Raw genomic sequence first — 288,358 nt, 5'->3', positions numbered from 1 at the left:
TGAGGTGTGAATCAGTCTGAGAGAATTCCTGAGGTGTGAAACAGTCTGAGAGAATTCCTGAGGTGTGAAACAGTACGGGACAATTCCTGAGGTGTGAATCAGTGTGAGACAATTCCTGAGGTGTGAATCAGTCTGAGAGAATTCCTGAGGTGTGAATCAGTCTGAGAGAATTCCTGAGGTGTGAAACAGTGTGAGACAATTCCTGAGGTGTGAAATAGTGTGAGACAATTCCTGAGGTGTGAATCAGTGTGAGACAATTCCTGAGGTGTGAATCAGTCTGAGAGAATTCCTGAGGTGTGAATCAGTGTGAGAGAATTCCTGAGGTGTGAAACAGTGTGAGACAATTCCTGAGGTGTGAAACATGCGAGACAATTCCTGAGGTGTGAATCAGTGTGAGACAATTCCTGAGGTGTGAATCAGTGTGAGAGAATTCCTGAGGTGTGAATCAGTGTGAGACAATTCCTGAGGTGTGAATCAGTGTGAGAGAATTCCTGAGGTGTGAATCAGTGTGAGACGATTCCTGAGGTGTGAAACAGTGTGAGAGAATTCCTGAGGTGTGAATCAGTGTGAGACGATTCCTGAGGTGTGAAACAGTGCTGGACAATTCCTGAGGTGTGAAACAGTGCGAGACAATTCCTGAGGTGTGAAGCATTGAATTATTCCTGTGGTATGAAACAACATGAGACAATTAAGTGCAGGCCTTTCTATCTGAGGGAAGTGGAGTTCCCAGCCTGTGTGCTTACTGCCTTACCTCAGTTGCTAATCTCACACAATAAGAAGTCACACAACGCCAGGTTAAATTCCAACAGGTTTATTTGGAGTCACGTGTTTTTGAAGTGCTTCTCCTTCCTCAGGTAGGTGAGCAATCTCACACAATATTGTGGGCTCTCGGTGCAACTAAGTAAGTTAAAGTTTACTTATTAGTCACAGCTGGGCTCACATTAACACTGCAATTAAGTTACAGTGAAAATCCCCACATTGCCACACTCCGGCGCCTGTTTGGGTACACTGAGGGAGAATTTAGCATGGCCTGTCCTTCTAACTTGCTCACCTTTGGAGTGTGGGAGGAAACAATAGCATGCAGAGGAAACCCATGCAGACACGGGGAGAATGTGCAAACTCCTCACAGACAGTGACCGAAGCCGGTATTCAAACCCGTGTCCCTGGCAATATGAGGCAGCAGTGCTAACCACTGTGCCAGCCTGACTCCCCAACTAAAGTGAAAACCACCTTATTAGTATTCACCCCATAAGCGAAGAAGAAATAAAAACACTGGCAGCTCAAATACGGCCACTTAGCTGAAGAACCGGAGGATCAATGCTTGTGACTGAAATGGCATCAAGGGCCTCTCGGATATTTGCACAAAGTAAAGCAATGACAACAACATGGCCTTATGGAGCTCGCCAGTAACATATTCCAACATGATTTAAATTGTGGAGGAAAAGAATCAGGATGAACTAAAACGCAAATGACACGGAATGCTGGGGGCAGAACACACTATTCCGACAACGGAACAGCAACTGGGGCCTTCGACTGCTTTTGCTCACAATTTCGTATTACAAGCGGTGACTTAAATTAGGCTTGGTCTTTGCCGCCAGATTAAATAGCACAGATGGAATTGAAAGTGACAGAGTTTCCCAAATGGCTTTTCACAGTGACTTCAACAGACCAAATTCAATATGTGTTGGCCATCTGAGACGTAGCTATTGATTATCTGTCTCAGCCAATGAGCGTGCAATCCCACTGCTCTCTCCATGGTTGTTGGGTTACTAAGTCATCACTTCATTTTAAGTGCACTAGTAAGTTTATTATTCTGTTCCTCTGGACTTCCATTGTAATAAGTATCTCAGCCACATTTTTTTTATTCCCACCGTAGTCGCTGTTCATTTTCCTTTCCTCTTCCGTTGTATGTTTGCAACTAACAGTTCACAGCCGTCAGGTAATGCGTTTGATGGGCCAATTGCCATAGAGCCAGAGAAAAGCCACAGCACGGAAGGAGGCCATTTGGCCCAGCTTGTCCGTGCCAGCCCGAGGACGTCCAGGTGTCCCTTCTAATCCCATGGTGGCACAGTGGTTAGCACTGCTACCTCATAGCACCAGGGATTCACGTTCAATTTCAGCCTTGGGTCACTGTCTGTGCAGAGTCAGCACATTCTCCCTGTATCTGTGTGGATTTTCTCCACAGTCAAAAGACATGCAGGTTAGATGGATGGGTGTTGCTACATTGCTCCTTAGTGTCTGATATGTAATTTAGTGGATTAGGAGGGTAAATACATGGGGTTGCCGGAATTTGATTTGATTTGATCTATTATTGTCACATCTATTAGTACACTGTGAAAAGTATTGTTTCTTGTGTGTAATACAGACAAGGCATACCATTTATAGAGAAGAAAAGGAGACGATGCAGAATGTAGTGTTACAATCATAGGTAGGGTGCAGAGAAAGATCAACTTAATGTGAGGTAGGTCCATTCAAAAGTCTGATGGCAGCAGGGATGAATCTTCTTGAGTCGATTGTTGTGTGACTTTAGGCTTTTGTATCTTTTTCCTGATGAAAGTAAGTGGAAGAGAGAACGTTCGGGGTGTGTGGGGTCCTCAATTATGCTGGCTGCTTTGCTGAGGCAGCAGGAAGTGTTGACAAGGTCAATGGTTGGGAGGATGGTTTGAGTGATGGACTGGGCTTCATTCATGACCCTTTGTAGTTTCTTGCTATCTTGGGCAGAGCAGAAGCCATGCCAAGCTGTGATATATCCAGAAAGAATGTTTTCTATGGTGCATCTATCCAAGTTGATGAGAGTCATTGCAGACATGATAAATTTCCTTAGAAAGTAGAGAAAGTAAAGGTGAGCTTTCTTAACTATAGTGTTGGCTGTAGTGGAGGGATCAGGGCAGGCTGTTGTTGATCTGGAAACCTAAAAACTTGAAGCTCTCAACCATTTCTACTTCATCCTCATTGATGCGGACAGGGGCATGTTCTCCACTACACTCCCGGAAGTTGATGACTCTCTCCTTCGTTTGTTGACATGTGGTGAGTCCAGCTGAGTTTCTGATCAATATTAACCCCAGGGATGTTGACAGGAGGGGATCTGGTGATGATAACACTATTGACCGTCAAGGTGTTGATACGAGATCCATTCTGCCCTCTGAAAAGACCTTATAGCGCTCCTTGAGCAACAGCAGGACAGTTCTGCCCTCTGTTGTTCCAGCGCTTACCCTTCAACCAACTTACTCATCGTTCTTCGTGAATGTTTGCTGTGTATAAATTAACAGCTGTGCTTCCTACATTGTGAGAACTAGCTGCCCTTGGAAAGCAATGAACTTGGAACATTATGTACTTGGGGCAGTACAGTGGCACAGTGGTTAGCACTGCTGTCTGACAGCACCAGGGACCGAGGTTCAATTCTGGCCTTGGGTCACTGTCTGTATAGAGTTTGTACATTCTCCACGTGTCTGTGTGGGTTTCCTCCAGGTGCACCAGTTTCTTCCCACAATCCAAAAATGTGTGGATCAGGTTGATTGATAATGGTAAATTGACCCTAGTGTCAGGGGGATTAGCAGAGTAAGTGCATGGCGTCACGGGAATAGAGCCTGGATGGGATTGTGATCAGTGCACACTTGATGGGCCAAATGGCCTCCTTCTGCACTGTAAAGATTCTATGATTCTGTCAGGCTCTAAGTAAATGCACGCCTGTCGATGTCTCAGAGTGGCAGGTACAGTGAATAAGTCGGATCAGAAAGTTGTGATGCTAAAGTAGGTGATTACATCCCAGACAGAAGGTTACCCAATGTTGAATCTTATCCAATCCAATCTAAATCCAATGGCCTGATGTAACCAATGTTCCCCTGAAATCACCCAGCTGAAGGCACAAATGCTAAATCAAGTATGAAGCTTAAGTATATAATCTCTCTCTAAGCAGGTTTCCCCTGATTAGTCCTGTGCATTCTGTACACAATAACACGCGATCACAAGCCACTCGGAAATTGAAAATTGGGAATGGCATCCAAACTCTGGACTAGCTGGAGGAATCGGGTGGTGTGGATCCCTAATACGCTCGGTGACCCAGGAGTGATGGTGGTGTCGTGGTGAAGTTAGCGAATTAGACTCCAGGTCTAGGTTGACATAGGGTGAATGGGGTCAAAGGTTATGGGGAGAAAGCAGGATTAGGCTATTGGGTTGGATGATCAGCCATGATTGTGATGAATGAAGGAGCAGGCTCAAAAGACTGAATGGCCTCCTCCTGCTCCTCTCTTCTGTGTTTCTATGACAATGCTGGTATATGGGTTCAAATTCCACCATGGCGACTGGTGTTTTGATTTTGATTTGATTTGATTTGGTTTATTATTATCACATGTATTCATATACAGTGAAAAATGTTGTTTCTTGTGTGCTATACAGACAAAGTGTTCAGTTCATAGAGGAGGAAAGGAGAGGGTGTAGAATGTAATGTTACAGTCATTGCTAGGGTTCAGAGAAAGATCAACATAGTGTGCGATAGGTCCATTCAAAACTCTAATGGCAGCAGGGAAGAAACTGTTCTTGAGTTGGGTGGTACGCGACCTCAGATTCTTGCATCTTTTTCCCGATGGGAGAAGGTGGAAGAGAGAACGTCCGAGGTACATGGGGTCCTTAATTATGCTGGCTGCTTTTCTGAGATACCGGGAAGTGTCGATGGAGTCAATAGATGGGAGGCTGGTCTGCATGATGGACTGGGCAACGTTATATTAAACATTGAATTTAAAACTAGAGGGGCAATTTTGTGGGACTGGCAGCGGGGGGCTCAAGATCCAGCAAATCTTGCCAGCAAGATCACGGTTTCTGATTTTTGCCACCCTGGCTGGCAATGTCATGAGTGAGAACCTGATTTGCATTCATTTAAATAAATTTGAGTATGATTAACTCTCCCCGACCCCATCAGATCTTCCCCCTTCACTTTGATGTTATTAAACTGGAGAGAGCGCAGAAGAGATTTACAAGGATGGTGCCAGCACCCAAGGGACTGAGTTATAGGGAGAGATTGGACAGGCGAGGACTTTTTTTCTTTGGAGCTTAGGAGACTGAGAGGTGATTTTATAGAGGTGTATTCGAGCATGAGAGACATGGATAGGGTGAATGCACTCAGTCTTTTTCCCAGGGTTGGGGAATCGAGAACTAGAGGGCACAGGTTTAATTTAAAAGGGGAAAGAATTAATGGGAACCTGAACAGCACATTTTTTACATAGAGGGTGATACGTGTGTGGAATGAGCTGCCAGAGGAAGTGGTTGAGGCAGGGACATTGATAACGTTTAAAAGGCATTTGTAAAGACACAGGAAAGGTTTAGAGGGATATGGGCCAAATGCAGGCAAATGGGGTTGGCTTAGATGGGCATTTTGGTCAGCATAGGCCAGTTTGGGCCAAAGTGCCCTATCTCCGTACCATTGATTCTAAATTTTCGTACCTCGCCCTCACCAGCGTCATTTTGGCGAGGTTTACGGCAGGTTCAACCAGACCTGAACCTCTTTAGAGTATGCCACCAGGGGCACAAAGGTGAGAATAGCCCCCAGTGGAGAGGGATGTTGCTAGGTGGTTCCCCCTGGCACTGCTTGGCACTGTCAGGTTGTCACAGTGCCAATTGGGCGGTATCAACTTGTGCTGGGATCGTTACCAGGGGCGTATCCTGATGGGAGCCCCATGGAGGAGGGAAGTGATTGGGCGGGGGGGATGGGGGGGGCAGCAAGCATGCATAGTGGGAGGGACAAAGCACTCACCCAAAGGGGGAGTAAACGCCAGCGATGACTGTTGGGGGAAGATGTTGGTGTTGTTGAGGGAGGAGATGAGAGGAAGGATGGGGGAGTGGTGTGGAGGTTATTTCTTGGTCTGATTGGAACACCATTTAAAAAAATAAATGCCCTGATCTCTGTGCAGCTGACATTACTGGCATGTTTAGCCCCCACTCTGCGAAATGATGGTGAGAAACATTCTACTTTATGTTGACAGAATGCCACAAGTTGGGGTGAGAACACCAGCCTGTTTCTCTGGAGAGAAATACATGGGTTTTCAATCAGATCCTTTGCCACTCTTTGGGAAAATTCCACACTAGATTTTATTTTTATCCATTCACTGGCCAGCATTTATTGTAAGAAGTCTGACAACACCAGGTTTAAGTCCAACCGATTTATTTGCCTCAGACAGAGCAGTCTGAGGCCAGAGCTCCCCATTCTCCTGACGAAGGGGCAAACCCCGAAAGCTTGTGAGTTTACTATCAAATAAATCGGTTGGACTTCAACCTGGTGTTGTCAGACTTCTTACTGTGTTTACCCCAGTCCAACGCCGGCATCTCCACATCATCAGCATTTATTGCCCATCCCTAGTTGCAGTTGAGAGTCAACCACATTACTGTGGCTCTGGGGTCACATGTAGGCCAGACCAGGTAAGGACGGCAGATTTCCTTCCCTAAAGGACATTAGTGAACCAGATGGGTTTTTCCTGACATTGACAATGGTTTCATTGTCATCGGTAGATTTTAATTCCCGATTTTTTAAAAAAGATTTCAAATTCCAACTTCAAACCCTGATCCCCAGGACATTGCTGAGTTTCTGGATTAATAATCTATCAATAATACTACAAAGCCATTACCTCCCCTGGCCAGCTGGTACAGTAATGCCTCTTAGGGAAGGAAATCTGCCCTCCAAACCTGACCAGACTCACAGCAATGTGCCTGACTCTTAACTCCCGAGCAAGAGAGACTAAATCAGTTAGGATTGTATTCACTGGCGTTTAGAAGTGAGAGGAGATTTCATAAAAACATATAAAATTCTAACAGAGTTCAACAAGGTAGATTCAGAAAGAATGTTCCCAATGGTGGGGGAGTCCAGAATCAGGGGTCACAGTTTGAGGATAAGAGGTAAACCTTTTAAACTGAGGGGAGGAGAAATTTCTTCAACCAGAGGGTGGTGAATGTGTGGAGTTCCCTACCACAGGAAGTAGTTCAGGCCAAGACGTTGTGTGATTTCGAGAAGGAATTAAATATAGCTCTTGGGGTTGAAGGAATCAAAGGACCTGGGGGGAAGGGGGAATCAGGATATTGAATTCGATGATTAGCCATGATCAAAATGAATTATGGAGCAGGCTCGAAGGGCCAAATGGCCTACTCCTGTTTCTAGTTTCTATGTTAAACCTCTCAACTCAAGGGCAATTAGGGATTGGCAACAAATGTTGGCCTTGCCAGGATTGTCTACATGCCATACACCAGTCGCTGAAGGTAAGCATGCAGGTGCAGCAGGCGGTAAGAAGGCAAATGGTATGTTGGCCTTCATTGCGAGAGGTTTCGAGTACAGGAGCAGGGATGTGTTGTTGCAATTGTACAGGGCCTTGGGGAGGCCACAGCTAGAAGTTTGTGAAGGACGATCTTGCTTTCAAGGGGGTGCAGCTAAGGTTTACCAGGCTGATTCCAGGGATACAGGAGGAGAAATTTACCAGGTTAGGATTGTTTTGCTGGAGTTCAGATGAATGAGGGGGGATCATATGGAGTCTTATAAAATTCTAACAGGTCGAGACAAGGTAGATGTAGGGAGGATGTTCCCGATGGTGGGAGAGTCCAGAACCAGGGGTCACAGTCTGAGGATTCGGGATAGACCATTTAGGCTGGAGGTGAGGACACTTTTCTTCACCCAAAGAGTGGAGAGCCTGTGGAATTCATCATCGCAAGAAGTAGTTGACGCTGAAACATTGAATATATTCAAGATGTGACTGGATATAGCATTTGGGGTAAACGCAACCAAAGGTTATGTGGAGAAAGCAGGATTATGTTACTGTGTTGGATGATCAGCTATGATCGTAATGAATGGCAGAGCAGACTCAAAGGACGAAATGGACTTCTCCTGTTCCTATCTTCTCTGTTTCTATGATGGAATAAAGATGGGGCAGTCACTGGGAATGAAAGAAAATTAATTCAGGCAGTGCTTAGGAACTTATTACAGCCCCTTACATACTACTGAAATCCTGAAGTCAATGTAAAGATGTGTGATCCTGTATTCGCATTTCTGAGTGCCACTCAAAAATTGCCTCTCTGTTTATAAAACTCATCTTTGAGCTTGCTCCACCATTCATTTTGATCCAGCAGGCAATTTTCACACAGACAGAGTCTACAAACAGCAACATGATAATAACCAGATCATCTGTTGCTTGAACAGTAAATCTGAACCCGGCCCGGGGGAGAATTCCTCAATTCCTGTTTGGAATAATGCCATGAGATCTTTCATGTCAACCTAAACAGGGCCTTGGATTTTTGTCATCCGGATAGTGCCTTTGACAATATTATACAACAGTGAAGTGCCAGCACCTTACTTGCAGTCTCTCTCCATTCGAATAATATTCTGCTGTTCGACTTGCCAATGCCTACCATGTACTAAGAGTCACTCATATCGCAAAAGACTAAAGACACATCCGGGTCTGATTATGTTCTGAAGGACATTAAGGACTCGGTATTAAATTCATAGATTCATAGAATCCCTATAGTACAGAAAGAGGCCATTCGGCCCATCGAGTCTGCACCAATCACAATCCCACCCAGACCCTACCCCCATATCCCTACATATTTTACCCACTAATCCCTCTAACCTTCACATCTCAGGACACTAAGGGCAATTTTTAGCATGGCCGAATCAACCTAACCTGCAAATAGAGTTGATAAAGAGTTAAGAACAAAGAAAAGTACAGCACAGGAACAGGCCCTTCAGCCCTCCAAGCCTGTTTTTTTTAATTCATTTGTGGGACATGGGTGTCGCTGGCTGGCCAGCATTTATTGCCTATCCCTTGTTGCCCTTGAGAAGGTGGTGGTGAGCTGCCTTCTTGAATCGCTGCAGTCCAGATGCTGTGGGTTGACTCACAATGCCGTTAGGGAGGGGATTCCAGGATTTTGACCCAGTGATTGAGAAGGAACGGCGATATATTTCCAAGTAAGGACGGTGAGTGGCTTGGAAGGGGACACACAGGTGGTGGTGTTCCCATGTAACTGTTGCCCTTGTCCTTCTCGATGGGAGTAGTTGTGGGTTTGGAAGGTGCTGTCTAAGGATCTTTGGTGAATTTCTGTGATCATGATGCCCTAACGAAATGAAAAATTGATAGGCAAGTTCCACAAACCTGAGGACGGCCTCAACCGGGACCTTGGGTTCATGTCACACTGTCTATAACCCCCTGACTTGCCTGGGTTTGCAAAATCTCACTATGTGTCCTGCTTGAGACAATACACACCCCTTTAACTTGTACTTAATCTTCTCTCCACTCGCAGTGCCTGTACCTGTAAATACTTGATTATCTGTTCAGACTCACATTCCAACCATTATCTTGTAAATTGAATATGTCCCTATATATGACCTGTTTGTGAACCCAATCCTCCACTCACCTGATGAAGGGGCAGCGCTCCAAAAGCTCATGCTACTTGTTGGACTTTAACCTGGTGTTGTGAGACTTCTTACTGTAAATGGAAAAAAAGCCTTCAGCCCTCACTCAGTCCGTATCCCTCTACTCTCTCTCAATTAATGTACCCACCCAGATGCCTCTTAAATGTGCCTGCTTCCATCACATCCTCTGGCAGCGCCTTCCAGGCGCCCACCCACTCTCTGCCTGAAAAACATCCCTCGCTCATCTCCCTTAAACTTTCCCCTCTCACCTTGAACCTGTGCCACCTTGCAATTGACACTTCCACCCTGGGAAAAGTCCTCTATCCACCATGCCTATGCCTCTATCAGGTCTCCCCTCAGCCTCTGTCTTTTCAGTGAAAACAATCCTAGTTTATTCAACCTCTCCTCATAGCCAACACCCTCGAGACCAGGCAACATCCTGGTGATCCTTCTTTGCACTCTCTCCAAAGCTTCCACATCCTTCTGGTGTAGCGTGGTGACCAGAACTGCGTACAATGCTCCAAATGCGGCCCAGCCAAGGTTTTATATAGCTACAACATGATTTCCCAACTCTTGTACTCGATGCCCCAGCTGATGAAAGCAAGCATGCCATATGCCTTCTTAATCACCCTTTGAGCGCCTGTGTTGCCACTTCGAGGGAATTGTGGACCTGTGTACCCAGATCTCTCTGTATGTTAACATTCAGTAAGAAGTCTCACAACACCAGGTTAAAGTCCAACAGGTTTATTTGGTAACAAAAGCCACTGGCTTTCGGAGTGCTGCTCCATCGTAAGGTGAGGCCTCTAACTATGTTTACAAAGAAATAAGAACAACACAGCATGGGAAACAGGCCCTTCGGTCCAATGAGCCCGCACCGCCATTTTAACATTATGAGCGCCCTCCTCTACCTATGACCTTTGTCTACACCTCCTGGGGAATATTGAGAGAAGACTAATTTAGGGATAATTTGTTACACCAGTCCAACTCCAGCATCTCCACAACATGTTAATGTTCCTCAGGGGCCATCTACAGTATAATTCACACCTAAATTTGATCCTCCAAAATGTGTCAGCTCGTATTTGTCTAGATTAAACTCCGTCTGCCATTTCTGTGTCCAAGTCTCCAATCTATTTGTATATCCTCCGACAATCCCCGGCACTATCAATAACTCCACCAATCTTTGTTACGCCAACAATCCAAAAACATTTCAGTATTTTTTTGCAGCTACCAACCCATAGGTTTGTTCGGTTTGATTTCATGATTTGTTATGATGAGACCTGACCTCCCCCTCTTTGGCTGCTAGCCCTGTGTTTATTCTTCATTCATGATACGTGGACGTCATTGGCTGGGCCAGCATTTAGTGCTCATTACTGAAGGTATTTAAGAGTGAACCATGTTGCTGTGGCTCTGGAGTCACATGTAGGCCAGACCAGGTAAGGACAGCAGATTTCCTTCCCTGAAAGACATTAGTGAACCAGATGGTTTTTTTCTGATAACCAACAATGGTTTCACCTCATCAGTAATTCCAGCTTTTTATTGAATTCAAATTCCACCATCTATGAGATTCGAACCCAGGTCCCCCAGAACATTACCTTGGGTCTACTGGGTCCGGCAACAACATCACTACGCCACCATTTCACCTTAACTGATATGGCAGGTTGCTTGGAAGCATTTCAAAGCATTTATAGGTGGTACAGTGGCACAGTGGCTCACACTGCTGTCTCACTGTCAGGGGACCCAGGTTCGATTTTGGTCTTGGGTCATTGTTAGTGCAGAGTTTGCACGTTCTCCCTGTGTCTACGTGGGTTTTCTCCAGGTGTTCCGGATTCCTCCCACAGTCCGAAAGACGTGTGGGTTAGGTTGATTGGCTAAACTGCCACTTAGTGTCTGGGGGACTAACTAGGTTAAATGCATGGGGTTATGGGGATAGGGCCTGGATGGGATTGTGGCCAGTGCAGGCTCGATGGGCTGAATGGCCTCTTCCTGCACTGTCGGGATGCTATAAAAGCATGTTTGTCAGCTGAGATCCAGAGGCCAATGCCACAGAGCGGGCATCAAATTTGGAAAGTGTAAAACAGAAGGTGGCATCGATCTGAAGTGTCGGTAGACACTTCTGAAATTTTGTCGATTCTGCAAGAGGCAAGAATGTCTAAAGGGAGCTACAATTCATGGAGAGTTGTTTAAACACACAGGCGTTTTATTGCATGCGTAGGTGTGGAAATCTAAATTCAAATCGCTCTTATAACCATGAGCACGCATATAATCGAAAAAGGTTTGGAATAATGTTGCACAGGATTGCTATTATCCCCAAGCAGCCCCGGCATTGTTCTGTCTCTATGGAAACTAAGCAGTTCCTGCAGCAAACTTCACCCAGTATATTGAAAAATCCTATCTAACTGAGGGGTTTGATATAGGCTGGGCTACATGTCAAAGCAACTAGAGAACCAGGTACTGCAGCTTTTAACTGAAAATTAAAGCCCGCCAGAGGGTGTTTCCTGAAACCAACAACAGCCTGCATGTATATAGCACCTTTAAGCAAAGTGACTCATTCAACAGGAGGGCAATCAGACAAAAGTTAACAAGACAAGGAAATATTAGGATAGACGCTTGAGAGAGAGGAGCTATTGACAGGAAGACAGAGGAGTAGGAAAGCAGAGACGTTAAGTGAAAGAATAAATACGTGGAGCTACAGGGAAAGAGCCTGGGTGGGATTGTTATTGGTGCAGGCTCGATGGGCCGAATGGGCACCTTCTGCACTGTGCTGATTATAATGCCAGTTAGGGTGTAGAGGCAAAAGAATGTGTGAGTTGGGTGGATTGGCCATGCTAAATTGATGCTTAGAGTCAGGGGGTAAATACATGGGGTTACCAAGATAGACCTTGGATGAGATTATTGTCAGTACAGGCTTAATGGGCTGAATGGCCTCCTTTTACACCGTGTGGATTTTATTATTCTATGATTCTGAGGTGAAGGGACAACGTAAGTATATAGTCATAGAGATTTACAGCATGGAAACAGGCCCTTCAGCCCAACATGTCCATGCTGCCCAGTGTTTACCACTAAGCTAGTCCCAATTGCCTGTGTTTATCCCATATCCCTCTATACCCATCGTATCCATGTAACTGTCTAAATGCTTTTTAAAAGACAAAATTGTACCTGCCTCTACTACTATCTCTGGCAGCTTGTTCCAGACACTCACCACCCTCTGTGTGAAAAAATTGCCCCTCTGGACCCTTTTGTATCTCTCCCCTCTCACCTTAAACCTATGCCCTCGAGTTTTAGACTCCCCTACCTTTGGGAAAAGATATTAACTGTTTATGCAGATTTCCTTTTTTAATGTAAAGAATCTGGCAACACCAGTATTTACTGCCCTTCCTTGGTTGTGCAGATGGCCGATATTGGCTTCTTCTGGCACTTAAGGGGGCATTGGGGAATTGGCATGGTGTTTTTTTTCACTGGTAGACCCAAGTTCGACTCCCACTACGGCAGATGGTGAAACCTGATTTCAATTAAATCCTGGAATTAATAGTCTAACAAATGCAAGGCATTGTTGGTTGTTATAAAAACACATCTGGTTCACTAATATCCTTTAGGGAAGGAAATCTGCTGTCCTTACCTGGTCTGGCCTACATGTGACCCCAGAGCCATAGCAATGTGGTTGACTCTCAACTGCCCTCTGAAATGGCCCAGCAGAAAAAATACACCATGCCATTGCACCATGCCCCCTTAAGTGCCATAACAAACCAATATCAGTTAGCCACTCAGCACAAGGGCAATTAGGGATGGGCAATAAACACTGACCTAGCCAGTGATGCCTACATCCCATGAATGAATAAATAATGAGCCAACCACATCATTGTGGGACAGGATTCACATTTAAACAAAGTGATAAAAAGAGGGTGCCGCTTCATGCTCTCATCCAGACCTCAAAAAATTCATCAACTTCGCTTCCAGTTTTCCATCGCCTTCACCTGGTCCATCTCAGACACTTCCCTTTCCCTGCCTCGACCCTTCTGTCCATTTCCGACAATAGACTATCTACCAATATCTATTACAAGCCCACTGACTCCCACAGCTATCTGGACTACAGCTCTTCACACTCCACATCCTGTAAGGACTCCATCCCTTTCTCTCAGCTCCTTCGCCTCCAGTTGTTCCGATGATGCCACTGTCCAAAGTGCTGCTTCTAACATGTGCCCCTTTCTCCTCAACTGTGGATTCCCATCTACAGTTGTCAGCAGGACTCTCCACAGCGTGCAGTCCATCTCTTGTGCCAAGGCCTTCACCCCTTCCCCTCCCTCCCAGAACAAGGATAGAATCCCCCTTGTTCTCACATTTCACCCTGCCAGCCCCCGCATGCAAAGTATAATCCTCCACCATTTTCACCAACTCCAGCGTGATGCCACCGCCAAACACATCTTCCCTTCACTCCCTCTGTCAGCATTTCGCAGAGACCGTTCCCTCCGGGATAACATAGACCACTCCTCCACTATACCCAACACCTCTCCTGTCACTCATAGCACCTTCCCATGCAATCGCAGAAGGTGTAACACCTGTCCCTTTACCTCTTCCACGCTCACCATCCAAGGTCCAAAACATTCATTCCAGGTTAAGCAGCGTTTCACTTACACCTCTTTCAATTTGGTCTATTGCATTCGCTGCTCCCAATGTGGTCTCCTCTATATCGGAGACACCAAGCGTAGACTGGGTGATCGCTTTGCTAAGCATCTCTGGTCCGTGCGCAATCAGGGCACTGGCCTTCCAATTGCTTACCATTTTAACACACAATCTTGCTCCTATGCCAACATGTCTGTCCTTGCCTTGCTGCAATGTTCCAGTGAAACTCAAAGGAAACTGAAGGAACAGCACATCACCTTCTGGCTACGCACTTTACAGCCTTCCAGTCTCAACATCGAATTCAACAAATTCAGATGATACGCTCTATCCCACATCGACTCTTTTGTTTTCACTCTATTTTATTTAATTTTTCACTGTCCTCGACCTTTTATTTCTTTATTGTCCTTCTTCATTTTTCATACCCCCTCACTCTTTCCCCCTACTTTATCCCCCTTCATTACCCTTTCTCCCCCCCCGCTTCCCCTTTTCTACATTTTCCCTCATCTCCCCCCCAACACCCCCTACCACCCCACCTCCCCGCCATCTTTATCTGTCACAGCTTACAATTTATCTGCCGTTTGGCCATTCAAACCCTTTATTCTCTCTGTGGACAGCTATGAGCAGTCTTTTCCCCTGATTTCTGTGGCTATGACTCATCTTTCATTCCCACACCTTTCAGTATAAATACCTCCCACTTTCTATGCTTTTAGCTTTGAAAAAGCGTCATCAGGACTGGAAACGACAGCTCTTTTCTCCCCTTACACATGCTGCCAGACCTGCTGAGATTTTCCAGCATTTTCTCTTTTGCTTTCAGATTCCAGCTTCCGCAGTAATTTGCTTTTATCCGGTGATAAAGGAGGGCAGCATTCCTGCCTATAGAGACATTTGCGCATGAGTTGCTTTTTTTTAATGACAATCAGACAATTTTACTGGTATCAGCATTTCCTTTCCAAAGTTTTAAAACTGAACTAAAACCCTTAAGGTTGAATTTCAATTCCAGGATGGTGATGACTATTTAATACTAAGTCTTCTTTAAAAATTCATTTATGAGATGTGAGCACCTGTAGCTGGGCCAGATTTTATTACCCATCCAAAACTGGCGGCACAGTGGTTAGCACTGCTGCCTACACAGTTCCAGGGACCTGGGTTCGATTCCAGGCTTGGGTCACTCTCTGTGTGGAGTCTGCACATTCTCCCCATTTCTGTGTGGGTTTCCTTGGGGAAATTCTCCCTCAGTGTACATGAACAGGTGCCAGAGTGTGACGACAGGGGGATTTTTGCAGTAACTTCATTGCGGTGTTAATGTGACAATAATAATTAAACTAGCCTCTTGTTTTATCTACTGATGATGCTATCAAGTTAGAAAGAAAGACTTCATTTATACATCATCCATCATGACAGGGAATGAAGTACTTTTTGAAGTGTAGCCACTGTTGTAACGTAAGAAATTCAGAAGCCATTTTATGCACAGCAAGATCCCACAAACATCAATGCGGTAAGGACCAGATATCCTGTTTTTGTTACATTGATTGAAGGGTTAGTGTCAGTGCAGACATGAGGATAGTTCCCCACTCATGTCTTGGGATTATTAGCATCCACCTGAATGCCTCAATTACAAGCTACAGCTAAAAGAAACAGCGCATCTGAGTGTGCAGCATCCCTCCATATTGGAGTGCCAGCATTGACTTCTGTGTTCAAGTCTTAGAGTGGGAATTGAAACTGCAGCAGTCATGGTGAGAATATAAGCGAAGAAGCTTGACGAAGGATTTTGCCAGGTTAAATCAGGGGATATGAACAAAAAATGGTACAGCACAGGCCCTTTGGCCCACCAAGCTCGTGCTGACACATGATGCCTTTCTGAACTAAAGACCATTTGCCTCTACATGGTCTGTATCCCTCTATTCCCTGCCTATTCATGTATCTGTCAACATGTCTCTTAAACATTGCTATTGTATCTGCTTCTACCACCTCCTCTGGCAGCGCATTCTAGGCACTTACCACCCCCTGTTTAAAAAAAAACCTTTGATTTGATTTATTATTGTCACATGTAGTGGGATACAGTGAAAAGTATTCTTTCTTGCGTGCTATACAGACAAATCCTACCGTTCATTGAGAAGGACTGAATGCAGAATGTAGAGTTACACTCATAGTCTCCCCTGCCCCCCACTTTTACCTTAAGCCTATGTCCCCTAGTAATTGAGATTTCCATCCTGGGAAAAACACTCCTACTATCCACTCTGTTCATGCCTCTCATAATTTGTAAATTTCTATCCGGTCACCCCCCTCAGTCTTCAACGTTCAAATGAAAATAAACCACGTTTGTCCAATCTCTCCTCATAGCTAATACCCTCTAAACTGGCCAACATCCCAGTAAACCTTTTCTGTATGCTCTCCAAAGCCTCCACATCCTGCTGGTAAAGTAGCGACCAGAACTGTACGCAACATTCCAAATGCGGCCTAACTAAAGTTCTATACAACTGCGATATGACTTACCAATTTTTGTACACTGTGCCCTGACTGATGAAGGCAAGCATAGACCATCCCTCATGACAGTCAATGAAATACTTTTTCAAGTGTAGTCACTGTTATAACGTAGGAAATACAGAAGACATTTTATGCACAGCAAGATCCCACAAACATCAATGTAGTAAAGAACACATTGTCTACTTGTGTTGTCATTTTCAGGGAACTGTGGATCTGTACGCCCGGATCCCTCTGTAAATGTAAATTCTTCTCAGGGCTCTGCCATTTACTGTATACTTCCCTTCAGCATTAGACCTTCTAAATTGCGGATTTGTTCGGATCAGATGCCATCTACCATTTCTCCGGGTACATACGGAATAGAGTAGAACAGGAATATAAGTGTAGAGGAATATGAAATTAATTCGCTTTGGTAAGTAGAGAAAAAGAATAATTTAAAATGGCGAGAGATCGGATTGTATTTGAGGGATCTGGATGTTCAGAATGGACAGAAAGTTCATATCTGTTCTGCCTCTTCATTAAGACATTGTGACTCAATAGGATGCAGCTCCATAGACAAGCTGGTGCCATTCTGAATGGCTGGTAACAAGCTGCTTTCAGACACTAATATCAGTGTTGCTGCTCTTCAAGGAAAGCCTCAGATTGCCTTTGAAATGGTTTATTTGTCCTCCCTGGAACACTGGCTATTAGAGAGTAGAGAAAACAACACTGGAAAAAGAGATGCTTTTCCAGACAGTGATAAAGAATCCCTACAGTGCAGGATAAAGGCCATTAGGCCCACTGTACTAACAACAATCCCACCCAAGCCCCATATATTTACCCTGCTAATCCCCCCGATACGAAGGGATCCCCTTGACACTAAGGGGCAACTTAGCATGGCCAAATTAGCCATGTATGGGGAGGCAATGCCCTAGTGGTATTATTAACTCGACTATTAATCCAGAAACTCAGCTCATGTGCATGGCCAATTTAGCATGGCATGTGAAGGCGACGGCCAAGTGGGATAATCACTAGACTCTTAATCCAGAAACTCACAAATTTCTGAGTTCGAATCCCACCAAGGCAGGTAAATTTGACTTCAATATAAAATATCTGGAATTAAGTATCTACTGATAACTATAAAACCATTGTCGGAAAAACCCATCTGGTTCACTAATAATAGGGAAGGAAATCTGCCACTCTTACCTGGTCTGGCCTAACGTTTCTGTGGGTCCTCCAGACCCACAGAAATGTGGTTGACTCTCAGCTGCGCTCTGAAATGGCCTAGTGAGCTGCTCAGTTGTATCACCACCACTTTCTCAAGGGCAACTAAGGATGGACAATAAATACTGGCCAGCCAGTGATGCCCATGTCCCATAAATGAATTTTTAAAAAATCAACCTAATCCACACCTCTTTGGAGCGTGGGAGGAAAGTGGAGCGCCCAGAGGAAACCCATGCAGAGACAGGGAGAATGTGCAGAGTCCACACAGATCGTCACCCAGGGCTGGAGTTGAACCCAGGTCCCTGAAGCTGTGAGGCAACAGCGTGAACCACTGCGCCACCGTGCTGCCTCCAATCTTTCAAAGTTGATTTAGCAGGAGTTTTACCTGAATGCTTGTGGGGCTGGCTTCATAAAGGCTGGCAGCATTAGTTCAATCCTCCTCCCATTGAATCAGGAGGATGTGACGGTGGCATTGCTGGTCAAATTTCTCTAATATTCTTCTCTGTGGCTGATACACAGTCCAGGTCTCCATTCAGTACAGGAGTGTGGTGACAAAGGACTTCAGCTGACTTGTTGAGATCTTTGTTGACGAACATTCTGTAGTTTGTTGAAGACTGAGATGGCGCTTGATTTAGAGGGAGCAGAGGGATGGTTCGCTATGCGGATTCCTGGGGTGAGCTGTAAATATTTGTCCTTTGCAGAGAGATCAGGATCTCATAGAAACACATGCAATGTTTCTGGAGCTTGATGGATTAGATGCTGGGAGGATTCACACTGAGAAATCTATAATTAGGGGGTGACAGTCTCAGAAAAAGAGAGAAGGAGTCTCTTCACTCTTCACCTCAGGGTGGCATGGTGGCACAGTGGTTAGCACTGCTGCCTCACAACGATTCCTGGCTTGGGTCATCATCTGTGCAGATTCTGCACATTCTCCCCGTGACCATTCTAAATTAAAGTATATTTATTAATCACAAGTAAGATTCACAATAATACTGCAATGAAGTTATTGTGAAATTCCCTTGGTCGCCACACAGTCTGGTGCCTGTTCGGGTCAATGCACCTAACCGGCATGTCTTTCAGACTGTAGGAAGAACCCAGAGCATCTGGTAGAAACCCACTCTCCCGAACAGGTGCCAGATTGTGGCGACTAGGGGATTTTCACAGTAACTTCATTGCAATGTTAATGTAAGCCTACTTGTATCAATAATAAACAAATTTAAGCAAAGAATTTTGAATCGTTGAAAGCCAGATAGCTGGAGGTGGTCAGTATATTTAAGCCAGAGGGGGAATGTGGGAAGGTGCATGGAGCTAGATCAGACATGATCTTACTCAATGATGGAATCGGCCACAGGATCCAAACGGCCAACTCCTGCTCCTATTTAGCTCTCCAAATCCATAAGATGGGAATATGACGTTCAAAGCCCCTTCAGTCCGTTCCATTATTTACTTAGACAATTGGTACCACTTTACATTATTTGAAATACCTCAACTAGCCCACTGAACCATAAAACCATAGAGTCCCTACAGTGCCAAAGGAGGCCATTCAGCCCATCAGCTCTGCACTGACTCTCTGAAAGAGCATCTTACCCAGGCCCAATCCCTTAACCCCATGAGGTTACCATGCATTTGCCATGGCTAATCCTCCTAACTTACACACCCAGCAGAGTGACACAATGGTTAGCACTGCTGCCTCACAGCGCCAGAGACCTGGGTTTGATTCCCGGCTTGGGTCACTGTTTGTGCAGAGTCTTCCCATTTTTCCCCATTTCTGCGTGTGCTCCAGGTGGTCTGGTTTCTTCCCACAGTCTGAAGGATGTACTCGTTAGAGTTTAGAAGGATGAGGGGAGATCTCATTGAGACGTATAAGATGATGAATGGGATGGATAGGATAGAGGTGGAGAGACTCTTCCCGCTCAAAAAAGACAGTAGGACTAGGGGGCACAGCCTCAAGATAAAGGGGGGCGGTTTAGAACGGAGTTGAGGAGGAACTTCTTCACTCAAAGGGTGGTGAATCTCTGGAATTCTCTGCCCGTTGAAGTGGTGGAGGCTGCCTCGCTAAATATTTTTAAGAAGCGGGTTGATGGGTTCTTGATAAGAGAGGGGATTAAGGGTTATGGGGAGAGGGCGGGAAAGTGGAACTGAGCCACAACAGATCAGCCATGATCTTATTGAATGGCGGGGCAGGCTCGAAGGGCTAGATGGCCTACTCCTGCTCCTATTTCTTATGTTCTTATATTATGATGAATGGGATGGATAGGATAGAGGTGGAGAGACTCTTCCCGCTCAGAAAGGACAGTAGGACTAGGGGGCACAGCCTCAAGATAAAGGGGGGGGGTGGTTTAGAACAGAGTTGAGGAGGAACTTCTTCACTCAAAGGGTGGTGAATCTCTGGAATTCTCTGCCCGTTGAGGTGGTGGAGGCTGCCTTGCTTAATATTTTTAAGATGTGGGCTGATGGGTTTTTGATAAGCGAGGGGATTAAGGGTTATGGGGAGAGGACGGGAATGTGGAACTGAGCCACGACAGATCAGCCATGATCTTATTGAATGGCGGGGCAGGCTCAAAGGGCTAGATGGCCTACTCCTGCTCCTATTTCTTATGTTCTTACGTTCTTATGTGCTGGTTAGGTGCACTGGCCATGCTAAACCCTCCCTCAGTGTACCTGAACAGACGCCAGAGTCTGGCAACTAGGGGATTTTCACAGTAACTTCATTGCAGTGTGAATGTAAGCCTACTTGTGACTAATAAATAAACTTCAGCTTTTAAAAAACCTTTTGGACACTAAGGGGCAATTTATGTGATTTGATTTGATTTATTGTTGTCACATATATTTGCATACAGTGAAAAGTATTGTTTCTTGTGCGTTGTACAGACAATGCATACCGTTTATAGAGAAGGAGAAATGAGAGATGTAGTGTTGCAGTCATAGCTGGGGTGTAGAGAAAGATCAACTTAATGCAAGGTAGGTTGATTCAAAAGTCTGATAGCAGCAGGGAAGAAGCTGTTCTTGAGTCAGTTGGTACGTGACCTCAGACTTTTGTATCTTTTTTCTGTTGGGAGAAGGTGGAAGAGAGAATGTCCGGGGTGCGTGGAGTCCTTAATTATTCTGGCTGCTTTTTGGACGCAGAGGAAAGTGTAGACAGAGTCAATCGATGGGAGGCTGGTTTGTGTGATGGATGGACTTCATTCACACGACCGTTTGTAGTTCTTTGCGGTCTTGGGCAAAGCAAGGAGCTGTGTTACAACCAGAAAGAATGCTTTCTATGGTGCATCTGTAAAAGTTGGTGATTTGCGATGGCCAATCCAACTAATCTGCACATCTTTGGACTGTGGGAGGAAACCAGAGCACCTGGAGAAAACCCACAGAGGCATGGGAAGAATGTGCAAACTCTGCATAGACAGTTGTGAAAGCAACACTGCCCAAACTTACAGGTTACTGAAAGGCCTGAATGGACCGGACATGGGAAAGATGCTTCTATTAGTGAGAGAGACTGTGGTCTGAGGGCATAGCCTCAGAGTTAAGGGATGATCATTTAGAACTGAGATGAGAAGGAATTTCTTTAGCTAGGTGTTTGTGAATCTGTGGAATTCATTGCCACGGAAGACTGAGGAGGGCAAGCTATTGAGTGTATTTAAGACAGAAATAGATAGATTTTTGATCAGTGAGGGGAAAAGGTGGGAGGAGGGAGTTGAGAAACTTATCAGCCATAGAATCATAGAATATACAGTGCAGAAGGAAGCCATTCAGCCCATCGAGTCCACACCGACCACAATCCCACTGAAGCCCTATCCACATAACCCCATGCATTTACCTTAATCAGTCCTCTTGACACTAAAGACCAATTTACCATGGCCAACCCACCTTAACTGCACACCTTTGTACTGTGTGTGTGTGTGTTGGGGGGGGGGGGGACCAGGGCACCCGGAGGGAACCCAAGCAGACATGGGGAGAACGTGCAGATTTTGCACAGTGACCCAAGCTGGGAATCGAATCCGAATCCTTGGTGCTGTGAGGCAGCAATGCTAACTATTGTGCCGTGCAAGCATTTCATGGCCATCCGGTTATGTGGCCCATGACTGAATGGCGGAGCAGACTCGATGGGCCAAATGGTCTAATTCTGCGCCTGTATCTTATGGTCTGACACACAGGCCCCCGATTACAAGTGTCTGATTGAGCTAACCTCATCTCCCAGCCTATAAGGGAAAGTGCAAAGATGGGGGACAATCTGAAAGAAAAGGGATAGGCACAGCAGGAGTTAAGCAAACAGGGTGGGCTTAATGAATAAAAGGCAATTACTGTGGATGCTGGAATCTAAAACCAGAAGAGAAAAGGCTGGAAAATCTCAGCAGGTCTGGCAGCATCTGTAAGGAGAGAAAAGAGCTGACGTTTCGAGTCCAGATAACCCTTTGCTTTTGGGCTTAATGAATAATAGATAGTTGTGACAATATATAACAGGGCAGAATGAAGGCATGGCAGACAGCAGGGATGTTGTAAGTGCTGTATATGCGTCGACTCCTGATGGAGTATGTGAAATGTAGCAGCTAAGTCGAAGGCGAAGTTCAAACTGAGGAATATGAAAAGTTTACGTTACATCCACGATCTAATTCGAGGCAAGTGGCAGCAACTTGGTGCTGTTAAATAATGTGGCCCAGAGCCTGTGGAATCACAACACAATGAAGATATAAAGTCCCAATAAAGACCCAGCTGAGTGGAGCTATAACTGGATGGCCGTGAAACACTTAGAAGTGGAGGATGATTAATGAGCACCCTTCCTGCAGTATAATGGCAGAGCGAAGCAGGGCTAAAGGTGACGTTCAAAGTCAAGATGAAGAAAAATGTCAATTTTGACCCTGACAATTCATGCACTACGGCCAAAGAAGGCTCCTTCTGAACATGCCAGAGCTCATTTGTCATTACTCACAAATGGATAAGATCACCACCTTATGTAAGATCTTTATCGTGATCTAAGGAAGATTTGGCACAGAGGAATCCTGAAGCCAGGACCGGAATTTTACCAGCCCGCCCACTACGGGAATCGGAACGGGCAAAGGGCGGAGCATGGGAAGGTCCATTGACCTTGGGAGAGATTTTACAGCTTCGGGATGAGCGAGGCCATATAATCCCACCCAAGGAAGCTGCAAATGAGCCAAGATTCAAAACTGAATGAGAGAGACACTTACGTGGGTGACTGTCTGTATGGAGTTTGCATGTTCTCCATATATCTGTGTGGGTTTCCTACGTGTGCTCCAGTTTCCTCCCACAGCGTGGGTCAGGTGGATTGGCCATGCTAAGTTGCCCCTTATTATCGGAGGGTTAGCAAGGTAAATAGGTGGGGTTACGGGGATGGGGCCCGGGTAGAAGTGTTGTTGGAGTAGATCCGATGGGCCAAATGGCCTCGTTCTGTACTGTAGGGATTCTAGAATTCATTGCCGACTGCCGTAGGAACGCATCTGGTTCACTGATGCCCTTTAGGGAAGGAAGTCTCTTACCTGGTCTGCTCTACCTGTGACTCCAGAGCTATAGCAGTGTGATTGACTATCAAGTGCTCTCAGAAATGGAGAGCTGTCAGGGATGGGCAATAAATGCTGACCCAGTCAGTGACGCCCACATCCATTAAGTGAATTAAAACAAAATCTACCTTTCAGAAGTAGGCCGTTGGTTGCGAAATACTTCGGGATGTCCTGAGATTGTGGGGAGACACTGCACGAATTGCGAGCTTGTTCTGCCCTCACGTTCTGTAGAACCGAGTGACTGGCACTTTGCAATGGTCCTGATTGAACGCTGGATTGTCAATTTGATCTGATTCAATCTCACCACAGCCCACTGAACTCTAATGTAAATCCACGGCTCGGAATTCTTTCAGACCACATTGAGTGGTTCATGGGGAACCTGGTTGTTTGGAGAGATGCAGAAATTGAAGTCTTTGCGCTGGCCTAATTGAAGGTGTTATTTCCAAATAAACACTCGAGATAGTGTGCGGTAATGCGAAAACGCTCTCCCCTCAATACAATATTCCCATATAAAGAGTGGACGCTGCAGTGTAGTGGGCGGAAAGTACTTACTCTTATCATTGTCCTCCACTTAATTCCTTCAGTGAATGGAATGCAAGTAAAATGCTTATCAGAAATTACGAGTTATAAGAGCTTGATACTGTGGCTTCGTAATATCAGCTTCTTATTACCGAGCGATAATTCAGACCCTATCACCAATAATCCAGATATTGAATTAATTCTGGTGGGAAATTGCATTTTCATTTTGATATTATATCTGGGATGATGCCAGGAATGGGGTAGGTTTCAAATTACGGTGCTTTGAAGGTTGATAAAGTTTTCTGTGCACTGACTGCTGACAATCGATGTCACGGCCTGTATTCACCTGCATACGGCTATCGGCCACTGGAGACCACTCAGTGAGGACCAGGCATTGCAGACTCCCCTGCTCCCAATTAGGGTGGGGTGGGTTGGGAACCGGGAACGCATGCGCATCTCCCACAGCCGGCGAACGATCGCCAGTCAGACTGCGCTGGAAACCTGCGGGAAGGCAGGTAAGTAATTTAAATCTTTTTTAAAATCTATTTTAAATAGGTAGATTTGTTAATTATCAGGACCTGAAAGGTCCCGATCGAATCTCCCACCCTGCCAGAAGCACTTTATTCCAGCGGGGATCAGACCAGTTCCCCATACTTGGGGAACTAGCGGGAGACACCACTGGAATGAAGTGGGGGGGGGAGGGCAATCAGGGCCCCCCAAGGGGGTTGGGTGATGAGGGAGTGGTGCCCCCTGGGTATGGGCGCCCTGGCAGTGTCAGCCTGTGTCCCCGGCACTGCCCAAGGGGCAAAGTGCCCATGCCCAGGGGGGACCTTGGCACTGCACATCAGGCTTGGGGCAGGGCCAAGGGGGCAGTGCTTATTGTGGGCAGGGCCGAGGGGTGATTGGTGGATGTGGGGGCCAACTGCCACTCTACATTGGGACTGGTCTGGGATGGAGAGGTGGAGAGGTGGGAGGCCCTGTACTCCTGGGTTTTTAATGAGATTCACGGCCGGGACCTCTTCAGTGCACAGAGTGCCTAGATTAAGGTGAGAAGCTGATCTGTCAGAACTGTCGTGATCTAGAACAATTTTCCCACTAATTCAGCACTTTTGGGAGAATTGCCCACTATAGTCCAAGTGCAGCCTAACTCAGGTTCTATAAAGCTGCAACGTGACTTGCCAGTTTTTAAACTCAGTGCCCCAGCCAATGAAGGCAAGCATGCTGTATGTCTTCTTGACCACCTTCTCCACCTGCATTGCCGCTTTGAGTGGCCTGTGTACCTGTACACCCAGATCCCTCTGTCTATCAATATTCTTAAGGGTTCTGCAATTTACTGTATATTTCCTATCTGTATTAGACTTTCCAAAATGCATTACCTCACATTTGCCCGGATTAAGCTCCATCTGCCATCTCTCCGCCCAAGTCTCCAACCGATCTATATCTGACAATCTTAATCATTTCCTGCAAATCCACCAACCTTTGTGTCATCCACAAAGTTACTAATCAAACCAGTTATATTTTCCTCCAAATCATTTATATATATTACAAACAGCAAATGTCCCAGCACTAATCCCTGAGCAATATCACTTGTCACAGCCCTCCATTCAGAAACGCACCCGTCCACTGCTACCCTCTGTCTTCTTTGACCGAGCCAGTTTTGTATCCACCTTGCCAGCTCACCTCTGATCCCATGTGACTTCACCTTCTGCACCAGTCTGACATGAGGGACCTTGTTAGAAGCTTTACTGAAGTCCATGTAGACAACATCCACTGCCCTACCCTCATCAATCATCTTCGTCACTTCCTCGAAAAACTCAATCGAGTTAGTGAGGCACAACCTCCCCTTCACAAAACCATGTTGCCTCTCACTAATATGTCCACTTATTTCCAAGTGGGAATAACTCCTGTCTTGAAGAACCCTCTCCAATAATTTCCCTACCACTGATGTAAGGCTCACTGGCCTGTAATTACCTGGATTATTCTCGCTATCCTTCTTAAACAAAGGAACAACATTGGGTCTTCTCCAGTCCTCTGGGACCTCTCCTGTGGCCAGTGAGGATACAAAGATTTCTCTCAAGGCCTCAGCAATTTTCTCCCTTGCCTCTCTCAGTATTCTGGGGTATATCCCATCAGGTCCTGGGGATTTAGCTACCTTAATGTTTCTCAAGATGCCCAATACCTCCTCCTTTTTAATCTCAACATGACTCAAACTATCCACACATTCTTCCCCAGACTCATCACCTACCAAGTCCTTCTCTTTGGTGAATACTGATGTAGAGTATTCATTTGGTACCTCACCCATTTCCTCTGGCCCCATGCATAGATTCTCTCCTTGTCCTCGAGTGGAGCAACCCTCTCCCTGGCTACCCTCTTACTCTTTATATAAGTATAAAAACACCTTGGGACTTTCCTTAATCCTGCTGGCCAATAACTTTTTGTGTCCCCTTTTAGCCCTCCTTACTCCTTGCTTAAGTTTCTTTCTACTTTCCTTGTATTCCATACTTGCTTCATGTGTTCCCAGTCTCCTAGCCTTGACAAATGCTTCATTTTTCTCTTTGGCTAGGCTCTCAATATCTCTCGTTATCCAAGATTTGCAAAACTTGCCATACTTATCCTTCATCCTTACAGGAATATGCTGGTCCTGAATCCCTATCACCTCACACTTGAAAGCCTCCCACATGCCAGAAGTTGATTTGCCCTCAAACATCTGCCCCCAGTCTACATTCTTCAGTTCCTGCCTAATATTGTTGTAATTTGCCTTCCCCCAATTTAGTACCTTAACTTGAGGATTACACTTATCGTTATCCATCAGTAGCTTAAAGCTTTCTGAATTGTGGTCACTCTCCCCAAGCTGCTCCCCTACTGAAATGTCGACGACCTAGCTAGGCTCACTCCCCAATACCGGGTCCAGTATGGCCCCTTCCAGAGTTGAACTATCTACATACTGTTTCAGGAAGTCCTCCTGGATGCTCCTTACAAACTCTGCCCCATCCACACCCATTGCATTATCTGAGCCCCAGTCAATATTGCGGAAGCTAAAATCTCCCACCACAACAAATCTGTTACTTTTACACCTTACCAAAATCTGCCTACATATCTGTTCCTCTATCTCCCGCTGGCAGTCGGGTGGCCTATAGTAAACCCCCAACATTGTGACTGCACCCTTCCTATTCCTGAGCTCTACCCATATTGCCTCATTGTATGAGCCCTCCGAGATGTCCTCCCGCAGTATAGTTGTAATATTCTCCTTAACCAGAAGTGCAACTCTCCACCCCTTTCACATCTCCCTCTATCCCGCCTGAAATATCTGTATCCAGGAATGTTAAGCTGCCAATCCTGTCCTTCCCTTAACCAATTCTCTGTAATAGCAACAACATCATAGTTCCAAGTACTAACCCAAGCTCTAAGTTCACCTGCTTTACATGCTATGCTTCTTGCATTGAAACAAATGCACTTCAGTCCAACAGATCCTCTTTGATTCACAACCACACCCTGCCTACTCTTTGTCTGAATCTTACTGTCCCTGCTCTCTGGTTCCCCTTCAGTTAATTCACCTTTGCTTTGGTTCCCACCCCCTACCAAACTAGTTTACACCCTCCTGCGTGACGCTACACACTCACTCACCACCACCCCCCCCCACTTCCACCCCTACTTTCAACACACTTCAGCTATATTTGCAACCTCCAATTGCAAATGGGTGGCCCGGTGCTGCAGTGGTTAGCCCTGCAGCCTCACAGTGCCAGGGACCCAGGTTCAATTCCCGGCTTGGGTCACTACCTCTGTGAAGTTTGCACGTTCTCCCCGTGTCTGTGTGGGTTTCCTCCGGGTGCTCTGGTTTCCTCCTACGGTCTGAAAGGTGCGTTGGCCATACTAAATTCTCCCTCAGTGTACTGGGCTGGGGGATTTTCACAGTAACTCCATTGCTTTGTGAACGCAAGCCCACTTGTGACTAATAAATAAACTTTAAACAAATCACCACTTGCCTGTAAGTCCACAGCGAGATCCTTGGCGAATCTTTCCCTGTGATGGGCTCAGGGTGGCGTGTTGCCATGCTAGAACTGTTTACTTTGCTATGTGAGGCAATTCATAAATGCGGTGATTTGCTATATTAATCTTTCCTGCGATAACGACAATAATAACCTACTCGTAAATTAGTCACCACCGAGATATTACGGTGCAGGCAGATTATAATCAGCTGCCTGCTCAGCTGGTGCATGTTCTGTATTCATATATTGCAACTTCACAGGCTTAATGTGGCTGAGGATTTCACAGCTGAACGATCCTGTGAGCTGGCAGTGTGAATTATCATAGTCTCTTTATCTCAGGATCATCCAAATTCAAAGGAACGAAACCCAGAGAGAGCCCGCCAGCTATTTCACCTGCAGCTCAAAAAGAACATTTAAGAGATCCTTTCAGTTTTCAAAGGGGTACCTTTTCCACGGATAATGTGCAGGGAGAGGCTGAGTGGCCACCGTCGTCAGCGACAGATTACAAAGACCTTGGGGCGGGATTTTCCAGCCGTCCTCGCTCCCAAGACCGGAAAATTCCGCCCGAGGCCCATGGACCTCTTCATGGTCCTCGCCAGCCCGCTACGATTCCACCGTGCCGCCCCCATCTGACTCGCCATGATGTTTGCCCAATGTTGATATGGGCGGCACAGTGGCACGGTGGCTAGCTCTGCTGCCTCACAGTGCCCAGTTCAATTCCGGCCTCGGGTTACTGCCTGTGAAGAGTCTGCACCTTCTCCCCATCTCTGTGTGGGTTTCCTCCCACGTACCAGAGATGCGCTGGTTAGATTGATTGGCCTTGCTAATTTGCCTCTGAGTGTCAGGGGGACTAGCAGGATAAATACCTAAAGTCATGGGGGTAAGATCTGGGTGAGAATGTTCTGGCGTTTGATGGGCTGAATGGCCTCTTTCTGAACTGTCAGTGTTCTATGATTCTATGTTACTGGATGTGACCACAATGGGAATTTAGTGAACTTTTATCGTCCCCTTTTTCAAGCAAAGATACACTAGCAATGGAGGCAGTGCAGAGAAGGTTCACTAGGTTGATTCCATTTCTTATGCGGTAAGGTTGAGTAGGTTAGGCCTGCGCTCATTGGAGTTCAGAACAATGAGAGACAACCTTATTGAGGTGTATTTGATTCTCAGAGGGCGTGACAGGATGGATGCTGAGAGGTTGTTTCTGTTTCGTATGTGGGGCTTCGCCCCTTTAAGTGGATGGGTCAGGTGACCTGGGGGTGTGGGGTGACTGCCCCTACAGCTAATCGAGGCCTGGAGTGCGAGGAGTACAGTTCTTTAATAGACCCAATTGTTCCTATGCCTTTCCCTTGGTGGATTCCATTAGAGCTACCTCCCTGGTAGTCTCAGGCTTCATAGTTTCCCCTTAGAACCATAGAACACTACAGCTCAGAAACAGGCTGTGCTGAACCATTTTTCTGCCTAGTCCCACCTGGGCCATATCCTCCACACCCCTCTCATCCACGTACCTGTCCAAGCTTTTCTTAAATATTAAAAGTGAGTCCACATTCACCACTTCATCTGGCAGCACGCTCCTACCACTCTCTGTGTGAAGAAGCCCCCCCCTAATATTCCCATTAAACTTTTCCCCCTTCACCCTTAACCCATGACCTCTAGTTTTATTTCTCCCCTAGCCTCAGTGGAAAAAGCCTGGTTGCATTCACTCTATCTATACCTCTATCTCCCTTGTGGGAGACTCTAGAAGCAGAGGGCATAATCTCAGAGTAACGGGTCACCCATTTAAAACAGAGAACAAAGAATTAATAATAAAGGCAAAAGAAGGACTGAACAAATTTGATTGACTTTAAGTATTAGCATTACTGAGGTGGGTTTTGGCAGTGGCAGGCACCTCAGGATAGAATATGATTGAGAAATTATGTTTCGAATGCCACTACCATGCAAAGAACAAAGAAAATTACAGCACAGGAACAGGCCCTTCGGCCCTCCAAGCCTGGACCGACCATACTGCCCGTCTGAACTAAAACCCCCTACCCTTCCGGGAACCATATCCCTCTGTTCCCATCCTATTCATGTATTTGTCCAGATGCCCCTTAAAAGTCACTATTGTATCTGCTTCCACTACCTCACCCGGCAGCGAGTTCCAGGCACCCACCACCCTCTGTGTAAAAAAATTGCCTCGTGCGTCTAGAGATGAGGAGGAATCTTTTCTCTCAGCGAATCTGTGGAATTCTTTACCACAGAGCGTTGTAGAGGTTAGGCCATTAATAAGCTCAAGGCTAAGATCAACAGATTTTTAATCAGTAAGGAAATTGAGGGTTACAGGGATAAGGCAGGCAAGTGGAGTTGAGGATTATCATATCAGATCAATCATAGAATCATAGAATCCCTACAATGCAGAAGGAGGCCATTCAGCCCCTCGAGTTTCCACCGAATGTAATCCCACCCAGGCCCTATACTCATAACTCTGTCCATTTACCCTGGATAATCCCACTGACACTAAGGGGCAATTGAGCATGGCCAATCTACCTAACCTGCACACCTTTGGACTATAAGAGGAAACCGGAGCACCCGGAGGAGACCCAAGCAGACACAGGGAGAATGTGTAAACTCCACAATAACAGTGGCCCAAGCCGGGATTCGAACCCGGGTCCCTGGCCCTGTGAGGCAGCAGTACTAACCAAGTGTGCCACCGTGCTACCCAGTCATGATCTCATTGAGTGGCAGAGCAGGCTCGATGGGCTGAATGGCCTACTTCTGCTCCTACATCCTATGGTTTTATGGTTTTATCAGTCATGAACTTTTAGAATGGGGGGAACAGGATCGTGGGTCCGAGTGGCCTACTTCAGCTCCTATAATGTTATGCTCCACTCGACAAGCATCCCTCTCAAGGCTGTACGAGCATAACTAAATGAAGCAGTTGCCTCTCATTTTCTTTTTCGGAGTCTGCTCTCCTAAATGCATCGATGCAGTTGAATGAGAAAGATTTACCTATCTCCACTCTGTCAGAGCAACAACAGCAGTAAGGCAATGCAGAATTTCAAATGCAAAGTTCCGTCGACACGGGTAGCTGTTTTGACACATTGGCATCTGTCGACAGTTGTTCAGCAATTGGAATATCAATCGGCGCTCTACCTTGACTGCATCGATTGGAGACTGACAATTTCTAGGCATGATCTCTCTTACTTTCCATTATTTTACTCGAGGTCGTCTTGATTGGCTCTGCATTATAACTGCTGTGTCTCCCTCTGTTGTGTGTGCTGGGTTAGATCGTTGAGATGCAAAGCATTTAGAGTAAAGTCACGCATCTCTGGGTGTCTTCAGAGAGGATGCAGTGACCTCTAACGTAGTGTGCAAATTCTGCCACTGAGTTGCCAATCAGTTTGCAGCTTTGAAAGATAAATCTTCTGTTTTAGCCACAGCTTGCTGCTTCCCATCCCAAGTATTGCCTGCGGCCACTATTCAAACCGTGACGGTGGGAATCACCAGCTTGTTTGAAGAAACTGCCTTTCTCTTGAGGGGAGGCAGGGTGACACTGCTGCACCAGGGACTCTAGTTCAATTCCCCGCTTGGGTCACTGCCCTTGCGGAGTTTGCATGTTCCCCCCGTGTCTGCCTGGGTTTCCTCCGGGTGCTCCGGTTTTCCTCCCACAGTCCAAAGATGCGTGGGTTAGGTTGATGGGCCATGGAAAATTGCCTCTTAGTGTCGGGGGAGACAAGCAAAGCAGATACGTGGGGTTGTGGGGATAGTGTCCGCGTAGGATTGTGGTCAGTGCAGACTCAGTGGGCCAAATGGCCTCCTTCTTCATTCTGCACTGTAGGAGTTCACTGATCCCATGATTCTATCTCCCAGTTGATTATGTTCCCTTGGGAAGAACCACAAATTGAAACCACATCCTACAGGTGGTTCTGAGCCACCACTGGCTGCCCTGAGATTGGAATTGGACCCACACAAAAAAAAGGTGTTGATTTCCTTCTTGGGCACATGAGGTGAAAACCATTCAGAGCCTTGTACATGTTCCATTATCAACTAAATCCTGACTGACTAGTACTTCAGTGGTCTTGACTGAAGTGGACACTCACATCATCCATCTGCCACAGCTCTCAGTCTCCTTATCTGAGGAAGGATGTTCTTGGGGGAGAGGAAGTGCAGAGAAGGTTTACCAGGCTGATTCTGGGGATGGTGGGACTGAGGCCTGAAGAGGGATTGAGTAGGTTAGGATTGTTTTCACTGGTGTTCAAATGAATGAGGGGGAAATTCATAAAGACTTATAAAATTCTAACAGGGCTAAAAAGGATGGATGCAGGAAAGATGAGCCCAAAGGTAAGATGTCCAGAACTAGGGACCACAGTCTAGGGATACAGGATAGACCATTGAGGACAGAGATGAGGAGATATGGAATTCGTTACCACAGAAAATAGTTGAGGCCAAAACAGTAAACATTTTCAAGAAGGAGTTACATATAGAAATATGGGATGAGGGGGATCAAAAGTTATGGGGAGAAAGTAGGATTAGACTGTTGAGTTGGATGGTCAGCCATGATCAGAATGAATGGCAGAGCAGGCTCAGAGGGCTGAATGGCCTCCTCCTGCTCTTATTTTCTATGTCTCTATGAATTAATCTCCACCCTGGAAGGGAAATGCCCTTAAGGCGGTGGCATAGCGATATTGTCACGGGACAAGTAATCCAGAGACCCGAGGCCCTGGGGACCAGGGTTCAAATCTCACTGGTGAAATTTGATTTCAATAAAAATCCAGAATTAAGAATCTACCAATGACTATGAAAGCATTGTCAATTGTCTGAAAAACCCATCACGTTCACTAATGTCCTTTAGGGAAGGAAATCTACTGTCCTTACCTGGTCTGGCCCACATGTGACTCCAGGGCCACAGCAATGTGGTCTTAAAGCCGAACAGTTCAAGAGCAACTAAAGATGGGCAATAAATGCTGTCATAGACAGTGATGTCCACATCCCATCAATGATAAAAAAAACTGCGTGGTGGTGGCATTCAAAACATAATTTCTCAACCATATTCTATTCTGAGGTGCCTGCCCATGCCAAAACCCACCTCAGAAATACCAATACTTAAGGTCTATCAAATTGGTTAGTTCCTTCTTTTGCCTGTGCCTGAAATGCCCAAACTCCAAGTCCCCAACTATTTGAACATAAGAACATAAGAAATAGGAGCAGGAGTAGGCCATCTAGCCCTTCGAGCCTGCCCCGCCATTCAATAAGATCATGGCTGATCTGAAGTGGATCAGTTACACTTTCCCGCTTTCTCCCCATTACCCTTAATTCCCTTGTCTATCAAAAACCTATCTACCCATGACTTAAATATATTTAGCGAGGTACCTCCACCACTTCAACGGGCAGAGAATTCCAGAGATTCACCACCCTTTGAGTGAAGAAGTTCCTCCTCAACTCCGTTCTGAACTGCGCCCCCCCTCCCGCCCCTTATCTTGAGGCTGTGCCCTCTAATCCTGCTATCCTTTCTAAGCGGGAAGAATGTCTCTACCTCTACCCTATCCATCCCCTTCATTATCTTATACGTCTCTATAAGATCCCCCCTCATCCTTCTAAACTCCAATGAGTACAAACCCAGCCTATTTAGTCTCTCTTCATAGTCCAACCTGCTCATCTCCGGCATCAGCCTAGTGAACCTCCTCTGCACTCCCTCCAAGGCCAATATACTCTTCCGCAAGTGCGGCGACCAAAACTGCACACAGTACTCCAGCTGCAGCCTCACCAGTACCCTGTACAGTTGCAGCAAGACCTCCCTGCTTTTATATTCTATCCCCCTCGCTATAAAGGCCAACATTCCATTTGCCTTCTTGATCACCTGCTGCACCTGCAGACTGGGCTTTTGCGATTCGTGCACAAGGACCCCCAGGTCCCTCTGCACCGTAGCATGCTGCAGCTTTTCACCCTTTAAATAGTAATCCCTCCTACTATTATTTCTGCCAAAGTGGATAACCTCACACTTGCTAACATTGTACTCCATCTGCCAGGTCCTCGCTCAGCCTATCCAGATCCCTATAGGGATCCAGATCCCTATCCAGATTTGTTCATAGATTGAACTTGATTGTGCAGTTGGCATCTAGTTTGACTTTGAGCTGAGCTTCAAACCTGAAATTCAATCTATTATCAAACTATCAGTAAAACATAGAAGCATAGAAAATAGGCCATTTGGCTCTTCAAGCTATTCAACATGGTTATGTCTGATGGGCAGATGCTGGCTTTGGACTGGGGTGGGCACAGTAAGAAGTCTCACAACACCAGGTTAAAGTCCAATAGGTCTATTTGGATCACAAGCTTTCGGAGTGTTACTCCTTCCTCAGGCGAGTGAGGATTCAAATCCCCACTTCACAATCTACTCACCTAATGAAGGTGCAGCGCTCCGAGAGCTTGTAATTCCAAATAAACCTTCTGGACTTTAACCTGGTGTTGTGAGACTTCTGACGATGATTATGTCTGATCCACTATCTCACACTCATTGCAAGAGTCTAGAAGTGTTCTATTTCCTTCTTAACTATATTCAGTGATTTCACCTCCGTAGCTTTCTGGGATAGAGAATTCCGTAGATTCACCACCCTGTGAGTGAAGAAACCTCTTTTCTTCTCAGTCCCCAATTTGTCTACCCTGTATCTTGAGACTGTGTCCCCTGTTCAGCCACAAGAAACAACATTCCTACATCGGTCTGTCTGTCTTTGTCAGAATTTCATATGTTACAATGAGACCCTCTCTTATTCTTCTAAATTCCAGTGAATAACAGGCCCAGTCAACCTAATCTCTCCTCATACAACAATCCTGCCATCCCAGGAATCAGTTTGGTGAACCTTTGCTGTTCTCCCTCTCTGCCAAGTATATCTTTTCTTTCATTCGATTTATTATTGTCACATGTAACGGGATACAGTGAAAAGTATTGTTTCTTGCATGTTATACAGATAAAACATACCGTTCAAAGAGTATATAGGGGAGAAGGAGAGAAGAGGGTATAGAATATCGTGTTACAGTCATACCTAGGGTGCAGAGAAAGGTCAGATTAATATATAGTATTTCTTGTATAAGGAAACCAAAACTTCATACAATACTCCAGGTGTGGGCTCAGCATGGCCCTGTACAAATGTAGTCAAACATCCTGGTCCTGCACTCAAGTCTTCTTGCAATGGAGGCCAACATATCATTTTTTAAGATTTATCTATTAGCGTCTCAATTAGGCTTACATTAACACTGTAATGAAGCTACTGTGAAAATCCCCAAGTCGCCACACTCTGGCACTTGTTCAGGTACACTGAGGGACAATTTAGCATGGCCAATACACCTAACCAGCCCATCTTTTGGATTGTGGGAAGAAGCCGGAGCAGGCCCATGCAGACACGGGGGAATGTGTCGACTCCGCATAGACAGTGAATCAAGCCGGGAATTGAACCCGGGTCCCTGGTGCTGTGAGGCAGCACGGCTATCCATTGCGCCACCGTGACTTTCTAGCTGCTGGCTGCGCTTGCATTGCTTGCTTTCAATGAGTGGTGCATGAGGTTGCCGAGGTCCCTTTGTACATTAGCATTCCCCGATCTATCACCATTGAAATCATATACCACCAGTCAGAATTGGTATTGTTATTGAACTAATTAACCTTGTCATTATCATTGTCAAACTTGACATTTTTTTTACAGCCTTTCTCAGCCAGACTTTGGAAATCATTTCTTCAGTTTAATGGTTACCCCATTTGTCTAACACGCAAAAAAAAACTCCAGCCAAATGTTTATGTTCAGTCTCACACAAAAACCCAAATGAGTTAGGGGCAGGATTCTCTAATGTTGTTCGCCATATCACTGCTTCCAGCGAGAATGGAGAATCTGGCATTCCAGCCAAAATTCTATCCACTGCAGCGGCACTGGAGAATCCCAGCTGTGGGTTAGGCTAGAGGTTTGCAGCACCAAACTCCTCCTGACCCGTGATGAGTCTCATTTTCTAACAATTCTAACCCTCTCAGACCCCCGCTGGCTTTCCAATTACCCAAGAATTTGTTCCTTCAATGGTCTTTCTCCTGCTGACAGACTTAGCCACCTCCAGCTTGATGCCCCAGCTCCCATGTTCCACCTTCATTAGTTGAGACCTTTTGCACACCTTTACTGTCCCTCTGCACCATCAACAACAGAGCCTCCTGTCTTTACCATAAAATCACAGAGTCCCGACAGTGCAGAAGGAAGCCATTCAGCCCATCAAGTGTCTGCCAACCCTCCAAAAGAGCATCTTACCCAGGTCCATACCTCCATAACCCTATACATTTACCATGGCTAATCTATTTAACCTACACACTTTGGGCACCAAGAGGCAATTTAACATGGCCAAGCTATCCATCTTTGGACGGTGGGAGGAAACCGGGGCACCCAAAGGAAACCCATGCAGACACGGGGAGAATAGAAACTCTGCACAGACAGTGATCCGAGGCTGGAATCGAGCCCAGGTCCCTGGCACTGTGAGGCAGCAGTGCTAACCACTGTGCCACCATGCTGCCCCATGATGATCTATTATGCCTCCTCATTGTGAACCCGAATTTTGGAAAATCCTTCTGAAGTCCCTTGGTTTCGCTACATAGATCCCCACCTTTCATGGCCCCCACAAAACCCACCTTGGTCTCACTTTTGACCACTTCTTTCAGTTCCTCCTCCCTATTTTGTTTCTTGTATTATTATTGCCCGACTGCCTTAAGTCAATCAGTTGGGCCAGTGGTGAATGGCAGATGGAGTTTAATTTAGATAAATGTGAGGTGATGCATTTTGGTAGATTGAACCAGGGCAGGACTTACTCAGTTAACAGTAGGGTGTTGGGGAGAGTTACAGAACAAAGAAATCCAGGGGTGTAGGTTCATAGCTCCTTGAAATTGGAGTCACAGGTGGACAGGGTGGTGAAGAAAGCATTTGGCATGCTTGGTTTCATTGGTCACAACATTGAATACAGGAGTTAGGATGTTTTGTTGTTGTTGTACAAGACATCGGTAAGGCCACACTTGGAATACTGTGTATAGTTCTGGTCACCCTATTATAGAAAGGATATTATTAAATTAGAAAGAGTGCACAAATCTGCTAAATAGTCAACATCTTTTCCCAAAGACAGAGGAATCGAAAACTAGAGGATATAGGTTTAAGGTGAAAGGGGAGAGATAGGAATGAACATAGAACACTACAGCACAAACAAGCCCTTCGGCCCACAAGTTGCGCCGATCATATCCATACCTACCAGGCCTATCTATAACCCCCAATCCCATTAAATCCCATGTACTCATCCGGAAGCCTCTTAAAAGACCCCAGCGAGTTCGCCTCTACCACCACCGACGGCAGCCGATTCCACTCGCTCACCACCCTCTGAGTGAAAAACTTACCCCTAACATCTCCTCTGTACTTGCTCCCCAGCACCTTAAACCTGTGTCCTCTCGTAGTGACCATTTCAGCCCTGGGAAATAGCCTCCGAGAATCCACCCTATCTATTCCTCTCAACAACTTATAAACCTCTATCAGGTCACCTCTCAACCTTCGTCTCTCCAGGGAGAAGAGACCTAGCTCCCTCAACCTACCAACCTACCCTGGAATGGGTCCAGAGGGGCAATTTTTTCAACAAAGGGTGGTGAGTGTTTGGAACAAGTTGCCAGAGATAGCAGTAGAGGTGGGTACAATTTTGTTTTTTAAAACGCATTTAGACAGTTACATGGGTAAGATGGATACAGAGGGATATGGGCCATATGCAGGCAATTGGGACTAGCTTAGTGGTAAAAACTGGGTGGTATGGACAAGTTGGGCCAAAGGGCCAGTTTTCATGCTGTAAACCTTTATGGTGACTTGAGGAAAAGTTTTTTGATAGAATCATACAGTGCAGAAGGAGGCCATTCGGCCCACCGAGCCTGCGCTGACCACAATCCCACTCAGGCTCCATTCCCACAACCCCATGCCATTACCCTAGCTAATCATCCTGACACTAAGCGGCAAATTAGCATGGCCAATCCACCTAACCTGCACATCTTTGGAGTGTGGGAGGAAACCGGAGCACCCAGTGGAAACCCATGCAGGGAGAATGTGCAAACTCCTCACAGACAGTGAGCCAAGCCGGGAATCGAACTGTGATCCCTGGCACTGTCACCGTGTAGCCGGAATTTTTAACACAGTGAGTCGTAAAGATTGCATTGCCTGATGGAATGTTGGATAAAGATTCAATAGTTGCCTTGAAAAACAATTGGATAAATGTTTGAAGGAGAACATTTGAATTTGGGATTTGGGAAAAAAACAGGGAATGGGATTAACTGGATTCCTCTCTGGAAGAACTAGCACGTATCCAGGGGGATGGCTGGCTTTCACATACTTAGGGTGGGATTATCTCAGAAAAATTCTGTATTCAACTTGTGGGAAAATAGAAAGTTTTCCTGCCCATTTTTCCAGTGAGGAAAGTGATGACAATCGACAGCAACACAGAGGCTATAATGTGAATCCTACCAATAGGGGCAGCATAGAGTCTCAACTTGACTGAGAAGCCGGCTGCTGAGTTTTAGGTGCGCCATTGCACAGGTGTTCCAGTCACCCAGTATATTGTGTACACACAGTGTATACAGCATACAGGGAGATCTGTCACTTACTCCCCTCCACCTCCCACCCCCCACCCTTCCACCTCCACTGACCTCACTCCCCTGTCCCCAATCACTGCAGCCTTCAATCACCACCCCCCCGATCGCCACCCCTACCCCTCGATCGCCACCCCCGCAAATTAGCCGCCATCCCCTCAATGGAGAGTTTCCCCCTTCCCTGCTATCGTATGGACCTCCCCCCCACCTCTGCCTCATCAGACTCTGCCACCCATCAGGCCCTGCCCCCAAGGCCCACCCCTGACAGGCCCACTTCCATCAGGACCTGCCCTATCAGGCCCTTCCCCCTTGGCACTGCCAGGATGCCCAAAACGCAATGCCAGGCTGGCAGTGTCAGACTGGCAGGCTGGCACATGGGCACTGCCCATGCCTGTCCCCAAGCACCTAGGGGGCTTCAATGGTCTCCAGGCCCTCCAGGGGGGCCATCACATCTGGTCGCCATTGGTAGAAGCCTTATGTAATTGCCATCTTGCCCCTTGAGGGGACTAATGTATGTAAGCCCTGACGATGGCAACCTGGGTTCATTAATAACACATTAAATATCATGAATATTTAAATCAACTGGCAAGATTGGGGAGGAACGAGAGAACGGATGTGAACCCAATTGAATGGTGTGGCAAGCCGATAAGATCTCCGATTTGATGATCCTTTTTGTTTATTAATTCATGGGACACAGGCGCTGCTGGCTGGCCAGCATTTATTGCCCATCTCTACTTGCCCGAGGGCAGTTGAGAGTCAACCACATTGCTGTGGCCCTGGAGTCACATGTAGGCCAGACTGGGTAAGGACAGCAGATTTCCTTCTCTAAAGGACATTGTGAACATTCTAAGTGAAGCAGGCCATCGACCGGCTGCCACTCATTTTAATCCATCAGACAAAGTCACAACTGACCCCACGAATGGGTCACTAGTCTGATCACAGGTTTGTGCTTTACATAGACAAGCTGCCGTCATTGCCTGGCACAAAAACTGAGTCCATGGTCCCAGAAATAGCTCGTGAGAAACACTCAGAGATGTGCCACACTGAGGTAAATCTTTTTTTAGTGGTTTCACAACCCTTTTCACAGGTACATCTTGAAGGCTTTCGTCCTTTGTGCCTCTATAATGATTGGTTCCGCTGCACTGCGGGGTTTTTTTTCGTCATCTGATTCTTTCTCTAACCCATCTTTCGGATAAGGCATTAAACTCAGGCCCTGGCTGCCCTCTTCGCTCAATGGAAATGATGCCAATGGCACTATTTTTTAAAAGTTTATTTATTAATGTCACAAATTGATTAACACTGCAGTGAAGTTTACTGTGAAAGTCCCTTGTAGCCACACTCCGGCGCCTGTTCAGGTACACTGAAGGAGAATTTAGCATGGCCAATGCACCAAACCAGCTTGTCTTTCAGACAGTGGAAGGAAACCCGGAGGAAACCCACGTAGACACAGGGAGAACGTGCGGACTCTGCATAGACAGTGACCCAAGCCGGGATTCGAACCCGAGTCTCTGGCATCATGAGGCAGCCAGTGCTAACTTGCCACCCAACTATAACAGGGGAATTCACACAGCAATCCTGGTCAATATTTATCACCAAAGCAAAGGATTCTGGCTATTATCCATTGCTACTTCCGAGAAAATGCTATCCTCAAATTGCTCATGTTGTTATTGAGTCTTTCATGGGATGTGGGCGTTGTTGGCAAGGCCAGCATTTGTTGCCCACCCTGAGTTGCCCCTGAACTGAGTGGTTCGCTAAGTCACCCCACAGGAGCAGTTAAGAGTCAACCACATTGCTGTGACTCTGGAGTCACATGTAGGCCAGACCAGGTAAGGATGGCAGATTTCCTAATGGGCATGAGTGAACCAGATGGGTTTTTATGACAAGTTTTGTGTTCACGGTAAGAAGTCTCACAACACCAGGTTAAAGTCCAACAGGTTTATTTGGTAGCAAAAGCCACTAGCTTTCGGAGCGCTGCCTGCCCCTTCCTTCCAACACCCCGAAAACTAGTGGCTTTTGCTACCAAATAAACCTGTTGGACTTTAACTTGGTGTTGTGAGACTTCTTACTCTGTTTACCCAGCCCAACGCCGGCATCTCCACATCAAGTTTTGTGTTCACCATGACTGAGACTAGCTTTCAATTTTAAATTTATTAACTGAATTCAAATTTCACTAGTTTCCCCAGTAGGATTTGATCCTATGTCCCCAGAGTATTAGCCTGGGGCTCATCCAGATGACCATAGCTCCACCACCTCCCCGCACAAGGCTCTCCTCAGCGTTTTCATCCCAATCTATCAATGTGTCCTTCATTTCTTTCTCCCCAATGTGTTTTTTTAAATTCATCCGTGGGACATGGGCGTTACCAGCTGGCCAGCATTTATTGCCCATCCCTAGTTGCCCGAGGGCAGTTGAGAGTCAACCACATTGCTGTGGCTCTGGAGTCACATGTAGGCCAGACCAGGTGAGGATGGCAGATTTCCTTTCCTAAAGACATTAATGAACCAGATGGGTTTTTGTAACAATTCACAATGGTTTCTTGGTCACAATCATTGAGATTAGATTTCAATTCCAGCTTTTATTCACTGAATTTATTTTTCTCCAGTTGCAATGGTAAAATATGCCATGGAAACCATCCTTTCCAGGTGTAACACAACTTGGTATGGCTCCTGCTCTGACCAACACTGCAAGAAACAACAAAGTGTTATGAATTTATCCCAATCCATCACACAAACCGGCCTCCCATCCATTGACTCTGTCTACACTTGCCGCTGCCTGGGAAAAATAGCCTGCATAATCAAGGACCTCATGCGTTCTCTCTTCCACCTTCTTCCGTCAGGAAAAGATACAAAAGCCTGAGGTCACATACCAACTGACTCAAGAACAGCTTCCTCCCTGCTGCCGTCAGACTTTTGAATGGACCTACCATATATGAAGTTGATCTTTCTCTGTGCCATAGCTATGACTGTAACACTACATTCTGCACTCCTTTCCTTCTCTATTTTTTTAATGTATTTGTGGGACATGGCTGTCACTGGCTGGCCAGCATTTATTGCCCATCCCTAGTTGCCCTTGAGAAGGTGCTGGTGGGCTGCCTTCTTGAATCGCTGCAGTCCATGTTTTGTGGGTTGACCCACAATGTGTTAGGGAGGGGATTACAGGATTTTGTCCCAGTGACTATGAAGGAATGGTGATATATTTCCAAGTCAGGATGGTGAGTGGCTTGGAGGGGAACTTGCAGGTGATGGTGTTCCCATGTATCTGCTGTCCTTGTCCTTCTAGATGAAAGTAGTCGTGGGTTTGGAAGATGCTGTTTAAGGATCTTTGATGAATTGCTGCAGTGCATCTTGTAGATAGCCCACACTGAGTGTTCAGTAATTGAACCCGAGTCCCTGGCACTGTGAGGGAGCAGTGTTAACCATTGTACCACCCTGCCATCCATTATGCTACCCAATATATTTGCCTTTGCATACCCTAACCCACATCTATTTCCACCTTTAAAGCTATCTGCCATCCTAGCTATCTCAGCTCCTCCTCAATGTTTTCTCCCTCGCAATTCATTTTAGTTCTCTTTGGTTCTGTTTAGTCTATTTCACACGTCTCTTTTCCTTCAGTATTGTACAGAACTCAGCTTCAGTCTGTACCCGATTAGCATTAGAGGAAAAGGCAGCCATTAGAAATACTTCATTGTTCATTAGAAGTTTAATATGTCTGCAGTAAATCTGATGAAAAGATATCGGAGGGCTGATTTAACCAGCAGGCCATGTGAACGGACTGGTGTGAACTTGCAAAGCTCAGACAAAAGTTCTGCCAGACTTTATCACTTTGTTCTGAGTTCCTGTTCTCTTGTCTCTTTTCCTTGAAACTCTTATCCCCAGGCCAGAGTCACGACTGATAGAAAGTTAATTGTTCTGACATTCCTTTCTGCTAAGTTATTTTTTATTTTATCCTTTCATGAGATGTGGCAAGGCCAACATTTATAAGTTATAAGTGAGTTTATTTATTAGTCACAAGTACATTAACACCACAATGAAGTTAGTGTGAAAATCCCCCAGTTGCCACATTCCCGGTGCCTGTTTGGGTACACTGAGGGAGAATTTAGCATGGCCAATGCACCTAACCAGCACATCTTTCAGACTGTGGGAGGAAACCGAAGCATCCAGAGGAAACCCGTGCAGACACGGGGAGAACGTGCAGACGCTGCACAGTCGGTGACCCAAGCCGGGAATCGAACCCAGATCCCTGGAGCTGTGAGACGGCAGCGCTAACCACTGTGTCACCCATTCCTAATTGCCAAACCTTTTAAAATAACCAAACTTAGTACAATTTGAAGATCCGAGGCTGATTGTGCCGGATGTCTGGCGCTGGTAAGATTGCGAGGGGTTTCTCAAGTCTCCCATGATCTTACTGGCTCACCCCGTCCATCGGCCAGCAGGGCGCGATAAGGAAGACGCCCAGTACTCCACACCACCTCCTCCCCCAACACTGAGAAAGTGGAAGCAGTTAGAATCAGTTTGTACCAGGTAATCCAGGGGCAAGAAGCTTTCCACGGAAACTGCCAGAACAGCTAGTACAACAGAGAGACAGAAAGCAAGCCCCAGATTATAATGTCCCAGAATCCAGGGGAGTGAGGTCAAAAGAATATCCCAGAAAAACAGTTGAGTCAAAGGAACAAAGAATCAGAATCTATTTGATGTAGTGAAAACTAAGAGCAAAGAAAAGGCTCTGAACTAAACAGACAACTGCAAAAGCAGATTTTAAAGTTGGCTGGAGGAATAGCCAGATATCCCCAGTGATCTTATAGTTTGTGATGTCTTCACAAAGCCTGTGAAGCATTAATGTCCTGTTGATGTGGGTAACAGAGAAATGGTGTGGAAATGTCAATGTATGTGACACTCCAGGGTAAAGGAATATTGAAAGAAGAGCTTGAAAACCTGGATGTGGATCTTTGGTGAAGGCATCAGAGAGGAAGATTCCAAAACATGGTCTTCGAGAGTGAAGGATTGGAAACCCTCATGTGAAAGTCAGAGTTCCAGTGAAACCAGTTAGCTCACAGTGTGACAAGCACCTGGGGGAATTTGAACCCGGTCTCACATGAGTTTACACTTTATCCCTGTGTCTGTGTGAGTTTTCTCCAGGTGCTCCAGTTTTTTCCCACTGTCTAAGTATGTATGAGTTAGTTGGCTTGGCCATACTAAATAGACCCTAGTGTCAGAGGGATTGGCTGCGTAAATGTGTGGGGTTACGGTAATAGGGCCTGGGTGGGATTACGGTCATGCCAAATTATAAATTCATAAACTCATTAGTTATAGGGGCAGAATTAGACCATTCAGCCCATTGAGTCTGCTCAGCTATTCAATTATGGCTGATATGCTCCTCATCCCCATTTTCCTGCCTTCTATCCATAACCCTTCAACCCAAACCAATTAAAAATCTGTTGAACTCCTCCTTAAATTTACTCACAATTTCCAAATTGTGCTTCCCCGGAATGCATATTCTGCTCACTCTGAATTTAGAATATTTTTCTCAAGTACTTTCAGAATAAAACAAATAAAAGGATATTGCTGTTCAACTTTCTTTTACAGCAGTTATCAATCAATGTTTAATAGATGGTGATTGATGGCTTTAAGTAGACTGGTAGACTTATTCCATTAGTGAGTCAAGGGATTATTCACAGATTTATACTTCATAAATAAAGCACATACATGATTCCACAGAGACTCTTTACCCCATGAACAAATGTAATTTATAGGGAGTTTTAATAAAAGTGATTTGTTCTGCTATTTAAATTGCTTTGATGTACCATAGATGTGGTACCAGTAAAGTATCTTGAAGATACTTCCAGAATACATGCATTATTCATTAAGGGAAACATTAAAATGTATTGCCAACAATAGGGCACTCTTTAAAAATCACACTACAGAAGACCCTGTAAACAAAACCATCTTGTCATTAAGTTTTATTTACCTGGTAGTCACGAGGGGGCCAAGATTCAAATTTAAAGTCAAGTTTATTTATTAGTCACGAGTAAGGCTTACATTAACACTGCGATGAAGTTACTGTGAAAGGTGAAGGGCAGAAGGTTCCGGGAGAATGTGAGGAAAATGTTTTTTATTTGGTTTGATTTGGTTTATTATTGTCACATGTATTAACACAGAGTGGAAAGTATTATTTCTTGCACACTATACAGACAAAACATACTGTTGATAGAGAAGGAAAGTAGAGGGTGCCGAATGCAACGTTACGGACACAGCTAGGTAAGTCCATTCAAAACTCTGGCAACAGCAGGGAAGAAGCTGTTCTTGAGTCGGTTGGTACGTGACCTCAGATTTTTGTATCTTTTTCCCAACAGAAGAAGGTGGAAGCGAGGACATCTGGGGTGCGTGGGGTCGTTAATTATGCTGGCTGCTTTGCCGAGGCAGCGGGAAGTGTAGACAGAGTCAATGGATGGGAGGAGAGTGGTGACGGTCTGGAATGCGCTGCCTGGGAGGGTGTTGGAGGTGGGTTGCCTCACATCCTTTAAAACATATCTGGATGAGCACTTGGCTCACCGTAACATTCAAGGCTATGGGCCAAGTGCTGGTAGATGGGATTAGGAGGGAACTCAGTTGTTGCTAGTGTGTCGATGCGGACTGGATGGACCAAAGGACCTCTTCTGCACTGTATGATTCTTTGATTATTACAATGAGCAAAGGGCTCTGTTGCAGAATATTCAGCTACTAACAAGAATTCACACACATCACTAATAACAAGATTATCTGATCATGATCACGCTGCTTTCTGTAGATCCTTGCTGTGTGGAAATTGGCTGCTGCATTCCTCATTACAAAAGTGACAACCCTTTTGCTAAAAAAAAAGCCTGCAGACGAAGAGTTGTGAGGCTGGGGGAGGGAGAGGAGGGGGTGGAGAATCTCATTGTGGTGATGCACACAGCTATGAGCAGCTTAGGGCGGCATGGTGGCACAGTGGTTAGCACTGTTGTCTCCCAGTGCCAGGGACCTGGGTTTGATTCCCGGCTTGGGTCACTGTCTCTGCAAAGCCTGCGCATTCTCCCTGTGTCTGTGTGGGTTTCTTATTTCTGTAGTTAACTGCAACACCCAGAGGAAACCCACACAGACATGGGGAGAACGTGCAAACTCCACGTGGGCAGTGATCCAAGCCTAGAATTGAACCCAGGTCCCTGGTGCTGTGAGGCAGCAGTGCTAACCACTGTGCCACTGTGCCTCCTCATTAGGTGACACACTTCCCTATAAACCCATGAATATCAAAGTCAAACAATAGTTTGCAGTTTTGACTTGTGTGGTCTGAAACCAGCTAAGATATAAGTAGCAAAGGTAGAAAGCTGCACCTGAAGCAAAGAAGGTGTTCACCGTGCAGAACATAGCTTGTGCTTTGACAGAAGACTGAGCTTCTGAAGATATAGAGGAGGCTGGAAGATTTGCCTAGCTTGGGGCTAGAGAAGCTGATCCAGAGTATAATGCTCATTATCATGCTGGCTTTAGAATTACCAGGTTGAGAAAAGTGAAAAGAAAGAAACGCAGTGGAAGGTGGTGGGAAGTGTGAAATGTATGCTGTAAGAATGGTTATTCCGAGGTGAATGTGATAGATGAGAAGTAAAAAAAATCTGCTTACTTCTGTAGTTTGAAGTAGAAGTTTCCAACAAAAAATAATAGTATAGAGTCAATCGTGTATTTTAGTCATTTCTTACAATAAAAGTTTTTAAAACATGAAATCTTGATGTGTCACTCTTTCAGCTGTTGAGTGGAAGTTCAAATTTCTCTTTCCAAGTTATTGGTCTCTCTGGAGATTGTTACAATAGTAATTGCAGTCACTGACTTCTCGTTAAATTTATTATTTGGCTTAATGCAGCCTGGGCCTCTGCTCAGAATATTAAATTAGTTCCTATTATAATAATATGGTCATCAGTAGTAAAGTGATAAATGACAGGCCTGACTTAGTGCACAACTGCAGTACACACAGTAGCTCCTTTAGTTGCCGTTGTGGTGATAGCAACAACAACAACAACTTGAAATTATATAGCACCTTTAAAGTCGATAAGAATCATAGAATTCTACAGTGCAGAAGGAGGCCATTCGGCCCATCACGTCTGCACCAACCACAATCCCACCCAGACCTTTTCCCCCTAACCCCATGAATTTACCCTAACTCATCCACCTGACTCTAAGGGGCAATTTAGCATGGCCAATCCACCTAACCAGAGCACCCGGAGGAACCCACGCAGACACAGGGAGAACATATAAAACTCTGCGCAGACAGTGACCCAAGCTGGGAATCGAACCTGGGTCCCTAGCACTGTGAGGCAGCAGTGCTAACCACTGTGCCACCACACCGCCATAATTGCTCCAAGGAGTTGCAGAGGCGCATCATCAATGGACATTGGGTGGGGTTTTCCAGCCACACTCAACCCAAGGCTGGAAAATCCTGCCTGAGGTCAACAGATCTTTGTATGGACCATGTCCCACCTGCTACAATCCTCATGGTGGGTGGGTCAGTAAAATTCTGTTCATAGAAACCCAACAGTGCAGAAAGAGGCCATCTGGCCCATCAAGTCTGCACCGACCACAATCCATCCAAGGCCACGATACCCGCATATCCGTGCTAATCCCTCTAATCTATGCATCTCAGGACATTGAGGGGCAATTTTTAGCATGGCCAGTCAACCTAACCTATACATCTTTGTACTGTGGGAGGAGACCAGAGCACCCAAAGGAAACCCACTCAGATATGGGGAGAATGTGCAAACTCCACACACGCAGTGACCCAAGCCGGGAATCGAACCCAGGTCTCTGGAGCTGTGAAGCAGCAGTGCTAACCACTGTGCCACCCAACTTGTTGTTTCTTGATCCCAATAAAGATGGCTGATGTTCATTAAAGTTGAAGAAGAAGGGTGGGGGGGGGGTGGTGGGTGGGGTGAAGGTGGTGATTGCAGACATTAGGGCCTAGCTAGCTAAAGGCATGGCCATCAGAGAGATGAAAGAGGCTGAGGTGGACAAGAGGATCATGGGGTTCCTGGAGAATTGCAAAGCTGGAAGAGTTTCTGAAGATATAGAGGAGCAAGGCAATGGAAGGGTTCGAATAAAAGGGCAATCATTTCAAAACTGAGGCACAGATCAACTGAGAGAAAGTGTAGGTTCGTGAGCACAAGGATGATTCTGGGTCCATACTCGATGGAGGTTAGAAAGATGAGAGGGGGATCTAATTGAAACTTACAGAATACTGAGAGGCCTAGATAGCGTGGGGCATGGGGAAGATATTTCCACTAGTGGGAGAGACTAGAACTAGAGGGCACAACCTCAGAGTGAAGGGACACTCCTTTAAAACTGAGATGAGGAGGAGTTTCTTCAGCCAGAGGGTGGTGAATCTGTGGAACTCATTGCCACAGAGAGCTGTGGAGGCCGGGTCATTGAGTGTCTTTTAAGCAGAGATCGATAGGTTCTTGATCCATAAGGGGGTCAGCGGTTATTGGGAGAAGGCAGGAAAATGAGGATAAGAACCATGTCAGCCATGATTGAATGGCAGAGCAGACTAGATGGGCTGAATGGCCTAATTCTACTCCTATATCTTACGGTCTCGTGATGAGTAAATGGGATTCGGTGCCATTTAAGAATTGGGAGCTTACTGTTGGATGAACTCACACATTATGGAGATCATAGGATCACAGAATCCCTACAGTGCAGAAGAACCGAGGCCTGGAGTGCAGGCTGCCAGCAGGGTTGGAAAGACAAGGAGAGGAAATAGGCAAACAGAGTGACTGAATGTATAGTCAAAGCATGTTCAACAGTGACTCTGAAAAGATAATTGGTCAAACACTTGATAAAGGAGAATTTTGCGGAGCTATCGAGAATAAACAGTGGACTATCATAGAATCCCTACAGTGCAGAAGGAGGCCATTTGGCTCATCAAGCCTGTACCAACAACAATCCTCATTCAGGCCATATCCCCATAAACCCATGTATTTACCCTGCTCGTCCCTCTGACACTAAGAGGCACTTTAGTATGGAAAATCCACCTAACCTGCATATCTTTGGAATCATAGATTCATTGAAACCTTACACTGCAGGAGGAGGCCATTCGGTCCATCGAGCCTGCACCGGCAACAATCCCACCCAGGTCCTATTCCCGTAACCCCACTTATTTACCCAGCTAATCCCCCGGCACTCGGATCAATTTGGCATGGCCAATCAACCTAACCTGCACATGCTTGGGCTGTGGGAGGAAACTGGAGCACCCAGAGAAAACCCACGCAGATATGGGGAAAATGTGCAAACTCCACACAAACAGTGACCCAAGGCGGGAAGACGAATCTGGGCCCCTGGCGCTGTGAGACAGCAGTGCTAACCGCTATGCCACTGTGCCCATAGGGCAACTTGGCTATCTCTTTACGAGAGACAGTACAGTCCAAAGATGTGTGGGTTAGGTGGATTGGCCATGCCAAGTGATCCCTTAGTGTCAGGAGGACTAGCAGCGTAAATGCACTGGGTCATGGGGATAAGGCCTGGGTAGGACTGTGATCGGTGCAGACTTGGGGGGCCGAATGGCCTCCTTCTGCACTGCCTGATTCTATGATTCTATGATATGATTCTATGACACAATGGACCAAATGGCCTCATGATCATCTGTTTATTTTTTATCACTCCAAGGATGCGTGCTTAGTGCTGACAGAGCTTGGATACAGGAGGAAGGACTGAGCCAAGGAGGTGCAGGAAGGGGATGTATTATACAGATTTGACTTCCTGAGAGAGTTAGATTTGGAGCTAGCGTGATTAATATTGCTTTCATCAGGCTGAGGACAGATCAGTACGGAAGTGTAAATGATATAACCAGACCGAGCTTCAAAGAAACAGTACACCCTCTGCGCCCCCCCCCAACTATTTTTCTCACCTATGTTCTATCCATTCCCCAGTGCATGGCGGCTACAGAACGCTTTCACTTTAAGGCAGTAACACAGATAATAGAATGATCAATCTCTCCCTGTCGATCTGCCTTCTCATCTCTTTACCTCTCTGCATTAAGAAACTTCCAGGAGGTCATTCTGCTTTGCTACAGGGGCTGTTTATATCACTCTCTCCATCTCTCCCTCTCATTATCTATACTTCAGTGTCTCTTTCTACCGAGTCTTCTGAAAAGACAAAGCAATCTAACCAGCATTGAAAGGACATGAATGAATCAGGGGGCAGGGCCAATATATTTGCTGCTCGCAATGTGGTCTCCTGTACACTGGGGAAACCAAAGGCAGATTGGATGACGTCTGTCGACAGTTTGAGTCCTTGACTGCTGTGCAGGTTTCCAATGAAACTCAACACGATCTTGAGAAACAATTCCTCATCTTTTGATAGCGTATGCCACATCCACTTGAGCTCAAAATCCAATGCAATAAGAGCAAGTAAAATTAGGTAGTAAAGAAGGCAAATGGTATGTTGGCCTTCGTAGCAAGAGGATTTGAGTTTATGTATAGGGTGGCACGGTGACACAGTGCTTGCACTAGTGGGGTGCCCCAGGGGTCGGTGCTGGGGCCTCAGCTTTTTACCATTTATATAGATGATCTGGAGGAGGGAACCGAGTGTAGGGTGTCGAAATTTGCTGATGACACCAAGATTGGGGGAATGGCAAATTGTGCGGAGGGTGTGGAGAGTCTGCAGAAGGATCTAGATAGGCTGGGCGAATGGGCCAGGAAATGGCAAATGGAATTTAATGTTGGCAAGTGTGAGGTGGTCCACTTTGGTAGGAAGAATGGTAGGAAGGACTATTACTTACGTGGCGAAAAACTGCAGCAGGCGACGGTGCAGAGGGACCTCGGGGTCCTTGTGCATGAGTCGCAAAAACCCAGCCTGCAGGTGCAGCAGGTGGTCAGGAAGGTGAATGGGATGCTGGCCTTCATAGCGAGGGGGATTGAATATAAAAGTAGGGAGGTCTTGCTGCAGCTGTATAGGGCATTGGTGAGGCCGCAGCTGGAGTACTGTGTGCAGTTTTGGGCGCCGCACCTGCGCAAAGATATTTTGGCCTTGGAGGGAGTGCAGAGGAGGTTTACTAGGCTGATACCGGAGTTGAGGGGGTTGAGCTATGAGGAGAGGCTGAATAAACTGGGCTTGTACTCGTTAGAGTTTAGAAGACTGAGGGGAGATCTCATTGAGACGTATAAGATGATGAATGGGATGGATAGGATAGAGGTGGAGAGACTCTTCCCGCTCAAAAAAGACAGTAGGACTAGGGGGTACAGCCTCAAGATAAAAGGGGGGCGGTTTAGAACGGAGTTGAGGAGGAACTTCTTCACTCAAAGGGTGGTGAATCTCTGGAATTCTCTGCCCGTTGAAGTGGTGGAGGCTACCTCGCTAAATATTTTTAAGACGCGGGTTGATGGGTTTCTGATAAGAGAGGGGATTAAGGGTTATGGGGAGAAAGCGGGAAAGTGGAACTGAGCAGCGACAGATCAGCCATGATCTTATTGAATGGCGGGACAGGCTCGAAGGGCTAGATGGCCTACTCCTGCTCCTATTTCTTATGTTCTTATGTTCTTATGTAACACCAAGTTCCTGGCTTCGATTCCCACCTTGGGTTACTGGAATCTGCACACTCTCCCCATGTCAGCTTGGATTTCTTCCAGGTACTCTGGTTTCCCCCCAAAGTCCGAAAGATGTGCTGGTTAGATTAGGTCATAGAATCCGACAGTGCAAAAGGAGGCCATTCAGCCCATCAAATCTGTACTGACCATAATCCCACCCAGCCCTATTCCCATAACCCCAATATTTAACCTTCTAATCCACCTAACCCACACATCTTTGGTCTGTGGGAGGAAACTGGAGCACTTGGAGGAAATCCACGCAGACACGGGGAGAATGTGCAAGCTCCACACAGACAGTTGGCCATGCTAAATTTTCAATCAGTTAAAGTCTAAAATTTATATATCACAAGTAAGGCTTACATTAACACTGCAATGAAGTTACTGTGAAATTCGCCTAGTCACCACACTTTGGCACCTAATCAGCACCTCTTTCAGACTGTGGGAGGAAACCAGAGCACCCGAAGGAATCCTATGCAGATGTGGGGATAGCGTGCAAACTCCAAACAGATGGTGATCCAAACTGGGAATCGAACCCAGGTCCCTGGGACTGTGAGGCAGCAGTGCTAACCATTGTGCCACCAAACAGATGCCAGAGTGTGACGATTAGGGGATTTTCATAGTAACTTCATTGCAGTGTTAATGTAAGCCTACTTGTGACACAAGTGCATACAGCTTAACTTAAAAGTTCAAAAAATGTTTTGCTGCAATTGAATAGGAAATGGCAGAACCCTTAAGAGCGTTGATCGGCAAAGGGATCTGGGAATAGAGGAATATGGTCCCTGGAAGATCGGGGCTTTTAGTTAAGCTGGGCAGCATGGTTGGTGCAGGCTTGGAGGGCCGAAGGGCCTGTTCCTGCGCTGTAATTTTCTTTGTTCTTTGTTCATTGTTCTATATTCACTAGAGTTCAGAAGAGCAAGAGGGGATCTCATAGAAATGTACAAAATTCTAACAGGGTTAGACAGGGGAGATTCAGAAAGAATGTTTCCGATGGTGGAGGAGTCCAGAACTAGGGGTCATCATTTGAGGATAAGGGGTAAACCTTTTAGAACTGAGGGGAGGAGAAATTTCTTCACCCAGAGGATGGTGAGTGTGTGGAATTCACAACCACAGAATGTAGTTGAGGCCAAAACATTGTGTGATTTCAAGAAGAAATTAGACAGAGCTCTTGGGGCTGAAGGGATCAATGGATATGGGGAGGGGAGGGATCAGGATATTGAATTTAATGATCAGCCGTGATCAAAATGAATGGCAGAGCAGGCCCAAAGGGCCGAATGGCCTACTCCTGCTTCTAGTTACTCTGTTTCTATGGTTCTAACAACTTCAGGTCATGACCTCCATCCCCATTTGTCTTGCTCAGTCACCGCAGGTCACCATCCTGCTCCGTTTAGCTCAATGCCACTCCTTGCATCCGCTGATGCTGGCATTTCTCCCTTTGCCGCAATGTCGCTCCCTCCCCCTCCACCCCCCCCCCCCCATACTTTTTCTGAATGTTTCTCCGCATCTTTTCAGATATCTTGTCACCATAACTTCCTGCTGTTTCTCTCTGAGAAAAGAAAGCCGCGATAAATCCTTTGAAAACGCCGGGAGGAGGCCAGTGAGCTTACCACTCGCAGTTAGTATCCTGTGGGCAAACAACATCGCGGCTGGGAAGCAGAGAATCTTGCATTCCGATCATTATCTGAAAGTTAAGGACACAATATAACCCTTGACGTTAATGACTATTTGCCGCTGACTATTTTCTTGTAGTGCACTCCAATATTTTGCAGCCGGTCGCGTGAAGCAATGTGCTTATGCATTTCGCTCTTGTTCTAATGTTCTAATCCCCTAATAGCCCAGCGCTTATTGTTACCTATGATTGATGGCATGTTGGAGGAGGATTCATTAAAAAAAAAGACTACTTTGAGTGATAAAGCCAAATCTCTACCTCCACAAACTGCACTGGGCTATGAAAGTTACTGTGCCACATTAAAGTGCACTCACTTGTCACAGAGTTTGATTAATGGTTTTTTTTTTGCACCAATTGAATATCCATTAATGTTAATTACAGAGACAGCACTCAGCCTGATGACACTGCTTGAAATAAGAGTCATATTAACAGCACAACTAAACGTCCTTAACACTACGCAGTCAAAGAGTAAATGAGTCCTCGAAAGAATTGGATAATGAGCCATGATTACTCTACGGTTGGGCCCAATATCAAAAAGGAACTGAAGATTGCACAGATAAGGAGAGGAAATAAATGCCGTAGATGCGGGAAATCTGAAGTCAAAACAGCAAATGCTGAAAAAACTCGGCAACAAGAATTTTGCCACCCTGCCCTGCCACGGGAATCAGAGCAGGCACGGGACAGACAATGGAAAGGTCCGGTGACCTCAGGCGAGATTTTAAGGTGTCAAAATGGGCGAGGCTGTAAAATCCCATCCAGCATGTCTGACAGCACTAGTGAAGAGAGTTACAGAGTGAACGCTTAAAGTTTAAAGTTTATTTATTAGTGTCACAAGTAGGCTTACATTGATACTGCAATGAAGGTACTGTGGAAATCCCTCAGTGGCCACACTCTGGCGCATGTTCAGGTACAATAAGAGAGAATTTAGCACGGCCAATCCACCAAACCAGCACATCTTTCGGATTGTGGGAGGAAACCTACACAGACACAGGGAGAATGCACAGATTCTACACAGACAGTGATCCAAGCCAGGGAACGAACAAGGGTCCTTGGCACTGTGAGGCAGCAGTGCTAACCATTGTGTCACCGTGCCGCCCTTGAATGGAGCTTAAAGAAATTAAATCAGTACAAAAGGGAAAAGAAAAAGCAAAGCAAATTGGAGAGGCCGTTTTTTTATTGCCAGCCTCTATACTGAGCCTTGAATATATGATCTCCAAAACAAACTGAAAAAACTGAACACACAAGTTCCAATCTATATTTTAATTCTTATCTTGTTCTTGTGAGTGTCCTTCACAGTCTGCCTCTGTCCAGAGAAAACAGGTTTTGTTGCTGTTGTTATCGAAACTTGCTTTGCTTGCTGTGTACTTTTCAGGCATGCAGTCAATTTTCAGCCATCCCAGCATGCCTTCTGAGTTTCAAAATGAGTCAAGTGTTAGTTAAGCCCTACGGTCCAGCATTTAAATGTAGTTGCATTGGCAGAAATATCTTAAAATGAAGTCTTTGCATAGACTGAAGCAAACAGGGCTAAGAATACATTGGATTTCTCAGAGATGGTGGGCACTCAGTATGTGGGCACTTTGGGCCTAGATTGAAGCTGATTTTCAGATTTTTCAAATTATGACAACTGACACAAACCATTTGCTTTCGGATGTCAAAGTTCATCCTTTGGCATTTGTTACAGGTTAATAAAAGATTCCAAGAGAGGTTAAAAAAAACGATGTGTGAAAATCATCAAATCATACTGCAGGGAAGGAGGCCATTTGGTCCATCATATCTATGCTAGCTCCATGAAAGAGCTTTCCACTGCTCTCCCTCACGCCCATTCTTCATTGGCCCTGCATTTTTCCTTTTCAGGAAATTTCAATGGAAATTTTCCATTGAATCTGCTTCTACCATTCTTTCAGGCACTGGTTTGTAGATCATAGCAATTGGCTGCATCTGAAAAATTCTTCTCATCTCTCTTTTAGTTATTTTACCAATTATGAAAGGGTGGCACGGTAGCACAGTGGTTATCACTGCTGCCTCACAGTGCCAGTAACCTGGCTTAGATTCCAAACTTGAGCCTTTTATTCTTTCATAAGATATGGGCATCACTGGACCAGCATTCTTTGTTCTTTGATATCTTTTATTTGCTGTCTATCCCTAATTGCCCTTCAGCTGAGTGGCTTACTTGGGCATTTAAGAGTCAATTGCATTACTGTGGCTCTGGAATCACATGTAGGCCAGATCAGGTAAGGAAGGCAGATTTCCTTCCCTAAAGAATATTAGTGAACTAGATGGGTTTTTCCAACAGGTGGCAATAGCTTCATGGCCATCAGTAGACTCTCAATTTGAGACATTCTTTATTGAATTCAATTGGATGAGTGACTGTGTGGACAGTGTTGGCACGTTCTCCCCATGTCTGCATGGGTTTCCTACAGGTGCTCTGGTTTCCTCCCACAGTCCAAAAGATGTACATGTTAGATGGAAATTGCCAGGCTAGATTCCCCTTTCGTGTCCCAAGTTGTATAAAATAGTGGGGTAAGCAGGTTAAATACGTGGGGTTACAGGGAAAGGACCTTGGTACAATACTCTGTTGGAGGGTCGGTGCAGTCTGGATGGGCTGAATGGCCTCCTTCCGCACCGTTAATATTCTATGATTCTATTTGAAATGTGTGTCCTCTGATTAGCTAGTGGAAATAGTTTTAACTGGAACTTAACTTACTTACTTTAACCGGTATTTAGCCTACTTACCCTACTATCTTATACATCTTGGGACACTAAAGGGGAATCTAGCCAGGCAATTTCAATAACCCGCACATCTTTTGGACTATGGGAGGAAACCGGAGTACCTGGAGGAAACCCAATCAGACACGGGGAGAATGTGCAAATTCTGTCCAAACAGACACTCATCCAATTGAATTCAGTTAAAAAAAATCAATATCTGGAATTAAGAATCTACTGATGACCATGAAACTATTGCCGATTGTTGGAAAAACCCATCTGGTTCACTAATGTCCTTTCGGGAAGGAAATCTGCCGTCCTTACCTGGTCTGGCCTACATGTGATTCCAGAGCCACAGCAATGTGGTTGACTCTTATACGCCCAAGTAACCAGTCAGTTTAAGGGCAATTAGGGATAGGCAACAAATGCTGGCCCAGTGGTAACTGCAACAAACCATGGGAACACTGGAACCAATATCTGGATGATAAGGGCACAAGGCTAATCCTCAACCATTCATCTCAATGCCTTGTCAAGGATCAATGAGGCATTTACCACCCAAACCCTGCTAAGTCCTGTGGCACCTAAGTGTTGTCCGTCTTAGGCCAACCAGTTTGAACTATTTTATATCATTGAAATTTAGAAGAATGAGAGATAATTTCAAAGAACAAAGAACAGCACAGCAAAGGAAACAGGCCCTTTGGCCCTACAAGCCCACGCCGCCCATTTTAACACACTCAGTGAGTGCCTTATTCAAGTTTTTCGTCGATTGTCGATGTTTTTGTCGACCTCTAGTGCAACTCTACAATAAAGGGGGTGCAAATTTAAGGAATTATATGTACACCAGATTAAGGGAGATCCAATTCAGGGGCAATTTATTGACACCAATCAGCCTAAAAAGCACCTTTTTGCAATGTGGGAGGAAGCCGGAGCACCCGGAGAAAACCCACGCAAGCACAGGGAGAATGTGCAAACTCTCACAGGTATTTCATTGAAGCATATAGAAGTCTTCAGGGGTTTGACTGGGTAAGTGCTGAGAGAATGTTTCCCCTCATGGGAGAGTCTAGAACCAGAGGGCATAGTCCCAGAATAAAGGTACGCCAATTTAAGACTGAGATGTGGAGGAATTTCTTCTCCCAGAGGTTCGTGAGGCTTTGGAACTCCTTGCCACAGGGTAGAATGGGGGTAGAGTCCTGTGTATATTTAAGGCTGAGATAAATAGATTTTTAATCAGTAAGAGGATCAAGTGTTACAGGGAAAGGATAGGAAAGTGGACACGAGGAATGTTGGATTGGCCATGATACTATTTAGTGGTGGAGCAGGCTCGAGTGGCCGAATGGCCTACTCCTGTTCCTATTTCTTATGGTCTTGAATCAACCATTCAGAATATTTTAGTATCTGCACTTTCAACGTCCCATCAGGATCTGCCTGAACAAATTAACCCATTGATTTCAAAATCAAATCCTGAATCAATAATTGTTTATGCACATTCAAACAGAAGCATCTAATATGCAAATAATCAGTTGACCAGATTAATTGATAAATTCTGCAACAACAAAAGAGATGCGTTCATGTAGCACCTTTAATGTGGTAAAACATTTCAGGAAGCTTCACAGGAACATTATCAAATACAATTTTACACCAAGCCACATAAGGAAATAAAGCGACTGTTAACAGGTACCTTGCAAGGAGTATCTGAAAGGAAATAGAGTGATATAAGACACACGGTGGCACAGTGGTTAGCACTGCCGCCTCACAGCATCAGAGGCCCGCTTTCAATTCCGGCCCCGGGTGACTGTGTGAAGTCTGTACATTCTCCCCATGTCTGCTTGGGTTTCGTCTAGGTGCTCCAGTTTCCTCCCACAGTCCAAAGCTGTGTGGGTGAGGTTGGCCATGCTAAACCACCCCTTAGTATCAGGGGGATTAGTAGGGTAAATATGTAGGGTTACGGGGATAGGGTCTGGGTGGGATTGTTGTCGGTGCAGACTCGATGGGCCGAATGGCCCACTTCTGCACAGTAGGGATTCTATCAGTTGGAGAGGTGGAAAAGTTAGGGAGAAAGTTCCAGAGTTTAGGATCTAGGCAAGTGCTAATAACACATTATGAAAGCAGTTTCATTCTGTCACAGCTTTTAATGTGCTTGCTGATTATAACTGAGATCAGTGTCTGAAATAGATACGAATTAGTGAGATTAATTTAGTATTAAACTTTTTAGATAATTGACAGGTTTGCATTAGTTGGTTAATCACTGGAACAGATCAAAGCTTGTAGGTGATGTAGTATAAGGGGGGTCAATGTTGCATTTTTATAATGATACAAAGGTATCACTCACTTGTAAGGGATTGTATAAGCAGGTTGTGGGTTCATTTATTAAGGTTAAGCACATAGAAGCATTTATATACAGGCACAGTGCACAGTGGTTAGCACGGCTGCCTCACAGCACCAACAATCCGGGTTCAGTTCCAGCTATGGGTCACTGTTTGTGCGGAGTCTGCATGTTCTCCCCTTAAATGGCTCTTCCTGTGACAAAAAAAAAATCAGGCTCTTTATACCTGCTGGATACAGGGATATGGTTACCCTGACAACAGCACCATGCTGCAATCTTTCGTGATTGATATCCTTTTCTCATTCTTCTTGTTTTATTTGTGGCTGAATCCTGCTTCACGACTACATTTTAATTTTTGGTGCCACAGCTGACTACAGGCTCCTGTCCAACCTGGTGAACAGTACCATTTTGCATACATTGTGACACTTCTGCACTCTTCTCAGCACTTGCCATTGCCGGCACTATCTACAATGCTCATTTAAAATTTATATCTGCCTCTGCTTGTAACTTCTGTTGAATAGCTTCATTATTCACCCCCGCAGACTAATCTGTCCCCCAGCATATCATTCAAAGTGGCTCCAAACTTTCAGCGTTCCAAAATTTGCCTCAACTTGGTGATGTAAGTATTTTTCTCTGAGTTTCTCCCCTTGAATTAAACACAATTCTCTGTGATATGACCAATGGTTTTGAATGAGAATAGATCTTTACCAATTAAACAGTCGCAGTGGATGACATGGAGTCAGGAGAACTTGTGGTTGTGAGACTGCAAATCAAATTGTAAGCCTGGGTCTCACACATACTGAGGAGGACTGTCATTCTCTTCTCTTCCTCCTTTATTTTGTTGGCTTGTAAGAAATAGTCCAAGTGTGTCCAGTCCTCCATGGAGGCAGCGAAAGGATCCATCCGTCCAAATAGGGGAATTTTTGTAACTACTCTTCTTTGTCTCAGCTTCACTCAAGTTCAATAAAAACTTTATACTCACAGTTTGAGGCCCGCTTTTACCCTGGTCGCCAATGTATCACCAGTTAAGGTTAACAAAAAGACCTGTATTTACAAGTAAAAATTGTACATCGCCTAGCAGCCTCATGGCTGTAGTCAACTCCATAAGAAAGTGCAGGAATAAAAAGCCAAGTTCAACAGGGTGATTCCCCCACCCTGCTCCCCAATTGGGTTCCCTGGGTCATGTGACCCTTCCTCTGCAGATGGATCTGAAAAGGGACAATCACTATAACCCTGAAATCTTCTTAATTAGAACTTCCATTTAAACATAATCTCCCAAGTCTTGTCCTACAACCCGTGCTCCCTAGTTCAGGGAATGAGTTTCTGCTGGCACTTGTCAGGTAGGCATGAGGGAGCGCTGTTTGAACATAAGAACATAAGAACATAAGAAATAGGAGCAGGAGTAGGCCATCCAGCCCCTCGAGCCTGCCCCGTCATTCAATAAGATCATGGCTGATCTGTCGTGGCTCAGTTCCACATTCCCGCCCTCTCCCCATAACCCTTAATCCCCTTGCCTATCAAAAACCCATCAACCCGCGTCTTAAAAATATTTAGCGAGGCAGCCTCCACCACTTCAACAGGCAGAGAATTCCAGAGATTCACCACCCTTTGAGTGAAGAAGTTCCTCCTCAACTCCGTTCTAAATTGCCCCCCCTTTATCTTGAGGCTGTGCCCCCTAGTCCTACTGTCCTTTCTGAGCGGGAAGAGTCTCTCCACCTCTATCCTATCCATCCCATTCATCATCTTATCTGTCTTTGCGACTTCTTGCCCCTATGAAAGTGAACAGCTGCCCACCTGTCCCTTTCAAATCCTAGTGGGAATGAGCACTAGAGGGCACAATGTAAGCCATGGGGAGGCCTTGACCTGGTGGCATTATTATTAGACAATCAATTCAGAAAGTCAGCGAATGTTCTGGGGACCTGGGTTCAAATCCCACCACGGCAGATGGTGGAATTTGAATTCAATAAAAAAACTTGGAATTAAGAATCTACTGATGGCCATGAAACCATTGCTGACTGTCAGAAAAACCCTGCTGATTGACCAATAGCCTCAAGAAGGAAATCTGCCTGGTCTCACCTACTTGTGACTCCCGAGCCACAGCAATGTGATTGACTGTCAACTGTCATCGGTCAGCTAGGGATGGGCAATAAATGCTGGCCAGTCAGTGACGCCCATGTCCCACTGATGAATAAAGAAAAAGTACAACAGATGGTGGAATTTGAATTCAATAAAAAAATCTGGAATTAATAAACTACTGATGACCACGGTAGCACAGTGATTAGCATTGCTGCTTCACAGCTCCAGGGTCCTGGGTTTGATTCCTGGCTCGGGTCACTGTCTGTGTGGAGTTTGCACATTCTCCTCGTGTCTGCGTGGGTTTCCTCCGGGTGCTCCGGTTTCCTCCCACAGTCCAAAGATGTGCGGGTTAGGTTGATTGGCTGTGCTAAGAAATTGCCCCCTAGTGTCCAGGGATGCGTAGGTTAGAGGGATTAGTGGGTATAATATGTAGGGATATGGGGGGTAGGACCTGGTGGGATTGTGTTCGGTGCAGACTTGATGGGCTGAAGGGCCTCATTCTGCACTGTAGGGTTCTATGATTCTATGAAACCATTGTCGATTGTCTGAAAAACCCATCTGGATCACTAATGTCCTTTAGGGAAGGAAATCTGCCATCCTTACCTGGTCTGGCCTACATGTGACTCCAGAGCCACAGCAACATGGTTGACACTGAACTGCCCTCGGCCACTAGGGATGGGCAATAAATGCTGGCCAGCCAGTGACGCCCATTTCTCACGAATTAATGAAAAAAAAACTAAGCTGGCTTGACCAAGTGTTGTTAAGCAGTGGAACTTCAAGGACCCTGATACTTTTACAGAGTACACCTCTTGTTGGGCAGTGCGATGACATGCTCAATAGCTCGGTCAATAATGTTATTGAAATCCTTTCCTTACTAACTGTGTTTTAACAGTTTATTCGTTATTCTGTAACCACATCTGCTAGTTTTAGCACCATTACCTTTCATCTTAAATCTCCGTGTATTCAACCTCATTGGTGATTTATCTCCCTGAAGCACTCAACCACCAGTTCTCTCGCATCCTTGAAGAATTCCAGTAAATATGACCAATCTCTCATCAATCTGATTAGATGTGGAATGAATGCTTTTTCTCTTTTCAGTCTCTCCCTTTGTGACAGATTCCAGTCTTTGACCCCTATAGATGTCACGTAAAATCTAGAATCACGTTTCTTCAGAGTGTGTGACAAGTTGATTAAAAAACAAACATTAGCCACATTCCAGCCCTCCAGGACTATTGCATTCAAGCAACTGATAGACAAAATATTATTTGCAGCTTAATTTTCTCCCACTTCCCACCAAAGTCCTTAGGAGACTAAAGAAATTTGACGTGTCAGCTACGACTCTCACCAACATTTCCAGATACACCATAGAAAGCATGCTTTCTGGTTGTATCACAGCTTGGTATAGCTCCTACTCTGTCCAAGACGACAAGAAACTACAAAAGGTTGTGAATTTAGCCCAACCCATCACACAAACCAGCCTCCCATCCATTGACTCTGTCTACACTTCTCGCTGCCTCGCATAAGCAACCAGCAGAATTAAGGATCTCGCACATCCCGGACATTCTCTCTTCCACCTCTTCCATCAGGAAAAGGATACAAAAGTCTGAGACCATGTACAAATTAAATCAAGAAGTAGCTTCTTCTCTGCTGCCATCAGACTTTTGAGTGGACATACTGGGGGCAATTTTCCCACCCTGATCATCATAGGAATCATAGTGGGTGGGAGTTGAACCATGCACAGGTCCATTCTCCTCGGGTGCGATTTTCCATCCATTATTTGTTAAGCTGATCTTTCTCGACACCTTAGCTATGACTGTAACACTGCAGTGTGCACTCTCTCCTTTCCTTCTCTCTGATGTACTCTATGAATGGTATGGCTTGTCTGAATAGTGCACAAGAAACAATACTTTTCATATCCAATACATGTGACAATAATACATTAGATCAAATGCTGTATGAGCCATGGTTCAGTTACATAGCACTCTCACTCCTGAGTCAGAAGCCTCTGGGTTCATGTCCTACGCCAGTGCAACGCTGAGGGAGTGTTGCATGGTCAGCAGTATCAGCTTTTGGATGAGCCATTTAGCCATGGGCCCATGTTCTATTTCAGATAGATATAAAAGATTCCATGGTACTATGCCAAACGGAACAGTTGAGTTTTCCCTTTAGAGTCCACAACAGCATTTAATCTTCAATCAACATAATAACTAAATTGTCTGATCATTGTCTCATTTGTATAACTTAGACTTATTCATGGGACATGGGCATCACTGGCTGGCCAGCATTCTTTAAGCTACAGAGCTATGGGTTGGGTGCAGAAAGATAGGGTTAGAAAAAACATCCAGATGTCTTTGGGTCAGTACAGGCAAATGAGCTGAATGACTCCCTTCTGTGCTGTGATTCTATAGAGAGTTTCTTTTGGAAATGTAGGCTAGAATTCTCCAACCTTGTCTGCAGCTGGCATTCTCTGGTCCCACTACAGTGAATGAATCTTTGGCTGAGCACCAAATTCTCCTTTCTCACTAGCAGTGGAGTGTGTGAAACTGAAGAATTCCAGCCATAGACTTTTCGCACAAGACTGGTACATTTTACTTTGGTTATCTTTAACACTCTGCTCACCCCACACCCTATCCATGTTTCTCCATCTCTTCCCCCATCGCCACAACATTATCTAACAACAAAATGGCAGTTTTCATATTCATGCCACGCAAGTGCCAGACAATGACCATCTCCAACGTGAATGAATCTATTTCCCCATCATTGAATCTACATAGTGTAATGATATTGTACCTTAAAGAAAGATATTTGTGTCATGTTTCTTGTGCAGGATATTTTTTCAGCAGTCTGTTCTATTTACCCAGTGCCACATTGCCTATAACCATAGGTTGATTCTGCAGAAGTATGTTTGATCTTACTTCCTGGAAACTTTGTTTTAATCTGGGCAAAAGCAGTGCTGTTATTTTAGTACTTTCCCTGAGGTTTTTCAGAATAGGGCTTGATTAGCTTGATTGACAGGACAAATCATGTGACTGGGTGGGGCTACACTCACAAAGGAAAGTCAAATCAGTTGCTGTTTAGGATCTTTAGAGAGAAATTGCCTGTTTGTCTCTGTCTCTCTCTTGATTTAGGGACCAGGATCTGCCAGAAAATGAGGAGAGAGGAGGAAGTGGGGTGGGGAGAGGAGGCCTCAGCCTCTCAATCTGCATAACAGGTTTGAGGTTCTTGCTTCCAGTCTGAACGAGGACGAGGGAGGTGAGGTTGGTGAGCAAGCTGCACACGGTACAGTGATGCAGCAGGACATAGGCAAGGAGAAGGTGAAAAGGAACGTAGTTGTAATTGGGGATAGTGGGGTGAAGGGTATTGACACTGTCCTTTGTCACAACGACAAAGTGCACAGAAGAGTGTGTTGTCTGCCTGGTGCTCGGGTCCGGGATGTCACAGCTGGGCTACAGAGGAACCTGGAGTGGGAGGGTGAGAATCCGGTCGTTGTGGTACATGTGGGTGCCAACGACATGGGCAAAATGCGAACTGAGGATCTGGGGAGGGAGTATGAAAAGCTGGGAATGGAATTAAAGAGTAGAACCGACAAGGTGGTTATCTCTGGGCTACTGCCTGAACCAAGTGCAGACGGGCGTAGGGTTGACAGGATTAAGGAAGTGAATGGGTGGCTCAGGGATTGGTGTGGGAGGAATGGGTTTGAATTTATGTGGCATTGGCATCAGTATTGGGGTAGGTGAGACCTGTTTGGGCGGGATGGGGTGGGTCTGAACCGTGCTGGGATCAGAGTGCTGGCAAATCGTGTAAAGGGGACTGTAGACAGGGCTTTAAACTAATTGGGGGGGGGGGGGAGGGTGCGAGGGTAGGTGACATTACGGGGTCTAAAGTTGAGGAGAGGGTACAAGTAAGGGTAGAGGCTGAGGATGTCCCAATAATAAAGGGAGTAGGGGGCGTGAGTATGGTTGGTGGCGTTCCGGCAAATAGGGTCCAGGTGAAGGCTGGGATGAAGGCACTTTATCTGAATGCGTGAAGCATTCGGAATAAAGTGGATGAGCTGGTGGCGCAGATCGGCACAAATGGATATGACCTGGTGGCCATTACAGAGACGTGGCTGCAAGGTGACAGGAACTGGGAGCTGAATGTCCAGGGGTATCAAGTGTTTAGGAAGGATAGGCGGGAGGGAAAAGGGGGGGCGTAGCTCTGCTGATTAAGGATAGCATCAGGGTGGTAGCAAGGGATGATATTGGAGCCAAAGAGCAGAAAGTGGAATCGTTGTGGGTGGAGATTAGGAACAGCAAAGGGAGGAAGACGCTGGTGGGTGTCGTCTATAGGCCCCCGAATAATGATCTGGAGGTGGGGCGGGCTGTTAACGCGCAAATAAGTACGGCGTGAAGGAATGGGACGGCTGTAGTTATGGGGGATTTCAATCTGCATATTGATTGGTCGACCCATGTTGGACGCGGTGGGCTCGAGGAGGAGTTCTTGGAATGCTGCCGGGATAGTTTCCTGGAACAGTGTCTGTTGGAGCCGACGAGGGAGCGAGCTATCTTGGATCTGGTGCTATGTAATGAGGTGGGTAGAATCAGGGACCTTGCGGTGAAGGATCCTCTTGGGGAGAGTGATCATTGTATGGTGGAGTTTCTGGTGCAGATGGAGGAGGACAAAGTGGGTTCCTGGACACGTGTCCTTTGTTTGAACAGAGGGGAGTACAGTAGGATGAGAGAGGAATTGGCGAATGTGGACTGGGGGAGCGCGTTGGAAGGTAGGTCTGCTGAGGATCTTTAAGGAGATCTTTCTTGGTGCTCAGCAGAAATTTATTCCGATGGTCAAAAAGGACTGTAGGAGGAGAGGTAATAAGCCGTGGATAACGAAGGAGATGAAGGAAAGTGTTAAATTAAAAGCGGAGGCATTTAGAGTAGCTAAGAGTAGCGGGTGAGAAGAGGATTGGGAGAGGTTTAAATGTCAACAAAGATTGACAAAGAAATTGATAAAGAAGGGTAGGAGAAACTATGAAGCTGGGTTAGCGCTTAATATAAAAAAGGAAAGCAAGAGTTTTTATAAGTATATAAAAAGGAAGAGGCTGGCTAGGGTGAACGTTGGACCCTTAGAGGATGAGAAGGGGGACTTAGTGGTAGGGGATGGGGAAATGGCTGAGGTCTTAAATAACTTTTTTGTTTTGGTCTTCACGGAGGAGGACGTGAATAATTTGCCGGGTGTTCGAGATGGAAAGGTGGTAGGACTGGAGGGTCTCGATGACACTACTGTTACTAGGGAGGCGGTGCTCAACAGACTGGAGGGGGGCTGATTGTGGACAAGTCCCCAGGACTGGATGGAATGCATCCGAGGGTTCTGAAAGAAATGGCGGAGGTGATAGTGGATGCCTTGGTGGTTATTTTCCAGACGTCGCTGGATTCCGGGGAAGTGCTGGAAGATTGGAAAGAGGCTAATGTTACGCCGTTGTTTAAGAAGGGTGCCAGGCAAAAGGCGGGGAATTATAGGCCGGTTAGTTTAATGTCTGTTGTAGGTAAAATGTTAGAATCCGTCATCAAGGAGGAAATAGCGAGGCATCTTGAGGGGAATTGCTTGATAGAGCAGACGCAGCATGGTTTCGTTAAGGGGAAGTCGTGTCTGACGAATTTACTGGAGTTCTATGAGGATGTGTCTAGGGCGGTGGATAGAGGAGAGCCGGTGGATGTGGTCTTTCTGGATTTTCAGAAGGCGTTTGACAAGGTACCTCACAAGAGGTTATTGCAGAAGGTCAGGGGGCATGGATTTGGGGGTAGGGTGTTAGTGTGGATAGAGGATTGGTTGTCAAATAGGAGGCAGAGAGTGGGGGTCAATGGGTGCTATTCAGATTGGCGGTTGGTGACTAGTGGAGTGCCTCAGGGGTCAGTGCTGGGGCCTCAGCTATTTACCATTTATATAGATGATCTGGAGGAGGGAACCGAGTGTATGGTGTCGAAATTTGCTGATGACACCAAGATTGGAGGAACGGCAAATTGTGCGGAGGGTGTGGAGAGTCTGCAGAAGGATCTAGATAGGCTGGGCGAATGGGCCAGGAACTGGCAAATGGAATTTAATGTTGGCAAGTGCGAGGTGGTCCACTTTGATAGGAATAATGGTAGGAAGGATTATTACTTACGTGGAGAAAAGCTACAGCAGGCGACGGTGCAGAGGGACCTTGGGGTCCTTGTGCATGAGTTGCAAAAACCCAGCTTGCAGGTGCAGCAGGTGGTCAGGAAGGCAAATGGGACGCTGGCCTTCATAGCGAGGGGGATTGAATATAAAAGTAGGGAGGTCTTGCTGCAGCTGTATAGGGCATTGGTGAGGCCGCAGCTGGAGTACTGTGTGCAGTTTTGGGCGCCGTACTTATGCAAGGATATTTTGGCCTTGGAGGGAGTGCAGAGGAGGTTTACTAGGCTGATGCTGGAGTTGAGGGGATTGAGCTATGAGGAGAGGCTGAATAAACTAGGCTTGTACTCGTTAGAGTTTAAAAGAATGAGGGGAGATCTTATTGAGACGTATAAGATGATGAATGGGATGGATAGGATAGAGGTGGAAAGACTCTTCCCTCTCAGAAAGGACAGTAGGACTAGGGGGCACAGCCTCAAGATAAAGTGGGGGGGGCGGTTTAGAACGGAGTTGAGGAAGAACTTCTTCACTCAAAGGGTGGTGAATCTCTGGAATTCTCTGCCCGTTGAAGTGGTGGAGGCTACCTCGCTAAATATTTTTAAGACGCGGGTTGATGGGTTTCTGATAAGAGAGGGGATTAAGGGTTATGGGGAGAGGGCGGGAATATGGAACTGAGCCACGACAGATCAGCCATGATCTTATTGAATGGCGGGGCAGGCTCGAGGGGCTAGATGGCCTACTCCTGCTCCTATTTCTTATGTTCTTATGTTCTTATGAATTGCTTCCTCTGAAGTTCTGCTCTTTGCAGATGGATCTTTCTCTGGAGGCTGCTGTATGCATGTTGGAAGACAGGTGCCTTTCTGTATCTGTCCGGAGAAGCTGAAAGGTTGGAAATGTAACACCCACATGAGCATATCTGTTTGCATGCCAACTGATTCTGAAGAAGGATATATGTCCATGGGAATATTGCTCACATTGGAACTATAGAGGTAGCTATCAGTTAAGAATTATACGTTGTCCTACTTAAGTATTTCAATTGATAAAATTTACCCTCATTATTTTTGTTTTAACTGTGTTGTGAAATAAAATTTGTTTTAATAAAAGCTTCCTAGTGAGTCAATCAGATCATACATGGACTCACCTGATCAAGGGGAAAAAACCCGAAAGCTAGTGGTGTTGGCTACCAAATAAAGCTGTTGGGCTTTAACCTGGTGTTGTGAGACTTCTTACTGTGCTTACCCCAGTCCAAAGCTGGCATCTCCATATTATACATGTAACATCAACGCCCTGAGGGTTCCTACTGACTGAGAAGTGACCGGAACTGACCATATAAATACTGTGACCACAAGCACAGGTCAGAGGTTAGGAATCCTGTGGTGAGTAACTCACCTCCTGACTCCCCGAAGCCTGTTCACCATCGACAAGGCACAAGTCAGGAAGGCGATGGAATACTCTCCACTTGCCTGGATGAGTGCAGCCCCAATCACTCAATCATGCTTCAGATCAAATTTGTGATGGAGATTTGAAAAAGCTTTCAAAGGAGAATTAAGTACATCTTTGAAAAGAAAATGAACTGTTGGGCTATGGGGAAAGGGAAAAGTGATTGGGACTAATTCAAGAACACTTGCAAAGTCAAGATGGATCAAAGAGCCCCCTCTGTGCTGTAACTTCATATGATTTTCAGTAAGGTTGCATTTACATTGTATCGGTGGTTCTAATGTTGGCGTTAAATCTATTTTATTCATTTGTAGGACACGGGCCAGCATTTATTGCCCATCCTTAGTTGCCCGTGAGAGAAATTGAGTGTCAACCCACATTGCTGTGGCTCTGGAATCACATGTAGGTCAGACCAGGTAAGGACGGATTTCCTTCCCTAAAGGTCGGCAGTGAACCAGATGGGTTTTTCAACTCCACGCACCCCGGACATTCTCTCTTCTACCTTCTGCCATCAGGAAAAAGGTACAAAAGTCTGAGGTCACGTACCAACCGACTCAAGAACAGCTTCTTCCATCAGACTTTTGAATGGACCTACCTCGCATTAAGCTGATCTCTCTCTACACCCTAGCTATGGCTGTAATACGACATTCCGCACTCTCTCATTTCCTTCTCTATGAACGGTATGCTTTGTCTGTATAGCGCGCAAGAAACAAAACTTTTCATTGTATACTAATACATGTGACAATAATAAACCAAATCTTTTGTTTCATTATCATCATTAGATTCTTAATTCCAGGTAGTTTTAATTTCCACCATCTGCCTTGGCAGGATTTGAACCCGGGTCCCCAAAACATTAGCTGAGCTTCTAGACTAATAGGGCTAGCGATAATATCACTGGGCCATCACCTCCCCTGTACTTAGGTTTGAACCAAGTGGAAGCTTTCTTACTGTAATCAGATTCTTTCCAATTTCACTCCTGAATGATTTAACTGTAAATTAAAGATCTGATCTCTTTGTTTTGAACGCCCCCGGCTAACAGCAATAGCTCGGATTGAGAGAAGCCAAAATTTGCCTCACACGTTTAGAAGCAGTCACACATTGGAACATACAAACTGGAGCAGAGGCCATTCAGTCCTTTGAGTATGTCCTCCCTTTCAAATAGCCCATAACCATGCCAGGACTTGATCCCATAGAATCCCTACAATACAGAAGGAGGCCGTTCAGCCCATTGAGTCTGTACCAACGACACTCTCATTTACCCTGCTGATCCCCCTGACACCAGGGTCAATTTATCATGGTCGATAAACCTACCCCACACATCTTTGGATTGTGGAAGGAAACCAGGGTGCCTGGAGAAAACCCACGCAGACACGGGGGGAATGGGCAGGTGATGGTTTGAGTTAGAAGGAGAGGTTGGATAGACTGGGACTTTTTTCTTTGGAGCGTGCAAGGCTGAGGGGTGATCTTATAGAGGTCTATAAAATAATGAGGGACACAGATCAGTGAGGTGGTCAACATCTTTTCCCAAAAGTGGGAGAGTCTAAAACTAGGGGACATAGGTTTAAGGTGAGAGGGGAGAGATACAAAAGGATCCAAAGGGGTATTTTTTTTTCACACAGAAGGTGGTGAGTGTCTGGAACAAGCTGCCAAAAGTAGAGGCGGAAACAATTTTGTCTTTCAAAAAGCATTTAAACAGTTACATAGGGACGATGGGTACAGAGGGATATGGGCCAAACGCAGGCAATTGGGACTAGCTTAGTGGTAAAAACTGGGCAGCATGGACAAGTTGGGTTGAAGGACCTGTTTCCATGTTGTAAACCTGTATGACTCTAACCAGCCCGTATCCCTCTTCCTTATCTTTTGATGCCCTCACCTGGCATAAATCTTATCATTGGGTGTGCCAAGGTCCCATTGCGGTGAAGTTGGAGATTTTGGTGGGGAAAATCTTGCCAGCATGAGTGGTGATAAGATTCTGGACAATCGCCCTCTGGAAAATTTCAATTGGCCCACTGCCATTTGGAAGAAACAATTTTGTATTTCCACCAGCCTTAATGTGATAAAACACTTGCTGATTTCGTTCCTGAATAATGGAGCTATTATTTTTATGATAACGTCTCATTTTGTCTGAGATCCCCTCACAAAAGAAATGGTTCATCTCTATCTAACCCTCAATCAAATCACTGCTGAATATTCTAATCTCCTGGGTATCTGCGTGGGTTTCCTCCAGGTGCTCTGGTTTTCTCTCACTTTCTGAAGATGGGCTGATTAGGTGCATTGACCTGAACAGGCACCAGATTGTGGCAACTGGGGGAATTTCACAGTAACTTCATTGCAGTGTTAATGTGAGCCTCACTTGAGACTCATAAATAAACTCAATATGAACGGAGTTGATGCAAATGGTCTTGATGAGTGAACCCTTTAAGCTCTGGTATTCTCCTGCTGAACTCGCACACACTCCAAGATGGATAGATCCTTCCAGACTTGGGCCTCCCAACGCTAAATGCAATAGTCCAGGTGACATTGGACTAAAGTTTTGCACAGTTAGCTATAATTCGATCTCTTGGATTGAACCCTGGCACTGTGAAGTAGCAATGCTAACCCCTGTACCATTGTGCCCCTTAGATATTGATACAGCACGAGCCAAAAGGGATCGAAACATAGAAACGTAGAAGATAGGAGTAGGAGGAGACCATTTGGCCTTTCGAGCCTGCTCTGCCATTCATCAGTTGAGGGGGTTGAGCTATGAGGAGAGGCTGAATAAACTAGGCTTGTACTCCTTAGAGTTTAGAAGAATGAGGGGAGATCTTATTGAGACGTATAAGATGTTGAATGAGATGGATAGGATAGAGGTGGAGAGACTCTTCCCGCTCAAAAAAGACAGTAGGACTAGGGGGCACAGCCTCAAGATAAAGGGGGGGCGGTTTAGAACGGAGTTGAGGAGGAACTTCTTCACTCAAAGGGTGGTGAATATCTGGAATTCTCTGCCCGTTGAAGTGGTGGAGGCTGCCTCGCTAAATATTTTTAAGACGCGGGTTGATGGGTTTTTGATAAGAGAGGGGATTAAGGGTTATGGGGAGAGGGCGGGAAAGTGGAACTGAGCCACGGCAGATCAGCCATGATCTTATCGAATGGCGGGGCAGGCTCGAAGGGCTAGATGGCCTACTCCTGCTCCTATTTCTTATGTTCTTATGTTCTAACTCAGCAGCCTAATCCTGCTTTCTCCCCATAACATAGAACATTACAGCACAGTACAGGCCCTTCGGCCCTCAATGTTGTGCCGAGCTATGTCCAAACCCAAAATCAAGCTATCCCACTCCCTATCATTCTTGTGTGCTCTATGTGCCTATCCAATAACCGCTTGAAAGTTCCTAAAGTGTCCGACTCCACTATCACAGCAGGCAGTGTATTCCACACCCTCTCTGAGTGAAGAATCTACCTTGGACATCCCTCCTATATCTCCCACCATGAACCTTATAGTTATGCCCCCAATAACAGCTACATCCACCCGAGGAAATAGTTTTTGATCCCATTCGCCCCAAGTGCTATATCCAGCCGCCTCTTGAATATATTCAATGTTTTGGCATCAACTATTTCCTGTGGTAATGAATTCCACAGGCTCACCACTCTTTGAGTGAAGAAATGTCTCCTCATCTCCGTCCTAAATGGCCTATCCTGAATCCTCAGCTGGTGGGAAGGCGGGATCAGGCTATGGGCTTGGATGATCAGCCATGATCATACTGTTTGGTGGAGCAGTTTTGAAGGGCTGAATGGCCTACTTCTACTCCTATTTTCTATGTTTCTATGTTGCTGATTATTTGAACAGTTTTGCTGGATTATGTGAGATTTAGAAACCCACTCCAACTATCCATCTATCAACGGCACAAAATGCAAAGCTAAAAACAAGCTAACAATGTCAGATTCCTGTCTCAGGGGTTTCAGACAGTGTCGAACAGTCATTACTGAGTCTTCCTTCAGTGAGGAGCCTTGCAGAAACTGGCACTGATGAGGAAAATCTGTTTCCTGGACAAATCCATCAAGGCAAGGCTTTCTGTTAGCTGACAAAGCCAATGTGTCAGGTCGAACCTTCGCAATTAGGGCATGCAAGCCAATTATAAAAAGGCCTGGGGATGGGCGAGAAGGAGGTCAGAGGTCAAGGAAACAATGGGCCGTAACATTGTAAATTGAGGCAGGAAAGTTTGCAATGGGGCAGAGAAAGAGAGAGACAGAGACAGAGAGAAAGATTTATTACATAAAATTCAGACATCCTCGGATAGGTTTTTTTATTGCATGGGCATTTAGAGTCATATGCTGGAATTTTATCCTCTCGTTTGCCCACGGCTTGTCAGATACCACCGGAGGCCAACAGAGAATGCCATCCTGTGAGTCTCGCCCGCCCCGATTCTGGAGCAGGTGAGGTGGTGAAATTCTGTCCATAGAGTCGTAGAAGTTTACAGCACGGAAACAGGCCCTTCGGCCCAAATTGTCCATGCCACCCGGTTTTTAACCACTAAGCTAGTCCCAATTGCCCGCGTTTAGGGGACAGGCAATTCTAGATTTGGTGATCTGCAATGAGGCTGACTTGATTAGGGAACTTAAGGCGAAGGTTCACCAGGTTGATACCGGAGACGGGGGTCGGGGGGGGGCGGGGTGTGGTTAGCTTACAAGGAGAGATTGAGTAGATTGGGCCTGTACTCATTGGAGGTTAGAAGACTGAGGGGGGATCTTATAGAGACATATAAGATAATGAAGGAGCTAGGTAGGGTAGAGGTAGAGAGATTCTTTCCACTTAGAGAGGAAACAAGAACTAGAGGACACAGCCTCAAGATAAGGGAGGGGTCAGTTTAGAACAGAGTTGAGGAGGAACTTCTCCTCTCAGAGGGTAGTGAACCTCTGGAATTCTCTGCCCATTGAAGCAGTGGAAGCTACCTCGTTAAGTGTGTTTAAGTCACAGGTAGATAGATTTCTGATTGATAAGGGAATTAAGGGCTATGGGGAGAAAGCGGGTAAGTGGAACTGAACCACTTTCAGATCAGCCATGATCTTATTGAATGGCGGGGCAGACTCGAAGGACTAGATGGCCTACTCCTGCTCCTATTTCTTATGTTCTTAGGGAGCAAGGACCGCATTATGATAGAATTTACCCTGCAGTTTGAGAGGGAGAAGGTGGAATCAAATGTAATGGTATTACAATTAAATAAAGGTAACTACAAAGATGTGAGGGAGGAGCTGGATTGGAAAGGGAGCTTAGCAGGGAAGACGTTGGAACAACAATGGCAGGAGACACAACGGAAATTCATGCTTAGGAGAAGGGAACATACTAAGGGGAAGATGAGGCATACATGGCTGACGGGGGAAGTTAAAGACAGCATAAAAGCAAAAGAAAAAGCAGAAAAGTGGCAAGGATTAGTGGGAAGCCAGAGGATTGGGAAACCTTTAAAAGCAAGCAGAGGATAACTAAAAAAAAATGTAAGGGGGGAGAAGATGAAATATGAGCGTAAGCTAGCTGGCAATATAAAAGAAGGTAGGAAGAGATTTTTTTCAATATATAAAAAGTGAGAGAGAGCAAAAATAGCCATGGGTCCACAGGAAAATGAGGCTGGAGAAATAATAGAAAAAAAACAAAGGCAGAGGAACTGAATGGTTACTTTGCATCAGTCTTCACGGTGGAAGTTGCCAGTGAGAGGTCAGAGCTCCAGGAGGGTCAGGGGGCACAAGTGAGTGTAGTGGCTATCACGAAGGAGAAGGTTCTGGGGAAACTGAAAGGTCTAAATGTGGATACATCACCTGGGCCAGATGGATTACACCCGAGGGTTTTAAAAGAGCGAGCTGAGGCAATTGTGGAGTCATCAGTGGTGATCTTTCAGGAATGACGGAAGGCAGGGAAGGTACCAGAGGACTGGAAAATAGTGAATGTAACACCACTGTTTAAGAAGGGAGGGAGGCAGCAGACAGGAAATTATAGGCTGGTTAGTTTGGCTTCAGTCACCGGAAAGATTTTAAAGTCCATTATTAAGGATGAGATCACAGAGTACCCTGGAAGTGCATGATAAAGTGGGACTGAATCAGCACGGCTTTGTCAAGGGGAGGTCATTTTTGACAAATCTGTTAGAGTTCTTTGAGGAGGTAACAAGGAATTAGATGATAGAGAACCAGTGGACGTGATTTATTTAGATTTCCAGAAGGCCTTTGACGAAGTGCCACATTGGAGACTGTTAGATAAATTACATGCCCATGGTGTTAAGGGTAAGATCTTGGCATGGATGGAGGATTGGCTGACTGGCAGAAGGCAGAGAGTGAGGATAAAGGGCTCTTTTTCAGGATGGCAGCCTATGACTAGTGGTATGCCTTAGGGGTCAGTGCTGGGACCACAACTTTTCACAATACACGTTAACGATTTGGAGGAAGGAACTGAACGCACTGTTGCTAAGTTTGCAGGTGATACAAAGATATGTAGAGGGGCAGGTAGTATTGAGGAAGCGGGGGGGCTGCGGAAGGACTTGGACAGGTTAGGAGAGTGGGCAAAGAAGTGGTAGATGGAATACAATGTGGAAAGGTGAGATTATGCACTTTGGAAGGAGGAATGGAGGCATAGACTATTTTCTAAATGAGAAAATGCTCAGGGAATCAGAAACACAAAGGGACTTGGGAGTCATTGTTCAAGATCCTCTTAAGGTTAACGTGCAGATTCAGTCGGCAGTTAGTGAGGCAAATGCAATGTTAGCATTCATAGAACATAGAACATTACAGCGCAGTACAGGTCCTTTGGCCCTCGATGTTGCGTCGACCAGTGGAACCAATCTAATGACCCTCTAACCTAAACCATTCCGATGTTATCCATATGCCTATCCAATGACCATTTGAACTCCCTTAAAGTTGGCGCGTCCACAACTGCTGCAGGCAGGGCATTCTACGCCCTTACTACCCTCTGAGTAAGGAGGGCTTCATGTCGAGAAGGCTAGAATACAAGAGGAGGGATGTACTTTTGAGGCTGTATAAGGCTCTGGTCAGACCCCATTTGGAGTACTATGAGGAGTTTTGGGCCCCATATCTAAGGAAGGATGTGCTGGCCTTGGGAAAGGTCCAGAGGAGATTCACAAGAATGATCCTTGGAATGAAGAGCTTGTCGTGTGAGAAACAGTTGAGGATTCCTGATCTGTTGTCGTTGGAGCTTAGAAGGATGAGGGGAGGGGGGTCTTACTGAAACTTAAAGGACATTGCGAGGCCTGGATAGAGTGGATGTGGAAAAGATGTTTCCACCAGTAGTAAAGACTAGAACCAGAGGGCACAGCCTCAGGCTGAAGGGATGATCCTTTAAAACAGAGATAAAGAGGAATTTCTTCAGCCAGAGAGTGGTGAATCTGTGGAACTCTTTGCCGCAGAAGGCTGTGGAGTCCAGGTCACTGAGTGTTTTTAAGACAGAGATCGATAGGTTCTTGATTAACAAGGGGGCCAGGAGTCATGGGGAAAAGGCAGGAGAATGGGGATGAGAAAAATATCAGCCATGATGGAATGGCAGTGCATACTCGATGGGCCGAGTGGCCTAATTCTGCTGCTATGCCTTATGGTCTAATGGACTTATGGTTTAGCCCATATCACTCTATACCCATTTTATCTATATAACTGTCTAAATGCTTTTTAAAAGTCAAAATTGTATCCACCTCTAACACTACCTCTGGCAGCTTGTTCCAGACACTCACCATCTTCTGATGAAAAAATTGCCCCTCTGGACCCTTTTGTATCTCTCCCCTCTCACCATAAACCTATTCCCTCTAATTTTAGACTCCCCTACCTTTGGGTAAAGATGTTGACTATCGAGCTGATCTTTGCCCTCCTTATTTTATAGACCTCCATAAGATCACCCCTCAGCCTCCTACACTCCAGGGGATATAGCCCCACTCTATCCAGCCTCTCCTAGTAACTCAAACCATCAAGTCCCAGTAGCATCCTAATAAATCTTTCCTTCATTCTTTCTAGTTTAATAATATCCTTTGTATCGGGTGACCGAAACTGGACACAGTATTTCAAGCGTGGCCTTATTAACGAACAAAGAACAAGGAAAATTACAGCACAGAAACAGGCCCTTCGGCCCTCCAAGCCTGCACCGACCATGCTGCCCAACTGAACCAAAACCCCCTGCTCTTCCGGAGACCATATCCCTTTATTCCCATCTTGTTCATGTACTTGTCAAGGCACCCCTTAAAAGCCACTATCGTATCTGCTTCCATTATCTCCCAGGCAGCGAGTTCCAGTCACCCACCACCCTCTGGGTAAAAACTTTGTACAGCTTCAACCAAACGTCCCAACTCCTGTATTCTGCTCCTGCCTGTCATGTTTAGGAATACGTTATGTGTGTATGAAGCTCATTTTGGAGACAGAATTCCACAGGTAGTTTGTGTCCTGCATTATTCAGCGAGATGCCTCACAGTTAGTGGGGAGAGCAAATGCGAGATGTTTGTTTATTTGAAAAGAAGGAAGATTTGAAAAGCTTGAGCTCCGTGAGGTATGTGCATGTCCCCTCCATCTGTGTACACATTTTGAAAACCAGTGGAAGTAATTAATTCAGCGCAGTAAACAAGAGAATGGACCAATTACTCACACCTAACACAGTGGCTAGAGGCTGAAGCATCCCATACTGCCCTTAACCTGCCTTCATATTGCGGCAACAAGAGTAGGAGAGGACACTAATGGACGGGATTAACAAGAAGCAACAGAGCAGGCCTCCAGACCAAGAGCGAGAGCTAAGCTAGGAGCATTGCTTTTCTTTGCAATCAATTCCTCGGGTATTGGAACACAGAGTGAAATTCCAAAAAAATGCCAATGATAACAAACAGCCCAAGTGAAACAAATTGACTGCAATAGGACATGGATTAGTAACAGAATCCCAGAAGTGTAAGGGAGTTCATTTTGATAGAATGGAGAGGTACAGCCAATATATACTCAGTGGAACAGTTCCCCAGCACTGAGGGACTTGTGGGGGGGGGTTACATGCATTAAACGGGAATTCTCCAACCTCACCTGCGGCTGGGGTTTTCCAATACCGTTGCAGTGAATGGAGACGTAGTTGAGCGCCAAACTCTCCATTCTTGTAGGGAGAAAGTGAGTACTCTCTTGGTTGCCGGGAGATAGGGCCTGGGGAACGGGACTGGGCAGGGTAGCAGTTGACCTTCCAGCACCCAGAGCAGAGGAGTCCCATGCCATAGAACCATAGAATCCTACAGTGCAGAAGGAGGCCATTTGGTCCATCGAGTCTGCATTGACCACAATTCCATCCAGGCCCTATTTCCATAACCCAACATATTTATTAGGTTCACTAGGCTGATACCAGAGATGAGGGGGTTAGACTATGAAGAGAGACTAAATAGACTGGGTCTGTACTCATTGGAGTTTAGAAGAATGAGGGGGGATCTTATTGAGACGTATAAGATAATGAAAGGAATGAATAGGGTAGAGGTAGAGAGATTCTTCCTGCTCAGAAAGGATAGTAGGACTAGGGGGCACAGCCTCATGATAAGGGGGGCGCAGTTTAGAACGGAGTTGAGGAGGAACTTCTTCACTTAAAGGGCGTGAATCTCTGGATTCTCTGCCCGTTGAAGTGGTGGAGGCTACCTCGCTAAATATATTTAAGACACGGGTAGATAGGTTTTTGATAGACAGGGAATTAAGGGTTATGGGGAGAAAGCGGGAAAGTGGAACTGATCCACTTCAGATCAGCCATGATCTTATTGAATGGCGGGGCAGGCTCGAAGGGCTAGATGGCCTACTCCTGCTCCTATTTCTTATGTTCTTATGTTCTTACGTACTCTGCTAATTCACTGACTAAGTGGCAATTTAGCATGGCCAATCAATCTAACCCGCATACCTTTAGACTGTGGGAGGAAACAAGAGGACCCGGAGGTAACCCACGCAGACACACAGAAAATATGCAAACTCCATACAGACAGTAACCCAAGCTGGGAATCGAACCCAGGTCCCTGGTGCTGTGAGGCATCAGTGCTAACCATTGTGCCACCTGCCACCCCAGCAAGGGGCCATGCTGCAGAGTGACAACATTGGACTGGTTAAATGCATTGAAGATTTGTGTTCAAAAAGAGGAGAACTGAATCGACAAATCTTGCCAGAGGAGAAAGAGAACAAGCTCCAGAACGATATCCGCATTTTAACAGAGAAACTTGCCAAGGTCAACGAGAATCTGGCACGCAAAATGGCAACCTGAAATGGATTCGATAGAATTATTGCTTGTTGTCGCTTATATGAAGATCCTCAAAAGCTCCCAGACACTGCCAGGCTGTTCTGAAGTGGGAAGCAGAGACTATGGTTCACGTTACTGAAAATGGTGACAAAATGGATGGCACAGTGGTTAGCACTGCTGTCTCACAGATCCAAAGACCTGGGTTCAATTCCAGTTGGGTCATAATCTCTGTGGAATATTGCCCTTGTGTCCGCATGGTTTTCTTCCGGCTGCTCTGCTTTTATCCAAAGATGTACAGGTTAGGTGGATTGGTCATGCTAAATTGTCCCTTAGCTCAGGTAAATGCATGGGTTATGGAGATAGGGCCTGGATGGGATTGTGGTCCCTGAGTGCTGATGCCAGTGTCCCATGAATTGAAACTCCTCCACCATAAACCATGCTTTGAACCAAGTGTTTAATTCTCTAATCTGCTTGTCCCTATGCCAACTGGTGCCCGACTCAGGTAACAATCCAGAGATTTTACCATTGATGTTCTGCGTTTTAATTTGGACCCTAACTTTTCAAATTTTCTTAGCAGAACATCATTCTGAGTTTGATCTATACTCTTGGTTCCCATCTGGACAATGACAACTGGATCCTCAGCTCGCCACTTCAAGTTCCTCTCTGGCCATCAGGAAATATTATGCCCAGATAACTTTCCCTGTACCTGATTCCCCATACCTGATGTCTGCAGCTTAGCCTCCTGCTCGCTGACTCTAAGCTGAGCCTCCTCAAGCCATTGACATTTACTGCCATGTGTTTGCGTTGCATTACACTGGTGTCCAGGGAACCCCACATTCCACAGTCGCAACACATCACCCACCCTGCCATCATTACTGTGTGTGAGATAATTTATTGCTTTTAAAATGAATGAATTAACAAAGAACAAAGAACAAAATCAGCCCGGAAAACAGGCCCTTCGGCCCAACGAGCCCGCGCCACCCATTTTAACACACAGTGAGTGCCTTATTCAAGTCTTTCATCTACATTTTTGTCTACATCCAGTGGACTCCACAATAAAGGCGTGCAAATTTAGGGAATTATATGTGCTCCAGATTAAGGGAGATCCAATTCAGGGACAATTTATTGACACCAATCAGCCTAAAAAGCACGTTTTTGGGATGTGGGAGGAAACTGGAGCACCCGGAGAAAACCCACGCAAGCATGGAGAGAATGTGCAAACTCCCACAGACATTGATCCAAGCCGGAGATCCGACCTGGGTCCTTGTAACTGTACAGCAGACAGTGATAATCACTGAGCTGTCATGTTGCCCGTCAATTGATCCAGTTAAAGCGTACACTAACGACGTGAAGTGCTAGGCAACTCTCGAAGCAACATCCAAGAGTAACCCTCTCACGACCCACTGCGTGTATGCACCTTGTTGGCCAACAAGGCGGACTGAATCACCTGCGGATGTAAAAAGGAGACATCAACTACTCCTAATAAGCTTCACTACTGCTGCTACGAAACCTTACCAGTCGTAAAACCTTATAGTTACCAACAATATGTACTGGCCCTTAAAAGATAAACAAGCAAAATGAGAAGAACATTCACCAATACAGCACTCACCTGGTTTCCTGTAACATCACACTTGATTTTCTCAGAATGAGGACAGCTCACAGACTGAGTACCCCCTGCCCCCCATCAACAGTAGCAGCCCCGGGTCTCTTGAGCTCATTCAAGGTTCTGGGTCAGCTCTCAGTCTTGCCACCCGCTCCAACTCCCCCGCCCCTCACCACTTTCCTTCAGCCTCGGTTTCAGCCCTGAGCCTCTATCCTTGTTGCGCTGTTTTAAGTCCCCCAGGTCAGGTCTCATTGAAATCTTCATGACCATCTGAGAGTGTAGTGGCATAACTGGAAAGTCAATAGACTAGTAATCTGGAAGCCAAGGTGAATTATTAAACTGGAAAGAGTGAAGAAAAGATTTACTAGGATATTTACTACTGGAGCTTGATGGTTTGAGTTATAAGGAGAGGTGAACCGACTGGGACTTTTTTCCCCTGTACCGTAGAAGGCTGAGGGGTAATCTTATCGTGGTCTATAAAAAACAATGGCCACAGATCAGCTAGATAGTCAATATCTTTTCCCAAAGGTAAGGGAGTCTAAAATTAGAGGGCATAGCTTTAAGGTGAGAAGGGAGAGATACAAAAGTGTCCAGAGGGGAAATTTTTTCACACAGAGGGTGGTGAGTGTCTGGAACAAGCTGCCAGAGGTAGCAGTAGAGGCTGGTACAATTTTGTCTTTTAAAAAACATTTGGACAGTTACATGGGTAAGGTGGGTATAGAGGGATATGCGGGCCAAATGCAGGCAATTGGGACTAGCTTAGTTGTATAAAAATAAGGGTGGCATTGACAAGTTGGGCCAAAGGGCCTGTTTCCATACTGTAAAACTCTATGACTCTGGGGCATGGGTTCAAACCCACCATGGCAAGTGGTGAAACTTAAATGCAAATTAATAAAATCAGAATATAAAGCAAATTTGAATAATAGTGTACATGCAACTATCATTGATTGTATTAAAATGCTATCCAGTTCTCTTATGTCCTTACGGGAAGGAAATCTGTCATATTTAGTTGGTTTGGCCTACACATGATTCCTGAGCCACAGCAATGTCATTGCCTCTCGGCATGATGGGAAACAAATGCTGCCTTTGCCAGCTAGGCCCAGCTAAGAATGATGGGAAAAATATAATGCCAGGAGTAGGACTGAACTCATCACCTTCAGATGTGAGCGTGCAACTAATTGAGCCACAGTTGATAATTGCATATTTATTGGATCAGAGCGTCTATGCTCTATCAGCATAGAGTATAAAGGTAAGGAAGTTTTGTTGCAACTAAACCAAGCATTGGTGAGGCCGCACCAGGAGTATTGTGCAAAATTTTGGTCTCTTTATTGGAGGAAGGATGTAGTGGCATTGGAGACAGTTTGTCGGAGGTTCATTCCATTGGTTCCAGAGATAAAGGGTTTGCCGTACGAAGAGAGATTGAACAGTTTCGGCCTATATTTAAAAGAATGAGGGGAGGTCAAATTGAGGTATACAAAATGATAAAGGTATGGATAAAATAGACGTGGAGTGGATGCTTTCTCTTGTGGGGCATTCTAGGACAAGAGGTCATAGTGTTAGGATCGAGGATCGCAAATTTACAACAGAGTTGAGGAGAAACTACTTCTCCCAAAGGGTTGCGAATCCGTGGAATTTGTTACCTCAAAGTGCAGTGGGTACTGGGGCAGTGAGTAAATTTAAGGAGGAGTCAGACAGATTTTTAATTGGCGATGGGTTATGGGGAGAAGGCAGGAAAGTGAGGATGAGGAGCGTATTAGCCATGATTGAATGGTGGAGCAGACTCGATGGGCCGAATGGCCTAATTCTGCCCCTACGTGTTATGAATTTATGAACGTAAGCCAGTTGGGGTTGTACAAATCTTTTCTTCTTGTAATTCATGATGAAAATTAGTCTGGGAACATCACACTGTCTACCTCACAGATTCAATCAATTAATCCCACTTAACAACTGTACTAATCTGTGCTCACTTACACCATTTAAATGAACAAAACTTGTGTTAGCTGTGCTGGGCTTCCAAAGTTTTAACGTAGAAACATAGAAACTAGAAGCAGGAGTGGGCCATTTGGCCCTTCAAGCCTGCTCCACCATTCATTACGATCATGGCTGATCATCAAATTCAATAGTTTAGCTCTGAGAGGTTGGAGAAACTTGGTTTGTCCTCACTGGAATAACAGAGATTGAGGGGTGACCTGATAGAGGTCTACAAGATTATGAGTGGCGTGGACAGAGTGGATAGTCAGATGCTATTTCCTAGGGTAGAAAAATCAAATACTAGGGGCCATAGGTTTATGATGCATTGGGGAAAAGTTTAGAGATGTGCGAGGCAAGTTTTTTACTCAGAGTGTGGTAAATGTCTGAAATGTCAGGAGAGGCAGTGGGAGCAGGTACGATAGCAACAGTTAAGGAGCATCTAGATGAATTCATGAATAAAATGGGAATGGAAGGATACGGAATCCGTAAGTGCATGTGGTTTTAGTTTAGACAGGCATTAAATCGGCACAGGCTTAAATGCAGAAAAAGCATTCTTGTAGAGGGATCTTAGCACATTTCAATTAATAATTTTCATTGCATCCCACCCAAAGGGCAAAATCATCCAGCTGTCCATGCCGGTGGGATTTTCCCATCCTGCTGCAATGAATGGAGATTTAGCTGAGCGCCAAATTCTCCATCTTCACTCGTTGGGAGCAGCAGTCGGGAGTGAATGGCTGGTAAGACAGCACCCGATACGCCTTTACATTATATACAAGGTGGAAACACTTTGCAGTAGAACAGGACTGACATTCCGCTGGAGCTATGCTCTGTTCAGCCTCCCAGTGTCACCTCCCTGGCACAATGGCCCAAGGAAACTTAACCATCGCTTTCCCTGAGGTTGCCCAGATCACTTGCCGGAGTCGGAGTGGGAACGCCCGGGGAATTTCGGCCTTTAAAGCCCATTGGATAGTGTTGATCAGCCCTGTGTGTCGTTATGTAGACCAACAGAGCGCCCAGCAAGATCCCACAGCTTTAGCTGGGCAGATTACAGGCTCGGATAACAGGAGGGGCGGCTGCCACTCTTCTCTTAATGCCTGGCTTTTACTATTTCCGAATGGAGGATTAAGAGAAGCAACTTGCTGTTATCGTAGAATCATAGAGTAGAATCACAGAATCCCTACAGTGCAGAAGGAAGCCATTCGGCCCATCGAGCCTGCACCGACAGCAATCTCACACAGGCCCCATCCCTGTAAACCCGCTTGTTTACCCTGTCAATCCCCTTGACACTAAGGGGCAATTTAGTATGGCCAATCAACCTAACCCACACATCTTTGGACTGTGGGAGGCAACCAGAGCATCTCGAGGAAACCCACGCAGACACAGGGAGAACGCGCAAACTCCAGACAGACAGTGACCCAAGGCCGGAATCAAACCCGGGTCCCTGGCGCTGTGAGGCAGCAGTGCTAACCACTGTGCCACCGTGCTGCCCCAGTGGGTTAAACACACAGAAAGTTAACTTCTTTGTGGAATTATTTGTTGCTGTTTGGCTGAGAAGGAAGATGAGACAAACTCGCTGGGGTCTTTCAAGAGACTTCTGGATGAGTACATGGGATTTAACGGGATTGAGAGTTATAGATAGGCCTGGTAGGTATGGATATGATCGGCGCAACTTGTGGGCCGAAGGGCCTGTTTGTGCTGTAGTGTTCTATGTTCTATGAGAGCAGGACAAATGTGCGTGAGTGATGTGTTACCATCTGAGACCGTTTCAGAGTCCATCCTGAGTAACAAGTGCAACACAAGAAGTCTCATCAGTCACAGCAGCTTTAATGCTCTCGGTTTCTTTCAAATTTAAAAAAAAACTACATTACGACAAAGTCTCGCGGTACAATTCCTTTTCTCTCTTGGTATAAAATAAATTAAAGCACGGTTTTCCAATCAAACCATCGGGACAGTCAGAGAACAACAAAAAAAAAACGAGAATCTGTATGAGGCACCCCGTTGGACCCCGATGAAGGGAACTGTGTCCATGAGTAAGCAGCAATTGCAAATGGCGGATCGGGGGGGGAGGGGATGGGAATGACCGGAAAACACTGACGTCATGAAGCAGTGATGGCGGTGGCCCACGAGAAGGAAGTTTCACGTACAGACAAGTCATTGAGCACAGCGCAGGGTGACTTTCCCTTTCAGTCTGAGGCTGGAGGGAAGGGGAAAGAAAAGAAGTATATATATAATATATATATATTTATTATATATATTTATATATATATATATGTACACTGGGGTTTTGTGGTTATTCGACAACATTTCCGGAAATATTTATACAAGCTGTCTTCATGGCCAGTCAACTGCGGCCTAGCACGTCCTCCCTCTCGCTAATGAGTGTCATCAAGGGTCAGGGGGCAAAGGTTGCTTCAGCCATATTGGCCCTCTTATCAGCTGGTAACGATGTCCCCTCAGATCGAAGCTGTACGCAAGGCGCACCTTTTTTTAATTTGCATTGAAACAGCGTCGCCTGTTCAGAGGGTTTGTGAGGTCAGGCGATCCTTAGACACAATGTCCACCCTCCCTTTCTTTGGCCCACTCCTCCTCTCACGTTTGACCTCCTTCGCTCTTTAGCCCCTCGGTGCGTTGAGATGACCCGGGTCAATCGAAGGGATAGAGCCTCCATTTTGATATTCGCCACTGGTTCCTCTGTTCCCCCCATCACCACCCCCCCCAACATCGCCCCACACCCCCCCCACCACCACCCCCCTCGTATAGCTCACAAAAACAACCTCTCACTGATGTGGCCTCCCACAGATTTTGAAGGATGCGTAGGACCAAAAGATTTCAAATTAACACTTGGGAGGCCGGGTTAACTTGGCAAAACAAGGTCAGAAACCATCCATAGGACCCCCAGGGTTGCTTTGCAAGGTTCTGCAAAGAGAGGCAGCTTTCTTTCCAGAATGAAAGCAGAATCCTCGCTGTGAAGGGGAGGGGATGGGGTCGGGGGTGGGGGCGGTGGTGGGGGGAAGGTTTAAATGGCTACACATTCAAGCAGTACATTCTCATCGTCACAGACTCAGACGCCAGCAAACGGCCCAGGTTCGAGCGGTAGGTTGATGCCTCATTCCGATCAAGCAAAGCTTTTTCTCATGAGTGAGATTATTTTTTCTCTCTCTTCGTTACAACTGGGAAGGCCTTCACTCGGCACCAAGCGTACCCGTGTTTGACAACACTGGCTGCGAGGCAGGATTAGCCTCACTTCTCCTTTCACTCTGCCAGCTTTGGGTTTGGGCGGTACACTCGGATGGCGTTGTGGGATTTGGAGTACACTCCAAGTGAACAGCTGCAGCTCCCGTAACAACTGGACAAGCACATGTGTATGGGTGAAGCACCTGCTGTGGTGGGAGGTTTATACTAGATGTGCACGAATGGTATATGAAGAGTGCATGTATGCATTTGATGTGTGTATGTAGTCGATCTGTGTGAATATGTGTGTGTTATTTTGTGATGGGATGTATGTGTCTGATACATGTGTGTATAAGTGTATGTTTTTATATGATTGGGGTATATGTATGCGTACATTGTGTGTTTCTATACTGTGGAGAGTATATGCCTGGTACCTGTGTGTGTGTGTGTGTGTGTGTGTGTGTGTGTGTGTGTGTGTGTGTGTGTGTGTGTGTGTGTGTGTGTGTGTGTGTGTGTGTGTGTGTGTGTGTGCAGGCTTATATATGCTTGGGAATATGAGTCTGGTACATCTGTGTGTATATGTGCATGTTTATATGTGATTTGGGGTATGGATCTGGTCATGTGACAGGGGTATATGTCTGGTACACGTGTGTATATGTGTGGGGGTATGTGTCTGGTACATGTGTTTACACATATGTGTGTTTACATGGGTTTGGGCAGTATGTATTGATCCATGTGTATTTACATATGTGTGCTTGGTAGCTGAACATCACAATTCTTTAAAGGGGATACACATTCATTTAAATTTTCCAATCATCCGAAACATTCTAATTTCACTCAGATTCCTTGCCACGTCTCTAAGGCTTCCTTCCTGTCTGACTGCATGTTCGCATTTCGTTCACCCACCGGTACCCAGGATGGCCCTGGTACATCAGGAATGTCTGAGCCTTACATTCTCATGTAGGACAGGTTCTCAGTGCGGGTGTTTAAAGGATCAGCCTCAGTACTCACACACTGGTGGGGGGTGGGACGAGACAGATCTCGTCTTGTTGATCTGTCCGAGTGGGAAAAACGTGTAAAATTACGTGAGGAACCAGTCAGAATTGGTTGCTGCATGTCAGGGGAGGCGATGGCCAAGTGGTATTAACGCTGGGCTGTTAAGCCAAAGACTCAGCTAATGTTCTGGGGGCCCGGGTTCGAATCCCGCCACGGCAGATGGTGGAATTTGGATTCAATAAAAAATATCTGGAATTAAGAGTCTGCTGAAGACCATGAAACCATTGTCGGAAAAATCCATCACTAACGTCCTTTAGGGAAGGAAATCTGCCGTCCTCACCAGTAACCAGCTTTAGACCAGTGACGTAACCATTATGCTATCATACAAGAACAATATAGCAAAGATCCCCCTCAGGTTAGTTAATACTGATACAGGAGAGACTCCAGAGGGGGAATTCGGGTTCAAGGTGCGGGCAATCTCCCTCTTAAAGGGAATACGCAACTGTGAAGGTGTTCCCTCACAGGTCTGCCTTGGAAAACCCCAGAAATAAAAGCCCTCAGAGCCAAAGCTGCAGCATGCTTGGAAAGGACTGACTCACTGCGGAAGCTCACTGGCAAAGGTCTCCCTCGCTAATCCGGGGATTACAGGTAACAACAGACCGGCACTCAACCCGACTATTCGACTGCCTTCCCTCCTTCATTCCAGATTTCTACAACTCCAAGAAAAAGTGCTTCCGGAATCATCTTTCAATAATCCATCTCTAATCTTAAGGTTTTACATCCACATTCTGGGACATCCACCAAGTAGAACAGTGGCCGGAATTCTGTGGCCACTCACACTGGCGGGAATCTCCTGTCCTGCCGGCAGCGCACCCCCTCCCACCCTGCCCATGGGTTTCCTGGCACCGTGGAGTGATGCCAGTGGGAAATCCCATTGATAGTGGGCGGGATTGGAGAATCCTGCCATGCGTAAACAATGTCCTACCCCACGTTGGCAGGAAGCACGCATCAAGGAGGCCGGAGAATCTCGCCCAGTTTCTCTCCATCTCTCCTATAAGATCCTTTAATCACCCCATTTTATGAGCCCACACCCCCGCCAAAAAAAAAGGCCTCTGAAGCTTTCAAGACTGGTATCTTTCGATTTTTGTTTGGGAAGAGTATGAAGAGTTCGGCAGAAAAGTGGATGATTGGAGTTGAGATGCAGACAGGCTTGAATGTAGAAGTAGGCCTGAATTCAAAATGGCCACCTCCACTCCTGTTGTTCAGTCCCACTGCCCCACTCTGATCTGACAATATTGGATCATTGGATTCTAACGGGGTGATCAAAATAACTCTTAGAAACAATTAAAGGCTTAACCGATAAGGCAGCGTGGTACTAAGTCTTTAGCGATTGGAAAATTTCAGCTTTAACTGTCGAAATTGGGCCTGGAATAGGAGCTGGAGAGGGGAGAGAAGAAATAAGTCCTCTGTTCCTGGGAGCTAATCATTGTGTCCATTAACCAGAGCTTTTCTATGGACTGTTATATGTTACATTCATCTTCCTCCTTTTAAGATACCTATCCAGTTCCCTCTTCTACATTTAAATCTCCACCTCTTACTGTGAAGTGTTCTATCATCTAATGGCTTCCCCCAACCAAATTAAAGCATTTATTTTAATCCCTCCCCTTCGAGACCTATTACTGATTTTTCAATCGCTTGTTTTTAATTTTCTGAATAAAGAACAAGGGGTGCCCTAATACAGGGCTTCCCAATTATTAGGGATTTCAGAGTAATCATCGAATCCCCACAGTGCTGAAGGAGGCCATTTGGCCCATCCAGCCTGCACTGACTCTCCCTGACAGAGTACCTTACCCAGGCCTGTTCCCCCATTCTATCCCTGAAACCCCATACATTTACCATGGCTAATCCAGATAAGATAGACATCTGGGGACACTAAGGCATAATTTAGCATGGCCAATCCCCCTAACCGATACATCTTTGGATACGTCATAGAGTTTGAGAATCCTACAGTGCAGAATAAGGCCATTTGGCCCACCGAGTCTACATTGACTACACTCCCACCCAGGTCCTATCCCCACAATCCCATGCAATAACCCTAGCTCAGGCCACCAGTCACTGATTGGCAATTTAGCATGGCCAATCCACCTAACCCGCACATCTTTGGACTGTGGGAGGAAACCGGAGCACCCGGAGGAAACACAGGCAGGCGCGGAGAGAACAAGCCAACTCCATGCAGACAGTGGCCCAAGGGCAGAATTGAACCCGGGTCCCTGTGCAGCAGAAGTGCTAACCAGTGTGCCACTGTTGTTGGGTGGATGGAGAGAAGATGTTTCTTCAGGATAAGCATCACAAGACTACATCTTGAGCATCCCTTTTAAGATAGAACAACTCCAAAGGGGGGTGATCATAGTGAGTAATAAACTCAGGAGAGATTTCTTTCCCCAGAGTGGTTAGAGTGTGGAACCCGCGACCACAGAGAGTAGTTAAGGCAAATAGGACAGATGCACTTGAAGGGGAAGACAGGTAGGTGCATGAGGGAGAAAAGAATAGAATAATATACAGGTAGGATTCAGAGAGGCAGGGTGCAAGAATGCTCTCAACACAGGCAAAGACCAGTAGGGTCGAGTCTCTGTTCTGGAGGTTCTGTGTAATTTTATCCTCTCAAAATCTTTCACTATTTCAATAAAAGAGATCACCTTCCTGTTCTGTGTCATTTCTGGTTTTGATCTCTTGATTGGATCCTCTGTTTTGGTTTGACTACTCTTGCCTCGGGCCTACCCAACATCCTGTACAAACTAACCATGGCTTCCTTCCTTTTACATTCGATGTCTCCCAGTGCAAGAAAAAAACACACACACACGTGCGCTTGCACACGCACACACACACACAACCCTATTTCACAATCGGAGCCTTTGGGTGTGACGCACCCTCCGGTCTTCGGTCGCCTGATAACTGACGGGAGTCGAGGGCTGAATGGCCTCGTTGAGGAGTTACCCAGTGGGCAGCCAGCACCCATGGAAACCCCTCGTACTCCAGCAAGAGTCAAAGCCTCGGGGAGTGGAAAGAGGAAAACAGAAGTGGGGAAAAGGTGGTGAGGTGTTTGGAGGAGGGGGAGTGGAGGGGGCGTGGAATGAGTGGTGGGGGGTGAAGACCTAACTTGTTTTTTTAGCACCGCAGTGCCGTTGAGAAGTGACGCTGTACTCACATTGCAGCCTCCCTTCCTTTGGTTAAGTGTTAGTCCGGGGACTTGCAACTAATGGCGGTGTGGTACAGGCCGTGCGTTGACATGTTGACGTCAAATTAGGCTCAGATTGCACAGCTAAGCCCTGGTGCCAATCCGTCCCCTTATGCCACCACCCCCCCCCGCCCCTTCGCCAGCTGGCGCAGCCTGCGTTATGAAAGGACCGTGGGCAAAAAAATTCGATTGTTTCCCTTTCCGGAAACCGACACTCTGCACTCAGCGAATCTCCAGACCTCTCTCGCTCTTCCTGCCCAGCGGCCTGGCATTTCCTGAAGCACTCAAAGCCACCCCCCCCTCCCCCACCCACCCACTCTCTCTCCGCCCTCCCCCTCCCCCCACAAACCCCTACCCCCCCCTACCCCCCCCCCCCCCCCCCCACACAAAGGGGCTCTCCCTCTCACGGTTGGTTTGTCAGCAGTCTTGCCCCGAGTCCTCCCGTTAAACTGTGCTCTCCATCACCCAGTCCGAGCTGGAGTACACTCCCTTGGTGATCTCCAGGTCGTCCTCGTCGTACTGGACGAGCACGCCGTTCACCGACAGGCTCCTCTTAGTCCAAATGTTGGTGATCCTTTTGGGGTAGGTGTAGCACTGGGTCGAGGCGAAGTCGCCCATGTCGAAGGAGTGGCTGCGTCTCGTCTTCCCCTCCATGGGCAGGGTGAGGAGCTTGTTGAGCCGGGACTCGCTGCGGCCCAGCAGGGGCTCCTTGTCCGAGTAGTGGGCCAGGGTGGAGGCCTTGGAGTTGTAGTCCTCCTCCTTGCGCTGGCACCGCAGGTCGAGGGAGGCGAAGGCCCCCATGAGGCGGTCGATGTTGTGCCTGGATCTGGACGTGGAGCGCCACTTGCGGGAGAGGGTGCTGCTGTCGCTGTGCAGGCTATAGCAGTCCTGGCTGGAGCCCGAGGACGAGGACAGGCTGCTGTGGAGCGAGCCACAGTTAAAATCCAGCAGCTCGTCGTGCCCCGCCGCCTTGGGGTTGAACTGGGGCAGGATGCCGTTGTGGATGGGGAAGGCGGCCGTGGTTTGCGAGCACTCGTCGCTGACGGTGGCCATCTTCTCCTGGCCGTTACAGAACTTGTACTTGAGCATGAGGGTGATGATGAAGACCAGCAGCGAGGCGACGATGATGCCCCCTATCACCAGGATCATGGTCCCGCCGAGGAAGTGGCTGTGGAAGGACTTGCACTGATTGTAATCCTCTCTGGTCATGAACTGGATGCACCCGACCACGTTGGTGGCAGTAAGCGTGGTGGCCGTGTCGTCCCATATCGCCAGGACGCAGAGGTCGTAGCCGGCTCCGGACACCAAGTTCTTCACCACAAAGGCCTTGTTCGAAGCTGGGATCATCCTGAAAAGAATAGAACGACGGCATCACGGTTAGCCTTGGGAAAATTAGATTCACAACGCCTTACTCCCCATCGCAAAACGCATGAGGATAGAATCATCGAATCCCTACAGTGCAGAAGGAGGCCTTTTGGCCCATTGAGCCTACACTGACAACAATCCACCCAGGCCTATGCCACTATCCCCACATATTTACCCAGCTAGTCTGTCTGACACTAAGGGGCAATTTAGTTTGGTCAATCCACCTAACCTGCACATAGAACATAGAACACTACAGCACAAACAGGCCCTTCGGCCCACAAGTTGCGCCAATCATATCCCTACCAAACCAGGCCTATCTATAACTCCCAATCTCATTAAATCCCATGTACTCATCCAGACGTCTCTTAAAAGACCCCAACGAGTTCGCCTCTACCACCACCGACGGCAGCCGATTCCATTCACTCACCACCCTCTGAGTGAAAAACTTACCCCTGACATCTTTGGAAGGATATATCGGGGTGGGATTTTTTTTTATTCATTCTGGATGGGACATGAATACTTGATCTGATTTATTATTGTCACATGTAGACCATAAGATCATAAAACATAGGAGCAGAATTAGGCCATTCGGCCCATCGAGTCTGCTCCACCATGGCTGGTACTTTTCTCATCCCCATTCTCCTGCCCTTTCCCCATAACCCCTGACCCCCTTATTAATCAAGAACCTATCTACCTCTGTCTTAAAGACACTCAATGCCTCCACAGCCTTCTGCGGCAAAGAGTTCCACAGATTCACCACTCTCTGGCTGAAGAAATTCTTCTTTGTCTCTGTTTTAAAGGATCGTCCCTTTAGCCTGAGGTTGTGCATTAATACACAGTGAAAAGTATTGTTTCTTGCGCGCCACACAGACAAAGTATACCGTGCATAGAGAAGGAAATGAGACAGTGCAGAATGTAGTGTTACGGCCATAGATAGGGTGTAGAGAAAGATCAACTTAACGCAAGGTAGGTCCATTCCAAAGTCTGACGGCAGCAGGGAAGAAACTGTTCTTGAGTTGGTTGGTAGGTGGAATAGACAGGGAGTAGAGGAATAAGGGCAGAAGGTTTAATTTCAGGGCTGCAATATAAAAATCCTTGGAACTGAGAAAGGCAAATTCCATTTTCCGGTCCTTATTTCTGTCATCTGCTCCCCTTTCTTAGATAGATTTCTCTTTCCAATTGGCGATTGCTACTCTGAATTTTTCTTTTTGATAAAACACACATAAAATGCACATAACGTATTGTTATAGTTACTCAATTGAAAAAAAAACACTTTGAAATTCGACAGTAGCCCACGGCTTCCTCATTCCCGAAGAAAATTAATCTTGTCACAGTAAATGTACGGTACATGCCATCTCATTAAGGTTTAATTTGATTATGCTCCCATTCATTTATTCAGAAAAATTAAAAATGTAAATGACGTGCCTCGGATGAGATATTGTTCATCACTGGCAGTGAAGGGGAAAGACTGTGGTTAACTTGAAGAGATTATGTTATATTGCATTACCCTGAATGTCCACGCCTGGCCACTCAGCCTGACTGATTTGTGCCAAAAACTTATGCTCTACGCCTTCCATACTAGTTCCTCTTCCCCTCACCCCCGACCCTATTACTGGAACTTTACAGCCCCGTTTGCCACAGGAATTGGAGCGGGTGCAGGGTGGGCAAGAGGAAGAACATAGAACATAGAACACTACAGCACAAACAGGCCCTTCGGCCCACAAGTTGCATCGATTGTATCCCTACCCACCAGGCCTATCTATAACCCTCAATCCCATTAAATCCCATGTACTCATCCAGAAGTCTCTTAAAAGACCCCAGCGAGTTCGCCTCCACCACCACCGACGGCAGCCGGTTCCACTCACTCACCACCCTCTGAGTGAAAAACTTACCCCTAACATCTCCTCTGTACTTGCTCCCCAGCACCTTAAACCTATATCCTCTCGTAGCGACCATTTCAGCCCTGGGAAATAGCCTCCGAGAATCCACCCTATCTATTCCTCTCAACAACTTATAAACCTCTATCAGGTCGCCTCTCAACCTTCGTCTCTCCAGGGAGAAGAGACCTAGCTCCCTCAACCTATCTTCATAAGGCATGCCTCCCAATCCAGGCAACATCCTTGTAAATCTCCTCTGCACCCTCTCAATAGCTTCCACATCCTTCCTGTGGTAAGACGACCAGAACTGCGCACAGTACTCCAAGTGGGGTCTGACAAGGGTCTTATAAAATTGCAGCATTACCTCCCGATTCCTAAACTCAATGCCTCAATTAATGAAGGCTAGCACACCATACGCCTTCTTGACCACATCCTCCACCTGTGAGGCCGATTTAAGAGTCCTATGGACCCAGACCCCAAGGTCCTTCGGCTCCTCAACACTGCTAAAAGGTCCGCCTGTGGCACGGTGGAACAGTGCCTAATACTGCTGCCTCGCAGCGCCAGGGATTCAGGTTTGATTCCTGGCTCGGGTCACTGTCTGTGGAGTTTGTACATTATCCCTGTATCTGTGTGGGTTTCCTCCGGGTGCTCCGGTTTGCCCCCACAGTCTAAAGATGTGCAGGTTAGGTGGATTGGCCATGCTAAATTGCCCCTTAGTGTCCCAAGCTGTGTAGGTTGGGGAGATTAGTGGGGTAAATGCTTGGGGTTACGGGGAACAGATCTGGGTGGGATTGTCCCTTAGTGTCAGGGGGATTATGTGGGGTTACAAGGATAGGGCCTGGCTTGGATTGTTGTCAGTGCAGACTCGATGGGCCAAATGGCCTCGGGTGGGATTTTACAGTTTCGGAACAAGCAAGGCAGTAAAATCCTGTCCAATATCCTTCTATGCTCACGATTGCAAAACGCATCAATCACCTCCTCCAGCAATAAGCTCCACACCTCCATCACTCCTTGTTTAAAGATGTTCCTCCCACTTTGTTTTTCTTTTACATATATTTTGGAATGCTGTGAGTCTATCCCATATTTGTGTCACTTGTCTTGGTCTCGCTAACAGTTTCTTGCACCGTAGTTCAGTTAGCAGCATCCCCCTGTCTGCGTGGGTTTCCTCCGTGTGCTCCGGTTTCCTCCCACAGTCCGAAAGACATGCTGGTTAGGGTGCATTGGCCATGCAAAATTTTCTCTCAGTGTCCCTGCTGGAGTGTAGCGACGAGGGGATTTTCACAGTAACTTCATTGCAATGTTAATGTAAGGGTAATAAGCAAACTTTAAAAATCTGCAAACTTTAAGTCGTAAGGTTATAGGGTCAACTCCCACAAACTCCAGGCCATGTGTTCAAGGTTGCTATTCCAGTGCAGACCTGAGGGAGCGCTGTGGTGTTGTTTTTCTGGATGAGATGTCAAATTAAGGCTCTGCTTCTTGCTTGGGTGAATGTGAAAGTCCCGGGATGCTATTTTGAAGAACTATGGGAAAGGGCAGGGGAATTGTCCTGCAGGATAGCGGCTATACTGACCAGATCATTTTGCACTGTACGTCACCCACACTCATGAAGGGATCGAAGGCCTTAATTTTGGGCCCAGAAAGATTTTCATTCTGCCTCGGACTACACTGGAAGGTTAAGGTGCCTCAACTATTTGAGCAACAGATCACGGTCCCTCCATGCAGTCGCAACACGAGAGGTGTTCACCACTAACAGGATGCTACAATCAAGCCAAGGCAATGTTCTGCCTCTCACATGCGTAAGTAATGTGTTTATGAATTTCAGTGTCAGTGTGATGCCAGGTAGGTAATACTGGTGCATTGCATCAAGTGGCATGTCTTAGCCATTGTTCACAATGTGTAAGGTACAGAATGTACCCATCCAGCCTGTGCTTCCAAAACGCAAAATGCAGTGTCCAACATTAGACGTGATTTTTCCATAGGACAACAGTTGTTAAATAATCCTCATGCTAAGAATTAAACTGACAACCTATTTAGGATTGTTTGTTAGTTTTGCAATGTGGCAAATTTTCACGTTCTGGAAGCTACATATGTTAACACACAGGGATCTGTTCTTTACAGACAGGAAGAACATGTAGACACATTGCACCTAGAAAGTTGATGATTTTCCAAGAGCATTGCTGAACTTCCATAATAATAGATTTCAATATTTTGGTGATGATTGATGTGAGGCTAACCAATGTGTAGTTTCAACACCTTTCTCCTGCTCCTTTCTGGAATTGTGATATTACATTTGCAGCATGGTAACACAGTGCTTAGCACAGCTGCCACACAGCACCAAGGACCTGGGCTTGATTCCTCGGCTTGGGTCACTGCCTGTGTGGAGTTTGTACATTCTCCCCATGTCTGCATGGGTTTCCTCCTGGTGCTCCGGTTTCGTCCCACACTGCAAAGATGTGCAAGTTAGGTGGACTAGCCATGCTAAATTGCCCTTTAAGTGTCAGGGGGCCTAGCTAAAGTAAATGCATGTATTTATGGGGATAAGGCCAGGGCGGGATTGTGATCAGTGCAGACTCGATGGGCTGAATGGCTTCCTTCTGCATTGTAGGATTCTATGATTTTATGATAACTTCCAATCCAATGGGACTGATCTAGAATGTAGGGAATTTTAGGAAAATATTAATGTTTGCTGGAAGTGATATATATTCAATCACCAGAAGAGCAGAAGGATCTAGGGGTCCGGGTCCACAGGACTCTTAAATCGGCCTCGCAGGTGGAGGAGGTGGTCAAGAAGGCGTATGGTGTACTGGCCTTCATTAATCGAGGGATTGAGTTTAGGAGTTGGGAGGTAATGCTGCAACTTTATAAGACCCTTGTCAGGCCTCATTTAGAGTATTGTGCGCAGTTCCGGTCGCCTCACTATAGGAAAGATGTAGAAGCTATTGAGAGAGTACAGAGGAGATTTACAAGGATGTTGCCTGGACTGGGAGGCATGCCTTATGAAGTTAGGTTGAGGGAGCTGGGACTCTTTTCCCTGGAGAGACGAAGGTTGAGAGGCGACCTGATAGAAGTTTACAAAATGTTGAGAGGAATAGATAGGGTGGACTCTCAGAGGCTATTTCCCCGGGTTGAAATGGTCGCTACGAGAGGACACAGGTTTAAGGTGCGGGGAGGAAAGTACAGAAGTGATGTTAGGGGTAAGTTTTTCACTCAGAGGGTGGTGAGTGAATGGAATCGGCTGCCGTCAGTGGTGGTGGAGGCAAACTCGCTGGGGTCTTTTAAAAGACTTCTGGATGAGTATATGGGGTTTAATGAGATTGAGGGTTATAGATAGGTCTGTAGGTTGGTAGGTGTTGATGTGATCGGCGCAACTCGTGGGCCGAAAGGCCTGTTTGTGCTGTAGTGTTCTATGTTCTATGTTCTAGGACCTGTCCTCTGCAAACAAAAGGAATATGTCCAGGGAGAATAGAGTCAACATTTCGAATCGGGATTATCCTTCAACTGAGTTTGAAATGTTAGCGCTATTCTGCCTCCACAGATGTTGTCAGAGATTTTCCAGCATTTTCTGTTTGTGTTTCAGATTCCAGTATCCGTAGTATTTTGCCTTTAGGGATATGTCTAAGCCCCTGGCATCTTTTTTGGATTATCCAGGAGCTTGGGGAGCTGAAAGTTCTCTCTTGCTTCCTCATGGCAACACCTTGGCCAATCAGAGTCGACTTGCTGACCAATCATCATCCTTAACTCCTGTAGGATAAATCGCTGTGGTTGTTTGAAATTTGACATTCCCGTATTTGACCTGATGAGTGCAAGATGGTAATTTTTGACACATGTATGTGGGCGGGTTCTCTGGAAGGAGAGCCATGCAAAACTTTGATTTGTTTTGATTTATTATTGTCACATGTATTAACGTACAGTGAAAAGTATTGTTTCTTGCGTGCTATACAGTCAAAACATACCGTTCATAGAGAAAGAAAGTAGAGCATCGCCAACTTTAAGGACGTTCAAATGGTCAGTGGATAGCATTGGAATAGTTTAGGTTAGAGGGTCATTAGATTGGTTCCACTGGTCGGCGCAACATCGAGGGCTGAAAGGCCTGTACTGCGCTGTAATGTTCTATGATCTATGAGAGTGCGGAATGTAGTGTTACAGTCATAGCTAGGGCATAGAGAAAGATCAGCTTAATCCAAGGTAAGTCCATTAAAAGTCTGACGGCAGCAGGGAAGAAGCTGAGTCAGTATGTGATCTCAGACTTTTGCTTTTTCCCGCTGGAAGAAGGTGGAAGAGATTTAGCTCGGGTAAAGCTCGCACAGCCCCGCCTGAGGCCAACGGACAATTCTGTCTGAAAGTCTCGCCCACCCCGATTTTGGAGCGAGCGTGCCGGTAAAATTCCGGCATATGTCCAGGGTGCGTGGGGTCCTTGATTATGCTGACTGCTTTGCCGAGGTAGCGGGAAGTGTAGACGGAGTCTGTGGATGGAGGCTGGTTTATGGGATGGATTGGGCTACGTTCACGAACCTTCATTCACAAAATGCCGTGGAAATCGGCAAGGAGATGCTTCTAGCAGCCAATGATGAGTTACTTCCATTACCGGAAATCACACGGTGAGTGGGGTGAGGGGGTGGGGGGGGGAGGGGGTGAGAATGGGGGTGGGGAGAATCCCATCCCTGGAGTCCTTCAAGCTACAATCCAATGGGAAGATGGGGGTGCTAAAGAGAGTGTGGTCATGATGCTTTTTGATGGATGAGCAAAGGTGAGCCACAAGGGTTTCATCAAACAAGCATAGCTAATTGGCGAAAAGCCAGTAAAGATAACAATGGGGATGATCAAATGTATTATGGATAAAATAAGTGTTTTCTTTTCAAAGGCAAGAGCCTCAGGTGAGATAGTGGAGGCGGCTGTATATTCTGGAGCTTTGCTTCATTACCCACCTGGGAGGAAAGATCAGAGGTCAACGATATGTGCAGAATAGGGGTGGGTGACCTCTTCAAGTGGAAGAATCAGATCGTGAATTGTATCTGACAAGGAGCTGCTGCCTCAGCTCTTCAGAGGTCAGAGCATTTGTCTTTATCCAAATGCCTTCGGTGACCTGACAAGTGAACAGGGACATCTGCAGTCAGCAGCCCTCCATCAAGGTGAAAGTCTCAGGAATATACTTGGCTCTACACTCCCACAGTAAGCTGCGACATGCTTGCTTTGGCAATATTATGTTTGTGCGGTGCCTCAATTTTCAAACTCTTGCCCCAAGTTTTCAGATCCCTCCATGGCCTTATCTCTGTACCCTTCTCCAGCCTTGCCATAACAACCTGAGGTTCCCAGTTAGATCACCCTTGACTGACTCCTTGGGTGACTCCAGGGTTTTTGCCAAGGTTATAATTTGAGATGACACAATTAGAGGGATATGGGCCAAGTGTGGGCAACTGGGACTAGCTAGGTGGGGCACCATGGGCCGGTTGGGCCGAAGGGCCTGTTTCCGTGCTGTATTGTTCTATGATTCTGTGAACAGGATTTTCCGTTGCACTCGTCCCAAGACAGGACAATCCCAGCTGAGGTCATCAGATCTTTGCATGGTCCATGTCCCGCCTGCTACGATTCCGGTGACGGATGGGACAGGAAAATTCCACCCTATGATAGACGTTAGTTGGGCTGCACTTGGAATATAGGCCGGAATTTTACTGCCTCACCCGTCCCAGAATTGGGGCAGGCGAGGCTCGTAGAATGGCATCCCCTGTTTGCCTTGGGTGGGATCTTACAAGCCTCGGGCAGGCAAAGCGGTAAAATTCCAGCAATAGTGTTCAAGGATGTGGAGGCTTTGGAGAGGGTACAGAAAAGATTTACCAGGATGTTGCCTGGTATGGAGGGCATCAGGTATGAGGAGAGGTTGGAGAAACTTGGTTTGTTGTCACTAGAACGACAGAGGTTGAGGGGTGACCTGATAGAAGTCTACAAGGTTATGAGAGGCATGGACAGAGTGGATAGTCAGAAGCTTTTTCCCAGGGTGGAAGAGTCAATTGCTAGCGGGCACAGGTTTAAGGTACGAGGGATAATGTTTAAAGGAGATGTACGAGGCAAGTTTTTTGCACAGAAGATGGTGGATGCCTGGAACTCGTTGCCGGGGGAGGTAGTGGAAATAGATACAATTGTGACTTTTAAGGGGCATCTTGACAAATACATGAATAGGATGGGAATAGAAGGATACGGTCCCCGGAAGGGTAGGGGGTTTTAGTTCAGATGGGCAGCATGGTCAGTTCAGGCTTGGAGGGCCGAAGGGCCTGTTCCTATGCCGTAATTTTCTTGGTTCTTTGTTCTTTATGACTATAATGTAGCAAATTATTAATGAACAGGGTTTATGAACAATAAGGATCATAAACACAAAGGGTTTAATGGCACGATGAATAAAGGTCCATCCTTAACAATGCCCTAACTCCAACTGAAACATTCAGGCCCCTGGGATTGCTATCCATCGCTCCCGATTGTCTCAGGCTCACACGTTTGCGCTCCCAATAAGGTGGCCCATGAAAGATCACCCCTTAAAGGGGCCACACGACCACAGTCGGACACTTCGCCTTCAGGAAGGCGGATGGGATGCTGGCCTTCATAGCGAGGGGGATTGAATATAAAAGTAGGGAGGTCTTGCTGCAACTGTACAGGGCACTGGTGAGGCCGCAGCTGGAGTACTGTGTACAGTTTTGGTTGCCGCACTTACGCAAGGATATTTTGGCCTTGGAGGGGGTGCAGAGGAGGTTCATTAGGCTGATACCGGAGTTGAGGGGGTTGAACTATGAGGAGAGGCTGAATAAACTAGGCTTGTACTCGTTAGAGTTTAGAAGAATGAGGGGAGATCTCACTGAGACATATAAGATGATGAATGGGATGGTTAGGATAGAGGTGGAGAGACTCTTCCCGCTCAGAAAGGACAGTAGGACTAGAGGGCACAGCCTCAAGATAAAGGGGGGCGGTTTAGAACGGAGTTGAGGAGGAACTTCTTCACTCAAAGGGTGGTGAATCTCTGGAATTCTCTGCCCGTTGAAGTGGTGGAGGCTGCTTCGCTAAATATTTTTAAGACGCGGGTTGATGGGTTTTTGATAGGCAAGGGGATTAAGAGTTATGGGGAGAGGACGGGAATGTGGAACTGAGACATGACAGATCAGCCATGATCTTATTGAATGGCGGGGCAGGCTCCAGGGGCTAGATGGCCTACTCCTGCTCCTATTTCTTATGTTCTTAAGTTCTTATGCTTAGGAACTTTCAAGCTATTATTGGCTAGGCACATGGAGTACACCAGAATGATAGGGAGTGGGATAGCTTGATCTTGGGTTTGGACATGGCTCGGCACAACATCAAGGTCCAAAGGGCCTGTACTGTGCTGTAATGTTCTATGTATGTTCTATGTTCTATGTTCTACCCTTCGTTAGATTATCCTGGAATCACAGCAACTTTGAATTACTCTTTGAATGACGTGCTGCCTTACATCAACTTTGAACTTGTCTTTCACCACCGAGCACCTTTTGTATTGTGACCATGATTTATCAGAATGGTGCTTAGGATTAACCTTTGCAATTCCATATTGCGGGACTAAAAGGTTAACTTGTCCATTATACATTTCATCCAATTTTTATTGCTATTGAAGTCTACATAGAATTAATCTGGAAAGATGCATTGACTGCCGCACTGAGCACTCAGATGAAAGGTTACCCCCAATGTCTTTCCAGAAAGTTCCTGTTTCTCACTCACATCCCAAGCATCAGAACATCTGGTTTTCTTTTCTCATCTTACATCAAAAATTCCTTCATGGATATTAACATGATCAAAGGATTTAAATTGCCTCTCAGGATGTGTGAGTTAGGGGAATTAGTGGAATAAATAGTTTAAGTTTATTTATTAGTGTCACAAATAGGCTAACGTTAACACTGCAATGAAATTACTGTGAAAATCCCCTGGTCCTCACACTCCGGCGCATGTTTGGGTACACTGAGGGAGAATTTAGCGTGGCCAATGCACCTAACCAGTACATCTTTCAGACTGTGGGAGGAAACCGGAGCATCCGGAGGAAACCAACGCAGACACAGGGAGAATGTACAGAATCCACACAGACAGTGACTCAAGCCAGGAATTGAACCCAGGTCCCTGGCGCTGTGAGGCAGCAGTGCTAACCACTATGCCACCTTACAGGGATAGGGATGTGGGATATTGCAGGAAAGTGCAGTTGAGGTAAAAGATCAGCCACAAATATATGTGGTGGCAGAACAGGCCTGAGGGGCTGAATGGGCTTCACCTGCTCTTACATCTGCATGTTGTTCTAATTCATAGAACCATAAAAGTCTACAGCACGGAAATAGGCCCAGCTTATCCATGCCGTCCTTCTTTTTAACCATGAAGATAGTCCCAATTGCCCACATTTGGCCCATATCCTTCTATACCAATCTTACTCATGTAACTGTCTAAATGCTTTTGAAAGACAAAATTGTACCCTCCTCTACTACTACCTCTGGCAGCTTAGTCCAGACACTCACCACCCTCTGCGTGAAAAAATTGCCCCTCTGACTGTTTTGTATCTCTTCCCTCTCACCTTAAACCTATGCCATCTAGTTTTAGTCTCCCCTACCCTTGGGAAAAGATGTAGACTTTCTAACTGATCTATACCCCTCATTATTTTATGCATCTCTATTAGATCACCCCTAAATAGAAACCAAAGAAAATTTACAGCTCAGAAACAAGCCTTTTTACTCTTCTTGTCTGAGCCAAACCATTTTTTGCCTAGTCCCACTGACCTACACTTGGACCATATCCCTCCACACCCCTCTCATCCATGTACCTGTCTAAGTTTTTCTTAAATGTTAAAAGTGACCCCGCATTTACCACCTTATCCGGCAGCTCATTCCACACTCGCACCACTCTCTACATGAAGAAGCGTCCCCCCCATCCCCACCACCCCTAATATTCCCTATAAACTTTTCTCCTTTCATCCTTAACCCACGCCCCCTGGTTTTTTTCTCCCCTAGCCTCAGTGGAAAAAGCCTACTTGCATTCACTCTATCGATACCCATCAAAATCTTATACACCTCTATCAAATCTCCCCGCATTCTTCTATGCTCCAGGGAATAAAGTCCTAACCTATTCAATCTCTCTCTGTAACTCAGCTTCTCAAGTCCCAGCAACATCCTTGTGAACCTTCTCTACACTCTTTCAACCTTATTTACATCCTTCCTGTAACTAGGTGACCAAAACTGTACACAATACTCTAAATTCAGCCTCACCAATGCCTTATATAACATTGCCATAAATCTCCTATGCTCCAGTGAAAAGAGTCCTAGTCTATCCAGCCTCTCTTTATAACTCAAACCATCAAGTCCCTAGTAGCATTCTAACAAATATTTTCTGCACTCTTTCTAGTTTAATGATATCCTTTCTATAATAAGGTGAGCAGAACCGTACATAATATTCCAAGTGTGGCCTCACCAATGTTCCATACAACTTCAACAAGACGTCCGAATTCCTGTATTCAATGTTCTGACTGATGAAACCAAGCATACTGAACGTCTTCTTCACCACTCTGTCCACCTGTAACCCCACTTGCAAAGAGCTATGAGCACGTATCCCTAAGAGAATCATCATACAACCCTACAGTGCAGAAAGAGGCCATTCAGCCCATCGAGCCTGCACTGAACACAATCCCATCCAGGCCCTACCCCCATATCTCTACATATGATACTCACTAATCCCTCTAACCTACGCATCCCTAGACACTAAGGGGCAATTTCTTAGCATGGCCTATCAACTTAACACGCACATCTTTGGACTGCGGGAGGAAACCAGAGTACCCGGAGGAAACCCACGCAGACACAAGGAGAATGTGCAGACTCCACACAGACAGTGACCTGAGCCGGGAGTCGAACCCAGGACCCTGGAGCTATGGAGCAGCAGTGCTAACCACTGTGCTACAGTGCTGCCCTAGATCTCTTTGTTCTGTAACTCTCCCCAACGACCTACCATTAACTGAGTAAGTCCTGCCCTGGTTCGATCTACCAAAATGCATCATCTCGCATTTATCTAAATTAAACTCCATCTGCCATTCATCAACCCACTGGCCCAATTAATCAAGATCCCGTTGCAATCGGAGATAACCTTCCTCACTGTCCACTGTGCCACTATTCTTGGTGTCATCTGCAACTTGCTAATCATGCCTCCTATATTCTCATCCAAATCATTAAGATAAATGACAAATAACAGTGGACCCAGCACTGATCCCTGGGGCACACTGCTGGTCACAGGCCTCCAGTTTGAAAAACAACTCTCTACAATTACTGCTGTCTTCTGCCATCAAGCCAATTCAATTACCCGACATTCTACACTGCTTCAAAACCATTTTCCCCATTCCTTGAGAATTAGAAGTGAAGGCAGTATGCAAAGAGAGCTTGGACCAGAACACTACAGAGCTTTAGAATGCTCACACAGACTTCCACTCTGCTGTCTGCCAACATATATATCAGCATTCAGTTTAATGTGCTTTCTGCAGCTCTGCAATGAGTGTAAATGGACCACGTTGACTCTGTTAACCAAACCAAATCACTTTCAACTCTTTTCCACTGAGATCATTCTGCATTTCTGTCACTTCTCCATGTTTTCTTTCAATGTACAATATCTTTAACTTCTGTCACAGTAGCACGGTGGTTAGCACTGCTGCTTCAGAGCTCCAGGGTCCTGGGTTCGATTCCTGGCTCGGGTCACTAGGCTGTGTGGAGTTTGTATGTTCTCCTTGTGTCTGTGTGGGTTTTCTCCGGGTACTCCTGTTTCCTCCACAGTCCAAAGATGTGTGGGTTAGGTTGATTGGCCATGCTAAGAAATTGTCCCTTAGTGTCTAGGGATGCATTGGTTCGAGGGATTAGTGGGTAAATGTGTAGGGATATGGGGGTAGGGCCTGGGTGGGATTGTGTTCGGTGCAGACTTGATGGGCCGAAGGGCCTCTTTCTGCACTGTAGGGTTCTAAGGTTTCAAGTTGTTAGTTTTGCCTACTTGCTATATACCTTCGATAATTCTTCCTCTGCTTCATCTGACTCTGCCCCATCAGAATTCATAGAATTACTGTAGTGTGGAAGGAGGCCATTTGGCCCATCTGCATCGACCACAATCCCACCCAGGCCCCACCCCCATAACTCCATGTGTTTACCCTGCTAATCTCCCCGACATGAAGGGACAATTCAGCACGGCCAATCCACATAACCCCCACATATTTTGAACTGTGGGAGGAAATTGGAGGAAACCCATGCCAACATGGGTGCAAACTCCACACAGTGACCCAAGGCCGGAACTATACCCATGTCCCTGGCGCTGTGAGGCAGCAGTGCTACCCACTGCACAACCGTGCTGGACAGAAACCCTGGTTTCCGGCCTAAGCGCATCTTGGTTTTAAAATTCTCATTTTTGTTTTCACTTCCCTCCACAGCCTTAGCCCCCGATACCTTTGTAACCTCCTTCAGCCCCGTCCACCTCTGAGCTATCAACTCTCCTCTAATACTCACCTCTCGTACGTTCCCAATTTCAATTGCACTGCCATTGGTTGTCATGCCTTCAATTCCCAAGACCCAAGACTTTGGAAACCCTTCCTGCTTGGGCAGGATTTTCCAGAAATTCCTGCCCAGATCTGTTCTTTTTCAGTCAAATTCTCCGTCCCACCGGTGAAGATTCCCATGGCAGGCAAGACAGGAAGTTATAGGCCCATATCTCTCTCCCTCGCAAGCTCACTTTCCTTTATTAAGATACTTCTTCAGAATTACCTCTTTGACCAGGCTTTTGGTCATCTGACCTAAAATTTCCTTATTAGGCTCAGTGTCATTTTTGTTTTATAATGTTCCCACATAGATCTTGGTGACTGAGGTGAGGAGAAATTTCTTCACCCAGATTGTGGTGATTTTTGTTTTTATTCATCTGTGGGACATGGGCGTCGCTGACTGACCAGCATTTATTGCCCATCCCCAGTTGCCTGAGGACAGTCGAGAGACAACCACATTGCTGCGGCCAGTTTTGCAATGCTGAGTTTGCCCGTTCTCTCTGTACCTGCATGGGTTTCCTCCGGGGGCTCTTATAATGACCCACAAAAACTCCAAGGTGTTTCAAGGCTATGGGCCAGATGGGATGAGAATAGAAATGGCCAGAAAATCTGAGCAGGTCTAGCATCTGCGGACAGAGAATAGAGCCAACGTTTCGAGTCTGGAGGACCCTTCGCCAGGGCAGACTTGAAACATTGGATCTTTTTTGTCTCCCACAGATGCTGTCAGACCTACTGAGGTTTTCCAGCACTTCATGCTTTCATTTCAGATTCCAGCAACTGCAGTATTGTTCTTTTATGCTGGTGGATGGGATTGGGTGGGAGTTCAGGTGCGATGGGCTACATGGCCTCTTCTGCACAGATTCTATGATTCTTCCTCCTTGATTTATTCAACTTTTTATTCTGCAACTCCCAAAGCCGCCATTACAATCACAAATCTCTGGCCCATTTTTCTGTTTTTTTTTGTTTGACTCTTTTTTTAATTCATTCATGAGACATGGGTGTCGCTGGCTGGCCAGCATTCATTGCCAATCCCTAGCTGTCCTTGGAGGGCAGTTGAGAGTTAACCACATTTCTGTGGCTCTGGAGTCACATGTAGGCCAGACCGGGTCAGGATGGCAGATTTCCTTCCCTAAAGGACATTAGTGAACCAGATGGGTTTTTTCTGACAACGGGTTTCATGATCATCAGTAGATTCTTAATTCTAGATATTTAATCTGTGGAATTCACTTCACAGAAAGTAGTTGAGGCCAAATCCTTGCCTGATTTCAAGAAGAAATTCAATATCGTCCTTGAAGATAAAGGGATCAAAGGATCTGAGGGGAAGGGGGGGGATCAGGATATTGAATTTGATGATCAGCCATGATCAAAATGAATGACGGAGCAGACTCGAAGGGCCAAATGGCCTACTCTTGCTGCTAGTTTCATTATGTTAAAGGGAGGCAATGGCATGATCGCGAGACTATTAATCCAGAAACTTAGCGAGTGCTCTGGGGATCTGGGTTCGAATCCTGCCATGGCAACTGGTGGAATTTGAATTCAATAAAAAATATCTGGAATTAAGAATCTATTGATGACGATGAAAGCATTGTCGATTGTCGGAAAAACCTGTCTGGTTCACTAATGTCCTTTAGGGAAGGAAATCTGCCGTCCTTACCCAGTCTGGCCTACCTGTGACTCTAGAGCCACAGCAATGTGGTTGACTCTCAACTGCCCTCTGAACAAGGGCAACTAGGGATGGGCAATAAATGCTGGCCAGCCAGCGACGTCCATGTCTCACAAATGAATTTTAAAAAGTGCTATATAAATGGACGTTGTAAATGTAAAGACAAAATACTGCAGGTGTTGAAGTTTGAAACAAAAGCAGAAAATGCAGGAAAATCTCAGCAGGTCTGACAGCATCTGTGGGGAGAGAATAGAGCCAATGTTTTGAGTTTGGGTGACCCTTTGTCAGAGTTGAAGGGAAGTTGTCAATCTTGTTCTTTTACATGCAGACATGTCTCTTGGCCCATCTGGTCCATGCCTCCTCCCATTCTGAGGCCTCTAACCCCACCAGTCTTGCCTATTCCTTCCTTCCACTAATGGGAGAGACGAGAACTCGAGGGCACAACCTCAGAGTGAAGGGACGCGCCTTTAAAATTGAAATGAGGAGGAATTTCATCAGGCAGAGGGTGATGGATCTGTTTGCCACAGAAGGCTATGGAGGCCAGGTCATTGAGTGTCTTTAAGGCAGAGATAGATACATTCTTGATCAACAGGGGTGTCAAGGGTTACAGGGAGAAAGTTTATTTATTCGTGTCACAAGTCGACTTACATTCACATTGCAATGAAGTCACTGTGAAAATCCCCCAGTCGCCATACTCCGGCGCCTGTTTGCGTACACTGAGCGAGAATTTAGCATGGCCAATTCATCTAACCTGCACATCGATAAGGTGTAGGTTCGATGGGCTTTAGATTGGTTTCACAGGTTGGCCAAAGGGCCTGTACAGCACTGTAATGTTCTATGTTCTACATCTATGGAGAGTGGGAGGAAACCGGGGCACCCGGAGAAAACCCACGCAGACATGGGGAGAACATGCAAGCTCCACACAGACAGTGATCTGAGGGCGGATTGAACCGGGGTCTCTGGCGCTGTGAGGCAGCAGTGCTAATCATTATGTCACGGTGGTTATGGGCAGAAGGCAGGAGAATGAGGATGAGGATCATATCGGCCATGATTGAATGTCGGAGTAGACTCAATGGCTGAATGGCCTAATTGAGTTCCTATTTCTTATGGTCTCCCTTGCGTACTGATCTAGCTTCCACTTTGACTTTGCCCCACATTTGCCCTAAATTTGGTGTCCCTGAAAGCTTGTTGCTGAATTACCTGTAAACCAAGACTTCATCAGACGAGCTGTTGTACTGAAGTTGATACATTTTAACCTTTGGCGCTGACTTGCCCACTGACCACTTGACCAAGGCGGTGCTGGCCGTCACCTGGGAGACCATGACCTTCTTCTCCAGCGTGGTCTTGGTCTCGCCTCGGTGCGACTTGGTGGAGCTGGTGATGTCGGAGAGCCGGGAATCGGGCTGCAGGGCCCGGCCGGTGCTGTTGCTGAGGTGAGGGAGCTGGACGATGGAGAGCTCGACCGAGGCGGTCGACTCGCCGGCGGCATTGGCTGCGATGCAGGTGAAGGTGCCGTAGTCCTGGGAGGTGGTGATGAGGATGTCCAGGGTGCCGTTGTCGTAGATGACGGTGCGGGAGGAGTTGCCGAGGATCCTGTCGTCGGGGGCCACCCAGTGGATGACGGGCCGGGGGTCGCCGATGGCCTTGCACCGCAAGGTGGCCGTCTGCCCTTCCAGGACCAGCACCTTGAGGCTGTGCTGGGTTATCAGCGGCTGCTCGCACACAAACTCTTCCTCAGAGATATACCAGAAGTACCTCCCCTTGAGGTGGGCCGGTGAGGCGCAAGTCTCCATGTCGTCCTCGCGGCTCAGACGGCGGAGCCAGAGGAGCTCGCAGTTGCAGTGCAGCGGGTTACCGCCGAGACTAAGCATCAGTGGCGGGAAGTAGGGCGTGGTGGACATCAGCAGCATCTCGGACCTGGCGAAGATGGGGTCGGGGGGGAGCTTCTGCAGCCGGTTGGAGATGAGGTCCAATCGGGCCAGCTTCTGCAGGTCGGTGAAGGTGCCCTCGGGGATGTAGTCGATGAGGTTGTGGTCCAAGCTCAGGGTGTGCAGGTTGGTCATCTTGCTGAGGGCTTCCCACGGGAGGTTCACCAGGTTGTTGTAGGAGAAGTCCAGGTCTTCCAGGGTCAGCAGGAAGTCGTCCAGGGCTCCGTCCGCCACCCTGCTCAGCTGATTGTTGTTCAGGCTCAGGTGCTGTAGGTTCAGCAGGCCCCGGAAGACATTCCCGCCAATCTCCGTCAACCGGTTGGCATCCAGGTGCAAGGACCGAAGGCTTTCCAGGTCGATGAAGGAGAAGGGCTGGATGTAGTCGATGGTATTCCTGGACAGAGTCAGGTCTACAAGGCCACTCATATTGGCAAAGTCGTGCCGGTTGACGGCGAAAATGAAATTGCCCCCCAGCCGGAGCTCAACCGTTCGTCGGTCAATGTTGGGTGGGACAAACAGAAGGCCCTTGGAGGGGCAGAGCGTTCCCAGCGACTCGGACAGGTTCTGACAGACGCAGTATTTGGGACAAGCATAGGCTGCCATTGCCATTCCAATCACCACCAGGCTGTAGAGCAGGCTTTCCATTGTCGCTCATGTAGAGGTATCTGAAATAGAGGCAAACAGGGTAAGCATTCAGAGTATCTACCGCATGGCCAATAAGTACAGTATAGAGTCATAGAGGTTTACAGCATGGAAACAGGCCCTTCAGCCCCACTTGTCCATGCTACCCCTTTTTTTAACCTCCAAGCTGTTCCCAATTGCCCGCATTTGGCCCATATCCCTCGATACCCATCTTACCCAAGTAATTGTCCAAATGGTTTTTTAAAATACTCTATTACTACTTCTGGCAGCTTGTTCCAGATACTCACCACCCTCTGTATGAAAAAAATGCTGCTTTGGACCCTTTTGTATCTCTCCCCTCTCATCTTAAACCTATGCCCTCCAGTTTTAGACTCCTCTATCTTTGGGAAAAGATATTGACTATCTAGCTGATCTATGCCCCTCATTTCTTTATAGATGTCTATAAGATCGCCCCTCAGCCTGCCATGCTCCAGACAAAAAAGTCCCAGTCAATCCAGCCTCTCCTTATAACTCAAACCATCAAGTCTAGGTAGCATCCTCGTATATCTTTTCTGCACTCTTTCTAGTTTAATAATATCCTCCATACAACAGGGTGACTAGAACTGTAATCCGATAGTAATCCAAGTGTGTCCTTACCAATGTCTTGTACAACATTACAAATGTCTTAAAACATTGGTTTCTCTGAGACATTGGTCTCTGCGTTTCTATACAAGAGTATAGAAACACAGAGAGACCTGGGTGTGCAACTCCACAAATCCTTGAAGGTGGCAGCACAGGTGGAGAAGGTGGCAAAGAAGGCATATGGCATGCTTGCCTTTATAGGACGGGGTATAGAGTATAAAAACTGGAGTCTGATGTTGCAGCCGTATAGAACGTTAGTTCGATCTCTTTTGGAATACTGCATCTAGGTTTGGTCGACACACTACCAGAAGGATGTGGAGGCTTTGGAGAGAGTGCAGAGCTTTACCAGGATGTTGCCTGTTATGGAGGGTCTTAGATATGAGGAGAGATTGGGTAGATTGGGGTGGTTCTCCCTGGAAAGACGGGGAATGATGGGATACCTAATAGAGGCGTATAAAATTATGATAGAGTGAACAGTGGGAAGCTTTTTCCCAGGTCAGAGGTGATGAACACAAGGGGTCACAGGCTCAAAGTGAGAGGGGTGATGTTTAACTCAGATATCAGAGGGACGTTTTTTTACACAGAGGGTTGTGGGGGCCTGGAATGCACTGCCAAGAAGGGTGGTGGAGGCTGGGATCGTTTAAGACTTACCTGGATAGTCACATGAGCAGACTGGGGATGGAGGGATACAAATGAATGGTCTAGTTGCACCAATGAGCAGCACAGGCTTGGAGGGCCGAAGGGCCTGTTTCCTGTGCTGTATTGTTCTTTGTTCTTTGTTCAACAAGACGTCCCAACTCCTGTATTCAATGTCCTGACCAAAATCAAGCATGCTGAATGCCTTCTTCGCCACTCTGTCAACCTGCGTCTCCACTTTCAAGGAGCTATGAACCTGTACTCCTAGATCTCTTCATTCTGTAACTCTCCCCAGTGCCTAACTATTAACTGAGTAAGTCCTGCCCTGCTTCAATCGACCAAGATGCATCACTTGCATTTATCTAAATTAAACTCTATTCTGCCATTCGTCAGCCCACTGGCCCAATTGATCAAGATCCCGTTGCAATTCTCGATAACATTCTTCACTGTCCATTATGCCACTATTATCCATTAAACTCCATTCTGCCATTCGTACTTCACTGGCCCAATTGATCAAGATCCCATTGCAATCCTAGATAACATTCTTCACTATGCCACCAATCCTGACATCCTTCTGTGAATTGTGATGTTAAATGTTGGAATCCTTATTTCTTCCCTACTTCTTCAATACAATTATCACTCACTATCTAAACTCTCTTCCTCTAAAGCTCAATCACACCTCCCTGCATTTGCCTTTCTCTGTCACATCCCTGACAGCGTGACAGCCTGAATTCTCGAGTTGTCAATGGGTAGCATGGTGGCAAAATGGTTAGCACTGCTGCCTCACAGTGTCAGGGACTGGGTTCGATTCCCGGCTTGGGTCATTGTCTGTGCAGAGTCTGCACATTCTCATCGTGTCTATGTGGGTTTCCTCCCACAGTCTGAAAAGCAATGTTGGTTAGGTGCATCGGCCATGCTAAATTCTCCCTCACTGTACCTGAACAAGCGTCGGAGTGTGGCGCTGGGAGATTTTCACAGTCACTTCATTGCAGTTTTAATTTGTTAGTGACTCAAATAATTATATAAGAATGGTTCTATGATTATGTGGGGTTAGGGGGATAGGACCTGGGTGGGATTGTTGTCAATACAGACTCGTTGGGCTGAAGGGCCTTCTTCTGCACTGTAGGGATTCTATGTCAACTCTGGTTGTGAAGTTTCTCTGGAGGTTTCGACACATGTTCTCCCACGTCAAACAAACAATCCCAAACAAATAGCCCCTTCGTGCTCACCAACCCCCCATTTTTGGAAATTAATAAAAAAGATTATCACTTCAGCTTGTAATGTGGCTCACTTGCGCTTCTAGAAGCTGCATGTATTCATGTGCAGGGACCTGTCCTCTGCAGGCCAAATGAACAAGTCCAGGAATGGTGCTTTGTTTAAAGCAAAGCAAAACCTGGGATAACAGTTCCTTGGTGCTTCTCTGTGGCAACACCTTGACCAAATCAGAGTCAATTGCCAACCAATCAGTTTCCCTCTCCTCATGCAGTATAAATTATATCCCCCTTTGAAATTTGGCACTCTTGTGTCTGTCCTGATGAGTGCAAGATGAAAAGATTCAACAGGATGTGTCATTTTACAGCAATACTCAAGTTCCTTGTTACTGGTGGAACAGTGGGTTAGCACTGCTGCCTCACAGCACCAGGGACCCAGGTTCGAATCCCGACTCGGGTCATTGCCTGTGTAGAGTCTACATGTTCTCCCTGTGTCTGCGTGGGTTACCTCTGGGTGCTCCGGTTTCCGTCTACATTTCAAAAGCCGTGCTGGTTAGGTACATTGGCCATGTTATATTTTCCCTTGTGTACCTAACCAGGCAGCAGAGAGTGACGGCTATGGGATTTTCACAGTAACTTCATTGCAGTGTTAATGTAAGCCTACTTGTGACAATAATAAATAGACTTAAAACTACTTGACAACTATTAATAAAAGAAAAACAAAATCGTTCTTTTTAGCTTCTTTGTTAGTAGCACAAGTAGGCTGACATTAACACTGCAATGAAATTACTGCGAAAATCCCCTAGTGGCCACATTCCGGTGCCTGTTCGGATACACTGAGGGAAAATTTAGCATGGCTAATGCACCTAACCAGCACATCTTCCAGACTGTAAGAGGAAACTGGAGCACCCGGAGGAAACCCACACAGACACGGGGAGAACATGCAGACTCCACACAGAGAGTGACCCAAGCCGGAAATCAAACCTGGGTCCCTGACTCTGCGAGGCAGCAGAGCTAACCACTGTCCCGCCATGCCCCCTATGTGATTGATATTCTCCTTTGGAGATTAATCTTTAGCTTGCGGGACATGCTAGAACAATCTTGGAGGTCTGCTGGTACTGTCTGTAACATTGATGAAGAGACGTTTACAGTGAATTATCCACTTCGTGTTTGGATCCTGGGCCTGGTGAGATGGATTGAAATGGACATTCCCGATTCAATATATCTTTATGTTTTCCAATTAATTCTTTCCCACAGCCTCAGAAAGAACTGTCGACTCTCAGGCATTAGGCCCTGCCAAACTACAGAATGCAAACGTCACTCAACAAGGTAAGGGGAGCCGATGGCCTAATGTTATTATTGCTAGACTATTCATCCGGAAACTCAGCTAATGTTCTGGGGAACCAAGTTCGAACCTCACCACGGCAGATGGTGAAAGTTGAGTTCAATAAAAAATTTGGAATTAAGAATCTACTGATGACAATGAAACCATTGATGAATGTCGCAAAAACCCATCTGGTTCAGTTGATTTATTTACAGAAGGAAATCTGCCGTTCTTACCCAGTCTGGTCTATATGTGACTCCAGAGTCACCGCAATGTGGTTGATTCTTAAATGCCCTCAGGAATGGGCAATGAATGCTGGCCCAGCCAACAACACCCACATCTCATGGAGGAATTAAAATAAAGACAGTATTTTTCAAAATAAATGTAGATATTTGATTTAAAATAAAAACAGAAACTGCTGGACAACAATAATCTCTCCCTCAAATTCAGACTTCAACACCATTATTCCCACAAAACACATCTCCAAACTCCGTGGCCTGGGCCTCGGCTCCTCCCTCTGTGACTGGACCCTGAACTTCCTAACTCACAGGCCACAATCAGTAAGGATAGGCAACAACACCTCCTCCACGATCATCCTCAACACCGGTGACCCACAAGGCTGTGTTCTCAGCCCCCTACTATACTCCTTATGACTGTGCAACCAAATTCCCCTCCAATTCGATTTTCAAGTTTGCTGACGACACCACCACAGTGGGTCGGATCTCAAACAGTGTTGAGCCAGAGAACAGGAATGAGGTAGAGAATCTGGTGAACTGGTGCAGCAACAATAATCTGTCCCTCAATGTCAACAAAACGAAGGAGATTGTCATCAACTTCAGGAAGAGTAAAGGAGAACATGCCCCTGGGATGAAGTAGAAATGGTCGAGAGCTTCAAGTTTTTAGGTGTACAGATCACCAACAACCTGTCCTGGTCTATCCATGCTGACACTATAGTTAAGAAAGCCCACCAATGCCTCTACTTTCTCAGACTGAGGAAATTTGGCATGTCAGCTACAACTCTCACCAACTTTTACAGATGCACCATAGAAAGCATTCTTCCTGGCTCTATCACAGCTTGGTATGGCTCCTGCTCTGCCCAAGGCCGCAAAGAACTATAAAAGATTGTGAATGTAGCCCAGTCCATTACGCAAATCAGCCTCTCATCCATTAACACTGTCTATTCTTCCTGCTGCCTCACCAAGCTGCCATCATAAATAAGGATCCCACACACCCTGGACATTCTCTCTTCTGCCTTCTTCCTTAGGGAAAAAGCTACAAAACTCTTACCTTGCATTAAGCTGATCTTTCTGTACACCCTAGCTATGACTGGAACACTAAATTCTGCACTCTCTCGCTTCCTTCTCTATGAATGGTATGCTTTGCCTGCATGGCGCGCAAGAATTAATACTTTTCACTGTATGACAATACATGTGACAATAACAAATCAAAGTGAACACGAAATTCCACAGGTTGAATTGGGATACAGCTGACTTACTATTTAAATTGCAAACCTTTAAACAGCACACGGAACGATGGTTTCTTAATTCAAATAAGCAATAAAAAACATCACCTGACAATTGGCAACGAAGGTCTTCACAGACTGAACACGTCAGAATTAACAGCGGAAGAGCTGGATAAAAAAAAATCCCCAAAAGATACAGACTTACACTGGAAAACCAGTTCAGAATCATCTGAAAACTTCCATATTCACTGACCAGACTTCGTGTCATTCTGACAAGCGCCAACCGAATCCATAGACCAGCTCGTCAGCAGATGCAGAGTAAAGGATACGTGCTGTGATTTATCAAATGCAGAGCCAGCACACAGAATTGTGATCGCACCTGCTCCCATGGATGCTTTCCAGAAAGTTCCGCCAGGCTAGCCCAAAAGATATATAGTATTGAACAGCTACTCAAGGATGGATGTAAGTGCAACGTACAACCCTCTCATCTTTGGGGCACGGTGGCACACTGGTTGGCAATGTTGTTTCACAGCAAAAAGTCTGACAACACCAGGTTTAAGTCCAACCGATTTATTTGATAGTACACTCACTATAGCTTTCGGGTTAGTCCCTTCGTCAGGTGAATGGAGAGTTCTGGCCTCAGTGTTTACCCCAGTCCAACGTCGGCACATCCACATCATTGTTTCACAGCGCCAGGGACTCGGGTTCTAGTCCCGGCTTGCGTTGCTGTCTGTGTGGAGGCTGCACATTCTCCCCATTTCTGTGTGGGTTTCCTCTCACAGGATGCTAAATTATCCGTTAGCATCAGAGGGATTAGCAGGGTAAATATATGGGGTTATGGGGAAAGGGCCTCGATGGGATTGTGCTCGGTGCAGTCTCAATGGGCTGCCTTCTCCACTGTAGGGACTCTATGACCCTCACAAGTTGACAGCATCTAAATTACTATCCCAATTATTGATCCAAGTACCAGACCTCCCAAGACACATGGGAAGTGTGGCCTTCCTCATGAGCCAAGGAAATGCCCGTAGAATCCCTACAGTGCAGGAGGAGGCCATTCAGCCCATCAAGTCTGCATCAACTCTCTGACAAAGCATTATACCAAGGCCTAACCCTGTAATCCAGTATATTTACCCATTTTAGGGCACTAAGGGTCAATTTAGCATTGTTAATCCACCTAACCTGTATATTGTTTGGAGTATGGGAGGAAACTCACACAGACACAGGGAGAATGTGCAGACTCCACACAAACAATGACCCAAGCCGGGAATTGAACCCAGGTCTCTGATGCTGTGAGGCAGCAGTGCTAACCACTCTGCCACCGTGCTGCTTCACTTTTAAGAACATAAGAACATAAGAACATAAGAAATAGGAGCAGGAGTAGGCCATCTGGCCCTTCGAGCCTGCCCCGCCATTCAATAAGATCATGGCTGATCTGTCGTGGCTCAGTTCCACTTTCCCGCCCTCTCCCCATAACCCTTAATCCCCTCTCTTATCAAAAACCCATCAACCCGCTTCTTAAAAATATTTAGCGAGGCAGCCTCCACCACTTCAACGGGCAGAGAATTCCAGAGATTCACCACCCTTTGAGTGAAGAAGTTCCTCCTCAACTCCGTTCTGAACTGCCCCCCCTTTATCTTGAGGCTGTGCCCCCTAGTCCTACTGTCTTTTTTGAGCGGGAAGAGTCTTTCCACCTCTATCCTATCCATCCCATTCATCATCTTATACGTCTCAATGAGATCTCCCCTCATTCTTCTAAACTCTAACGAGTACAAGCCTAGTTTATTCAGCCTCTCCTCATAGCTCAACCCCCTCAACTCCGGTATCAGCCTAGTAAACCTCCTCTGCACTCCCTCCAAGGCCAAAATATCCTTGCGCAGGTGCGGCGCCCAAAACTGCACACAGTACTCCAGCTGCGGCCTCACCAATGCCCTATACAGCTGCAGCAAGACCTCCCTACTTTTATATTCAATCCCCCTCGCTATGAAGGCCAGCATCCCATTCGCCTTCCTGACCACCTGCTGCACCTGCAGGCTGGGTTTTTGCGACTCATGCACAAGGACCCCGAGGTCCCTCTGCACCGTCGCCTGCTGCAGTTTTTCGCCACGTAAGTAATAGTCCTTCCTACCATTCTTCCTACCAAAGTGGACCACCTCACACTTGCCAACATTAAATTCCATTTGCCATTTCCTGGCCCATTCGCCCAGCCTATCTAGATCCTTCTGCAGACTCTCCACACCCTCCGCACAATTTGCCTTTCCCCCAATCTTGGTGTCATCAGCAAATTTCGACACCCTACACTCGGTTCCCTCCTCCAGATCATCTATATAAATGGTAAATAGCTGAGGCCCCAGCACCGACCCCTGGGGCACCCCACTAGTCACCAACCGCCAATCCGAATAGCACCCATTGACCCCCACTCTCTGCCTCCTATTTGACAACCAATCCTCTATCCACGCTAACACCCTACCCCCAACTCCATGTCCTCTGACCTTCTGCAGTAACCTCTTGTGAGGTACCTTATCAAACGCCTTCTGAAAATCCAGAAAGACCACATCCACCGGCTCTCCTCTATCCACCGCCCTAGACACATCCTCATAGAACTCCAGTAAATTTGTCAGACACGACTTCCCTTTAATGAAACCGTGTTGCGTCTGCCCTATCAAGCAATTCCCTTCAAGATGCCTCGCAATTTCCTCCTTAATGACGGATTCTAACATTTTACCTACCACAGACGTTAAACTAACCGGCCTGTAATTCCCCGCCTTTTGCCTGGCACCCTTCTTAAACAACGGCGTAACATTAGCCGTTTTCCAATCCTCCGGCACTTCCCCGGAATCCAGCGACGTCTGGAAAATAACCACCAAGGCATCCACTATCACCTCCGCCATTTCTTTCAGAACCCTCGGATGCATTCCATCCGGTCCTGGGGACTTGTCCACAATCAGCCCCTCCAGTCTGTCGCGCACCACCTCTCTAGTAACAGTAACGTCATTAAGACCCTCCAGTCCTACCACCTTTCCATCGCTAACACCCGGCAAATTATTCACGTCCTCCTCCGTGAAGACAGAAACAAAAAAGTTATTCAAGACCTTAGCCATATCCCCATCCCCTACCACTAGGTCCCCTTTCTCATCCTCTAAAGGACCAACGTTCACCCTAGCCAGCCTCTTCCTTTTTATATATTTATAAAAACTCTTGCTATCCTTTTTTATATTAAGTGCTAGCCCAGCTTCATAGCTTCTTCTACCCTCCTTTATCAACTTTTTTGTCAATCTTTGTTGACATTTAAACCTTTCCCAATCCTCTTCTCGCCCACTGCTCTTAGCTACTCTAAATTCCTCCGCTTTTAATTTAACACTTTCCTTCACCTCCTTCGTTATCCACGGCTTATTACCTCTCTTCCTACTGTCCTTTTTAACCATCGGAATAAATTTCTGCTGAGCACCAAGAAAGATCTCCTTAAAGATCCTCCACTGCTCCTCAGCAGACCTACCTTCCAACGCGCTCCCCCAGTCCACATTCGCCAATTCTTCTCTCATCCTACCATACTCCCCTCTATTCAAACAAAGGACACGTGTCCGGGAACCCACTTTCTCCTCCTCCATCTGCAACAGAAACTCCACCATACAATGATCACTCTCTCCAAGAGGATCCTTCACCTCAAGGTCCCTAATTCTACCCGCCTCATTACATAGCACCAGATCCAAGATAGCTCGCTCCCTCGTCGGCTCCAACACACACTGTTCCAGGAAACTATCCCGGCAGCATTCCAAGAACTCCTCCTCGAGCCCACCTCGTCCAACATGGGTCGACCAATCAATATGCAGATTGAAATCCCCCATAACTACTGCCGTCCCATTCCTGCACGCATCAATGCTGCAAGGGATGTGGCAGAAAGGGCCATTGGCTGTGACAGTGTACCTGAGAAAAGGCTGATGTAGCTACAAAGATTCAAACAGACCATCCACTACTCTTCCTTCAGGCAATAAGAATAACAACCTTATGGTCCAGGGTGGCATGGTGGCACTGAGGCTAGCACTACTGCCTCACCTGTCTAGGGGTCTGGGTTCAATTCCAGCCTTGGGTGACTGTCTGTGAAGTGTTTGTAAGTTCTCCCCGTGTCTGTGTGGGTTTCCTCTGGGTGCTCTGGTTTCCTCCCACGCTCCAAAGATGTGTAGGTTAAGTGCATTGGCCATGTTGAATTGCCTCTTAGTGTCAAAAATGTGTAGATTAGCTATGGGAAATGTGTGGGGTTACAGGGATAGGGCAGGGGAGAGTTCTGGGTAAGATACTCTGCCAGAGAGTTGGAGCAGACTTGATGGGTAGAATGGCCTCTTCTGTACTGTAGCAATTCTATGCTTCTATCTGATATCCTGTCAGAAAGATACACATGAGGTTGATTGACAAACCAGGAAATGACAATGATGTGCACATCGAGACAAAGAAACAAACGCAAGTTTCACCCTCATTCTCGTGGAGAATGCAGAATCCATAGCACCATCTGAAGTGTTTTCTAAGATTTGAATTTGGTTTGATTTGATTTATTATTGTCACATGTATTAACATACAGTGAAAAGTACTGTTTCTTGCATGCTATACAGACAAAGCATACCATTCATAGAGAAGGAAAGGAGAGATGCAAAATGTAGTGTTACAGTCATAGCTAGGGGTTAGAGCGAGATCAACTTAGTGCAAGGTGGGTCCATTCAAAAGTACTAATTGCGCTGCAGCAGTCTGCTCTTGTCCTCTTTGAATGATTCTGTCTTTCTCCATTTCCCCTTGTCCAACACTTAATTTGTTTTGTCATTGAATGCTGTACTTAGATCAACTGACATGACTTACATTCTCTTGCAAATGTAATTTTTGTTGCAATGTTCTGGACATTTCAGTGTTAGGTTATGAACTGAGATGATAGGATTACTTTCTGAGGTTGACCTGCCACATAATATCTGACTGATTCCATGGACTGTCACAGCATGTCAGTCGATCTGCAACCACTCCATTATGTAGGATATCTATGACATCCAGAGGTTTGATTCTGCTGGAATTCCAGGACCTCCATGGCACCTAAACATGGAATTAGTGAGCTGCTGTTCACTGAAAATTGTGCAGTAGTAGGTTTTGCCATGCCTTCTGTGAATGTGGATGCATGTCTTTTAGACTGTGGAGAGGTGGCATGTTGGCACTTACCCCATGCCAATTTTGGCCAACAGCAAGTGGTTCCAACTTTCTTCAGGAAGATAAGGTCATGAATGTGGCCCAGTCCCTCACACAAACCATCCTCCCATCCATTGACTCTGATGAGCAAGGAGCTGTTCTTGAGTTGGTTGGTACGTAACCTCAAACTCTTGTATCTTTTTCCCAATGGAAGAAGGTGGAAGAGAAAATGTTCGAGGTGCGTGGGGTCCTTAGTTATGCTGGCTGCTTTGCCGAGGCAGCAGGAAGTGTAGTCAGAGTCAATGGATGGGAGGGTGGTTTGCGTGAGGGACTGGGCCACATTCATGACCTTATCTTCCTGAAGAAAGTTGGAACCATTTGCTGTTGGCCAGAATTGGTATGGAGTAAGCGCTAATGTGCCACTTCTCCGCAGTCTAAAAGACATGCATCCACATTCGCAGAAGGCTGTGGAAAAACCTACTACTGCACAGTTTTCAGTGAACAACAGCTCACTAATTCCATGTTTAGGTTCCATGGAGGTCCTGGAATTCCAACAGAATCAAACGTCTGGATGTCACAGATATCCTACATAATTGAGTGATTGCAGATCGACTGGCACAGTCCATGGAATCAGTCAGATATTATGTGGCAGATCAACCTCAGGAAGTAATCCTATCATCAGTTTTGACAAAGGGTCATCTGGATTTGAAACGTTAACTCTTTTCTCTCCTTACAGATGCTGTCAGACATGCTGAGATTTTCCAACATTTTCCCTTTCAGTTCCATCTTGTACCCGATTTGTTTCATACTGTTTTCAACAACTTCCTTTGGGGTGATCTGTTCACCAGGATCTCTTTCCAGATCACATGGAAAGCATTACATGCACTGCACAAGGATGCAAAGTATCACTGTCATTCTGGGAAGAATAAGGCAAGAACATTGAATCATACAGCACATGAGAGGCTTTTCGGACCATCAGGTCTGCAGCGAAATACGAGAAACACATGACCTCTTACCTAATCTCCTTCTGTTGGTGTCTCTCATAATCTTGTACACCTCGATCAGGTCACCCCTTAGTCTCCTCTGCTCTAATGAAAACAACCCAAGCCTATCCAATCTCTCTTCATATCTTAAATGTTCCAACCCAGGCAGCATCCTGGCGAATCTCCTCTGCACACCCTCCAGTGCAATCACATCCTTCCGATAGTTTAGATCATAGAACCCTACAGTGCAGAAAGAGGACCTTCGGCCCATTGAGTCTGCACCAAATACAATCCCACCCAGGCCCTACCCCCATATCCCTACATATTATACCCACTAATCCCTCTAACCTACCCATCCCTGGACACTAAGGGGCAATTTCTTAGCCAATCAACCTAACCCAAACATCTTTGGACTGTGGGAGGAAACCGGAGTACCTGGAGGAAACGCACACAGACACGAGGAGAGTGTGCAAACTCCACACAGACAGTGACCCGAGCCGGGAATCGAACCCAGGACCCTAGAGCTGTGAAGCAGCAGTGCTAACCACTGTGCTACCATGCCGCCCAGTTTGGTGACCAGAACTGCACACAGTGCTCTAGCTGTGGCCTCACCAACATGATCACAATCTGCACTTATTGAGGCAAGTGCCACATAATAAAAGATCCGTGTTCAATAGTCTAAAATGTTGCAGAACAATTTCTTTGGTTTTGATCATTCCAGTGCTGGCATCTGTCCCGATCCAAGTAAAATGGAGGATAAATGAAGGAGTTGCCATAGCAATGCCTCAAGATAAGGACAATCTTAATTTCTTGCTGTAGCTGTACAGAACCTTGGTTATGCCTCATTTACAATATTGATACAATTCTGGTCGCCACACTACCAGAAGGATGTGGCTGCTTTGGAGAGGGTACAGAAGAGGTTTACCAGGATGTTGCCTGGTATGAAGGGTATCAATTATGAGGAGAGGTTGGAGAAACTTGGTTTGTTCTCACTGGAACAACGGAGGTTCAGGGGCAACATGATAGAGGTTTACAAGATTATGAGTGGCATGGACAGAGTGGGGTCAAAAAGTCAAGTACTGGGGGATATAGGTTTAAGGTGCATGGGGAAAAATTTAGAGGAGTTGTGTGAGGCACGTTTTTTACACAGAGCGTGATGAATGTCTGGAACGCATTGCCCAGGGAGGTGGTGAGAGCAGGTATGATAGTGGCATTTAAAGGCCAATGAGCCAAATACATGAATAGAATGGGAATGGAAGGATACGGACTCTGTAAGTATATACGGTTTTAGGTTAGGCAGGCATCACGATTGGCACAGGCTTGGAGGGCCAAAGGGCCTGTTCCTGTGCTGTACTGTTCTTTGTTCTTATCTCCATATATTCCCAATTTGACTCCAAAATCATCCTCGCTCAGAATTATTGAGAATGAATGTCGCTTTCCTGTGGCAAGAAGGCTACAAACACCTCTCGGAAGCGTCGAAACCAGTCATTATCAGAAGTATTGATATTGCAGCTTTATAATCCTAGAGAGACAACTGTTCTGGTGATAAATACCCCACAGAAATATTTGTGAAAACGCAGAATACATAAAAGGAAAACCGATTGCATTTGCTTCAAAATCTCTGAGTGTAATCTGTTGTAAAGATTTTTTTTTAAAGTTTATTTATTAGTGTCATAAGTAGGCTTACATTAACACTGTAAAGAGTCTCACAACACCAGGTTAAAGTCCAACAGGTTTGTCCAAAAAGTCCAACAAGACCTTTGATCCGGGCCTTCAGAGCACCCTCCATGCTCTCATCTCACACACTCCTCGCTTTGGAGATCTCCTGCCTTCCGAAGATACACAATAGAACATAGAACATTACAGCGCAGTACAGGCCCTTCGGCCCTCGATGTTGCGCCGACCAGTGGAACCAATCTAATGACCCTCTAACCTAAACCATTCCAATGTTATCCATATGCCTATCCACTGACCATTTGAACGCCCTTAAAGTTGGTGAGTCCACAACTGCTGCAGTCAGGACATTCCATGCCCTTACTACCCTCTGAGTAAAGAACCTACCTCTGACATCCGTCCTATAATTACCACCCCTTAATTTAGAGCTATGTCCCCTTGTGTTAGCCATCACCATCCGAGGAAAAAGGCTCTCACTGTCCACCCTATCTAACCCTCTGATCATCTTGTATGCCTCAATTAGGTCACCTCTTAACCTTCTTCTCTCTAATGAAAATAACCTCAAGTCCCTCAGCCTTTCCTCATAAGACCTTCCCACCATACCAGGCAACATCCTGGTAAACCTCCTCTGCACCCTTTCCAATGCCTCCACATCCTTCTTATAATGCGGCGACCAGAACTGTACGCAATACTCCAAGTGCGGCCGTACCAGAGTTTTGTACAAGACCAACACACCTGGCCGTCCCATTGAATCATGGAATGGGACCCTGTGAGAGAACCTCTCCGGCTATGTCGAGGGCAACCTGAATTTTTTTTTAAACCTGTTGGGCTTTAACCTGGTGTTGTGAGACTACTTACTGTGCCTACCACAGTCCAATGCCGGCAACTCCACATCATGGCGACATTAATACTGCAATGAAGTTAGTGTAAAAATCCCCTCATCGCCACCACACTCCGGCACCTGTTCGGGTACGCTGAGTGAGAATTTATCATTGCCAATGCACGTAGCCAACAGTTATTTCAGACTGTGGGAGGAAATAGAAATTAGAAATTATAGAAACCCTACAGTGCAGAAGGAGGCCATTTGGCCCATTGAGTCTGAACCGACCATAAACTCACCCAGGCCCTACCCCCATTTCCCCACATATTTACCCGCTAATCCCTCTAACCTACGCATTTCACGACTCTAAGGGACAATTTTTAGCATGGCCAATCAAACTAACCCACACATCTTTGGGCTGTAGGAGGAAACCGGAGCACCCGGAGGAAACCCATGCACACATGGGGAGAATGTGCACAGACAGTGACCCCTGTGAGGTAGCAGTTCTAACCACTGTGCCATCCACAAATGTAACCAATGGTAACATGCTGAGGGTCAGCTGACCAGGTATAAGTAGAAAGCAGATGGGGATTGTGGGAAGGTTGTGTGGCTCAGGGTGCGGCCCAAGAGCTGGTGTGGGATGTTCCTATGGACCTTCCAACATATTTTCTGGCTCACTTGTTTTACTTTTGAGCTTCTGGGGATTCCCTTGAATGTTTGTATAAGGATGTGCATGTTATTGATGTTATTCTCTTTTAATCTACAGGTGCTTTGGTCCGCCTTGTTGTCCAACAAGGGGCATACATGTGATGGGTCATACGAGGGCTGCTCTTGGATGTTTTGAGAGTAGCCTCGTGCTTCACGTCATTAGTGTACACTTAAACTGGACCAGATACTGGGCAACACGACAGCTCAGTGACTATCACTGTTTGCTGTGCAGATACATGGATTTGGGCCTGTGTCTGTGGGAGTTTGCGCATTCTCCCTGTGGTTGCGTGGGTTTTCTCCGGGTGCTCCGGTATCCTCTCACACCCCAAAGATGTGCTCTTAGGCTGATTGGTGTGACAAATTGTCCCTAAATTAGTGGAATGCCATGAGCATAGACAAGGGTTATGGGTGGAGAGGGGACTCATAATAAAATGGTGGCGCGGGCTCATTGGGCCAAAGGGCCTGTTTCCCATACTGTGTTGTTCTTTGTTCTTTGTTAAACCTTTCTCTTTTATTTACTCTGTGAAGTTGGTTATTTTGTTGCTCGCAACTGAAGCATCTGAACATCAGATTCAGTGTTTGAATCACCTGATTTGATTTGATGTAATCTTGTCACCGTATTGGAATGCAGTGAAAAGTAGCTGATGTTTCCCACTCGATGTTCGAGTAGTTGGATTGCGTTATGTGTTCATCCGGCAGTAAGGATTCTTCAGTTGCAAGCAATAAAAGAACTAACTGCACAGAGTAAATCAAAGAGAAAAGTTTAATAAAGAAGCATCATTACACCAACACTTGGGCCACACCCTGAGTCACACAACCTCCCACAACCCCCATCTGCTTTCTATTTATACTGGTCAGGTGACCCTCAGCATATTGCCATTGGGCAGCACGATGGCACAGGAGTTAGCACTGCTGTCTCACAGCACCAGAGATCTGGGTTCGATTCCTGGCTTGGGTCACTGTCTGTGTGGAGTCTGCACATTCTCCCCGTGTCTGTGTGGGTTTCCTTCACATGCTCCAGTTTCCTTTCACAGTCCAAAAGACGTGCTGGTTACGTACATTGGCCATGCTTTATTCTCCCTCAAACAGGTGCTGGAATGTAGTGACTAGGGGATAGAACACTACAGCACAAACAGGCCCTTCGGCCCACAAGTTACGCCGATCATATCCATACCTAGCAGGATTTTCACAGTAACTCCATTGTAGTGTTAATGTAAGCCTACTTGTGACACTGATAAATAAACCTTTATTTGTGTTCCCTGCCCACTATGCAGACAAAGCTTACCATATATAGAGAAAGAAAGGAGAGGGCACAGAGTGTAGCGTAGAGTTTTAAAAGCACAGAACAAGAGTAACATATAGAATTAGCGGGTATGTTGGGCACATCTTGCAAGAAACTGCCACGCTCCGTCGCCATCTTGGAATCTTATAAAAACATAAGAACTAGGAGCAGGAGTAGGCCATCTGGCCCCTCGATCCTGCTCCGCCATTCAATAAGATCATGGCTGATCTTTTCGTGGACTCAGTTCCACTTACCCGCCCACTCACCATAACCCTTAATTCCTTTACTGTTCAAAAATGTATCTATCCTTGCTTTAAAAATGTTCTGCGAGGGTGTGAGATAGTGGTGGGGGATGGGAAAGTCAAAGGGATTGACAGGCGGTTCTGTGGGCAAAAGCGGGACTCCAGGATGGTAGTCTGCCTCCCTGGAGCAGGGGTACAGGATGTTTCAGAAAGGGTAGAGGGAATTTTGAAGGGTGGAGGGACTGAGTCTGATGTGATAGTGCACGTAGGAGAGAAGGATGTAGGAACAAAGTGCAGGGGGGACATACGTAGGCAGTTCAGGGAGTTGGGGGCTAGGCTGAAATGTAGGGCCTCCAGGGTGGCGTTCTCTGGGCTGCTGCCGGTGCCTGGGGCTAGCAGGGCTAGAAATAATGAGATACTCCAACTAAATGCGTGGTTGAAGGATTGGTGTAGGGCAGAGGGTTTTAGATTCGTAGACCACTGGGAAGTCTTTATGAAAGAGGGGCAAATATACAAGAGGGATGGGGTACAGTTAACTGGGAAGGGCATGCATATCTTAGCTGGAAGGTTAGCTGGAGTGTTTCGGCAGGGTTTAAACTAATATGGAGGGGGGGTGGGGAGGTGGACGGAACTGGGATTGGGGATAGGGTAAGCCCGGAGGGTAGGAAGAAGGATCGGATTGTTTCTGAGGGTCTTCGGTGCATGTGTTTCAATGCTAGGAGTGTGACTGGCAAAACAGATGAACTGAAGGCATTAATGTTCGAAAGGAAGTTGGAAGTGGTGGCGGTGACAGAGACTTGGTTAAAGGAAGGGCAGGACTGGCAGTTGAATGTTCCTGGGTATAAGTGCTTCAGGCGTGATAGGGGTGGGTCGCTGAGAGGTGGGGGAGTGGCGTTGTTAGTTAAGGATTGCATCATAGCAGTGCAGAGGGAGGGAGGAATAGAGGATATAGGAATCGAGTCGCTATGGGTGGAGTTGAGGAATAGGAAGGGAGATGTTACTATGTTGGGTGTGTACTACAGACCGCCCAACAGCCCGAGGGCTGTGGAAGAAGGGATAAGCAGGGACATTCTAGATAAGTGCAGGAAGAATAGGGTGGTGGTAGTGGGAGATTTTAATCTCCCCGGGGTAGATTGGAAGGTGCCGAGATCAGAGGGTGCTGACGAGGAGGAATTTGTACAGTGTGTAATGGAAGGATCCCTGGACCAGTATGTGGATAGCCTGACCAGAGAGGGGGCTATACTGGACTTGGTTCTGGGGAATGAGCCTGGGCAGGTGGTTGACGTTGAAGTAGGAGAGCATGTGGCTAACAGTGACCACAACTCTGTCTGGTTTAAGATATTAATGGATAAAGATGAAGCCTGTCCTAAGGGGAGGGTGTTAAACTGGGGGAGGGCTAGATACAACTGGATTAGGCAGGATCTTAAAGATACGGACTGGGGTAAGCTGTTTGATGGCAGGTCGACGGTGGGTATGTGGGAGTCTCTCAAGGGAAAACTAAAATCTTTGCAGGAAAGACATGTGCCGGTCAAGAGGAAGGATGGGAAGGGTAGGATTAGAGAGCCGTGGGTAACTAGGGATATTGAGGACCTGGTCAGGAGGAAGAGGGAGGCATACATTAGATCTAGGCATTTGAGGACAGAGATAGCGTTAGAAGAATACAGAGAATGTAGGAGAGAACTTAAAAGGGGCATCAGAAAGGCAAAAAGGGGCCACGAAATGGCTTTGGCGGGTAGGATTAAGGAAAATCCTAAGGCATTTTACTCCTATGTTAGAAATAAAAGGATGGTTAGAGGGAAGATTGGTCCTCTCAGGGACAGAGGAGGGGAACTATGCTTGGAGCCTGGGGGAATGGGGGAGATCTTGAATGAATACTTTGCGTCGGTATTCACGCAGGAGAGGGGCCTGATGTCTGGTGCTGTGCTTGAGGAGTTTGAGGATCCGTTGAGGGAAATAGTCATCACGAGGGAAGAGGTGTTGGGACTTTTAGACAGTATAAAGACGGATAAATCTCCGGGGCCTGATGGCATCTATCCCAGGCTGCTAAGGGAGGTGAGGGATGAAATTGCTGGGCCTCTGACGCAAATCTTTGTCTCTTCTTTGGACACAGGTGAGGTCCCAGAGGATTGGCGGATTGCAAATGTAGTACCGTTGTTTAAAAAGGGTCAGAGGGATAACCCAGGGAATTATAGGCCGGTGAGCTTGACTTCAGTTATAGGCAAGCTAATGGAGAGGATCCTCAAGGATAGGATGTATGAACATCTGGAGCGCTGCAATCTGATCAGGGATACGCAGCATGGCTTCGTTACAGGGAGGTCGTGCCTTACGAATCTAGTGGAATTTTTTGAAGAGGTGACAAAAACGGTTGACGAAGGACAAGCCGTTGATGTCGTCTATATGGATTTCAGTAAGGCGTTTGACAAGGTCCCTCATGGTAGGCTGATAGAAAAGGTGAAGGCTCATGGGATACAAGGCCAGGTATGTAGATGGGTGGAGAACTGGCTTGGGAGGAGGAGACAGCGAGTAGTAGTGGAAGGCTCCTTTTCCAATTGGAGGTCTGTCACCAGTGGTGTGCCGCAGGGCTCGGTACTAGGACCTCTTCTATTTGTAGTATATATTAATGACTTGGAAGAGGGGGTAGGTGGTGTGATCAGCAAATTTGCTGATGACACTAAGATGGTTGGATTGGCGGGTACTGAGGAGCAGTGCCTGGCAATGCAACAGGACATAGGCAGGCTGGTAGATTGGGCAGATAGATGGCAAATGGAATTTAATCCGGAGAAATGCGAGGTGATGCACTTTGGCCGGAATAATGTGGAGGGGAGTTATACGATAAAAGGTAGAACTATCCGGAGTATAGATACGCAGAGAGACCTGGGGGTGCAAGTGCACAAGTCCCTGAAGGTGTCGGTGCAGGTGCAGAATGTGATGAGGAAAGCGTATGGTATGTTAGCCTTCATAGGAAGGGGTATAGAATATAAGAGTAGGAGTCTGATGTTGCAGTTGTATAGAACGTTGGTTAGGCCTCACTTGGAGTACTGCGTCCAGTTCTGGTCGCCGTACTACCGGAAGGATGTAGAGATCCTGGAGAGAGTGCAGAGGAGGTTTACCAGGATGCTGCCTGGTATGGAAGGGTTGTCTTACGAGGAAAGATTGAACGAACTTGGGCTGTTTTCCCTTGAGAGACGTCGGCTGAGGGGGGATCTAATAGAGGTTTATAAGATTATGAAGGGGATAGATAGAGTAAATGGTGGTAAGCTTTTTCCGCTATTAGAAATGGATAGAACGAGGGGTCACGGGCTTAGGGTGAGGGGGGCTAGGTATAAGACAAATATTAGAGGGCAGTTTTTCACGCAAAGGGTAGTGGGGGTGTGGAATGCACTGCCGAGTAAGGTGGTGGAAGCAGGCACGCTAGGGTTGTTTAAGAGTCACCTAGACAGTCACATGAGCGGTCTACATATAGGGGGATATAGCAGGCCTTACTAAACATTGTAGGCTTGGGATTCCGTTTTTGCCTCAGGGATGTTACAGTCTTTGCCTGTTTAATAATGAATTTTTTGTCTCCACAGGCATTTAAGTCCACCTTGTTGACCAGCAAGGGGCATGCATGCGGCAGGTTGTAGTGGGCTGCTCTCGGATGTTGCTTCGGGAGTTGCCTATTGCTTCATGTCGTTAGTGTGCTTAAACTGGACCATCTCGAGGGCAACATGACAGCTCAGAGACTATCTCTGTTGCTGTGCGGACACATGGATTTGGGCCTGTGTCTGTGGGAGTTTGTGCGTTCTCCCCGTGGTTGCGTGGGTTTCCCCTGGGTGCTCCGGTTTCCTCCCACATCCCAAAGATGCGCTTTTAGGCTGATTGATTGGGTAACAAATTGTCCCTATATTGGACCTCCCTGATCCTCGCACATTAGGCGTAGACTAAAATCATGAATAGGTCACTGAGACAATGGGACGGCGGCGCGGGCTCGTTGGGCCGAAGGGCCTGTTTCCCGTGCTGTGTTGTTCTTTGTTCTTTGTTCTTTGATAGCCTCAACTGCTTCACTGGGCAGGGAATTCCACAGATTCACAACTCTTTGTGTGAAGAAGTTCCTCCTCAACTGAGTCCTAAATCTGCTCTCCCTTATTTTGAGGCTATGCTCCCTAGTTCCATTTTTACCCGTCAGTGGAAACAACTTTCTTCTATCATTTTCATAATCTTAAGTGTTTCTATAAGCTTTCCCCTCAGCCTTCTGAGTTCCAATGAGTATAGCCCCAATCTACTCAGTCTCTCCTCATAAGCCAACCCTCTCAACTCCGGAATCAACCTAGTGAATCTCCTCAGCACCCCCTCCAGTGCCAGTATATCCTTTCTCAAGCAAGGAGACCAAAACTGTACACAGGTACACAGTTCAGTTATCCTAACAATTATCCTAACTCTTTAGAAAAAGATTTGTGATAGAGACTGACCACGAACCTCTGGAGATGATTTGATCAATACCATTAACCAATGCACCACCAAGATTCCAACTTGTCTTAATAAAATTCAAGCTTACAACTGTGAGATTAGGATCCAAGCCAGACAACCAGATAGTCTCATTGGATACCCTGAGCAGGTTGCTAAGATATATCCTTAGATCTCCACTTGATTTCATTAACATCATACTTGAAGATATTCTCCAAACTGATTTACTATCTTTTGCGTAAGCAAATGTCTAAGATGACACGGTGGCACTATGGTTAGCACTGCTGCCTCACACCTCCAGGGACCCACGTTCGATTCCCGGGCTTGTGTCACTGTCAGTGTGGAGTCTACGACTAGGGGACTTTCCAGTATCTTCTTCGCAGTGTTAATGAAAACCGACTAGTGACACAAATAAAAAAGACAATTTTGACCTTATTGGGATGAGCTTGACATCTTAGAAACCATAGAAAATTACAGCTCAGAAACAGGCCTTTTGGCCCTTCTTGTCTGAGCCGAACCATTTTTTGCCAAGTCCCACTGACCTGCACTTGGACCATATCCCTCCACATCCCTCTCATCCATGAACCCATCCAAGTTTTCCTTAAATGTTAAAAGTGACCCCGCATTTACCACTTTATCCGGCAGCTCATTCCACACCCCCACCACTCTCTGCGTGAAGAAACTCCCCCCGCTAATATTCCCTTTAAACTTTTCTCCTTTCACCCTTAACCCATGCCCTCTGGTTTTTTTCTCCCCTAGCCTCAGTGGAAAAAGCTTGTTTGCATTCACTCTATCTATACCCATCAAAATCTTATACACCTCTATCAAATCTCCCCTCATTCTTCTACGCTCCAGGGAATAAAGTCCTAACCTATTCAATCTCTCTCTGTAACTCAGCTTCTCAAGTCCCGGAAACATCCTTGTGAACCTTCTCTGCACTCTTTCAACCTTATTTACATCCTTTTGGTGACTTGAGTTAGAAGCGTAGAAACTAGAAGCAGGAATAGGCCATTTGGCCCTTCAAGCCAAAGAAACTTCTTCTCATCTAAGTTTCAAAAGATTTACCCCTTTTCTTTATGACCCCTAGCTCTGAACTCCCCCATCATCGGGAACATTCTTTCTGAATCTACCCTGTCTAACCCTGTTAGAATTTTGTAAGTTTCTATGAGATCCCCTCTCACTGTTCTAAACTCCAGTAATTATTTAAGGGTAGGCAGGCTGTTTCACTGGAATTTTTACAAACTGATATTCTGCAATAACTTCTGCACTCGCAAATGAGCGATGTTCAGATGAAAAGACTTATAAGAGAAAATAAAAGCTTCAGAGATTGCTGAGGGAGCGTTCTGTCAGTCAATAGGAGTTTTAAAAGTTAAGAAAGGATGGCCTTTTGATTTGATTTGATTTGATTTGATTTATTATTGTCACACGTATTGGGCTACAGTGAAAAGTATTGTTTCTTGCACGCTACACAGACAGAGCATACCATTCATAGAGAAGGAAAGGAGATAGTGCAGAATGTAGTGTTACTTGTAGACCTGCCAGGTTTATACAAAAACTTAAAAGTGTGGAAAAGGCACAGAGAGAATAGTTGATAATTAAAATAAAGTTGACAGTCTTAGTCATAGAATCCTACAGGGCAGAAGGAGGTTATTCAGCCCATCGAGTCTGAACTGGCTACAATCTCACCCAGGCCTACCCCTGTAACCCCACGCATTTACTCTAGTGAGTGTTCCTGACACTAAGGGTCAATTTAGCATGGACAATCCACCTAACCCGCACATCTTTGGACTGCAGGGGGAAACTGGAGCACTTGCAGGGAACCCAGGCAGACACAAGGAGAATGTGCAAACTTCCACACAGACAGTGACCTGAGGCCAGAATTGAACTCGGGTCCCTGGTGCTATGAGGCAGCAGTGCACTGTGCCATTTTGCCACTCCTAAAGCAGTATTGCATTTAAGTAATTAATTGAACCAGCAATCATAGGAAGAAACAAAGGGCAGTGGGCGGGAAGTTAGAGAACACCCCAGATTGAGGGAAACTCTCAAAAAAGTGCCATAAATAACAAAGGAAGAGGCAGTGCTAGAGGCGGATTCTGAGGAAGGATGTTCTTGCTCTCGAGGGAGTGCAGCAAAGTACAGGCTGATTCCAGTGATGGTGGGACTGATGTACGAGGAGAGGTTGACTGGTTTAGAATTGTTTTTGCTGGAGTTCAGATGAATGAGGGGGGGATCTCATAGAGTCTTATAAAATTCTAACAGGGCTAGACAGGATAGATACAGGGAGGATATTCCCGATGGTGGGGGAGTCCAGAACCAGGGGTCACAGCCTGAGGATTCAGGGTAGACCATTTAGGACAGAGGTGAGGAGACGTTTCTTCACCCAAAGAGTGGTGAGCCTGTGGAATTCATTACCACAGGAAGTAGTTGATGGCAAAACATTGAATGTATTCAAGAGGCGGCTGGATATAGCACTTGGAGCGAATGGGGTCAAAGGTAATGGGGAAAAAGCGGGATTAGGCTATTGAGTTGGATGATCAGCCATGATCGTGATGATTGGTGGAACAGGCTGGAAGGGCCAAATAGCCTCCTCCTGCTCCTATCTTTGATGTTTCTATGTTTCAATAATAAGACCTCAGACAAGAGGCAACACCAAAACTCAGGTGAGAAAATGAAGATGTCAGGGAAGATGCAACGGAAGACTCCACAAACAGGATTCAGAAAGAACTTGAAAGGAGGGTTGTGGAAGATTCCGGAAAAAGAACACCAAAAGCCCACAAGAGAGCAATGAAAGACCCTAAAGGGAGGACAACGGTGAAGAAAGATCCCAGGAGGGCAATGATAAACCTCAGAAAGGGGGCAACAAAAGACACTAAGTGACCAAATGAAAGGCCACAAGAGAATTACAGAAAGGACAACAAGTTAACAGCTCGTCACAGACAGACCTGACCAACAATGAAGCTAAAAAGGTTTAGCCGAAATTAAAACAGTTACAAATGAAGGCCACAATTTTCCATCTCTTCATGCTGGCAAAATCTCCTGGTTGGGCCAACGGTGCCCCCTTGCTCCGGGTTTCCCTACGGAATGGGGAGCAGTCAATAGGAAACGCTAGGTTAAAGAAAAAAGTGAATTTGATCGCAGAACCAGCAATTTAGACAGGGGAAGAAATTCAAGTTATGTGCCAGAGTGCTGAATTGGTCACGTGAATGGAAAAGTAGCTAGCCTGTTTGGAGGAGTTCCACACAAGACTATATTTGGAACTGTACATAGTTAAAACCCATCCATACAAGTGTTAACATTTAAACACACAACTGTCAAGATCTCAACAATGAACCATCACCACTGCGACAATAAAACCCATAGTAAGTGCAAAATATGACATGGTGGGCATCAGCATATGAAATTTCAGTAGTAGGATCAAGTTAGCTCCCTGGAATGATTGTCTCTAAGACAAAGGACATGGGCAGATTGGATAGTGGAAGAGGGCGGAAGAGTCAGTTACTAAAGGGCATAGGTTTAAGGTGCGAGGGGCAAGCTTCAAAGGAGATGTACGAGGCAAATTTTTTACACAGAGGGTGGTGGGTGCCTGGAACTCGCTGCCGGTAAGGTAGTGGAAGCAGATACGATAGTGAGTTTTAATGGGTGTCAGGACAAATACATGAATAGGATGGGAATTGAGGGATATGGTCCCTTGAAGGGTGGGGGCATTTTAGTTCAGTCGGGTGGTATGGTTGGTGCAGGCTTGGAGGGCTGAAGGGCCTGTTCCTGTGCTGTAATTTTCTTTGTTCTTTGAACACAACACTCTCGTGGTCTGTACTTTTGCAGTTATTTACAGACTCCATACATAAGGTATTCAAAAGCCAGCCTCTCCGAAAATAAAAAAAAGGACCTGGTGTTACCAAGCAACAGGCAAACTTCAGAGAGAGCTGCCAGATATGATGGATGGATGCTGGCTGCTCCCTCTGAAATGCTGTGTTAAGCTTGGTGTTGCACTGATTTATAAACGAGACCACCATATCCACTTTAATTGAATTTTTTTTGTTATTCCGAAGTATCATTTACTTGCACTCACATTAATGTCTCTTGAATGATGGACTTATTACCAAGAATGGACAACAGAGATGTCAGAGTAAAGAGAAATCAGCTAAAAGTATATGGCATCATGGAAGTCATTCATCATCCCAAAAATGGGCTAATCCTCAGGCCGCAGCAACCATGATTTAGATTGGGTTGGATAAGGAACTAAGCGGCGAGTTGGCTTTTTCATCCCACAGTTCGGGGAATAGAGCTTATACAGCACTGGGATCATGGGATTTCTACGTCAGAGGATGGCCACTCAGTCACAATGCACATCTGGAGAGCTGGTATGGACATAATGGGCCAAATGGCCTCCTCCTGTGTCATAACAATTCTAACCCTGTCAGGCCAAAACATTTTATTTTATTCATGGACAAAAGAGCTGAATTTCAGAGGCGAGGTGAGAGTGACAGCCCATGACAACAAGGCCACATTCGACCGAGTGTGGCATCAAGGAGCCCTGGAGCTCAAGAGCAAAACGGGCATCAGTGGGTATCGGGGGCAAACTGTCCACCGTTTGGAGCCATAGCTGATACAAAGCTCAGCTCCAGGACATCTCTGCAGGAGTCCCTCAGGGTTTGTGCCCCAGGCCCAATGATCTTCATCTGCGTCATCAATGATCCTTCCTCCGTCATTAAGGTCAGAAGAGGGCATGTTCGCCAATGATTGCACAGTGTTCCGTGCCATTCGCGACTCCTCAGATACTGAGCAATCCATGTTCAAATGCAACAAGATCTGGATAATATCCAGACTTGGGCTGTCAAGTGGCACACATGTAGGCCAGACCAGGTAAGGACGGCAGATTAAGGGTAGCACAGTGGTTAGCATGTAGTGGCTACATTTCCTTTAAACTTTGCCCCTCACATCTTATACCTGTGCTCCCGAGTAATTGACTCTTCCATTCTGGGAAAAAGCTTCTGATTATCCATTCTGTCCATGTCTTTCATAATCTTGTAGACTTCTATCAGGTCGCCCTTCAACCTCCGTCGTTCCAGTGGGAACAAACCAAATTTTTCTAACCTCTCCTCATAACTAATGCCCTTCATATCAGGCAACATCCTGGTAAATCTCTCAAAAGCGTCCACGTCCTTCTGGTAGTGTGGCGACCAGAATTGAACACCATATTCCAAGTGCGGCCTAATTAAGGTTCTATAAAGTTGCAACATGACTTGCCAATTTTTTAACCCAGTGTCCTGACCGATGAAGGCAAGCATGGAGGCAAGAAGAGGCAAGAGCATATTGTCCAGTGACAACACCACTTCGCCAGCAGCTCTCCTCCCCTCCATATTCCTGCCTTTTCCCCATAATTATTTGAATAACAAAAAGAAAGGATGTCCCCGATGGTGGGGGTGTTCAGAACCAGGGGTCATAGTCTAAGGTTATGGGGTAACCCTTTGAGGACTGAGATGAGGAGAAACTTCTTCACCCAGAATGTAGTCCGCTGGTGGAATTCACTACCACAGAGAGCAGTTGAGGGCAAAGCACTGTGGGTGGGATTTCCTGGCTATGCTCATCCCAAGGCCGGAAAATTCTATCCACAGCCTGGGATAGGATTTTCCCTATCCTATAGGGACCTTTGCATGGTCCATGTCTCACCCACGGACACGGGCGGGACAACGGACCTTTTCATGGTCTGTGTCCAGCCCACAATGATTCCCATGGCGGACAGGACAGGAAAATTCCATCCTGTATGTTGTCAAGAGAAGGTACAAAAGAACAAAGAACAGCACAGCACGGGAAACAGGCCCCTCAGCCCTACAAGCCCGTGCCGCCCATTTTAACACTGAGTGAGTGCCTCATTCAAGTCTTATGTCGTTCGTTGACGTTTTTGTCTACCTCCAGTGGAACTCCATAATAAAGGGGGTGGAAATTTAGGGAATTCTATGCACGCCAGATTAAGGGAGATCCAATTAAGGGACAATTTATTGACGCCAATCAGCCTAAGGTACTTGGGAACTTGGGCCAAATTGGATCAAAGGACATGGAGGGAAGGTGGGATCATGCTATTGAGTTCACTGATCATCCATAATCAGAATGAATGATGGAACAGACATAAAGGGCTGAATGGCCTCCTCCTTTTCCTATTTTCTACATTTGTACCATTCCTGAGGGTCTTGGGAGTTCTTGTTCAGGACTATCTTAAGGTTAGCATACAGGTTCAGTTGGCAGTTCAGAAGGCAAATTCAATATTAGCATTCATTTCTAGAGGGCTAGAATACAAGAGCAGGGATGTACTGCTGAGGCTCTGATCAGACCCCATTTGGAATATTGTGATCAGTTTTGGGCCTCATACCTAAGGAGGGAGTCCAGAGAAGGTTCACAAGAATGGCCCGAGGAATGAAGGGTTTGTCATATGAGGAACGATTGAGGAGTCTGGGTCTAAACTCGGAGTTTAGAAGGGTGAGGGGGGGATCTTATTGTAACTCACAGAATACTGAGAGGATGTGGAGAAAATGCTTCCACTATTGGAAGAGACTAGAACTCGAGGGCAAAACCTCAGGCTAAAGGGACGGGCTCCGTTAAAACTGAGGTGACAAGGAATTTCTTCAGCCAGAGGGTGGTGAATCTGTGGAACTCATTGCCACAGAAGGCTGTGGAGGCTAGATCATTGAGTGTCTTTAAGACAGAGATAGATAAGGAAATCATGGATTACAGGAGAAGGCAGGAGAATGGGGATGAGAACCATGTCAGCTATGATTGAATGATGGAGTAGACTCGATGGGCTGAACGGCCTAATTCTGCTCCTATATCTTATGGCCTTATAGTAGTGATGATGTGGGTATGCCGGCGTTGGACTGGCGTAAACACAGTAAAAAGTCTGACAACACCAGGTTTTAGTCCAACCTATTTATTTGATAATATACTCACAAGCTTTCGAGGGGACTGCCTCTTCACCTGACGAAGAGGCAGTCCCCTCGAAAGCTTGTGAGTATATTATCAAATAAATAGGTTGGACTAAAACCTGGTGTTGTCAGACTTTTTACTTATAGTAGTGGCCAGAATTGCTCACAGTATTCTAGGTGTGGAATAGCCAGGGCTTTGTACTGTTGATGCATGACTTTTCCCGCTTTGTATTCTAGTCCTTTAGCCGACGGAGATACAATGTTGGCTAGATTCTGCAATCCTCAATGTACTGGAGTATTGGGTTAACACAACAACATAGCTCATTCAAAGAGATGGAAAATATATTCAGGGCCCAATGGCCTCTTTATCTAGTGCACAACTGCAAAAGTACTTCACTGGCGCATATACCAGTTTTGAGTAAGTGAAAGATAAACATCTTTCCTCGTGTCTGTGAGATTAAAGACCCTCTCTCTGAGAAGGAGCTCTAGACTCCTGCCTATTACACACTGCTGTTTCCCTGTCCATCCCTCCCTCTGAGTAAGGGGGCCTCTGATTCTACACTGCTGGCTTCAGATCCGTACCCCAAATTATGACGTTCTGACGCTGATGGCCGGTTACTGTCCCTTGGATCTTTTGCCATTTGTTTTCTTCACTGGTTGGTTCAAGTCCCAATTAGAGTGTGGAACTTTGCGGTCACATAGAAACTAGAAGCAGGAGTAGGCCGTTCAGCCCTTCGAGCCTGTTCTGCTATTCGTAACGATCATGGCCGATCATCGAATTCAATATCCTGATTTCCCCCTTCCTCTCATATCCCTTGATCCCTTTAGCCCCAAGAGCTAATTTCTTTTTGAGATTACACACGTTTTCCACTCAACTATATTCTGTGGTAGTGAATTCCATACATTTACCACCTTCTGGGTGAAGAAATTTCTCTTCACCTCAGTTCTAAAAGGTTTACCCCTTATCCTCAAACTATGACCCCCTGGTTCTGGACTCCCCCACCATTGGGAACATTCTTTCTGAATCTCCCCTGTCTAACCCTGTTAGAATTTTATAAGTTTCTGTGAGATCTGCTCCCACTCTTCTAAACTCCAGTGAATATAACCCTAACCAACTTAATCTCTCCACATGTAACAGACCAGTCATCCAAGGAATCAGCCTGGTAGACCTTTGCTGTACTCCCTCTATAGCAAGGACATCCTTCCTCAGATAAGGACACCAAAACTTCACACAATACTCTAGATGTGGCCCCACCACACCTTACACCACTCTTGCTCTATATGATCTATGATTCAAAAATATTGTGAATCTTAGGAGTTGTTCAACTCAGCGGGCTATGAATGCTCAGTGATTGAGTACATTTAGGACAGACATTTATGGATTTTTAGTCATCGAGGAAATTGATTTGGGATTGGGAAGAAAAAGAGGAGTTGATAAAAAAAATTCAGCCATCATTTTATTGACTAGAAGTCCAGGCTTGCCAGGCCACAACACAAGGCCTACTCTGGGTTGCATAGCCTACTCTAAGTCTATTGGCCTAGTCCAGGCTATATTGCCTACTCCAGGCTACATGGCCCACTCCAGGCTGCATCGCCTACTCTAAGCCGCATGGCCTAGTCCAAACTACGTTTCCAACTCCAGGCTGCATGGCCTACTCCAGGCTGCAAAGCCTACTCCAGGCTACATGGCCTACTCTAGGCTGCAAGGCCTATTCTAGGCCACATGGCCTAATTCAGACCACATGGTGTAATGCAGGCTACATGACCTAATCCAGGTTGCATGGCTTACTCCAGGCTGCATGACCTACTCTAGGCCAAATGCCTACATCAGGACACACCGGGCCGCATGGCCTACTCCAGGCTACATGGCCTTTTCCAGGCTGCATTCCTTACTCCAGCTCTTGTTCCCTACGTACTTATCAAGTTTTCATTTTTCCTTTCTGCTGGTTTACTTTGATCATCGAAGTCAAATTTCACTTCTGGGCTGTGAAAAAAGGACTTTTTCTTCCCCGTGTTTTACGGACTGCATTCTGTGCTTTGCTGGACACTGGGCCTGTGGGAGCACTCAACCAAATGCACTGCTTGACGTAATTCCAAGCACTTTAATGCGCCGTTGGTACACTGACCTTTTCCTTTCACAAGAGTGGTCAGATAATTCAATGATGAAGGTACATGCCTCTCTTCGATAGATTTCCTGAAGCAGCTAAGTGACAGTGATGGGCGGTTAAATGGTGTCACACTGCTCCCCTAAAAGACATTATCAAAGGGAAAGAAAAGCACAGCTGTGTTTGATCTCGATAAAAATTAAATCCTTGTTTCTTTCCTGATTGTTTTTTAAATCTGCCCTTTAAAGTTTATTTATTCCTTACAAGTAAGGCTTACATTAACAGTGTAATGAAGTTACTGTGAAATTCCCCTCGTCGCCACACTCCAGCGCCTGTTCGGGTCAATGCACCTAACCCGCATGTCTTTCAGAGGAAACTAGAGCACCTGGAGGAAACCCACGCAGATACGAGGAGAATGTGCAAACTCCACACAGGCAATGACCCAAGCCGGGAATCGAACCCAGATCCATGGCGCTGGGAGGCAGCAGTGCTAATCACTGTGCCATCATGCCGCCCCAGTTACACATCTGAGAGGCATGGGTTTGGGGCTGACTTAACATAGAACATGGAAAACTATAGCACAAACAGGCCCTTCGGCCCACAAGTTGCACTGATGATATCCCAACCTTCTAGGCCTACCTATAACCCTCAATCCCATTAAATCCCATGTACTCATCATGACTTGGGTGCATTACTTTAAAAACTTGCACAAATAATTGTCCAGCTTAGAAGCCAACACTGGATTCACATTACAGTAAGGTCGGTACTTCCTAGGAATCATTTTACATAAGAACATAAGAACATAAGAAATAGGAGCAGGAGTAGGCCATCTAGCCCTTCGAACCTGCCCCGCCATTCAATAAGATCATGGCTGATCTGTCGCTGCTCAGTTCCACTTTCCCGCCCTCTCCCCATAACCCTTAATCCCCTCTCTTATCAAGAACCCATCAACCAGCTTCTTAAAAATATTTAGCGAGGCAGCCTCCACCACTTCAACGGGCAGAGAATTCCAGAGATTCACCACCCTTTGAGTGAAAAAGTTCCTCCTCAACTCCGTTCTAAACCACCTCCCCTTTATCTTGAGGCTGTGCCCCCTAGTCCTACTGTCCTTTCTGAGCGGGAAGAGTCTCTCCACCTCTATCCTATCCGTCCCATTCATCATCTTATACGTCTCAATGAGATCTCCCCTCATTCTTCTAAACTCTAACGAGTACAAGCCTAGTTTATTCAGCCTCTCCTCATAGCTCAACCCCCTCAACTCCGGTATCAGCCTAGTAAACCTCCTCTGCACTCCCTCCAAGGCCAAAATATCCTTGCGCAGGTGCAGCGCCCAAAACTGCACACAGTACTCCAGCTGCGGCCTCACCAATGCCCTATACAGCTGCAGCAAGACCTCCCTACTTTTATATTCAATCCCCCTCGCTATGAAGGCCAGCATCCCATTCGCCTTCCTGACCACCTGCTGCACCTGCAGGCTGGGTTTTTGCGACTCATGCACAAGGACCCCGAGGTCCCTCTGCACCGTCGCCTGCTGCAGTTTTTCGCCACGTAAGTAATAGTCCTTCCTACCATTCTTCCTACCAAAGTGGACCACCTCACACTTGCCAACATTAAATTCCATTTGCCATTTCCTGGCCCATTCGCCCAGCCTATCTAGATCCTTCTGCAGACTCTCCACACCCTCCGCACAATTTGCCTTTCCCCCAATCTTGGTGTCATCAGCAAATTTCGACACCCTGCACTCGGTTCCCTCCTCCAGATCATCTATATAAATGGTAAATAGCTGAGGCCCCAGCACCGACCCCTGGGGCACCCCACTAGTCACCATCCGCCAATCCGAATAGCACCCATTGACCCCCACTCTCTGCCTCCTATTTGACAACCAATCCTCTATCCACGCTAACACCCTACCCCCAACTCCATGTCCTCTGACCTTCTGCAGTAACCTCTTGTGAGGTACCTTATCAAACATATCAGCCATAAGAGTACACGGGGGAGAAGGAAATGAGAGGGTGCAGAATGTAGTGTTACAGTCACAGCTAGGGTGTAGAGAAAGATCAACTTAATGTAAGGTAAGTCCATTCAGAAGGCAGTAGGGAAGAAGCTGTTCTGGAGTCGGTTGGTACACGACCTCTGATTTTTGTACCTTTTTCCCAACAGGAAAGTCAATGGTTATTGGAGTGGGGATGTTGGGGGGGATGGTGGGGATGCGGGGGCAGAATGTTGGGTAGACAGGAATGTGGAGTGAAAGCCACAAGCAGATGGCGCTGTTACTACCAAATGCAATTCTTTCTTATTCAGTCAAGCTGGACGGCACGGTGGCACAGTGATTAGCACTGCTGTCTCACAGGGGATTTTCACAGTAACTTCATTGCAGTGTTAATGTAAGCCTACTTGCGATACTAGTAAAGAAACTTTCTTTGCTTTCAGATCAAGACTCCCACAGATAAAAGGACAGTTTGTCAGCCCCACCATCTAAACCACAAAATCTACAGATGACAGGGAACATGAGAAGAAACCTCTCCCAGGTTTATCGAGGACCCTAAGTTGCACAATAATTCTGTCAAGCATGGTTTTCACGCACTAACTTCAGAAGTTTGACCTCGAGAGCTGAATTCTGTGAGATCTTTGCCTGAGATCTATGGATCTTTAAATGATCCGCCACATTTTCTGTCCCACCCACAACGATTCCCACAGTGGGGAGGACCAGAAAATTTACCCACTTATGTCTGTAAGCTAATAAGACTTCAATGGTTCCATCCACAATCCACGCGGGGAACACCAAATGAGCAGTGGGGCTTGCATGTATATTTGTATGCCAGAGACAGTCTTGTCCCCCTTGGGTCAAAGGTGTTACAAAAAGTAACAACGTCAGGAGGGACAGAAGGAGCAAAGGACAGGCATTTAGCCAACTCCTTTCCCATTTTCAGAACATTGCAACCAATGGGATACTTTCTTTATCGGGTACATTTTCCTATTGTGGCACAGTGGTTAGCACTGCTGCCTCACAGTGCTAGGGACCTGGGTTCAATTCCTGGGTCACTGCCTGTGCGAAGTCTGCACATTCTCCCCATGTCTGCATTGGTTTCCTCCGGGTGTTCCAGTTTCCACCCACAGTCTGAAAGACGTGCTGGTTAGATGCATTGGCCATGCTAAATTCTCCCTCAGTGTACCCGAATAGACGCTTGAGTATGGCGAGTAGAGGATATTCACAATAACTACATTACAGTGTTAATGTAAGCCTACTTGTGACACTCATAAATAAATATAAACTTAAATGCACAGGTCAGACCAGCAGATTTCCTTCAGTTAATGGGTCATGGGTTTTTGCAGCAAGGTCATCATTACACTTTTAATTCAGACCTTTTTGAAATTAAATTCACATTTCACCATTGGCCACAGTGGGATTTGAACTTGGGTTCCCAAAACAGTGAACACTGGATGATCAGTCCAATGACATACCACTCTGCCAACACGTCACCTCCTGAATTACTTGCCTCTAGGACAACTGCCAAGGAGGCCGATGCAAGATCCTTAAGTTATTCCTCAAAGTGCAAATAATGCCATCTAAATAAGATATCCAATTAATCCCCTCCTAGTGATTTCTCCTTAATCACTCCCCTCCTCTCCCCTCTCACAGAGGATGCCTCTGTCCCTCCTTCACAGTGCCTCCCGAAGCGCTGGGATCTGTGCAGATCACACACACACACTGACACACACACACTCACACATATACAGGACGCTTATGCAGGGAGCTGGAAGGAGAGAGCAAATGTGTGAATCCTTGCTGGCACTGAGATGTGTAATGGTGGTGGGGAGGGGGATGTTAAAGGTGCTTCTTTTGCTGGTGTTTGCCAGCAGTTAGTTTGTTGGGGAGGAGGGTCAGGTGGTGGGTGGTTGTGGGGAAGGTGAAGGGGGAAGGTTGGAGAAGAGACAGAGATTGGGGTGAAGGAAACTTCTCACTTCTTTAAAAGCACAGACTAAGCCACAAACCATTTCATTTCTGGGGCAGAGGTGGGCTGGGTGAGGGGAAGGCAGAGGTTTCTATCAGTTCGTAAGAACATAAGAACGTAAGAAATAGGAGCAGGAGTAGGCCATCTAGCCCTTCGAGCCTGCCCCGCCATTCAATAAGATCATGGCTGATCTGCCGTGGCTCAGTTCCACATTCCCGCCCTCTCCCCAAAACCCTTAATCCCCTCTCTTATCAAAAACCCATCAACCCGCATCTTAAAAATATTTAGCGAGGCAGCCTCCACCACTTCAACGGGCAGAGAATTCCAGAGATTCACCACCCTTTGAGTGGAGAAGTTCGACAGGGTCTTGCACCTTGTCTGTAACTACAGAGATAGCCCCTTCCTCCACACCAGCAAAGCTAAACAATGGGGTGGCACAGTGGTTAGCACTGCTACCTCACAGCGCCAGGGACCCAGGTTCAATTCCAGCCTTGGGTCACTGTCTGTGTGGAGTTTGCGCGTTCTCCCTGTGTCTGCATGAATTTCCTCCGGGTGCTCCGGTCTCCTCCCGCAGTCCAAAGATGTGCGGGTTCGTAGCATCCTACAGTAGAGAAGGAGGCCATTTGGCCCATTGAGTCTGCAATCCCACCCAGGCTCTAACCCCATGCCTAGCTAGTTCCCTTGACACTAGGAGGGCAACTTAACACGGCCAATCCGCCATACCCACACGTCCTTGTAGTGTGGGAGGAAACCGGAACACCCGGAGGAAACCCATGCAGACACGGGGAGAATGTGCAGACTCCACACAGAGAGTGATCCAAGCTGGGAATCGAACCAGGTCGCTGGTATTGCGAGGCAGCAGTACTCACCACTTTGCCACTGTGCCATCCCAGGTGGATTGGCCGTACTAAATTGCTCCTTAGTGTCAGGGGGATTAGAAGGGTAAATATATGGGATTATGGGGATGGGGCCTGAGTGGGATTGTTGTCGGTGCAGACTCGATGGGCCAAATGACCTCTCTCTGCACTGTAGATTCTATAACTCTATCTGTGATTCCAAAATCCCATTTCCCTACTCTTTTCTCTTAACCCTGTTCGCCTTTCCTTCGCAAGAATGTATCAAAGTCCCTTTTGAATGTGATTGTCGAATGGATTATCCGTTCGGGCGGTGAGGTTCAAATCATAACCACGAGCTGTGTTAAAAAAATTGTTGCCGTGCTTCTCCACGAGAAGTTTTGCCTTCAGTCTGTGTTGTTTGATGACCAACTCTGCTGCCTGTGGGAACGATTTCTCCCTAACTACTCTGTCAAACCTCCTTGTGATTCTGAAACGTCCCCGTATAAGGTATTATCTGGGCAAACGTTAAGCAGGTCACACCGTTTCGTGAGGAACTCACTAATAAGGGGTTGCGCGCACCATGAAAACCGCTGGCGTAACTGTCCCACTGCAAACAAATTCAACGTCTTATCAAGCGAGGGTTCGCAGTAAGCATCAATCATTGTTAATTAACTATCACGGGCAGTAATTCACCTATTTATTTTCCTAAAACAAATAAATAAAGCTCAGTGCCACCATCTCACTAGACAAAGGAACAGGCGCAAGATATGGATGGAGCTCATCTGTAAGTGCTCCCAATGGGCTACCTTTTAAATATTCAGTAAATGCATCATATTATTCAAATTCTATCACAATGTCCTTTAAGTACATATGGAGCTTGGGAGAATCACAGTAATGGAAGGATTTAAGATTTCTCTACTCAGTAAGTAGTTTTGTTTCACTGTTCGTTCTCAGAAGTACATGCTTAGGAAAGGATTAGAGGCATATGGGCCAAACGAGGGCACTGGGACTAGCTGGGAGGGCTCTATAACTAAAGTAAAGTTAATTTGTTAACCACAAGTAAGGCTCACATTAACACTGCAATGAAGTTACTGAGAAATTCCCCTTGTCGCCACAAACCTTGGCGCCTGTTGGGGTCAATGCACCTAACCAGCACGTCTTCTGGACTGTGGGAGGAAACCGGAGAAAGCCCACACGGTCACGGGGAGGATGTGCAAACTCCACGCAGACAGTGACCCAAGCTGGGAATCGAACCCGGGTCCCTAGTGCTATGAGGCAGCAGTGCTAACACTGTGCCACCATGTCGCCCCTGGTCAGCACAGACTGTTTGGACCGAAGGGTCTGTTTCCCTGCTGTATTACTCGATAACTCTTTGACTCTACGGCTGGATGCTACCACCCTGCCCGCCACAGGATCTGAGTGGATGAGGGTCCAACAACGGAAATGTCCATTGATCTCGAGCAGGAATTTTCAACCCCGCTCAAGCAACGCAGTAAATCTTGCCCTTTAACATGGGTAACACTGGTAAGGTTGTCCATCCTTAATTACCACGACTATACTAAGAGTTAACCATGTTGTGTGGTTACTCAATTAGTGTTCTGGGGTCTTGGGTTCGATTCCCACCACAGCAGCTGGTGGAATTTGAATTCAATAAAAAAAACTAGAATTAAGAATCTGTCGATGACCATGAAACCATTGTCAATTGGCGGAAAAACCCATCTGGTTCACTCATGTTGTTTAAAGAAGGAAATCTGCTGTCCTTACTTGGTCTGGCCTACATGTGATTCCAGAGCCACATGACTTAGTGGTTGTATTGCAGCTTGGTATGGCTCCTGCTCTGACCAAGACTGCAAGAAACTACAAAGGATCGTGAATGCAACCCAGTCCATCGCTCAAACCAGCCTCCCATCCATTGACTCCGTCAACACTTCCCGTTGCCTCAGAAAAGCAGCCAGCATAATTAAGGACCACAGACATCCTGGACATTCTCTTCCACCTTCTTCCGTCGGGAAAAAGACACAAAAGTCTGAGGTCACTTACCAACCGACTCAAGAACGGCTTCTTCCCTGCTGCTGTCAGACTTATGAATGGATTTACCTTGCATTCAGTTGATCTTTCTCGACACCCTAGCTATGTCTGTAACACAACATTCTGCACTCTCCCTTTTCCTTCTCCCCTAGGTATTCTATGCAAGGTATGCTTTGTCTGTATAGCATGCAAGAAACAATACTTTTCACTGTATACTAATACGTGTGACAACAATAAGTCAAATCACGTCAACTGGAGCTTACTATCTCATTAGAAAGAAGGCACCTATGACCGTTCAGCACTCCCTCAGTATGGGGCAGATTGAAGCTGACATCTCATAAAAAACTGTTTCCATTTTACGCACTGTCTGGTTTCAGGGTTGATTAAGCCAGTTACCTAAATGATTCATCGTCATTTACTAACTGTTCAGTGATTTTGCTGAAAAATTAACAGTGCATGAACGATGTGCACCATTATTAATGTTTAACATGCCACCCGCTTGTGGTGGGGAAGTGAATTATGTATCGACACCAGTTTCTGGCTTGACTCTATCATGTGTTTCGCAAAGAGGGCAGATCACAGTTAACCTCACCGTGAGTTCCTGTACTTGCACATTAACTGCCCATTAACCTTGGCATGGAATGTGAAGCCAAGTGAATAATAGAACGAGTGCCCCTTATTATTAATGACTGCCAATCAACCAGTCTGACCCACAAAATGAACCATTAAAAGTCTCATTCCTTCAGGTGGTGAATTGTTGCAAATTTTTATAGTGCAAATTTGCATTTCTTTTTAAATCTTCATTTTCCTCTCACTCTGAATTTAATTTTTAACCTTTGGAGCGGCATGGTGGCACCGTGGTTAGCACTGCTCCCTCACAGCGCCAGGGACCCGGGTTCGATCCCTGGCTTGGGTCACTGTCTGTGCGGAGTCGGCATGTTCCCCCTGTGTCTGCGTGGGTTTTCTCCAGGTGAACATAGAACATTACAGCACAGTACAAGCCCTTCGGCCCTCAATGTTGTGCCGAGCTATGCCCAATCCCTAGATCAAGCTATCCCACTCCCTATAATTCTGGTGTGAATCGGGTGCTCCGGTTTCATTCCACAGTCCGAAACACATGTGGGTTAGGTGGATTGGCCATGCTAACTTGCACCTTAGCATCAGGTGGTTTGGCTAGGATAAATGCATGGGGTTATGGGGATAGGGCCTGGGTGGGATTGTGGCCGTTGCCGACTCAATGGGCTGAATGGCCTCCTTCTGCACTGTAGGATTCTATGATTCTTGTATTCCCTGATTTTATCTGTCATTCTGTATCAGGTGGACTCTTAGAGGCTTTTCTCCAGGGCTGAAATGGATGCCACAAGAGGACACAGGTTTAAGGTGCTGGGGAGCAGGTACAGAGGAGATGTCAGGGGTAAGTTTTTCACTCAGGGGGTAGTGGGTGAGTGGAATCGACTGCCGTCAGAGGCGGTGGAGGCAAATTCGATAAGGTCTCTTAAGAGATTTCTGGATGAGTACATGGGACTTAATAGGATTGAGGGTTTTAGGTAAGCCTAGTAGGTAGAGATAGGATTGGCGCAACTTGTGGACCGAAAGGCCTGTTTGAGCTGTAGTTTTTCTATGATTCTATGATTGGCATTGAGTTCACCCATTCTAATTCACCCTCCTCAATCCTCTACCTGCACATTTTTCAGAGCAGTGAAAGTTTGCCAGGCTGATTCCAGGGATGGCGGGACTGATGTATGAGGAGAGATTGACTAGGTTAGGATTGTTTTCGCTGGAGTTCAGACGAATGAGGGTGGGGGAATCTCATAGACCTTAATAAAATTCTAACAGGACTAGACAGGGTAGATGCAGGGAGGATGTTCCCAATGGTGGGGGAGTCCAGAACCAGGGGTCACAGCCTGAGTATTCAGGGTAGACCATTTAGGGCGGAGGTGAGGAGACATTTCTTCACCCAAAGAGTGGTGAGCCTGTGGAATTCATAGAACATAGACAATAGAACACTACAGCACAAACAGGCCCTTCGGCCCACAAGTTGCGCCGATCACACCTATACCTACCAAGCCAGAGAACTATCTGTAACTTCCAATCCCATTAGATCCCTTATACTCATCCAGAAGTCTTTTAAAAGACCCCAGCGAGTTTGCCTCTACCACCACCGACGGCAGCCGTTTCCACTCACTCACCACCCTCTGAGTGAAAAACTTTCCCCTAACATCTCCTCTGTACTTGCTTCCCAGCACCTTAAACCTGTGTCCTCTCATAGCGACCATTTCAGCCCTGGGAAATAGCCTCCGAGAATCCATCCTATCTATTCCTCTCAACATTTTATAAACCTCCATCAAGTCGCCTCTCAACCTTCGTCTCTCCAGGGAGAAGAGACCTAGCTCCCTCAACCTATCTTCATAAGGCATGCCTCCCAATCCAGGCTACATCCTTGTAAATCTCCTCTGCACCCTCTCAATAGCTTCCACATCCTTCCTGTAGTAAGGCGACCAAAACTGCGCACAGTACTCCAAGTGGGGTCTGACAAGGGTCTTATAAAGTTGCAGCATTACCTCCCAACTCCTAAACTCAATCCCTCGATTAATGAAGGCCAGTACACCATATGCCTTCTTGACCACATCCTCCACCTGTGAAGATGTCCTATGGACCCGGACCCCAAGATCCTTCTGCTCCTCAACACTGCTAAGACTCCTGCCCTTGATATTCATTATCACAGGGAGTAGTTGATGCCAAAAGATTGAATATATTCAAGAGGCGGCTGGATATAGCACTTGGGTCAAAGGTTATGAGGAGAAAGCAGGATTAGGCTATTGAGTTGGACGATCATGATGAACGGAAGAGCAGGCTTGAAGGGCCGAACGGCCTCCTCCTGCTCCCATCTTCTATGTTTCTCTGATTAATCAAATTGATTTTTTCATATCATCATTCATCTGGGTCGCAGATGTCCAATTGCCTTCACTTCATTCATTGAATCCCTACAGTGCAGAAGGAGGCCACTCGGCCCAGTGAGCCTGCTGCAACATTAATCCCACCCAGGCTCTCTCCCCGCAAAATACAATGAGTATTTTTACTCATTCATGGGATAAGGATCTCGCTGGCTGGGTCAGCAATTATTGTCCATCCTTAGTTGCCCTTCAGAAGGCTGTGAAGCAGCAGTGCTAACCACTGTGATACCGTGCCCTGGACGGCACAATGGCACAGTGGTTAGCACTGCTGCTTCACAGCTCCAGGGGCCTGGTTCGATTCCCAGCTTGGGTCACTGTTTGCACATTCTCCTTGTGTCTGCGTGGGTTTCCTCCGGGTGCTCCGGTTTCCTCCCACGTTCCAAAGATGTGTGGGTTAGGTTGATTGGCCATGCTAAAATTGCCCTTAGTGTCGTAAGATGTGTAGGTTAGAGGGATTAGTGGGTAAATATGTAGGGATATGGGAGTAGGGCCTGGATGGGATTGTGGCCGGCACAGACTCCATGGGCTGAATGGCCTCTTTTTGTACCATATGATTTCTATAAAGGTGATGGTGAACTGCTTTCATGGACCACTGCAGTCCACATGCTGTGGGTTGGTCCACAATGCTGTTACGGAGGGAATTCCAGGATTTTGACCCAGTGAAGGAACAGCGACATATTTCCAAATCAGGATGGTGAGTGGCTTGGCGGACAACTTGCAGGTGATGGTGCTCCCATGTATCTGCTGCCCTTGTCCTTCTAGATGGAAGCGGCTGTGGGTTTGGAAAGTGCTGTCTAAGGATCTTTGGTGAATTGCTACAGTGAATCTTGTAGATAGTACAGATTGCTGCCACTGGGCTTCGGTGGTGGAGAGAGTGAATGTGGTGCCAATCAAACGATCTATTTACTCTGCTAATCCCCTTGACACTAACGGGCAATTCATTATGGCCAATCAACCTAACCCTGACAGCTTTGGAGGAAACCAGAGCACATTCATAGGGGAGAATGTGCAGATTCCACACAGACAGCGACCTAAGGCCGGACTTGAATCCGGGACCCTGGCGCTGTAAGGCAGCAGTGCTAACCACTGTGTCACCATGCTGCCTTTACTCTTAGTTCCTACGCACAGTAACTGTTTTGAGCTGAAGGGTGCAGATAACTATCTAACTGGGCAGGCATCAGGACTTCACTTCTGCATATTCTGTTCCAACGAGTGGGACATTCTGATTCTTCCTGCCGGTGGGATCTTCCAGTTCCGCCAATAGCGAAACCTCCTCCCACTCTTTTAATGGTTTCTCTGATGGCAGGACAGGCAAGCCACACAAAACACCGTAGGCCTCAGCGGGACTGGAACATCCTGCCAGCAGCCAAAGGCAAGCTGCCTCCGGCGCTGGAAAACATGCCGGAAGAGGCCAGGAAATCCCGCCCCGCTGCCTCAGAACCACAGACTCAAATTTGCAATGCTTAACCGAAGTTAGGGAATGTCTCTAAGTGTCTGGTAGGTAGGGATATGATCGGCGCAACTTGTGGGCCGAAGGGCCTGTTTGTGCTGTAGTGTTCTATGTTCTCTGTTCTCCAGTTAGTACTGGGAAATTTTACCAGGGCCACATTTTAACAAGTTATCCAAGACTTCAAATCAAAACAGAGAGTCCACAGATACCTATTTGCATGAGGCCTATTTGTTAGTGTCACAAGTGGGCTTTCATTAACACTGCAATGCAGTGTGGCAAGGTTAGCACCGCACTGATTCCAAAATGATTGCAGAATAAGGGAAGGATATCAAGGGGAAACAGAAGGGAAAGTGAGGTGGACTTTGAGTTTGGAGTTATTTGAGTGTAGCTACATGATTTAGCTATAACCTTCAACGATACAAGAAGACTTGTTAACGGTTGTCAAGTCAAGCACTAAAATAGAAGTCTGGCTGAGGCTCCTGTGACAACTGTTATCATCGGCCTCTGCTTTCCTGTTTAACAAGAGCAATGGGAATTGTTTTCTTACAGCACACTTCCCTCTGTAATAATAAAAGAGGGACATGTGTAACATTGACACCGATCTGCCAACATAGCAGACCAGGCTGTGGGCGGCATGGTGGCACAATGCTTAGCACCGCAGCTGCACAGCGCCTGGTTTGCTTTCTGGCGAGAGCCACTGTCTGTATTGGGTTTGCATATTCTCCCCGTGTCTACGTGGGTTTCCTCTGGATGCTCCGGTTTTCTCCCTTAGTCCGAAAGATGTGGCCCATCGCGTTTGCAGCCAACCTGCACATTTTTGAACTGAGAGAGGGAACAGGAACACCCGGAGGAAACCCACGCAGACACGGGGAGAACGTGCAAGCTCCACACATACTGTGACCCAAGCTGCGAATCAAAACCAGGTCCCTGGCATTGTGAGACAGAAGTGCTAACCACTGTGTTACCGTGTCACGCCAAGCCCATGCTAAATTCTCCCTCCGTGTACCCAAACAGGGGCCGGAGTGTGGCGACGAGAGGTTTTTCACAGTCTCAAACACTCCTTCCAGTTGAGGCAGGTAGTCACGTGTACTTTTTTTCTGGAAACGATAAGGTTGTTACAGTTAATGGGCAATGCCATCTCATGTCTGAGATGTTCTTTACTCGAAACTTTTGGGGTACAAATCTTGCCCACCCAAGTCTGGATCTTATCCATGGACATAAGCAGCTTTGTTATTTGAAGCGCAGAATGTATAAATGAGGACTGTGGAATGATAAATAAACAGTCTGACCTCTGACCCTTACAAGGGGCAAACACAGTAAGAAGTCTTGCAACACCAGGTTAAAGTCCAACCAGTTTACCCCAGTCCACCGCCAGCATCTCCACATCCTTACCAGGAGGTCAGGGGTTATGGAGAAAGGCAGGATGAGAAAAGTATCAGCCATGATTGAATGGTGGATCAGACTCAATGGGCCAAGTGGCTAATTCTGCTCCTATGTCTTATGGTCTAGGGGGAAGTTATTGAAGAAGCAGCTGAAGATCAGTGTTCTCAGAGGATTTCCCTGGGGGAAAACCTGCAGCAATGTCCTGGGGCTGAGATGGGCAGTTTCCAACACCCACAGCCATCTTCTTTTTTGCCAGGCATGACTCTCCAGTCTTGGGAGAGTTTTCAATTGCACCCCCGTGATTTCAGTTTAGCTAGCGTTCATCGGTGCTATCTAAGATCAAATGGTGCCACCGTGTTAAGGGCAGCTGCTCTCACCTTTTCTCTGGCATTCAGCTATTCCTTTCATGTCTGGATCAAGGCTGGAATGAGATCAGAGGCCAAAGTGGTTCTGGCAGAACCCAGAGTGAATGCTGATAAGCGAGTTATTGGCATGTAACTGTCGCTTGATGACACTTTTGATTACTCCTTCCATCATTTTGTTGAGAAAGTGGGAAGAGGTTTATAGGCCATTGCTTGGCTTGCTTTGATATATCATTTTTATTTGTGGATGGAACACAGCTAGCCAGATTCCTACAATGCTTATAAATGTCAGTGTCTTAGTGGAACTGCAGCCATTTGGCAAGGGAAGTGTGGGTTTCCTCCGGGTGCTTCAGTTTCCTCTCACAGTCCAAAGATGTGTGGGTTAGGTTGATTAGCCATGCTAAATTGACTCTAGTGTCAGTGGATTAGCAGGGTTATGGAAATAGGGTATGGATGGGACTGTGGTCGGCACAGATCTGATGGGCTGAATGGCCTCCTTTTGCACTGTAGGGATTCGATGACTTTGTGATTCAATGTAGATATTTTTTCAGTGAAGTGGACAAGTCAGGGCCTAAAGCCTTTCCGACATGCACTCAGCCATTTCAGAATGTCCAATGGAGTGAACTGAACTTGCCTAACCTCATAAGGAGGCTGAGCAGAATTGTTTAAAATTAAAGTTAAAGTTTATTTATTAGTCAGAAGTAGGCTTACATTCACATAGTAATGAAGTTACTGTGAAAATCCCCTAGTCGTCACACTCCAGCGCCTGATTGGGAAAATTTCAGGGAAAATTTATCATGATAGTCTGCACATCTTTGGACTGTGGGAGGAAACTGGAGCACCCAAAGGAAACCCATGCAGACATGAGGACAATATGCAAACTCCACACAGACAGTGCCCTAAAACGGGAATCGAACCAGGTCCCTGATACTATGAGGCAGCAGTGCTAACCACTATGCCACTGTGCCACCTCTCCTAATCTACTGAGCACCTTTAGCTTATGTGATCTGGTGATGTTTCCCAAGGCTTAATTTTGTTGGTTGCCTAGTTGACCATCATCCTTGATTGGAGGGGATAAGATTGCAGAGCTTTATAGCAGTGGTTCACAATCTGAGAGCAATAGATTGGAATGTTCCAACATGGCTCAGAATCTGGGAACAATAGACTGAATAGTTCAGACACTGGATCAGAATGTGGGAACAATGGAATGGAATGTTCGCACAATGGTTCAGAATCTGGGAACAATACATTGGAATGTTCCACCAATGGGTTAGAATCTGAGGACAATGGATTGGAATGTTCCAACAATTCTTCAGAATCTGAGAACAATGGATTGAAATGTTCCAACACTAGATCGGAATGTGGGAACAATGGATTGGCATGTTGGAACAATGGTTCAGAATCTGGGAACAAAGGAATGGAATTCGCACAATGGTTCAGAATCTGGGAACAATACATTGGAATGTTCCAATAATGGTTCAGAATCTGGGAACAATAGATTGGAATGTTCCAACAATGGATCAGAATCTGGGAACAATGGATTGAAATGTTCCACCAATGGGTCAGACTCTGAGGACAATGGATTGGAATGTTCCAACACTGGATCTGAAACTGGGAACAATGGATTGGAATGTTCCAATAATGGTTCAGAATTTGGGAACAATACATTGGAATGTTCCACCAATGGGTTAGAATCTGAGGACAATGGATTGGAATGTTCCAACACTGGATCTGAAACTGGGAACAATGGATTGGAATGTTGGAACAATGGCTCAGAATCTGGGAACAATGGAATGGAATATTCGCACAATGGTTCAGGATCTGGGAACAATACATTGGAATGTTCCAACAATGGATCAGAATCTGGGAACAATACATTGGAATGTTCCAACAATGGATGAGAATCTGGGAACAATACATTGGAATGTTCCAACAATGGTTCAGAATCTGGGAACAATAGATTGGAATGTTCCAACAATGGTTCAGAATCTGGGAACAATAGATTGGAATGTTCCAGCAATGGATCAGAATTTGGGAGCAAAGGATTATAAAATGTTCCAACAATGGATGAGATGAGAGGTGAAATGGGAAATGAGAAGAAGGCTGTGTAAATTAAACCTGCTCCTGTTTATAACTGGCAAGCAGTTGGAAGCTCATTTTGGGCTCAAGTTTGACAATGAGGTCGGAAACAGTCAAGTTCATTCCCAGAATGTTGCCCAGGTGAAGGATGGAATCAATAGCGAAGCAGCAGTGTTTGTGGTGGGGATTGAAAATAATGCAAAATGCTGGAAAATCTCAAGGGGTCGGACAGCATCTGTGGAGAGGGAATAGAGCCAATGTTTCAGGTGAGGATGACCCTTCGCCCAGACCCAAAATGCTGGTTGTATTTTTTCTCCACATGTGCTGTCAGATCCACTGAGATTGTCCAGCATTTCCTGCTTTTGTTTCAGATTCCAGCATTCCCAGTATTTTGCTTTAATTGAAAATAATGCCTTCAATCTTCCAAATATTTAACTGGAGTATTTATTGCTTAACCGATGTTGGACATCAAATAATCCAGTAGGAGTGGAGGAGATGAGAGAGGTGTTGGGGAGATTGAGTTGCATGTCATCGGAGCATGTGTCAAATGATGACTGCAGCATATAGATGAGAAATAGGAGGAGGCAAAGGATGGATCCTTGGGAGATGCCATGGTAATGGTCTAGGAGCAGGATGAGAAACCATGGATAATGATTCTCCAGCAATGATTAGATGGGTAACAATGGAACCAGGTTAGAACAAACCCATCAGCTGGATGATGGTCGAGAGACCTAGGGAGAGATCAACTGTGCCAAAGACTGCAGGCAGGTCAAGAAGACTGAGGTTGGTTTGCCTTTGTATCAAATGTTGTTTGTGATAAGAGGCAGTTTAGGATTGCGGCAGGCACAGGAAGCTGATCAGAGGATTCAGATATGGAATTGCAGGAAAGATGAGCAGGAATCTGGGAGGAAATGAAACAATCAAAGATGTTGGAGAGGAAAGGGAGATTGAAGATAGTACAGTATTTTGTAAAGACAAGGTTTCTCTTTTTGAAAGGGAATGGCAATGACTGCTCTTTTTAAGTTTGATTTATTATTGTCACATGTATTGGTATACAGAAAAGTATTGTTTCTTTTGCGCTATACAAAACATACCACTCATAGAGTACATAGGGGAGAAGGAAAGGAGAGGGTGCAGAAAGTAGTGTTATGGTCATAGCTAGGGTGCAGAGAAAAATCAGCTCAACATATGGTAGGTCCATTCATAAGTCTGAAGGCAGCAGGGAAGAAGCTGTTCTTGAGTCCATTCCACAGCAGGAGGCTAGGAAAATCCGGAAATGCTGAAGGATTGAGGTAGGGATTTGGGGAGGCAGAGTTTGGAGAAATTAAAGGACAACAGGAGAGATGGTTCTCAGAGAGATGGAGAGAAAAGAAGTCAAAAAAGAGGGAAGAAAATAAAGTGGAGATGGAAGTAATGTGCTCATGTCTGGAGCAATACCCAAAGTTCATGCACAGATTCCACTTGAAAACCAACCAGCACTCTCTTCCCCACCCAGTATAAAGTCATTGTTTCTCCTGACATCAGTCCTGATGAGTGCAAGATGAAAAGATTTGAAAATGTCTCTTTTCAATAATATCCAAGTTCTGTGCCACCAAACAATTAAAAGAAACAGAATGAAATTTTAAATGAGATAGGTTGCTGAGGGGAACATGGATTAGAATGCACCTATCCTACGTGGGGGGAATGGATAGCTCAGTTGACTAGGCTGTTAAAGTACAACGTTTATTTATTAGTCACAAGTAAGGTTTACATTAACACTACAATGAAGTTACTGTGAAATTCCCCGAGTCGCCACACTCGAATGCCTGTTCGGGTCAATGGTCCTAACCAGGACGTCTTTCAGACTGTGGGAGGAAACCGGAGCACCCAGACGAAAACTGCGCAAACACAGGGAGAATGTGCAGACTCCGCACAGACAGTGACCCAAGCCAGGAATGGAACCCAAATCCCTGGCATTGTGAGGCAGCACTGCTAACCACAGTGCCACTGTGCCACCATAGATACATGGATCAGATTCATGCCAATAGCACAGGGTTGGATCCGCAATTTCTATTCGTTCTGAGACAGACTCTGGGCCTACCACCTTCCTCCATCGTAGCAAAAACACTTTGCTGAGAGAGAGAGAGAGACACACACACACATACACAAACACACACACAGATGCGCACACACGCACACACACATACACGCACATGTACACTTGCACACACATGCACAAAGATACACAGATACACACACATAGATACACACAGATACAGATACACACAAGGTACAAACGTGCACAGATACACACAGATACATACACTCACACAGATATACACATACACACGCAGATATACACAGATCCACACACACAGATAAATACTGACACACACACACAGATACACACAATACAAACACACAGACAGAAACATACATATACACAGATATACACGGACACACACAAAGACAAACACATACATACACACAGACACACGCAGATACACACATACATACATACATACATACACACAGGTATACACCAATACACACACAGAGACACACGATACAAATGCACAGACAAAAACGCACATATACACAGATATACACTGATGCACACAAATACAAACACATACATACACACGGACACACGCAGATACACACATACACACACACAGATATAAATCAATACACACACAGAGACACACAATACAAACACAGACAGAAACGCACATATACACAGATATACACTGATGCACACACACACACACACACACACACACAGTTACACATTTGCCAAAATCTTGCTCCCACTTACACAAACAGAATCTTATGATCTGCTGACAGCACACCACTGTCGCAGCTTTCCCTCAATGGAAACCCACATTGACAATGGTGGGACCATAAGATCCTGCTGCCAGCAAGCAATGCACTGCCTCCTGCCATGGTGAAACATAATACAGAGCAGGAGGAAAATCCTACCCATAACCTTAAAGGGGATAAGTGGTAAAGGACTTATCCAGGATCTTCTAAGTTGTTGTGCATGCATGCATACCTTCAATGGACCATTATTCCTTTATAACCTTCTCCTGGGCTGCTTCTGTATGTTTCCTTTGTTTCATTTTCCTCACCTCTCCCTCAGTTTTTCCAAATAGCTAAATATGATTAATGAGTACTATACTGTGGTTTACTGGCAACATTCACCAGGATGTATGTAATGGTCTTCCCTAGAAGAATACTGCTACTTTGTAACTAGCTGAACTGTGGTGTAACATGACTCAATTAGAGTATAAAACACAGGGCTTTAAAGTTCTCTGGAGGAATTTCTACAGTGCAAACATTATTCTGCTCCTTCTCATTATTCTGTAAAAGTTTGGCATTCTCATTCAAACTTCCACAAAGATTTGTGGTCCATTTCCAGTCATCATTGAAAAGTGTGAGTACAGTAAAGACACACTAAAAAAAACTAGTAGAATTGCATTTTGGAAGGTCTAATTCTAGAATCCCTACAGTGCAGAAGGAGGCCATTGGCCCATCAAGTGTGCTCTGACCACAATCCCACCCAGGTCCTATTCCCACAGCCCCTCATATTTACCCTGCTAATCCCCCGACACTAGAGTTAATTTAGCCAATCAACCTAACCCGCGCATTGTTCTGGGAGGAAACCGGAACGTCTGAGAAAACCCAAGCAGACACAGGGAGAACGTGCAAACTCCACACAGACAGAGGCCGAACTGAACCCTGGCTGTGATGGAGCAGTGCTAACCACTGTGCCACAATGCCGCCCTGTCTAATGCAGGATGGAAATTTACAGTAAATGGCAGAACCCTTAAAAGTATTAACAGAGACAGGGATCCAGGCAAACAGGTCTGCAATTTCCTGAAAGTGGCAACACAAGTGGATAAGATGGTCAAGAAAATGTATGGCATGCTTGCCTTCATCAGTTGGGCATAGAGTATAAAAATTGGCAAGTCATGCTGCAGATGTACAGAACTTTGGTTAAATCACATTTGGGATACTGTTTACGTATCTGGTCGCCACACTCCAGAAGGATGGGGGTGACACTGTGGCACAATGGTTAGCACTGCTGCCTCACAGTGCCAGGGATCTGGACTCAATTCCCACCTTGGGTCACTGACAGTGTGGAGTTTGAGCCAGAGTCCTGGTGAGTTGCATAACCAAGACTACAGAGAGAGAGAGCTTTAAATCAATTAGTGGAGAGAAAGATTTCATGTGAGGGGAGATTTGGAAAGTTAAAGAGAAAGGGTAGGACAGTAGTTCAGGGTAGTGATATGGGTCATAGTAACCAGCGTGTGACAGGGAAGGGCATGGTGCCACAGTTGTTAGCATTGCTGCCTCACAGAGCTAGGGACCTGGGTTCAATTCTGGACTCGGGTCACTATCTGTGCGGAGTTTGAACATTCTCCCTGTGTCTGCGTGGCTTTCCTCTGGAAGCTCCTGTTTCCTCCCATAGTCCAAAGATGTGTGGATTAGGTGGATTGGCCATGCTAAATTGCTCCTTAATGTCAGAGGAACTAGCTACGGTAAATGCATGGGGTTATGGGGATAGGGCCTGGGTGGGATTGTGGCTCGTGCAGACTCGATGGGCCGAATGCCGTCCTTCTGCACTGTAGATATTCCATGATGGGGAGGCTTTGAAGACGGGGCATAGGCTCCAGGAGAAACTATTTTTTACACAAAGGGTGGCAAGTGCCTCGAATGCAACAATGGTTTCATGGTCATCTAACATGCAGGATTCGAACCCAGGTCCCCGGAACATTAGTTAAGTTTTTGGATTAATAGTCTAACGATAATACCACTTGGCCATCGTCTTCCCTTACATTCAAGTAAATATAATCTTTCAAAGTGAATAGCTCAGTCCTCACCTTCCATCAGACACTTTCACAGAACAGAAGAAATCAGAACTTCAGACAAAATGCTTTCTTATCTCTGCTCAACTGCTGAGACACACACAGACACAGACACTCACACACACAGACACACACACACAGACACACACACACACACACACACACACACACGCTCTCACACACACACACTCACACAACATACCCACACACGCACGCACACACACATACACACCCCACACACACACATTCATACACACCCCACACGCACCTCCCCCACACACACACACTCACACTTTCACACACACAGTCACACACACACACACACACACACACACACACACACACACACACACACACACACACACACACACACACACACACACACACACACTCCCATATGCTGCACTGTCAGAGGTGACATCCTATAGGATGAACAATTAAAGTGAGACATAATGTACAATAGTTAGCATTGCTGCCTTACAGTGCCAGGGACCTGGGTTCAATTCCCGGCTTGGGTGACTCTCTGTGTAGTGTCTGCAGGTTCTCACTGTGTTCTGTGACAGTTTCCTTTGGGTACCCCAGTTTCCTCCAACAGTCTGAAGGATGTGCTGGCTAGGTGCACTGGTCATGCCGGAGTGTGGCGACTAGTAGCTTCATTGCAATGTTAATGTGAGCCTACTTGTTTCTAATAAATAAAGAAATATATAAGCTTCCACTGCACTATCTTGAAATCACGCAGGGCATTTTTCCCTTACACTTTGGACATTATTTATCCGTCAATAAACATGGCTGGAATTATCTTTGTGTTGTATGAGTGAGCTTGAAGTATGCAGATTGGCTGGGAAAGATGCTCTTCTATAGAGTTGGTGCAGACCCGATGGACTGAATGGCCACCTTTTGCACTGTAGGGACTCTATTGGATTCAATGGAAAAGGCAACAAAACTTTTATTTTCATTATCTGCTCCTCCCCCTCCCAACCCCCAACCCCTGTCTCAAAATGTCTTGCAGTCCAACTCGCCATAGGAACTGTCGCAGACTGGATGGGTAAGTTGATGGACTAGTAAAGGTCCGTTGAGTTTGGGTGAGAATTTCTGCCCCTGGGGTAGGCGGGCCTGGAAAATCCTGCCCCGTGTGAAGAAATATGGACCATTCAATCAGCCGGTCCTTTCCCTCAATGTGTATATGCGTTGCTGCTCAGAATGTTCCTGATCATGTGTACCACATTATACTGACTCTGAATACACTTCCCGCTACCTCAGAAAAGCAGCCAGCATAATTAAGGACCCCACGCACCCCATACATTCTCTCTTCCAAAGATACAAAAGCCTGAGGTCACATACCAACTGACTCAAGGACAGCTTCTTCCTTGCTGCTGTCAGACTTTTGAATGGACCTACTTCGCACTAAGTTGATTTTTCTCTACCCCCTAGCTGTGACTGTAACACTACATTCTGCACTCTCTCATTTCCTTCTCTATGAACGGTATGCTTTGTCTGTATAACACGCCAGAAACAATACTTTTCACTGTTTGTTAATACATGTGACGACAATAAATCAAATCAAAATCAAATTACACGAAAAAAATAACAGCATTGCAGAGCTATTGAAGAATAATGATGAAGGCAGCTGATATTTGATCTTCTTTACTTCGCAGAACATTGGGCCTTGTGACCCAATCACTAAGCATATTAATAGGAAAAATGGGATTTCCAACTGTGCGAGTTGAAAGTGGATTGCAATGAAACATGACGTGACGATGATTCTAGGAATTGAGAAACGAGCTTCTTCCTCTTCAAGGTGAACTTGTTGATGCTTTCAGTAACAGTGGCTAGGGCCAGTGTCCCGCTGAGCAGTATAACCAAGACTACTGAGAGGGTTTTAAATCAAGTAGTGGGGAAGAGAGAATTCATGTGAGGGAAAATTTGGAACGTTAAAGAGAAAAGATTGTGATATGGGTAATAATGACCAGCTTGTTACTTACGTGGCGAAAAACTACAGCAGGCGACGGTGCAGAGGGACCTCGGGGCCCTTGTGCATGAGTCGCAAAAACCCAGTCTGCAGGTGCAGCAGGTGGTCAGGAAGGCGAATGGGATGCTGGCCTTCATAGCGAGGGGGATTGAATATAAAAGTAGGGAGGTCTTGCTGCAGCTGTATAGGGCACTGGTGAGGCCGCAGCTGGAGTACTGTGTGCAGTTTTGGTCGCCGCACTTACGCAAGGATATTTTGGCCTTGGAGGGAGTGCAGAGGAGGTTCATTAGGCTGATACCGGAGTTGAGGGGGTTGAGCTATGAGGAGAGGCTGAATAAACTAGGCTTGTACTCATTAGAGTTTAGAAGAATGAGGGGAGATCTCACTGAGACATATAAGATGATGAATGGGATGGATAGGATAGAGGTGGAGAGACTCTTCCCGTTCAGAAAGGACAGTAGGACTAGGGGGCACAGCCTCAAGATAAAGGGGGGGCGGTTTAGAACAGAGTTGAGGAGGAACTTCTTCACTCAAAGGGTGGTGAATCTCTGGAATTCTCTGCCCGTTGAAGTGGTGGAGGCTGCCTCGCTAAATATTTTTAAGACGCGGGTTGATGGGTTTTTGATAAGCGAGGGGATTAAGGGTTATGGGGAGAGGGCGGGAATGTGGAACTAAGCCATGACAGATCTGCCATGATCTTATTGAATGGCGGGGCAGGCTCGAAGGGCTAGATGGCCTACTCCTGCTCCTATTTCTTATGTTCTTATGTTCTTATGTGATAGGGAATGACATGGTGGCACAGTGGTTCGCACTGCTGCCTCACAGCGCCACGGATCTGTGTTCAATTCTGGTCGCTGTCAGTGTGGAGTTTGCACATTCTCCCCATTTCTGCATGGGTTTCCTCTGGGTTCTCCGGTTTCCTTCCACAGTCCAAAGATGTGTGGGTTAGGTGGATTGCCCCTTAGTGTCAGGGGGACTACTTAGGGTAATTAGGTAGGGTTAAGGGGATAGGGCCTAGTTGGGATTGTTGTCAGTGCAGGCTCGAGGAGCTGAATGGCCTCTTTCTGCACTGTTGGGATTCTTGGATTGAGCATGTAAACAGGAATTCTCCAATGTCATATGCCCTTTCAGCGGGAATAGAGAAATTGGCGCTCAGCCAAATCTCCATTCACAACACCGAGACTGGAGAATCCCAGCCGCAAGCAAGGCCAGATAATTGCAGTCAAGGTTGCCACAACATATGAGTAAGAAAAGATAGTTTTCAAGTAAGAGGTGGAGGAGGGGAAACCATTCTTCCCCATTCCAACCTTGTTTGCTAGCGCAATCTTACATTTCTATGCTCTGTCCTTTCCTGTCTCACTTTGGTTTGTCCTTGAGGGGAGATTTCGAAATCCACAGATATAAGCGGAGACAATGTTAAAGTATATCAATATAGATAAAGAGAGGGACGGGGAAGGACAGAGACTGTAACAGTTATGGTGCATCAGAGAGTAATGTCCATCCAGGGAATAGTGGTAGAAAAATAAAATTGAAATAACTATATCTGAATGCGTGGATCATCCACAATAAGATAAATGAACAGATGGCACAAATAGCGATAAATGGTTTGGATCTAATCGCCCTTATACAGGCACGATTATACGGTGATGAAGGTTCGGAAATAAATATTCCAGGGTACACAACATTAGGTTAGGAATTGTAATAGATTAAAAGAAGAGTCTTATAATGTTGCAAAGAATAGAAGACAGGTGAGAATTGGGAGTGTTTTAGAAACCCAAGTACAAAAAGAGCAAAGATAAAAGAAAATTACAGCACAGGAACAGGCCCTTCAGCCCTCCAAGCCTGCACCATCCCCTTACCCCTTCCCGGGACATAAGAACATAAGAACATAAGAAATAGGAGCAGGAGTAGGCCATCTAGCCCTTCGAGCCTGCCCCGCCATTCAATAAGATCATGGCTGATCTATCGTGGCTCAGTTCCACATTCCCGCCCTCTCCCCATAACCCTTAATCCCCTTGCCTATCAAAAACCCATCAACCCGCGTCTTAAAAATATTTAGCGAGGCAGCCTCCACCACTTCAACGGGCAGAGAATTCCAGAGATTCACCACCCTTTGAGTGAAGAAGTTCCTCCTCAACTCCGTTCTAAACCACCCCCCCTTTATCTTGAGGCTGTGCCCCCTAGTCCTACTGTCCTTTCTGAGCGGGAAGAGTCTCTCCACCTCTATCCTATCCATCCCATTCATCATCTTATATGTCTCAATGAGATCTCCCCTCATTCTTCTAAACTCTAACGAGTACAAGCCTAGTTTATTCAGCCTCTCCTCATAGCTCAACCCCCTCAACTCCGGTATCAGCCTAGTAAACCTCCTCTGCACTCCCTCTAAGGCCAAAATATCTTTGCGCAGGTGCGGCGCCCAAAACTACACACAGTACTCCAGCTGCGGCCTCACCAATGCCCTGTACAGATGCAGCAAGACCTCCCTACTTTTATATTCAATCCCCCTCGCTATGAAGGCCAGCATCCCATTCGCCTTCCTGACCACCTGCTGCACCTGCAGACTGGGTTTTTGCGACTCATGCACAAGGACCCCTAGGTCCCTCTGCACCGTCGCCTGCTGCAGTTTTTCGCCACGTAAGTAATAATCCTTCCTACCATTCTTCCTACCAAAGTGGACCACCTCACACTTGCCAACATTAAATTCCATTTGCCATTTCCTGGCCCATTCGCCCAGCCTATCTAGATCCTTCTGCAGACTCTCCACACCCTCCGCACAATTTGCCTTTCCCCCAATCTTGGTGTCATCAGCAAATTTCGACACCCTACACTCGGTTCCCTCCTCCAGATCATCTATATAAATGGTAAAAAGCTGAGGCCCCAGCACCGACCCCTGGGGCACTCCACTAGTCACCATCCGCCAATCCGAATAGCACCCGTTGACCCCTACTCTCTGCCTCCTATTTGACAACCAATCCTCTATCCACGCTAACACCCTACCCCCAACTCCATGTCCCTCGACCTTCTGCAATAACCTCTTGTGAGGCACTTTGTCAAACGCCTTCTGAAAATCTAGAAAGACCACATCCACCGGCTCTCCTCTATCCACCGCCCTAGACACATCCTCATAGAACTCCAGTAAATTTGTCAGACACGACTTCCCTTTAATGAAACCATGCTGCGTCTGCTCTATCAAGCAATTCCCTTCAAGATGCCTCGCAATTTCCTCCTTAATGACAAATTCTAACATTTTACCCATCCTATTCATGTATTTGTCAAGATGCCCCTTAAAAACCACCATTGTATCCGTTACCCACTACCTCCCCAAGCAACGAGTTCCAGGCACCCAACATCCTCTGTGTAAAAAAAAAATTGCCTCATACATCTCCTTTAAACCTTGCCCCTCGCACCTTAAACTTATGCCCGCCAGTAATTGACTCTTCCACCCTGGGAAAAAGCTTCTGACCATGTTAACACAAAGGGAAAAAAGTAAAATGAGAGTGAACTGACAAGAAACATAAAGACAGATAACAAGAGCTATTACAAGTGTTAAAGAGGAAGGGAGTGGCTAAAGTAAATGCAGAAGCAGGGGCAGGAGAAATTATCACGGGGAATGGCAAAGACTTTGAACAAACGTTTTGTGTCTTTCTGCACAATAAGAGGACATCCGAGGGGGTAACCAGAGGTAATTGGTATCAGTAAAGGAAATGTACTGGCAAAAGATCAAAGGTTTAAAATGTAACGAATCCCCAGGACCTGAAGGCACAGATCCGAGAGTTCCAAAGAAGATTGCTGCAGATTGGAAGTCGTCAGATCTAGGAACGTAGGAATTCAGCTCTTTGAGCCTGTTCTGCTGCCATTCAACAAGATTGTGGCTGATTGCTGACCTAACTTCATATACCTGGCTTTGGCCTAAATCCCTTAATACCTTTGCTTAACAAATATTTATCTATCTCCAATTTAAAATTGCTAACTGATCTCGCATCAACTGCTTTTTCTGGCAGAGAGTTCCAAATTGCTACCACCCTTTGTGTGTAGAAACTTGAATATTCCTAACTTGAATAGTCTGGCCTTAATTTTTACACTATACCCCCTAGTTGGAGAATCTCCAAGCAGTGGGAATAATTTATCTTTATCCGCCCTGTCTTTTCCCGGTAGTACCTCTGAACAAAGAACAGAGAACAAAAGAAAATTACAGCACAGGAACAGGCCCTTCAGCCCTCCAAGCCTGCACCAACCATGCTGTCCAACTGAACTAAAACCACCTACCGTCCCAGGGAAAAATATTCCCCCATTCCCATCCTATTCATGTATTTGTCCACATGCCCCTTAAAAGTCACCATTGTATGTGCTTCCACAACCTCCCCCGGCAATGAGTTCCAGGCACCCACCGCTCTCTGTGTAAAAAACTTGTCTCATACATCTCCTTTAAACCTTGCTCCTCACACCTTAAACCAATGCCCCCTAGTAATTGATTCTTCCACCTGGAAAAAGCTTCTGACTATCCACTCTGTCCATGCCTCTCACAATCTTGTAGACTTCTATCAGGATGCCCTCAACCTCCAACGTTCCAGTGAGATCAAACCAAGTTTCTCCAACTTCTCTTCATAGCTAATGCCCTCCAGAATAGGCAACATCCTGGTAAATCTTTTCTGTACCCTCTCCAAAGCCTTCTGATAGTGTGGCAACTAGAATTGAACACTATATTCCAAATGTAGCCGAACTAAGGTTCTATAAAACTGCAACATGACTTGACAATTTTTAAATGTAATGCCCCAGCTGATGAAGGCAAGCATGCCGTATGCCTTCTTGACTACCTTCTCCACCTACGTTGCCACTTTCAGTGAACTTTGTACCTGTACACCCAGATCCCTCTGCCTATCAATAACTTTTTAAGGGTTCTCCCATTTACTGTATATTTCCTATCTGTATTAGACCTTCCAAAATGCATTACCTCACACCTGTCTGGATTAAAATCCATCTGCCATCTCTCTGCTCAAGTCTTCAACTGATCTCTGTCCTGCTCTGTCCTCTGATGGTCCTCATCGCTATCCACAATTTCACCAATCTTTGTGTCATCCGCAAACTTCCTAATCAAACCAGTTACTGATCCCTGAAGAATGCCACTTGTCACAGCCCTCCATTCAGAAACACACTTTTCCACTGCTACCCCTCTGTCTTCCATGACCGAGCCAGTTTTGTATCCACTTTGCCAGCACACCTCTGATCACATGCGACTTCACCTTCTGCACCAATCTGTCATGAGGGACCTTGTCAAAGGCCTCACTGAAGCCCATGTAGACAACATTCGCTGCCCTATCCTGAAGACTTCGATCAGATCACTGCTTAAAATTCTAAATTCTAGAAGAAAATGTATAACAGTGCTGTTCAAGAAAGGCAGGAGGAACAAAAGAGGCAACTACAGACCAATTACTGTGGCAGCAAAAATAACTGGAATTAAGAATCTACTGATGACCATGAAACCATTGATGACTCTGGACAAAACTGATCTGGTTCCCTGATGTCCTTTCGGGAAGGAAATCTGCGTCCTTAACTGGCCCTACATGTGACTCCAGAGGTGCAGCAATGTGGTTGACTCTCAACTGCCCTCCAAGGGCAATTAGGGATGGGCAACAAATGCTAGCCAGCCATCAATGCCCATGTCCCATAAGATAGGGATTCATTGAATTGAAGGGTCCTATATTAGTATGACTAGACGATTGATTAATGAACAGGAAGGCCACAGTGGTGCAGTGGTTAGCACTGCTGCCTCACAGCATCAGGGATCCGGGTTCGATTCCCAGCTTGGGACACTGTACATTGTCTGCATGGGTTTCCTATGGGTACTCCAGTCTCCTCCCATAGACAGGGAATGTGCTGGTTAGGTGCATCAGCCATGATAAAATGACCCTCATCTTCCAAAGATGTGTAGGTTAGGGTGACTAGTGGGGTAAATACAGGGGGTTACAGGGTTAGGTTCTGGGTGAGATGCTCTGTTGGAGTGTCAGTGCGGACTCGATGGGTCAAATGGGCTGCTTCTGCAATGTAGAACATAGAACATTACAGCGCAGAACAGGCCCTTCGGCCCACGATGTTGCGCCGACCAATTACGAGAAAAGCAATGACCCTCGAACCTAAACCAATCCCTTTCCATCCATAAACCTATCCACGGATCTCTTAAACGCCCCCAAACTAGGCGCATCTACAACTGCAGCAGGCAGGGCATTCCAATCCCCCACCACCCTCTGGGTAAAGAACCTACCTCTGACATCCGTCCTATATCTACCACCCCTTAATTTAAAGCTATGTCCCCTCGTGCTAGCTTTCTCCATCCGAGGAAAAAGGCTATCACTGTCCACTCTATCTAAACCTCTAATCATCTTGTATGTTTCAATAAGGTCCCCTCTTAGCCGCCTTCTTTCCAACGAAAACAACCTCAAATCCCTCAGTCTCTCCTCATAGGACCTCCCCTCCATACCAGGCAACATCCTGGTAAACCTCCTCTGCACCCTCTCCAATGCCTCCACATCCTTCCTATAATGTGGGGACCAGAACTGTACACAATACTCCAAGTGCGGCCGCACCAGAGTTTTGTACAGTTGCAACATGACGTTGCGGCTCCTAAATTCAATCCCCCTACCAATAAACGCCAAGACACCGTATGCCTTCCTAACAACCTTAGCGACTTGATTTCCAAGTGGGGATTCTATTCTTATGAGAGGGTGACTGACGAAACTGACTCCAGTAAACTGTTCAATTGCTGAAGGGCCGTATGAAGCATTTCATGTTGTATGTTCTGAAGTGGCCAACATAATTGGATTCTGGAGATGCACTTCAGGGGAGAGAAGTGATTGGATGTGACAGTGAGAAAGTAGGTAAACTGGGATTCAGATTAATCATAACAGAATAGGCTTGTAAGACACAATGGCTTCTTACTGTTGCTGTGTTCCTTTGCCTCTTGCTGCCAGTCATTTCTACAGAATTTAAGCATTTAAACACTAATTAAATTCATAATTAAAAACCTCTTACCATAGAAAAAGTTTTGTGTGGACCTCATATTCTTCTTTCCTTCAGAAATGAAGTACTATAGGTGGCATAGTGGCACAGTGGTTAGCACTGCTGCCATGTGGCACCAGGGACCCAGGTTGAATTCCCAGCTTGGATGACTGTGTGGGGTCTGCACATTCTCCCCGTGTCTGCGTGGGTTTCTTCCGGTTGCTCCAGTTTCCTCCCACAGTCCAACAGATATGCTGGTTAAGTGCATTGGCCATGCTAAATTCTCCCGCAGTGTACCCAAACAGGCGCCGGAGTGTGGTGACTATGGAATTTCATAGTAACTTCATTGCAGTGTTAACGTAAGCCTCACTTGAGACTAATAAATAAAACTTTAACTTTAAACGTTAACTTGCCTTTGAGAAAGTACAACAAAAGTTTCATTGCACTGATTTTTGGGGTGGGGACGATTGCCCAACGAGGGTAAATTGAATGGATTAGGTCTATGTTCTTTGAATCCTCGAAAAATGAGAGGCGGTTTCACTGCAACGTATGAAATTCTTAAATGGTTTGACAAAGAAAATATTCACCCCCCCCACCCCCGCTGCGCCCAGGCTGGCAAGTCCAGAAAGCGGGGTCAGACCCTTAGAATAAGGCGTCAGCCATTTAAGACTGAGATGAGGAAAAATGTTTCACGCAAATCATTGCAACCTTTGGAATTCTCCACAACAAAGATTGGATGCTTAGCTATTAAGTATGTTTAAGTCAGAGATCAATAGTGGGGGCGACTGTGGCATAGTGGACTAGTGATCGACAGACCCTCTGTAACGCTCTGGGGACCCGGATTCGAATCAAATTCAATAAGAATCTGGAATTAAAAGCCATGAAATGGCCATGAAATCATTGCCAGTGTCATGGGCGGTACGGTGGCACAGTGGCTAGCGCTGCTGCCTCACAGCGCCAAGGACCCGAGTTCGAATCCTGGCTTAGGTCACTGTCTGTGTGGAGTTTGCACATTCCCCCCCTATGTCTGCATAGGTTTCCTCCCGGTGCTCCAGTTTCCACCCACACTCCAATGATGTGTGGGTTAGCTGGATTAGCCGTGCTAAATTGCCCCTTAGTATCAGGGGGATTGGCCAGAGTAGAGTATGGGATAGGGCCTGGGTAGGATTGTGGTCAGTGCAGACTCGATTGGCCAAATGGCCTCCTTCTGCACTGTAGGGTTCTCTGATTCTGTGTTGTAAAAAATCTGGTTCACAAATGTCCTTTAGGAAAAGAAATCTTTTGTCCTCTCCTGGTCTGGCCTACATGTGACTCCAAGATACAGCAAGAGTGGCTGACTCTTAAATGACCTCAGGGATGGACAATAAATCCTGGCCCACACATCCCATGAACAAATTAAAAACATTTTTTTGGATACTCAGGGAATGACAGAATAGGGCAAAGTACGGGAAGGTGTAACTGAGATATGATATTAAATGGCTCATGGGGACCTGGTCTTCTTCTATTCTTATATTCCTGCGAGAAAAGGTGCTGAATTTATCATGTCAGAGAACACAAGCCCTCTTGCCCTCCGAATACTCTCGACCTATACACTCTATCGTGCACTGATGACAAATTGACACATCACAGGGAGGATGAGTAGACACTGCCAAGCTGCAACAGTGCAGAGAATATGGAAGAACTTCAGTGATGAGTATGTCCTTAAGAGGCCATGCCAAACTCTGACCCCCACCACCTCTTGACCCATCCGCCTACTCGAACACCCTGGCCCCAAGGGTTTTCCAAATCTCCTCCCATACGTTTAGTGGGAAGTCAAAGAATGCTTTGACAATTAGCGCTTTATCTCAGTGCTTGTGAGGGGTGGGGAAGGAGTGGCATTGTGGTTTCACCAATCTCCTGCCCAAGTCCCCGTCAAGAGGTAAACAGGGTGGTGTAGAAGGCCTTTGGCACTCTGGCCTTCACCAGTCAGGGTATTGAGTTAAGGAGTTGGACTATTATGTTACAGTTGTTGCTGAGGCCACATTTGGATTATTGTTTACAGTGTGGGTCATAGACTCATAGAATCATTTAAGCGTCAACCAGTCTTGCTGTGGCTCTGGAGTCACATGTAGGCCAGACCAGGTGAGGACGGAGGATTTCCTGCCCTAAAGGATATTTGTGGACCAGATTTTTTACGAACAATCACAGAATCAGAGAATCTTACAGTGCAGAAGAAGGCCGAATCCCATTGAGTCTGCAGTGACCACAATCCCACTCATCCCCATAACCCCATGCATTTATCCCACTGACACTAAGGGACAATTTAGCATGGCCAATCCACCTAACCCATGCATCTTTGGACTGTGGGAGAAACCGGAGCACCCAGAGGAAACCCACGTAGACACAAGGAGAATGTGCAAACCCCACACAGGCGGTGGTCCCAGACAAGAAATCGAACCCAAGTCCCTGGCACTGTAAGGCAGCTGTGTTAACCACCGTACCACCGTGCTGCCCTCATAAAGGAAATACATGAATAAACTAGAAAGAGTGCAGAGAAGATTGACAAGGATGTTGCCAGGACCGGTGGGCCTGAGTTATAGGGAGAGGTTGGCCAAGACTTGACTCCTTGGAACGTAGGAGAATGAGTAGTGACCTTATGGAGGTGTATAAAATCATGAGGGGCGTTGATAGGATGGACATTGGGTGGGATTATCCAACCGCATGTGTCCCTATATCAGAAAATCCCGCCCGAGGTCAATGGACCTTTCCATGATCCATCCTTCGCCTGCTCTGATTCCCATGGTAGATGGGACTTGCCCCATAGTCTTGTTCCCAAGGTAGGGAACTTGAAAAGTAGAGGGCATAGGTTTAAGGTGAGAGGGGAGAAATTTAAAAGGGACCCAAGGGACAACTTCTTCACCCAGAGCGTGATGCAGATATGGAATGAGCTGCCACAGAAAGTGGTTGAAGCAAATACAATAGCAACAGATAAAAAAGCGTTTGGATAAGTACATGGATGTGAAAGGATTGGAGGGATATGAGCCAAATGCAGAAATTAGGAGTAGCTGGGAGGGCACCATGGGCAGCACGGACCAGTTAGGCCAAAGGCCCTATTTCTGATCTGTATTGCTCTATGACTCAATGATGGTATGTTGGCCTTCATAGCGAGAGGATTTGAGTATTGGAATAGGGGTGTTTTGCTGTAAGAATATAGGGTGTTGATGAGGTCAGACCTAGAATATATTGTGCAGTTTTGCTTCCTTATCTGAGGAAGGATGTCCCTGCTATAGAGGGAGTACAATGAAAGTTTAAGTGGCTGATTCCTGGGATGGCAGGTCTGTCACATGAGGAGAGACTAAGTCAGTTAGGATTACATTCACTGGAGTTTAGAAGAGTGAGAGGGGATTTCACAGAAACTTATAAAATTCTAACAGGGTTAGACAGAGTAGATTCAGCAAGGATTTTCTCAATCGTGGGGAGAGTCCAGAACTAGGTGTCATAGTTTGAGGATAAGGAGTAAACCTTTCAGAACTGAGGGGAGGAGAAATTTCTTCACCCAGAGGTTGGCGAATGTGTGGAATTCACTTCCACGGAAAGTAGTTGGGGCCAAAACGTTGTGTGATTTCAAAAAGAAATGAGATATAGCTCTTAGGGCTAAAGGGATCAAGGGATACGGGGGGTGATCAGGATATTGAATTTGATGATCAGCCATGACCAAAATGAATGGCGGAGCAGGCTCGAAGGGCAGAGTGGCCTACTCCAGATTCTACTTTCCATGTTCTACAATCCTCAGAAATATGGAAAACTCCTTCGGAGATCCTGGGCCTCTGTCTCTCCCGTCCCTCAAAAGGAAAGGTAGGGAAATGGTTTTGAGTTGATATTCATTGGGCAGCTATTAGAAATTGTGGGGGTGAAACACAGCAGACAGCTTATACCAAGTATCAGCCCACCGACAATTTCTGAGGTGAAGAATGATAATAATGCTCAGCAAAACAATCTCAATTAAGATGTTTTTAAATCATTCGTGGGACATGGGTGTCTCTGGCTGGCCAGCGTTTATTGCCCACCCCTAGCTGCCCTTGATAAGGTGGTGTGAGCTGCCTTCTTGAGTCGTGGCACTCCATGTTCTGTGGGTTGACCCACAAAGCCATTAGAAAAAGAATTCCAGGATTTTAAGCCAGCGCCTGCGAAGGAACAGGAATATATTTCCAAGTCAGGAAGGTGAGGCTTGGAGGGGATCCTGCAAGTGGTGTTGTTCCCATGTATCTGTTGCCCTTGTCCTTCTGGATGGAAGTGGTCGTGGGTTTGGAAGGTGCTGTTTAAGGATCTTTGGTGAAATGCTGCAGTGCATCTTGTAGATAGCACACACTGCTGCTATTGACCGTCGGTGGTGGAAGGAGTGGATATTTGTAGGTGTGGTGCCAATCAAGCAGGCTGCTTTGTCCTGGATAGTGTCAAGCTGCTTGAGTGTTGTTGGAGCTGCACCCATCCAGTGAAGTGGGGAGTATTCCATCACACTCCTGACTTGTGCTTTGTAGATGGTGGACAGGCTCTGGGGAGTCAGGAGGTGAGTTACCCGAATTGGTAAAAATCGGTAGCAGATTTGGTGATTTTCTTCAACAGTGAATGGTTGTGATCTAGAATGCATCAGCTGAAAAATGTGTTGAAAGTAGATTCAATTAGAATCCCAAAGGGAAATACTTGGATTGGTCATTTTTGCAGGGATGTGGGGAAAGAATTTGGGGGCCGGGGTGGGGGGGAGGGGCGCAAAGGCTGGGTTGGACTAATTGGATGTTTTTCCAAAGAGTTAGCACAGGCATAATGGGCTGAATGAATCATAACTCCCCTACAGTGCAGAAGGAGGCCATTTGGCCCATCAGGTCTGCACTGACTCTCTGACCGACTATCTTACCCAATCCTTCTGCTCCGCCCTATCCCCGCAGATTTATCACGGCTAATTATTCTTACCTACACATCTCGGGACACTAAGGGGCAATTTAGCATGGCCAATCCACCTAACCTGCGCATCTTTGGAGCGTGGGAGGAAACCGGAGCGCCCGGAGGAAACCCACGTGGATCTGGGGAGAATGTGCATAGTCACCCAAGCCAGGAATCAAACCCAGGTCCCTGGCGCTGTGAGGCAGCAGTGTGAACCACTGTGCCACCGTGCCGCCCAAATGGCCTCCTTGTGTGTTCCCTGCCTGACACTAAGGTGAAATTTTCCTATCCCACTCATCACGGGAATTGTAGTGGGCCAGACACAGACCATGCAAAGACCTGTTGACCTTGGGGCAGGGATTTCCAGCCTTGGGGGCAAGCGCGGCGGGATAATCCTGCCCTGAAGTATCTACGGCACGGGGCAATCCCTGTTCCAATCTCTTTGCTTGCTCTACTTCGCCTGTTGGGGTTCTGGCTCCAGTCAACCTGTGGCAAAGCCACGAGGAAAGGAAGGGAAGAGAAAAGAAGACAAATAACAGGAGGGATTTTCGCCTGATGTGCCACTCGACTTGTCATCCTGTTTCTGATTGTGATGAAGAGGAACCATTTCTCAGCTGAGTGCGGCAGACAATAAGCGACAAGATATAAAGGGTAAGTGCTGAGCTGTGGTGCAGCTTGCCCAGGCTCAGTGAGCATATCAGGAAATTGCACCTTGTCAGCCTGTGATTTTCTGTTCTCAGTGATGGATGGATGAGAAAGTCAGCGGCGGGGACCTACACCACTCGGCAGACATGTTCTCACTGAAGCGGAAAATCGCCCATAAAATAAAACACCAATATTCAAATCTCTGAATCCTCTGCGGCAAAGCTAAGACATGTTCCTCCAGGCGGAAACGTTCGTCTTAACCCGTTCTGTGCTGCGAGGCAGCAACTCCTTCAAGGGTCCGCCGCAGCTTTACAAGACTGAGCCACAGGTGGCACAGTGGGTAGCACTGCTGCCTCGAAATGACAGGGACCCCGGGTTCGATTCCCAGCTTGGGTCACCATCTGTGCGGAGTTTGCACATTCTCCCCGTCTCTGCGTGGGTTTCCTCCGGGTGCTCTGGTTTCCTCCCACAGTCTGAAGATGTGCAGATTAGGTAGATTGGCCATGCTAAATTGCCCCTTAGTGTCAGGGGGACTAACTAGCGTAAGTGCATGGGGTTATGGGGATAGAGTCTGGGTGAGTTTGCGATCAGTGCAGACTCAATGGGTCGAATGGCCTACTTCTGCGCTGTAGGGATTCTATGATTACATGCTGGTTCGGTAAATTCTCCCTGAGTGCACCCGAACAGGCATCGGAGTGTGGTGACTGTTGGGGTACAGGAAGGGAGAATTTAACATCTAACCAGCGTGCCTTTTGGACAGTGGGAAGAAACCAGAGTATCCAGAGGAAACTCACGCAGACACATGGAAAACATGCAGACTCTGCACTGACAGTGACCCAAGCCAGGGATTGAACCCAGGTCCCTGGTGCTGTGAGGCAGCAGATCTAACTACTGTGCCACTGTGTCGCCCGGTTAGATGGAATATGGGAAACGTATGGGGTTACAGGGATAGGGTGGGAGTGGGGCCTGGGTAAGAAACTCTGCCAGAGAGTCGGTCCAGACTCGATGGGCCAAATGGTCTCTTCTACACTGAACGGATTCTATGATTCTAATTAGTCACACTCCAGTAATGAAAGAGAGAGGCAAAATTGAAGAATGAAGACTGAGGAACACTAGCATAGTTTAAAAATGTTGACTTTAATGCTGAATGCCAACACTTCTACTTTCTCAGAAGACCAAGGAAATTTGGCATGTCAGCTATGGCTCTCACCAACTTATACAGATGCACCATAGAAAGCATTCTTTCTGGTTGTATCACAGCTTGGTATGGCTCCTGCTCTGCCCAAGACTGCACGGAACTACAAAAGGTCATGAATGTACCCAGTCCATCACACAAACCAGCTTCCCATCCACTGACACTGTCTACACTTCCCATTGATTCAGCAAGGCAGCCAGCATAATCAAGGACCCCACGCACCCCAGGCATTCTCTCTTCCACCTTCTTCCTTCGGGAAAAAGATACAAAAATCTGAGTTCATGTACCAGCCAATTCAAGAACAGCTTCTTCCCTGCTGCCGTCAGACTTTTGAATGAACCTACCTCACACTAAGTTGATCTTTCCCTACACCCTAGCTATGACTGGAACACTACATTCTGCACTCTCTCATTTCCTTCTCTATGAACGGTATGTTTTGTCTGTATGGCGCACAAGAAACAATAATTTTCACTATATGTTAATATATGTGACAATAATAAATCAAATCGAATGAAGTGAATATTATTTTACTTTTACAGTGATTGGAACATGTGATCCTATTGGATGACAACTGTCAAAATAGCAATAAACCGTGTTTCATCATCTTGTGATTGCCAAGATAACTAACACTAATTCTTTCTGCAATTAAACCAGCTATTGGAGCAAATCCTCTTAAATTCACATGTGTTGGCAAAAAATGATACCAACGGAATCACTTCTCTCCCTCCCTACCCATCCTATACATGCACAAACACATATGCACATAGGGGAGGTGATGGCCTAGGTGCTAGACTACTAATCCAGAAACTCAGTTAATGTTCTGGGGATCTGGGTTCTAATCCCACCATGGCAGATGGTGGAATTTGAATTCAATAAAAAACTATCCGGAATTAAGAATCTACTGATGACCATGAAACCATTGTCGGATAAACCCATCTGGTTCACTGATGTCCTTTAGAGAAGGAAATCTGCTGTCTTTATCTGGTTTGATCTACATGTGACTCCAGAGCCACAGCAATGTGGTTGACTCTCAACTGCCCTTGGGCAACTAGGGATGGGCAATAAATGCTGGCCAGCCAGCAACACCCATGTCCCACAACTGTATAAGAGAAACATTCAAACACACAGAAGCAACCATTCACAAACACATTTGCACACACACACACATTCAAAGCAAAACTCTGATCACATATGCTCATTAACGCATGCATGTAGAGACTCACCCTTAGGAACATGCACAGACGCTTGTGCATACAAAAGAACCCACACGTGGAAGCGAACCTCATTTACAAATACAAACCACAGGCTAGGTTAAGCAGTTAAAATCTGAGTTTTATGATGCTGCTTGGCAAGTTATCGTATAAGGACAGTCATGGAGAAGCAGCAATGTATGAATTTAACATTCACCAAAGGTCTTTATCTATCTATTTATTGCGTTCTATGTAACATGATGAAGTACCAGAAATATGGCTGTTTAGTCTATCTATCTGATTGTCTGTCTGTCTTCTATATGCCTATTGCTATCTATCTACTTTTGATTTCCTCCTTTATTGATAAGCTAACATATTACTCCCTTTATCCGACTATTTGTGTATCGATCTATTCTGAATAGTCACAACCAACTGGAGAGGCCAGAACGCTCATGTTCTGAAATCAGTAAGATTTTAAAGGACCAAGAGCAAGCCAGTCAAACTGAACTAGTTTGGATTAACTCCGACTTATGACTCTGAGCTACGGCTAATAAGGATTTTGTGTATGTAGGTTAATCCGCCCTCCTCGAACAAACACTTAGCTTACTAGACATCTGCCTGCGACAACTCAACCCTCGCTGTGCATTTCTCAGCTCTCATCCAGCAGAATTGGTTCTAGATTCACAGGGCTGGTCATGAAATGTTCAATCGGATATGGCTCTGCCTACATCAAAGGAAATGAAATGGAAGTGGTCAGGTTTCTGGGTGTTCAGATCGCCAACACCCTGTCCTGCTTCCTCCATGCCCACCAATGTCACTACTTTATCACTAAGAAGTCTCACAACACCAGAATTTCCTTCGCCTTTTTAGGACGGCAAAGGAAATTCAGAATTTCCGCTATGACTCTCACCAATTTTCATAGATGCACTATAGAAAGCATCCTTTCTGATTGTATCACAGCTTGGTATGTCTCCTGCTCTGACCAAGACTGCAAGGAACTACAAAGGGTCATGAAAAAAGCCCAGTCCATCATGCAAACCAACCTCCATCCATTGACTCTGCCTATACTTCCTGGCTGCCTAGGGAAAGCAGCCAGCATAATCAAGGACCCCATGCACCCCGAACATACTCCCTTCCACCTTTTTCCATTGGGAAAAAGATACAAAATTCTGAGATCATGTACAAACTGACTCAAGAGCAGTTTCTTCCCTGCTGCTATCAGGCTTTTGAATGGACCTATTTTATATTAAGTTGATCTTTCTCTACACCCTAATTATGACGGTAACACTACATTCTGCACCCTTTCCTTTCCTTCTCTGCTCTGTACTTTATGAACAGTATGCTTTGTCTATGCAGTGCACAAGAAACCATACTTTTCACTGTATCCCAGTACGTGTGATAACAATAAATCAATTCAGTTCAATGTAGCATCAGGGATGGGGCTGAATCATATAGAACAGGAAAGCCCAAGCAGTGACGCCCCCACACTATTTTACATGTCAACAGCAGTTATTAGTCAGCCATCAGTGGGTTATACTCGCCTGGATGAGTACAGTTTCAACAACACTCAAGAAGCTTGCTATCATCCAGGAAAAAGCAGCCCACTTGAGTGACACCTCCTCCATCACCTTAAACATTCACTCCCCTCATCACTGATGCACAGTAGCAGCAGTGTGTACAATCTACAAGCACTGCAGAAACTCACCAAAGCTCTGTTGCCAGCACCTTCTGAACCCAGAACCTCTACCATCGAGGAGGGCAAAGTCAGTAGATACCTAGGAGGTTTCCCTCCAAGTCACTCGCCATCCTGACTTGGAAATATATTGCCGTTCCTGTTACTGGGTAAAGATCTTGGAACCCCTCCTCTGACTCCCCCCGTAGTGTGGATGTACCTACACTTCATGGACTGCAATAACTCATGAAGGAGCTCACCACCACCGTCTTGAGGGCGCGTGGAGATGGGCAAGAAAGGCTGGCCTCACCAGTGACACTGCAAATGAATAAAACATTAGACAGAAAGTTGTAGATTCAAGTCTAACCCCAGAAAGAGGATTTTTCCACAGAGCAGGAAGGGGGTGACTGATAAAATAAAGCTTGAGGCCTTTCCACCACTTCACCATCTCCCTACCAACCCTGAAATGTCTTCCATATGACAGTTGTTTGATTTGATTTATTATTGTCACATGTATTAACATCTAGTGAAAAGTATTGTTCCTTACGCACATACAGACAAAGTATACCATTCATAGAGAAGGAAACGAGAGAGTGCGGAATGTCATGTTACAGCCATAGCTAGGGTGTAGAGAAAGATCAACTTAATGTGAGCTAGGTCCATTAAAAAGTCTGACAGCAGCAGGGAAGAAGCTGTTCTTGAGTCGGTAAATAACCTCAGACCTCTGTATCTTTTTCTCAACGGAAGAAGGTGGAAGAGGGAATGTCCGGGAGGTCCTTAATTACGCTGGCTGCTTTTCTGAGGCAGTGGGAAGTGCAGACAGAGTCAATGGATGGGAGGCTGGTTTGCGAGATGGATTGGGCTACATTCATGACTGTCAGTAGCTCCTTGCAGTCTTGGGCAGAGCAGGAGCCATACCAAGCTGTGATACAGCCAGAAAGAATGCTTTCTGTAGTGCATCGGTCAGAGTTGTAGCTGACATGCCAAATTTCCTTAGTCTTCTGAGAAAGTAGAGGGTTTGGTGAGCTTTCTTAACTATAGTGTCGGCATGGGGGGGACCAGGACAGGTTGTTGGTGATCTGGACACCTAAAAACTTGAAGGATCATGTAGTCTCCTTGGGTTTTGAAACTTATGCAGTCTGGTTAATACAGTTAATGCCATGAGGCTGCCTCTGGAGGCAGACACCTTAAGACCAGTCTAATAGAGGTTTTCACTGAGTAAATACTGATGAAGGCCACAGTCCTTATACGTGAAACACAGGCACCCGGCCTTCAATCCACTGAGTCACTTAAGTAGCTATTTATTGGACCTCATTCTGCCTTTGCCATTCCTTTAGGTAGAGTAGGGTAAGGCACAGGCTGGATGTATAGCCCAGCAACTCTCAAAGCCTTGGATTAAATTGGGCAAGAACGGGGAGTACCTCCCTTAGGGACACCCCGACACCCAGAGGACTCACTGATCCCACGATCAGACACGGCCAAATACTCCCGGCTAGATTCTCCAATCCCGTCTGTGACGGGACCCATTGCGAGTGAGAACGGAAAATTTGGCAGCCGAGCCGTGAACAAGAATGGAAGATTTTGGCCAATATAAATGCAAATCTTTATTTATTAAGCACTAAGCCAGTAGAATGATCTCAGTAATGGCAGCGTCCATAACTGAGGTGAAAGCACCTATCACAGAATCCCTACAGTGCAGGGGGAGACCATTCAGCCCATCGAGCCTGCACTGACAACAGTTCCACCCAGGCCCCATTCCCATCACCCCACATATTTACCCTGCTAATCCCCCTGATACTAGAGGGCACTTTAGCATGGCCAGTTACCCTAACCCCCACATCTTTGGACTGTGGGAGGAAGCCGGAGCACCTGGAGGAAACCCATGCAGACACAGGGAGAACATGCAAACTCCACACAGTCACCCAAGGCCAGAATTGAACCCGGTCCCTGGCGCTGTGAGGAAGCAGTGCTAACCATTGTGCCCCCGTGCCACCCTTTAAGCCCGGGTAGAGGCAGTCAGGAAGCAAAACCACCTGTTAAACTAAGGGCAGCACAGTGGCACAGTGGTTAGCATTGCTCTGCTGCCTCATAGCGCCAGGGACCCAGGTTCGCTTCCCTGCTTGGGTCACCGTCTGCGTGAACTCTGCACGTTCTTCCCGTGACTGCGTGGGTTTCTTCCGGGTGCTCCGGTTCCCTCCCGCAGTCTGAAAGAAGTGCTGGTTAGGTGCATTGGCCATGCTAAATTCTCCCTCAGTGTACCCGAATAGGCGCCAGACTGTGGTGACCAAGAGATTATCACCATAACTTTGTTGCTGTGTTAATGTAAGCTTACTTGTGACTCTAATAAATAAACTTTAAACAATATTGATGCCGTAAAGGACAGACCAAGGTTTAAAATTGACAGTTCTGCAAAATGTGATTCCTTCCTTTAAAAAGGGAGCTAACATTTTAAGTTGGCTTTGATGGGGAGGGGCAATGTTGGGACCACTTGTGCAGTCTGCCCTTCTACAAGTTTTTAATGTTCAGCTTTTAACTACCTCTCTGTCTCCTATTTTCCCTGTCTCAATGAGGATATTAAAAACAATGTTGACTTTGCTGGAAGAACTGTTCTGTCACTTCCTTAAGCACCAATTAACAACTCTTTTACATGACGTACTTGGCCAGATGTAGCACTGAGCGAGCAATTTGCATTCTTCTGATTGCCTCAGCGGTGACTTGGTGCAAAGCAGCAACACTGAGTCAGCTCACTGAATATAGCGAACTCCTACACTGGTGTACTGTTATCAGAATGAACACTTTAACAACAAAACTCAAGCTGTAAGACTATAATACCACCTCACCTGGCACCCCCTCCAGTCTGTGGCTTTCTCTTTGATTAGCTTTGTTAACTCATGCTCTCCTACAACCCAACATTAAAGCTTCAAGTGGCACCTTTAAAATATTGTTGATATTGATTTGATTTATTATTGTCATCGTATTAACATACAGTGAGAAGTATTGTTTCTTGCGCGCTGTACAGACAAAGCATTCCATTCATAAAGAAGGAAAGGAGAGAGTGGAGAATGTAGTGTTACATTCATAGCTAGGGTGTAGAGAAAGATCAACTTAATGCGAGGTAAGTCCATTCAAAAGTCTGACAGCAGCAGGGAAGAAGCTGTTCTTGAGCCGGTTGGTACGTGACCTCAGACTTTTGTATCTTTTTCCCGGCGGAAGAAGAGGGAAGAGAGAATGTCCGAGGTGCGTGGGATTCTTAATTATGCTGGCTGCTTTGCTGAGGCAGTGGGAAGTGTAGACAGAGTCGATGGATGGGAGGCTGGTTTGTATGATGGACTGGGCTACATACACGACTTTGTTAGTTTCTTGCGGTCTTGGGCAGAGCAGGAGCCATACCAAGCTGTGATACAACCAGAAAGAATGCTTTCTATGGCGCATCTGTAAAAGTTGATAAGAGTCGTAGCTGACATGCCAAATTTCCTTCGTCTTCTGAGAAAGTGGAGGCATGGGGGGACCAGGACAGGTTGTTGGTGGTCTGGACACCTAAATAATCCTTTAATGAAATGTCAATTGAATTGATTTAGATTGACATGTTGTTGTCACATGGTAGGCGATGAAATGTATTGTTTCTTGCATGATGTACAGATAAAGCATACTGTTCATAGAGTACAAAAAACCAAAGAACAAAGAAAAGTACAGCACAGGAACAGGCCCTTTGGCCCTCCAAGCCTGTGCCAATCATGATGCCTGCCTAAACTAAAACCATGTGCACTTACAAAGTCCGTATCTTCCATTCCCATCCTATTCATGTATTTGTCTATTTGGCCCTTAAATACTATTATCGTGCATGGTCCCCCGGGCAGTGCATTCCAGACGTTCACCAGTTTATGGAGGAGAAGGAAAGGATAGGGTGCAGAATATAGTGTTACAGTTACTGAAAGGGTAAAGCGAAAGATCAGCTTAATATGAGGCAGGTCTGTTTAAGAGTCTGATCGCAGGAGGGAAGAAGCTGTTCTTGAGTCAGTCCATACATGACCTCAGACTTTTGTATCATTTCCTCAGGCCTCCGCTGGTCTGGTCTACCTGTGACTCCAGAGCCACAGCAATCTGGTTGACTCACAGCTCCCCTCCGAAATGGCAAACCGTTCAGTTTCAAGGGCAACTGGGGATGGGCAATAAATACTGGCCCAGCCAACGATGCCAATGCATACCTTGGCATCGCAAGTGCATATCTAAATACTAATGAGGGTCTTTGCCTCTACAACCCTTTCAGGCAGTGAGTTCCAGACTCCCTTCACCCTTCGGGTGAAAAAGTTGATGGGCTGAATGGCCTCCTTCTACGATTCAAATGAACTACTTTTTGCGTAAGCAGATTCCACAAGTGGTAATGACCAGAAAATCTATTTTCTTGTCTGACGTTAGCTCAGGGGTAAATATTGCACTGGGAGAACTCTCTGAATCTTTTCCAGCGAGTGTCATGAGATCGTTCACCTGTGCCTGAAAAAGGGCAAGTAAGACCTTAACAAAAAGTCCAAAGATATGTGGGTTAGGTGGATTGGCCATGCTAAATTGCCCCTTAGTATCCTGGGATGCGTAGGTTAGAAGGATTAGGAGGGTAAATATGTGGGATTACAGGATTAGGGCTTGGATGGAATTGTTGTTGGTGCTAACTCAATGGGCTGAATGGCCTCTTTCCGCACTGTAAGATTCTATGATTCCTATGATTTCTACAAAATGATTCATCTATAAGAAGGTGCAGCGCTCCAGCCTAGATTTGGAGTTGTGTAGTTTTTCAAATTCCCAGGCTAGGTGACCTCCTCTCAGCTGAAAATGGCAAAGGAGGATTGGGAAGTTGAGGCAGATTGCAGATAAATTGGCTGAAATTTTCTGGCTGTGTTTGTCTCAAGACCGGAAGATCTCCAGCTGCGGTCAACGTACCTTTGTATGCTTCGAGACCTGCCCGTTACGATTCCTGTGGCAAGTGGGACAGTAAAATTCAACCCATCCCTTTTTTTAAAGGAGGAAGTATGTAGCTTAATCTGAAAATGAACTTAAGCCTTAAAATGCAGCTCAGTTTCTCCAAATGAAGGAACTACATGGACATATTGATAGAACCAAGTAGAAGTATGGAAACAAAACAATCCCACAAAGAACAGTGGAATTGTAATCAACACTATTCCGTCATTCCAACAGTTTCATCTTCTTCCATAATTTCATTATTCCATCCATCGACTCTGTCTACACTTCCCGCTGTCTTGGAAAAACAGTCATCATAATTAAGGACCCCACACACCCCGGACATTCTCTCTTCCACCTCCTTCCATTGGGAAAAAGATAGAAAAGTCTGAGGTCATGTACCAACTGACTCAAGAACAGCTTGTTCCCTGCTGCCATCAAACCTTTCACAGAATTACACAATCACTGTATACTACAGTACAGAAGAGGACCTTCGGCCCATCGAGCCTGCACTCAAAGGCCCTGACCTGCCCAGCTAATCCTACTTGCCTGCACTCGACCCAAAGCTGTTGTGGCTAGCCAAGTGGTCATCCAGGTACTTTTTAAAGGAGGTGAGGCCACCTGTCTCCACCACCCTCCCAGGCAGCACATTCCAGACCATCACCACCCTCTGGGTAAATACATTTTCCTCAAATCCCCCCTAAACCTCCCACCACTCACATTTAGCTTGTGTCCCTTTGTAACTGACCCTTCAACTAAGGGGAACAGCTGCTCCCTAACCGCTCTGTCCATGCCCCCCATAATCTTCAACACCTTTTGAATGGTCCTACTTTATATTAAGTTGATCTTTGTCTGCACCCTAGCTATAATTATAAAGCTATAATTGCGCTCTCTTCTTTTCTTCTTCCCAATGTACTCTATGAATGGTATGCTTTGACTGTATAGCTCAGAAGAAACAATATTTTTCACCGTATCCCAATGCATGTGACGATAATAAATCAAATCAAATTTCTTGCCTTATCTCTCTTATGATAATCATTCGGTCGTTGAAAAAGATTGCCCTAGAGAGCTTAACGTACAGTACTGTAGGCTGGGGGGCTTTCCCGTCATAAGAAAATGCTGGCTAAGCCAGCATTCATTGCCCATCCCTAATTGCCCCTGAGAAGGAGTAAAAATCCTGTGAAACCGGAGCACTCAGAAGTCTGCTGTTCACCATTAAAGTGGAAGTTGCTCTGACAAAAGTAAGGTTAATTTCCTCATGTTAACTACTTTCTCAGAAGCCTAAGGAAATTTGGCATGTCCGCTACAAGTCTCACTAATTTTACAGATGCATCATGACTCTGTCTACACTTCCCACTGCCTCAGCAAAGCAGCCAGCATAATTAAGGACGCCATGCACCCCGGACATTCTCTCTTCCATCTTCTTCCTTCGGGAAAAAGATTAAAAAATCTGAGATCATGTACCAACTGACTCAAGAACAGCTTCCTCCCTGCTGTCATCAGACCTTTGAATGGACCTATCTCACATTAAGCTGATGTTTCTATATACCCTAGCTATGACTATAACACTACATTCTGCACTTTCTCCTTTCCTTCTCTATGAATGGTATGCTCTCAGTACAGTGCACAAGAAACAATACTTTTCACTGTATGCTAATACATGTGACAATGATAAATCAAATCAAAAGTATCACAACTTGGTATGGCTCCTGCTCTGTCTAAGACATCACACAAACCAGCCTCCCATCCATTGACTCTGTCTACACTTCCCGCTGCCTCGGCAATGCAGCCAGTATAATCAAGGACTCCACGCATCCTGAACATTGTCTCTTCCACCTTCTTCCATCAGGAAAAAGACATAAAAGTCTGAGGTCACATGCTACCCCACTTAAGAACAGCTTCTAACCTGTTACTATTGAATGGACCGACCTTGTATTAAGTGGTCTTTCTCTGCACCCCAGCTATGTCTGTAACACCAATTCTGCACTCTCCCCTTTCCTTCTCCCCTACACTCTATGAATGGCAAGCTTTGTCTGCACAGCGCACAAGACACAATATTTTTCACTGCATCGCAGTACATGCAACAATAATAAATCACATCAAATCAAATCAAAAACTTTACCTTATCTGAATATTCTATTCCGTTTGGAATTCCAAAATGAACGCCAGTCTGATGTTATTGTGTCCCATTCCTCAGGCACACAATAAACCAGACAAGAAAATATATCACCGTCCCTTCACTGTCACTGGGTCAAGTTCCTGGAACTCTCACAGCACTGTGGGTGCACCTACAGTTCAGAGGTTGCAATGGTTCAAGAAAGGAGCTCACCACCATCTTCCCAAGGGCAATTAGGGATGGACAATAAATTCTGGCCTTGTCAGCCACACTTATATCCCATGAATGAATAAAAGGATGCCATCGGGTAACGAAAACCACGCATAGGGAAAATTTAGCCAGGCTTGCTGAAGTTGCCTCACCATTCAGGGTTGTTGTACTGCAATTGTATAAGGCAGTGATGAGGCCACACCTGGACTACTGTGTGCTGTTTTATTCATTTAGTTCAGATTGTGAGCAGAAACCAGAGGAAGACCATGCAGGGATGGGAAGAATATGCGGACTGCAGATTGTGACCCAGGACAGGAATCGAACCCTGGCCCCTGGCACTGTGAGGCAGCGGTGCTAACCACTGTGCCATCCTTTTGGTCTCCTTATCTGAGGAAGGATTGTCCTTGTTATAGAGGGAGTGCGGCGATGGTTTACCAGGCTGATTACTGGGATGGCAGGTCTGTCATGTGAGGAGGGACTAGGTCGGTTCGGATTATATTCACTGGAGTTTAGGAGAGTGAGAGGGAATCTCATAGAAACTTATAAAATTTTAACAGGGTTAGACAGGGCAAATTCAGAAAGAATATTCACAATTTTGGGGGAGCCCAGAACTAGGGGTCGTAGTTTGAGGAGAAAGAGTAAACCTTTTAGAACTGAGGTGAAGAGAAGTTTCTTCACCCAGAGGATGTGGAATTCACTACCACAGAAAGTAGCTGAGGCCAAAACGTTGTCTGATTTCAAGAAGAAATTCGATATAGCTCTTGGGGCTAAAGTGATATGGGGGGAAGGGGAGGATAAGGATATTGAATTTGATGATCAGCCATGACCAAAATGAATGGCAGAGCAGGTTCAATGGGCTGAATGGCCACCTCCTGCTTTCAGCTTCCACGTTCCTGTGTTTCTATCCTGCAGCATTAAGTTGAAAGAGAAAGGAACTCTTGGAAACGTGTGGCCTGACATTAATCCTTAACATTTCTGCAGTGACAAAAATCAATTCAGTTCAGAAGGAACGAGAGCCAAAGACATTGCAACAAGAAGAAAGCTGTAAATCTCAATCGCTTGCTCACTGATGAGATCTTCTGCCAAGTGTGATAATCCTCCGACAAATGTTTACAGCCACATGTCACAACGTGCTGGATGTGTTATACCGTCTCACTTTGTCACTTCTTGCAGTGGGAGGATGCTGTTGCGTCTCTTTGCTGCAGTGCATTCTGGGACGGATGACATCGCCTGTTCTATTTCCATTTGCCGAATATTTTGTTTACCCGTTTTGCCCCTGCGGGATGTAGCCTTCTGATCATGTGTTGCTGCACTATGGTTGTTTTTACACCTCTTTCAAGCGTCTAATCTTTGCGCCTATATATTTAAAGTGTCACCTTCACTGTCTGGCTGCTCTCTTCCAATAGGCCCCTCAGGCCTGTTCCACCACTCATATAGATCATGGCTGATCCTGGGGACGGAAGGGTTGACCAATGAGGAGAGGTTAAACAGTCTGGGCTTGTACTCGTTGGAGTTCCGATGGATGAGAGGGGATCTCATCGGGGTTTATAAAATTCTAAGAGGGATTGATAAAGTAAATGTGGACCAAATGTTTCTACTTGTGGGGCAACCAGCAAACAAAGAACAAAACAAAGAACAGGACTAGAGGGCACAGCCTCAAGATAAAGGGGAGGCGGTTTAGAACGGAGTTGAGGAGGAACTTCTTCACTCAAAGGGTGGTGAATCTCTGGAATTCTCTGCCCGTTGAAGTGGTGGAGGCTGCCTCGCTAAATATATTTAAGACACGGGTAGATAGATTTCTGATAAACAAGGGAATTAAGGGTTATGGGGAGGAAGCGGGAAAGTGGAACTGATCCACTTCAGATCAGCCATGATCTTATTGAATGGCAGGGCAGGCTTGAGGGGCTAGATGGCCGACTCCTGCTCCTATTTCTTATGTTCTTATGTTCAAAGAAAATTACAGCACACGAACAGGCCCTTCTGTTCCAAACCTGCACTGACTACACTGCCTGACTTACCCTACCCTTCCGGGGAACATATCCCTCTATTCCCATCCTATCCATGTACTTGTCAAGAAGCCCCTTAAAAGTCACTTCCGTATCCGCTTCCACTGCCTCCCCCGGCAACGAGTTCCAGGCACTCACCACACTCTGTGTAAAAAGTCCGCCTCGTATATCTCCTTTAAACCTTGCCCCTCGCACCTTAATTCTATGCCCCCTAGTAATTGACTCTTCCACCAACATATTAGCCATCTCATCCTGTCCACCCAGATGGAGTGGGGCGCACTGAATCTCAAATACACTGTGGCCTAAAGAACATCAATGGATACGGACTGAGTAAGGGCAGAAGTTTTTTTTTAGTTTAGTTAGGGCATCATGATTGGCATGGGCTTGGAGGGTCAATGTACTTTTCTTTGTTCTTTGTCACCGGTGGCCCAGGCTCATATTCTGGGGAAACAGGTTCAAATCCAGCTGGTGGAGTTAAATTCATAGAATCACAGAATCACTACAATGCAGAAGAAGCCATTCGGCCCATCGAGTCTGCACCGATCACAATCCCATGCAGGCCTAGCCCCATAACCCCACACATTTACCCTGCTAATCCCCCTAATACCAGGGCCACCTTTTTAACATGGCCAATCAACCTAAACCGCATATCTTTGGACTGTAGGAGGAAACCGGAGCACCCGGAGGAAACCCACGCAGACACGGGGAGAATGTGCAAACTCTGCACAGACAGTGACCTAAGCTGGGATTCGAACCTGGATCCCTGATGCTCTGAGGCAGCAGTGCTAACCATTGTGCCACCATGCATTCACTGGGGAAAGGGGTTCAAATCAGGCTGGTGAAGTTTAAATTCAGTAAATAATCCAAAATGTAAAATTAGTCTTTGTAACGGTAACCCTGGCAACTATCAGTAATTGTCGAATAAACCCATTTGGTTCTCTCGTGTCCTTTAGGGAAGGAAATCTGCCGTCCGTACCAGGTCTGGTCTACATGTGACTCCAGAGCCACAGCAATGGGTTGACTTTTAACTATACTCTAAAATGGCCTAACAAACCAAAGGCAATTTGAGATGGGCAATGAATGCTGGCCTCGCCAGCAACACCCACGTCTTGTACAAAGATAAAGAGAAAAACAAGCCCTGGCATTGAGAAGATAGACTCTAATTTACAACAGTTCACAGCCTCACAACATTCCAAATATCGTCACAGTTATTTTTTTTTGTACAGTAATCTCCCACAGCTAGCAATATGATATTGAGCAGATAATCTGTTTAGTGAGTCTGGTTGAAGGATAACTTTCCTTTATTATATTTTCACAGGGTATGAATGTCACTGGCTAGACCAGCACCCTTAGTTGCCCTTGAGAAGGTGATGATGAGCTACCTTCTTGAACCACTGCAGCCCACATGGTGTAGATACATCTACGATGCCATTAGAAAGGGAATTTTGTGAATCTGACCCAGCGATAGTGAAGGAGCAGCAATACATTTCCAACTCAGGATGATGAGTGATTTGGAGGGAACTTGCAGGTGGTGGTGTTCCTATGTATCTGTTGCCCGTCTCCCTAACGAACCCTTGACTACCCTACCTAATCACTCAACTAACCCCCAACCCCGATTAACTATGTGACGACCAAATTGCTCCCATTCCCCCAACTGCTGCCCTCACCCCCTGATTAACACCCCGCCCCAACCACACAACTACCTCCATTCCGCCAGTTATCACCCCGTCCCCTGACTATCATCCCGGGCTCCCTGAACACCCCACCTAGCCATGTAATCCCACTTAACTGCTTGGGCAGCACCGTGGCACAGTGGTTAGCACTGCTGCCTCACACAGCGTGAGGGACCCGGGGTTCGATTCCGGCCTTGGGTCACTGTGCGTGTGGAGTTTGCACATTCTCCCCGTGTCTGTGTGGGTCTCCTCCGAATGCTCCGGTTCCCTTAGACAGTTCAAGACGGGTTAAGTTGATAAGCCATGCTAAACCGCCCCTTAGTGTCCCAGGATGTGCAGGTTAGGGGGATTGGCAGGGTAAATACATGGGGTTACGGGCTGGGTGAGATTGTTATTGGTGTAGGCTCAATGGGCCAAATGGCCTCCTTCTGCACTGTAGGGATTCTATGATTCTATGATTTCTTACCAGGTATGGATGGGAAAAGTAGAGTTCCAGTCTAAGGTATGTTAAGAGGGAATGCAGTGGCTATCTGACGGTGATTTTCATCCACAAAATATTCAGCCCATTAACTTTCAAATGTCACCATGCAGTACAGAGCTTAAATACTGATCGAAAAGAGATGTGCTGTCGAAGCTTCTCATCTTGCACTCATTAGGATAGAATCACAAGAGAAAAAGAAATCTAAACAAAAGCTTGGGGACAGCCATTCCCTGCTTCATTCCCCAAGGCAATGCTACCAATCAGAATCAATATATTTGGTTTGAAATTATACAAAAGCTTTGCAGTTAACTGTTTGCTGGTACATTATCAATGGCAATGCATCTGTCAGTCCACTTGCCAGTACTTTCTTCTTGTGTCATATAAATTGCTGTTCTCTTTGAGATTTGGTATTTTGTGCATATGGAAGATCTTATGAGGAAAGGCTGAGGGACTTGAGGTTGTTTTCGTTAGAATGAAGAAGGTTACAAGGTGACCTAATTGAGGCATACAAGATGATCAGAGGGTTAGATAGGGTGGACAGTGAGAGCCTTCTTCCCCAGATGGTGATGGCTAACACGAGGGGACATAGCTTTAAATTGAGGGGCAATAGAGATAGAACGGATGTCAGAGGTAGGTTCTTTACTCAGAGGGTAGTAAGGGCTTGGAATGCCCTGCCTGCAGCAGTTGTGGACTCGCCAACTTTAAGGGCATTCAAATGGTCATTGGATAGGCATATGGGTAATATTGGAATAGTTTAGGTTAGAGGGTCATTAGATTGGCTCCACTGGTCGGCGCAACATCAAGGGCTGAAGGGTCTGTACTGCGCTGTAACATTCTATGTGTTCTGATGAGTGCAGGATGAAAAGCTTCGACAGCACGTCTCTTTTTTTCTCCAGCAAAACTCAACTTCTGTATGGGAACGAGGTAAATACTCGTGGAGGAAAAGTGTTGCAGAGCTATGGGGAATGGGAAAGTAAGTGGCATTAATTGGAAAGCTGTACCAAAGTGTTGACGCAGGCACAATGGGTGGAACGGCCTCCGTCTGCGCTGTTATTCTAAGGCAGATGGAAGCGAGCCTCAATGAGAATTGCGGCTCGGTGTTGTTTATCAGGCCCGGCACTGCGGTGAGATACCAAGTGTTAACAGAGGGGGTTACCAGCTGCTGTGATTAATTATTCAGCGGTGACTATTTTTGTTAATGTTAATTTTACTCACAGAACCACAGGAAGCAAGGTAGAACCTGACTACCTCGATGGAGCTTGGCTGCGATCACTGCTAACTTCTTTTAGGTTGTGGATCTCATTGGTTGAATGCGTCTGGCAAGGCCCTGCAAGAACTCAACAACCGTTGCCAAGGTAACCCAGGGCTTCTCCCCGGAGCTGTTTTCCAAGCGCTAGAATGTCTCAGTCTACAAGCACCCAGCTTTCGTGACTCAAAACAGCTGCGTCGTGATGGACTGCCGCCATTTTTCTTTTTTATTCATTCGTGGGGCATGGGCATCGCTGGCTGGCCAGCATTTATTGCCCATCCCTAGTTGCTTTTGAGAAGGTGGTGGTGAGCTGCCTTCTTGAATCGCTGCAGTCCACATGATGTACAATGGCATAACTATATGGTTCATGGTGGGAGATATAGGAGGGATGTCCGAGGTAGATTCTTTACTCAGGGAGTGGTTGGGGTGTGGAATGCACTGCCTGCTGTGATAGTGGAGTCGGACACTTTAGGAACTTTCAAGCGGTTATTGGATAGGCACATGGAGCACACCAGAATGATAGGGAATGGGATAGCTTGATCTTGGGTTTGGACATAGCTCGGCACAACATTGAGGGCCGAAGGGCCTGTACTGTGCTGTACTGTTCTATGTTTGATGTGGGTTGACCCACAATGACGTTAGGGAGGGAATTCCAGGATTTTGAACCAGCAACAGTGAAGGAATGGTGATATATTTCCAAGCCAGAATGGTGAGTGGTTTGAAGAACTTGTAGGTGATGGTATCCCATGTATCCCTTGGCCTTGTTCTTACAATTGGAAGTAGTTATGGGTTTGGAAGGTGCTGTTTAAGGATCTTTGGTGAATTGCTGCAGTGCATCCTGTAGATAGGACATACTGTTGCTACTGAGAGTCGGTGGTGAAGGGAGTGGTTGGCCATGCTTGATTCTCCCTCAGTGTACCCAAACAGGGGCCGGAGTGTGGCGATTAGGGGAATTTCACAGTAACTTCATTGCAGCATTAATGTAAGCCTACTTGTGGTTAATCACTAAACTTACTGAGGGAGAATTTAGCATGGCCAATGCACCTAACCAGCACATCTTTCAGACTGTGGGAGGAAACCAGACCACCTGGAGGAAATCCATCAGACACAGGGAGAATGTGCAAACTCCACACAGTCAGTGACCCAGGAATTGAACCCGGATCCCTGGCACTTGTGAGGGAGCAGTGCTAACCACTGTGCCACCGTGCCACCCCTGAGAGTATGGCATCGCCACTTCATTGAAATAGCAACTAAGGATCTTTCCCATTCAACTGGGAGGAAGCCGACTTGTCTTCAGTTGAACACCTCATTCTCAAAAGTGGTCTCACTGGCAATGCAGCACTCTGCTGGAGGGTCAGCTTGGATTTTGTGCTTGGGTCTCTGTCGTGGGACTTGTCAATTCATAAGAAGTTGGAGCAAAAGTTGGCAGTCAGCCTCTCGAGCCTGCTCCACCATTTAATACGCCAATGGCTGATCTCACCTTGACCTCATCCCCACCTTCTTGTCCACTCTCCATAATCCTGCAACCTGCTTCTAATTAAAAACCTAACTCAAATTTGTAAGTATTCTGTGGTCCACCACAGTCTGGGTAGAGAATTTCACAGACTCACAACACTTGGAGTGAAATAATTCCTCCTCCTTTCTGTTTTAACTCTGCCACCCCTTAGCTTAAAACTCATTCCAGAATGTTCAACAAGAGGAAACATCCTCTCTACATTTCCATTGTCAATTCCTTTAGCATCCCCTGTAAACCTCAATCAGATCTCCTCCCATCCTACTCAACTTCAGTGGGCATGGGCTCAATTGCTCCTCACAACACAGGTCTGTCATCCCTGGAATCAATCTAGTGAACCACCTTTATTGCATTTACATCCTTCCTCAGGTCTACATCACTGCAGATGAAGTGGAAATGGTCGAGAGCTTCAAGTTTTTCGGCATCCAGATCACCAACAACCTGTCCTAACTCCCCCCATGCCTACACTTTAGTTAAGAAAGCTCGCCAACGCCTCCACTTTCTCAGATGACTAAGGAAATTAGACATGTCCGCTACAACCCTCACCAACTTTTACAGATGCACCATAGAAAGCATTCCTTCTGGATATATCACGGCTTGGTAAGGCTCCTGCTCTGCCCAAGATCACAAGAAACAATAAAGGGTCATAAGTGTAGCTGAATCCATCACGCAAACCAGCCTCCCATCCATTGACTCTGTCTGCACTTCCCACTGCCTCAGAAAAACAGCCAGGATAATTAAGGACCCCAGGTACTCTGGACATGTTCTCTTCCACCTTCTTCCATCGGGAAACAGATACAAAGGTCTGAGGTCACATACTAACCGACTCAAGAACAGCTTTTTCCATGCTGCCATCAGACTTCTATAACCTTGCATTAAGTTGATCTTTCTCTACACTCTAGCTGTGACTGTAACACTACATTCTGCACTCTCTCCTTTCCTTCCCTACGTACGGTATGTTGTGCCTGTATAGCACACAAGAAACAATACTTCTCACTGTATGCTAACACGTGACAATAATAAACCAAATCAAATCAAATCAAATCAAAATCTGCCAAGTCCAGCAAAATAGTCCAGTGATGAGTTCACTAAACCACCACCTCCCCTAGACATCAAAGAGAATAACACATCACTTATTCAAGAGGGAGATGTATCTAAAACTTATTATTTGGAATTTTATATCTTGTATATATTATGAAAAGTGGCATAACCCATATATATAATTATAATAAAACAGCAACAGCAATAAAAATTAGCATTTAAGTAGCACCTTTAACATGGGGAAACACTCACAATGATTCATAGCAATGTAATCAGATAACGAATGGATCTTAAGTTAAAGAAGCAGGTTTTGTGAGGAATCACCACGAGCTTGGTCGAGTGGTAGGTTTTAGACAAGATCTTAAAAAGGAAAAGGATTACTGGAAAAGTTTAGATGGGAGACCTGGATTGTTGAAGGCACAACCAACAATGCTGGGGCAAAAGGAGAGAAGGATGGACAGGTGGCCAGAGTTGAAGAAATGAAGTGCTTAAGGGGTGTTCTAAGGCTGATTTGATGTGATTTATTATTGCCACATGTATTAGAATATAAATAATATGTATTAGAATATAAAAGCAGGGAGGTCTTGCTGCAACTGTATAGGGCATTGGTGAGACCGCAGCTGGAGTACTGTGTGCAGTTTTGGTCGCCACACGTGCGCAAGGATATATTGGCCTTGGAGGGAGTGCAGAGGAGGTTCACTAGGCTGATACCAGAGATGAGGGGGTTGGACTATGAAGAGACACTAAATAGACTGGGTTTGTACTCGTTGGAGTTTAGAAGGATGAGGGGGGATCTTATAGAGACGTATAAGATAATGAAAGGGATGGATAGGATCGAGGTAGAGAGATTCTTCCCGCTCAGAAAGGACAACAGGACTAGAGGGCACAGCCTCAAGATAAGGGGGGGGCAGTTTAGAACGGAGTTGAGGAGGAACTTCTTCACTCAAAGGGTGGTGAATCTCTGGAATTCTCTGCCCGTTGAAGTAGTGGAGGCTACCTCGCTAAATATATTTAAGACGCGGGTAGATAGGTTTTTGGTAGGCAAGGGAATTAAGGGTTATGGGGAGAAAGCGGGAAAGTGGAACTGAGCCACTTCAGATCAGCCATGATCTTATTGAATGGCAGGGCAGGCTCGAAGGGCTAGGTGGCCTACTCCTGCTCCTACTTCTTATGTTCTTATGTTCTTATTAGTATAAAGTGAAAAGTATTGTTTTTGCGCGGTGTATAAAGCATACCATTCATAAAGTATGCTGTGAAGAAGGAAAGGAGAGGATGCAGAATATAGTGTTACAGCCATAGCTAGGGTGTAGAGAAAGATCAACTTAATATAAGGTACATCGATTACAAAGTCTTACAGCAGCAGGGAAGAAGCTGTTCTTGAGTCAGTTGGTACGTGACCTCAGACTTTTCTATCTTTTTCCTGATGGAAGAAGTTGGAAAAGAGTATGTCAAGGGTGCATGGGGCCCTTAATTATGCTGGTTGCTTTTCTGAGGCAACAGGAAGTGTAGGCAGAGTCAATGGATGGGAGGCTGGTTTGTGTGATTGACTGGGCTTCACTCATGACATTTTGTAGCTTCTTACGGTCTTGGACAGAGCAGGAGCCAGATCAAGCTGTGATACCACCAATAAGAATGCTTTTTAAGGTGCATATGTAAAAATTACATAGAACATAGAATGATACAGCACAGTACAGGCCCTTCAGCCCTCAGTGTTGTGTCAAGCTTTGTCCGAACCCAAGATCAAGCTTCCCACTCCCTATCATTCTGGTGTGCTCCATGTGCCTATCCAATATCCGCTTGAAAGTTCCTAAAGTATCCGACTCCTCACAGCAACCAGTCCATTCCACACCCCAAACACTCTCTGAGTAAAGAATCTACCTCAGACATCCCTCCCATATCTCCCACCATGAACCTTATTATTATGTCCACGAGTAACAGCTACATCCACCCGAGGAAATAATCTCTGCACATCCACTCTATCAATCCTTCTCATCACCTTATAAACCTCTATTAAGTTGCCTCTCATCCTCCTCTGCTGAAAAGCCCCAGCTCCCTCAATCTTTCCTCATAAGACCTACCCTCCAAACCAGGCAGCATCCTGGTAAATCTCCTTTGCACTCTCTCCAATGCTTCCACATCCTTCTTATAGTGAGGTGACCAGAACAGCACTCACCAAAGTCCTGTACAGTTGCAGCATAACCCCACAGCTCTAAAACTCAAATCCCCTGTTGATGAGAGTCGAGTGGACATGCCAAATTTCCTTAGCCTTCTGAGCAAGTAGAGGCATTGGTGAGCTTTCTTAACTACAGCGTTGTCATGGAGGGACCAGGACAGTTCGTTGGTGATATATTCTTTTCCATCTTCTTAAATGAACAAAGAACAAAAAACAGTCTGGCACAGGAACAGGCTCTTCTGCCCTCCAAGCCTGTGTTGATCACATTGCCCTATCTAGACCATACTAGCATTACGCATTCTTTCTGGTTGTATCACAGCTTGGGTATATCTCCTGCCCTGCCCAAGACCGCAAGGAACTACAAAGGGTCTTGAATTTAGCCCAATCCATCACGTAAACCAGCCTCCCATCCATTGACTCTGTCTACACTTTCCACTGTCTCGGAAAAGTAGCCAGCATGATTAAGGATACCACACACCCTGGACATTCCCTCTTCTACCTTCTTTTGTCGGGAAAACGATATAAAAGTCTGAGGTCATGTTCCAACCGACAGTCAGACCTTTGAATGGACCTACCTTGCATTAAGTTGATCTTTCTCCACACCCTAGCTATGACTGTAACACTACGTTCTGCACCCTCTCCTTCCGTTCTCTATGAATGGTATACGTTGTTTGTATAGCGCGCAAGAAATAATACTTTTCACTATATCCTAATACATGTGACAATAATAAATCAAATCAAAATCAAGTAAGGGGACCAAAACTGTGCGCAATGCTCCCAACCTTCTGACTCAAGAGACAGGGCAAATTATGACTGAGACCAACTGTAACATCTCCATTACTTTTTCCAGATGAGTAAAGCTAACTCAGTTCAGGTTGATAATCTAACAGTGGCATACCTGTGGCTCTTACCAGGAGCCAGCACAGGAATGATGGGCTGAATGACCTCCTCCTCTGCTGCAAGCACTCTGTGATCCTATACAATTCTCACCGCCACATCACCTGGTTCCGCCCAAGCACTACGGATTCCTTATCTTTGGAAATTTAATTGCCGATTGACATCAGTGTTAAATTTTATTTGCCAGGAAACCCAAAATACAATTGAACCAATTGTTGGAGTTGGATCAGATTCCATTTGTGTGAAATGTTTCAGTTTAGTGTGTGGCAATTTTGCATTTAAGATGTCCCTGGAATTAAACACAGAAGCATAGAAACTAGAAGCAGGAGTAGGCCATTCTGCCCTTCAAGCCTGCTTCACCATTCATTTTGACAGCTGATTATCAAATTCAATACCCTGATCCCCCTTCCCCACCCCCCCACCCCTTAATCCCTTTAGCCCCAAGGACTATGTCTAATTTCTTCCTGAAATCACATAATATTTTGGCTTCAACTGAGGGTGGTGAGTGAGTGGAATTGGTTGCCGTCGGTGGTGGTAGAGTCAAACTCGCTGGGGTCTTTTAAGAGACTTGTGGATGAGTACATGGGATTTAATGGGATTGGGAGTTACAGATAGTTCTATGGCCTGGTAGGTATGGATATGATCGGCGCAACTTGTGGGCCGAAGGGCCTGTTTGTGCTGTAATGTTCTGTGTTCTATGTTCTACTCCCTCTAGTAGTGAATTCCACACATTCATCACCCTCTGAGTGAAGAAATTTCTGCTCACCTCAGTCCTACAACGTTTACCACTGATCCTCAATCATTTTATCCACTCATTATCCTGATTTGGAAATATATCGTCATTCCTTTGCAGTCACTGGGTCTGAATTCTGGAATCCCCTCCTTAACAGCATCGTGGGTCAACCTACAGCACGTGCAGCGTTTCGAGAAGGCAGCTCAGCACCACCTTCTCAAGGGCAACTAGGGATGGGCAATAAATGCTGGCCAGCCAGCGGAGACCATGTCCCACGAATGAATAAGAAAAGAAACAACACCTAGTTCTGGACTCCACCATCATCCGGAACATTCTTTCTCAATCTAAGTCATAGAGACATAGAGGTTTGCAGCATGGAAACAGGCCCTTCGGCCCAACTTGTCCATGCCGCCCTTTTTTTTTGAAACCCCTAAGCTAATCCCAATTGCCCTCATTTGGCCCATATCCCTCTATACCCATCGTACCCGTGCAACAATCTAAATGCTTTTAAGAACATACGAACATAAGAACATAAGAAATAGGAGCAGGAGTAGGCCATCTAGCCCTTCGAGCCTGCCCCGCCATTCAATAAGATCATGGCTGATCTGTTGTGGCTCAGTTCCACTTTCCTGCCCTCTCCCCATAACCCTTAATCCCCTCTCTTATCAAGAACCCATCAACCCGCTTCTTAAAAATATTTAGCGAGGCAGCCTCCACCACTTCAACGGGCAGAGAATTCCAGAGATTCACCACCCTTTGAGTGAAGAAGTTCCTCCTCAACTCCGTTCTAAACCGCCTCCCCTTTATCTTGAGGCTGTGCCCCCTAGTCCTACTGTCTTTTTTGAGCGGGAAGAGTCTCTCCACTTCTATCCTATCCATCCCATTCATCATCTTATACGTCTCAATGAGATCTCCCCTCATTCTTCTAAACTCTAACGAGTACAAGCCTAGTTTATTCAGCCTCTCCTCATAGCTCAATCCCCTCAACTCCGGTATCAGCCTAGTAAACCTCCTCTGCACTCCCTCCAGGGCCAAAATATCCTTGCGCAGGTGCGGCGCCCAAAACTGCACACAGTACTCCAGCTGCGGCCTCACCAATGCCCTATACAGTCTTTTTAAAAGACAAAATTGTACTCACCTCTACTACTACCTCTGGCAGCTTGTTCCAGAGTGAATAAAGTATGTTTGGGATGAACACTATCTCAAATATCTGTAAGGTGCTGCATCATATCTTTCAGGTCAGGAGGTCCCTGTGTCAAAGTCTTGGTTTGGGACCTCGTGTGTGGTACCCCAGTCTAAACATGTGACTGCCATTACAACTCTCTTAAAAAGCGAACTGTCATTTTGATTTGATTTATTTTTGTCACATATATTTGTATATCGTAAAAAGTATTGTTTTTTGTGCACTATACAGACAAAGCATACTATTCATAGAGAAGGAAAGCAGAGAGTGCAGTATGTAACGTTACAGTCTGGATGTAGGGAAAGATGAACTTAATGCAAGGTAGGGCCTTTCAAAAGTCAGATGGCAGTAGATAAGAAGCTGTACTTGAGTTGGTTGACCTCAGACATTTGTATCTTTTTTCTGATGAAAGAAGGTGGAAGGGAGAATCGAACAAAGAACATAGAACACTACAGCACAAACAGGCTCCTCAGTCCACAAGTTGCGCCGATCACATCCATACTTACCGAGCCATAGAACTATCTGTAATTCCCAATCCCATTCGATCCCATGTACTCATCCAGAAGTCTAAAAGACCCCAGCGAGTTTGCCTCTACCGCCACCGACGGCAGCCGTTTCCACTCACTCACCACCCTCTGAGTGAAAAACTTACCCCTAACATCTCCTCTGTACTTGCTCCCCAGCACCTTAAACCTGTGTCCTCTCGTAGCGACCATTTCAGCTCTGGGAAATAGCCTCCGAGAATCCACCCTATCTATTCCTCTCAGCATTTTATAAACCTCTATCAGGTCGCCTCTCCAGGAGACTCTTTGTCTCTCCAGGGAGAAGAACCCTAGGTCCCCCAACCTATCTTCAGAAGGCATGCCTCCCAATCCAGGCAACATCCTTGTAAATCTCCTCTGCACCCTCTCAATAGTTTCCACATCCTTCCTGTAGTGAGGCGACCAGAACTGTGCACAGTACTCCAAGCGAATGTCTGGGGTGCTTGCGGTTCTTAATTACGCTGGCTGCTTTGCTGAGGCAGTGGGAAGTGTAGACAGAGTCAATGGATGGGAGGGTGGTTTGTTTGATGGATTGGGCTACATTCACAACATTTGGTAGTTTCCTGCGGTCTTGGGCTGTGATATAACCAGAAAGAGTGTTTTCTATGGTGCATCTGTAAAAGTTGATGTAAGTTATAGCTGACATGCCAAATTTCCTTAATCTTCTGAGAAAGTAGAGGTGCTGGCGGACTTTCTTAACTATAGTGTCAATATGGGGACGAGGATAGATTGTTGGTGATCTGTATACCAAAAGACTTGGAACTCTGACCATTTCTACTTCATCCCCATTGATGTAGACAGGGGCACGTTCTTGTCTATGCTTCTTGAAGTCAATGACAATCTCCTTTGTTTTGTTGACATTGAGGGTGAGGTAATTGTTGCCACACCAGTTCACAGATTCTCTATCTCATTCCTGCACTCAGCCTCGTCATTGTTTGAGATCCAACTGCTGTGGTGTTGTCAGCAAACTTGAAAATCGAATTGGAGGGGAATTTGGCCATATGTGCTCAGGAAGTGTCATAACTGCCTGTATCGACCGACCAGAATCCTGCACTGACCCGTCAGCTCACTCTCATAATCAACAATGCCGCAATTTCTCAATGTTCCTGAGCTCCAACAAGACACTTGGTTTATAGATTCCTTCTAGTGCAGAAGAGGCCATTCGGCCTATCAAGTCTGACCTTCTCTCTGACAGAATATCTTTCCCAGACTCTCTCCCCCTGTAATCACATACATTTAGCATGGCTAATCTTATCTAACTTTAACATCTTGGGACACAAAGGGGCAATTTAGCATGGCCAATCCACCTAACCTGCACATCTTTGGGCTGTGGGAGGAAACCGGAGCACCCAAAGGAAATCCATGCTGATGTGGGGAGAATGTGCAAACTCCACACAGACAGTGATCTGAGGCTGGAATTGAACCCCAGTCCCTGGTGCTGTGAGGCTGCATTGTTAACCAGTGTGCCACCCAACATTTATCTCCCTTATTTTGATGGCCTTGTAAAGGAGGGACAGAGACGCTGCTTCTCTTTCAATGGCACTAACCCACAAACGTTGACTTGAGGTTGTGTTGTGTGGTAATTGCGTCTCAGTTTCATTTTTCTCTGACCTTACACCGTCACACTGGAATTAAGGGGCACGTTCCTCAGAAAGGCCACAAAGCTACAGCCCCAAGACCAACTTGGCATCGCAAAATAGCTGCACCAAAGAATAATTACAGCACATTAACACCAATTATGTGCAGTCCTGCCAGTGCAGCAATATTCTAACACTACATTAACATGGGGCTAGCACAGTGGTTAGCACTGCTGCCACACAGCACCAGGGACCTGGGGTTCGATTCCCACCTTGGGTCACTGTCTGCGTGGACTCTGCACATTCTTTGCATGTCTGCATTGGGTTTCCTCTGTGTACTCTGGTTTCCTCCCACAGTCTGAAAAATCTGCTGGTTAGGTGCATTGGCCATGCTAAATTCTCCCTCAGTGTACTCGAACAGCTACTGGAGTGTGGCGACGAGGGGATTTTCACAGTAACTTCATTACAGTGTTAATGTAAACCTACTTGTGATGCTAATAAATAAAACTTAAAAAAAAACTGTACACACACCAGAAAATATACATCTACTAGTGTGTCAATACCAATACTAGTATCAATAATTTCAAAAAGTAATTGAATGGGTACTCAGAGGAAATAACCTTGCAGAACTAGTTTCATTTATGTATTAGTGTCACAAGTAGGCTTACATTAGTACTGCAGTGAAGTTACTGTGAAAATCCCTGAGTTGCCACACTCCAAGGCCTGTTCGGCTACCCTGAGGGAGAAGTTAGCATGGCCAATGCACCTAACCAGCATGTCTTTCAGACTGTGGGAGGAAACCGGAGCACCTGGAGGACATAGGGGGAGCATGCAGACTCCACACAGACAGTGGCCCAAGTTGGAAATCGAACCCAGGTCTCTGGCGCCACGAGGCAGCAGTGCTAACCACTGTGCCACCGGGCTGTCCTTGGCTATGGGGATGGAGTGGGGGGAATGGGACTGGATTGCTCTATGGAGAGCTGGCATTGACGCAATGGGCCAAATAGCCTGCTTCATAGCTGTTACAACCATGTTACAATGTATAAACAGCTGCAGTACACTCTGGCAATAATCAGCCTCTAAGCACCGACCAGGGATATGAGAATCTAACTACATCTGAGCACCTATGAGAACCTGCTAATTGACTGAGAAGCTAAGAGTATATAAGGTTAATTTATGTTCTATAATGATTACAGAGAAACAAAACTGCTCTGGGGATCTGCCAACCTGCTCAATGTTATGAGTGAGGTGGTTCCAGGTGAAATACATAATCATTGTTACTGTGGAAGAACTGGAGGTTCCCCTCCCCGCATCTCACAAGAATTCATCTTCCTGATACCTCAGACTTCAAGCAGTTAATCCATCGCAGCATGACATTTAGGCTGGCGTTGCAATAAATGATCTTTCTGTTCTGGGAGAATCTCACCATCATTTATCAGGTTGGTGCGGGAGAACGCAAACGGGAGACACGTCATTAATTCGACCAGTGGAGGAAGTTTTAATTAGGTCAAAGTCTCCTTTGATATCAAAGCGTTAGATTGTAGATTCGTTCTGGTCTCATTTGAAGTAAAGTTTATTTATTAATCGCAAGTAGTCTCACATTAACACTGCAATGAAGTTATTATGAAAATCCCCTAGTCACCACACTCTGGTGCCTGTTCAGGCACACTGAGGGAGAATTTAGCATGGTTAATGCACCTAACCCACGTACGTATCTTTGGACTGTGGGAAGAAACCGGAGCACCCGGTGGAAACCCACGCAGATACGGGGAGAATGTGCAGACCCTGCACAGACAGTGATCCAAGTTGGAAATCAAAGCGGGTCCCTGATGCTGTGAGGCAGCAGTGCTAACCACTGTGCCACCGTGCCATTTTGGGACATTTTCTGCCCTCCTTTCCTTCTGATTTTAGATGAACATCGCAGGTGCTATTATGAATTGACATTGCCAAGAGCGATCCTCATTAAACACCACCTTTCATTCCGAGAGCACGTTCCACGTGGCAAAAATGATGCTGATTCACTTCACAGGAGTGTTGTTTTTGTTTCTGTTCCTGCACCTGGTGGCGCACGAGGCAGACTTTCATCTCTTTCCATCGCTCGTCTTTCCTGGAACAGGTTACTAATCAGAGGCTATAGATTGAGGAATGCCACTCCACGTCAAGCATGGCTGTCCAAGACTCACTCCTGCACTTTTTGCCAGTCATTGGCATGTGTTGAAAAGATTTATAGATTGGCTGTGTCATGAACAATACCTTACCCGGCCATCAGGTTCTGGGCTGGGATTCGAACCTGGAACTTCTGGCTCAGAGGCAGGGACGCTACCATTGCGCCACAAGATTGGCTGCAGGAAATGCGGCCCACTTAAAGACATCCTTGCTGCAGAAGGCCCTCGCCCATGTCAGCCCTCACCTCCAACCTGGTAATCAGCAACAACACTGGTTGGGTTTCATACTGGCAGCAGCCACTACCTCTGCAATGGCAGCACGGTGGCACAGTGGTTAACATTGCTGCCCCTCAGCACCAGGGACCGGGTTCAACTGGGTCACTCTCTGTGTGGTGTTTGCAAGTTCTCCCCGTGTCTGCGTGGGTTTCTTTCGGGCCTTCCAGTTTCCTGCCGCAATCGAAAGATGTGCAGGTTAGGTGGATTAGCCATTCTAAATAGCCCCTTAGTGTCCAAGGATGTGTAGGTCAGGGGAATTAATGGGATAAATGTGTGGGATTACTGGGATAGGGAATTTGGGATTGGCTCGGTAAGATGCTCTGGCAGGGAGTTGGTGTAGAACTGGTGGGCCAACTGGCCTCATTCTGCACTGTAGGGATTTTATGATTGTAAAAATAATATAGAGACATTGGAAAGTGTGCAGAGATTTACAAGCATGATACTAGAAACGTGTGGGTGTATATGTCACAGAAGGATTGATAGGTTGGGTCTCTGCTCTCTCGCGAAAAGAAGGCTAAGGGGTAACCTAACAGAATGTAACTATGTCAGGATACAGGGCAGCTCTCCCAAGTTTGGCACAAGGTCCTCAGATATTACTGAGGGACAGTTTGCAGGAATTGTGCTGGTCGTGTCTACTATCTACGTCATTGCCTGACTTTGTTCTTGTTGGAGTTCTTTCTAGGGATTTAATACAACTGAGTGAGTGGCTGAGAACATATTCCATATCAGCCAGACGAGGTCAGGATGGAAGGGTCTTTCTCCAGAGGTTAAGAAAATTTGGTACGTCTGCTACAAATCTTACCAACTTTTACAGATGCACCACAGAAAGCATCTTTTCTGGTTGTATCACAGCTTGGTATGGCTCCTGCTCCATCCAAGACCGCAAGAAACTACAAAGGATTGTGAATGTAGCCCAACCCATCACGCAAACTAGCCTCCTCCCATCAATTGACTCTGTCTGCACTTCCTGCTGCTTTGGCAAAGCAACCAGCATAATCAAGGACACCATACACTCCGGACATACTCTCTTCCACTTTATTCCATTTGGAGAAAGATACAGTGGTTAGCCCTGCTGCCTCACAGCTCCAGGGACCTGGGTTCGATTCCTGGCTTGGGTCACTGTATGGAGTTTGCACATTCTCACCATGTCTGTGTGGGTTTCCTCCGAGTGGTCCGGTTTCCTCCCATACTCCAAAAATGCACAGGTTAGGTGGATTGGCCCTTAGTCTCCCAGGATGTGTAAATTAGAGGGATTAGCGAGGTAAATGTGTGGGGTTGTGGGGATAGGGCCTGGGGTGGGATTATTGTTGGTGCAGACTCGATGGGCTGAATGGCTCTCTTCTGCACAGTAGGGATTCTATGAAAAGTCTGAGATCACGTACCAACCTACTCAAGAACAGCTTCTTCCCTGTTGCCATTGGGAAGTTGGGATTGGCTCAGGTAAGATGCTCTGTCAGGGAATTGGTGCAGAACTTTTGAATGGACCTACCGTATATTAAGTTGATCTTTCTCTACACCCTAGCTATGACTGTAACAGTACATTCTGCACTCTATTGTTTCCTTCTCTATGAATGGTATTCTTGTTTATGTAGCGCTCAAGAAACAATACTTTTCATTGTATACTAACACATGTGACAATAATAAATCAAATCAAATCAAATTCCATAAAGGGTGTTTTGGTGACTCAGAAGGGTTTTACAGAAATCCACAAGTTTCATGGTCACCAGTACTGAGACTAGCTTTTTATTCTCGATCGTGCTAACTGACTGAATTTGGATTCCTGGGAGGGTAGTATCTGAACTGGCATTTACAGATCATTGGAGGAACCCATTGAGAAACATCACCGCGATGTTACCAAGTCCAATACCGAGTCTGACAATGTGGTGTTTGACTGAAACCAAAATTAACGAGGGTCAAAGGGAAAACTGCCCAGTGGCTGAACTCATAGCTAACACAAAGGAAGATGTCAGTGTTTGAGGCAAATTATCATAGCCTGAGGGCATCTCTGCCTGACTTGCTGGGGGAAGCATCCTCAATCTTTCCCTTACTTCATGAATAACCTGTCCACTGCTGTCAGGGTAATCAGACAGGCTCCAAGTCTATTTGTTATTTATCCAATAACAAGGTGAGCCATGCCCACCAACAGCATCTGAATGGCAGCCTTGCCTGGGCTGACAAGAGCCAGGCACTGACTGCTTAGACAAACAATGATCTAGTCATTACTTTAACCTTCAATGCCACTGCCCTCCCCAAGTTCGATGCCATCAACATCCCAGAAGGAAAAAAACAGTGAAAATCTGGAAATAGGAATACTGGTCCTGCAATCCTTAATATGGAACGCCTGGAAAAATGTAGAAATAAGAATACTGGTACTGTATTTTTCCCGTTGGGATCTGAGTCATAGAATTCTACAGTGCAGAAGGAGACCTATCAACCGTTCCATTCTACATCTACTGTCTGAAAGAGAATCTGACCCAGACCCATTCCCCCACAACAATCATGGCCAATCCAGCTGACCTACACATCGATTGACACAGGGCAAATTTACCACGGCCAATCCACCTAACCTGCACATCCTTGGATACTAAGGGGCAATATAGCACGGCCAATCCACCTGACCTGCACATCTTTGGACACTAAGTGTACATTTAGCACAACCAATCCACCTGACCTACACATCTCTGTTCACTAAGGGGCAATATAACATGGCTAAACCACCTAACCTGCAAATCTTTGGATACTAAGGGGCAATTTATCATGGCCAATCCACCGAACCCACACATCTTTAGACTGTGGGAGAAAACCGCGGTACCCAGGGGAAACCCACGCAGACATGTGGATAACATGCAAACTGCACACGGTCAACCAAGTATGGAATTGAACCAGGGTCCCTAGCACTGTGAGGCGGCTGTGCTAATTATTGTGTCACCCATCAGTTTAAACATGCCAATACCATAGTAACAAGATAAAGGGAAACTTTAGGCATTCTCAGATGATTGGTTCCCCTCTTGACCCCTCAAAGCCTCTCCAACACCTACAGGCCCTATGGCGGAGGTAGGATGGAGTCACCAATAAAAAGAGGGGTACAGCTGCATCAACATTCAAGAAGGTCAACGTCATCCACAACAGAGCTGTTACCTTGACTGGTGTCCTTGCCACTGGACTAAATATTCACGCCTGTCATGAACCGCGGTTACAGTGCCTACTATTTATAGGATGCACTGCAGAAACTCACCAAGGTTATATCAACAACCGCTGCCTTCCCGAGGAGGACAGGAACAGCAACTACATGGGAATATGATGCCCTCCCAGTTCCTCCAAAGCCTCACGCCATCCCAAAGCAGACATATAGGGCGGGATGTTCCTCCCTCTCTGTGGCGGGTTTCACCGTGGTGGGAGAGGGAACTAATGGTCCCACCATTGTCGTTGGGGTTTCCTATTGAACACACTCCTCGATGCCGGGAAACTTGTGCCGGAGGTGTGGTGTTGTCTGCAGAAGCACAAGATACCGCTGTGTAAATGGTAGCAAGATCTCGGCAAATTTTTTCATTCACTGGGTCTAAATCCTGGCATTCCCAAGCGAGCAACGTCAAGCTGATGGGATTGGGAATGGACAGGGTCTCGGGAAGGGGAACCCCGGGATTGGGGTGGTGGTTGGGGCGGGGGGGGGGGGGGGGTGGGGGGGTGGGAGGGGGAGGAAGCACAATAAATACTGCCACTGTGCTGATATGGAAATGGTCGAGAGCTTCAAGTTTGTAGGTATCCAGATCACCAACAACCTGTCCTGGTCCCCCCCATGCTGTCGCTATAGTTAAGAATGTCCACCAAAGCATCGACTTTCTCAGAAGACTGAGGAAATTTGGCATGTTTGCTACGACTGTCACCAACATTTACAGGTGCACCATAGCAAGCACTCTTTCTGGTTGTATCACAGCTTGATATGGCTCCTGCTCTGACCAAGGAACTACAAAAGGTCATGAATGTAGCCCAGTCCATCACGTAAACCAGCATCCTATCCATTGACTCTGTCTACACTTCCCACTGCCTTGGAAAAGCAGCCAGAATAATTAAGGACACCACACACCCTGGACGTTCTCTCTTCCACCTTCTTCTGTCAGGTAAAAGATACAAAAGTTTGACATCACGTTCCAAGAACAGCTTCTTCCCTGCTGCCATCAGACCTTTGAATGGATCTACCTTATATTAAGTTGATCTTTCTCTACATCCTAGCTATGAATTCAACACTATATTCTGCACCCTCTCCTTTCCTTCTCCCCTGTGTACTCTATGGACGGTATGTTTTGTCTGCAGATGGGGGGAAGAAACAGTACTTTTCACTGTTTACAAACATACGTGACAAGAATAAATCAAATCAAAACGGCGGTACAGTGGTTAGGATTACTGTGTCACAGCGCCAGGGACCTGAGTTCGATTCGCAGTTTAGGCCACTGTCTGTGTGGAGTTTGCACGTTCTCCATGTGTCTGCGTGGGTTTCCTCCGGGTGCTCTGATTTCCTCCTAACTCCAAAGATATGCAGGATTGGCCGTACTAAATTGACCCTTAATGTCAGGGAGACTAGCTAGGGTAAATGCATAGGGTTACGGGAAGAGAGACTGAGTGGGATTGCGGTCGGTGCAAAGTCGATGGGCCAAATGGCCTGATTCTGCACTGTAGGATTCTATGATTTTACATGTTTATCGGTTTTTATTTGACATTTGCCACTGCGATGTCACAGCTGCGAAGGGGCTGTGTACAGAGCTGGACAGGGTGCAGGAACAACAGCGAAGGGAAATGGGAGGATTGGGTATTAGCATCTAAACGGGTCACATGTCTTGGTGCACTACATTCAGAGACTGATGGGCTCTGGCAGACAGCGGGCTCTCAGCTGCAATTCTCCCCACTCACTGAGCTGTGAATATAATCCCAGTCATGGCAACGTGACGAAGCCATACTCAGAGGCCAGGGGGCGTCAAGCCAGGAAGGGAGGAAAAAACTGTGAAGAGAATCCTGTTGGCACATTTGAGATCAGCCCAGTGGGGGAGCAGCCTGTCTTCCTTCTTAACCGCAGATAACCCAGATGGGCTGGGAGAGTGAGGAGAAATAGCTGAGATAAATAGGAAGGAGAAAATCAAAATCTACAAATGTCAGGACCCTGATGTAAGAATACAAAGTGCTGGAACGTAGAAACAGAGAAATTAGAAGCAGGAATAGGCCATTCGGCCCTTTAAGCCTTCTCTGCCATTCAATTTGATCATGGATGATCATCGAATTCACAAGGTGGCACAGTGACATAGTGGTTAGCATTGTTGCTTCACAGGGACCCGGGTTCAATTCCAGCCTGGGGTGGCTGTGTGGAGTTTGCACATTCTCCTTGTGTCTGCGTGGGTTTCCTCTGGGTGCTCTAGTCTGAAAGGCATTCAGGTTAGGTGGATTGGACATGCTAAATTGACCCTTAGTGTCAGGGGGATTATCAAGGTAAATACATGGGATTACAGGGATGGGGCCTGAGTGGGATTATTGTTGGTGTAGACGTGATGGGCAGAATGGCCTCCTTCTGCAGTGTAGGGGTTCTATGGAAATTCAATACCCCCCAAATCTCTTGACCCCTTTAGCCCCAAGAGCTATCTCTAATTTCTTCTTGAAATCACACAGCATTTTAGAACCACATTAGTCCATTATCAACAGTAGGGAAGGAGGTCTTGTGGCACAATGGCATGTTGGGAGTATCCCTGCCTCTACACTAGAAGTTCCAGGTTCAAAATTAATGTTAGAAATTGTTAGTCACAGAACGCGTGCTCATAATACGGTTCAACGGACTCATAACCAGCTCGGCAATCTTTTCCCTACCTATCCCCGAAGGGTTTCATTGGTCAGAACGTTGAATACAGGAGTTGGGAAGTCTTGTTGAAGTTGTATAAGATATTGGTAAGGCTGCACTTGAAAAACTGTGTATAGTTCTGGTCACCCTATTATAGAAATGATATTAAACTAGAAAAAGTGACTTTGTGACTTTTAAGGGGTGTATTGACAAATACATGAATAGGATGGGAATAGAGGGATATGGTCCCCGGAAGGGTAGGGGGTTTTAGTTCAGTTGGGCAGCATGGTAAGTGCAGGCTTGAAGGGCCAAAGGGCCTGTTCCTGTGCTGTAATTTTCTTTGTTCTTTGAGTGCAGAAGAGATTTATTTGGATGCTACCGGGACTTGATGGTTTGAGTTAGAAGGAGAGGCTGGATAGACTGGGACTTTTTTCTCTGGAGCACAGGAGGCTTAGGGGTGATCTTATAGGGATCTACAAAATAATAAGGGGCATAGATAAGGTAGATAGTCAACATCTTTTCCCAAAGGTTGGGAAGTGTAAAACTAGAGGGCATAAGTTTAAGGTGAGAGGAGAGAGATACAAAAGGGTCTAGAGAGGCAATGTTTTCACACAGAGGGTGGTGGGTGTCTGGAACAAACTGCCAGAAGTACTGGTAGAAGCAGGTACATTTTTGTCTTTTAAGAAGCATTTGGACTTTTATATAGGTAAGATGGGTATAGAGGGAGATAGGCCAAACGCAGGCAATTGGGACTAGCTTAGTGATAAAAACAGGGCAGCATGGACAAGTTGGGCCGAAGGCCTGTTTCCTTGCTGTAAACCTCTATGACTATGACTCAATGAAAGCAGTGCATGTGTGTGTGTGAAGATATGCTTTAAAAGGTATACAAGAATTGGTAAGATGGACAAAGAAACATTGTTCCCATTAGTTGATAGTTCAAGGATTAGAGGATATAGATGAAGCATTTTGAGCCAGGGGACATATGGCATGCGTGCCTTCATCACTTGGGGCATAGTGAATAAAAATTGACAGGTCATTTGCAGCTGTATAGAACTTTAGTTAGGCCACGTTTAGAATATTGCCTGAAAAAAAATGGTGCCAGAGTGAGGCAACTTCTTGTAAGCTGTCCCCAGCCTACCTTTTTATTCCATCTTTTACTCCTGTTCTATGCTCTTAAAACTACATTCTGCACTCTCTCCTTTTGTCCTCCGCTGTGTACTTCATGTTTTGTCTTTATAACATGCAAGAAACAATACTTTTCACTATATACCAATATATGTGGCGATAATAACTCAAATCAAACCAAACAGTTCTGGCCACCAAACTATAAAAAGGATGTGGAGGCTTTGAAGAGAGCACTGAAAACACTTACCAGGGTGTTGCCTGGTTTGGAGGAGAGATTGGCCAAACTTGGTATATTTTTACTTGAACATCAGAGGCTGAGGAGAGACCTGATTGGAACTTACAAAATTTTGAGAGGCATGGATAGCTGGAGTCTTTTTCCAAAGGTAGAAATAGGGGAGATAGGGTTGAGGTAAAATGGGGAAAGTTTAAAGGAGATGTGAGAGGCAGGTTTTTAAACAGAGGGTGGTAAGCGACTAGAATGCGCTACCAGAGGAAGCGGCAGAAGCAGAATTAGAATCCCACAGTGCAGAAGGAAGCCATTCGGCCCATCAAATGTCTGGACTAACCTGGCTGGGAAGTCCTCCCCACACAAATGGTGTTTAATTTAGGAAGGAGTCATGTGTCAAAGAACAAAAAACAAAGAATCTTACAGCACAGGAACAGGCCCTTCAGCCCTCCAACCCTGCACTGACCATGCTGCCCGACTAAACTAAAACCCCCTACCCTTCCGGGGACCATATCGCTCTATTCCCATCCTATTCATGTATTTGTCAAAACACACCTTAAAAGTCACTATTGTATCTGCTTCCATTACCGCCCCCGGCAATGAGTTCCAGGCAGCCTCTATGTAAAAAATCTGCCTCGTAAATCTCCTTTAAAACCTTTCCCCTCGCATGCTAAACCTGTGCCCCCCAGTAATTGACTCTTCCACCCTGGGAGAAATTTCTGACTATCCACTCTGCCCATGCCTGTCAGGATCTTGTAGACTTCTATCAGGTCTCCCCGCAACCTCCGTCGCTCCAGTGATAACAAACCAAGTTTCTCCAACCTCTCCTCATAGCTAATGCCCTCCATATCAGGTAACATCCTGGTAAATCTTTTCTGTACCCTCTCCAAAGCCTTCACATCTTTCTGGTAGTGTGGAGACCAGAATTGAACACTATATTCCAAGTGCGGCCTAACTAAGGTTCTATAAAGCTGCAATATGACTTGTCAATTTTTAATCTCAGCATCCCGTCCAATGAAGGCAAGCATGCCGTATGCCTTCTTGACTACTTTCTCCACCTGCATTGCCACTTTTAGTGACCTGTGTACCTGTACACCCAGATCCCTCTGCCTATCAATATTTTTAAGGGTTCTGCCATTTATGGTATATTTCCTATCTGTATTACACCTTCCTAAATGCATTACCTCACATTTATCTGGATTAAACTCCATCTGCCCAAGTCTCCAACTGATCTATATCCTACTGTATCCTCTAATGGTCTTCATCGCTATCTGCAAATCCTCCAACTTTTGTATCATCCACAAACTTATTCCTCCAAGTCATTTATATATATTACAAACAGCAAAGGTCCCAGCACTGATCTCTGAGGAACATCACTTGTCACAGCCCTCCATTCAGAAATGCGCCCTTCCACTGCGACACTCTCTCCTTTGACCGAGTCAGTTTTGTATCCACCTTACCAGCTCACCTCTGATCCCATGCGACTCCACCTTCTGCACCAGTCTGCCATGTGGGACCTTGTCACAGGCCACAAAGGTGCTAGTGCAGGCTTGATGGGCTGAAGCGCCTGTTCTTTGACAGGAAATGTGGTGGGGAGGAGTGGGATGTGAGGAAGAACCTACTTCGATGCAACCCAACGAAATGGCCTGGAATCTGCCGCCTATGATGGTCCTGTTTGGAATACTCAGGCCCATGTCTGGATTTGGGAATTTCCTGGATTGTAGGATAACATGAGAATGCCGAACCACAGGTTTGCGAACCGGAAAACACTACAGATATAAATATTTGCGAGAAGCATAAAACATGATAAAAGCAGCAATTTTTTTTCCCTCTATTCAAATCCATTCCATCCTTCTGATGCTAAAATACAAAATTGAGCCAAATTGTCAAGAGGTGAGTCGCTTGAATCTGTTCAGACATTTTCCAGACAATTGGTGTTTCTGGGCGATACATTTTTAGGACAGTGCAGGAATGAATTAAGGTTGATTGACAGGCTTGGGTTGTTTTCGGTGGAGCAGAGCAGACTGAGGGACGACGTGATCGAGGCGTACAAGATTATGAGGGACAGGGAGAGTGGATAGGGAGCAGTTATTCCCTTTAGTTGAAGGGTCAGTCACGAGGGGACACAGATTCAAGGTGAGGGGCGGGAGGTTTAGGGGGATGAAAGGAAAGGCTTTTTTACCCACCGGTTGGTGACAGCACTGCCTGAGAGGGTGGTAGAAGTGGGTTGCGTCACATCCTTTAATAAATGCCCGGATGAGAACTTAGCACATCATAACATTCAGGGCTATGGGCCAAGTGCTGGCAGATGGCATTAGATGGGAGGTCAGGTGTTCCTTGCATGCTAGTGCAGACTCGATGGGCTGAAGGGCCTCTCCTGCACTAAATGATTCTTTGATTCTGTGATTTCAAAAGGAGGTTTGGTGGGCACTTGTGCGAAATAAACTTACACGGCTATGGGGGTGGCATAGTGGTGAGCACTGCTGCCTCACAGCGCCAGGGACCCAGGTTCAATTCCCACCTTGGGTCACTGTCTGTGTGGAGTCTGCACGTTCTCCCCATGTCTGCATGGGTTTTCTCCAGGTGCTCCAGTTTCCCCCTACATTCTCAAAGATGTGCAGATTAGGTGGATTGCTAAATTGCCCCTTGAAGTGTCAGTTAGGGGGATTAGTGGGGTAAACACATGGGGTTACAGGGATAGGGCCTGGTTAGGATGCTCTGCTGGGGGATTATTGCAGATTCAATGGGCTGAATGGCCTCCTTCTGCACTGTAGAGATTCTATGAATGCTATGAACGTTCCACTATGTCCCCTTGATAAAATGAGGATAGTGCCACGAATAACAGACAGTCCATCCAAACTTATCTCCTAAAACAGAGAAATGTTGACTTGAAGTACTGGGAGAAGCTGTGAATCACGTCGAGTACCCATCAGTTACTGACTGCTTATAGTCAACGGCTTGGCATTGCACAGCTGCTCGCCAAGGTTGCCCAGGCAACAACAGCGACTTGTTTTGAGATGGCACCTTTAATGTCGCAGACTGTTCCAAGATGCTTCACAGGAACTGTACCAGACAGAAATTCCCAATCAGAGGAATCTCAAAGCACAACCCAGCCATCAGGGATACCCTGCCCAGCTGGGATAGACATCTGGAATAGTGAATGACTGAGCCCAGAGACAGATCCACCAGAACTTGTACACTTTACACACCCTCTGTGTAAAAAAACTTACCTCGTACATCTCCTTGCCCCTCGCACCTTAAACTTATGCCCCCCAGTAGTTGACTCTTCCACCCTGGAAAAAAGCTTCTGACTATCCACTCTGTCCATGCCCCTCATAATGTTATAGACTTCTATCAGGTCATCCCTCAACCTCTATCGTTCCAGTGAGAACAAGCCAAGTTTCTCCAACCTCTCCTCATTGCTAATGTCCTCCGTACCAGGCAACATCCCAAATTACATTCTAATGGCACCTAACCGATAGAATATTGAAATCTATGTAAAGGTGTGAAGCTGTTTTACTTATCCACTTATCTGTTCATACATTAGAAAAGTTAGGGTCGGTGCTTTTGAGTGTAATTGAATTTTTAATGGCATATTCATCTTAATTGCTGCCAAACAATCTCAGTGGCACAGAAAATTTAATTTTTAAAATTGTGGAGGCCAATCCCTTCGGAATATAATTATTGTTGGGTGCTTTTAAAAGAATCAAAAAATGAAATATTTGCAAAATCTGCAATGTCATGTTAAATTTTAGCATTTTATTCAATTACAAAGAAAACCTCCCTAACTTTCTCCAACTTCCAACTGGGTAGCATGGTGGCACAGTGCTTAGCACTATTGCCTTACAGCACCAGGGACCCGGGTTCAATTCCCGACTTGGGTCACTGTCTGTGACCATTCCGCCCGTGTTTTCGTGGCTTTCCTCCCACAGTCCACAGATGTACAGGTTAGATGGATTAGCCATGCTAAATTGTCCCTTAGCGTTGAGCCCATTTTGAACAAGTGGTCAGCGGGAGCATGCCCTCCATCCTGGATGAACCTGTATCTGGGGTCACCTCTGAAGATGTCGGAGCAGCTTTCTCCAAGGTCAACTCACGGAAAGTGACTGGCCCCGATGGGGTACCTGGACATGCACTCAGATCCTGCATGGATCAGCTGGGGGCGGGGGGGGAGGTGTATTCACAGACATCTTCAGCCTCTCCTTACAATAATCTGAGGTCTCTATCTGCTTCAGGAAGACAACCATCATCCTGGTACCTAAGAAAAACCAAGCAGTGTACCTTAATGACTATCGGCCGGTGGCTCTGACATCCATCATTATGAAGTGCTTCGAAAGACTAGTCATGGCTCGAATCAATTCCAGCCTCCCGGACTACCTGGATCCACTACAGCTTGCCTATTGCCACAACAGGTCCACAGCCTACACCATCTCCCTGGCCCTGCACTCAAGCCTGGAACACCTAGATAACAAGGATACCTATGTCAGACCCTCTAATCTAATGACCCTCTAACCTAAACTATTCCAATGTTACCCATATGCCTATCCACTGACCATTTAAACACCCTTAAAGTTGGCGAGTCCACAACTGCTGCAGGCAGGGCATTCCATGCCCTTACTACCCTCTGAGTAAAGAACCTACTTCTGACATCCATCCTATAATTATCACCCCTAATTACATATCACCACTCATTGTGGCAATGAGTTCCATAGATTCACCACCCTCTGGGTGAAGAAATTCCCCCTCATCTCATAGTGTGCAAGAAGCAATACTTTTCACTGTGTGCTAATACATGTGACAATAACAAATCATATCAAATCAAATCCCCTCAGGGTCTTAGATGTTTCAATAATTTGAACCCGCAAATTATCTGAAGCCCGGTGGGTTTGGACCCCGTCTGTCTAACCTTCCACATGTGATAATCCCTTCATCCCAAGAATTAGTTCAGTGAACCTTCATATCCTTTCTTAAATAAGCAGACCAAAATTGTGCATAATACTCGAGATGTGGTCTCACCAATACTCTTTGCAACTGTTGTAAAACTTCCCCACTCTTATATTCCATTCCCTGGACAATAAAGACCAACATCCTAATGAGTTGCTGTACCTGATTACCAGCACTTTTGTGACTCATGTACCAGGACACCCAGTTCTCTCGATATCATAAAGTTCTCTTTCTATATAAATAACATGCTTTCTTTTCCACTTTTCTTGCCAGAGTGGACACATTTTCCCACACTATAATCTGTCTGCCAGATTTTTGCTCACTCACTTTACCTATCTAGAATCATGGAAACTAGAAGCAGGAAGAGGCCATTTGGCCCTTCGAGCCTGTTCCACCTCCATTCATTATGATCATGGCTGATCACCGAATTCAATATCCCGATCCTGCCTTCCTCTTGATCCCTTTAACTCCAAGAGTGATATGTAATTTATTCTTGAGATCACACAATATCTTGGCCTCAACTACTTTCTGTGGTAATGAATTTCACACATTCACCACCCTCTGGGTGAAGAAATTTCTCCTTACTTTAGCTCTAAAAGTTTTTTTTAATTCATTCGTGGGACAAGGGCGTCACTGGCTGGCCAGCATTTATTGCCCATTCCCAGATGCCCTTGAACTGAGCAGTTTGCTGGGCCATTTCAGAGGGCAGCTGAGAGTCAACCACATTGCCGTTTACTCCTTATTCTCAAACTATGACCCCTAGCTCTGCAGTTCCCCACCACTGGGAACATTCTTTCTGAATCTACCCTGTCTAATCTTGTTAGAATTTTATAAGTTTCTATGAAATCCCCTCTCACTAATCCAAATTCCAATGAATATAATTCTAACAGACTTAGTCTCTCCTCATATATCAGCCTGGTAAGCCTTTGTTGTGCTCCCACTATAGCAAGGACATCCTTCCTCAGATAAGGACAGCAAAACTGCACACAATACTCCAGGTGTGACCTCACCAACATCCTATACAATTGCAGCAAAACATCCCTATCGCTACACTCAAATTGTCTTGCTATGAAGGCCAATATACCATTTGACTTCTATCCTGCCTGCTGTACCTGTGCGCTTACTTTCAGCGACTGATGCACGTGGACTCCAATGTCTCTTTGAATATCCACCTCTCTCAATTTACACCCATTGAGATAATAATCTGTCTTCCTATTAATTCTGCCCGATGTGGATGACCTCACATCTATCCACGTTATACTGCATCTGCCCACTCACTCAGCCTATATCCCTTAGTAACCTCGTCACAACTTACTCACCTACCTATCTTGGAGTCATCAGCAAATTTAGAAACTGCAGATTTGGTCCTTTGTCCCAAGTTATCAAGATAGATTGTAAGACCAAGTTTTGGACAGCAGTCCTAGTACCTTTTTATGTGGCAAATGTTTTTGCAAATGACCCTGTGAAGCACATTGGGAAACTTATACTGCTGATCAAGTCCTCAAAGTCCATTAAAATTAGCTGTAGATTCAGACGCCATCACCGCTCCATTTTGAGTGTTTCCATCAATGATCACTCTGAGTGAAAAGAATGCTTCTCATTATAGGATCTATGGTGCAGACAGGGGCCTTTTGGCCCAGCGAGTCTGCACTGACCACAATCCCACCCAGGCCTATTCCCATAACTCCATGCATTTACTGTCACTAATCCTCCTGACAGCAAGGGACAATTTAGCATGGCTAATCCACCTAACCCGCACATCTTTGGACTATGGGGGGTGGATACTAGAGCACCCTGAGGAAACCCATGCAGACACGGGGAGAACATGCAAGCTCCACACAGACAGTGACCCACGCCGGGAATCGAACCTAGGTCCCTGATGCTGTGAAGCAGAAGTGCTAACCATTGTGCTGCCCTCTTCTGGTCTCTTCCTTCTGGGCCTTTTAATCAATGATTTTGAATCTCTGCCCACACCAGAGTGAATGGTTTTTCTCTATCCAAATATACAGACCTTGCTTGAAAACCTTCACTTGGCCAGCTCTGAACTTTCCCTGCTGCAAAACAATTAACAGACATTAGCGGAGCCCTGGCATCCTCAGACCTAAGTCTAAGAAACACTGCTCTTGACCACCTTAACACCCCACCTTAAGTTTTTAGGTGTAGATCACCAACCTATCCTGGTCCCCCCATGCTGACACTATAGTTAAGAAAGCCCACCAACGCCTCTACATCCTCAGAAATCTAAAGAAATTTGGCATGTCAGCTATGACTCTCACCAACTTTTACAGATGCACCATTGAAAGCATTCTTTCTGGTTGTATCACAGCTTGGTATGGCTCCTGCTCTGCCCAAGACTGCAAGGAAGTACAAAAGGTGGTGAACAAAGTCCAATCCATTACGTAAACCAGCCTCCCATCCATTGACTCCGTCTACACTTCCCGCTGCCTTGGAAAAACAGCCAACATAATTAAGGACCCCACACACCTCAGACATTCTCTTTTCCATCTTCTTCCATCGGGGAAAAGATACAAAAGTCTGAGGTCATGTACCAAGCAGCTCAAGAACAACTTCTTCCCTGCTGCTGTCAGACTTTTGAATGGATTTACCTTGCATTAAGTTGATCTTTCTCTACACCTTAGCTATGACTGTAACATTACATTCTGCACTGTCTCCTTTCCTTCTCTATGAATGGTATGCTTTGTCTGTATAGCACGCAAGAAACAATACTTTTCACTGTACACTAATACATGTGACAATAATAAATCAAAATCAAATCACCTTTTACTGTGGCCTCATATACATTGCCTTTTGATGTTAGAGAAGGCTACTCATTCTTAGTGCTGTCATTTACCCCTGCCTATACCCTACCTGCACCATGTGCTGTTAGTCCCTCTGCCAGTAAAATCTTGCTCTAACGGGAAGTCTGTGCAAGGAGCTCACCAATTCTCGGTGTTTATAGTGGCTTCCACACATTTGTTAAATTTAACTATGGTTGTGCCGATGAAGAAAGCTAAGGGAAACAGACACTGAGCAGGATTGGTTAGCAGATAATAGTAGTGGTTAGCACTGCTGTCTCACAGCACCAGGGACCCAGGTTCAATTCCGGCCTCGGGTCACTGTCTGTGCGGAGTCTGCACGTTCTCCCAGTTTCTGCGAGGGTTTCCTCCGGGTGCTCCGGTTTCCTCCTACAGTCTGAAAGACGTGCTGATTAGGTGCATTGTCCATGCTAAATGTGTGGGTTAGGTGGATTGGCCATGCTAAATTAACCCTTAGTGTCAGGGGGACTAGCAGGATAAATATGCCGGGTTATGAGGATAGGCCTTGGCTGGGATTGTTGTCAGTGAAATCTCGGTGGACTGAATGGCTTCTTTCTACACTGTAGGGATTCTATGATTGGGGATGGGGGGGGTTGGGGTGAGGTGGGTGGAAGGGGGTGCAGGGCTTGTCCTAAAGTTACTGAAGGCCCTAGTTGAAACTAGTGCTACAGAGTCGGCAAACAGAGATTGCAATCGAAGACCAAAACACAAAGGTTACACAGTTACAGAAAAATCATTAATCTTTGCTCTGGCCTGAAAAGGAATCAACATGAACTACAAGTGATTTTATCTCAGGGCCTGTGACTTTTGCAGCAATCTGTTTCATGCAGGGGGTTATCTCGGGTTCAAGGCGAATACTTTCCCCAACTGTGGCGATGTAGAAATTCTGTTCAAGTTCCCCTGCTCGCCTGATAAACGTTTGGCAGTAATTAACATTTCCATCAATTTTACATCATTGCGATAGAGCAGAGATCGGCCAATCTTTCTTCCAATTCTAATTGTTAGCAATAATAGCAGATCAACTAAAGCATTGCAATTGGGTGGCATGGTGGCACAATGGTTAGCATTGCTGCCTCAGAGCAACCAGGGACCTGGGTTCAATTCCCGGCTTGGGTCTCTGTCTGTGCGGAGTTTGCACCTTCTCCCCGTGTCTGTGAGGGTTTCTTCCAGAAGCCCTGGTTTCCTCCCACAGTCCAAAGATATGTGGGTTAGGTGGATTGGCAGTGCTAAATTGACACCTAGACGTGCTGATAATGTGCACTGACCATGCTAAATTATTCCTCAGTGTACACAAACAAGTGCTGGAGTGTGGCGACTGGGAGATTTTCACAGTAACTTCATTGCTTGTGACTAATAAATAAACAAACTTCAGAGTGCCACTTGGAACTATAGAAAAGTTACAGTACAGACTAGACAGTGGGAATCAGATATATTGACCTTTTGGCTAAGATCAAGCCCAAGATGGAGTGCAATGTCTTATCTTGTCAGCTTGGTCTGTTTATGGAGACCATGAATTGGATTCAGTTGGGAATCTGATTTGTTGTTTGGAGCAAGCAAGGAGATGGATTTGGGTTTGCCCAGAACATTCTGAGCTTTGGCTTTGCCATTCTCCTCCTGCCAGTGTGGGTTTCCTCCCACAGTCCCAAGATGTGCGGGTTAGATTGATTGGCCATGCTAAATTGCCCCTTAGTGTCAGAGGTACTAGCTAAGGCAAATGCATGGGATTATGGAGATAGGGCTTAGGTGGGATTGTGTTCGGTGCAGACTTGATGGGCCGAATGGTCTCCTTCTGCACTGTAGGGTTTCTATGTAATTTTAAGGGCGGAACAAAAAATTGTTAAAAACTAGGGAGATGGTGGCACAATGGTAATGTCATGGGGTAAGCAATCTGGAGTTCCAGGTTAATGCTTTGGGGACCTAGGTTCAAATCTCACTGCATTATCTGTGCCAAAATTTTACCAGCACAGCTTGCAGAACGGCATTCTGCATTGGCCTCCCGTGGGACCTTACAAACCTTGGGTGGGCAAGATGGTAAAATTCCGCCACTGGTGAAATTTGAAGTCAATGAATAAATCTGGAATAGTAAGTTAATGTCAGCAATGATGACCATACAAGTATCATCGATTCTCATAAAAGCCCATCTGGTTCACTGACATCCTTAGCGAAGGAAATCTGCCATCCCTTACCTGGTCTCATTGATCCTTAACTACCACCTAAAATAGCCTAGCCTCAGTTCATGGGCAATTAGGGATGGGAAACTAATACGGGTCTTGCTGGCAACGTCTACTTCCCCAGAAAAAAGTATTAAAACTTTAGGGAAGGAGCAAAAAAATTCCCCATCAACTCAAATTTCAAGTTTGCTGATGACATCACCGTCACAGGTCAGATCTCAAACAACGATGAGACAGAAATGGAAAAGAGATAAAGACCCTGGTGAACTGGTGCAACGACAATAACCTCTCCCTCAATGTGAGTAAAATGAAGGAGAAGGTCATTGACTTCAGAAAGCAGAGTGGAGGACATGTCCCAGACTACATCAATGGGAACAAAGTGGAAATGGCCAATTTCTCCAAATGAAGGAACTACATGGACATACTGGTTGAGGGGGAGGAGTACAGAAACAAAACAGTCCCGCAAGGAAGGGTGGAACTGTAATCAACACTGAGCCGTAATTCCAACAGTTTTAGCTTCTCCCATAAATTAATTATCCCACTCATAGACCCTGTCGAAGCAAAGGAGATAATCATCTGTAAAAGTTGGTGAGAGTGGTAGCGGACATACCAAATTTCCTTAGTCTTCTGAGAAAGTAGAGGCATTGGTGGGCTTTCTGAACTATAGTGTCGGCATGGAGCGAACATGCCCCTGTCTACATCAACAGTCATGAAGTGGAAACGGTTAAGACCTTCAAGTTTCTAGGTGTTCAGATCACCAACAATTTGTCCTGGTCCCTCCATGCCAATGCTATATTTAAGAAAGCCCACAAATGCCTCTACTTTCTCAGAAGGCTAAGGAAATTTCATGTTTCCGCTACGACTCTCATCAGCTTTTACAAATGCACGATAGAAAGCATTCTTTCTGGTGTATCACAGCTTAGTATATAAGTATATAAGAACATAAGAACTAGGAGCAGGCCATCTGGCCCCTCGAGCCTGCTCTGCCATTCAGTAAGATCATGGCTGATCTTTTTGTGGACTTAGTTCCACTTACCCGCTTGCTTACCATAACCCTTAAATCCTTTACTGTTCAAAAATTTATCTATCCTTGCCTTAAAAACATTCAATGAGGTAGCCTCAACTGCTTCACTGGACAGGGAATTCCACAGATTCACAACCCTTTGGGTGAAGAAGTTCCTCCTCAACTCAGCCCTAAATCTGCTCCCCTTTATTTTAAGGCCATGCCCCCTAGTTCTAGTTTCACCCGCCAGTGGAAACAACTTCCCTGCTTCTATCTTATCTATTCCCTTCATAATCTTGCATGTTTCTATAAGATACCCCCTCATTCTTCTGAATCTCAATAAATATAGCCCCAATTTACTCAGTCTCTCCTCATAAGCCAACCCTCTCAGCTCCAGAATCAACCTAGTGAATCTCCTCTGCACTCCCTCCAGTGCCAGTATATCCTTTCTCAAGTAAGGAGACCAAAACTATACACAGTACTCCAGGTGTGGCCTCACTAGCACCTTGCACAGCTGCAATATAACCTCGCTGTTTTTAAACCCCATCCTTCTAGCAATGAAGGACAAAAAACTACAAAGGATCATGAATGAAGTCCAGTCCATCACTCAAACCAGCAACTCATCAATTGACTCTTTCTACATTTCCCACTACCTCAAAGAGTCAGCCATAATAATCAAAGATCCCATGCATCCTAGCCATATTCTCTTCCATCTTTGTCCATCAGGAAAAAGATACAAAAATCTGAGATCACCTTCCCAACCAACTCAAGATCAGCTTCTTCCCTACTGCCATCAGACTTTTGAATGGGCCTACCTCACTCTAAGTTGATTTTTCTCTATACCCTAGCTATGACTGTCACCCTACATTTTGAACTCTCTCTTTTCCTTCTCTCCTATGTAGTCTATGAATGGTATACTTCGTCCGTATAGCCCAAGAAACAATACTTATCACTGTATCCCAATACACATGACAATAATAAATCAATTTAAATCAAAAATTAAAAAATCAAGTTGTACAAGACATTAGTAAGGCCACACTTGGAATACTGTGTAGAGTTCTGGTCACCTTATTATAGAAAGGATATTATTAAACTAGAAAGAGTGAAGAAATGACTCACTAGGATGCTACTGGGGCTTAATGGTTTGAGTTATAAGGAGAGGCTGGATAGACTGGGACTTTTTTCTCTGGAGCGTAGGAAGCTGAGGAGTGATCTTATAGAAGTCTATTAAATAATGAGGGGCCCCGATCAGCTAGATAGTCAATATATTTTCCCAGAGGTAGGGGAGTCTAAAACTAGGTTCAAGGTGAGATGGGAGACATAGAAAAGGGTTCAGAGGAGCAATTTTTTCACCAGAGGGTGGTGAGTGTCTGGGACAAACTGCCAGAGGTAGTAGTAGAGGCAGATACAATTTTGTCTTTTAGAAAGCATTTAGGCAGTTAGATGGGTCAGACGGGTATAGAGGGATATGGGCCAAATAAAGGCAGTTGGAACTAGCTTCACGGTTAGAAAAAAGAGCAGCATGAACAATCGGGCCAAAGAGTCTGTTTCCATGCTATAAACCTCTATGACTCTATGACCCTAAGATAGCAGATTTAAAGTTTGATTCCTTAGGGCTGATGCCCAGGGAGGTTGAGGCCAATTCTGAATAGGTCCATCTGCTTCCAGTGAGAACTCGAGTGAAGAAGCCCCCCCACACCTCAGGCTTGAAGAAGTTCTGGGACATCCTTCTGGGATGGGGAACATTGGCTCCAATACGGCAGTTGCATCTATTCTTTCATCCCTCCTGTATCAGTCTCAGAGGCCCAGTCTCAAACGCCCCAACAGCTCTCCAGCCAAGGTCTGCTTACTCAGAGCAGTAAGAAATCTCACAACACCAGATCAAAGTCCAACAAGTTGATTTGAGAGTAAACCCACACGCTTTCGGGGTTTGCCTCTCCACTCACCTGACGAAGGGGCAAACCCCAAAACCTTGTGGCGTTTACTATCAGATAAACCTGTTGGACTTTAGCCTGGTGTTGTGAGACTTCTTATTGTGTTTACCCCAGTCCGACGCTGGCATCTCCACATCATGACTCAGCGCAGCCCAGTGATACAACCTGGGGCCATCCTGGAACTCTGCACATTTTTGTCATGTAAAATACCTGGCGTGAAGTATCTGTCTGCTGATTGATAAATCGAGGGCATTTGGCTTGAGCTATTTCAAAGTTGAATTATTCATTTAAGAATTCAATAATTCATGGGCCAACACTTGAGGGAGATCGGGCTCTGTGAGCTTAACACGGTAGAAGTCTCCGTGCAGAAATGAAAGCTGCTTTTTTGAGACCCGCTGGCAAGATGCTACTAAGCTCCATGATCACGTGAAATGGAGGACCGAGGTCGAAAATAGCAAAAAAAAACTTCCAGTTCCCTCAGGCTTTAACAATCACGGGGCCTATCATTGTGAACAGCCATGCAGTACTCACCTGCAAGGAATAAATCTGGCGAGGCGAATCCAAATCTCCTTAAGGAGTATAAAATAAATAATCGCTAGTAATAAAAGGAAAGGAACTTGCATTTATACACAGTCGTAATGCCTTTCACAAGCCCTGGTCATCCCAAAGTACTTTACAGCCAATTTGTGATCTGCTCAATTATTAGCTAATTTCGTACATCCAATATTCAAATTGCAGTTAACAAAGACAGACCACACAAGCCATTCATCAAACCAAATTTAATATGACTGCAGCTTTCCTATCATTAAGGATAACCATGTCCCATCTAGCTTTACATGCAAATGAGTGTCCTAATGGGCAGCACGGTGGCACAGTGGTTAGCACTGCTGCCTCACTGCGCCAGGGACCTGGGTTCGATTCCTGGCTAGGGTCACAGTATGGAGTTTGCATGCTCTCCCCGGGGATTTCTTCCCGGTGCTCTGGTTCCCTCCCACAGTCCGACATTCTGTGAGCTTACTGCGAAAGGAAATGCCTTTCTTTGGGCAGCAGGGTGGCACAGTGGTTAGCCCTGCTGCCTCACAGCGCCAGGGACCGGGGTTTGATTCCTGGCTTGGGTCACTGTCTGTGTGGAGCTTGCACGTTCTCCCTGTGGATTTCCTCCGAGTGCTCCGGTTTCTTCCCACAGTCTGAAAGATGTGCTGGTTAGATGCATTGGCCATGTTAAATTCTCCCTCAGTGTACCCGAACAGGCGCCAGAGAGTGGCGACTGGAGGATTTTTCACAGGAACTTCATTGAATGTTATTCTAAGCTTACTTGTGACATTAATAAATAAAGTTAAAAGCTCAGAAGTGCTTCAAATGACAAGTTAGATTGAAATACGAGCAATGCTGCTGACTTGGTAAACATGACAGCACATTCCCAGATATCAGTGTGCTGGACACAGGAAGGAGGTTAGCATTGTCGTGTTTACTAAGCTGAAATGTCTCAAGGAATGAGAACAGGAAGTGGTCATCTGGCTCCTCCAATCAGCTCTGCCATTCAATATGATCCTCGAGCCCAACTCCACTTTCTCTGAAACATAGGAGTAGGCCATTCAGCCCATTGTGGCTGTTCCACCTTTCAAACAGATCATGGTTGCTCATCTAACTCAACACACATACTCCCACATCGCTTGATGACATTAGTATCCAGCAATCTTGCCATATTTATCTGCAACGCATCAATGTAACCAATAAGAACATTGGAATCTATGAGAATATAACCAATGATAACATGCTGTGAGGGTCAGCTGACCAATTGGACAATGTAACCAATGATGTGGTGGTCAGCTGACCCGGTATAAATAGAAAGCAGGTGGGGATTGTGGGACTGGCTCAGGACATGGCCTGAGTGCTGTGTAATGATGCTTCTTTATTGAACCTTTCTCTTTGATGTACTTTGTGAAGTTAGTTCTTACAATGAAGTGTCCTTACAGCTGGATAAACACGACTTGTTCAATAATGGAGCATCACAACTCTTGGGGGTTGAGAATTCAGAATCGTCTAAGTGAAGAAATTCCTCCTCATCTCAATACTAAATGGCCCTCTCCTTATTCTGTGACTGCATCCCTTGGGTCTAGACTCACCAGCCTGGGGAAATATTCTATCCACATCGACCATGTCCTGCGTTGTAAGAAAATTTGTAAGTTCCAATGAGATCATCTCTCATTCTTGGAAATTGTTGAGAATCCAGGCCCAGTTTCCTCAATCTCTCCTCATAAGGCGATCCCGCCAGCCCAGGGATTAGTCTGGTAATCCTCTGTTGCATTCCCTCTAAGGCAAGTATATCCCTTGTTTGATAAGGAGATCAAAAGTGTACACAATGCTGCAGGTGCAGTCTCTCGAAGGCTCTATGTGATTGTGGCAAGACATCTTTACTCAAATTCCCTTAAGATGAAGGCCAAAGCACCATTTGCTTTCTCACTGCTTGCTGCACTTGGTTGAGGCAGACACATTAGAAATATTGAAGGATTATCTGGATAGACACATGAATAGACAGGGAATAGAGGGGTTCAGGTGGTTGGTCTAAAGAGGGCAAAATGATTGGCGCAGGTTTGGGGGGGCCGAAGGGCCTGTGCTGTCCTGGTCTTTGTTCTTTGCACCTGCATTCTAGCTTTTAGTGACTCTTGAAGAAGGACACCCAGGTTCCTTTGGACATTAAAACTTCACAATCTCTCAACATTTAAGAAATACTGTTCTGTTTTCTACTAAAGTGAATAACATTACACTTATTCGCATTACATTCCATCTGCCGCGTTCTTGTCCAGTCACTTAGATTGTCCTTGTTACCTCCTTGTTTTCTGCTCAGAATGTGTGTCCCACCTAGTTTTGTGTGATCAAGAAATTGGGAAATGTAATGTTTTCTTTCTGGTTCTATCACAGCTTGGTATGGCTCCTGTTCTGCCCAAGGCCACAAGGAACTACAAAAGATCGTGAATGTAGCCCAATCCTATCACGGAAACCAGCCTCCCATCTATTGACTTTATCTGTGCTTCCCGCTGTTTCAGCAAAGCAGCCAGCATAATTATAGACCCCACACACACTCCAGACATTCTCTCTCTCACTTCCTTCTGTCGGGAAAAAGATACAAAAATCTGAGGTCATATATCAACCGAATCAAGAACAGCTTCTTCCCTGCTGCTGTCAGACCTTTGAACGGACTTATCTTGCATGAAGTTGATCTTTTTCTACACCCTATTTACCCCACTATATTCTGCACTGTCTCCTTTCCTTCTCTATGACTGCTATGCTTTGTCTGTATAGTGCAAGAAACAATACTTTTCACTGTATGTTAATACATGTGACAATAATATATCAAGTCAAAAGAAGTTTGGCCCCACGTCCAAAATCATTGATATATTTTGTCAATAGTCATGGCCCCAGTATGGATCCTTGAGGTACCCCACTCATTGCATTAAACTCAGTACATTACCCCCACTCTGATGGCTATAATTTTGTTTGCTAACCTCCTGTGTGGGACCTTATCAAAAAACTTCTAAAAATCTACAAATCTACATCCACTAGTTTTCTTTTATCTGTGCTGCAAGTAACATCCTCAGAAAACTTCAAAAAGTTTGTCAATCCTGATTTCTCTTCCATAAATCCATGTTGACTCTGCGCAATCACATCATTATCCGCATAGGTTGGCTTACCACATCCTTTATTATTGATGCTAACATTTTCCCCGCTACTAACGTCAGACTAACAAGTCTGCAGTTCTCTGTTTTCTCTCTCTCCCTCCCTTCTCAAACAGTAGGGTTACATTTACTCCTTGCCAGTCTGCAGAAATCTTTCTCCTTTCGATAGAATTTTAAAGGATAATCACTAATGCATCCATTGTCTCGATAGCCAACTCCTGTAATATTCTGGAATCTAAGTTAGTTGCTCCTGCCACTTGTCGTAGCCCTTCATTCACTTTGTCTCCAAAAATTAGACAAATTCAGCCTTAAGTCAGGCTTGCAAGGATTGTTCCATGGTGGCACAGTGGTTAGCACTGCAGTCTCACAGTGCCAGGGATCTGGGTTTGATTCCCGGCTTGGGTCACTGTCTGTGTGAACTTTGCACATTCTTCCTGTGTCTGCATGGGTTTCCTTCCGCAGTCCAAAAGATGTGCTAGTTAGGTGAATTGGCCTTGCTAAATTCTTCCTCAATATATTCATCAGGTGCTGGAATGTAACAGCGAGGGGAATTTCACAATAACTTCATTGCAGTGTTAATATAAGCCTACTTGTAATGAATAAAAAAACTTTTACTTTCAGGAGGTCCATCGTGTCTACACTGATTCTCCAAATGAGCATCATGGCTTATTCCCTGACTTTTCCCCTGCACCTCTGCACACTGTTCCTACTCACGTAATAATCTAATACTCTCTTGAATGCCTCCGTTGAACCTGCCTCCACCACACTTCCAGGCAGTGCATTCCAGACCTTAACCACTTCCTGTGTAAAAAAACGATTTTCTCACATCACATTAGCTTCTTTTGCAAACCACTATAAATCTGTGCTCTCTCTCTCTTATTCTTGATCGTGTTACAAGCAAGAAAAGTTGCTCCCTAGAGGGTGGCACAGTGGTTAGCGCCAAGAACTCAGGTTCAATTCCAGCCTTGGCCACTGTCTGTATGGAGTTTGCACATTCTCCCCATGTCTGCATAGGTTTCGTCCGGGTGCTCTGGTTTCCTCCAAAAGTCCAAAGCTATACTGGTTAGGTGGATTGGCCATGCTAAATTGGCTCTAGTTCAGGAAGTAAATGTGTCAGATCACTGGAATAGGGCCCAGGTAGGGTTGCGGTTGGTACAGATGCTATGGGCCGAATGGTCCCTTTCAGTACTGTAGGGATTCTATGACATCTACTTTGTCCAACCGCCTCATGATTTTGAACATCTCTGTCAAATCCCTTTCGCTTTTTTTCTCTCTAAGGAGAACAGTCCCAACCTCTCCAATTTACCCTCATAACTGAAGTTTCTCACAGAATCATAGAATTCCTATTGTGCAGGGGGAGGTCATGTGGCCCATTGAGCCTGCACTGACAACATTCCCACCCAAACAGTTGTTTCATTGGCAGTTCTGTATTCAGCAGTGCAGAATGAGTAGTTCTTCAATAAAACCACTTGTGTTGTAATTTGAATCAACTTATGCAAACCAAGTCATTTCTTGCCCGTTAAAACCCACAGTCCTCTAAAATAGTTAGGACATTAGTGGCATGGTGGCACAGTGGTTAGCACTGCTGTCTCACAGTGCCAGGGACTGTGTCTGTGTGTGGAGTTTTCACATTCTCCCCTTGTCTGTGTGGGTTTATCCAGGTGCTCCAGTTTCCTCCCATAGTCTGAAAGACATATTGGTTAGACGCATTTACCCAAACAGGCATCGGACTGTGGCGACTCAGAGAATTTCACAATAACTTCATTGCAGTGTTAATGTAAGCCTTACTTGTGACTAATAAATAAACTTTTTAAAAAAACTTTAAACATTGCACCCATGAACAGTTCCTTATAGAACAGAATTCATAGGATCTCTACAGTGTAGAAGGAGACCATTCAGCCCATCGAGCCTGCACTGATGACAATCCCACCCAGGCCCTATTCCCATAACCCTATATATTTACCCTGCTGTTCCCCCTGACATTAGAGTTAATTTAGCATGGCCAATCCACCTAACGTGCACATATTTGGACTGAGAGAGGAAACTGGAGCACCCCGGGGAAACTTAAGCAGACATGGGGAGAATGTGCAGACTCCACAGGCAGTGACCTGAAGCCAGAATTGAACCTGGGTCCCTGGCGTTGTGAGACAGCAGTGCTAAACATTGCGCCACAATGCTGCCTTCATAAGATGCCACATGAAATGTTTTTTTCTGTGATAACATTTCACGTGGCATTTTATTGAATATTTGCTGAAAATCCATGTGTGCTACATCCACTGGTTCCCCTTTACCCTCTTATACATTTTCAACAAAAACTCTCAGGCTGGCCAAACATGATTTTCCTTTCATAAAACCATGTTGACTGTTCCTAATCATGCTGTGATTTTTTTAAGTGCCCTTTGCAACTTTCTTATAATGGATTCCAGCATGTTCTTGGCGATTGATACCAAGCCAACTGGCCTTCGGTTGCCTTGTTTTGTTTCTCTCTCCTTTCTTGAATAGTGGTGTTGCATTTATGTTCCAACCCACTGGGACAATCTCAAAAGCTAGGAAACTTTGGAAGATCACAGCCAATGCATCCATTACCTCTGCTGCCACCTCTTTCAGAATGCCCCTAAGTATTAGCCCCTGCACACAGGGGATTTGTCAGCTCTTACTGCTGTTAATTTTTTCAGCACTTTTACATCATCTGTCCTGATAAATTATTGCAGGAGCTTCTTCACCAGAAAGACTGCAGCCATTCGAGAGAATGGGGGTAACCCCCTTCTATGTGGTAGGAAGGGATGGATGATAAATGGGAGTGATACCCAGGCAATGAATCACATCATCATTACGGTGCAGAAGGAGGCCATTCAGCCCATCATGTCTGCAAATGGGCATCATGAGTTAGTGTCATTCCCCTGACCTTTTTGCATTCCCCTGCACATTGTTTCTATTCGAGTGATCATCTAATGCTCTCTTGAGTTGAACCTGCCTCCACTATGCTTCCAGGTCGTGCATTCCAGACCCAAACACTGGCTGGGTGAAAACAATTTTTCTCACATCACATTTACATCTTTTGCAAATCACTTTAAATCTGTGCCCTCTCATTCTTGATCCTTTAATGAGCAGGAACAGTTTCTATCTATCCACTCTATCCAGTGCCCTCTTGATTTTGAACATCTCTATTAAATCTCTTAGCCTCCTTCTCTCCAAGGAGAACAGTCCCAACCTCTCTAATCTGTCCTCATAACTGAAGTTTCTCATCCCTGGATCCATTCTTGTAAACCTTTTCTGCACTCTCTCTATAATGATTCACATCCCTCCTACAATGTGGTGCCCAGAACGCTACACAATCTTCCAGTTAAGGTTTAACTAGTGTCTTGTATAACCCCTTTGCTCTTGTACTCTCATGCTGCTAGTAATAGGGGAGGCAGTGACACAGTTGTATTGTCACTGGGCTAGTAATCCAGAGACCCAGCTGGGTTGGGCCCTGACTTTTCAGGCTTTGGGTGGACCCACCATCTCTGAGAAAAATTCCAGCCTTTGGTGCAGGCTTTAAAAAAGATCTTTATTTCAGGAATGAGAAGAAATTGGAAAAGCTAGGCATCTTCTCCTTGGAGAACAGAAAACTGAGAGGAAATTTGATGTATCCAAAATTATGAGGAGTGTGGAAAGAGTATCATAGAATCAGAGAATCCCTACAGTGCAGAAAAGGCCATTCAGCCCATCAAGTCAGTACTGACTTTCTAACAGAGCATCTTACCCACGCCCTTTTCCCCCCATCCCTGTAATCCCCACATATTTCTCATGGCTAATCCATCTAATCATCTAGAACATTAATGACTTTCTGAAAGAGCATCTTACCCCATACATTTCCCATGGCCAATCCACCTAATTACACATCTTTGGACATTAAGGGAGGATTTACCATGGCCAGTCCACCCAACCTGAACATTCTTGGACTGTGAAAGGAAACCCACACAGACACGGGGAAAATGTGCAAACTCCACACAGTAACCCAAGGCCAGAATTGAACCCGGGTCCCTGGCGCTGTGAGGCAGCAGTGCTAACCACTGTGCCACCGCGCCATGAGTAGATAGAGAGGATCTGCTCCCATTGACGAGAGCATCAAGCCGCAGAGGGCACCAATTTGAGATGATTGGCCAAACAAACAACATGAGGAAAAGTTCTTTTTTGTGTAGCAAGTTGTTTGTCAGATTCAATTATGGCTTTCTGAAGGGAATTTGATTAATAATGAATTATCTGTGGAGCAAAGGTTTGCAGAGACTGTGAGGAATAGGCAGGTTGGTGGCATTGGGAGAGTTGCTCCTGCAGGAAGCTGACATAGACATGATGGGCCGAATGTCCTCCTATTGTGCTGCAAACATTCTATTAGTTGACGATATGGGTGGCATGGTGGCACAATGGTTCGCACTGTTGCCTCACAGCACCAGGGACCTGGGTTCGATTCAGGCCTTGGGTCACCATCGGTGTGGAGTTGGCACATTCTCCCTGTGTCTGCGTGGGTTTCCTGCGGGTGCTCTGGTTTCCTGCCAGACACGGAAAATGTGCTACTTCGGTTAATTGGCCGTACAAAATTGCCCCTTAGTGCCAAGGTAAACATATGAGGTTACAGGAAGAGGGCCTGGGAGGGATTGTTTTTGGTGCAGACGTGATGGGCCGAACGGCCTCTTTCTTCACTGTAGGGATTCTATGATCCTGGGAAAAGACTGGGAGAGGAAACCAGACAGGAGAAAGCTTGGCTCTTTCCTATCACCATCAGAAAATGTCACTATTCACTTCAACAAGCCTACCCATGCTGTCTGCCACAGAATTAGAACAGCTCGATCACCATCAGGAGGGCAGCAAGACAAGACCCACCTCCTGGAATTTTTAATTATTAATGATGTTATTAAAGTTCTTGTTAAACCTTCACTGTTTATTCCCTGCCCCGTGATTAATGTTGAATTCTAATGTTGCATTTCGCCTCAATAACACTTGCACATCCGTGTGCATACTTTTAGTCAGAGTGCTTTCTTCAACTGCAAATCTGACAGAATCGCAATTACTGTAGAGCATTTCCATCTTCAAGAATACACATTGCAACTAAGGAGGGGGGCATTACTGACTTGTGAGATGGTCTGATTTGATTTATTATTGTCACATGTATTGGGATACAGTGAAAAGTATTGTTTCTTGTGTGCTATTATGACAAAGCATACCGTTCATAGAGTACCGATGGGAGGAAAGGAAAGGCCGCAGAATATAGTGTTACAGTCATAGATAGGGTGTAGAGAAAGATTGACTTAATATGATTCAATAGTCTGATGGCAGCAGGGAAGAAACTGTTCTTCATAGAATTCCTACAGTACAGACGGAGGCCATTCAGCCCATCAAGTCTGTACCGACCACAATCCCACCCAGGCCCTATCCCCATAACCCCATGCATTTACCCTTAATGTCCCTCTGATATTAATGGACAATTTAGCATGGCCAATCATAAGAACATAAGAAATAGGAGCAGGAGCAGGCCATCCAGCCCCTCGAGCCTGCCCCGCCATTCAACAAGATCATGGCTGATTCAACAAGATCATGGCTGATTCAACAAGATCATTGCTGAATTCAACAAGATCATGGCTGAATTCAACAAGATCATGGCTGATCAATCCACCTAACACGCACATCTGCATGTACACAGAATGTAGTGTTATAGTCATAGCGAGGTTATAAAGAAAGATCAACTTAAAATGAGGTAGGTCCATTCAAAAGCCTGATGGCAGCAGAGAAGGAGCTGTTCTTGAGTCAGTTGGTGTATTGCCTCAGGCTTTTGTATCTTTTTCCTGATGGAAGAAGGTGTAAGACAATGTACGTCTGGGGTGCGTGGGGTCCTTGATTATGCTGGCTGCTTTGCCAAGGCAGCAGGAAATGTAGACAGAGTCAATGGATGGGAGGCTGGTTTGCGTAATGGACTGGGCTACGTTCACAACCCTTTGTAATTTCTTGAGGTGTTGGGCAGAGCAAGAACCAATACCAAGCTATAATACAACCAGAAAGGATGATTTCTATAGTGCATCTATAAAGATTGGTGAGAGTCATAGCGGACATGCCGAATTCCCTTAGCCTCCTGAGAAAGTACAGGCGTTGGTGGCTTTCTTAGCTATATCTTTGGCGTGAAGTTGATACTCCAGTCTGCAGCAGCAGTAAAGGGGAAAAAGTAAATGCATTAAACAGTAAAAATAAGTGCAAGAAAGCACTGAATAAACTGGCAAAATAACCAGCTCAAACCAATGGGAGTTTTAGCACCTGTATTACAGACGCTGCCAGCTAGCTTTCTGGCACAGTGAACTGGTGGTATCTATGGGAACACCAGTTCTGAACTGCTCGCATTTTCCCATTCAGAACGAGCTGCTATTTCTACCAGTATTATGGGAGCTTCAAAGAGCAAAGAACAAAAAACAATACAGCTCAGAAACAAGCCCTCAAGTCCACCAAGCCTGCACCAATATATGGTTTCTATTCCTCTTCGCCTCCCATTCACGTGTCTATCAAGATACACCTTGAATGTTATTAGCACTGCTGCCTCACAGTGCCAGGAATCTTAGTTGATTCGTGACTTGGGTCACTGTCTGTATGGAGTCTGCACGTTCTCCCCATGTCTGCATGGGTTTCCTCAAGGTGCTCCAGTTTCCTCCATAGTCTGAAAAATGTGCTGGTTAGGTGCATTGGCCATGTTAAATTCTCCTTCAGTGTACCCGAACAGGCACCGGAGTGTGGCAACTAGGGGATTTTCACAGTCACTTCTTTGCAGCGTTAATGTAAGACTACTTGTGACACCAATAAATACTCTTTAAACGTTGCTAATGCGCCTGCTTCCACCACCTCCACTGCAGTGCATTCCAGGCACTCACCACCCTCTATGTGAAAAACTTTTCCCACATGTCCCCCCTAAACTTACCCCCTTACCTAAATCTGAGCTCTCTTTCCATCCTGGGAAAAAAGCCTCTAACTATTTACGCCTCGCATAGCTTTGTAGATTTCTTTCAGGTCAACCCTCAGCCTATCTTTCCGGTGAGGACAATCTGAATTTTTCCAACCTCTCTTCATACCTAAAGCCCTCCAGATCATGTGGCATTTTTGTACCTTCTCCAAAGCATCCACTTCCTTCTGGTGGTGTAGCACGTGGAGCTGCACGTAATATTCCAAACATTCCTTCTAGATAAGCCGAAGAAACATTCAGAGCTTCAGACTGTGGCCTCTAAACCCTTCAAGGAACTGTCTTGCCCCTGAATTCATTCAGAGTGAGCATTTGCTCTGTCGCAGCCATTTCTGCTGAAAGGAGCGATTGGAGGAGTGCAGTGTAAAGGGTTGATGCTAAGTACGTAAATAGACAGTCAATATCATCACGAATATAAAACCACCTAACAACAGAGCACGCCAAGGGATAGGTCTAGCTGACGCCTCGTTATTCTGCACATAGTTGCAAGAATGTTCAATAAAAGGCTTAGTTTCACCACATCCTTGGCTCCAGCAGTCCCTCATCCATCCAGGCCAAGGAGAAACTGAGCTAAGACCCAATGATGATGGTGACAGTGGTAAAGATAACAGAAAACACACTGAATAAAGAGCCCTGTGACTGGAGAAAGCATCGAGGGAAATAGCTGCCAGGTGTAACATCAGTGTCCCTTTAAGAAAGGATGTTTTCAAAACATGATTTCTCAGCTCACAGCATCAGTGATGTTATTGCTGCTGGTTTGACCGTAATGAGTCCTGTTATTGCTACTTAAGAGGCAAATGGGGTTGTTTGTGTTTACTCTGGGATTAGTTTTATAATCCTGCATTGTTAGGAGGTTGGCCATTAGCTTTTGGACAGGGTTTTTTTTCGCAGTGAGTCTAAGGTTTCATTTTCAGCTCTGGGCTACGGTTGGGCTTTAACAGGGATCGTAAGCTGAGCAGAAGTCTCTCTCTCCGCGTTTTTTTAGAAATGCTGCTGGGGTCACTGTCTTTGTGGAGTTAAAGCAAAGTTTTGCCTTCCTGAAGGAAAGAATTTGCTGTCAGTAGTTTGCCTGAAGTCCCTGATATTCTGGGAAGCAGTCTTGACTTCAAACTGTTTTGGGATTTAAGAGCATTTAATTGCAGAAATCAACTAAACGGCTTTGATTAGAGTATCACGTGAGCATTAGTCTATGCTGTGTTAAACCTATAAAAGGGTTTTTGCTGTCTATGGGTTTTGGTTTTAATTGGAACAGTGGAGATATTCATTAAGAGTTATACATTATAGTGTTTGTTTTGTTTTTGTCTATAATTGGTAAAAATTCTTGCTAGTTTTCTTATTATACACGTTAACTATATAATTCAATAAACTTTGTTTGATAAAAGCTCCCTTGTGGATCATTGGAATCATACCTGAAGTGAAACATATCATGCTTATCCTAACCAAATTCAAGATGCAAAACTTAAGATTCAGGCAAACTTCATAAAACACTTTGAAGTTTCTGAGCTGAACCAAATCACAAGAAAGGATGGATGGGGAAAACCATAAAGTAAAGTTTATTTATTAGTCACAAGTAGGCTTACATGAACACTGCAATGAAGTTATTGTGAAAATTCCCTAGTCGCCACACTGCGGCACCTGTTTGAGGGGGAATTTAGCATGGCCAATGCTCCTAACCAGCACGTCTTTCAGACTATGGGACGAAATCAGACACCTGGAGGAAACCCACATAGACATGGGGAGAACATGCAAACTCCACACAGACAGTGACCCAAGCCGGGAATCAAACCCAGGTCCCTGGTGCTGTGAGGCAGCAGTGTTAACCACTGTGCCAGCGTGCCGCCAGCAGACCTTAAGAAACGTTGGAGTGAAGAAAAGCCATGAAGAAAATCTTACACTTATCAGAGTGTTTTGAATTCATGGAGGGCTTAGATCTTTTTTATTCTTTTGTGAGATGTGGGTGTTGTTGACTGGTCTGGCATTTATTGATCATCCCCAGGAGTCAACCACATTGCTGTGGCTTTGAAGTCACTTGTTGGGGCCAGGCAAAGACAGTAAATTTGGTGATCATGTTCCAGCATTCTACAGACTCTGGAAGAGTTCCAGTAGATTGGAGGGTAGCTCATGTAACCCCACCTTTTAAAAAAAAGGAGAGAGAGAGAAAACAGGGAATTATAGACTGGTTAGCCTGACATCAGTAGTGGGGAAAATGCTGGAGTCATTTATTAAGGATGTAATGAGCATTTAGAAAGCAGTGACAGTTTCAGTCCGTATCAGCACGGATTCACTAAAGGGAAATCGTGCTTGAAAAATCTTCTGGAATTTTTTGAGGATGTGACTCGTAGAGTGGATAAGCGTGAACCAGTGGATGTTGTGTAGCTGGACTTTCAAAAGGCGTTTGATAAGGTCCCACACAAGAGATTAATGAGCAAAATTAAAGCACGCGGTATTGGTGGTAATGTGTTGATGTGGATAGAGAACTGGTTGGCAGCCAGGAGACAGACAGGATAAATGGGTCCTTTTCAGAGTGGCAGGCAGTGACTAGTGAGGTCCCGGGGGTTCAGTGCTGGGATCTCAGCTACTCACAACATACATTAATGATTTGGATGAAGGAATTGAATACAATATCTCCAAATTTGCAAATGACGCTAAGCTGGGTGGCAGTGTATGCTGTGAGTAGGATGCTAAGATGCTGCAGGGTGACTTGGATAGGCAGCTGAATGGGCAGATGCAATATAATGTGGATAATTGTGAGGCTATCCACTTTGGTGACAAAGACAGGAAGGAAGGTTATTCTCTGAATGGCGGCAGTTTGGGAAAAAGGGAAGTGCATGACCTGGGTGTCATACTTGAACAGCCACTGAAGGTTGGCATGCAGGTACGACAATAGCCTCATGGTCATTTTTGGACTTTAATTCCAGATTTATATTGAGTTCAAATTCCGTGATGGGATTCGAACTGGGGATTACTAGTCCAGCAACAATACCACTATGCCACCAATCCCCCAAGCTGAGAAGTGGTAAACCGGCCATTGTAGGTTGACCAGGTATGGAGCAGCTTTGGGAAGACAAAAGGATTCAGAATTTCCAAACTTACTCAGAGCTCCTGAGAAGACTGAAACAAGTACCCCAATGTAAGAGTATCAGAACCAAGTAGAACCATGGGAAAACCAAGCAGAAGATTTCCTGTGAACTGCAGGTGAAGGGATCATAAGTTCATGACTCAGAAGGACACTTGTATCCAGGAAGATCGACAAATTTGAGCAAGGGAAAGAATAAACAGCACTGGATGCAGAGACATGCATGGCTGTTGAGAAGCATGAACATGGTAAGTTTTATTGAGATGTAGAGCCTGTTGGTGGGGGAGTCCAGAGCTAGTTTGAGGATAAGAGGAAAACCTTTTAGAACTGAGGTGGGGGGAAATTTCTTCACTCAGAGGGTAGTGAATGTGTTGAATTCACTACCACAGAAAGTAGTTGACGCTAAAATGTTGTGTGACTTCAAGAAGAAATTAGATATAGCTCTTGAGGATAAAGGAATCAAGGGATATGGGAGAAAGGGGGGATCAGGATATTGAATTTGATGATCAGCCATGATCAAAGTGAATGGTGCAGCAGGCTCGAAGGGCTGAATGGCCTACTCCTGCTTCTAGTTTCTGTGTTTCGATGTTTTAAATGGGTGACTCCTTACTCTTAGATTATACCCTCTGGTCTTAACCCTCCCTCAAGTGGAAACAACATCTCAAATGTATCCTGTCAAGCCCCCTGAGAATGCTACATGTCTCAATAAGGTCGCCTCTCACTCTTCTAAACTCCAGTGAGTACAGGCCCAACCTGCTCAACCTTCCTCATGAGAAAATCTCTCCATTCCCTGGATTAACCTGGTGAACTTTCATTGGACTACTGAGTGACTGTTACGCACCACTCCAGAATGGTCTGGCCCTGTCTGAATTCCTAATGGGAAAATGGCGGTGCACTCAACCAGTTACCCAGAACAGAGAGCTGGAATTCTCTGATAATTCACATACTACCCCACCAACTTTGACAGAGAACATGGAGAATTTGAATCCTACACATTTCCCCAAGTAGAAGATCATGAAGACTGGTGAAAGCAGCACAATGGTCACCTCTGTGAACCAAGCATGAAGGTGGAATCTTTGGGGAAGAGAGACATAGAATAATGTATTCAATATAGTTAGAGACATGGAGAGGTTGGGGGGAGGGGGACAGTGATGTAGTGCAGACGGTTAATGGTGAGTATATAAATAAACAGTCTAACAATATCAGTGGTGTAAGAATGCATGACTGCAGAGCATGCTGAGAGGCAGTTCAACATGAAGAATCGTGCTAAGCTATAATATGGATATAGTTAGAAAAATGTTCAATAAAAATTGACGTTCACCAACAGCCTTTCCTCCAGCGTTCTCTATCGATCCTGGCCAATGACAAATTAAGCTTAGATCCACAATGATGATAAGAACAGAAGATTGGGAGGAGGCCTATGTGGAGTGTAAATATCGTAGAATCATAGAATCCCTACAGTGCAGAAGGAGGCCATTCAGCCCATCGAATCTGCACCAACCACAATCCCACCCAGGACCTATTGCTGTAACTCCACATATTTATGCTGCTACTCTCCCTGACACTACGGGGCAAGTTAGCATGGCCAATCAACAGAAACTGCACATTTTTGGATTGCGGGAGGAAACTGGAGTACCTGGAGGAAACCCACGCAAGCACTGGGAGAATGTGCAGACTCCACACAGACAGTCACCCGGAGACAGGATCCCTGGCGCTGTGAGGCAGCGGTGCTAACCACTGTGCCACCACGCACATGGAAGGCCCAGGTTCTTTGCTGTACTTGCCAGTGATGTATCTGTCCATGAGACTATCAGTGTGAGTGACCAGTGCACAGTCCTTGTGGAGACAAAGTCCCACCTTCACTTTGACGATACCCACCATCATGTTGTGTTGCATTGTCAATTTGCTAAATGGTATAGACCGCAAATAGATCTAGCAACTCAAAACTGGGCATCCATGAGTCATTGTATGCCATTAGCAGAATTGTATTCAACCACAATCTGTAACTTTTTACATAAGAAATAGGAGCTGGAGTAGGCCATCTAGCCCCTCGGGCCTGCCCCGTCATTCAATAAGATCAGAAAGTGGTTCAGTTCCACTTACCTGCCTGCTCCCCATAACCCTTAATTCCCTTATCGGTCAGAAATCTACCTACCTGTGACTTGGCCCGACATATCCCACACATTACCACTGAGCCATGGGATTAACCCTGATTCAATGGAGAGTGCAGGAGAGTATGCCAGGGGCAGCACCAGGTGTACCTAAAGGTCTTAGGTACCTAAAGGTACCTAAGGTCTTATGAGGAAAGGCTGAGGGACTTGAGGTTATTCTCATTGGAGAGAAGAAGGTTACAAGGTGACCTGATTGAGGCATACAAGATGATCAAAGGATTGGATAGGGTGGACAGTGAGAGCCTTTTACCTCGGATGGTGATGGCTAACACAAGGGGACATAGCTTTAAATTAAAGGGTGGTAATTATAGGATGGATGCCAGAGGTAGGTTCTTTACTCAGAGGGTAGTAAGGGCGTGGAATGCCCTGCCTGCAGCAGTTGTGGACTCGCCAACTTTCAGGGCGTTCAAATGGTCAATGGATAGGCACATGGATAACATTGGAATAGTTTAGGTTCGAGGGTCATTAGATTGGTTCCACTGGTCGGCGCAACATCGAGGGCCGAAGGGCCTGTACTGCGCTGTAATGTTCTATGTTCTAAAAATGGGGTGTCGACCTGACAACACAGGGGTACTTGCGTGGCAAACAGTAGAAGCAGCAAGTAATAGACAGAGCAAAGTGATCCCACAACCAACAGATTGGATCCAAGCTCTACAGTTCTGTCACATTCAGCTGTGAATGGCGGCGGACAATTAAACAACTCACTGGACGGGGCTCCACAAATATCCCCATCCTCAGTGATGGAGGAGCCCAGCATATCAGTGCAAAAGATAAAGCTGAAGTATTCGCAGTCAGAAGTGCCACGTAGGTGATCCATCTCCTCCTGATTTCCCCGGAATCATAGATGTCAGTCTTCAGCTAGTTCGATTCACTCCATGTGATATCAAGAAATGGCTGAAGACACTGGGATACTACAAATGCTTAAAGGGGCCCTGACAATATTCCGGCAATTGTTCTCAAGACTTGTGTCCCTGAATTAGCCAGACCCCCCCCCCAAGCCAAGCCGTTTCCATATAGCTACAACACTGGAATCTACCCGAGTTGGCATCATTGGAGCCTAACTGGAGTCAATGGGAATCGGGAGAAAACTCTCCACAGGCTGGAGTCATACCTGGGACAAGGAAAAATGGTTGTGGTTCTTGGAGGTCAATCACCTCAGTCCTAGGACATTCCATGGGATAATGTCCTCAGCCCAGCCGTCTTCACCTTTCTTCTATCATAAGTTCAGAAGTGGAGGTGTTCATTGACTAGGGGATTTTCACAGTAACTTCACTGCAGTGTTAATATAAGCCAACTTGTGACACTAATAAATAAACTCACCTTCTGACTCCCCAAAGGCTATCCACCATCTACAAGGCAAAAATCAGGAGTGTGATCAGGAATATTCTCCACTTGCCTGGATTGGCACAGTTCCAACAACACTCAAGGAGCTTGACATCATCCAGGACAAAGCCACCTTTCCACTTTCTTAATCACTCACTCCACCACTGACACACTGTGTACTATCTATCTACAGGATGCACTGCAGTAATTCACCAAAGATCCATAAACAGCACCTTTCATACCCAAGAATTCTACCACCTAGGAGGACAAGGGCAACAGACTCATGAAGACACTGCTACCTACAAGCCGCAGACAACATTAATTTGGAAATATATCACCGTTCCTTCACTGACACTGGGTCAAAATCCTGGAATTCCCTCCTGAACGAAACTGGGGGGTGTCCCACCACCACATGGACTGCAGTGGTTCAAGATGGCGGCTCACCATCGCCTTCTGAAGAGCAGTTAGCACTGAATCATAAATGTTGGCCTGGCCAGCAAGGCCCAGATCCCAGGAATGAAGGGAAAAAAAATTACTGTTTGGAGCTTCTAACAAAAGTTCAGCCTGCGATGAAAACAGCCGACAAAGGAAATCCATATTCGCCTTCGATCAATACTGCTAAATAATTTCAGGACATTGCTTCCATCAAGATCACTCTCTGATGTTGTGCTATCAGGTACCTGCCAATAGAGGTCCTCATTGAGCTCTAGACTTGAGTTTCCCCTTGGTGCTGGCATTTCAGAGTATTCTACAATCCTTCAGTCTGTGAGCTAAGGGTACTAACCCTAATTATCAAGACACCGCTGCAAGTAGTACAGGAAAAAAACCAGAGGGGCATTAAGAGTGTCCTTTTGATACCCCGGGGCAGGACTTTCATACATAAGAACATAAGAACATAAGAAATAGGAGCAGGAGTAGGCCATCTAGCCCTTCGAGCCTGCCCCGCCATTCAATAAGATCATGGCTGATCTGTTGTGGCTCAGTTCCACATTCTTGCCCTCTCCCCATAACCCTTAATCCCCTCTCTTATCAAGAACCCATCAACCCGCTTCTTAAAAATATTTAGCGAGGCAGCCTCCACCACTTCAACGGGCAGAGAATTCCAGAGATTCACCACCCTTTGAGTGAAGAAGTTCCTCCTCAACTCCGTTCTAAACCGCCTCCCCTTTATCTTGAGGCTGTGCCCCCTAGTCCTACTGTCCTTTCTGAGCGGGAAGAGTCTCTCCACCTCTATCCTATCCATCCCATTCATCATCTTATACGTCTCAATGAGATCTCCCCTCATTCTTCTAAACTCTAACGAGTACAAGCCTAGTTTATTCAGCCTCTCCTCATAGCTCATACCCACCACGATCAATGAAGGTACGTAGAAACGTAACAGAAACTCGAAGCAGGAGAAGCCATTTGGCCCTTACAACCTGCTCCGCCATTCATTTTGATCATGGCTGATCGTTAAATTCAATATCCTGATCACCATTTCCCCTGCTCCCCAACCCCCCCATATCCCTTGCCTCTTTTAGCCCCAGCAGCTAAAAGGTGTGCAGGTTAGGTTGATAGGCCATGGTAAATTGCCCCTTAGTGACAGGGCGACTAACTGGGTAAGTAAGTGGGGCCACAGGAATAGGAGCTGGGTGGGATTGCGGTTGGTTCAGACTCGATGGGCCGAATGGCCTCCTTCTGCACTGTAGGGATTCTCTTCTATTTGAAGAGCTATATCTAATTTCTTCCTGAAATCAGACAACGTTTTGGCCTCAACTACTTTCTGTGGTAGTGAATTCTACACATTCACCACCCTCTGGGTGAAGAAATTTGTCCTCACCTCAGTTCTAAAAGGTTTACCCCTTATCCTCAAACTCTGACCCCCCTCTAGTTCTGGACTCCTCCAGAATTGTAGACTCTTTCTGAATCTACCCTGTCAAACCCTGTTAGAATTTCATTAGTTTCTATAAGATCCCTTCTCGCTCTTCTAAACTCAATTTGATTTGATTTATTATTGTCGTGTGTATTAATATACAGTGAAATGTATTCTTTCTTGAGTGCTATACAGACAAAGCACACCATATATAGGGAAGGAAAGGAGAGGGTGCAGAATGTAATGTTACAGTCATGGGATATAGAGAAAGATTGACTTAGGTCCATTCAAAAGTCTGCAGGGTAAAAGCTGTTCTTGAGTCGGTTGTACAATCTGAACCAACTCAACATCTCTTCGTATCTCAGACCTGCCATCCCAGGAAACTGCCATCAATCAGCCTGGTAAACCTTCGCTCTATAACAAATACATCATTCCTCAGATAAGGACAAGAAAACTACATACAATATTCCAGGTGTGGGCTTACTAATGCCCTATACGATTGCAGCAAAAGCTAATGGACCTCAAAAATTCCAGAACAGGCTGGCATACCAGTTCCCTGTCCCTGGCAGTTAACCTTTTGATAAGGCAACTTTGGTGCCCAGTCAGGCTCCCTGTCCTCACAACACAAACAACCAATTTGGAAATACATCGCTGTTCCTTCATTGTCACTGGGTCAAGATCCTGGAACCCTCTCCCTAACAGCACTGTGGGTGTACCTACACTCCATCGACCGCAGTGGTTCAAGAAGGCAGCTCACCACCACCTTCCCAAGGGCAGATTCAGAAAGAATGTTTCCGATGGTGAGGGAGTCCAGAACTAGGTGTTACAGTCTGTAGATAAGCGGTAAACTTTTTCGAAGTGAGGTGAGGAGACATTTCTTCACCCAGAGGATGGTGAATGTGTGGAATTCACTACCACAGAAAGTAGTTGAAGCCAAAACGTTGTCTAATTTCAAGAAGAAATTAGATATAGCTCTTGGGGCTAAAGGGATCAAGGGATGTGGGGGGGAGGGAGGGGATCAGGATATTGAATTCAATGGTCAGCCATCATAATGAATGGTGGAACAGGCTGGAAGGGCCGAACGGACCTCTCGTGCTTCTAGTTTCTGTGTTTATATAGTTACGGATGTGTCAAAAATGCTGGCCTAGTCAGCGATGTTCACATCCCAGGAAACAAGGTAACCACCAGGTTAACGATTAACTCACTCAGTCTCCAGTTCCCTAATATACAGGTATCTGCCTGCTGAAGATACATGAAATGGCAAAAATCCTATGGGAAGTCTCTCAGTGGTAGCCAGGCTTTTCTCTCTGCTCTGGAAGTACACTTTCTTAAAAGTGGCTGAGAGGAAACTTTCCCGCTGGAGTGTCTTCTTAGTTACTTATCCTGTGCTGCAGCCTGGTGCACTGATTAAGACTGGGAGGCCTCCAACTGACCTTCTAACTTCCAGAACCCGCCCGCCACACTTCATTGGGAAATGTCTCTGTGCCAATTAATGGGGGGGTGGGGTGGGTACCATCGCCCAAATTTCAATGAGCAACTGTCCGCCCCCTGGGGGTACGTTCGGGATCTACAAACCGTCCTGGCTCCAGGCCCCAAAGAGAAAGTTTCCACATAGATTCAAGATAAGTGGCATTAGGTGTATGGGGAATGTCAGGAAGAACTCAGCTGATCTTTCCCTCCACCCTAGCTATGAACTGCAACACCACATTCTGCGCTATCTCCTTCCCTTCTGTATGAACGGTATGCTTTGTCTGTATAGCACGCAAGAAACAATACTTTTCACTGCACGCTAACACTGCTGCCTCGGATCACTGCCTGTGTGATCACTGTTTGCATGTTCTTCCCATGTCTGCATGGCTTTCCTTCCAAAGATGTGTGGGTTAGGTTGATTGACCATCCTAAATTACCCCTGAGTGTGAGGGGGACTAGCTAGGGTAAATAAGCGTGGTTATGAAAATAGGGCCTGGTTGGGATTGTGGTCAGTGCAGACTCAATGGGCCGAATGGCTTCCTTCTGTATTGTAGGGATTCTATGATTCTATGTAACGACAGTAAATCTGGAATGCGCTCCCAGAGTTGGTGGTGGAGGCAGAGACTTGAAACTCTTTTAGAAAGTACCTGGACCTGCATCTCAAGTGTTGTTAGCTACAGGGTTACGAGCCGGGCGCAGGAAGGTGGGATTAGAAAGGGCACCCGGGTGTCCTCGGGCCGGCATGGACAAGATGGGCCAAACGGTCTCCTTCTGTGCTGCAATTGTTCTATGGTTCTGTGGTTCAGACCAATGTCCTGGCCTTCGCAGCCCTGTGCCCCTGTTCATTTCGCCATCTGCTTATATTAGCGGCTTTATCAGCTGGGCCCGCAGCTTTCAACAGGCTGCTTGTTCCGAGTTGGAATTGACTGCCTGGAAGGGTGGCGGAAGCAGATTTAACCGTCTTCTCCGATGGGACTCTATCCGTATCCCAGAGCCGTGGACAGAGCGTGCACCTAATTGACAGTCAGGTGATGAGTAATTGCTCCAATTCTCCAGTATTAGTGGAGCTGTAACAACAGCAAGTTGAGCATCAGCATTAGACTATTCTTGTCTGATCCAGATTATGTGCTGACATTCTGGGAAGGTAGGCGGAGATTCTGAGGCTCGCTTGCTTCAGACTCGGAAGAATGATCCAATTTTATCTGATTTCTTTCGTTTTGCTTTGAGGTTTTGCCAGGCGGGAGTCTCTGCTGAAGAAGATCTGTCGCTGGCGCTCCATCCCTGGACAGAATAATGTGCAGCCCACTCTCACCCCCACACACACCGAGCATTTATCATATCATAGAATCCCTACAGTGAAGAATGAGATAGAGAACCTGGTGAACTGGTGCAGCGACAATAACCTCTCTCTCTCAATGTCAACAAAACAAAGGAGATTGTCATCGACTTCAGGAAGTGTAAAGGAGAACATGCCCCTGTCTACATCAACGGGCACGAAGTAGAAAGGGTCAAGTTTTTAGGTGTCCAGATCACCAACAACCTGTCCTGGATCCCCCCCCTGCCAACACTATAGCTAAGAAAGCCCACCAACGCCTGTACTTTCTCAGAAGACTAAGGAAATTTGGCATGTAAGTTACAACTCTCCCCAACTTTTACAGATGCACCATAGAAAGCATTCTTTCTGCTTGTATCACAGCTTGGTATGGCTCCTACTCTGCCCGAGACAGCAAGAAACTACAAAAGGTCGTGAATGTAGCCCAATCTATCACACAAACCAGCCTCCCATCCATTGACTCTGTCTAGACTTCCCGCTGCCTCGGCAAAGCAGCCAGCATAATTAAGGATCCCATGCACTCCGGACATTCTCTCTTCCACCTTCTTCCTTCGGGAAAAAGATACAAAAATCTGAGGTCACGTACCAACCGACTCAAGAACAGCTTCTTCCCTGCTGCTGTCAGAGTTTTGAATGGATCTACCATGCATTAAGTTGATCTTTCTCTACATCCTATCTATGCATGTAACACTACATTCTGCAGTCTCTCATTTCCTTCACTGTGAACGGTATGTTCTGTCTGTGTAGCGTGTAAGAAACAATACTTTTCACTGTATGTTAATACATATGATAATAATAAATCAAATCAAGGAAGCCTTTAGGCTCATTGATTCTGCACCATCAGAAATTCCACCCATCCAAGTAACATTTACTGTGTTAATCCCTCTGACACTAAGGTGCAATTTAGCGTGGTTAATCCACCTAACCTACACATCTTTGGACTGTGAGAGGAAACTGGAGCACCCGGAGGAAACCTACGCAGACACCGGGACAATGTGCAAACTCCACACAGACAGTCACCCAAGCCGGGAATCGTATCCGGGTCCCTGGAGCTGCGAGGTAGCAGTGCTAACCAGTGTGCCACTGTGCCACATTTATTTTATGACCTTAACTTCCTGATTGCCAAGTCTGGATGCTGAAACTGATTGGACAGTTCTTTCAAGGAGCAAGCATGGGCACAGTGGGCCGAGTTGCCTCCTTGTGTCTCGCGTGATATCCATTGCCCCACGTCCACTGAAGACACCCCTCTCAACACTGTCACTGTCTCCAAATTACGATACTGCTTGTCTAACATCCAGCGCTTGATCAGCAGAAATTTCCTCCAACAGAGTGGGGAGGTGATGGCCTAGTGGTATTATTGCTAGACTATTAATCCAGAAACTCAGCCAATGTTCTGGGGACCTGGGTTCGAATCCCACCATGGCAAATAGTAAAATTTGAATTCAATTAAAAATACCTGGAATTAATAATATCGCAGAATTCCTACCGTGCAGAAGGAGGCCATTTGGCCCATCAAGCCTGCACCAGCAACAATCCCACCCAGGCCCTATCCCCTAAACCCACTTACACCCCATGTGACACCAAGGGGCAATTTATCATGGCCAATCAACCTAATCCAGAGGACACCCACGCAGGCACGGAGAGAATGTGCAGACACTAAGCAAACAGTGACCCGAGGCCAGAATTGAACCCGGGTCCCTGGCGCTGTGAGGCACCAGTGCTAACCACTGTGCCACCATGCTCCCCAAATTACATCCTCAAAAGTACTTCATGCTTTCTACAGGACACTAGTTAGACCTGAGCTGAAGCATTGTGTAAGGCTCTGGGCACCACGCTATAGAAAGGATGTGAATGCATTGGGAAGACTGCAGAAGAGGTTTACAAGAATGGTTCCAGGGATGAGGAACTTCAGTTATGAGGATAGATTGGATAGGTTGGGACTGTTCTCCTTAGAGAGAAGAAAGCTAAGAGAAGATTTGATGGAGATGTTCAAAATCATGAGGGGGTTTGACAGAGTAGATAGGAAGAAACTGTTCCCGCTTGTTAAAGAGTCAAGAACGAGAGGGCACAGATTTAACGGGATTTACAAAAGAAACAAATGTGATGTGAGAAAACTCTTTTTCACACAGCAAGTGTTTGGGTTTGGAATGCGCTGCCTGGAAATATGGTGTAGACAGGAGCAATTGAGGCATTGAAAAGGGCGTTAGATGATTATTTGAATAGAAAAAATGTGCACAAGTATGGGGAAAAGGCAGGAGGAATTGGCACTAAATCAGGATGCTCATTTAGAGAGCCAGTGCAAATACGGTGGGCCAAATGGCCTCCTTCTGCACTGTCACAATTCTGTGATCTCCTGACACGGCTTGGTGTCAAATGTTACTTGATAATCACCCCTGAGAAGTGCTGTGGGATGTTTCACCACACTGAAGGTGCTATATAAATGCTTTTCAATGTTTCCACAGCACAGTGACACTCTGCCCCTATGATAAACGCACTTCAGTTAAGAAAGCCCATCAACGCCTCTACTTTCTCAAGAGGCTAAGGAAATTCGGCATGTCTGCCACAACTCTCACCAATTTTTACAGATTGAAAGCATTCTTTCTGGTTACATCACAGCTTGGTATGGCTCCTACTCTGCCCAAGACTGCACGAAACTACAAAGGGTCATGAACGAAGCCCAGTCCAACACGCAAACCAGCCTCCCATCCATTGACTCTGTCTACATTTCCCGCTGCCTCGGAAAAGCAGCCAGCATAATTAAGGCAGAAAGGCTGGAAAATCCCAACAGGTCTGACAGCATCTGAGGGGAGAGAATAGAGCCAACATTTTCAGTCTGGGTGACCCTTCATCAGTGGTCTAACTAGGAGAATCAAAATTGTAAAAAGTTATCAGAGCTCGGACGAAGGTTCATCCAGACTGGAAATGTTGGCTCTCTTCTCTCTCCAAGATGCTGTCAGACCTGTTGGGATTTTCCAGCATTTTCCTGTTTCTGTTTCAGATTCCAGCATCTGCAGCATTCTACTTTTAGCATAATCGAGGACCTCACGCACCCTGGACGGACCTTCTTCCACCTCCTTCTGTTGGGAAAAAGATACAGAAGTGTGAGGCCATGGGTCAATGGTCCTGAGAACAATGGACCTGCTGCTGTCAGACTTTTGAATGGATCTGCCTTATATTCAATTGATCTTTCTCTACACCCTAGCTATGACTGTTATGTGGCATTCTGCACTCTCTCCTTTCCTTCTCTATGAATGGTATGCTTTATCTGTACTGCGCGCAAGAAACAATACTTTATATATCTTTATTTGATTTATTATTGTCATATATATATATATGACAATAATAAATCAAATCAAAGTACTCTATGTATGGTATGTTTTGTATAGTGTGCAAGAAACAATACTTTTCACTGTATGTTAATACGTGACAATAATAAATCAAAATAAAAAAAAGTGGACACACTACGTGATTGTAAAGGGAAGCATCATCCTGAGCCTGGGCTGCTGGGCTTTATTGTAGCAGAAGGAGAGACAGCTTTCTTCTTTATCAAACCTGTTTCCTAAATTTAATCTGATGCTGACAACCATTGCTTGAATAAGTGAAATGTTGCAATTCCCAATCCCAAGATCCCGCGCAATGCACAGCAAAGAAAAAAAAATCACGTAACAAATCAGATTAACCTTCGCAGCCCGATTATTTTGTCAACATAGTTTTTGTTTTGTTCTAACAGCGAGTGCTGGAGGAACTCATTGCGGGAGCCGATTGAGGCTGATAGCACAGACTGAGCTGGAAGCACATCAGAACGGCACTGATTAACCCAGGTCGTCCTGCCATTCACGTCATTACTGACTGTGTTGCAGGTTAATCCGCCTCCATCGCGCTGCTGGCCTCAATAATTCCTTCAGGCTATTAATTCCCCACCACTGGCAACGTCTTCACTTAAAGGCGTTGAAAGAGTTGATCGGGAGAGACCAAAATCGGGTGGCACGGTGGTTAGCGCTGCTGCCTCACAGCGACAGGGTCCCAGGTCCAATTCCTGGCTTGGGTCACTATGTGGAGGTGGTACGCTTTCCCCATATCTGCGTGGGTTTCCTCCGGGTGCTCCGATTTCCTCCCACAGTCCGAAAGACGTGCTGGTTAGGTGGATTGGTCATGCTAAATTCTCCTTCGGTGTATCCAAAGGTGCCGGAGTGTAGCGAATAGGGGATTTTCACAGTAATTTCATTGCAGTGTTAATGTAAGCCTACTTGTGACACTAATAAATAAACTAAAGAATAAGTGTTTTGCCTATTTTGTTGCATTTGCTGCGACCCAACAGATCACAATCAGTAAGGATAGGCACTAACACCTTCTCCACAATCATCCTCAACACTGGTGTCCCACAAGGCTGCATCCTCAACCCCTTACTATACTCCTTATAAACCTATGACTGTGTGGCCAAATTCCCCCCTAATTTCCCCTGTCAAGTTTGCTGATGACACCACCGTAGTGGGTCGGATCTCAAGCAATGATGAGACAAAGTACAGGAATGAGATAGAAAATTTGGTGAACTAGTGAGGCAGTAATCTCTCCCTCAGTATCAATAAAGTGAAGGAGATTGTCATCGACTTCAGGAAGAGTTGAGAAGAACATGTTCCTGTCTATATCAACGGGACAAAGTAGAAAGGGTCGAGAGCTTCAACAACCTATCCTGGTTCCCCCTATAGTTAAGAAAGCCCACCAATGCCACTACTTTCTCAGAAGACTAAGGAAATTTGACATGTCAGCCACAACTCTCACTAACTTTTACAGACGCACCATAGAAAGCATTCTTTCTGGTTGTATCACAGCTTGGTATGGCTCCTGCTTTGCCCAAGACTGCATGATACTACAAAAAAAAGGTCATGAATGTAGCCCAATCCATCATGCAAAGCAGCCTCCCGACTCTGTCTACACTTCCCACTGCCTTGGCAAGCAGCCAGCATAACTTAAGACCCCATGCGCCCCGGACATTCTCTATTCTACCTTCTTCTGTCGGGAAAATCTGAGATCACGTACCAACCGACTCAAGAGCTGCTTCTTCCCTGCTGCCATCAGACTTTTGAATGGACTTACCTTGCATTAAGTTGATCTTTTTCTACACTCTAGCTATGACAGTAGCGCTACTTACTGCACTCTCTCCTTTCCTTCTCTATGAATGGTATGCTTTGTCTGCAGTGTGCAAGAAACAATACTTTTCAATGTATGCTAATACCTGTTGACAATAATAAATCAAATGACACAGTGAAAATAGAGACGACTGGGTTAAGTCCCACATGTCAACCACCACTGTAATATTGTATTAAATTTGCATTAAATAACAATCCTCCACTCACTGCATTTTTCTAGAGTAATATCAGGAGCCTTCACTGCAGTTTCAGTCATGGGATCAGTTTGTTGTGCCTAGGTCAAACAGACTTTGTATGCTGAGTAAAATAGACTAAAAGACATTGTTTGTAGTGGGTTCATTCCCACCTCTCATAGAATAGAATCATAGAATCTCTACACTGCAGAAGGAAGCCATTTGGCCCATCAAGTCTACACTGACCACAATCCCACCCATATCCCCATGCTTTTACACTGGCTATTCCCCCTATACTAAGGGGCAATTTAGCATGGCCAATCCACCTAACCTGCACATCTTTCAGACTGTGGAAGGAAACCGGAATACCCAGAGGAAACCCATGCAGACTGGGGAATTGAACCCAGGTCCCTGAGGCTGTGAGACAGCAGTGCTAACCACTGTGCCACCTTGACTAACACAGTGGACATAGTAAGAAGTCTCAGAACACCAGGTTAAAGTCCAACAGGTTTATTTGGTAGCAAACGCCACTGGCTTTCGGAGCGCTGCCCCTTCATCAAGTGAGTGGGAATTCTGTTCACAAACAGGGCATATACAAATAGGCCCTGCTTTCTCTGCAAGACAATGATTTTGATGGTGAGAGCACTTCTTTAAATAGTGGGACTGTAATCTAACTTCAAAGTTCAGGAGTCTTGCAATTCTCCCCTATGAACTTGAACCCAGGAAGAATGATTGAGGGAGTAACAGCCTAATTGCATTTTATAACAGCCACCGTGATGAGGAAAATCTCAGCTTGCTTACTAGGGCGAACCCAGGAAGTTCCTTCACTACCGTCTAAGCCCACATCCTCTACCAACTTGAAGAATGACGGCAGCAGGTACATGGGAACACAATCACCTTCGAGTTCCCCTCCAATCCTCTCAACTGCCCTGACTGAGAACTACATCGCCGTTCCTTCACTATCACCAAGTCAGAATCCTGGAACATATTTTATCCATCTGGCATGGCATTGCCAGCATTTATTGCTAATCCCTAGCTGCCAGAGGGCAGTTGAGAGTGAATCGCGTTGCTGTGTCTCTGGTACCATGTGTAGATCAGACTGGGTAAGGATGGCAGATTTCCTTCCCAAAAGGACATGAGTGAACTAGGTGGGCTTTTCTGACAATGATTTCAGGGTCATCAGTAGATTCTTAATTCCAGATTTTTTCCTTATTGAATTCAAATTCCACCACCTACCCTGGTGGGATTTGAACCCGGGTCCCCAGGACATTAATTGTGCTTCTAGATTAAGTCTAGCCATAATACCACTAAGCCATCATTTCCCTAACAGCACTGTAGGTGTGTACCTTCACCATATGGGCTACAGCGGTTCAAGAAGGCAGCTCACCACCACCAAGGGCAAGTAGAGATGAGCATTCAATGTTGGCCTACCGAGTGAAGCCCACATCCCGAGAATTGAGTTTTAAAGAAAGGTGACTGGCAGGAAGGCAACAGGAGAAGAGGAACTGAACAAATGGTGGAAAAAGAATATTTTGGGCAGCGATGGGTATTCTAATTGCCATGAAAAAGTAGAAACATAGGAGGAGGAGGAGACCATTTGGCCCTTCGAGCCTGCTCCGCCATTCATTATGATCATGGCTGATCATCCAACTCAATAACTCAATCCTGCTTTCTCCCCATAACCTTTGATCCCATTCACCCCAAGTGTTATATCCAGCTGCCTCTTGAATACATTCAATGTTTTGGCATCAACTACTTCCTGTGGTAATGAATTCCACAGGCTCACCACTCTTTGGGTGAGGAAATGTCTCCTCATCTCCATCCTAAATGGTCTACCCCGAATCCTCGGACTGTGACCCCTGGTTCTGGACTCCCCCACCATCGGGAATATCCTCTATGCAACTGCCCTGTCTAGTCCTGTTAAAATTTTATCAGTCTCTAGAGACCCACACCCCCACTCATTCATCTGAACTGCAGTGAAAACAATCCTAACCTAGTCAATCTCTCCTCGAACATCAGTCCCACCATCCCCGGAATCAGCCTGGTAAACATTCACTGCACTCCCTCGAGAGCAAAAACATCCTTCCTCAGAAAAGGAGGCCAAAACTGCACACAATACTCTAGGTGCGGCTTCACCAAGGCCCTGTATAATTACAACAACACATCCCTGCTCCTGTACTCGAATCCTCTCACAATGAAGGCCAACATACCACTTGCCTTCTTTATCGCCTGCTGCACCTGCAGGCTTACCTTCAGTGACTGGTGCACAAGGACACCCAGGTCCCTCTGCACACTCCCCTCTCCCAATTTACAGCCATTCAGGTAGTCAGACATATTGAGAAGGAAGAGTTCTCAAAAGAAGAGGCTGAGTGCCCAAAAGGCAGAGTGGAAGAAGTAGGCTTTTTGATTTGATTTATTACTGTCACATGTATTGGGGTACAGTGAAAAGTATTGTTTCTTACATGCTCTAGAGACAAACCCATACCATTCATAGATTACATAGGGGAGAAGGAAAGGAGGTGCAGGATGTTGTGTTACAGTCATAGCTAGGGTGCAAAGAAAGCTATACTTAGTGCAAGATAGGTCCATTCAAAAGTCTGATGGCACCAGGAAGAAGCTGTTCTTGAGTCGGTTGGTACATGATCTCAGACTTTTGTATCTGTTTCCTGATGAAGAGAGAATGTCTGGGGTAAGTGGGGTCCTTGATTATGCTGGCTGCTTTTCTGAGACAGCCAGAAGTGTTGACAGAATCAATGGATGGGAGGCTGTGCTCTTAAAGGGGCAGCATGCACCGCAACCTACATATATGGCCCTCTGGTTCAGGGCCACATTGATAATTCAGCCCTTCGCACCTCCTCCAGTATTCATTATGATCATAGCTGATCATCCAACTCAATAGCCCGATTCCCCCCCACTACCCCCACAAGTCACATGTAGACCAGGCCAGCTAAGGATGGCAGATTTCCTTCCCTGAAAAGACATGAGTGCCAAAGGAAGTTAGTCACTGCCAGTTGAGAATGAGCACTGGAAGAATGAGAGGGAGTTTAAAGTTTATTTATTAGTGTCACAAGTCGGCTTACATTAACACTGCAATGAAGTTACTGTGAAAATCCCCTGGTAGCCACACTCCAGCGCCTGTTCGGATACGCTGAGGGAGAATTTAGCACGGCCAATGCACCTAACCAGCAAATCTTTCGGACTGTGAGAGGAAACTGAAGCGCCTGGAGGAAACCCACACAGACATGGGGAGAACGTGCAAACTTCGCATAGTGAGTGACCCAAGCCAGGAATTGAACCCGGGCCCCTGGGCGCTCTGAGGCAGCAGTGCTAACCACTGTGCCACCGTGCAGCCCAGTTTCGGGGATATTTGTCTGCATGGACAGTGACCCAAGTTGGGGATTGAGCCTGGGTCCTTGGCACGGTGAGGCAGCAGTGCTAACCACTGTGCCACAGTGCCACCCAAAGTAAGGCAAAGTAAGAAGTCAGAACATTAGATGCCTTTGCATAAAGAGTGGGTGAGGCAGAACCCCTGGCATTTGAAATGGAAAGTCGGATAAATTTATGATGGTAAGGGAGATTCAGGGCTGTGGGAAGAGTGTAGGGCAGAGGGATTAGGTTTACATTATTCCGAGCAAATGGCTGACAAGGACACAATCAGCCAAATAATCTCCCTCTGGACCACAAAATTCAATGTGTTTTGATAGTGTGAGGATCTGATCAGAGCCAGGGACCTTTCTCAGGCAGCCAAACTTTGGAATTCCTTTTTCTTTGCAATGTAATCAAGAACAGCTTTGAAAGTGTGCTGATTTAATAATGGGTGATACAACAACATTAATATACAAATGGTGTAGCAGCCCTGCACTGTCAATTATCTGATATGCTTCACCATTGCAATGATATATAGTTTGTGGAGTATGTTCCTGGTATATCAGCTGAGCAGAACATTACTGACAGGGTTCAGTCTAATTCCCTCTGTGAAATATGTACATAAGTCATCAAACTATTCAGCAAGAAAAGCTTCAGAAAATGCCCAGTGTCAGTTGTAAGGTGCTTTGGATAGAATCATAGAATCAACAGTGCAAAAGGAGGCCATTTGGCCCATCAAGACTGCACTGACAACAATCCCACCCAGGTCCTATCCCCATAACCCCACATATTTACCATGCTAATCCCCCTGACACTCGGGGCAATTTATCATGGCCAATCAAACTGCCCATCTTTGTCTTGTAACATTGAGAATATAACATGGTTAAATGGGACACTGAATATAACATGGTTAGGTGGGTTTTTTTTGACAATTATTTCATGGTCATCAGTAGATTCTTAATTCCAGATTCTTTTTTACTGAATTCAAATTCCACCACCTGCCCTGGCAGGATTTGAATCCGGGTCCTCTATACGGATTTTAGTAAAGCATTTGACAAGGTCCGTCATGGCAGGCTGGTGCAAAAGGTTAAATCTCACAGGATCAAAGATGAACTAGCTAGATGGGTACAGAATTGGCTTGGCCATAGAAGACAGAGGATAGCGGTGGAAGGGTCTTTTTTTGATTGGAGGTCTGTGACTAGTGGTGTTCCGCAGGGCTCTGTACTGGGACCTCTGCTGTTTGTGATATATATAAATGATTTGGAAGAAGATGTCTGATTAGTAAGTTTGTGGACGGCACAAAGATTGCTGGAGTTGTGGATAGAGATGAACATTGTCAGAGAATACAGTAGGATATAGACAGGCTGCAAAATTGCAGTTGGAATTGAATCTAGATAAATGTGAAGTGATGCATTTCAGTAGGTCTAATGCAGGGGGAAGCTATACTATAAATGGCAGAACCGTCAGGAGTATAGACACACAGAGGGATCTGGGTGTGCAAGTCCACAGATCCTTAAAGGTGGCAGCATAGGTGGAAAAGGTGGTGAAGAAGATGTCCACTCTATCCAGCCCTTTCAGTATTCTGTAAGTTTCAATGAGATATCCCTTCTAAACTCAGTTGAGTTTTGTAAGCTCAGTACTGACCCAGAGTCCTCAAATGCTCCTCATACGTCAAGCTCTTCATTCCCGGGATCATTCTCATGAACATCCTCTGGACCCACTCCAAGACCAGCACATCTTTCTTTAGGTACGGGGCCCAAAATTTCTCACAATATTCCAAGTGTGGCCTGACCAGAATCTCATAAATCCTCAGCAGTACATCTCTGCTTTTGTATTCTCGTCCTCTCAAAATGAATACTAACATTGAATGTGCCTTCCTAATTACTAACTCAACCTTCAAGTTAACTGTAGGAGTATCCTGAGCTAGGACTCCCAAGCCCTTTTGCACTTCCGATTTCTGAATTTTCTTCCCATTTAGAAAATAGTCTACATGGTTAACTGGAATGCTGAGATTATAACAAGGTTAAATGGGACAGAGACTGAGAACATAGCACGGATAATTGGTGAGTCTATGGAATTCATTGCCAAAGAAGGGTTTAATTCCAGCCTTGGGTCACTGTCTATGTGGAGTTTCCACGTTATCCCCATGTCTGCGTGGGCTTCCTTCGAGTGCTCTGGTTTCCTCCCACAGTCCAAAGATGTATGGGTCAGGTGGATTGGCCATGTTAAATTGTCCTTTAGCATCCTTAGATACATGGATTAAAGGCGTTAGCGGGGTAAGTATATGGTGGTAGTGGGGGAGCGGGGGGTGTTACAGGGATACGATGGTATGATGGTCTGTTGGTGTGGATTGATGGGCCGAATGGCCTCCTTCTGCATTCTATGATTATTAAATGGTTAAATGGAACAGATTTTGAGAATATAACATGGTTAAATGGAATATTGAGAATACAACATGGTTAAATGGGACACTGAGAATATAATGTGGTTAAATGGGACACTGAGAATATAATGTGGTTAAATGGGACACTGGAGATATAATGTGGTTAAATGGGACACTGGGGATATAATGTGGTTAAATGGAACACTGAATATATATCATGGTTAAATGGTACAAAGACTGAGTGTATAATATGGTTAAATGGGACAGATATTGAGCATATAACATGGCTAAATGGTTTACTGAGAATATAACACTTAAATGGGACACTGAGGATATAATGTGGCTAAATGGGACACTGAATATATATATTGTGGTTAAATGGGACAGACACTGAGAATATAACACGGTTAAATGGGACATTAAGAATATAACATGCTTAAATGGGACAGGGACTGAGTATATAATGCAGTTAAATGGGACTCTGGTGATATAACACAATTGAATAGTAGCCATACTGAAATCTGAACTTGGTGATTGAAGTGACAGTCCTTCAACTATAAGTACTGCATGGTTAAATAGGACAGACTCTGAGAATATCCCACGGTGAAATGTGACAGACTTTGAGCTCTGAAGATACCGTGTTTAAAAGGAATTGACGCTCAACTATGAATGAGGCATGGAGAAGAGGGTCATTCATACCCGATTACACCGTGCTTCAAATGCACAGACTCTCACCCCTGACAGAGACCTGGTTCTGCAGACAACAGTGTCTTAACCATAGATAGCTCTTCTTACCATATTTTGTTGTTTTATAGTTCCTTAGAGACAGACCTTGCCGTGTTATGAAATTGAATTATTCTCCAACTATTAGCCGTGCCTGCTAATAAATTAGTTTACCTATTGTTAAGAGAATCTCTTATTAAGAGAGAGAGAGAAGTGGGAAACGGCACCAGATATTTAATGAGATCACATGTATCGGTTCACTTTTATAGCTGTTCTTTTGCTGTATGATCCCTGACCTGCGTTTGAGGAGAGGTTTCAAAGTGATGCTCAGACTCAGTAAAGTTTACGTCGCACGACATTAACAATAATTGTTATTTTACACAGCTAATAGCCTGATTAAAATACAAAATAGGGCTAATGACTGGTTACAAAGCAACTTCATCCAAGTGTTTAAATATTCATTATACAGAGCAATTATAACAGTTGCTATACGTATATATATATATACTCTAACAGTAGGAGCAAAAAGCATCCGCTTACTTCACTCTTAACCTTGTGAGCATTAACACCAATGGTCTGTTAAATAAGAAACGCGAGAGTCAATTTTCCAGATCGTGACCACGCGCGAGCATCTATTGCCGGGGAGCAGAGGTCAACGCAGGCAACATGGAGGCCCATTAGGTCATGAGGCAGTGATAGCTAACCGGCTACAGAGTGACAATTACAAGCGAGACAGGTGGAGGGACAGCTCTAGTCTCAATGGCATGGGGTAAAAATTGGGCCCAACCTACAGTACATCCAAACTAGGCACCCAACAATGAAATCATAGAACCCTACAGTGCAGAAACAGGCCATTTGGCCCATCGAGTCTGCACCGACCACAATCCCACCCAGGCCTTATCCCCATATCCCTACACATTTACCCGGTAATCCCTCTAACCTTCACATCCCAGGACACTAAGGGCAGTTTTAGCATGGCCAATCAACCTAACCCGCACATCTCCGGACTGTGGGAGGAAACCGGAGCACCCGGAGGAAACCCACACAGACACAAGGAGAATGTGCAAACTCCACACAGACAGTGACCCGAGCCAGGAATCAAACCCAGGTCCCTGGAGCTGTGAAGTAGCAGTACTAACCACTGTGCTACCGTGCTGCCCTTACCACTGTGCTATCGTGGACAGTAAATGAGAAGCCAAAATGGTTTGCAAGTACTTTATGAATGTTGAAGTGCTTGAAACAACAAAGAACAAATTACAGGACAGGAACAGGCCCTTCGGCCCTCGTAGCCTGCACCAACCATGCTGCTCGATTGAATTAAAATCTCCGATCCTTCTGGGGACCATATCCCTCTATTCCCATTCTATTCATGTCAAGATGCCCCTTAAAACTCACTGCTTCCACTACCTCCCCCAGCAACGAGTTCCAGGCACCCACTATACTCTGTGTAAAAAATCTGCCTCGTACATCTCCTTTAAGAACATAAGAACATAAGAAATAGGAGCAGGAGTAGGCCATCTAGCCCCTCGACACTCCCCGCCATTCAATAAGATCATGGCTGATCTGTCGTGGCTCAGTTCCACACTCCCGCTCTCTCCCCATAACCCTTAATCCCCTTGCCTATCAAAAACCTATCAACCCGCGTCTTAAAAATATTTAGCGAGGCAGCCTCCACCACTTCAACGGGCAGAGAATTCCAGAGATTCACCACCCTTTGAGTGAAGAAGTTCCTCCTCAACTCCGTTCTAAACCGCCCCCCCTTTATCTTGAGGCTGTGCCCTCTAGTCCTACTGTCCTTTCTGAGCGGGAAGAGTCTCTCCACCTCTATCCTATCCATCCCATTCAACATCTTATACGTCTCAATGAGATCTCCCCTCATTCTTCTAAACTCTAACGAGTACAAGCCTAGTTTATTCAGCCTCTCCTCATAGTTCAACCCCCTCAACTCCGGAATCAGCCTAGTAAACCTCCTCTGCACTCCCTCCAAGGTCAAAATATCCTTGCGTAAGTGCGGCGACCAAAACTGCACACAGTACTCCAGCTGCAGCCTCACCAATGCCCTATACAGCTGCAGCAAGACCTCCCTACTTTTATATTCAATCCCCCTCGCTATGAAGGCCAGCATCCCATTCGCCTTCCTGACCACCTGCTGCACCTGCAGGCTGGGTTTTTGTGACTCATGCACAAGGACCCCGAGGTCCCTCTGCACCGTTGCATGCTGCAGTTTGTCGCCACGTAAGTAATAGTCCTTCCTACCATTCTTCCTACCAAAGTGGACAACCTCACATTTACCAACATTAAATTCCATTTGCCAGTTCCTGGCCCATTTGCCCAGCCTATCTAGATCCTTCTGCAGACTCTCCACACCCTCCGCACAATTTGCCGTTCCCCCAATCTTGGTGTCATCAGCAAATTTCAACACCATACACTCGGTTCCCTCCTCCAGGTCATCTATATAAATGGTGAATAGCTGAGGCCCCAGCACCGACCCCTGGGGCACTCCACTAGTCACCAACCGCCAATCCGAATAGCACCCATTCACCCCCACTCTCTGCCTCCTATTTGACAACCAATCCTCTATCCACGCTAACACCCTACCCCCAACTCCATGCCCCCTGACCTTCTGCAATAACCTCTTGTGAGGCACCTTATCAAACGCCTTCTGAAAATCAAGAAACACCACATCCACCGGCTCTCTATCCAATGCCTGAGACACATCCTCATAGAACTCCAATAAATTCGTCAGACACGACTTCCCCTTAACGAAACCATGCTGCGTCTGCTCTACCAAACAATTCTCCCCAAGATGCTTCGCTATTTTCTCCTTGATCACGGATTAAACCTTGCCCCTCGCACCTTAAACCTGTGCCCCCTAGTAATTGACTCTTCCACTTTTTTTTGTCACTTCCTCAAAAAACTGGATCAAGTTCGTGAGACACGACCTCCCCTTCACAAAACCATGTTGTCTCTCACTAATACATCCACTTATTTCCAAGTGGAAATAAATCCTGTCTCGAAGAATCCTCACCAATAATTTCTTTACCACTGATGTAAGGCTCACTGGCCTGTAATTACCTGGATAATTCTTGCTACCCTTCATAAACAAAGGAACAACATTGGCTCTTCTCCAGTCCTCTGGGACCTCTCCTGTAGTAAGTGAGGATACAAAGATTTCTTTCAAGGACCCAGCAATTATCTCTCTTGCCTTTCTCAGAATTCTGGGGTATTTCCCATCAGGCTCTGGGGACTTGTCTACCGTATGTTTCTCAAGAACCCCAATATCTCCTCCTTTTTGATCTCAACATGACTCAAGCTGTCTACACACCCTTTCCCAGACTCATCATCCACCAAGTCCTTCTGTTTGGTAAAGACTGACACAAAGTACTCATTTAATATCTCGCCTATTTCCTCTGGCTCCATGTATAGATTCCCTCCGTTATCCTTGAGTGGGCCAACCCTCTCCCTGGCTATCCTCTTGCTCTTTATATGTATAAAAAGCCTTGGGATTTGCCTTAATCCTGCTGGCCAATGCTTTCTCGTGACCCCTTTTAGCCCTCCTTACTCCTTGCTTAAGTTTCTTTCTACTTTCCTTGTATTCCACACTTGCTTTGTGTGTTCCCAGCCTCCTGGCTTTGACAAATGCTTCCTTTTCCTCTTTGACTAGGCTCACAATATCTCTCGTTATCCAAGGTTCCCAAAACTTGCCATGCTTATCCTTCATCCTTATAGGAAGGTGCTGGTCCTAAAGTCCTATCAACTTACACTTGAAAGCCTCCCACATGCCAGATGTTGATTTGCCCTCAAACATCTGCCCCCAATCTACATTCTTCTGTTCCTGCCTAATATTGTTGTAATTAGCCCTCCACCAATTTAGCACCTTAACTTGGGGACTGCACTTATCTTTACCCATCAGTACCTTAAAGCTTACTAAATTGTGGTCACTGTTCCCGAACTGCTCCCCTACAATAGAGGCTTGAAGAGATTTGTGTTTCCAAGATCTTCAAATGTCAGGAGCAGGTTTAAACAATTAAAAGGTTAATACCATTAGGGAGACTGCAACTGGAATATAAACCGGAATTTTATCGGCATGCCCGCCCCAATCCCGGGGGGGTGGGCTAGGCTCAGAGAACGGCATTCTCCATCAGCGTCGGGTGGGATCATACGAACTTCGACGTACATGCCGGTAAAACTCCGCTCAAGATATACAGTTTTGGGATCCTTTCATGGATTCATTCTTCATTCATGGAAGTTAGGCATCATTGGCTGGCATTTATTGCCCATCCTTAGTTGCATTTGAGAGTCAACCACTTTGCTGTGGCCCTGCAGTCACATGTAGGCCAGACCAGGTAAGGACAGCAGATTTCCTTCTCTAAAGGACATTAGTGAACAAGATGGTTTTTTCCGACAATGGTTTCATGGTCATCAGTAGATTCTTAATTCTGGATATTTTTTACTGAATTAAAATTCCACCATCTACCATGGCAGGATTTGAACCTGGGTCCCTCAGATTATTAGCTGAGTTTCTGGATTAATGGTCTAGTGATAATACCACTAGGCCATTGCCTTCCCTGTGAGATGCAGTTGCATTGAAGACAGTTCAGAGGAAGTTCACTAAATTGATTCCAGAGATGAGGTGTTTGTCTTACGAAGAGATATTGGGCAGTTTCGGCCAATATTCCCCAGAGTTTAGAAGAATGAGAGATCTAATTGAGGTATACAAAGTTGATAAGGGGGATTGGCAAAGTAGACGTGGAGAGGATGTTTCCTCTTGTCTGATGGTCTGGAACAAAAGGTCATAGTTTTAGGATAAGTGGTGGCACATTTGAAACAGAGATGAGGAGAAATTACTTTTCTCAAAGTGTTGTGAATGTGTGGAATATACTACCTCAGGGTGTAGTGGATACTGGGACCTTGAGTTAATTTAAGGAAAAGGTAGACAGATTTTTAATTAGAAGGTGTAATAACTCCCATGATCTGCTTAGGGATTATTAATTGGTCTCCCAGATGCATTCATTGAATACGAGCTCCCTGGGGATTGGTGATTTATCAACCAAATGGAGCTCACATACTGAGCCCTGTATAAAGCAAGACTTTGGGAGGGTCCATTAACATTTTAGTCCCAGCTGGGACCTGTTGCATTCACCACAGGCTTGTGGTTATTGTTTATTTTCACTTCGTGCAGTAAAAGAACAATTCGCTCGCAGCCAACCCCTGGAATTATCATAGAAGGTGTACGGTGAACAAGCAGGAAAGTGGAGACGAGGTCAGCCATGATCTTATTAATGGCGGAGCAGGCTCGAGGGGCCAAATATCCTACTCTTGTTCCTAGTTCTTATGTTCTTATGTAATAGAATATTGGCCTTTTTAATCAGGAGAATTAGAATACAAGGGGGTAGAAGTTGTGTCTCAGTTATAAAAAGCCTGGAGTCCTGTCAGCAGTTACGAGCACTACATCTCAGGAAGGCTCGAATGGCCTTGCCTGCACACATTTACCAGGAAGATTTCTAGGGTTAAATTACAAGCCGAGATAACACAAGCTGAATGTATTCTCTGGAATTTAGACGGTTAAGGGGTGACTTACATAAGAACATAAGAAATAGGAGCAGGAGTAGGCCATCCAGCCCTTCGAGCCTGCCCCGCCATTCAATAAGATCATGGCTGATCTGTCGCTGCTCAGTTCCACTTTCCCGCCCTCTCCCCATAACCCTTAATCCCCTCTCCTATCAAAAACCCATCAACCCGCGTCTTAAAAATATTTAGCGAGGCAGCCTCCACCACTTCAACGGGCAGAGAATTCCAGAGATTCACCACCCTTTGAGTGAAGAAGGTCCTCCTCAACTCCGTTCTAAACCGCCCCCCTTTTATCTTGAGGCTGTGCCCCCTAGTCCTACTGTCTTTTTTGAGCGGGAAGAGTTGAAGTCTCTTAAGATATTAAGCAGAACTGATAGAATGGATAGAAATGATTTCTGTTGGTGTTGGGAATCTAGGACTGGGATGGGGCGGGCACAATCAAAACATTGGAGCCAGGAATTCAGGAGTGAAATTAGGAAACACTCAAAGGATGGTGGAAGTTTGGAAAAATCTCCCACAAGAATCAATTGGAAGGGGAGACAATGGCATAGTGGTATTGTCATTGGATTAGTAATCCACAGACTCAAAGTGATGCTCTGGGGACCTGGTTTCAAATCCCGTTCCAACAGATGGTGAAAGTCGAATTCAATAAAAATCTAGAATTAAGAATCTGCTGAAGACTGTGAAGCCACAGTCAATTGCTGGAAAAACCCATCTGGTTCACTCATGTCCTTCAGGGAAGGAAATCTGCCATTCTTACCTGGTCTGGCCTACAGAGCCACAGCAATGTGGTAACTGCCCTCTGTAAAGGGCTGAGGAAGCCACTCAGTTCAAGGATGGGCAATAAATTCTGACCCAGCCAGTGACGCCCACAACCCCTGAATGAATAAAAGAAATTGATGTTCCATTAATTGTTACTTTTTGTAATGACTTCCATCAGGCCATTGAGGTTGGCCTATTGGAATATGAGCTCCCTGATTGATGAGCCACCAGGCGTGTCAGTTCCTCTGGCACTCCCGGAAGTTGACTGCTGGCTGATAGCACTCTGTATTCTGCTGTTGGAATTATAAATAAAGGGATTCTGGTGAAGGAACTTCTGCCTCTGAATACTTATTACACTTTTAAACCTGAGGTTGATTGATTTTTGTCAGCCAAAGATCCTTTGGAATGTGAGACAAACGCAGGACAAATCTTAAGCGTGGCCACAGATCAATCATAACCCCATTGAATGTTGTGGGGGAAGTGATCAGTAGGGGATGGGGGGAGGAAACAGCTGATTGGAAGGGTGGTGGTGACCGGGAGGAGTTGAGGTGAGGGGGAGTGATCAGGAAGGCGAGGTGATGGAGGGGGAAAATAATTGAGATGGAGTGAGGAGATCAGAAAGGGGTGAGGTGATAGGGTGTGATTAGAATCAGAAAATCACTACCATGCAAAGGGAGGCCATTCTGCCCATCCAGCCTACACTGATAACAATCCCACCCAGGCCCTATCCCTGTAATCTCATGTACTCAACCCCGCTATTCTCCCTTAAACTAAGGGATAGTTTAGTGTGGCCAATCCACCTAACCTGCACATCTTTGGATTGTGGGAGGAAACCGGAGCACCTGGAGGAAACCCACGTAAACACAGGGAGAACACGCAGACAGTGACCCAAGCTGGGAATCGAACCCAGGTCCCTGGCGCTGTGAGGCAGCAGTGCTAACCACTGGGCCATCATGTCATGATGGGAGTGATTGGGTATCAGGGTATAGGGTGCAGTGATGAGGGGTGGGGGAGGGGGGATGAGGTGATGGGTGGCGGGGGGGGGATGTTGGAGTGGGGATGTGACCAGGAGGGATGATTGGGATGGGGGGATGATTAGGATGTGTGTTAAGGTGATGGGAGAGGGTTGGTTAGGAAGAGGGATGACCTTTGTTTGAGGGTGTTGCCCTCCTGCTTCTTCCTTCTCCACAGTCAGGTACAGTATGTGGTTATCTCCAATGGTCCCTTTCAGGACAATGGATTAAGTCCCCCTCAGACCTGGTTTTGGTAAATGTAGCAGGTCAAGAAGCTCGTTCCTGGGCCAGACATTCACCTACTCTCTGTACATGCCTGTTTGAGGCTCGGGGCCTCGATACCACCTGCCCATATTGAATGTTTAGGTGCCTATGTTTAATGCCTGTAAAATGAGTGTGGCATCAACAACCAATTTGCCTGAAGAAGTGGAGAGAAACCTTAGGGAAGAAGATAAAAACTCGTCAATACCCGAATTCTACAGTTAGAAGGTGCCTTTAACACAGTAAACATCCTTCACACAAGATGATATGATGGGCACAAGGTTAAGTGCCTGCAAACAAGCAAAATAAAAACTTAAGCCACAAATGTCTCAGGGCCAGTAATACAGGGAGAGCTCTTTATGATCGAAGGAGAATTAATGGCTGCATCGCGCAATTCCTCGATGAGGAATGTTTAACTGTTGCGGTACAGACGAGATAGCAGCTCTGCACATTGCCAAAGGCGTGACTGCAATCTTCATGCATTTTCTAGGTACAAAACCGATACAGTAAGGTTCATGTTAACACACCTGACAAAACTGGTGGATGAAAAATAATTTGGATTGAAAGCAAAAGACGGAATATATATATGTAGTAAAAAAATGTATAGATAGGCAGACACAAAGCAGAGCAGAGACAGATGGAGACAGATGGAGAAAACGGAAAGAGGGAGAGACACAAATAAATGGAGAGAGAGGAACAGACAGATGGAGAGAGAGAGAGAGAGACAGAGGGTCTAATTCTATCTCCTGTTCCCCCCTATTCAGTGGACCCACATGGTTGGAACTGCCTCTGGAAATGTCTTATTTTTTTTTCTCCGCTTGAGTAGTCTTTTCCCACCTATATTTGTGATTCTTCAGATGCCCTATCATTTCAACACTTTCCAGTTCCCTGGCCCAAACGCCTCCTCTTTGCCATGGGCGTACAATCCCACTGCACCTCCAACACCGCCCCCCCCCACCCAAAGCAGGAGGGGCTGAGGGCTCTCCACTTTTGCCTTGTGCAGAGATCAGTACAAACTCTATCCATCAAAACCCTCCTCCGCCTGGCTGAATTTTTTTTCTCACTGAAGAAATTCTCCTTTGTCATAGGAGGCCTACAGTGCAGAAGCGGGGGTGAGGCAAAGGGGAGGTATTGGCCTAGTGGTATTAACACTGGGCTATTAATCCAGAGAGCTCAGCTAATGTTTTGGGGAACTGTGTTCGAATCCTGCCACAGCAGATGGTGGAATTTGAATTCAATTTTTAAAAAAAACCTGGAATTAAGAATCTACTAATGACCTTGAAACCATTGTCAGGAAAACCCATCTGGTTCACTAATGGGGGAGGAAATCTGCTGTCCTTATCCGGCCTGGCTGACATGTGACTCCAGTACCACAGCAACCTCGGGCAACCAGGGATGGGCAATAAATGTTTGCCAGCCAGCAATGCCCATATCCCACGGATGAATAAAAAATGGGAGGAGTCGATTAGACCCATCAAATCTGCACCAACTCTCTGTCAGATCCCTGCCCTACCCCCATAATCCCACACATTTACCACGGCCAATTCCCCCTAACCAACATATCTTTGGACACTAAGGGGCAATTTAGCACGGCCAATCCCCCTACGCCACACATCTTGGAGTGTGGAAGGAAAACAGAGCACCCAGAGGAAACCCACACAGACACAGGGAGAATGTGCAAACTCCACAAGCTTAGGGCAGAATTTTCCTGTCTTGCCCACCACGGGAATCGTAGCTGGAGGGACACGGACCATGCAAAGGTCCATAGACCTTGGGTGGGATTTTTCGACTTTGGAGCAATGGTGGCCGGAAAATCTCGCCCCCACAGTCGCCCAAGGCTGGAACTGAACCCAGCCCCCTGGCGCTGTGAAGCAGCAGTGCCACCCACAATTTGTATGACTTTTTAAAAATGGATTCATTTGTGGGACATGAGCATCACTGGCTGGCCAGAATTTATTGCCCATCCCTAGTTGCCCTTGGAGGGTGGTTGAAATTCAACCATATTGCTGTGGCTCTGGAGTCACATGTAGGCCAGACCAGGTATGGACAACAGATTTCCTTCCTAAAAGTGAATCAAATTTTGTTTTTCCAACAATTGACAACATAGACATCAGTAAGATTCTTAATTCCAGATATTTTTTATCAAATTCAAATTCCACTGTCTACCATGGCAGGATTTGAACCCAGGTCCCCAGAATATCATCTGAGTTTCTAGATTCATAGGGGAAGTCGTGTCTGACAAATTTACTGGAGTTCTATGAGGATGTGTCTAGGGCAGTGGATAGAGGAGAGCCGGTGGATGTGGTCTTTCTGGATTTTCAGAAGGCGTTTGACAAGGTACCTCACAAGAGGTTATTGCAGAAGGTCAGGGGACATGGAGTTGGGGGTAGGGTGTTAGCGTGGATAGAGGATTGGTTGTCAAATAGGAGGCAGAGAGTGGGGGTCAATGGGTGCTATTCGGATTGGCGGATGGTGACTAGTGGGGTGCCCCAGGGGTCGGTGCTGGGGCCTCAGCTATTTACCATTTATATAGATGATCTGGAGGAGGGAACCGAGTGCAGGGTGTCGAAATTTGCTGATGACACCAAGATTGGGGGAACGGCAAATTGTGCGGAGGGTGTGGAGAGTCTGCAGAAGGATCTAGATAGGCTGGGCGAATGGGCCAGGAAATGGCAAATGGAATTTAATGTTGGCAAGTGTGAGGTTGTCCACTTTGGTAGGAAGAATGGTAGGAAGGACTATTACTTACGTGGCGAAAAACTGCAGCAGGCGACGGTGCAGAGGGACCTCGGGGTCCTTGTGCATGAATCGCAAAAACCCAGCTTGCAGGTGCAGCAGGTGGTCAGGAAGGCGAATGGGATGCTGGCCTTCATAGCGAGGGGGATTGAATATAAAAGTAGGGAGGTCTTGCTGCAGCTGTATAGGGCATTGGTGAGGCCGCAGCTGGAGTACTGTGTGCAGTTTTGGGCGCCGCACCTGCGCAAGGATATTTTGGCCCTGGAGGGAGTGCAGAGGAGGTTTACTAGGCTGATACCGGAGTTGAGGGGATTGAGCTATGAGGAGAGGCTGAATAAACTAGGCTTGTACTCGTTGGAGGTTAGAAGAATGAGGGGAGATCTCATTGAGACGTATAAGATGATGAATGGGATGGATAGGATAGAGGTGGAGAGACTCTTCCCGCTCAAAAAAGACAGTAGGACTAGGGGGCACAGCCTCAAGATAAAGGGGAGGCGGTTTAGAACGGAGTTGAGGAGGAACTTCTTCACTCAAAGGGTGGTGAATCTCTGGAATTCTCTGCCCGTTGAAGTGGTGGAGGCTGCCTCGCTAAATATTTTTAAGAAGCGGGTTGATGGGTTTTTGATAAGAGAAGGGATTAAGGGTTATGGGGAGAGGGCGGGAAAGTGGAACTGAGCCACGACAGATCAGCCATGATCTTATTGAATGGCAGGGCAGGCTCGAAGGGCTAGATGGCCTACTCCTGCTCCTATTTCTTATGTTCTTATGTTCTTAATACCTCTTGGCCATTGCTGAGTTGTTCCAAATGAAAGATGTGGCCATGGATAACTGATATGGGCACCAGTTATACTTGACTTTTTGTGGGTTCTGTGGAACATTGTAGTCCTATTCAGCCCCGCTCTCAAAATACATTTTCCGTGACATCAATGACTGTATTGGTGATGATTCCTGCTCTTGTTGAGAACTGGAAAAAATAACCACTTTTACTTCCCGTTTCCACTCCTCTCTCAGCTTCAGATAGTCCATCTCCAACACTTCCCTTCCTTTCCCTGTCTTGCTGGCACTCATTTCTGTGAATAGATAGCCCATCAAAACTAATTCCAAACCCACTGACACTACCTCAACCACCCATCCTCACTCCCATTCCCTGTAAGGACTCCATCTGAGTTTGAGTTATAAGGGGAGGCTGAATAGACTGGGACTTTTTTCTCTGGAGTGTAGAAGGCTAAGGGGTGATCTTATAGAGGTCTATAAAATAATGATGGGCATAGATCAGCTAGATAGTCAACATTTTTTCCCAAAGGTAGGGGAGTCTAAAACTAGAGGGCATAGGTTTAAGGTGAGAGGGGAGAGATACAAAAGTGTCCAGGGGGGCAATTTTTTCACACAGAGGGTGGTGAGTGTCGACGATGAGCTGCCAGAGATAGTAGTAGAGGCGTGTACAATTTTAAAAAGCATTTAGATAGTTACATGGGTACGATGGGTATGGAGGGATATGGGCTAAATGTGGGCAAATGAGACAAGCTTAGCGGCTAGAAAAAAAGGCAACATGGATGATAGGGAGTGGGATAGCCTGATCTTGAGTTTGAACATAGCTCGGCACAACATCGAGGGCCAAAGGGCCTGTACTGTGCTGTACTGTCCTATGTTCTATGGATAATTTGGACAGAAGGGCCTATTTCCATGCTGTAAATCTCTATGACTTTATCACATCTGTTTGGATCATATCTTCGAAAGCAATACTTCCCACATGGCTTCCTCCCTCCGCAGCCGAAAATTCCGCTCCCCCGCAACCCCCCTCCCCACTTCAGTCACAGGGCACTCAACCATGTCCAAAGCATTTGCTGCACTTCTCCCCTCACCCCTTCCCAATCCTCCGAGAATGTCCTCACTGCCCATCCCACCAACCTCCCCACTCAAACATCATCTTCCGCCAACTCCAGCAAGATGCTGCCACCAATCACATCTCCCCTTCCCTCGTCAGTGTTACAGTGAAACTGTTCCCTCCACAACACCTGGTCCACTTCTCTATCAACCCCCCCCCAACCCACCCAACACTTCATCCCCCTCCCAAGCCTCCTTCTTTTGCAATTGCAGGAGTTAACATAGAACATAGAACATAGAACACTACAGCACAAACAGGCCCTTCGGCCCACAAGTTGCGCCGACCACATCACCTACCAACCTACAGACCTATCTATAACCCTCAATCTCATTAAACCCCATATACTCATCCAGAAGTCTTTTAAAAGACCCCAGCGAGTTCGCCTCCACCACCACTGACGGCAGCCGATTCCATTCACTCACCACCCTCTGAGTGAAAAACTTACCCCTAACATCACTTCTGAACCTCCCTCCCCGCACCTTAAATCTGTGTCCTCTCGTAGCGACCATTTCAAACCGGGGAAATAGCCTCTGAGAGTCCACCCTATCTATTCCTCTCAACATTTTGTAAACTTCTATCAGGTCGCCTCTCAACCTTCGTCTCTCCAGGGAAAAGAGTCCCAGCTCCCTCAACCTAACTTCATAAGGCATGCCTCCCAGTCCAGGCAACATCCTTGTAAATCTCCTCTGCACCCTTTCAATAGCTTCTACATCTTTCCTATAGTGAGGCGACCAGAACTGCGCACAATACTCCAAATGAGGCCTGACAAGGGTCTTATAAAGTTCCAGCATTACCTCCCGACTCCTAAACTCAATCCCTCGATTAATGAGTTGTAAGCCCTGTCCAGTTATCCACTCCAACCTCACTGTCCAAGGCCCCACATCTACATTCTGGACAAAGCAGCAATTTACTTGTAAGGGCAGCAAGGCGACACAACGGTTAACATTGCTGCCTCACAGCGCCAGGGACCTGGGTTCAATTCCAGCCTCGGGTCACTGCTTGTGTGGAATTTACATCTTCTCCCCATGTCTGCATGGGTTACTTCCAGGTGCTCTGGTTTCCCCCGACAGTCTGAAAGACTCTGCAGGCTAGGTGGATTGGCCATGCTAAATTGGCCCTTCATGTCCCATTAGCCATGGGAAATGCATGGGGTTATGGGGAAAGGGAAGAGGAGATGACCTAGGTAAGATACTCAGTAAATTAAAGTTTATTTATTCGGCACAAGTAGGCTATACTAACATGGTAGTGAACTTACTGTGAAAATCCCTTAGTCACCACACTCTGACGCCAGTTCAAGTGCGCTGAAGGAGAAGTTAGCATGGTCAATGTACCTAACCAGTATGCCTTTTGGAGTGTGGGAGGAAACTGGAGCGCCTAGAGGAAACCCAAGCAGACACAGGGAGAACGTACAGACTCCATATAGACAGCGACCCAAGGCCAGAATCGAACCGTGGAAGCTGTGAGACAGCAGTGCGAACAACTGCGCCAATATCAGAGTCGGGGCCAAATGGTCCCTTCCGCAATGCAAGAGTTCTATGAGGAGGATATCAAATTCAAACATTGGGTGGGATTTTCCAACCGGGTTTGCCCCGAAATTGGAAAATCCCGCCCGAGGCCAATGGACCTTTCCATGGTCCACGCCCCACGCCGCCCACAAACGCCCCTCCCTGCCCGCTTTGATTCCCGTGGCAGGCGGAACGGGGAGAATTTGCCCCGTTAACTTTGTTCCGTTCGCCACCGTTTTCCAGTATTTTCTAGTTATAAAAATATTTCATCGTGCTTCCTCCACCAAACCCCATCTTAACAGGACCCTTTTGCTTAGCTGGCTAAGGCCTGACTTGGCCATTCGGCTCAACAAAGAAGCGGAGAGCATGAAAAGCGCTTTTCAATCTTATTTTTCAGGATAAAGAGAGGCAGGTATGTTCCTTCAGGCCCTCAAAAAAGAGAAAGGAAAGATTTGGATTTCTGGAGCACCTTTTAGCACCTCAAGAGGTCCTGATCTGAGGCTAATGAAATATTTTGTAGTGATAGATCGCTGCTGTAATGGAGGAAGGTCTGGGTCTCCTCTGCTCCTGTGTTCAACTCTGTCCACCTCTGGATCGAAGCCTGCCAAACACCACCCCCCCTCAAATCGTACCACAGGACCCGAGAATGGGGGCAGCACAAAACAAGGCCATGCGGCCCATCATTTCTGTGCTGGCTCTCTGTTGAGGACCGTGTCAGTGGGTAATTTTTAATTCCATTTTGGGGCACTGTGGGGTGTAAAAGAGGCCTGGGAATTACAGTAGGCCAGGCTTTAAATGGATATGGGTTAGGGTAGGCCTGATATCAGCTCTGAGTTCAACAAAGAGTGAAAGATGGAGGGAAAGCGAGCTGGAAATTGGCACTGACAAGATATATATAGCAAGCACAAAACAGCGAGAGAATAATCCCAGAGCAATACTCAAGCGAAAAAGCAATAACTTTGAAGGAATGAACCCATACCATAATTTTGGATTTGATGTGAATCTTTCCTCCAGGAATAAAGATGGGCTCCACACAGGATTAAGACACCAAGTTATTCTGTAGAGATCCCTGTCCCCTCTAAATATTAAATGCATTACGATTCTCTGTAAATGTCACAGTGGTGATGAAGGTGATCTAATGCCATTTGACAATGCTTTCTTCCCTTCTTTGTCTCCTCCACCACTCTCAAGGTTCCTCCTGGAAATCTTAATGAATATTTAAATGTAGAAAATTAATCCTGTTGGATTGACGGCTGGAAACTAAATTGGTTATGTATCTTGTACCATTTCCGAAGGCAAAATACTGTCAAGGAGTGTGAGAACTCCAACTCAAGGAGTTGAGTTACATTAATGGTGGGTGCAGTTAATGTGAGAAACTCTTTCTTGTGGGAAGACGCTTCAGCCCTTTGAGACTGTTCCGGGATGGCAAAAGCGTGAGAGATGAGGGGTCAGAGTAGCAGAGGGAGGTGGTGTTCAGGAAATTGGCAGAGGAGAAGGGGGTGGCCATGAGTCATAGAGGTGTACAGCATGCAAACAGGCCCTTTTACCCAGATTTTACCACTAATCTAGTCCCAATTACCTGTATTTGGCCCATATCCCTCTATACCCATCTTACCCATGGAACTGTCTAATTGCTTTGAGACCAGGGGACCCTAGACTTCTCCAATGAGTACTGAAGGATCTTAAGCTAGATAAGTACAGAGAGTCATAGAGGTTTACAGCATGGAAACAGACTCTCTAACCCAACTTGTCCACGCTGTCCAGTTTTTATCATTAAGCTAGTCCCAATTGCCCACGTTTGGCCCATATCCCTCCATATCCACCTTACCTATGTAACTGTCTAAATGCTTTTTAAAAGACAAAATTGTACCTGCCTCTACTACTATCTCTGGCAACTCATTCCAGGTGCTCACCCCTATGTGTGAAAGACTTGCCCCTCCGGACCCTTTTGTATCTCTCCCACTTCACCTTAAACCTCTCAGAATACCTTCTAACAACTTACCCACTACAGACATTAGATTCACTAGCCTATAGTTCCTAAGCATGTTCTTGCTGCCCTTCTTAAACAAAGGCACAACATTTGCCACCCTCCAATCTTCAGGCACCTCAACTGTGGTTGTTGATGATTCAAATATCTCTGTTAAAGGACCTGCAATTTCCAACCCCAGTCCCCCACAATGGTCCGGGATAATATGCACAGAGCAGTGATTGTGAGGGAGAGGTAAGAGGATGCTGGGAGTGATATACAAGCAGGGGGTGATGATGGGGAGATCATAGAAGAATCATAGAGTCCTTACAGTGCAGAAGGAGACCATTCCGCCCATCAAGTCTACTCCGACTCTCCAATAGAGCATCTTTCCCAAGCCCACACCACCCCCGCCCTATCCCCGGAACCCCATGCATTTACCCTGCTAATTCCCCCTAATCTACACACTTTAGCTCACTTAGAGGTAGTTTAGCATGTCCAGTCTACTAACCTGCACATCTATAGATTGTGGGAGGAAACTGGAGCACCCAGAGGAAACTCATGTAAACACAGGGAGAAGGTGCAAACTCTGTACAGACTGCAACCCAAGCTGGGAATCAAACCTGGGTCCCTGGCATCGTGAGGCAGCAGCGCTAACCACTGTGCCACCCACATATGATATGAGGGATGAGGAAGGCATTGCTATTGTACAAGCATAGGGGCAGCCTTTATTATCTCACCCACATACTCACGTGAACCTGGAACCTCAGGACAGAATTGTAATGCCCCACCTGCCATGGGAATCATATCGGGTGGGATCATAGAAAGGGTGGCATGTAGGCACAGTGGTTTACACTGCTGCCTCACAGCGCCAGGGACCCAGGTTCGATTCCCGCTTGGATCACTGTCTGTGCAGAGTTAGCGCATTCTCCTTGTGTCTGTGTGGGTTTCCTTTGGGTGCTCCAGTTTCCTCCCACAGTCCAAGAGACATGCTGGTTAAGTGATTGGGCTATGCTAAAATTCACCCTCAGTGTACAGACACCGGAGTGTGGCGACTAGGGGAATTTCAGTAACTTCATTGCAGTGTTAACGTAACCCTACTTGTGACATAAATAAACTTTAACTTTTTTAAATAAACAAAGGTTTGTTGACCTCAGGGTTGAATTTCGCAGTCACAGGAATGGTAGTGGGCGGGACAGGACCATGCAAAGGTCTGTTGACGTCCAGCTGGGTTTTCCAGTCTTGGGGTGTGCGCAGCCAGAAAATTCCACCCACAGGGTTTGTGGGCTATTTAACCATGGGCCACTTGAGTCCAAAGTTATCTTTGCATGCCTTCATACATGGTACACTGGGCTGGAGGCAATCAGAACTAAGAGCCCAAGAACTAAGAGCTCCCCCTGCTCACCTCTTGAGTTCTCGGGCTGCTACCAGCAATGTGCCTCCAGCCTGGTGACGAGACTCAAAAGATTGGTGAAAAAACCCAATCTTGATTCACAAAGATCATTTGTTAAGGGAAATCTGCTGTCCTTACTCACGTCTGATTATACGTTGCTCTCCGGACCACAGCAATGTTGATTCTAAATCGTCCTCAGAAAGGACCTAGCAAGATATTCATTCTCCACCTACTCAAGGGCCAGTCCATCATACAAACTGGCCTCCCATCCGTTGACTCTGTCTACACTTCCCACTGCCTCAGCAAAGCAGCCAGCATAGTCAAGGACCCCACGCACCACAGACATACTGTCTTCCACCTTCTGGGAGCACGGCTTGGGTTACCGGCTGTGCAGAGTTTGCATGTTCCCCCCGTGTTTGCGTGAGTTTCCTCTGGGTGCTCCGGTTTCCAAAGGTGTGAAGGTTAGGTGAGTTGGCCATGCTAAATTGCCCCTTAATGTCAGGGGAATTACCTAGGACAAATGCATGAGGTTATAGGGATACGGCTTGGATGGGACTGTGGTCATTGGGAGATTTGATGGGCCAAATGACTTCCTTCTGCACTGTAGGATTCTATGATTCTTCCAGCAGGAAGAGGGACAAAAATCTGAGGTCACGTACCAACAGACTCAAGAACAGCTTCTCCCCTGCTGCCACCAGACTTTTGAATGGACCTACCTTATATTAAGTTTACCTTTCTCTACACCCTAGCTTTGACTGTAACACTACATTCTGCAGTCTCTCCATTCCTTCTCTGTGTACCGTATGCGCTGTCTGTATAGCGCACACAAAACAATACTTTTCACTGTAAACTAATACATGTGACAATAATAAATCAAATCAGTTAGGGATGGGCAATAAATGCTGGTCTAGCCAGTGATGTTCACATCCCAACAATGAAGGGGAGGCTATGGCCTAGTGGTATTACCGCCAGACTATTAATCAGCCAATGTTCTAGGGACCCAGGTTCGAATCTTGCCACAGCAGGTGGTGGAATTTGAATTCAGTTAAAAAAAAATCTGGAATTAAGAATCTACTGATGACCATGAAACCATTGTTATTTGTCGGGAAAAATCCATCCGCTACACCTTTAGAGAAGGAAACCTGCCATCCTTACCTGGTGTGGCTTATATGTGAATTCAGAACCACAGCATCAAGAGGCCCTCTGAACAAGGGTAACTAGAGATGGACAATAAATGCTGGCCGGCTAGCGACATCCATATCCCACGAATGAATGAAAAAATGATTATCCAAGAAAAATCGTGAGTATGTGATACCCCCCTTCACCCAGTCCCCTCCTGCCCTCCAATCTCCCCTATCCTCCTGTCCCCACCAATTTTGCTGGGAGTACACAACGCAGTCATTTGCAGACAGGTTACGCAGTACCCGAATGAGACACACTAGCGACGTGTTTACGTCTCACATTTTAAGATCATGAAGATTTTGATTGGATGAATGAGGAGAAACCGTTTGCACCAAGAAAGGAATCAACAGCTGGAGAACAGAGCAAAAAAGAACTGGGGGAGGGGGTTGAGACTGAAGGCAGGGGGACAGGCTTTGCTTTAACCTGCTAGTTGTTCTGATCTGGACAGCATAGTATTCTGATGGAAACAGATTTAATCTTAAACTCGGATTAACAGGCCAGCATGTAGAGTAGGACCAGCTGGGTGGCTTTTACAAAGAGACAGCACCTGACGTAATGTGGACTGAATGGCCTCGCTGCATGCTGTACGATTCTATCTCTCCACTACACAAAAAAAAACACAGTTCCTGTGCAACAAATGTCCCTCAGCTGTCATCCTGAATTCTCTCGCAGCTAAATGAGATGGATTTGTGCTTTGCGGAAGTGAACTGATGATGGCATTCCAGAATTAATTCCGGGAAAGGTGTCCCAGTTAACCAGGGCAGGGGACCAGAATAACGTCGTGCAGGAGACTGATGTCTTTCTACGAGAGCCCAAAGCTGTGTAATGTTTCACACCCCCAGGCGGGTATGTTGGTATACCCTGCGACCAGGATGGGCAGCATGCTCTAGCCTGCTGTGAGATCACCAGCTCAATTCGCTCAAAAAATAAAGTCGGGTGTGGAATTACACTGAATAACAACAGCCAGCTGGAACCCTCACTGCAGCAAGACACAGGAAGGCAGAGAGCTAGCACTGGCCCAATGGGCCGAACATACTGCAACATACCGTGATCGTAAAGACAATTAGCCAAAATATAATCGATTACCAGCACCGCCTTCTCAGAGGCAATTGGGGGCGGGTAATAAATGCTGGCCTGTGCCCAGCAATGCCCACATCCCCAACATGAATCAAAAGAAAATACCAGTTGCTCCAGTCTATTTTACCAAAGAACACACCAAATGCATTTCAATCCAAAACAGTACCTGCGTGTGTGTGTGTGGGTGAGTGTGAGTGTATATGTGTGTGAGTGAATGTGTTAGTGTGTATGTGTGTGAGTGTGGGTGAGTGTGTGTGTGTGAGTGAATGTGTTAGTGTGTGTGTGAGTGTCTGTGTGTGTGTGAGTCTGTGTGAGTGAGTGTGTTAGTGTGTGTGAATGTGTGTGAGTGTGTGTGTGAATGAATGTGTTAGTGTGTGTGTGAGTCTGTGTGAGTGTGTGTGAATGTGTGTGTGTGTGAATGTGTTAGTATGAGTGCGTGTGTGTGTATTAGTGAGTGTGTGTGAATGTGTGTTAGTATGTGTATTAGTGTGTTATTAGTGTGTGTGTGTATTAGTGAGTGTGTGAGTATTAGTGAGTGTGCGTGAGTGTGTGTATTAGTGAGTGTGTGTGTGTGTGTGCAGCAAGCAAAAGATCAATTTCACAGCAGCAATGAAACGGTTAAAAGTCGACAGGAGAGACAAAGGCGGAATGTTTCAGCCAGGAAGGGTTCTGTACTGTACCCTCTCCCCGGCTCGGAGCACAGCCAGCCCTGTCAGTCTTTCATCCAGGCGCGGGCAAAAGTGCAAGAAAAAAAGATTGACTGGAACAGTATCAGAACAGAACGTATCATATCTCGCAGGGGTGGGGAGGGGAGGTGGATATGGAATAGGATGGGATTCAGGCTGTATAAGTGGGTGACCCCCCACCGCCATCCAGGATTTTGGAGATTACTAAGGAGTTTGAGAGAGGATTTCCACCACACCCGCCACCCACCCCTCCACACACACACACACACACACATACACACTCCTTAGGGGAGACTAGAGACATGGGGCTATAAATATAAGATAGTCACTAACAAAATCCCCGGGGGGGGGGGGGGGGGTCAGGAGGTAGGTCCATACCTGGAGAATGTACATCCCACTCCCACAAGGAGCTCTTGAGGTGAAGAGGTCAGGTGAATGGGAGGGGAAGGGGGGAGGAGGAATAAATTGATAAGGTTTAGACTCGGCTGGGAGGAAGAGGGTGTGTGTTTGGGGGAGGGGGATAAGGTACGAGCAGGGACCACTTGGGCTGAATGGCCTCTCTGTTGCTGTGAATAATTTGCAAAAAAAAACAGACAGCAGCTGTCTCCCAGGTGAGGAGGGCAGGCACAGAGTAGAAATTTTCCCTATGCAGATACATGACACACACACACACACACACACATGCATACATATACAACAGAGGCGGGCTCTTGGAGCAGAGAACTTGATCCGCTTGTTTCTGAGTTAATGCTGTTCCCAGCTTCAGTGAGGGATTTAGTTGCAAGGAAGGGTACACGTGAAAGGATGGGTGCCAGAAAGAGAGAGAGAGAGGGGGAGAAAGGCTAACATTGCCTGGCATTGCACAACACTCTCTGTTAGCTGGGGTGACGCTGGAAGTTTACTGCTGGCAAACTTCAGCCAGGAGCTGTCCTGTAGTTCATTCAGGCTGTAAACACTATCTCCCGGGCAAGGCACGGCAAGCAGCAACCCTTCACTCACTCGCGGCAGGGATCAGGGGCACTTGGGGCGAACACCCTGTGCCACAAAGCCTGGCAGTTTGGCGTGGAGCTGCCGGTGCCAAGGCTGAGCTGGGCAGTGCAGAGGGGGTTAAATTCAATTCTAAACACACCGGACTGGCATTACTCGTTAGCTCTGGAGCCGAGCCTTACCTTCAGAGGGGGAGCGTTGAGCTTTAGCAGGTTGCTAGGGGCGAAGTACCATCATGTGCGGTCCTTGGGAAGGGTGGCTCTCAAAAGCTACAGGAGTCATTCTCCCCTCGCTGCAGATTCAAGCTCTCCACCGCCGCTCGCTCTCGCCACTCGCAGCTCCCATTTATATCCTGGGTGTAGTGTGTTTGTGGACGGGGGTTGCTTTCCCCCCCTCCTCCTCTGTCTCTTCTCTTCCTCCTCTTTTTTTTATTATTTGTCAGAAAGGTCGGGAACAACTCAAATCCGCGGCTGGGGGATTGTGAAGAATTCTTTTCCCCATTCTGACATGTTAAAGCACTCTGTCAAACCCACACTCCAGCAATCTGCCCAAATCCCAGAGAAACTGAAATACACGCTGCCACCCCCTCTCTCACACACTTCCTCTCTCACACACTCCCTCTCTCTCACACACACTCCCTCTCTCTCCTCTTACACACTCTTTCTCATACACACACACACTCACACACACACTCTCTCTCTCACACTCTCACACACACTCCCTCTCTCTCTCTCTCACACACTCCCTCTCTCTCACACACTCCCTCTCTCTCCTCTCTCTCTCACACACTCCCTCTCTCTCACACACACTCCCTCTCTCTCCTCTTACACACTCTTTCTCATACACACACACACTCACACACACTCTCTCTCTCACACACACTCCCTCTCTCCCCTCTCTCTCACACACTCCCTCTCTCTCACACACTCCCTCTCTCTCCTCTCTCTCTCACACACTCCCTCTCTCTCCTCTCTCTCTCACACACTCCCTCTCTCTCTCACACACCCTCTCTATCCTCTCTCATACACTTCCTCTCTCTTTCTCTCTCACACTCCCTCTCTCCTCTCTCTCGTACACTTCTTTCCTTTCTCTCACACACTCCCTCTCTCCTCTCCCTGTCACACTCGCTCTTTCTCTCTCTACCTCTCTCCCACTCTCTCTACCTCTGTCACACTCCCTCTCAAACACTCTCTCCACCTCTCTCCTTTCTCACTCTCCCTCTCTGTCTGTCACACTCCCTCTCCGTCCTCTCTCTCACTCTACCTCTCTGTCACACTCCCTCTCTCTCTCTCTCTCAAACACTCTCTGCCTCTCTCGCACACTCCCTCTCTCTTACACTCCCTCTCTCCTCACTCTCCTCTCTCTCACACAGTCTCTCTCCTCTCTTTCACTTCCACTCTCTGTACCTCTCTCCTTCACTCTCTCCCACCTCCTCCCCCTCTCTCTCACTCCCACTCTCTGTACCTCTCTCCTTCACCCTCTCCCACCTACTCCCCCTCTCTCTCACTCCCTCCCTCTCACACACATTCTTTTTATCTCTCTCCTGCACCCTCTCTCTCCCCCTCTCTCTCTCACCCACTCTACCTCCCCCTCTTTCACCCTCACTCTCTCCCACCCACTCTCCTTCCCCTTCCCTCTACCTTCTCAATTCTCAATTCCCCCTTTTCCCTCCCTCTCTCAATCCTACTTGTCTTTCAGCCTCTCTCTTTCTCTTTCTGAGCCTTTTCTGCACACCCTCTCTCAGTCCCTCTCTCTTTCAGCTTCTCTCACCATCGTTCTCTCTCTCTCTCTCCTCCCCAGCTTTGAATCCCAGCTATGAGCAGTGCAGCAAGTGGAGAGAGGTGGGGGGGAAACGGAGACACAGGCAAGCAGGGAGACAGCGCTGCAGCCGTCCGCCTTGGAGGGCTGTAGGTGGCAGAGTGAACCCAGTTGACAGCCGAGGGTGCACTGTAAAGCTATCAGTCTCGCTGCTGCCGGGGCTGTGTCCTTAGGACGGGGCTAGGGGAGAGACTCACCGTGCTGGATAAACTGTACCAAGGCACACACACACAGCAGCAGCAGCTCCCACACCCGGGGAGAGAAGCGGCTCTAACATTGTGGACATTGCAAGCAGTCAGACACTCCCTCCTTAAGAGGATTTCTGTGTCATTATGCAGGGAGCCAGTGTCTTCCTATAAGCTGAGCCATTGCTTAAACTGAGCTAAAGTGGCCAAAGTGGGTGTTTACTACCTTGACCCGAGTTTAAGAGGAAAGGGGAAACACAGTTAGTTACTTTGTCTAGCTCACAGTCTCAAAGATTTAAAGTTTATTAATTGGTGTCACAAGTAAGCTCACTTTAAAACTGCAATTAATATACTTGGAAAATCCTTTTTTGACCATGCTAAATTCTCCCTCAGTGTACCTGAACAGGCACCGGAGTGTGACAAGTAGGTTATTAATTAGTGTCACAAGTAGGCTTGGGTCACTGTCTGTGTGGGGTTAGCATGTTCTCCCCGTGTCTGCATGGGTTTCCTCCAGGTACTGCGGTTTCCAAAGATGGGCGGGTTAGGTTGATTGGCCATGCTAAATTGACGCTAGGGAGATTAGGGCTGTAAATATGTGGGGTTATGGGAATGGGAACTGGGTGGGATTGTGGTCAGTGCAGGCTTGATGGGCCGAATGGTCTCCTTCTGCATTGTAGACTATGATTCTGTGACTCATTGGCCATGCTAAATTGCCCTTTAGTGTCCAGGGATGCATTGGTTAGAGGGATTAGCAGGGTAAGCATGTGAGAATACGGGGGTACGGTCTGGGTGGGGTTGTGGTCAGTGCAGACTCGATGGGCCAAATGGCCTCCCTCTGCACTGTAGGATTCTATGACAAGTGGGAATAGATATTCTTGGCGATGGCATGGGAATGTGATGGGAAACTCACTCCAGGGTCACGTACGATACTCAGGTCGTGCACCGCATGGCTTTGACCATGGCCAGGGAAAGATATGTGTCAGAACTATGCCACTGTGCCGCCTTCTTGAACTGCCGGGGGCCACCTGGTGTAGGTTCACCCACAGTGCTATGGAGGGTGGCGGGGGGGGGGAACATTCCAGGACTTTGACCCGAAAGTGAAGGAAATTCATCATAGTTGTGAGTTCTAGGCTTTCAATGAAAACTGCAATGAAGTTACTGTGAAAATCCTCTTTGGCCATGCTAAATTCTTCCTCAGTGTATCTGAACAAGGGTCAGAGTGTGGTGATTAGTTTATTTGTTAGTGTCACAAGTAGGCTTATATTAACACTGCAATGAAGTTATTGTGAAAATCCCTTAGTCACCACACTCCGGCACTGGTTCAGATACACTAAGGGAGAATTTAGCAATACACCTAAGCAGCATGTCTTTCAGACCGTGGGAGGAAACCCACGCAGACACTGGGAGAACGTGCAGACTCGGCACAGACGGTGACCTAAGCTGAGAATTGAACCCAAGAACATAAGAACATAAGAAATAGAAGCAGGAGTAGGCCATCTAGCCCTTCGAGCCTGCCCCGCCATTCAATAAGATCATGGCTGATCTGTCGTGGCTCAGTTCCACATTCCCGCCCTCTCCCCATAATCCTTAATTCCCTCTCTTATCAAAAACCCATCAACCCGCGTCTTAAAAATATTTAGCAAGGCAGCCTCCACCACTTCAACGGGCAGAGAATTCCAGAGATTCACCACCCTCTGAGTGAAGAAGTTCCTCCTCAACTCCGTTCTAAACCACCCCCCCTTTATCTTGAGGCTGTGCCCCCTAGTCCTGCTATCCTTTCTGAGCGGGAAGAGTCTCTCCACCTCTATCCTATCCATCCCATTCATCATCTTATACGTTTCAATGAGATCTCCCCTCATTCTTCTAAACTCCAATGAGTACAAGCCTAGTTTATTCAGCCTCTCCTCATAGCTCAACCCCCTCAACTCTGGCATCAGCCTAGTAAACCTCCTCTGCACTCCCTCCAAGGCCAAAATATCCTTGCATAAGTACGGCGCCCAAAACTGCACACAGTACTCCAGCTGCGGTCTCACCAATGCCCTATACAGCCGCAGCAAGACCTCCCTACTTTTATATTCAAACCCCCTCGCTATGAAGGCCAGTATCTCCCTGACTCTGTGAGGCAGCAGTGCCAACCAAGGTGCCGCCGTGCCATCCTGGATGTTTCAAAGCTCCATCCAGTCAGGGAAGGAAGTTTGAATTGTTGTGATTTAGAAATTTCAGTCACCAATTTGTTCGGATCAAGTTCCTACAAACAACAGTGACCAGATAATCATTTGGAATGATTCTGGTTGAAGAATAAGTGTAGCCCAGGAGAGTAGGAATAAAGAGCATGAATAATCTTTCTTCTATATTAACGGTAGGTGGCACGGTGACGCCTGGCCAGCACTGGACTTGGGGGGTGGGAGAAATAGAAGAAAACTCTGAGCTCCAAGACGCACTGCAGGAATTGACCAAGGATCCTTCAACAGCACCTTCCAAGCCTGCGACTCACAACTATGTTGAATTTCCTTCACTTTCGGGCCAAAGTCCTGGAACTCCCTCCCTCATAGCACTGTGGGTGTACCTACAACACGTGGAACCCAGCAGTTCAAGAAGGCTGCACGGTGACACAGTTCCAACACATATCTTTCCCTGGCCACCGTCAAAACAATGCTGTGCGCAACCTGAGTATCGTACCTGACTCTGGAGTGAGTTCCCCATCACATTCCCGTGCTATCACAAAGAATGTCTATCCCCACTTCCTTCACATCACTGCTACCTTACAATGCCAGAGACCCGGGTTCGATTCCCAGCTCGGGTCACTGCCTGTGCGGAGTCTGCACGTTCCCCCTGTGTCTGCATGGGTTTCCTCCGGGTGCTCCGGTTCCCTCCCACAGTCCGAAAGACGTGCTGGTTGGATGCATTGGTCAGGCAAAATTCTCTCTCAGTGTATCTGAACAAGTGCCGCAGTGCAGCAACTAGGGGATTTTCACAGTAACTTCATTGCAGTGTTAATGAAAGCTTACTTGTGGCACTAATAAATAAACTTTAAGTCTGCCCCTGAAACTCTCATTGATGTCTTTGTTAACTCTGGACTTGAGATCATCCAAACCTCTGCTATCCATGCCTTAACGTATATCAAGTCCCACTTCCCTTTGTCCCTTTTCTCATTGACCTGCACTTAACTTCATGATTGTGTTACTTTGTTCTGGAATTCCTCTGCCAGACAAAATATCTGCTCTGTTTTAAGAACCCCATCATCACTCAACAGGAACCATTTAACAGTTTAAGACCTATTGCCTTTTGAGAGAATCTGTGTAGTGCCTTCTCCAAGGCAAAAATATCCTTGCTGAAGTACGGTGCTCCAAACGTCTCCAGATTCAGCTGTTTGTTCATACTTCAACAATAACTTGAACTTCTGTGAATGTTTTCACACAATACAGAGACCAAGGTGCTTCAGAGAAGCATTACAGAACAAAATATAACACTCAGCCACAAGGGGGTGATTAGGTCCGGTGGTTAAGGGAGATGGATTTTAAGGGTCATCTTTGATGAGGAAACTGAAATTAAATTACAAAGATGTCATGAAACAAAAGGCAAAGAGAATGGGAACAATAATCATAAAGGAACAACGCAGTTTATTACTGTTTATCATTGCTGTCACACCAGTTCAGCAGATTCACCAGTTTGTCCATACTGAGGCAGAGAGGTGGAGGAAAGGAATTCCAGAGCTTAGGATCTGCTCATCCCAGTTGGATTCCAGGGGCCCCTCAGTGGTTAAGCAACACCTTGATGATGAAATTCTCAGCCTAGTTTTTAAATAAGCTGCACGTCCTCACCCTTCCCCATCTCAGTAATCTTCTCCAGTCCGACAACTCTCCAATCCAGGCCTGTTGGGCAGTCCCAATTTTGATGACTCCACTTTTGTGGTTGTGACGACAGTTGCCCAGGCCCAAGCTGCGGAATTCTTTCCCTGCGCCTCCTTGCCTCTTACTTCAGTCTCCTCGTCAAAGATGATCCTTAAAATCCACCTCTTTAACCACCTGACCTCGTCACCCTCTTGGCTGGTGGGCTTTCTTTACTGTAGCATCAGTATGGAGGCACGAGGACAAGTTGTTGGTGATCTGGATACCTAGGGCGGGTGAGACCAGAAATTCCCTGAGGCCAATGGACATTTCCGTTGTCCACCCCTCACTAAGGTCCAATTCTGTCATGGGTGGGGCAGTAGAATTCTGACGCTAGAAACTTGAAGCTCTTGACCATTTCTATTTGTTCCCATTGATGTAGACTTTTCTCAAATTCGATAACTATCTCCTTTGTCTTGTTGACATTGAGGGAAAAGAACAAAGAACAGCACAGGAAACAGGCCCTTTGGCCCTACAAGCCCGCCCCGCCCATTTTAGCACTCAGTGAGTGCCTTATTCAAGTCTTTCGTCGATGGTCGACGTTTTTGTCTACCTCTAGTGGACTCCACAATAAAGGGGGTGCAAATTTAGGGAATTATATGTACGCCAGATTAAGGGAGATCCAATTCAAGGACAATTTATTGATGCCAATCAGCCTAAAAAGCATGTTTTTGGGATGTGGGAGGAAACTGGAGCACCCGGAGAAAATCCAAGCAAGCAGAGGGAGAATGTGCAAACTCCCACAGACATTGATCACAGCTGGAGATCCGACCAGGGTCCTTGTAACTGTACAGCAGACAGTGATAGTCACTGAGCTGTTGTGTTGCCCATCAATTGGTCCGGTTTAAGCGTACACTAACGATGTGAAGCACTAGGCAACTCTCGAAGCAACATCCAAGAGCAACCCTCACACGAGCCACCGCGTGTATGCCCCTTGTTGGCCAACAAGGTGGACCAAATTGCCTGTGGATGTAAAAAGGAGAGATCAATAAATATCAATAGACATACAACAGGCTATACAGACATTAATGGAAGATCCCCAACGTAAGTGACAAGGTGAGCCTTAAAATTTGTTGGACTGCCAATGGGAGTCTATTAATTCCCAGGAATGTCCTGAGGCTCTTGATCTTCAACTGGAACATTCTTTTGTATCCCTCCATTTCCAGTCTGCTCATGCACCTATCCAGGTAAGTCTTAAACAACCCTAGCGTGCCTGCCTCCACCACCCTACTTGGCAGAGATTATTGCTGTTACAGCAGTTCACCAGATTCACCAGTTTGTGGCCAAGTGTTATATTTTGTTTTCTAATGCCCTCTGTATTGTGTGAAAGCATTCACAGAAATTCAAGTTATTATTGAAGTATAGACAAACTGGTGAATCTGGTGAACTGGTGTGTCATGAATTCTGGGCCACTGCATTGCTCCTTTATTATTATTTTTCCCATTCTCTTTGCTTTTTGTTTCATGACACCTTTGTAATTTAGTTTCCCCCGCCCTCTAACCTATCCCTGACCTTCCTTTTTTGCTCCACCTGACCGTCCCATCATATTTCTACTTGTCATTAAAGAAGAAGAAAATTATTAACTCTATTTTTTCCTCCTCAGATGCTGCCTGTTTTCCTCGCGCTTTGACTTTTTATTTCAAAGCTCTAGCATCTGTAGTATTTTGCCTTTATTTCTAGGTGGGAATGACTGGTGATGGGATTTGAAGGAGAACTCTGAGGTAAAATGTAACCAAGGCTTTTCCAGGTCGGCTACAACAGCCTTCCAATGGGTCGGCATAGCTCCACAGCGGTTAGCACTGCTGCCTCACAACGCCAGGGACCCAGGTTCAATCCCGGCTTTGGGTGAATGTCTGTGTGGAGTCTGCACATTCTCCCCGTGTCTGCTTGGGTTTCCTCCGGGGTGCTCCGGTTTCCCCCCCACATGGCAAAGATGTGCAGGTTAGATGGATTGGCCATGCTCAACTGTCCCTGAGTGCTCCAAGGTGTGTAGGTTAGGGGGATTAGCAGGGTAAGTGTGTGGAGCTATGGAGATAGCTTGGGGGTGGGGTGTTGGTGCAGACTCATTGGGCTGAATGGTTGCACTGTAGGGTATTTATGATTTCTCGTCTTCTCTTAAAAAAATTGAGGCATTGTCAGAGCAGAAGCCAGTATAGGTCAGTAAGCAAGAGTGTGATAGAGTGAATTGAGGTAAGTATAGCAGAGTTTTGGATAAGCCCACTTTTAGAATCACCAACATGCAGAAAAACCAAGCAGCGTGCCTCAATGACTATCGGCTAGTGGCTCTGACATCCATCACTATGAAGTGTTTTGAAAGGTTAATCATGGCATGAATCAATTCCAGCCTCCTGGACGACCTGGATCCACTACAGTTTGCCTATCGCTGCAACAGGTCCACTGCAGGCGCCATCTCCCTGGCCCTGCACTCAACCCTGGAACACCTAGATAACAAGGACACCTTTGTCAGACTCCTATTTATTGACTATAGCTCAGCCTTCAACACTATTATTCCAACAAAACTCAACTCCAAACTCCATGGCCTGGGCCCTCGGCTCCTCCCTCTGCAACTGGACCCTGAACTTCCTAACTCACAGACCACCATCAGTAAGGATAGGCAACAACACCTCCTCCACAATCATCCTCAACACCAGTGACCCACAAGGCTGTGTTCTCAGCCCCCTACTATACTCCTTATACACCTATGACTGTGCGGCCAAATTCCCCTCCAATTAGATTTTCAAATTTGCTGATAACACCACCGCAGTGGGACAGATCTCAAACAGTGATGAGACAGAGTATGGGAATGAGATAGAGAACCTGGTGAACTGGTGCGGCAACAATAATCTCTCCCTCAATGTCAACAAGATGAAGGGGATTGTCATCGATTTCAGAAAGCGTAAAGGAGAACACACCCCTGTCTACATCAAAGGGGATGAAGTAGGAAACATCGAGAACGTTAAGTTTTTAGGCATCCAGATCACCAACAACCTGTCCTGGTTCCCCCTACCCCCACCATCCCACCCCCCCAGTTAAAAAAGCCCACCAAAGCCTCTACTTTCTCAGATGACTAAAGAAATTTGACACGTCAGCTATGACTGTCACTAACTTTTACAGATGCACCATCGAAAGCATTCTTTCTGGTTATATCACAGCTTGGTCTGGCTCCTACTCTGCCCAAGACCACAAGAAACTACAAAAGGTCATGAATGTAGCCCAGTCCATCACACAAACCAACCTCCCATCCATTGACTCTGTCTACACTTCCCACTGCCTCGGAAAAACAACCAGCATAATCAAGGATCCTACGCACCCTGGACATTCTCACTTCAACCTTCTGCCGCTGAGAAAAAGATACAAAAGTCTGTGGTCATGTACCAACCGACTCAAGAACAGTTTCTTCCTTGCTGCTGTCAGACTTTTGCATGGACCTACTTTGCATTAAGTTGATCTTTCTTGACATCCTAGCAATGACTGTAACACTACATTCTGCACTCTCTTTTTCCCTTCTATGTGAACGATATGCTTTGTCTGTATAGTGTACAAGAAGCAATACTTTTCAAAGTATCCTGATACATGTGACAATAATAAATCAAATCAAACCAAATCAGATAACGGTTTTTGATCATAGTCCATGCATCATGCTATGGTTTAGGCAGTGAAAGATGCACTGAGAGTAATCAAAATCACAATGTTGTCCCTTTCATATGTCCTCTATTGATGAATTTGATGAAAATGATTAAAAGCTTGAGCATCCCTGTTTTTAAACATAGAACACAGATCTGGGGAAGCTATGGCCTAGTGATATTATTGCTGGACTATTAATCCAGAAACTCAGCTCATGTTCTGGGAACTTGGGTTCGAATCCTGCCATGGCAGGTGGTGGAATTTGAATTCAATAAAAAATATCTGGAATTAAGAATCTACTTATGGTCGTGAAACCATTGTCAGAAAAACCCATCTGGTTCACTAATATCCTATAGAGAAGGAAATCTGCAAGCCTTACCTGGGCTGGCCTACGTGTGACTCCAGAGCCACAGCAATGTGCTTGAACCTTAACTGCCCTCCAAGGGCAATAAATGCTGGCCAGCCAGTGACAGCCATGTCCCACGAAGGAATAAAAGTAATACAGTATAGAAACTGGCCCTTCAGTCCATGATGTCGTGCTGGACATGATGCCAGGTTAAACTAATTCCTCCTGCCTGCCTTTGGCCCATATCCCTCCATTCCTTGCATTATAAAGTTAAACAAATCTGAAAAACAATTGGAGGGAAATGGTAGTTTATGAGATTTGGGAGCATCTTTTTCATCTGGGTTAAATGGAGGAATGAATGAAGGGGATTATGTGACCAACAACAAGTGCTGGGTGGGTCCATGGTTTAAAGTGGAGCCCAGCTTGCTTTACCAGGAAGAAGATGCAAGGTACCAAAAGGGAAAATGCTGGAAAATCTCAGCAGGTCTGACAACACCTATAAGGAGGGAAAAAAGCTGACGTTTCGAGTCCTGATGATCCTGTACAAAGTTTTGAAAAAGGTTCATCTGGCCTCTATGTTTCAACTCTTTTCTCTCCTTACAGATGCTGCCAGACCTGCTGAGATTTTCCAGCATTTCATGTTTTGGTTTCAGATTCCAGCATCCACAGTGATTTGCTTTTTAGAAGATGCAAGATGTTCACACCTATGGACAATGGCAGGCTGATGGGCCGAAGAGCCTCTTCTGCATTGTATGATTCTATGATTATAAATGAGGCTGGAAGATCCACCCAGCTTTGGCTAGAGGAAGAATTTCCAGGGTAACACTTACCCTGAAAATTGGTTTGGGGATTGGAAGTATCTGGCTGGAAAAGGAAGAAGGAAGCAAGCTGACTATGGGTAGGCTGCTCATCTCCAAATCTCAGAGGTATATGTTCGAAATGTCAGACCAATAACCTTTAAAAAGATATTTGAAGTTCCGACTGGAAAAATCACATAACAAGATTTCCAGCTTTCATAACAAACTAAACTAAAAGCAACATTGTCTAAACAATATTCTGTAGGCAATTTATGCTCGGAACTAGAGAAAAGGTTGCAATATAACTTTTAAAATTACCAAAAGTCACCATCTGTACCGCTCAGCCTTATTCTGTCTCTCTTAAGTAGACACTTCATTCTTCAAGAACCAATCTGAAGCCATTATCTAATTCCATGGTTTCCTTCCTTCTTTCTTTTCCAGCCAGATCCCAAACTAATTTTCAGGCTGTCACCCTGGAGATTCTTCCCTCTACCAAAGCTGGGCGAATCTTCCAGCCTCATTTATAATCATAGAATCATACAGTGAAGAAGAGGCCCTTCAGCCCATCAGGTCTGCACTGAAATGTGAGAAACACCTGACCTGCCACCTAATACTAGCACTTGGCCCCTAGCCCTGAATGTTATGACATGCCAAGTGCTCATCCAGGTACTTTTTAAAGGATGTGAGGCAACCTGCCTCTAACACCCTCCCAGGCAGCAATCCCAGACCATCACCACCCTCTGGGTCAAATGCTTTTTTCTCAAATCCCCCATAAACCTCCTGCCAGTCACTTTGAACCTACGTCCCCTTGTGATTGACCCTTCAACTAAAGGGAACAGCTGCTCTGTATCTGCTCTGTCCACACCCCTCAGATTCTTGTACACTTCAATGAGGTCACCCGTCAGTATTCTCTGCTCCACCGAAAGCAATCCAAGTTCTTTCAACCTCTCTTCCATCCTTGCTTATATCTTCTTCTATCTGGAAAAGGGTACAAAATCTGAGGTCACGTACCAACTGTCTCAAGAACAGCTTCTTCCCTGTTGCTGTCAGACTTTTGAATGGACCTACCTCGCATTAAGTTGATCTTTCTTTTCACCCTAGTTATGAATGTAACACTACTTTCTGCACTGTCTCCTTTCCTTCTCTATGTACGGTATGCTTTGTCTGTATAGTGCACATAAAACAATACTTTTCATTGAATTCAAATACATGCGACAATAATAAATCAAATCAAATCAAATTAGTTCAAATCAAATCAAATCCTCACAAACTTTGTCTCTTCAATCCAAGTTCCCACCCACATTCTGTTGTTGGCAACAATTAAGATTAGCCATCGAACTGTACAATGATAAAATCCCTACAGTGCAGAAGGAGGCCAATCAGCCCATTGAGTCTGCACTGATTCTCTGCATGAGTATCTTGTCCGGGCCCACCCTTCCTGCCCTATCCCTGTAAGCCTGTGCATTTACCATGGCTAATCCCTCTAAACTACACATCTTTGGAAATTAAGGGGCAATTTAGCACGGCCAGTTCACCTAACCTGCCCATCCTTGGACTGTGGGAGGAAACTGGAGCACCCAGAGGAGAATGTGTAAACTCCATCACAATCACTCTGCTCTCTCTCTCCCTCTCTTTCTCTCAGATTCTTGCAGACTGACAGTGTCTGTGACGTTCAAGGATACCTTAAGAAAAATGTTCAGTGATTTTCTCTTCCCCTTTCAAAGACTATCTCCATGGTAATGCGGATTACATGGATATTGTATCCAGGTAGAAATCCTAGTTGGCTATCCTTTGGGCACCTTCCTCCAATCTATTTTGAAATAAACAGCTTTAAGTATATCTGTTTATAAATCCTGACATTCCTAAGATCTCCCTGTGAAACTTGGAGACATGATGTAGAGATGCTGGCGTTGGACTGGGGTGGGCACAGTAAGAAGTCTCACAATACCAGGTTAAAGTCCAACAGGTTCATTTGGGAGCAATTGCCACTAGCTTTCGGAACACTCTTCCTCCCACTCACCTGACGAAGGAGCAGCGCTCCGAAAGCTAGTGGTGATTCCGATCAAATAAACCTGTTGGACTTTAACCTGGCGTTGTGAGACTTATTACTGCACTAGGAGACTAGCAGCCTACCCATAGTCAGCAGGAATGGTTCTACCTTCGTCTAGGGCTTTTTGCTGTCATAGGCTCTGGAATTCCCTTTCTGACCTTTTCTGTTTTTTCTCCTTTAAATCACGCGATAAAAATGACATCTATGATCCAACTCTGCTCTACTATCTCTTTATGGGCCTTGGTTTCCGAATTTGGTTGATAATGAACCTTAGGATATTTTACTGTGTTAAAATGTGCTGCCAAGTGACTCCCTTCACCTTAAAAAGTATTCAGTTAATGGCAGGATCCTGAACGGCATTGATGTATAGAGGGATCTTGGGGTTTATCTCCATAGCTCCCTAAAAGTGGCCACACATGTAAAGGAGGTGTGTGGATGCTTGCTTTTATTGGTCAGGACATTGAGTCCAAAGAACAGCACAGCATAGGAAACAGGCCCTTCGGCCCCACAAGCCAGCGCCACCCATTTTTTTCACTCAGTGAGTGCCTCATTCCAATCCTTCTCCTCCCTACGACTTTTGTCTACATCTCATGGACTCCACAATAAAGGGGTGCAAATTTAGAGAATTATATGTGCGCCAGATTAAGGGAGATCCAATTTAGGGACAATTTATTAACACCAATCG

At 46.0% G+C, this 288,358-nt stretch overlaps 1 protein-coding gene across 1 annotated transcript; it reads right to left on the bottom strand.

The window, feature by feature from the left end:
* Positions 1-88,776: 88,776 nt before the first annotated feature.
* On the bottom strand, positions 88,777-275,666 carry LOC145345563 (leucine-rich repeat and fibronectin type-III domain-containing protein 2). The gene is made up of 3 exons (XM_080193400.1): positions 275,149-275,666; positions 106,020-107,412; positions 88,777-89,720 (listed from the first exon to the last, which is right to left on the bottom strand). The coding sequence occupies exons 2-3, from the start codon at positions 107,390-107,392 to the stop codon at positions 88,817-88,819; spliced, it is 2,277 nt and encodes a 758-aa protein (XP_080049526.1). The 5' UTR covers positions 107,393-107,412; positions 275,149-275,666; the 3' UTR covers positions 88,777-88,816.
* Between the last annotated feature and the right edge of the window lie 12,692 nt (positions 275,667-288,358).

Source organism: Carcharhinus amblyrhynchos, chromosome 7 (assembly GCF_965287045.1).
Source record: "Carcharhinus amblyrhynchos chromosome 7, sCarAmb.v2.hapA, whole genome shotgun sequence".
In the NCBI taxonomy this organism is placed as follows: Eukaryota; Metazoa; Chordata; class Chondrichthyes; order Carcharhiniformes; family Carcharhinidae; genus Carcharhinus; species Carcharhinus amblyrhynchos.
The sequence above is the reverse complement of the archived record's forward strand: the minus strand, read 5'-3'. Positions and strand labels throughout refer to the sequence as shown.

What these genes read in the sequence shown, in the direction of transcription:
- LOC145345563 (XM_080193400.1), bottom strand. Translation starts at nt 107,392, where the DNA reads ATGGAAAGCCTGCTCTACAGCCTGGTGGTGATTGGAATGGCAATGGCA. An exon ending in GATGAAGTCTTGGTTTACAG is followed by an intron (nt 89,721 to 106,019) that starts GTAATTCAGCAA and finishes TATTCTTTTCAG; the next exon opens with GATGATCCCAGCTTCGAACA.